This window comes from Labeo rohita, chromosome 16 (genome assembly GCF_022985175.1).
Source record: "Labeo rohita strain BAU-BD-2019 chromosome 16, IGBB_LRoh.1.0, whole genome shotgun sequence".
Lineage (NCBI taxonomy): Eukaryota > Metazoa > Chordata > Actinopteri > Cypriniformes > Cyprinidae > Labeo > Labeo rohita.
In genome coordinates, this window is record NC_066884.1 from 11,261,784 (window position 1) to 11,535,545 (window position 273,762).

Below are 273,762 nucleotides of genomic sequence, written 5' to 3' on the forward strand. Positions count from 1 at the left end.
TTGTAAGGATTGTTTTCACATAAGATAACCACTATTAAGGCCATTTCTGATTTTCTTTTTTCTTCTCTACTCTATTTCTAGTTAATTTCCATACATTTTTAATGTAAAAAGATAAGATCATTTTTCTTCTTCTCAGTTTTGTCCACATCTCCATTTTTGTTTTTTTTGTTTTTTTGTTGTTGTTGTTGTTTTTTCAAATACAACTACTGTATTGTACAAATGCTTGTATATGAAAATATCTGGATGCAATATATTGTTTCATAGCTGTGAGCAGTTATGCGGTAAACCTGTTGGCCAGCATCATCCGAGAAGTTATTATGGGACAAGTTCTAACAAATATCTTGAAGTCACGACTTTCTCTTGCCAACCATAACTTCAGGATGTGACAGATTTGATGTTAATGCAAAAAACCAAAGCCAATCTGCTGACAGAACAGGTTTCATAAGGTGAGTCCATTTTGTTCCAAAAACGTTAACCCCTAGGACAGGATGATGTTATGCAGTGTATTCAAAGTCGGTGTTTAATGTTCTAATAAAAATAATCGGGTGAATTCAAATTCTGAAGTCTTAACAGCAAACAAAATTAAGACGTGTTGGCTGTCAAGGCTAAATCTTTCCTCAAGATGGCGCGAAAATCTATGTTTTCATGCCTTTCAGAACCAGCTAACGCATTCTCTGTAGTTTTTCCCTCTATCTTTTCCTCAGATTCCCGAAATGAGACACCGGCTGAGGGCGGGGGGGGAGTTTGTCAAAACTGGCTTGAAATTTGAAGCCGTTTTAAAATTGATAGATTTTGAAAATATGGTTGATAAATATATTTCAAATCTTCCACGATCACTACGCACCAACATGCTTTTTAGTGTTTAAAGCATGTATTGGTACTTACAATTAACTTATTTTGCATTTAAAAGAAAGAGTTGCTAAGTGGCATGCATGTTTTTGTCAGGAAATGGCGCTGTTGTCTGCTGCAGAAAAGCAGCGACGCTGAACAGGGCTCGTCGTGATGCAGGCTCTGAAAGAAGGCAGATATACCTCAATAAAATGAAAGTAGCGGTGGAGAAAGTGAATACACTAAGGAAGGAAGAAAAATAAAATGTTAGAACTCAGCTTTGTTGATTAGGTAGTAACTTGAATTTGCCATTACAATGTATGTGTGTGTGCGTGGTGTGGTGTGTACACTGGTATTCCCTACCCAGATAGCACATGTACATCTCCAAGATGTCTATTAAAGATCTCTGGATCTGGAAAGCACCTGCTGTGTACAAACGTCTGGCAGAAACCTGTAAGAGGTCAGTTTTACATACATTCTAAATCATAAACATCTTAAAGACATGTAATAGACGTCTATTTGAAATCTGATAGGAAACGTCCAATAGACATATTGCAGATGAGCAAACTACGTCTTGCAGATGTAAATGCAGACGTCAAATAGACGTCTCTGAAATGTACGTGTGCTATTGGTTATGGGGTCCAAATGTCCCCACAAGTATAGTAATACCAATCAATTTTGACCTTTTAAATAAATTTAAATAAATAAATTTTGAGATTTAGGTGTAGGATAGGGTGAGATACAGTATAGAAAATACAGTTTGTACAGTAGAAAAACCATTACACCTACACTGTAAAAAATAAAAAACACAATTTGTTGAGTCAGCTTAAAATAATTTGTTACCTTGCTCCCTTAAAATTTTAAGTTCAGTCAACTAAAATAAGTTTATTCAACTTGAAATGTTAAGTTGTACTAAGTAACAACTTAGATATTTGTGTTTGCTAAACTTAACAGATGGGTAAGTAACCCAGCTGCCTTAAAATTTGAAGTTGATTCAACTCAAATATCTAAGTTGTCACTTAGTATAATTTAACATTTCAAGTTGAATAAACTGTTTTTGAGTTGACTGAACTTAAAATTTTAAGGCAGCCAGGTTACAAATTATTTTAAGTTGACTCAACAAATTGTTTTTTACAGTGTATGGCATGAACCCTAAACATATTTTGTAGCGTAATAAAGGGATAGTATAACAAATGGAATCTTATAATAATAGGTATAAGAACAGCTTATTTTAATGTGATAGTAATAGTAATATATATAGTAATAAAATAAGTTAAACAAATGTTATGCATATCTTTGTGTTTACTTGTAGGGAAGGAAGATGTAAAATTAAATTATTTAAAATCCATAGAATTTTTTGTATTATTCTTAAATTTTAAAGTCTTAAAATACATCAACTTTTATTTCAAGATAATGCCAGATTACGAACACTTTGTTAAAATACATTTGCAGAGTAAAGACATTTTAGCTCTTAAAAAATGTAAATATTACAATAACTGTGTTCAAAACACCTATTAATTGAGATTAGAATGTCCTGTAACAGGGTGGACATTTGGCCCTTGCGCGTGTGAAGAATTTCGTGAAAAATTATTAAAGACTAAAATCCTAAGATGGACCAGTATATATTTCTTATAGTTTTACAAGCCCTTGTTCAGACCTTGTTCAATCAAGATTACATCATGGAAATTTAAACATTTTTGAGACATAGTAAGAATGACCCAAATATGTCATTGCTCTTTTTATCCTCTTTGTCTAAAACACTCAAATTTTTACAAAATTAGACGACGATCCAAACAAATTAATACGCTAGAGATTATTCAGACTTCAGATGTTACTTAACAGCTATGATTTAAAATGAGCAAAACTACTGATATATATAACTACATGTGTTTGTACTTTCCCAGCACTACCCTGGTTTTGGATATTTCAAATATAATGTAACACTTTAACATTGTAGTTTTGTTAAGCAAGTTTATTACTACTGCTCATTAGACAAAAGCAGCAGAACTATTAATTAGATCATTATTTAATAAATCATTCTAAAACACTGAAGATAAAAAAGCATGAATTAAGGAGTGTTACTTACTCTGCTTCTTGTAGATAGTTTGCCTTCCTGACATTCTACTTCCTGAGTAATGTTAATAGAGAAACAGGGACGAGGGACTTTCCATCAGATTTCAGTTCAATTCAGTGACACAACAGTTTTTAAAGACTTTAAGCATTAAAAATGTATAAATAACAGAAATTTAGTTGAGGAATATTAAATAAGATTTTTTAATTAAATAAGAATATACAACAATATTGAAAATTTGGAATTTGATTTTTATTTCTTATATTTGTGGCTGAAGTTATGCAAGCTTACTTGGGGACAAGGCAGTTTAGCCTACTTGCACTAAAATAAGAGTAACTTCATTTTGGGTACATATTTATTGTATTCTATGGTAGAGGGGCAGTAACTTTGTAAGATGAGCATTTAGAGACAAGTATTAGCCTATTCTTACACAAAATATATCACATTATATCATGGGGACTCAAATGGCTCTGAATGCTAGGACATTTACCAACACCCCAATGAAATCTGCAACCCACAAATTCACACTATCGTTTCCCACTTTCCAAATAAGATTTTACAACACCTACAAGCACCTCTGCAGGTAAAGATATTTCCCAGCCACAAGACTATTGGTTATTATTCTGTGTACACACAGCATTGTTTTATTTTTCTGTTTTAATTTGGACGCTAAGTTCACTTTTACGTGTTGTTTGAACATTAATGTGTGTTGGCAGTGTATGTACAAATCTACCCTATAATGATAAAAATCCATGGAGTGGTTTTTAATTAATCTGTAAAAATAATATCCCCTTTTTCAAATCGAGCAGTTCTCAGATACCGACAGAGGCCGCTCCCACGATAGTTGATTGACATGAGCGTCTTACCTCCGATCAGTTGTAACAGTCCAACCTCCATGTACTGATGCCGGAGCAGGGATGTAAATTAGAATTGAGCGATTGAGGTGTTGTGTTGCTGGATGTAATAATGAACGTAGTGGTCGTCATTTATTCCCGACATCTGAGCTGCTGAAGATGCAGTGGATTACGTTTGTTTGTGAAGGAAATGCGCCTCCCGATCTATATATATCCATCTATGTTCGTGCAAATCATTCGTGATCCAGCTTCACTTACAGCAGAAGTGAGTATAAGGGATTTTTATGAATCTTTGCGATTGCCTTTCCTAATAATGTGCTAGTTAGCAAGTTTAGAGGCTAAACGCAAGTAGTTTTATGTTAAAGGGGTGGTCTACCGGCTTTTTTGATTGTGTTTATGGGGTGCACTGTAATGTGTTCATGGTTCATTGTCACGCTAAAACTTTATTCTACACTGCTTCTCCTAAAAACTGCTGAGTTCCTGGTTCCCCCCCTCAGAAATTCACAATGGGCTCAGATTGGTTAGCTGGCCCAGTGTGTTGTGATTCGCTAACTGCCTAGTGCACAATGTCCCAAAACTTCATGCCTCTTACTATAATGGTAGTTGCTTGTTTCTGGGGACAGGGTTTATGTAAATTTCAAGGTTTGTGATGTCACTAACCCAGGTAGTAGTTTGTTGTAGTCACTACCAGCCATTTGTTGTAGACCTTAAAAAGCAAATTCTGTTAAAGACCATTTCTCCCTTTGCGTTGAACTTTGAGCATTGTAACTTTGCAGATGTTTATGCTCAAACAGTCACATTACACACTAAAGTAAAAAAGGTGAAATCATAATCTATGACCTCTTTAATGCTTAGTTCTTTAGTGCAGAAGTCAGTGGACAACTGTCCAGATCGGATATTTCCAGATCACGAACATTTTCCTTATATATTTTTTATTATGAACAGCCTCTAATGTGGGAAAAAAAAATCACATTAAAATATTACTTGGGCTTGGACTAATTCCTCTTTGTTTAGTGTGTTGATGCTCCTCATCAGTCCTCCAGTAGTGTCTTATGGGAACATATGGACAAGCTCAACAGCTGTGGTACTAGGGATGTAATGATATCAAAATCTCACGATACGATAATATTGCGATATTAAGTCCACAATATGATATTTATTGCGATATTTAAAAAAAAAAAAAGGCAAATGAAGAATTGGAAAAAATTAAAATTTTGAATATTTTTTCAATTAAATTATGCCATTAAATTATTCTATCTAATGAACTTTGAGAGTTCAAAATTAAGAGCTCCAATCCATGCTCTTAACTAAGAAAACTTAAGTTAGAAAAAAAGTGAATTTGGACTGCATTTAAACTGCTGTCAGCAATTCATACTGCACTTTTAAGCTTTTATTTTGATGGAAACGGCAGTAGAGCTTTCATTTTGACGGAAAACTCCAGCTTCAGTTAAAACAGGTTTACAAAAACACGTCTCACTAAAAATCTTGTGAAACAAAGTATAACTGGTGGGTGTTGCATTCCCAGACGTGCGCTAAAGTCACAGCACATAAAATAAACGAGTTCACTACATTCACTGTGAACGGAACCGTTTTGAGGCTCGGAGATCACGAGCTGGTCCCCTGAACGAAGTGCGCGCTTCGAAAACAGACTTCACTTGATGAATGGATTAAACGTGCTTTCCGTTTTAGTTCATTTGACAGATACTGTGCCAAAACACAGCTTTAAAGACCTTTTAGGTTAGAATATTAAGTTTAAATATGTTTTAAAAACTACACTTTTCCCCGGAAGACCTATCGTCATGTGACCACGATAATATCAAGACAGTTTTGACATCGTTGGTACCAGTGCATCCGTTCCCACAGAAGTCCCGATGGAAACCTTTCTTAACAGTTGAGTGCTGGTTTTGGTAGTAAAATTGTGTAAATGTTTTTATTCTATTGCCTGTATGATTCATTCATTGTAATTTTTACTATCTTGGTACTATGAGTAGTTGCAGGTCTGTATTTCAGTTTTTTCTGCTTACGATATTGACAACAAAGATTACTGAAAAGAGGTGCTCAGTGTTGAAGAGACCAAACTTTATTGGTTAAAATGACGTTTCGGCCATTATCAAGGCCTTCATCAGACATTTTTGATGAAGGCTTTGATTATGGCTGAAACGTCATTTTAACCAATAAAGTTTGATAGCTTGGAGCAGCTAAAGACCAGTTTCAACCAGCTAGCAAGCATGTTTTTCTGTTCTGTTTTTTAAAAACATTAGTTTAATCAGGATAGTACATCAGTAAACTACGTTCATAAACCTATAACAGGAACAGATCTTTGCAGAAGTGAAACTTTTCATCAACATAGCATGATATATGGTCACATTTATAGTATAGAGACACTATTGTAGTTTAATAAATATTTAAAATTTGTTTTTTTTTTGTTTTTTACATTTTAAATGTAGGCTAAGTTTTAGTAATTTAGTCATTTTCCATAGTTTTTATTATTATCATTATTCCTTTTATTTCAGTTTTAGTTATTTTAGCACTCATCATGAAACTAAACGAAAATGAGAACTAGCCAAGTATTCATCCAAGTATTCATTGTTTAATTTATTTCAGTTAACCTTTGTTTTATTTTTAAGCAATACATTTTTTTATGGTTTCAGCTATAATAACCCTTGTCAGAGATGAAGCACTCCTGGGGTACATCCTACAGCTGCAGGCTCTGTGATTAGGAAGAGCCTGGTAACGCCTTCTCACTTCTCTGCGTGGAGTGTGAGGAATGCATTGACACCTCTTGACACAGTCCTAACTAGGTGAAACGTTACTGCCATGGCAACACACCCTACTCGGCTCATAGCCAATCATTGGCTTCTTCTGTCATTTGTCTGTCAGCCTGCTTACGTTTCAGACCACATGTGGTTTGCCGCACGCAGCACCTGCTGAGGTTTATTGTGTTCTTAAAGTTCCCTCAGTATAGTATATGCACCAGTTGGGTTTTCTCTTGTTGCCTGCTTTATTTTGGTGTAGAAGTGTAAACCATGCAAGAAATGTGGTCATAATTACTAAGTTAATTAAATTGTGAAAAAACGTATGTCCAATTTTATTTTCAAGTAATATTTCATTCCCCAGCTCCACCTGTCTAGATCTGCTACGTGAAACTTTGAATTTTAAGATCAGGGTAAGGTTAACTTATTTTGTCTTCTGGGAAACATGTAAATATCTTCAGTAGCTCCTGAAGGGCAGTACTGAATAAAAAAAAAAAAAGATATTTTGGCAAAATAAGAAAAATGTACACATTTTTATTCTGCTCAAAAGTTTACACCCCCTGGCTCTTAAATGCTGGAAAACCAGACAATTTGTGGGACCTGAAGGATTTTTCTGAAGAACAGCGGGCAAACAAGGGACTCATGAACAACTATCACTAAAAATCATTCAGGTAACAACACAGTATTAAGTAAACTTTTGAACAGGGTCATTTTTATAAATGCAACTGTTATTTTATCTTGTGGACTATATGTGTTTTATGTGAAATATCTTATTCAGGTCAGTACTAAATAAAAATAACTTGCATTTTGTATGATCCCTCTTATTTTGGTAAAATAATTAACATTTTGCTGATATATTCCACCAAGACCAAACACATTAACATTGCCATGTACATTACCATGCTAAACTCTCAGAGAGTTGTCATGATAGACAGCTATTTAGAGATACAGTAATATGCATGTTAATTAAATTTATAGCTTATATTGTAATTATATTTCTAGCTTATATTGGACAATTTGGGTAATTTACCCATAAGATAAGATAAGATTTTGTAAATTAAGTCAGACAAAAGTCGTTACATTTTGCACTTAAGACATGAACACTCAGAATTCAGGGAAGTTGAATGAGGATCACTTTAATTGCACAAGTGGTTGTGTCTCAAGTACATCAGAAATTAGCCGGTCCTGAGCTTACAAACACCCATTGACAGGGTTTTGCTCTCCACACTGCAAACTGACCCCCATTTACAATTAGCTACAGAAATATGAAATAATGTACACAGAGATTTACAATTGTCCATATAAATGTGATTAGCAAGAGCAGAAAAGACATATGAGTATCTGAGTTGTTTACCAGCAGCTTGTAACTAACTGTCCATCTGAGAGATTGTGTGTTTGTGAGGATCTTGGAATCGAAAAATTCCAAAAAAACATTCAGGTTATCTTCTGTATTAATGTGCATGAACCTTAAAATAGCCAGACTATGTCATTTGAAGTAGGCAAAATCAATTGTTTGTTGCTTTCTGATTGCATAAGACATTTTTTCCAGTGGCAGCCCACTGACGCACTAGCTCACAAACACAACATCCCTATGCAAAATTACTAGTCTGACCACAATAACACAGTCAAGAGCCAAATGAGAGTTTTTCCTCTTCATTCACATTCACATTTTATCAAAGGTCTGCAGAAGTTCAGAAAATTAGCAACAAAAGGTGAACAATCTTATGGCATACATAAATAGTTTAAAAAAGAATGAAGGAAACATGTCAAGGAACATGTCAACATAAAGTAAACTTAATGTATGACTATCAGAGTACAGGAATAATTTGGCTCTATTATCTCATATGATAGGACCTGTAGGATAGGAAAGATGTCAGGGTTGGTTTTGATGTAATCTAATATGACCCTAATATGATCCTGGCTACCTGACAAATGCTCAGGTAATTAGATTCACCTTCCGCTGGCACTGTCAGAAAAATCAGATCATAACACAGCCAGCTGACCCAACAAAACCAGTTCATCTGATTAAACCTGAAAAGATCATACAACATTGCTCTGTTTGAGATAAGAGTTGTATGAAGTACAGAAAACCTTTGGCATCTGTGTGGCGATAATATGATAAGAATAGAACTTAAAATGCGAGGGGCAGTGAATGAAAAACAATTATTTACCTGTACTCTAAGGACTGCCATAGGCTTTGTGCTTTATTACCTTTGGAAGCGGAAAGTTACAGTTTTTTTTTTATGACAAGATTCCAGAAGCAAGGAATGTCCGGCTGAGTTGCGTTTCCGGGGAAGTGGTTTTCAAACGTTTAAAAAGCAAAAACTCTCCTCAAAGTCTTTCTCTACAAAAAAGCACTTTACAATAAAATGTACAAAAAATATAACACTGTTTATAATCAAGTCTTCGTAACAGAACAGGTTGACCTGTACCCATAGAATTGTGCAAACACATTATTTAGCTACTAACTGTAAAACAAGGTGTTTTATACTGGCAAGACATACCCTTTGGTCGTTTAACGCAATACCGTACTGCACACTGCCAGTAAATCCTGATACCTGTGGATTATTTCAAGCTTATATGTGGGGGAATCTCACTAAACCCATCCGGGTCACATTTTACACCAAAATAAGGGAAAATGAGAAATTATACATTGCACAAAGAAAATGAATTATATAGGACTGGTATTTTTTTTTTTTCCTTTTTGACAATAAAAACAAAATAATTTGTAAAAAGCGTAATTAATTGCTAAATACATTTTCTAGGGCTGTCAAATGATTAATCGCATACAAAATAAAAGTTTGAGTTTGCTAATATGTTTGTGTGTGTACTGTATGTAATTATTATGTATATGTAAATACAAACATATTCATGTATATATTTAAGAAATATTTACATGTATTTATATTTTTATATAATTTATATTGTATATAAATAAAAATATTTTGTACATAACATATTTCTCTTAAATATATACATTAATTTGTGTGTATATATATATATATATACATAATAATTACACACAGTACACACATATATTAGGCAAACGTAAACTTTTATTTTATATGCGATTAATCGCGATTAATCGTTTGACAGCTCCTAAAATTTTCGTACAAGTAGAGATTAAAATTAGACTTTAAATTAGAAAATAAGCTTCATTTACTTCAAGCAAAACACAATTTCGTCTTTCTCTCATAGAAATTCTGGGGTGAAATATGACAAATATGAAATATGTTCATATTCTAGACCGGTTTTGTGAGTTTCACCCATGCAACCTTGCATAGTTCCCCAGAGATGAAATTTCTGCAAAGCATAGCGCAAGCAAAATAAAATCCTGCTTTAAAAGCTTCTCTTGAGGTGCAGGCAACTTGTAGGTGAAATTTTGGAAAATTAAAATACACAAGCAGAGTCTTTGAAATGCAGTTTGCATGTGCCCTTTTGAAAATACACTAAGGCAGCTTTTGATTTTTGAGAGATACCAACATTTTCGGAAATACCACTTAGGTGTAAAGACTTGGAGCTACACGACCCATGTTTCCCTATCTACAGTAGATTGTCTGTTCTGCCTCTTAGGTTCGAAAAGATAGCTTGCCAGTGTCACTCTCGTTTTACAGCATTCTCCATAGTGCAAATGTGTAATTATTATTAACAGTTTACTGCATGGAGTCTCGTCTTTAATGGCAGCTGTTTCGTCATCCACTTTCCGCAGCAACACTGGCACCAGACGTCATCTGTGTTCATGTTTCATGGCTTTGACGAGATACAGAGCGCTGCCGGACAAAAAACATGCTCTGCTATCCGTGATCTTTCCACCAATTGCCTTTGGCTGCACCCTGATTGCATCTTATTATGAGCTTGGTTTGTGTTAACAGCAGAGCAAGTGTGCTGGGAATTATTATTATTACGTACAAAAATGACCCAGGTAGTAAAATAGACCTGCGACCGGCCTCCAGTGTATTATGAAACAGAAGGGAAAACATTCACATTGTGATAGACCAGTTATGACAACATCACCGCCATCTGGTGTTTCTCACCCTGTCTTACCCTGATGGGCCACGCAATGACTCGGTGCTTTTAGCGTCCCTGTCGACATCACTGTGAAAACTGATACTGCAGCGTACAACGCAACAGCTTCTGTTTGGTAAAACCACCAGGCCCTCAAATTTCTGCTATTCTCTGACGCTGATATTAGGGAGTGGAAGAAACTAGATTTGCTCTTTAACAATCCATACATACACATACAGCTCGTTTTTTGTTGATTCCAGCAATACTAAAGCAGTCAACAGGAAGAGTCCATTGAAAAATAACGCCATGTATGTTCTCACATCATGCTTTTCCAGTGGTTTGCTTGTTGAGGGCTGTTTAGTTTGCCGTTCTGTGGAGGACTGAGTGTGTTGGAAGAAGCAGAGTCAAGCTGCTTGTATAAAGCTCGGAGTTCTTTCACTTCCTCCAGCACGTCGCGAGCCTGTCCCCAAGTGGACGCAGCCTCTTCCAGAAGCATCTCGGCCTCTATCCGCTGAACCTCCGGGCTGGAGCTCTTCCCAGCCGGCGAGCCCTTCCCCTTGCCCTGCGCCCGTACCTCCGTCAGCAGTTCTTGAGTTCTTTCTAGCTTCTGAGTGATGAGATCCTGAAGCTGGGTGATGGGCTGCACGGGCGCCGAAGTCGAGCAGTGAGGGAGTGCTCGCGTCTCACAGTGTGTGAGGATCTCGTCCATGGAAGCGCAGCGGTTCTTGTCAGACGTGGATGTTTTTTTGCGGAGCTGTGGCGTCCTGTGGTTGTCTGACCAGTCGAAGGCACTCTCGCTTTTCCGCGGCAAACTCTGGGACTTTCCAGTGGTCTCGTTACAAGTTGAGAGCTTGGAGGTGTCTAGGGTACGCTGAGAAGCAGCTTTATCGAGGGCATCCTTGCTTGAGTCCTGACCCTGTGCGGAGGGGACGTCTTCTTCCTGGATGAGGTCAAGTGTCAGCATGCCATCCGAGTTTGTGGTAGAAGCCTGAACAGGGTGAGGAGATTTTAGGCTTTTTGCAGAGACATGCAAAAATGCATAAAGTTTACTCTTTTAAAAAAGCAGGAGCCAATCATCTGTCTGACCAACATAGATAAAAATGACAAAATGATTAGTGGATTTGACCTGGAAAGCAGAAAAATCTTTATTGTTGGGCCCCTGAATTATCAGTATGAAGAAGCAAGTATTTTATCAGTAAAAACTGACCAAAAACTACATATTTAATGGAGAAGTTCACTTCCTGAACAAAAATTTTAAAATAATGTACTCACCCCCTTGTCATCCAAAATGTTCATGTCTTTTTTCTTCAGTCGTAAAGAAATTATGTTTTTTAAGGAAAACATTTCAGGATTTTTCTCCATATAGTGGATTTCAGTAGTGCCCCGATTTTGAATATCCAAAATGTAGTTTAAATGCATCTTCAAAGAGCTCTAAACAATCCCAGCCGAGGCAGAAGGGTCTTATCTAGCGGAACGATCGGTTATTAAAAAAAAAAAAAAAACTATTTATATACTTTTTAACCTCAGACAGTCATCTTGTCTAGGTCTTCTTGAACTGTTTTTTCCGGTTCAAGAGAGCTAGGGTATGTCAAAAAACTCCCATCTCATTTTCTCCTCCAACTTCAAAATCGCCCTAAATTGCTGCAGAAGTACCGACCCAGTGTTTACAAAGTGAACGTGCAAACAAGATCAAACGCCCTTTACAAAAAAAGGTAAAACAGCAATTTAGGAAGATTTTGAAGTTAGAGAAGAATTTTTTGACAACTGTCTTGAACCACTGAAGTCCACTATATGGTGAAAAATCCTGAAATGTTTTTCTCAAAAAACATAATTTCTTCACGACTGAAGAAAAAAGACATGAACATGTTGAATGACAAAGGGCTGAGTAAATTATCTGTACATTTTTGTTCTGGAAATGAACTAAACCTTTCAAGGGATAGTTTACCCAAAAATTTAAATTCTGTTTGTCGTTCCAAACCTGTCCTCCGTTTATCTTTGGAACACAAATTTAGATATTTTTGATGAAATCCGAGATCTTTCTGACCCTGCACATTCAAGGCCCAGACAGGTAGTAAAGGATATCACTAAAATAGTTCATGTGACATTAGTAGTTCAAACCATAATGTTATGAAGCTATGAGAAACTTTTTGTGTGCAAAGAAAACTGCGGCGAAGCTGACATGGAAGAGAAGAAATTGTTGAATAAAGTCAGTATTTTTGTTTTCTTTGCGCACAAAAAGTCTTCTCGTTGCTTCATAATATTACAGTTGAACCACTGATGTCACATGGACTATTTTATTGATGTCCTTGGCCCTTGAACGTGGTAGTTGCGTTGCTGTCTATCCAAGGTTAGAAAGCTCTCGGACTTCATCAAAAAAATCTTCACTTATCTTCCCTTAGATGAACAAAGGTTTTACAGATTTGTAACGACATGAGGGTAATTAATGACTGAATTTAAATTTTTGGGTGTACTATTCCTTTAGCCTTAAAGGACTGTTTTAAATACATCATTCCAGTCTTTTCCCAAAATTATGTATATATTTAATGAGATAATATTCAGAGCAAATGGACTGCTTACCACGGCCATGATGTGTCCGCGGGTGGGCAGACGGCGAGTGTGGGGTATCTTAGCTCTGTCACGCGTCGGATGGGCCAACAAGCTGTCCTCTTCTACTGTCACCTAAAAGGGGTCGGACAAAGATTGCTGGAATGAAGCCCAACTGAACAAATCAGTCACATTGAAACTAGCAGCAGCTACAAGTTTCACGCAAGCCTGCAGGAGAGCCAGTGTACTGATTGACTAATCGATAGATCTGTTTATTATTAGTATGTGATGTACAAATAATGACACAAGCAGTTCGACAGAGTGGATGAATGTTTGTACAAAATGGGTGTAAAAGGGAGAGGGAATAATCTTAGAATTTGTTACACTGAAGCTAATGTCTCAGCACAGCCTGTTGTTTACAAGAAGGCTTATGCTGTAAATGCGAAAATCCAAGACTTGTGTTCTGAGATGGCTTTTGTTTGTTGGCCAGGAGGAGTACGGCTAATCTTACTGTGTTTAGGCGGGGTTATGGACTAAAGGAGAGGTGGTAAACAACAAAACAAAACACTGGTTTAGAAGCCTACCTTCGTTACCTATATCTGTTTTGTTTTGTTTTTTTTGGACAAATTGATTTAACTTTGGATGAAATTGAAACATATATGACCATGGTCCACAAATCCAGTCAGAAGGGTAAATTTTTTTTAAATTCAGATTTATACATCATCTAAAAGACAAATAAACAAGCTTTTCATTGATGTATGGTTTGTTAGGATAGAACAATAATTGGCTGAGATACAACTATATGAAAACCTGGAATCTGAGGGTGCAATAAAATCAAAATACTGAGAAAATCGCTTTTAAAGTTGTCCAATATTACTAATCAAAAATTAAGTTTTGATATACTTAAGGTAGGAAAAAAATTAAATATCTTCATGGAACATGATCTTTACTTAATATCCTAATGATTTTTGGCATTAAAGAAAAATCGATAATTTTGACCCATACAATGTTTTGCTGGATATTGCTACAAATATACTTGTGCGACTTATGACTGGTTTTGTGGTCCAGGGTCACATATAATTATTAATAGTGTTTGCTTAAAAAGAATGACCCAGGTCACCCTTGGAGCACTATACCAACCATCTAGCAATACCATGATGACTGCTTCCTGTACCCTACCCCTACCCTACTTGTTGTGGTGAGTTTCACACAACTAAACTCAGAATATGGAAATCTAGTATGTATTTGTGCATGGTTTTGTTTGTGGCTAGTGAATGCATATATTTTTAGTATCTAGTCACTAAACCTGCCTACACATTTCTCACACTTGTAACATGCAGCAGTGGCAATGGATAAGCAGCGCATACTAAATTTGCAAAACCAAACCGCGCATATCAGAAAAAGAATACAGCTGAAATTGAATTTTAAAAAGCCATGATTGATCGCTCTTTTAAAATATGTGTTTTTCTTTGATGCATTGTGCAAAACAACTGTAGCATTATAGTAGCCTATTGTCTTTATAGGAGTTGGTGAGTCAGTAGTCAATCTTGGTGGGGAACATGTTTCTCTGTCACTTTTAATTCCACAACAGTTTGAAATAATTAAAACATGCTTGTTGATGTTAGTGAAATAATCCCAAATGAATCATTATAGAATCACATCAAAATCAAATAGAATAAAAAAGTTAACAGAAACTTTCCAAATGGCTTTGTAGTTGTCTACTGAAAGTTATTTTTGGAAATTGCATCAGATAAACAACAGTACAGTCTATTGAATATACTGTATTTCTGTCCCTCACAGCCTTATTCCCATTGTGAATGAAATATGGTGCTTCCCTGACTAGGGTCTAGTGGAATTGGACTTTGAATCAATACCCAGCCTTGAGGGAAAAAAAAAAAAAAAAGGCAAATGCAAAATACCTTTTTATCATTATTTGTTGTCTTCTTTTCTTGTTTTAATTTTAGTAGTTGTTGCTTTTATTTTAGCAATATTTACTAGGGATAGTTCACGTAAAAATGAAAATTAAGTCATTAATTACTCACTTTCATGTTGTTTCAAACCCGTAAGACCTTTGTTTATCATCGGAACACAAATTAAGATATTCTTGACCCTGCATAGACAGAAATGCAACTAACACATTCAAGAAAATGAAAATAACTACTTTATTCAACCATTTCTTATTTTCCGCGTCAGTCTTAAGACACGCGTTCATGAGAGTACCACAATGTCTATGCATGATCAGAAACTCTTGGATTTCATCAAAAATATCTGGTTTGGAGTGATTTGGAGTAAATAATGACTAAATTTCCATTTCCATAAAGATTTGATCCATATTTGAAGACTACATTTAAATGTTTTTAATTTGTTACTATTTAACTTTTTTTTGTAAATAAAAGAGTGTCTTCAGCAGTGTTGGAGAAGTAACCCTTTTTTAACAGTGTTAAAAAAGTAATTAGTTATAGTTCCTAGTTACTTCTCACAAATAGTAACTGAGTTAGTAACTGAGTTACGTCATTATAAAAGTAACTAATTAACAGGGAAAGTAACTATTGTGTTACTTTAAAAAAAAAAAAAGTCAAATATGTCAAATAACTTGGATGCCCCCAATATTAAATATGTTAAATGAATTAAATTTAACTGAAATGAATTAAATGTTTAGTTTACTCACCAGACTAATAGTAAATATCTGATATACAATTTAAAGCTTAATGGCACAGTTTTTAAAATTTCTGAAAGTACATTTAGCATCAGTCAGTCAAGCATTATAATATGACATTATGATAATTTAGTATTAAATTTGTCATGATGACTGAACTTAGAACTGGTGGTGGTGCTTAAGATATTGTTTGTAATTTAGTGTTTCTATAAAAAAAGGAAAAAAAAAACTAAAAATAATACTGATAAGATAACTACTACGAATTCTACTACTAATAACAATATAAAACACACTAAGGATTAATTAGCTGCCGGATTTATGAATATTAATCACATTGTCTGCGTTCACTCGAACTGATTTGCTGAAATCAAAACAGAGACGATAATAGGTGAGTGCCAGCCAATGAGATTGCTGTTTGCACATTAGTTCCGCCTCCTACCGGAGAAACCAGCAGTTCTTAAAAGCTGAAGAATTCCAAAGGAATTTTTGAGAGGAAAATACAACAAAGAATATTGTTTACATGTAGCATGGTATAAGACTCACACTCTGTATCTTTCTCTGCATGTGTGCGAGACAAATCGACGACTAGACGTGTGCCTTCACACTAGAGTTTACAGTTTGTCAAATACAGGTATGCTGCGCATCCATTCAGATGAACTGAATTATAATAATATTATAATAAATTATAGTAACGGCGCATTTTATTGTCAGTAATGGTTACGCCATTGTTACGGGGGAAACAGTAATTCGTTTGATTAATCGTTACTGAAAAAAATAATGCTGACTCTATTTATAACGTCGTTATTCCCATCACTGGGAAGTACTGAAGTACTAAAAATTGCAATGTGACATAGTACCATTCTCTCTTTTATTAAATTGTAATACTGAATAGTTATAACAACAGTCTAGTAGGCTTCAACAGAAAATTTCCCAACATATCCGGCTGTAATCGAGTGCTGACTCAGTTTGTTTCCTCTCCTGTTGAGTGCTATGAGAGATCTCGCCTATTTAACTAGATGTAAGGTATGAATCACACCACAATGACATGTGAAAAGCAAAGCACATGGTCTCTGGTCTATTTAAATGAATATCTAGTACACAGGGTGTGCTGTATTGTAGTCAGCCTGCTTGAAACGCCCGTGTGAATGTTTATGGTCCCACACAAATGACCAAGACATGTCAGGTGTTGTTGTGGAGGAATCCAACAGCGCAGACGGTTAGGCCAGATTAAATCTTGTTCATTATCGAAAGCTGAAGGTGAAGATAGTCTCTGATCTGGCTGCTTTAACGCTGAAAGTCGTGACTGCCATCTATTTTTGGCGGAGTGATTCATTTTCTCCCACTGTGTGCCGAGCGTGATTATAGACCCGCTTTTAAATTGAGCAAATCCCTTCGCAAACAAACTGTGAAAATATCAGGGAATGAGAGGGCAGGAAACTTTGCGATTAGAAGTTTTTATAAAAATGGCTTCTCCAAGCACCTGTGAATGACAACCACATTTTTTGAAGAAATTGGAGTGGTGCTTGCCTATGCTAATTGCTGCCATGGTGTTATGGGAGGTTGTCTGAACATTATGTGGTTGTTTTTGCAAAGAGTTTTTGGGATGGTTGCTTAAATCCCTAACCTTATGTTAATGGAAGTGTACCAAAATACAATTTCCTGATCAGTGCATTGCTAGCTTGTAGTCTGGTTGTAAATAATTAATAGCAAGCAGCACTGGTATATGCAAAGATATGGAAATGTCTTGCTTACCTCATCCAATATGCGATTCTTGGACCTGGTGATGGCTGCATTTAAAGCATTGATCCATGATTCCTTTTCTTCTGGACTGACAGCCAAAAACACCAGATTTGGAACCTGCATGTGGCAGATGAGAGAAGTTAATATAGTGTGCTGCTTGAAAATATCATTTATCCAAATACAACCATATAAGCCAGTGCAGGTTATAGAGCAAACACAGTTTGATGTATGACCAATATGCCCTGAACCCTGCTGGCTTTTCATTTTACGCCTACACACATGGTGAAAATTCCTTCAGTCTTGTGCTAGGCGGACACAAACATGTAGTGAGCCAAGCATAAATGAGCAGGTACGGCCATATGGCTCTGTCTATGGACAGCTGATGCAGCAACAGCGTGAGGCAGAAACCACCATATTAGGCAACAACACTGCAAGCCTTCCGAACACAGTCTGCTGGAGCCGTGACAGGCGGCCCTTCTGTTGATGCTGCAGCTGTGTAGATAAGACTCTGCTATGCGCCCTATGCTACATATTTGTACTGTAGTTGACAAATCACTTTGAACATTAAAGGGACATATCAAGGAAAACAGAAAAACGCCTTGTCAGTCTGATTACTGCAGTATTTTATCATTTGGGGTCAAAATTTCTTTTTTTAAAGAAATGAATGCTTTTATTCAGCAAAAATACATTCAGTTGCTCAAAAGTGACAGTAAACACATTTATGATGTTACTAAAGTTTACTATTTTAGGGCCCTATGATTTTTTTGATGCGAAAAACGCAAGCGGAATCGCAGAATCCAGTCATAAAAATGGAATTTCACAGAATTGACCATATTTTGGATTAATTCGTCAAAACTAGGTCAAAATGGGTGTCTGTGAATATTAAGATGCAAAAAAACTATTTAAATATGAATCCTGCATGTTCTGTGTCTCTCTGTGTGAATGAATAGCGCAGACACGCTGTTTTATTTACTACACACATACTGAAGCATGTGTGACGCTCGCTGTGTTTTCAGCCTCTGCTCTCTCAATATATGAGTACATGAACAAAAATATAATCTCTAGAACTGCTCTTAGAGTCACTTTATGAGCCTTTTACCATTTTTTTTAAGAAAACCCTGTCATCCTATATAATACGTGATGTACATTAGCTCTATGTTTATAATACATCATGTTTTGTTTAATAAAACCATATTATTACTTACTTTTGATACTTCATCTGAACTAATTATCATTGCTTCATTGCTATTATATATGTATTTTCAGTAAGTCACTTTAAAGGCTTTTGTTTCCTAAGGTTTTTTTTATTACATCAAACTAATTAATTATAATTATCTGATTACTAAATTAATTGTCAAAATAATTGTCAAAATAATCGTTAGTGACAGCCCTAAATAAATCAAATAAATAATCAAGATTGTTTTTAGAGTGTTTTTTGTTGCTAGGGTGTTTTGGTTGGTTGCTAGGTGAAATGCTTACAACAACAAAAATTATTTGGTTAATTCAGCTTGATGTCAGGGAGGGTGGAAATGCATTTAAAACAAATTAGGTACAAGGAAACTTAACTAGGTGGATCTCAGGAGGAAAATATAGTGCTACAAATATGTAAAAAATGGTTTCTGTAAGGCTTTTAGTAATTAAAATTAGGTGCTAAAATGTTACTTAGGGAAGCCTGATTTTAAAGGTGCATAAAGAGGCAGGCGAGAGAAAAGAGCAGAAGGATGATGATTTTCATGAGGTCATGTATTAGGGTGGCTCCCCTGTTGAGCTGCATGTGGAACAGCTGTTGTATGTGGGGCAAAGGGACTTATTAACCATGTAGTGCTGTGTTTCTGTGGGTTTGGGAGGGAGCCTGGCTGCTGCTGGATTTTCCTAAGACCCTCCATGTTTGTTTCCTGGGGATTAACCCCTTGTCTCAGTGCTGGATTTTAAAGGATTGGTCAGACGTATCCCCTAACGTTTCGTCAGAAATCCTAAAAATGTGTTGCAGAGTCTAGACAACCGGAAAAAGCTTTAAATCTACATTTAATTAATGCAGACTCCTTTTAAAAGGACTGACACTGATTTCAACGGAATTGCAAAAATTATTTTTGTTTCTCTACACATTTCAGTTAAAATTAATTGATTTTTCTGTTATTTGTATTGTTTAATAGAAAAGCTACGTTTGTCTTGACTTTGAATGCTGGATTGGCTCTGAAAAAGTCCAAGAAGCCTTAATGTTTGTAAATTTATGGATGGATGCATAGAGAGATATTTAACTTAGCCTCTGCATTAATTGAAGACAGAATAACTCACACAGACAGAAAAAAATCCCGTACTTCACCTTTAAGAAACAAGGAGCCTTAACACAATTGTTAAGATGTACTATTTGTGTTGGTCTAAAGGATGAAGGATATTTGTGGGGGCCTGTGGTGTGCTAGTGAAAGCAATAAGCTGAGCCATTCTTACTGAAAGCCAATTACTCAGGATAGGATGACTACAGAGGTCGGTCCAAGTTTGTGCTTAGAGACCGGTGTGCCAACTATGCTAGAGTACGATTTATTGTCTAACATTGTCTTAGACTTGAGACCTAATGATTGCGTTCACACAGTCAGGTATTGAAAAGCGTGTTAATAAATAGGTGTGACTCTTGAATTGTCCTGTTCAGATTACAGAAGTAGTTTGAATAATGTCTGTATGAAGGAATAACCCTTTTTTGTTTAATTTTCTTTTGCTCTAATATGTTTGAATGTATGTGGAGACACAGAACTTTGAGTTGTGCAACAGGTGATCACTGTCTCACAGCATGACTGCAAACTGACTAATGAAGCAGCCCAGCAGTGCTCTAGTGCTGACTGAGACATAAAGCCATTAGCTATTATCCTCTGCTGTGAAAACCAACTTCCTGTAGAGACTGACCGTGTTGCCGGGCTGCCGTGAACGCAGAAGTGTAAACTTGCTGTGATTCTTTTTGCTCCTGCTTTTGGCCTTGCGAAGTTCTTCAGACCTCTCATAGTCGGTGAGATCGACCACCTCCTGGATTTTCTTCTCATCTTTGACCTGTAGAAAGTACAGATTTGGTTTTAATACTGTGCTTTAAATTTGTTCGACTGTATACACCTCAATATTTATGTATTTGTTCTAAAATAACTTTAAGGGGTGATTTTCAGAATCAGTTGAAGACTGACACAGAAGAGACGACAAAGTATTCTCGAAGAGACGAGAAGCTACACTAAAAAATGCTGGGTTATTTTTTTTACCCAAATGATGGGTTGAGCCTGCTGGGTCATTTAATTGGGTTATTTTAATATTTTCTGCCCAGGTGCTGGGTAGTTTTTCTGTAACTAAACTGTTCAGTCATTTTTAATAGGTTATTAAATATTGGGTTATTTTTTTCTACACAACTGCTGGGTTGAGCCTGTCTCTGACGAAACAACACAGCTGCTGAGTTACAGTCAGAGTGCTGGCTTTTTACTTCCTCTACAGGAGAGAGCGGTTCACAGCGCCACCGATTTGGTGCATTTCTTCAGCAAAATAAAGGTTTGTACACATTTGATTTCTTTTATAAAGTCTTTACTCTACTGTAAATTATAATTTTCTGCAACGCAACATAGAAGGACGAGATTTTAGTCAGCTGCATCAGCAGCGGTTGTTCGTTTCGCATAACGCCTTTAGCCTTGCATAACATAAACTGATTTTATTCGTTATAATACTGAATTTAATTTAATTTGATGTTAAATATGTTCTCTAATGTCAGTCTTGTTTGTTTATAGGCAGGTTATGGAGTCAGTTCCCCATGGCGAACAGCAGACCATCACCGGTGTTGATTTCGCAAACATGCTGGCATGAGAATTAGCACTATTTCGGTGAAAAGTGATTACAGAGAACAGTTGAATGCACTTAAATTAAAATGCTCCTTTTAAATGTTACATTTTTTATTTCTAAAATGCTTGTTAAACAAGTTTGAATGTAAGTAATATTGTAAATTATGCTGCATTTATCCAAATAAATTAAATTCGTCTTATTCTTTGTCCATGGGTGTTTGCTTGTTAATAAATGTTCATCTTTTAATTATTGCTGTTGCCTCTAATTCTGTGTATGATTTTTAATTTCCAGCCCATTTTAAGCCAGTAATATAATCCTTTTATATAGTTAAATAACTTAAATAAAACAGTCCACCAAAACAATCCAACCAGCTGAGTCAAAATAACCCAGCATGTGTTCTGTCCAATGTTTACCCAGCGCTGGGTTGCCAAATAACCCAAGTTGGGTTGTTTTTAACCCAGCACTTTTTAGAGTGTACAAGAATACTTTTTGTGCACAAAGAAAACTGCGGTGCAGACTGAGACAGAAGAAGAGGAACTGTTGAATAAAGTTCTTATTTTTGTTTTCTTTGCGCACAAAAATATTCTCATAGCTTCATACCATTAAGGTTAAACCAGTGAAGTCACATGGTCTATTTTAACAATGTCCTTACTACCTTTATAGGCTGTAAACGTGTCAGTTGCGTTGCTGTCTATGCTCTCAGATTTCATAAAAAATCTTAATTTGTGTTCCACAGATGAACAAGGTCTTATAGGTTTGGAATGACATGAGGGTGAGTAATTAATGACAGAATTTTAATTTTTGGGTGAACTATCCCTTTAACTAGGACAGACCTTAAAACGTAGCTCCAAAACATTAGTCCAAACATGAAAGGAGAGAACCTTTTAACCCAGATTCACAGTGAATACAATGGTTTGATTTGCTATCACCTGCCAAACGTTCTCATTGAGTCACAATCAATTTCCATTAGCGCTCTTCTGAAGACAAAAAAAGCTGTCTATGCACGCAAGCACACATCTGGTTGTGTTCCTACTACAGAGCCGCTCTACAGTGCAGTACTTAAGAGATTGGCATCACACCCAGTGCACTATGGGGTGTCACGACAGGGAATGGCTGTACAAATAGTACATCTACTGTTCCAGCAGTACAAAGGCAGCAATTAACTGGCAATCTGATCCAATCCTTTTTTCCAAGAGAGGACAGTCAGGGCACAGTACACAGTATTTGCACTCAATACCGGACATTACAAACTCCTGAGATATGCTGTTATGACTTATAATGCATTATATAGTGAATAAAAATGAGGCATGAAAGTGAAGTAGAAATCATTTGAAGTTTAAAAAAAATTGCATATATATATTACTTGTAAAATGACCCTGATATATCCGATGACAAATCTGGCACAGTAAAAGTAATCTGTAATCTGAGATCATACAGAAAAAAGTACTTGTGTGGTTAAATTCAGTGCATGAATGTGAACTACACTACTACTTTTTGCTCTTTGCTCCTTTAAACTGAGTAGGCGCACTCTAATTAAGTGGTTGTATATGAATCCGACACCGCGTCGTAATGCTCTATTTGGATTTCATAACATTTTAAACTGCCTTTTCAATTCAAATTTATTTTTAAAAACAGAACAGACAGATGCTTAAGCAAAAAGCCAATTTTCACCTTAATGACCTTTCTAACTGCAAATAAAGAGTGTCATCTATATTTAATACTGTGTACATTAAGCTTTAAACAGACGCATCATTTTGCAGAGGACATACACAGTGTGAACAGCCAAAAATAGCATCTTAAACAACCAAAAGAAAGCTAGAGAAAATTGTTTGCCAAACCTTGTGCTTCTCAAGAGAAAGAGTGAAGGACGAAGAAGTGAGAATAATTTCACAGTTTTGCCAGGCTGTCTGATATGTACTCTGTAATCAAGCTACTTTCTGTTATGTAACTAAAGCTGTTTGGAGCTGTAAACAATATTTTTGTCGTGTGTGAGGTTACAGAAATGTTCCAGTTCAAAAAAACTAAAAAATAAAGATATTGTTGATGAAATCCAGAGCTTTCTGACCCTGCAATGCACTGACATGTTCAAGGCCCAAAAGGCAGTAAGGACATTATTAAAATAGTCCATGTGACATTAGTGGTTCAACCTTAATTTTACAAAGCTATGAGAATACTTTTTGTGCACAATTTTCAATACTAAACAAGTTAAAGTCTAAGTTCTCTAATTTCTCCTTTCCCATTGGGTTTCCATTGTAATTTAGCTTTTTTAAAAAATCTATACACTACTATTCAAAAGTTTGGGGTCAGCAGCCATTACTCAGTCTTCTGTATCACATGAGTCAACATTATTTTTGTCAGCATGCCAGCAGTTTAGAGCTTAATCTGTATTAGCCTGGGAAAAGAAATCTTTTAAGGTTTGCAATTTTTGTTCACGTTTCTTCTTGTTCACATACAGCGTTTCCAGTGTGTATTCACATTCATGCAATTCAACAAACCAACTGTATTATAAAGGATTTCCTGTTCAGGTGTTCTTTTGTTTCAGTCTGAGGCCAGGTGGATCATTTAGAGATGAGCAGTCATCGTTTCATGTTTCACCATCTTTCAAAGGACTGGTCAAGTTCTGTCTGAATGGAATTTCGCTATTCAAATTTATATTTGCTTTCTCCATTAACCAGTCTAACCTTTCATGAACGTCCATTAGGGTCACAAAACATTGAAGCTGAGAGGGTGCATCAGAGAAGCCAAATACCCTGAAGAGGAATTTGAAATGAATACTCCTCAGCAATGTGTCCCATCAGCCCACACATGAAAAATTCATTGCAAAGTGTTACGATACAACCAGTGCTGCTTTATGATATGAAAGCTGCAGGAGAGATCTTGTAGGTTTAAATGCAGCATGTTTGCTTGGTCAGGTGAGGGAAGGAAGGGCGAGCTGCTTCATGTAGGGCGTTGAAACCAACTAATGACAGTTTGTAGGTGTTTCCTCTTTGACTTCTAGCACAGTGGTTTTCAACTGGTTTTGTTTTACAAGTGGAGCTTTTGTGACCAAACTCAGCACCAAAAATGTATTCACCACAAGCTATATCCAACAAGGCTTTCGAAACTAACAACAAAAGATATGGGGACTATTTCCACTCCTTTAAAGCTGATTTTGCTGTGTTATAACACGTTTGTCTTTTCCTAAACATTTAGTTTAATTTAGTTCTTCTGACCACAACAGACCTGCAGCAGAATTTGTGTCAGTTGAGAACCACTGTTGCACAGTTTATAATTTGAGTCCAGCAAGCTTCTCATTTTGAAATTCCTGATGCTATTTTGCAAACTGCTGTTCCAGAGTAAAACCAGCCTTCAACTTGGAGGGATTTCTCCCTGTCGTCCTTTCAGCTACTTGCATTTGCAGTAATAATAATCTGACACAGTGTGACCAAGATCCCATGTGATACTTTGCGGAACAGAAGAAAACACCTAAAGAAACCAGATGGAGAATAAATGGTTTGATGACTATACAGGGCACGACAGCCTCCGCTGATCTTGCTTTCCAGCAAGTGAGTCAGAGCTGTGCCAGGCCCTGACGTGTGAAATGATTCATCCTTCGATTTCATTTGCGACTCTACTTCTGTTAATGTAGCTGGACGACTGCACCTCATCACCCTGGGGAACGATGCCGGCAATTGTAAAAAGAAAAATTCACAAGTCTTTCCTTGAGTATTTTACACTGCTATAATAATTCAGCACATCTGACATCTGCAAATCTCTTTTTTAGGAAATGCAATACTTATGTACCAATATGACAGGTAAACTGGAGAGAGATAAATGGGATGCGTGAACTTATTCAACCATGTGGCAAATGATGTGAAAATTTAGATACTGATATTGTAGGGTTGTTAGGAAATTGGCAAAACTACATTCAATTTGATTAAAAAGCTTTCCAATTATTAATAAAAAAAAAAAAAAATACTTCATTAGCATCATAACAAGCACACTTTTGCAGAAAATATAGTTAATTGCTTAGTTTCTGTTTATGAGAAGCCCCACCCACTGAAAAATCTCATTGACCCAAAACTGCATCCCACATAACTTGATTGGCTGTTGTTGTTTTATGTTTTTATTAGAGGTCGACCAACTATTGGCCTGGCCTATTATTGTACCGATATTAAGTATTTTTATGGTTATCGGTATCAATAAAATAATTTAAAAGTATATAAAGGAAGTTTTTGTCAGAGCCCTTGTTATTCTTAATTTTCATCCATTCATTTTCATTTTTACAACAGACATATATATCGGTTCAAAATATCGGTCTGCTTGATCTGTAATAATTGGTACCAGCGTCTACTGAGAAATCTCATTGGTTCAAAATTGAATCTTACAGAACTCGATTGGCTGTTGTTGTGCGTTTTTTATTAGGGGTCAAACAATTATTCGCCTGGCCTATTATTGACATCGACATTAAGCATTTATATGGTTATTGTTATCGTTCATTTTCAAAACCAATTTGACGATAAAATCATTTAAAACCATTTAGAAAAGTTTTTGTCAGAGCCTTTGTTATTCTTAATTTTGACATTCATTTTCAGTTTTACACAGACATATATATTGGTTTAAAATATCAGTTATCGGTCTATCGGTATCAGCATCTACAGAGAAATCTCATTGGTCCAAAATTGAATTCTGCATGACTTGATTGGCTGTTGTTGTGCTATGTTTTTTTAGGGGTCGACCAACTATCAGCCTGGCATATTATCGGTGCCGATATTAATCATTTTTATGGCTATCGGTATAGTCATTTTCAAAACCAATTTGCCTAAAAAATCTAAGTGTCTAAAGAAATTTTTTGTCAGTCCTTGTTATTCTTAATTTTAACATTAATTTGTATTTTTACACCCGACATATATATATATATATATATCAGTTCAAAATATCAGTTATCAGTCTACTTGATCTGTAATAATTGGTATCTGCATCTACTGACAAATCTCATTGGTCCGAAATGAAATCCTACAGAACTTGATTGGCTGTTGTGCTATGTTTTTATTAGAAAACCGATTATCCACCTGGCCTATTATCGGTGATGATATTAAGCGTTTATGTGGTTATTCGATATCGGTCGTTTTCAAAACCAGTTTACTGATAAAATAATTTAAAAGCATTTAAAAAAGGTTTTGTCATAGCCTTTGTTATTCTTAATTTTGACATTAATTTTCATTTTTACATCAGACACATATCGGTTCAAAATATCGATTATCGGCTATCTACTTGATCTGTAATAACTGGTATCGGCATCTACTGAGAAATCTCATTGGTCCAAAATTGAATCCTAAGTAACTTGATTGGCTGTTGTTGTGCTATGTTTTTATTAGGGGTCAACCGATTATCGACCTGGCCTATTATCAGCAAAGATTTAGTGTTTTTTATGGTTATTGCTATCGGCCATTTTCAAAACCAATTTGAAAATTGGCTGTAAAAAAGTTTTTGTCAAAACCTTTGTTATTCCTTATTTTGACATTTTAATTTTTACACCAGACATATATATCAGTTGAAAATATCAGTTATCTGTCTACTTGATCTGTACTAATTGGTATCGTCGGCCCCGAGAAACACATATCGGTCGACCCCCTTATTTTTATGCTTTCATGACAGACAAATTATTTCACGTTGAATCCAAATGCAATCAAAGACAGTGACAACATCTTAAAAAACAGTATGTGAGCAGAGGAGTGCGTCCGAATTCAGAGCACTCATAAAACAGTAGGCAAAAAGTCCATGAATGACCTACTATTTCTGGGAAAATTCTTATTGCACATCCAATGGACACTTTACTATTCCAGAAGGCCAAGTGAAAAAAAATGTGAATGGGAGTGAAGAGATACAATTGATACTGTCAATGAAAACATGACGAATGTGTAGTACTACCCAAATTCATACTGTATATAACATACTTTTTTTTCGCTAAGCAGTTACTTATTCAAAAGAAGTACCAACTACAGTCAGTATGTATGATCATGTAACCTCTTTAGGGTGGATACTGATTGTGAATCACCCAAATAGAAGGACTATGATTTCAATGCAGTTTCAGTGGTATCATTTTAGAAAGGCAAACCAGATGAGCAAAGGGGAAAAGAACATCATGAAGAGGAAGTGACAAGCTTACAGCAAGTTGTGGCCGTGACACGCATTACACTATCTGCGCATATGACTCAAAGCAGAAGAACAATATAAGATGCTTTCAAAATAGATGAAGACCACAGCTTCCTTATTTGGGCAAGAAGACAGACAGCTCTTATCTTCTTCTTCTCTCATGCTGAAGTTCTGGTAGATGCCATTTAGGTTAAGCGGAACAAAGAAAGACAAGAAATTAAACCTTTCTTTCAAGTTTAGATTCAAGCGTGAGAAAGAAATGTACCAGAATAAGTGTGTGAATGTGAAGACAGTGCTGGGTGAGTGGGGAAAAAAGCTTTTCTGCTATCTGTGGACTTTCCCTACATCTGCCACATCGGCGGCCTGGAATCTGACCCTCAGACAACACTCATGACATCTGCTCCTGTGAGCTGTTCTGGAAGAGTTTTGCAGGACACATTCTCAGTTTACTGCCACCCTTCAGTCTACCATCATTTGACACAAATATGTAAATTTGATTTAAGCGGAATTACATACAATGAATGGCCAGTGGGTTATTAGTGGTGCTTGCTTTTGGCATTGTTCATACTTCAGCATTTAACCCTGCAGATAGCTCAAACTGTGCAGTTTGTTGAGGAGAGGCTGGCTTATACTTTTAAAAACAATTTACGCCTGGTAGATATAAAATGTGCAAAACAGACTTCTCTTTGTTCATGTAACCACCTACTTCTCCCTAGTAGCTAGTTTTTACTCCATGATTTACTCACCCTCAAGCCATCCTAGGTGGATATTACTTTTTTCTTTCAGATGAATACAATTGGATTTATATATAAAAAAAGTCCTGGCTCTCTCAAGCTTTATAATGGCAGTGAATGGCTGTTGAGATTTTAAATAAAGTGCTAATAAAGTGCATCCACCCATCATAAAAAGTAGAGCTCCAGGAGGTTAATAAAGGCTTTCTGAATCGATGTGTTTGCGTAAGAAAAATATACATATTTAAAACTTTATGAACTGTAATATCTAGCCTCTAGCTTTCTAGATGACGTAGGTTGTAGGCATAGCAAAATAAAACACCAGTCACAAATTAGAAGTACAAAACGAGGATTTGTAAAGAAAATTGTCAGAGGATTTCAATATAAGGCAGGCGGAGACTGGTTTTCCTTTGATGTAAACAAAACTTGGTTCTCACGACCCTAGCATATTCTCATCAGAGCTTACGCAACGCCTATATCCTACATCAACCTCTGGCATTCCCACGGAGCTGTGTTAAGTACTTTTTTTTGATGGATGGATGCACTTTATTGGACTTCAAAATCTCAACACCCATTCACTGCTATTATAAAACTTGGAAGAGCCAGGACATTTTTTAATTTAACTCTGATTGCTTTCGTTTGAAAGAATCATAAAAAGTCATATACACCTAGTATGCCTTGAGGGTAAGTAATTCATGAGGTAATTTTCATTTTTGGGTGAACGATCCCTTTAACAAAAATGTAAGTTGTTACTACTGTATTACGATTCTTTGTTAATATAGCTACTTTAACAATGTTTCTGTCAGTTTAATTTATGTTAGTTGAGAACAGCGGTAAAATTTTAGTAATTTTGCTGTAGCTAACTATGGTATTTTTTGGCAAAAACTAGAGTTACCATGTTATGTTTTTGAAAGTAGTCTACAGTGAATTATTCTTTGATACTTTTATGTTACTTTTGAAGCTTAAAAGATGTAATTCCTATTCACTGAAACTGCAATCATCACAATTTTTGAAATATTGTCCTTTTGTGTTTCTGCAGAAGAAACTCGTGTGTGTTTGGAACAATATCAAGATTAGTAAATAACGACAGCATTTTCATTTTTGGGTGAGCTGTCCCTTTAACTCGTAGAAGACTGTATAAAAAATCTTTTTAAAAAAATCCATAAAATTTAAGCCCAGAAACCTATATGCTATATATGTTTTAGAACTATATTTAACTCCTCTAGCTTGTAAATATGAGGATCATTTTGGCATTTATCTATCAGGAAACATGATATCAAAACAACAGCATTGGATCATTAAAATCTGTTGTCTGTCTAGACAGCTGGAGAGAAACATCTAGACGACAGCATGATGAAACCTCAGTCTGTTAAGCACTAAAAGGGTCAATCCTCCCTCTGAGCTGTGAGCCAGAGCCCATATGCTGCCTCGGCATTGTTTGATCTGATGCTGAGCACAGCAAACAGTCTTCTGCGTGACCATGACTCAACCTCAATCCTGCTTTCCTTCCCTTCGTCCTCCCACACTGCAGTAAATCAGCCTCACTCCTGAATAAAGGGCCTTTATTTTCCTCTTCCTTCATGCTTGCTGATCAAGTTAAACCTCTCTTTAAACCTTCACTTCTGGATCACCGTATGTCAGGCACATGCTGACAGCATGCGTTGCGTTGGACTTGGAAATGACATGCGCCAAGTGAATGTTTACATGTTTATCTCATCATGTTCGGCCTTTCAGCACATCCGGCTCTAATTCCAGAACAATTGGATAAAGGTGTTAACACTGTAAGATGCAGCTCTGTGTACCACACTGAGCCTGACTTGAGCAAAGCAGGATATTAGAGAGATAGTTCACCCTTATGTCTTACCAAATGTCTTTTGAGTTTTTTAGTGTAGAAAGTCCAATACAATGAAGAATAATAACAAGTTGTATGGACTACTTGTCTGTCCTTTTTGGGGACTGACAGTGCCTAATTCTAGACAGTGTCTAAACTTCTCCTTTCCAATAAAGAAAGAACGTCATATAGGTTTTGAAAGGCAGGACATGACTAAATAATGACAGAAGTTTTATTTTTGGCTAAGCTTTTTATTTTTGGCTATCATCATTTACTCACGTCATGCCTGTTGAAACCCATAACTGCTCCTATTTTAGCGTATAGAAGCGTACCCTTTGATTGTATTTTTAGTTTTGTGTGGTTTTCAAAAATGAAGTTGTGTTAAGTAACCCATCTATGCCTGTAATCAACTTTCTCACACCGAAAGCAGTACACTGTAAAAAATAAAAAACACAATTTGAGTCAGCTTAAAATAATTTGTTACCCTGCTGCCTTAAAATTTTAAGTTTAGTCAACTAAAATAAGTTTAGTCAACTTGAAATGTTAAGTTGTACTAAGTAACAATTTAAATATTTGTGTTTGCTAAACTTAACAGATGGGTAAGTAACCCAGCTGCCTTAAAATTTTAAGTTTATTCAACTCAAATATCTAAGTTGTCACTTAGTATAATTTAACATTTCAAGTTGAATAAACTTTTTTTGAGTTGACTGAACTTAAAATTTTAAGGCAGCCAGGTTACAAATTTAAGTTGACTCAACAAATTGTTTTTTACAGTGTACTTGAATACCATTGTGAGCATGTTACACATGCATATCATCAATCAAATGACGATGTGGAGAAAAGCATTAAGAGACAAAAGGTTCATCCAAAACTAACCTCTTTTTCAGAAATGTAGAGTTGGTCTCCCTTCAGTATAACAAATCTGTTTTTCCAAATTTCCCTGAAAATTCCTTTGCCACAGAACTTGCGAATCCACCCAGTTTTGTCAGGCTGCATGGGCTGTTGATTGGCGTCCTGAGGGCCCTGAGAAAACAGAAACATGCTTGTCAGACTTTAGGTTTCCAGTTGGTTATGATATAATAGTGTGCATTTTCAAAGCCTAAACAGGCCTTCGTAGGTCTATGATGCACAAGGAAGACACAATAGTAGTCTCAAGAGAGAAGGAGACTTTCCTAAAGACCATGTCAGTGTCTTTGTCATGTAGATCATATCACATTCCTGCTGCTTACTCAGTTTTCTCACACTTACGCAAACTAGTGTTTCCTCGAGATTTTACCCGAGTTGGGATCTTGCAGTCTGAACTGAGTGTGAAGAGAAAAAGCTGTGTACATGCAAAATAATGGTAAAAATGTATTTCTATTGCATTGATCTCACAGACAGAGTAAACAATAATACACTAACAGTCAAAAGTTTTTGAACAGTTGTGAAATATTTTTACTATTTTAAATTAATTGCTTTGACGGAATGCTGATTCTTTGACGAATACCTGTTTTTAACAATAATAATCAAAATGGAATGATTTCTGAAGGATCGTGTGACTGGAGTAATGATGCTAAAAATTCAGCTTTGAAATCACAGGAATATATGACATTTTAAAATATATTCAAATAGAAATCCGTTATTTTAAATAATAAAAATATTTCAGAATTTTACTGTTTTCCTGTACTTTGGATCAAATAAAGACAGGCTTGGTGAGCAGAAGAGACTTTAAAAACATTAAAAATCTTACTGTTCAAAACTTTTACTGGTAGTGTACATAATCTGTTTATTACGCTATCTATGCATATAATCAGCATATTGTATATTAAACAGGCCCATTCTTCACCTGCTAGTCTAGACAGGAAATATTGAAAGCGCCATTTATTATGTTTTTTAGCCATTTTGGACAGTAATTTAATCAAGTCATTAATAGTGCATGTTAAGTGCTCAGTTGTAGTCTCAGAAGACAACTAGCATTTTTCAAACCATGGGTTCCCTTGGGAGTTTCCTTTTGGGTTTTTGAAATTTTATGTTTTCAACGTATTGATAATTCGTATTTGTATGCATACATGGAATTATAATCCGAATTAAAATAAATTTTAAAAATTCTGTTTAACACAGTCATATGCCAGCGGCCTTTTTCAGTTTTCTACAAACTATAATACTCGCTTCTGGTTATAACAATCGGGTGTTTAAAACGGGTGTTTAAATACTCGAGTGTTTAAAACTTGCGTATAAAATAAAGTCAACATTATTTGATTATTTAAGCCTGGTTAGCTACTTCCAAAAAAGGCGTGCGACATAATATCATGTCGAAATTTACAGTTAGAATAAAATAATTATAATGCATGTACTGCATTGCTGCACTGGACTATGTTGTTAAAGAGTATTTTAGTAAACTGAAGTGTACATGCTGCAGTGTTTCAGACTAGTGCACAAAGGCTCCCGGCGCTCCTTACTGACAATAGAGTGGACTCGATGTCTTACCCGCTTTGTTGAACTGTTCTTCTTCATGGCTCAGTAAAACGGAGCTTCCCGACTCTCCCTCCGTTAAATCCAGATCCTTTCGTGCACAATGTGTTGTCTACGACGAAACAAAATCCTGGTGTGGACTCAAAACGTTGCACTCAATAAAAAGCTCGGTGCTGAATGAGTCGCTCCCCCGTTTGTTTCTTACGCCTCCTCTTGTCTATTTACTTCCATTCAGTGTCCTCAAGATCCGCGCAGATTATCATCCAACGGCTTTTTCTTCGTGCTCACGCAGACAAATGTGAGAAATGTGCTTTCTAGAGCAGCAGATAAGCCTGTGCTGGTGCCATCATCATCATCATCGTGTCGTATGGGTTGATCTCCTGCCGTCATGTGTGTGTCTTGTGGAGTTCTGTGAGCTGGAGAACTTGAGGCTGTGTGGTCCCTCTCTTTGTCCTCGACAGCTCCACCTATGGACACCACAATGATGTCACTGGAAAGGCAGTGGGGGGACTTGCTGTACTGAAAGGAATGTGCAGTATTTTGCTATCGTTTTACATTGTGTAACACAATATTTGGTTATTTTATTACTAGCATTGTTATTATTATATATTAATAACGTTATTATTATTGATATTAATTAACAAACACATGCAGTGTAAATGTAAATGTAACTTTTTATTAACAGGCAATATTTACCCCTGAATTTGAAAAATTTATTGAGATTAGCAGTATCATTTAATATTCTGTACAGTGATACAAATGAGTCAAATACTTTTTAATATGACTGAATCAACTTTAATGCATTAATACACTGTAAAAAAACAAAACAAAAAAACACAATTTGTTGAGTCAGCTTAAGATAATTTGTTACCCTGCTGCCTTAAAATTTTAAGTTCGGTCAACTCAAATAAGTTTAGTCAACTTGAAATGTTAAGTTGTACTAAGTGACAACTTAGATATTTGTGTTTGTTAAACTTAAAAGCAAGGTAAGTAACCCAGCTGCCTTAAAATTTTAAGTTGAATGAACTTAAGTATCTAAGTTGTCACTTACTATAACTTAACATTTCAAGTTGAATAAACATTTTTTGAGTTGACTGAACTTAAAATTTTAAGGCAGCCAGGTAACAAATTATTTTAAGTTGACTCAACAAATAGTTTTTTACAGTGTAGAAATAGCCTCTGAAGTTACCGAATGCACAATTTCAGTGCATTTTGTTAGAAATATATTTCATTATTTATTTATATATATTTATAGTTTGGATTTCTTTAATGCCGTTTGATGTCAAATGTGTGATATGAGCAATTATGTTAGCTTCATGGTATATTTTGATGTATGAATTGCTAGTTTTATCTACATTCACGTTGTCAGAGCGTTTTTTTTTCCCCCAGTATTATTTAGTAGACATACAGTTGAAGTCAAAAGTTTACATACACCTTGCAGAATCTGCAAAATGTTAATTATTTTACCAAAATAATAGGGATCATACAAAATGCATGTTGTTTTTTTATTTAGCACTGACCTGAATAAGATATTTCACAAAAAAGATGTTTACATATATTCCACAAGAGATAATAATAGTTGCATTTATAAAACTGACCCCATTCAAACATTTACATACACTTGATGTTATGTGAATGATCCACAGTTGTTTTTTAGTTTGTTTGTTTGTTTAGTGATAGTTGTTTATGAGTCCCTTTTTTGTCCTGAACAGTTAAATTGCACGGTGTTCTTCAGAAAAATCCTTCAGGTCCCTCAAATTCTTTGGTTTTTTAGCATTTTTTGTGTATTTAAACCCTTTCCAACAATAACTGTATGATTTTTAGACCCATCACACTGAGAACAACTAAGGGACTTGTATGCATCTATTACAGAAGGTTCAAACGCTCACGGATGCTTCAGAAGGAAACACGATACATTAAGAGCAGGGGGGTGAAAACATTTTGAATTTGAAGATCAGGGTAAATGTAACTTATTTTGTCTTCTGGGAAACATTCATGGAAACAGTTGTTCATTGTTTGTTCATGTTAGATCACAGTGCATTAACTAATGTTAACAAAAACAACTTGTGATAATAATGCATTAGTAAATGCTGAAGTTAACACTGAATAAGTATTGTTCATTTATAGTTCATATTAACTAGTGTAGTTAACTAATGAACCTTGAAAAGTGTTACCTAAACATGATCTGGTAAATGAAGAATTCTTTTACAGTTGCATTCTTACAGACCAACAGCTCATGACAAGCAGCCTGTGAGGTGTTGGGATAATGCTCCCATAAAGTGATGTAACTCAGCAGCAATACAAACATGTCCACCTGTCGTCTTAAACCCATCATTGTCCTTCTTAAGAGTTTAAAAATAGTAATGCATACCGCCTTGATAAGCTTGGGTCTGAAATGCCCCCTTACCTGTTATGCTCTTATGGTATTTCCTTCATTAAGAGTAAGGAAATTACTGTTAAATGTTTTGTCGTTAAGCCAGGAGAGATTATTAGATTACCTGACATGGTTCACATAATAGCTATTAATGTTCTATATTTAATCACAAATGCAAACACAAACATGTTATGCAGCTTTATTATCTATGATTGCGATACTGTGATGCAAAATGTAGGTCAAGCTGAGAACAAAATTAGCATAACATCACAGTTGACAAGTTAGGACATTTAAAGGGTCAATACAGGTCAGTCAGAGTTGTGATATGGCACAGGAAGACAGAGTGGTTATCTGTTAAACTGAGGCTGACTGTTTATGTTAGTCTTCTAATAAAAATAGAAATAAGAGCATTTAAAAGCTGTATCAAACAGGAAGCAGAGGTATATCATATGGGGTATAAAAATTCAGCAGCGTCTTCTATTCTAGTTAATTATTGAATGGTAAGATGTAAGTGTAATTCACTCCAGTATGTGTTGAATTCTCAATGTTGTTATTTGCCGTTTAGGAAATGAATGTGCTTTTTGTGCGCATTGCTGTAAGAGTTCATTCCTTGAGATCAGTATTCACCACGCAATCTTTCTGCTGGGCTACAACAAGAGGCTTTCAGCAAATCCATCTAGGAATGGGCTGAAAACAACAAAATGGTGCAATCTAGCAAATCTAAAACAACAAAACGAGTGCAAATCTTCTTTCTGTATGTTTTGAATTCATTTCTAAAAGCACAGAATATATACAGAATATAATTTTTCTGCATAGTTATTTCATGTGAAATAGTTTTCTAGTCCTTGCATGCATAAATACCCATTTTTTAGTTAATGCTGATTTTTATAAACCCAGGTAATCATACAGTAGCATCATTGTAATGACAGGCGCTAATCCAGCACTGAAGTGGAATTAAGCAGCGGTGCTGTCCCAGTTTAAATAGAGCTCTTGCGCAACTGCAGTGGAAATCAGCTTACAGAGTGGCCTCTCATAAGGCTTTCAACTGCTGTCGAAAAAAAAAAAAGAAGAAAAATAAACAGCCGCAAGGGTTGAGGTCACTTTTCTCATCAGGTTAAAGTGTCCGTGTGAAGAACTAGTCATTTTGTTTTGCTAATCATACTTGATCAGCTGAAGAGTTCCTATAAGCACCATAACATCTGAGATGCAAACAGACCGTCCTATAAAAGTGCTCAGGCCACCTTTGTTGTGATTGAAAGGTCATCCGTATTCTGTATAAAGAGAGAACGTCAGAACGTGTTATCAGCAGTCTGTCACACTGTGGCCTAGTGACCTGACGGTAAACACATGGCAAGGTGTGCTAGCATGCTTCCTCACCACTGATTGGCCAAGATTATAATATATTTTATGACTTGATAAGATCGACTGTGTACAGATCTGTTTTGAACAGATCCAGGTCAGTGTTTGGTGTAGTTGTGTTACAATGTGAAACATTTGTAATGGCATACCAAATTTCATGATGGAGATTTTATGCTGCATCTCTCCTAAATGTGATGTTTTAAAGGAACTCTGGATATTAAGACTTGTATGGCTTAAAATAACATAAATGATGTCTCTTACTGAAATATGTAGTAAAACCCATGTTTTATGTTAAAGGGGTCATCAGATGCTCACTTTTACATGTTGTTTGAACATCTACCCTATAATGATAAAAATCCATGCAGTGGTTTTTAATTAATCTGTAAAAATAATATTCCCTTTTTCAAATCGAGCCATTCTCAGATGCCTGTCGGTGTGGCGTCACACTGACAGAGGCCCCTCCCACAATAGTTGATTGACATGAGTGTTTTACCTCAGAACAGCTGTAACAGTCCGACCTCTTTGTTTCGATGCCGAAGCAGGGATGTAAGTTAGACAAGAATATCTCCAGTTGAGCGATTGAGGTGTTGTTTTGCTGGATGTAATAATGAACGTAGTGGTCGTCATTTACTCCCGACATCTGAGCTGCTGACGATGCAGTGGATTACATTTGTTTGTGAAGGGAATGTGCCTCCCGATCTACATATATCCGTCTATGTTCGCGCAAATCATTCGTGATCCAGCTTCACTTACAGCAGAAGTGAGTATAAGGGTTTTTTATGAATCTTTGCGATCGCCTTTCCTAATAATGTGCACGTTAGCAAGTTTAGCGGCTAAACGCGGCTAAATGTGGCTAAATGCGGCTAAAGTAAACAGGCTCGTCACTCCACAGAGAGAAGAGAGGGGTGGGGCGAACAGAGCTCATTTGCATTTAAAGCAGCCTTGACCAGAATAAAATGATTTTTGCAGAGCTGATTTTGGCAAGGTAAAAAGGGTGTTGTTTTACACGATCATTGAGAATTTTTAACCAAAGTATATTATCGACTTAATAATAATAAAGACCCTAAAGAATCATATCAACTTGTGGAAAATGGGCATCCGATGACCCCTTAAATTAAAAAATCCACATGGTTTCATACATATTTTGGACTATGGGGCGGGGGGGCATTATTATGATGACATACAATGGTTGCACTCAGTGACCTACTAGTGCGACCTGTTGCTATTTTTACCGCAACACAACTCGGAAAATAAAATACTGATATGATGCCACTTTGTGCGGCTTTTGGTTGTAATTTTCAGTCGAAGGCCAACAAGAGAAGCAATGTAAGTCTTCACTGCTTTCCTAGTGATATAAAGAGGAGAAAAGAAAGATGGGAAAATGCCTGTGGACAAATAAAACTTCCTAAAGCCTTGCGTCTTTGTTCTCTCCACTTTAGCCCTGATGCCTTTGAGGCTTTTAGTAGACCACAGCTACTGAAAGAGCTTACAAATGGTAGAGACAAGAAACGCTAGATGCCATCCTGGCAGCACGGATTTCACTCGATATCCAGGGGCGATTAGACTCCTTGTGGGGAAAAATCGATGGTACGGCAGTTGGTATAAGCTTACGCTCATATACATCGCCACCTGGAAGCTCTTTCAGTAGCTGTGGTCATCATATCAGTATTTTATTTTCCAATTTGTGTTGCAGTAAAAATAGCAACAGGTAGCGCCAGTAGCTCACAAAATGCAAACATTTCACGTCATTGAAATAATGGTCCCCCATAGTCCAAAATATGTATAAAACGATGTGGATTTTTTAAATATCATAAATCTAAAATAGATTTCTACTACATACTTCAAAAAGATACACCATTTACGTTATATTAAGCCATACAAGTCTTAATATCCGGGGTTCCCTTTAAATAGCCACCATTATCATTTTATGTTGGTAATTTCTATTTTTCATAGAGGCTTGTGTTTAAAGAACAGCATTCTCATTTGGCATTGAGTGCTAAAAGCTTTATTGATTTAAAGGTTAAATTTGAGTTATTAGCTGGTTTTATATTGATTTGTTGGACAGCAGTGAATTGAGCACCACCATCACTTCTGATGATGTGAGTGGTCCCAATGTATGCTACATCGTGGTGAACGTGCGCTGAAGACTGGCACAGAAATGAAAAAATTGTTGAATAACAAATTTTTTTTTTTTTTTGTGCATAAAAAGTATTCTCGTAGCTTCAAAAAATTGTGGTTGAACCACTGATGTCACATGGATTTTTTTAACAATGTCCTAACTACCTTTCTAGGTCTTGAATGTAATAGTTGCGTTGCTATGCAGGGTCAGAAAGCTCTTGGATTTCATCAAAAATTAAATGAAGGTCTTACTAATTCTGAACGACATGAGGGTGAGTGATTAATGACAGAATTTTCATTTTTGGCTGAACTATATTTTGAGGTAACATGCCAGATCTCAAAAGTGGTGCAGAAAAAAGCCATCAAGAACAGAAGAATCCAATCCGTCTCCAGATTTGATAAGAAACAGATGCAAGTGTAGCAATTTACTATAGTCTTAGTGGAATCTCGTGACAGATGCAGATAAGAAATTGATCCAAGCAACCAACTATATAATGGCCAGATTGAGCAGATGTTGCCATGCTGCTTGGAGAATAGCATTTGACCTCAGCCACAAGATATTGCAAAGCTGACTGAGATATGATAAGATAGAGATATGATAAGATAGAAAAAGATAAGATAGAAAAAAGTAGATACTTTTTTATTGTTTTAAGAAAATAACTGATCGTTTCACTGGATAAGACCCTTATTCCTTTGGCTGGGATCGTGTGGAGCCGTTTGAAGCTTCAAACCGTTGACCACCGTAGAAGTCGACTATATGGAGAAAAATCCTGGAATGTTTTCCTCAAAAACCTTAATTTCTCTGCGACTGAAGAAAGAATAGCATGGAAAAGATACTGCAAATCTGACTGAATTCAAAAAGATATGATCACAGGTTTTGGTCTCCAGAAAATACCAATTAAAGGATTAGTTCATTTCCAGAATAAAAAATTCCTAATAATTTATTCACCCCCATGTCATCCAAGATGTTAATTTCTTTCTTTCTTCAGTCACAAAGAAATTAAGTTTTTTGAGGAAAACATCCCAGGATTTTTCTCCATATAGTGGACTTCTATGGTGACTAATGGTTTGAAGGTTCAAATTGCAGTTTCAATGCAGCTTCAAAAGGCTTTACACAGTCCCAGCCATAGAATAAAGGGCTTATCTAGTGACACGATCTGTCATTTTCTACAATTTATATAATTTTTAACCACAAATGCTTGTCTTGCACTATCTCTGCGAAGCATGTCTTCACGCATTACGTAATCATGTTAGAACAGGGTTTTTTTTTAGATTTGTTGTATTTATTTTATTTTATTTTATATGATTTCCCCTGGGCCTGTAACATGTATAAAATAACAAATCCTATTATTATTTTATTTTGGTATTTTTCAGTAACTTTGCACAGTATTAACAATAATTATTTTATTTTATTTTATTTTATTTTATGATTTCCCCTGGGTCTGTAACCTGTATGAAATAACAAATGTTATTATTTTATTCTGTGGGGGTTTTTTCGGTAACTTTGCACAGTCTGTTAGCAAATACCACTGAAGTATTAAGTTTTATTTTATTTTATTTTATTTTATTTTATTTTGATTTCTCCTGGGCCTGTAACCTGTATGAAATAACAAATGCTATTATTTTATTTTGTGGGGTTTTTTTTCTGTAACTTTGCACAGTCTGTTAGCAAATACCACTGAAGTATTAAGTATTATTTATTTTATTTTATTTTATTATGATTTCTCCTGGGCCTGTAACCTGTATGAAATAACAAATGCTATTATTTTATTTTGTGTGTGGTTTTTTTTTTTTTTGTCAGTAATTTTGCACAGTAAATACCACTGAAGCATTAACAATTATTTTAAAAAATATTTGATTTGATTTGCTGATTTTCCACTGGGCCTGTAACGTGTATGAAATAACAAATGCTATTATTTTATTTAGTGGTTTTTTTTCAGTAACTAAAACTTTTTTGCATGGTCTGTTAGTAAATACCACTGAAGTATTAACAATAATTAAAAAATAACAATGTTTTATTTTATTTTATTTTCCCCTGGGCCTGTAATCTGTATGAAATAACAGATGCTATTATTTTATTTTATGTTTTTTTTCTTTGCGATGTGTGTCTTCAAGCATTACGTAATCATGTTGAAAAGGTCATGCACTTTTAGTTCTTCATCTGTGTACTCCGGCTCATAAAGACAGGGTAGAGCAAAAACTCTTTGTCCTCCAACTTCAAAATCATTTGACATCATTGTTTTACCTTTTTTTGTAAAAGGCGTTTGACTTTCTTTGCACGTTTGTTTTGTAAACACTGGGTAAACACTTCGGCCTACATCACGTATGACCTTTCCAACATGATTACGTAATGCGTGAAGTCAGGCTAGTGCAAAACCTGGAATGTTTTCCTCAAAAAACCTTAATTTCTTTCCAACTGAAGAAAGAAAGACATGATCATCTTGGATGACATGGGGTGAGTAAATTATCAGGAAGCATCTATTCTAGAACTTCTTTTTTAAATACCACAAAATACCACTAAAGGCACTGAAATGACAGTAAATGATAACCGAATGTTCGTTTAAGTGATTCTTCAATCCCAAGTGCTATAATTATAATTGGAATGTTAGCTGTGTTGCTGTGTTGTGATGATGGGTTCCTTTCCTGTGTTTATGTTCTCTCAACTTATCTTCATCCAAATGAAGCTAAATGTTTAGTAACTCTAACCACGTCTCATTGGCAACTCACACAGGACAGAAACATATACTTAAGTTTAAAAGCAAGAGTGTTTGAGACGGGTTTAGGAGGTTTATAGCAGCCCAGAGTGAATGTGGAATGTGAAATAAAGCCTTAAAATTCAAAGTGGCATTTCAACTGTGCTGACACAGACAGACAATCACGACACTCCATCCCACATCCTCATTCCGCGGGGGCTGATTCGACAGAAAAGTAACTGCAATAATAAAAGCTGCTCCACCCTAATTGGCTTGTTGTTTTAGTTCGGACAGGACAATGTGAAGCCTTCAGTACGGATCAAGTGCTTTTTATTTACTTTCACTCTTTTAAGACCATTTATTCTAGTATCCTTCTTCACTGTATGTTTCTTTTTTACAGCAAGCGTAAAGCTAAATATACCCATCACTTCAGAGATAGATGTTTGCTCTTTGTCGTTTGTGTTGTTACCTTACACTAGTCAATAAAACATTCAGTGAAACCTCATCCTCTTGACACTGATGAATCTACTCGTCAACCTTTGAGTGACCAGGTAGTAAAATGTTAGTGTAGAGTGAGTTGTGGAACTGTATCCTTTTTCAGACTTGTTGTCCCACTGACATATTCAGGAAATATCGGACACAGAGGGTCTGATTTCACCACTTCAAAATGCAAAACGCAACACAGGAGCACTTTACTATCAAAAACATAACCGGGGTCAGGGTTAAGTCCGTTTTGCATTCTCTTTTCTGACAGACACTTGAAGTGATTGATTGGATTCATTCAAAATTGCACAGAGGAGGACACAATATGACTGATGTTGCATACAAAGGAGCAGCTGCTTTTACATTTAGTGCCAGAATGTACCACAACAGCGTGTTGTTTCACTCCATTCATTACATCAGAGGGTCACGTAATGCTAATCTGATGGAGAATGGACTCTTGAGCAAATGTTTCAGCTTTATTGGGATTATAAATGAAAGCAGGTGGATTCGGGAGGGTGTAACCCAGACTACTGTGCTATAAAACTGGTGCTGTCTTTTAAAGGTACAGAGCATTCTTTCTGTATTTGACTTAGGTTAATGTATCAAGCCAGTTATGCAACCATATTTACTGCTCTATGCTCCCTGGGGGGGAAAACATTATGCCAATTAAAATTGTGCTGCTTTTAAAAATGAATTTACTAAATACCACTGAAGAATTATTAATCATTTTATTTATTTCTTTTTTTTTTTTTTTTATTGGGCCTGTAACCTATATAAAATAACAAATGCTATTATTTTATTTTGGGTTTATTTCAGTAACTAAAACTTTCTTGCAGAGCCTGGTAGTAAATACCACTGAAGTATTAACAAAAATAAAAACAAATATTTAATTTAATTTAATTTCATTATTTTATTTTATTTAATTTTATGATTTTATGATTTTCTCCTGGGCCTGTAACCTGTATAAAATGACAAATGCTAATATTTTATTTTATTTTTTTAGGAACTACAACTTTTTTGCACAGTCTGTTAGTAAATGCCACTGAAGTATTAACAATACTTAAAAATATTTTATTTTATTATTTTCTCCTGGGCCTGTAACCAATATGAAACAACAAATGCTTTTATTTTATTTTGGATTTTTTTTCAGTGGCTAAAACTTTTTTGCACAGTCTTTCAGTCTCAGGGAAAAACGTTACTGTAATACCTTACTCCAGTTAACACGAAAACCTGCGAAAAGCACTTCTGAGTGCAAAGTGTCATTAGCAATCTGAAGTATCACATTACAACAGTCCAGATATGTCAAAATGTTTACAAACAAGCAAAATCGATTGTTAATTCAATTCATTCTTAGAACTACATATTCAATGTCAGTGCAGGAGAATCTTAAGAGTTTTGGACAAAAGATGGATTGCTTGTGCTCTGACACTAGCATAGCTTTACCTGAGTGAGATACGACTGGACCTTGTAATGCTAGCCATGAAATTCAACTCTGGAGACCTATCAATTATAAAGTAGACCAACGTCAGGGACCTTTAGTGACACTCTCTCCCACCTGCTATCTCTCTTGAAAACATTTCGGCACTGTCTAGAACAATAGAAGAATAGCGGCAGTTTCATTTTCCGATTCTCACTGAGATTTCAGGAAATAGCAGAAATGCGCACAGGTTTTTGTAATTCTACATGCTTTGCATCACTGAACAGTATGTACCATTAAGGAACATTTGCTCATGCAATATTCTAGAAACAGTATCACATCTCATGCATACAAGCACACGGCAAAACTGTTTTTCTTGTATCAACATTTCATGACATAAGCATCAGATTTATTTTTTCTTTTCATGCTTATTCTTTGTATTTTCTATTATATTCTCCTTAGGGTTTACAGAGGATCTGGAGCTGTTATTGAAATCTATAGTGCATCCTGTTCAACATGGTGTCATTTTAGGCTTGTATTTTAGCATTGCAGGTTGTCTGAGGTTTATGTGTGATCTGAGTGCCCCTCATTCATTATTTAAGCATCTTTTATTGGGTTTCACATTATTTATAAGCTTTAAAAAGGGAGCTGCGCCCTCTCACTCATCCTTTAGAGATCCTGTCCTGTCATTAGACCAATCCATTATACACCAGAAATAAAACTCTACCATTTGGAGCAGGGGTTTTTAACCTTCGCAGACCAGGGGACTCTAAGCAAACCAATATCAAAAAGCTAGATTATGATAGTTTCCTGATTATTTATTTACAAGGCTCAAACAGTTTGAAATGTCATGAAAATTGAACAAAGAGCAACAATAGTCGGCATAGAATGTATATCTATGAAATGGAAAAAAGGAGAAAAAAAGTCTTTAAAAAAGAAAAAAATAATAGTAAAATTATTTACATTTTTAGGACATTTGTAAAGTATAATTTATCATATCATTTACCATATTGAATTTATTTTTGATTTTTTATATATTATAATGAAAATCATTTTACAGTGCAAAATATTCACTGTAAAAAGTGATAAGTTGACTTAACTTAAAAAAAAATTAGGAAACCCATTGCCTTAAAATTATTAAGTAAATAATAATTCAAAAAATAAGTGAACTTGACAATTCACGTAACTTATTTTTTAATTGTTATTATTAATTACTTTATCATTTTAAGGCAATGGGTTTCCTCCATTTTTTAAGTTAAATCAACCTATCACTTAATCTTAAATAGAATCCTGAAAAAGCTGTATCATGGTTTCCACAAAAATAATAAAATTAAATGTTTCAGCATATTAAAATGATTTCTAAAGGATCGTGTGACACAGAAGACTAAAGTAATGGCTGCTGAAAATTCAGCCTTGCCATCACAGGAATAAATTAATATATTAATATTGTAAAGTCATCATTACTTCACAATATTGCTGTTTTTACTCCATTTTAATCAAATCCAAGGCCCCAAACTTTTAAAACATTTTTATATGATCAGCACAGACCAACATATGTTGGACTTAATAATTAATTTTATTTACTCAACATGCAATTTTTAATGAATCCAATCACAAGACGTCACATGACTCTGCAAGAGCAGTTATACAATATTGTTACATTGTCATTACTGTATCTTGTCCAGTCAGTTCAAACCAGGTCAGTGAGTTTGAGATATTGACCTGCTCCACTGCAGCACAGCACTGTTGCGTGCCATGTGATCTTTCTCCATCACTGACAGACACAGTTTTGTGTTTTTCCATTTAGAGCACAGTGTGGTCACTTGAAAATGTCTCCCGGCTACATTAGGTTAGATAACGCAATCGAAGCTCTCCAGATCAATACAGCCTTCTCTCTCACTCATCACAAGGCCTGTGATCATGCACCAAAGTCACAGTGACATTCAGTCAACATCTGATCTTGAAATCAAATACAAAATATAACATTTGAGATCAATTTTTTAATGAATCTGTCCTCTATCTGCCAAAAAGATGAATGAGATTCAGCATCATTTGGATTCAGTTTTTAATTTCAAAAGCACTCATTTCAGTTTGTAGACACTATTGGTCAAGGATATAATTGAATATTTAATATTGTAATTAATTGTGTGGTGTTGATGGTAAAATGTAAAAGAATTTTCGATTGACTTTCCAGGAAATCCCTTAAAGGGGTCATCGGATGCAAAACTCACTTTTACATGTTGTTTGAACATAAATGTGTGTTGGCAGTGTGTGTACACAACCACCCTATTATGATAAAAAATCCACCCAGTGGTATTTTTGTAATCTTTATAAGAAATATCCCCTTTTTCAAATCAAGCCGCTCCCACGATAATTGATTGACATGACTGTCTTACCTTAGACCTGCCCTGACTGAGCTGTAAACAGTCCAACTCCGACCGCCACTGTTTCGACTCCGGTGCAGGGGAAGACAAGAATGTCTCAGATTGAGCGATTGAGGTGTTCTGTTGTTGGATGTAATAATGATCATAGCAGTCATCATTTACACCCAACCTCTGAGCAGAAGAGAGGGGCGGGGTGAGCAGAGCTCATTAGCATTTAAAGGAACATGCAATAGAATGGCTCGCTCTGAAAAGGGCTGATTCTGACAAGGTAAAAAGGGTGTTTTTTACACTACCACTGAGACATTTTAACCAAAGTATGTTATAGACTTCTCATTAAGACCCTAAAGAATCATATCAGCTTGTGGAAAATGGGCATCCGATGACCCCTTTAAATGGACAAAGGTATTCAAAGGCTATGGAAGCCTGTTTATGCCACTCAATAAATGTTTTTAAAAAGGTAATTTCAACTTTATCTCACAGTTATGACTATCTGACAGAGTTCATTAAAGCAAAGTTTGCATTTCATAGTTCTGATTTTTTTTTTTTTTTTTTTTAAGAATAGCAATATATAAACTCACAGTTGCGAGTTATAAAGTCAGAATTGTTAGACAAACTCACCATTCTGAGAAACAAAGTCACAATTCTGAGAAAAAGTCATAACTATGAAATATAAACTCACAATTCTGTTTTTTTAATCAGAATAGCGAGTTTATAACTCTCAATTGTGTTATTAATTATTAAATAAATTTGACTTTATAATTTGCAATTGTGAGTTTATATCACAATTTTGAGGGAAAAAAGTCAGAATTGTGATTATATAAACTCACAATTCTAACTTCGCAATTCTAATTGTGACTTTTTTCTCAGAATTACGAGTTTATAACTCTCAGTTGTAGGTTATTAAGTCAGAATTGTGGTCTATAAACTCACAATTCTGAGAACAAGTCTTTTTTCCCCTCAAAATTGGACTTTATAACTTGCAATTGTGAGTTCATATCTCACAATTCTGAGAAAAAAAGTCAGAATTGCAAAACAATTCTGACTTTTTCTACAAATTGCGAGTTTATATCTCACAATTGTGACTTTTTTTCTCAGAATAGTGAGTTTATAACTCTCAGTTGTGAGTTATTAAATTAGAATTGTGAGATTCAACTCTGAAAACATCAATCTTTCTGTCCCATCAAAACTGGACTTTATAACTCACAATTGTGAGTTCATATATCACAATTCTGAGAAAAAAAGTCAGAATTGTGACATATAAACTCGCAACTCTGAGTAATTTCAGACACACTATCGACGCTATAATGCAAGTTTGAGGTAAAAATACGTATTCTCATAAATTGTCTTACGCATAAATTGACACTGTGCTAAACTAAAAACGGTTAGGTTAGCATTTTTGTCTCTTCTGTTTCACTGGTCAAAAAACAATCAAAAAAAATTTTATTTGACTGATACCATTATTTATTATTATTATTATTTTTTGAATAAACACTGTACTTTTTAAACTTGTTATTCATGAAAGAATCCTGAAAAAAAAAATCACAGGTTCCAAAAAATATTTGGCAGCACAACTGTTGATATTATCCAACACTGATCATTCTAATAATAAATCCACATATTAGAATGATTTCTGAAGGATCATGTGACACTTAAGACTGGAGTAACAGCTGATAAAAAATCAGCTTTTCATTACAGGAATAAATTCTATTTTAAAGTATCTTAAAATAAAAAACATTATTTTATATTGTAAAAACATTTTGCAATATTACTGTTTTTTTTTTCTATATTTTTAATCAAATAAATGCAGCCTTGATGAGCATAAGAGACTACTTTAAAGACTATTACAAGTCTTACTGACCCCAAACTTTTGAACGGTAGTGTATATATATATATTTTTTTTTTTTTTTTTTTTTTTTTTCAAGATTTCTATAGATATCACCATATATTGTTCCGATATATATTGTGTTTTTGAGGCCACAATAATCTTGTAATGAAAATCTGATATCTTGGCAGTCCTAATTCCAAATTATTAATTATTGGTGCATTACTTTTTTTTAATGCACACTCCACAGCACTAATTATTAGCACTCAGCACCTATTCTAAACACTAAAGGCCACCGCACTTACTTCAGTAGGGTAAATTGGTAAAGTTAGTAGTAGTTAGTGGTACACTATTGTTGGGATTGTTCTCTAGTAATTACCACAATAAAAGGAATGTAGATTTACTTTTCAGGAGCTTTACTTCCTGTTCCATTTGAAAGATGTCTGAGAGGTTGATTAAGTCTGAATGGATGGGATTAAAAATGCATCAGTATTGATCATGATGCCAGGAAAAAATAAAGCACTGTTAGCAAGCCACTATAAATGAACATCACTCTTCCAAAATAATGATAGTCAGCATACAGCAATCTCTCAAAAAAAAAAAGTAGTAGCATTTACTGCACAACTTCATTACTGTTTCTTTTTTTTGGAACCAGTAAATGCAGCATTGGCGAGACTGCTTTCAAAACATTAAACAGTCTTACTAGTAGTGTGCGTGTGTCTGTTTCTGGACAACTACTGGGACATCCATTAGTTTCATGAAGAAATGCACCCACTAGATACCATGAAACCGTGTGCGTTTGTCAAGACATACTGACCTGTATTTGTACAAGCAGCCAGCTGTTTCTATAGCACTCACACTGTATTGGTACTTTACAATGTAAAGCAGTCTGCAGTGATTACTGTACCCAAGCAGCTGCAAGCTGCCATCAGAGATCAGCGTTAATTACACAGCAGCCCTGATCTGCTGCCTTCCTCTAAAGAGCCCAGCTTAAACTCCCATCAGACCACTGCAGATTCAGGGCATGTGAGAAGCTGCTGGAGTGCTGGGTATGATTACGCCTATTGTTCTCTGTAACCTATCCTTCACAAAGAACAGCAAGGAAGAAGGGTGTTTAAGGAAGACCTCTTAGTTGGAATTTGTTGTATTATCACTTTATGTATCAGCATCAGTGTTATTTTAGTGTCATTGATATACAGTACTGTTATATTAATATTTTAAACTAGTTTAAATTTAAAGTTTTAGGAATTTAGTTTAATATTCTTTTTTAAAGGATAGTTCACCCAAAAATGAAAATTCTGTCATTACTCACCCTAATGTCGCTCCAAACCTGTAAGACACAAATTAAGATATTTTTGATGAAATCCAAGAGCTTTGTCTCTGACCCTGCATAGACAACAACGCAACTACCACTTTTAAGGGCCAGAAAGGTAGTAAGGACATCACTAAAATATTCCATGTGCCATCAGTGGTTCAACCTTAATTTTATGATAGCGAGAATACTTTTTGTGCGCAAAAAAACAAAAAACCAACTTTATTAAATTTCTTCTCTTCCGTATCAGTCTTTGACAAATGTTCACAAGAGTATCTTTCTGGGCCTTGAACGTGGTAGTTGTATTAATATTTCTTAATATTTTCTTTTGTACCAGTATAGTATAGCACTATATATAATATATATAAATATAGCACTATTACGTATTAATACTTAACTTTACCAGTCAAAAAGTTAGAAGTCTCTTCTGCTCAACAAGCCTGCATTTATTTGATGCAACATACAGCAAAAAACAGTAATATTGTTAAATATTTTTATTTTAACTGCTTTCTATTTGAATATATTTTAAAATGTAATTTATTCCTGTGATCAAAGCTACATTTTCAGCATCATTACTCAAGTCTTCAGTGTCACAGGATCCTTCAGAAATCATTCTAATATGCTGATTTGCTGTTCAAGAAACATTTATTATTAATAATATTATTATTATTATTATTATAATCAATATTTAAAACAGTTGAGAACATTTTCAGAATTTTTTGATGAATAGAAAAATCTAAATATCAGCATTTATCTGAAATAAAGAGCTTTTGTAACAATATACACTATACCATAATTTATTTATTTTTACTTTTGGAAGAAATTAATATGTTTATTTAGCAAGGATGCTTGAAATTGATCAAAAGTGATGATAAAGACATTTATAATGTTACAAAAAAATTATATTTTAGATAAATGCTGTTCTTTGGAACTTTCTATTCATCAAAGAAACCTGAAAAAATTCTACTTAGCTGTTGTCAACCTAATAATAATAATAAATGTTATTTGAGCAGCAATTCAGAATATTAAAATGATTTCTGAAGGTTAATATGACTGGAGTAATGATGCTAAAAATTCAGCTTTGAAATCACAGGAATAATTTACATTTTAAAATATATTCAAATAGAAAACAGTTATTTTAAATAGTAACACTATTTCAAAATTTTACTGTTTTTGCTGTACTTTGGAGCATACAAATGCAGGCTTGGTGAGCAGAAGAGACTTCTAAGAGACTTCTTTAAAACATTAAAAATCTTGACCTGTAGTGTACATTGCATTCATTTTCAAAGTTAAATGAATGCAAGATATTACCTCAAATTTGGAGGGCTTGGTGTTGGAGAATCAGAGGACATTTTGGCCCTGACAACTTTTGCGAAACAAGTACAAACACGCACATTTGTATCCTCACAGATCTTAAAATCCCTAAGCAGGTGTATTTGTAGGGGGTGTTGCGCTGAGTAAGCAGCCTGTAGTCTATCCCATCAGCTGTTGGTGATAACCACCGGTTATCCTTCTTAGATTTCACTCTCCCTCACCTGTTCTCGCCCCTGACCCACCGCCCCGACATGCCCTCCACCTTGCCTTATGGTCGCAGCATGTTTACTGTGGTTGAATCCAAGATCAGGAAGATGAGCTCTCAGGTTTCAATGAGCTGTTATGCATAGTGGTTCTCGCCAAACTGATTATCTCCTGAGATAAACACAGTTCCTTTGTGACTAACAGAGTGAGATATTTTTCATGTTATGCCTCCCTCTACGTGTCCCTAGGCTATTTTTATTAGTAGTTCCTTTTGTGCCAACACCCCATGGTTCAGCTTTCGAGGTTGTGTGTATGTGTGTATAGGGAAACTCATAAATAACAGAGAGACCGACGATGACCCCTAAGGCAGTGCAAATCAGACCGGCTTTCCCGGAATGGTGTCCTGTACACTAGTCCATTCTTTCGAATGAAAGACCTCTCCGTGTACACTTATAATCGGGTCTGCTGCATTCCAGCACTAAGTTGGCCCGAAAAACACGGCAGTTAAGCTGAATCAAATTCCCTCAGAGCTAGTGAAGGGCTGACTTTAATGGGGCCCCTAACAGTTGAGTCAACCGAAAGGGTCAGCAGTTGCCATGACCCTTCGACTCTTGGAGCCAACCACACTGGGACTCAGGAACATGAAGCTTTTATGATCCTTTCAGAGCTCAACTGGTCTCCATTGAGGTTCTACTACGGCCCTCCCGGTTCCCACAAATCCTCCCAAAGGCCTCATCAGGGCATAATGGATAGGGGGTTGTGCACAACATTAACCCCTGGGGCAAAACAAACAGAGATGGCCATGATGACGCCGTTTTATAAGAACAGAGTCATTCAGACTTATAGACTTGCTCATGTCTGTATTGTTAATGAAGTGCATCATAGTTTTGACTCACTTTATAGGGACAGTCATACAGGTTTGGAATGTCATGAGGATGAACTATCCCTTGAGTGTGTAAGTTTGTATTTGCTTTCACTGACCAGTATTACGGAAGCTTATTTCTGCTACGGAATAGAATCTAAAAAAAGATAATTGCGACTTATTTTCTTACAATTTCAAGTTTATAATTATCTCGTAATTCTGAGTTTACATTCATTTACTTTTTTTCTCAGAATTTTAGGTTTACATTCCATGATTTTAATTTTTCTCTTCATATAATTCTGAGTTTACATCTCACAATTCAGACCTTTTTCCAATATTTCCAGTATTCTCAGAATTCAGAGTTCACATCTTGCGATTCTGACTTTTTCCTCAGAATTCTAGGTTTACATTCCGTGATTGTAACTTTTTTTTTTGCTTTAGAATTCTGAGTTTACATCTCACGATTCAGACCTTTTGCCAGAATTCTGAGTTTGTATTTTCAGATTATGACTTTTTTTTTCAGAATTCAGAGTTTCTTACGATTCAGATTTTTTTCCTCAAAATTCTAAGTTTACACCTCGCGATTCTGACTTTTTTCCTTTACATTCCGTAATCGTGACTTTTTTCTCAGAATTCTGTTTATATTCCACAATTCAGACATTTTCCCATGCAGAATTTCAAGTTTATTTTTCAAGATTCTGACTTTTTCCCAGAATTCTAGGTTTACATTCCATGATTGTGACTTTTTTCTCAGAATTCGGAGTTTATATTCCACAATTCAGACATTTTCCCATGCAGAATTCCCGAGTTTATTTGACTTTTTTCTCAGAATTCTAGGTTTACGTTCCATGATGGTGATGTTTTTTTTTTTTAAATCCTGTGATTCAGACCTTTTCGCAGAATTCTGAGTTTATATTTCAAGACTTTTTTCTCTGAGTTTACATCTTGTGATTCAAATTTTTTTCACAGAATTCTAAGTTTACATTCCATGATTGTGACTTTTTTTTTGCTCAGAATTCTGAACTTGTCACAATTCATACCCTTTCTCAGAATTCTGAGTTTACATCCTACGATTCAGATCTTTTCTCAGAATTCCGAGTTTATATGTCAAGACTGACTTTCTTCTCAGAATTCTGAGTTTACATCCTACGATTCAGATCTTTTCTCAGAATTCCAAGTTTATATGTCAAGACTGACTTTCTTCTCAGAATTCTGAGTTTACATCTCTCGATTCTGACTTTTTTCTCAAAATTTTAGGTTTGCATTCCATGATTGCGATTTTTTTTTTTTTCTCAGAATTCTAAATTTACATCTCACAATTCAGAGCTTTTCCCAGAATTCCAAGTTTATATTTCAAGATTCAGACTTTTTTCTCTGAGTTTACATCTTGCAGTTCGATTTTTTTTTTCTTGGTTTACATTCCATTATAGTGATGTTTTGTCTCAGAATACTGAGTTTACATCCCACGATTTAGACCTTTTCCCAGAATTCCGAGTTTATATTTCAAGACTGACTTTTTTTCTCAGAGTTCTAGGTTTGCATTTCATAATTGTGACTGTTTTTTGCTCAGAATGCTGAGTTTACATCTCACGATTTAGACCTTTTCACAAAATTCTGAGTTTACATCTCATGATTCTGACTTTTTTTTTTCCAGAATTCTAAGTTTACATTTGACAGTTCTGTTTTTTTTTTTAATTTCCCTTAATTCTGCATGTGTGTGTGGCCAGGTCAGGTGTATAGATAAATTGAACAAATTGTGAGCTGTAAACTCAATCCAGAGAAAAAAGTCAGAATTCTCTGAATTCTGAGAAAAGGAGAATTCTAATAAAAGTCTGAATTGTGTCAAAAAAAGAAAGATGCAGCAATTACCTTTCTATATTTTTATTCTGTTGTGGAAATAAGCTTCCATACAATGACGTTGGATATGAAAGCCGTCTATAAAATTCCCCTAAAAAATAATTTCAATGTCAGACCACACATTTGAAAGCAAAATTCATATTGGTTACATGTAAATTATAGCAACCTGCAAGAATATCACGTTGTACTACATCCACATGCATCACATGCAAATCTATTCCATTTGTGAAAAATGAGTTATTTTCTTTATATGAACATTACATTTTAGTTTAATGCTGCTTTTTCTTATAATAATGTACAAAACAGCACATCTCCGTTTAATGCTCTTCCTCTTGTGTGAGGCCAGCGCAGACAGGCAGGCGCCGGGCATTGCCCACAGGGGCCACACATGCAGAACGCTCATTGATTGGGTTCAGCTCTTTACAGCATTACAGTGCTGGATATGATGGAACAAGTTCAGTGAATTATGCTCTTTGTCGACCATAAACGATGTGCTAATGCTACAGCCTAAATTGCGCTGGGAGTCGGATGGTTTGATTGGCCCAGCAATGGATTTCTAATTGGATTTCATCTTTATTCTCTGTCGCAAAGCACTCAGAAATGACTGAGGGTGCTGTGCACTGTCATGCCTTGAAGTCTTTGAATAATCACTTTTTTTGACTAATCATGTTTACGTGAAAACTTTATCCTCTGCCCGATATCTGCAACACTACACACATTATTACCAGTCACTTGTTATCAGTAATGGGCATACAAAGAAATGAATACCAGACAATGACTCAGCTGATTGGAAGCCAGTTTCACACACAAATGATTTCCTGGAGAAAACTCTTAGGGACAGAGGCTTCATTGAATAGATTTGTTGTTCGCTGGCAGGGAACTCGTCAACAAAATTTTTCAGTCTTAATCAGGCAATTATTTCCCAAACAGTTGGCTAACATTATGCAACACTAAAGTATGGGGTCTGTAATATTTTTTAATATTTAAGCTCAACGAGGCTGCATTTAATTGATCACAACTACAGTAAAAACAGTGATATTGAGAAATAATATTACAAATTTTAATTTATTCTTGTGATTGCAAAGCTGAATTTTCAGCAGCCATTACTCCAGTTTTCAGCGTCATGTGATCCTTCAGAAATCATTCTAATATGCTGATTAGGTGCTTCTTATTATTATCAATGTTGAAAAAAAGTTCAGTTTAAATTTGTATTTTTTTTCAAAATTCTATGACAAATAGAAAGTAAAATAATTGTTAAAAATCATCCTTTCTAAATAGAAGTATTAATTTTACTTTTTTCTTTCAAAAAAAAAAAAAAAAAACGTTCTGTGCCCAAACTGTTGAATGGTAATATAGTAAAATAATGATTATTTTTATCAAACTGAAATCATAGCAGTAACTGAATGTGAATAGACATGAATATCCATGAAATGGCTACAAATGTTTTTTTTTTATACAAAACAAAATAATCAGGCAACTTGAACTGAAATAATAGAATTTATGGAATTTAGTGACATGATGTTGATAAATATAAAACAAACAAAAAAAAATTAAGCAAAATTCAATAAAGAAAAAAATAGGAGCTAGACTATTTTATATTGATTTTAGAGTCATGTTACAAACTGCAAATGTAACCTACAACCACATCACAAGGCAATCATGTGATTCACTCTGCTTCTTGTCACATTATATATGTGACCCTGGACCACAAAACCAGTCACAAGGGTCAATTTTGTATAAACTGAGATTTATACATATTCTGAAAGCTGAATAAATAAGCTTTCTATTTGTTAGGGTAGGACAATAGTTGGCCGAGATACAACTATCTGAAAATCTGGAATCTGAGGGTGTAAAAAAAATCTAAATAATGAGAAAATCACCTTTAAAATTGTACAAAAAAAATTCTTAGCAATGCATATTACTACGCAAAAACTAAGTTTTGTATGGTAGGAAATTACAAAATATCTTCATGGAACATGATCTTTACTTAATATCCAAATGATTTTTGACATAAAAGAAAAATCGATCATTTTGACCCATACAATGTATTGTTGGCTATTGCTATAGATAAACCTGTGCTACCTAAGACTGGTTTTGTGGTCCAGGGGCATATATATCTTCTTTCAATTGACCTGCAGTGCTCTATTGTGGAAGGATACAGTATTATAATTTAGGTAGGGGGAAAAGCATAGCGCAGCAAGTGCTTCCAAAGACACATCTTTAACGCCATCTAGTGGTTAAATTATATATAAATGATAATAAATATAATCCGTAGAAAGAGATATTACACATACTGGACACACTTTAGTTCTAGTTTCTTTTTTAAAGATTCTTACAGGAGTTTGTTTTAATAAGATATAGTCACAAAGTGAATTTGTGCTATAATGGGAACTATCACAAGCTTCTGAAAAACCTAATTCATTGTTGGATGGTTTACTAACAAACCATTATTTGCTCTTTGCTCTTTCCATAAATCTGTTCTGAAATCAAAATCTTATGATGCAAATCATGTAATCTGCCTTGACACTATCTCTGTAATGACTTTGTATCTGTGCCCACCTCACTGGTAAGAGTTTGGGGTCGCATGTATCACCACTAGGGGGCGCGCTTACAATCAGGAAGAGAGTTGCAGTATGACGTGTCAGTTTTGGTTGTTTAGTCCAACTAACCGAACACTTTCCTCCCACAACCTTTTTGCCACTTCATCATCTTTTCCTTCTGGTGCAGGGTCTTTTTCACCACAATCACTGCACAAAGCGTACACAAGGCAGTCTGAGTTTACAAAATTATTGACAATGCGACAAATTTCATGCATTTGCATTTACCTGAAGTAGCAGCCAGACTTCCTCTCTAAGCCCTCAGTGACAGCACAGTAGATAGAGGTCTGTGCGCCCTGCCAGGGAGTTTTCATCAGGAGCATACAGGGCAGACACAGTATAGTCTTCAACATTGGGTACCACGACAGAACATGGCGAGTCAGGTCTGTTCGAATCACTCCTGGATGCAGGCAGTATGAGGAGACTCCTTTACCTATGGAAGCATCCATTGAGATATAAAACAACACAAACAACAAAACGTATTCATGTAATTGCTTTATTTGTATATGGATGGGATTACACATGGCTATTGACAGTATGTGATAAAATCAACCAAGTCTGACACTAAAACTTACTTTTTTCCTCAACAAGCTTTGTTAGTTTTATTAACTAGCTTGAAAATTGTTTGCTATACCAAAACTGCAGTATATCTTACCTTTCATTCTTTGTGCAAGTTCTCTAGAGAAAAGCACATTGGCCAGCTTACTCTGTTTATAGCTGAGCAAAGGACTGTAAGGCCTTTTGTCAAAAAAGAGGTCATCAAATTCAATCTTTCCTGTGGGAAAACAGTGACAAATATGTATATTTTTTTACTCAGAAGGCTCCATACTTGTGACATGTTTAATTTAACATTTATAGTACTGTTCAAATGTTTAGGGTCAGTAAGATTTTATTTTATAAAGTAATAAATACTTTTGCTCAGGAATTATGAACTAAATGTAATTTTCTATTCAACAAAGAACCCTGACAAAAATGTATCACAGTTTCCTCAAAAATATTAAGAAGCACAACTGTTTACAACATTAATATGTATATTAGAGTAATGTAGAGTTATGTGATTCTAGAGTAATGTTCCATCATAGAAATATATATGTATATTCATGTGTGTATATATATATATATATACATACATACATACATACATATATATATATATATATATATATATATATATATATATATATGTTGTGCTTCTTAGTTTTTGTTTTTTTTTTTACTATTTTTACTGTATTTTTATTCAATAAATGCTGCTTTTTAAAGAACAAAAAACCATTATTTTGAATAATGGTGTATTTTCCATAAATACAAGCATAGAAATAATATGTGACTCTGGACCACAAAACCAGTTATAAGTAGCACAGGTATATTTGTAGCATTAGCAAAAAATACATTGTATGTGTCAAAAAAATTATCGATTTTTATTTTAGGCCAAAAATCAATAGGATATTAAGTGAAGATCATGTTCCATGAAGACATTTTGTAAATTTTCTACCATAAATATATAAAAACTTAATTTTTGATTAGTAATATGCATTGCTAAGAACTTCATTTGGACAACTCTAAAGGCGATTTTCTCTTTTTTTTTTTTGGCACCCTCAGATTCTAGATTTTTAAATGGTTATATCTCGGCCAAATATTGTCCTATCCTAATAAGCATATTTATTCAGCTTTCAGATGTATAAATCTCAGTTTCAAAATATTGACCCTTATGACTGGTTTTGTGGTCCTGGTCTGAAAATATCTTAAGGTTGTTTTCTGATTTTTAATCAAAAGAAAATTACCACCAACATGTGCAATACTGGACACATTCACTACTCGGCTGGGGGACGATCTCTTTAGGATTCCTAACAGTAGATTGGTCAGAAGAAAGTGTCCCAAGTGATTGACACCCAGCTGTGTCTCAAAACCATCCTCTGTGATCCACTTTGGACACATCATAACACCTGTCAGGAAAAGAAGATTTTAAGATATGTCTCTGAAGTTAAGAGTAAAATCAGACTGGTGACTGTCTGACTCACCTGCATTGTTTATAAGTATATCTAGTCGTTCTTCTGTTGCTATGAACTCTTTGGCAAATTCCCGGACAGAATATAGAGAGGCCAAATTCAAGTGTCTAATGACTACATTGCCATTGCCTGTGCAGCGTCGAATATACTCCGCAGCATTTTCAGCACGGGTCAGGTCCCGGCAGGCCATCACTACCCGAGCCCCTAAATGCATACATATTCATATTTCCATGCTAAAAGTAAGGGAATTTCAAGATGAGGACCTTATATAATATGCCATACCTCTAAGAGCCATATCTTTTGCAGTTTCCCTGCCAATCCCAGTGTTAGCGCCAGTGATAACAACCGTCTTTCCATCTAACCGAACATGGCTTTTGCAGACACCACCCGATATCCATATCCGCAACAGCATTAAGCCTGTATGAAAGACAGAACTTAAGCTACATACACAATGCTTAATAGAAGGTTTCAAAACACATCATCACACAATCTTGAAGATCTGCAGCATTTTTGTTATATAGGCATACAGTTGAAGTCAAAAGTTCACAAAAACCTTGCAGAATCTGCAAAATGTTAATTATTTTACCAAAATAAGAGGGATCATACAAAATGCATGTTATTTTTTATTTATTACTGACCTGAGTAAGATATTACATACATGTGATTCTTAATACTGTGTTGTTACCTGAATGATCCACAGCTGTGTGTGTGTTTTTTTGTTTGTTTTTTTTTAGTTACAGTTGTTCATAAGTCTCTTGTTTGTCCTGAAAAGTTAAACTGCCTGCTGTTCTTCAGAAAAGTCCTTCAGGTCCCACAGATTCTTGCCTTTTCAGCCTTTTTTTGTATTTGAACCCTTTCCAACATTGACTAGGATTTTGAGATCCATCTTTTGACACTGAGGACAACTAAGGAACTCATTTGCAACTATTACAGAAGGTTCAAACCCTCATTGATGCTTCCTTCAGAAGCTGCAGAAGATACTTAGATGTTCCCCAGAAGACAAAATAAGTTAAATTTACCCTTATCTTTAAATTCCAAAAGTTTTAACCCCAGCTCTAAGTTTTTCTTAATGAAGCATCAGTGAGCGTTTGAACCTTCTGTAATAGTTGCATATGAGTCCCTCAGTTATCCTCAGTGTGAAAAGATGTATCTCAAAATCATAGTCATTGTTGGAAAGGGTTCAAATACACAAAAATGCTGAAAACCAAACAATTTGTGGGACCTGAAGGATTTTTTTTTTCTGAAAAACAGCAGGCAGTTTAACAGTTCAGGACAAACACGGAACTCATGAACAACTATCACTAAACAAAACAAACAAACAAAAAACCAGCTTTGAATCACTCAGGTAGCAACACAGTAATAAGAATCAAGTGTATGTAAACTTTTGAACAGGGTGATTTTTAATACATTCCTCAACTGAACCTCAACTGTATACGTGTAACTTAGCCTGGTTAGTCTCTTAAGCTCACCAAGGATGAATAATAATATTAAATACAGTAAAACTGTTAAATATTATTATACTTTATTTTAATAAAATATCATTTATTCCTGCAAAGCTGAATTTTTAGCAGCCATTACTCCAGTCTTCAATGTCACATGATCTTTTATAAATCGTTCTGATATGCTGGTTTGGTGTTCAAGAATCATTTATTATCAGTGTTGAAAATACTGAATATCTTGAATATCTTTATTTTAAATAAAGAATCTAATAAAAGTTCTATAGATATTAATACACATAACTTACAGATTGCCGCCAGTGCGATGACAGTAGTGATGGGAAGTTCGGATCATTTTACCGACTCGGATCTTTGAGTCTCGTTCAGCAAAATGAACGAATCTTTTTTCGAGTCATTTCGTTCATTTCGTTCATTTTAGCAAAAGGCCATTACAATGTTTTGTGATACTTCCCTAACACATCTATATACACAAACGTGAATCACACCACAAACAAGACAATACTATAATGCTATAAGAACAATAAAATAGTTATATATTACTTAGCCTACCTGGGTCTTTAGTCTAGCTCACCTCACCTCTGATCTGACAAGTCGTCGGGTTTAAATCTCGTTGTCGGTTCAACACTTTACCGCTCCCTGACGTTAACCAATGCAGTCTGAGCCGGAAAGAGAAAAGATTAGTTCACCTCTCGAGTCCTCCGAGTCCTTTCGTTCTTTTGTCACGTGACTGCTCCCTAACGTTAACCAATGCAGTCTGAGCCGGAAAGAGAAAAGATTAGTTCACCTCTCGAGTCCTCCGAGTCCTTTCGTTCTTTTGTCACGTGACTGCTCCCTAACGTTAACCAATGCAGTCTGAGCCGGAAAGAGAAAAGATTAGTTCACCTTTCGAGTCCTCCGAGTCCTTTCGTTCTTTTGTCACGTGACTGCTCCCTAACGTTAACCAATGCAGTCTGAGCCGGAAAGAGAAAAGATTAGTTCACCTCTCGAGTCCTCCGAGTCCTTTCTTTCTTTTGTCACGTGACCTTATCCCGCATCAGTATCTTAGTAATACTAATGTAAAGATGAATAGGCCTAATAAGTAAAGAAATAAAAAAAAAGGTGTGCCCATTTCTGTCACTGTGATTGTTTCTGGTTTTTGAGGATCTGTGATGTAGTTCGTAAATAAACAAATCCCTTCTATATTTTTTTTATTTGTCCTTTTACTGTCTTCAGAACAATGAACTGTATAATAAAATAATCCAAGCCTACAAATACAAAGTAGCTACTTATATCTTGTTTGTTTGTTTTTATTCCAATTTTCAAATTGCTTGTATAATAATTGTTTTTCTTAGGCAGAACTGACATTTTAGTTTAATATTTGCATATAAAAGTTTTTTCAAAAAGAACAATGTCAAAGTAAAAGAAAACAACATTTTGGAAAATAAATGTTGGGTAAAAATATTAAGGTTTTGATAACAAATTGTCAAGTTGTAATTGAAATAAAATTGGAGAATTAAAGTGATTTATTTAGAATTATAATGTGCTTGGATCACACAAGGGTTAAACCAATGGTTCAGCTGAAGGACAACTGTCCATCAAGGTTGTCACCAAGGGAACCATTCCACACCCATCCCCCGTGTATCTTACAGTAGGTGAGGAGCCTAGGTCAGTCAGATTTTAGCACCTCAGGAGAAAAATGAGCACCAGAAAAAGGAGTGACATTTGGACGCATTTTGGAGAAACTTCAGCCACTGAAGCAAAATGCATGATCTGCAAGAAAAATTTTTCAACAAAAGGAGGAAGCACTTCTAATTTGAGGAGGCACCTTAAAACATCTCATCCAACTGTGCTGTTAGCACAAGTAAGAACAGAGACTGAAGATGGTAGCCCTGCAGCAGCTGGAGCTGTTTCTACCACCAGCACTTTTGCTGGACCTTCAACAGCATCTACAGCATCCAGTACACCAGCAGCATCCACCACCATCCAAGGAGCAGTTAGGCCACGAAGACCACAACAACAAACTACAATGAGCAGTTTTGTTACAAGGCCAATGGATCCTTTAAGACAGAACAAGCTTGATGAAGCTCTGGTGAGAATGATCGCTTGTGACTTTCAGCCATTTTCTATCGTGGAGGATAAGGGCTTTAAGGAATATTCGCATCTTCTCGACCCATCATACAGTCTACCTAGCAGAAAAACATTATCAAAAACTGTAATGCCTAGGCTGTATGACAAGTTAAGAAGTGACATTATGGAAAAAATCAGGAATGTCTCTGCTGTGTGTCTCACAACAGACTGCTGGACGTCTATTACAACAACCAGCTACATGAGTGTGACATGTCATTTCATTGAGGACTTTCAGATGACCTCGTATCTTCTGGACTGCTTTCATTTCAGTGACAGACACACTGCTGCTCACCTGGCAAGGGAGCTGACAAGGGTCACAGATGAATGGGGGTTGGGTGACAAAATTGTAGCCTGTGTCTCAGACAATGCCAGCAACATTGTTTCAGCCGTGAGAGATCATCTTCACTGGGACCACATATCTTGTTTTGCACATATGTTGAACCTAATTGTCAAAGCTGCACTAAAGGAGGTACAACATATAGTGCAGAAGGTCAAGACAATTGTGGAATACTTTCACAGAAGTACAGTTGCTTCAGAGAAACTCGGGGCCACACAAAAACAGATGGGTCAAGAGCCATTGCGGTTAAAACAGGATGTGGCTACCAGGTGGAATTCAACATATTACATGTTGAAAAGATTTACTGAAGTAAAAGATCCAATAATCTCCACACTGGCACTAATTAATCCATCTCTGCCAACCTTGTTACCAGAAGAATGGGAAATTTCCAGAGAAATTTTGGAAATTATTAAACCATTTGAGGAGGTCACCACTGAAGTGAGTGCAGAAAAGTAAGTAATTCAACATTTTTTTTTTAAATATTATTATTCATTTTAAAACCACTATTTTAACCCCTGTCTGTTAATGATCCATGCTTCTCTGTAACTTCAATTTTAACAGAGAATTATGTGCAGCACTGATTTTGTTATAATTAATTTATAAACCATTTTTAATCTTTATAGGTTTGTGACTGTCTCCAAAGTCATTTTGATGACAAGAGGTCTTCAGAGGATTGTTGCCCGATTTCAAAGAAATCCTTCAAAGTTTGACCCTGTCAAAAAGCTTGTGGATTCTCTGATGTCAGAAATGACTAAAAGGTTTGGCAGAGTAGAACACAATGAGAAGCTTGCTGATGCTACTTGCCTGGACCCAAGGTTCAAGAAGCAAGCTTTTGTCAGTCACCAGGCAGCAGAAGACACAGTGAAAAGGGTTACAGCAGCTGCAGCAGCTATTAACCCAGTTCAACATGAGGAGGAGGATACTTCAGAATCTGCTGCAAGTGCCAGTGCAGGGGCCATGTTTTGGGAGGATTTCGATGAGAGGGTAGCAAGCTTGAGGCCTTCGGCAGCCTCTTCCAAAACATCAGATTCTATGATGGAAATGCGGGCCTACCTTGCAGAGCCACTCTTACCTCGCACATCAGACCCCCTGGCCTGGTGGAAGAGATGTTCTCCTGTGTACAAAACCCTTTCAGAGGTCATGAAGGCAAGACTTTGCATTGTGGCCACATCTGTGCCATCTGAAAGGATTTTTCAAAAACTGGGCAGATTATCTCTGAGAGAAGAAACAGACTTAGCCCATCCAAGGTCCGGGAGCTTGTTTTTTTGAATGCAAACATGCCTTAAAGCAAGTTCTGAAAATATAGCCACAGTGTGTTATTTATTTTAAGTTATTTTTTTATTTATTTATTTCCTAAACTTGCTAATTGTGCAATATTTTGTTTGTTATATTGTGATTTTAATGTTAATATGTTAATGTTATTTAGGATCTTTTGATCTCTTTTGGCACAAAATTGTTAATTATTTTAAAGCTTATTTAGTTTTCTTTATTTAAAAAGTCTAGCTTGTTGTGCAATTTAAATGTCCTCTGTGGCTTTAGTATATTTTTATTTACTTTTTTATTTTACATTGTATTAAAAACAAAACAAAACAAAAAACAATAAACAACAATTCAAGAGTGTGTATACAGTGTTTATAATGTCTGAAACATCACATTACAAATAATACACTGACAATCTGATTTATTAAATAACTGCATAATTAAATTATCAAGTATAAAAGTTATTTAGTTAAAAGTTATTACGTACCATTGGTAAGTGACTTTACAATTAAATGACAACTTGTAAATACTGCAGGTAATTTATTATGCACTAAAAATAAAGTGACTCAAAAATGCTTCATGAATCTTAGGCTATGTAACACTGCAGTTCTATAGTCCATGATATAGGTCCGTTGTGTTGACCCTTCAGATTATACTATTATTTTACAGTTCAAAATATTGCATTTTATACATACTATACACCAAGGTGTTGTATAATGAATATTAGAATACACTTTAAAACACACCAAAATACAACAAACACAAATACCCTATCTCTGAAAGTGATTTTATGAACAATTTAACAAAAGAACGAAAGGACTCGAAGGACTCGAGAAATGAACTAATCTTTTCTTTTTCCGGCTCAGACTGCATTGGTTAACGTTAGGGAGCGGTCACGTGACAAAAGAACGAAAGGACTCGGAGGACTCGAGAGATGAACTAATCTTTTCTCTTTCCGGCTCAGGCTGCATTGGTTTAACGTTAGGGAGCGGTCACGTGACAATAGAACGAAAGGACTCGGAGGACTCGAGAGATGAACTAATCTTTTCTCTTTCCGGCTCAGGCTGCATTGGTTAACGTTAGGGAGCAGTCACGTGACAAAAGAACGAAAGGACTCGGAGGACTCGAGAGATGAACTAATCTTGAAGGATTGTAGGATTCTGCGCATGCGCAACTGAACGAATCCCTCCCCGAGACGATTCGTTCTTCCCGAGTCACATTAAAGATTCGTTCAAAATGAACGAATCGTTCAAGAACGACCCATCACTAGATGACAGCGCCATAATTCACTCGATCATCTGATGTGACTTGATCCCTCATCTCTCATGAATGTCTGCAAAATAAAGAAGAAACATGGGATGTCACGGTGTGTCCTCTCTGTTCAGAATGCTATTTATAGGTCTTAAGCAACTTAAACAACAGCTTAGTTAGTACCTGCTGTACGCTTCCCCAAATGGCTGATTACGCGCCTCATAAACATGTAGAACAGCAGATTTATCCATGTTATAAAACTACGTTTACAAAACTACGTTTTTCAGATTCACAATAAGAAAATACATTTAATGAATGAATATTAGCAGTCTGCTGGTAGATTTAATATTCAGGGGTAAAACAGTAGACCTCGTTATAAAAATTTAAATGATACACATTTTTGTTGACAAATGATGAAACATCACATTCTTGTTTTTTTCCCAATATCACGTCGTGCGTGCCTCTTCTTATGCCATTTTCTTGCTCAAGTACAGACATTTTAACAGATTTAAACAGTAAGTAATCGTTCCAATTTCTAGTTAGATTCGAATTCCTGTTTTATTTTATTACATTTATTGAAACAAGTGATGTATTGCATAATCAGAAATAAATGGAATCAATTTCTTGCCGAAGGTTTTTACTTCGTAATGAGTTTTCATGTTTTTTAGAGGCGACATAAGTGCAATACAGTAATTCATTTTACACATATAAATTAAAATAATAAACAAACCAAAATGTATTTTATTACAACAAAACTCGGGGTTTATTTTAAATTACACATAGCCATGTAAAGAACCACTCAGTAACTGCAATGATTTAAGACCTACCAGCCTTAAATACAAAATACTACAGTGTAACTTCTCTGTGAAGTCGATAACCGCTCCTTCTGACTCATTCTAATGATTATGAGTCACTAAAAAGAATCGGTTCAGAAGAGTCATTTGTTCGGTACTCGTAGTACATTGTAGGGTTTCGATTCATTAAAAAGAACCTATTCATAAGAGTCGTTTGTTCAGGAATCGGACCTCACCCGTCGTGTCGAATGTTTTCGTGCTGTATATTCAGTAACGGCGTTTCAGAGAATCTAAACAGTAGTGCAGTAAAAGTGCAATGCCATGTTTCGTCCACACTGGCGAAAGAACGCACGTTGGAGAAACGTTAGTGGAACGGATTGTCTTAAAAACCAATCGGTTCCAGGATGTAAAAAAAAAAAAATTTAACCGGTCATAAAAAGTACATTTTTGGTTCCTAACCTACTTATCAATGCTTTGTGCATGTAAGGGGCGTTATATTTTTATTTTAACTAATATTTTCATATAGGAGATTTTTTGAGTGATCAATAATTGAACATCAACAATTATGTTCAAAAAAGACCAGTATATGATGGTCTTAACAGTTTATCTGCAAAAAAACAGCAAAGTGTTGAATAAAATGATAACACTATCTGCTTTCCACTATTAAACCAACACTTGGTTAAACAGTGTAAAATGTTGTCGTTTCAAGGAAGGAAGCCATTTTCTTGTTCCAGTAACCACTCCTCCTTATTTCAGAGATTACAGCCAATCAGAGCTCAGAATCCAAAACCGGAAGTGGCGTTTTGCGTGCATCAACCAATCGCTGACGCAGAAAGAGCAGAACCTCTGCCCATTTAGCGCACTTATTCGTCTCGTCTGTGACGTACCGGCAGTCTTTGTGTTCTTTCAATATATCAGATTGAACATATTTCCATATAGACTATAATCCGGTAAGTATTATTTATGAATTTAACCATATTCGACGTATTCGCGCTTTAATACACGCATTAGGTGATCGACGTTCATTATGTGCGCAGAGGATAGTATGCGGAGTGCGCACTCAGTAGATGCCGCGTGAGGGGGTTGCTGCATAATTTGTGACCGAGTATTTGTAATAAACATCGCGCTGGCTCTCGTTTCGACCCACTTTGGATTTTCATCTTCATGTGTTGTTATTGTACACATATCTAAGGCTTGTGCTTCCGTTTAGATCTCTCAAATCATCCAGTCTCACGCATTGGATGTAATGGCACAGGAACTACTTTTCTCTTTGCCCCTTTCGGTTGGATGAAACCACATTGCGCGTACTTACACAATGTATTGAAGGCTTTCCTAAAGTGATACGGCGGCGCACTGAATATCAAGCCCGCTTTAAGGCAGCATATATTTTATAATTTTCTCCAAGTGTATGTACAAAGAAATGTGGTTTACTCACTCGTTTATGTAATTTGCAGGATGAGGGGGTTTTGTAAACGGCAGCCTTGACGTTGAAACCGGTTGGAGCTGAATGCTGTCAGAGGCCGGTGAATATTGTGAGGGTCTTCGTTTCAAACATGTACCTGTCCTATATAAAACTAAATAATAATATTTCCCTACGTATTATTATTTTTAAATTAAATGTCTTTGGCAGTAATAGCATTATTATATTTTTTGACGTTTATTGTAAAGGCATGTTTACTGTTTCAGACGTTCACTACTCAAATGTTTAGCTTATAAACATTTTATTTTTCAGAAACATGGATGCGGATTTGTTTATGGAGTGTGAGGAGGAGGAGCTGGAGCCATGGCAACAGCAATCAATGGATGATTCAGGGGGAAATACTGAAAGTAGTACTCCCACTGGTGTGTCATTTTATAGGTTTTTCTGTAACATTCACATCGCCAGTCAAAACTGATGTAAAAAGTAATGATGCTGAACATTTAGCTTTGATCACAGGAATAAATTACATTTTAAAATATATTTGAATAAAGCAGTTTTTTTTTTTTTTTTAAATAGTTTTTAATACTTCTTTATTATTTTGGATCAAATGAATGCAGGCTTGGTGAGCAGAAGAAAACATTAAAAATCTTACTGTTCAAAAACTTTTGACTGGTAGTGTATATATAAACGTATGCTTATTTACAGATGTGTATATACTTAATGTGATTAGAAAAATGTTTTCTTTTAGTAATTACTCATTTTAATATCAGTATGCTAAACAACACCTATCCTTCTCCACTGTTTAGTGTCTAAAGCTTCCGCCACAGCAGTTGATATTCCAGCTGAGCCTAAAACCATGGTCATCCCAACCATACCGCCTGTAGTAAATACAGCAAACACGGTTCCGCTGATCACAAATACATGTGAGTATTTGCTCCCTTTAGCACTGTTGAGTGATTATCAGTTTCATTAAAGAATATTCTGTCGTTATATAGACCAATTCGGTGTTTGCAAGCAGTGATGTTTTGGCAGAAAGTGACTGTTTTCAAGTAGCAGTCTATGGAATTTTGGTTGGTGTCAATAGCCTCGTGGTTAGTGTGTCGACATATAGCGCAACTGCGCTCACGGCGACCCGAATTCAGTTTCCCTCTTAAGGGCTGTGAAGCTTTAAAATAACAAAAACACAAAATCAAGTGGTTCATGAATTGTGTGCTATATATTTCAAGTGTTTTGAAGTCATTTGTTTTGTGTAAATTCGACTATTCACTCATAATCTACATCAAAACTCAGAAAGGGAGCACCAGAAGTACTGTTAACTACAAAAATGGTACATGAGTGGTACAGCATTTTTAATTTTTTTTTACTGTACTACTCCTTTAATCAGTCATTTATTCCTTCAGTGCCTCAACGTGTAGTTCCTGCTGCTGTGCCAGCGGATATTTCCAAAGCAGTGCAAGGGCAGCAGGTCATCTTGACACCAGGAGGAGCAGGGCTTGGCACTCTGGCTCTGTCACAGGTTCTCCTGCCTGGCACAGCTCCTATTGCCAATGCCGCCAACAGCCAGCCAATTTACTTTACCACACAGGTGCTGCCATCACACCTCATAGATCCCAGTTTTTTTCTGGTTATTTCAACTTCACTTTTATTAGTCAACGTGTTTGCATGATTTTAGGGTCTTCCTGTCCAGAATATCCATCCTGTCCAGCCTGGCCAGAGCCCGATGAGTTTGGTGCTGAATGTCCAACAAGGCCAGACTGTTCGACCCTTCACACTAGTCCAAGGTATGTTAATGATCTCCTTAAAGTATTAGTTGACTTTCAGAATAAAAATTTCCTGATTATTTACTCACCCCCATGTCATCTAAGATGTTCGTGTATTTCTTCAGTCAAAAAGAAAGTAAGGTTTTTGAGGAAAACATTCTGGGATTTTTCTATTTTTTAATGAGGATCAACAGGTTGAGAGTCCAAGTGCAGTTTCACTGCAGCTTTAAAGGGCTCTACACGATCCCAGCCGATGAATAAGGGTCGTATCTAGCAAAACGATCAGTCAGTTTCTAAAAAAAATGAAAACTGACACTTTTTATCCAGAAATGCTTGTCTTAGACTAGCTCGACTTCACGCATTTTACGTATGCGTGATGTCTGATGATTTTTGAGTTGGAGGAGAAAATGAGATGGAGTTTTTTGCCCTACCCTACCTTTTTGAACCGAAGTACACAGATGAAGAACTAACCACGTGTGACTTTTCCAATGTGATTACAAGCTAGTGCAAGACAAGCATTTGTGGTTTTCTCGGCTGGGATCGTGTAGAGTCCTTTGAAGCTGCATTGAAACTGCAATTTGGACCTTCCACCTGTTGGCCACCATTGAAGACCACTATATGGAGAAAAATCCTGGAATGTTTTCCTCCAAAACCTTAATTTCTTTTCGCCTAAAGAAAGAAAGACATCAGGAAATTTTTATTCTGGATGTGAACTAATCCTTGAAACTTGTGGACTTTGGTTCTCTGGACTTCGCAACTGTTTTGTTTTTGCTTCGCTTATTGATTAATAATGTTTTCTTTTGATGTATTTTCAGCACCTGGCACACAAATTTTCAAACCAGCTGTTGGTGGAACCCAAATAATTACCCAACCAGCTCAAATAAGGACTGGAGCTCCGGTTGCAAACAGGGCCCAAACACCCAGCACTTTTAGCACTTTGCAGATCCCTGCAACTCTCACTATTCGTACCACAACAGCAGTCACCCCTTCTGCGGCCAATTCTCTGTCCACCATGCCCTCTACAACCATTACCCAGCCCACCACAGCACGAACCACGACTAAAATTGGTAAGATGCTTCTCTTTTTTTTTTTTTTTTTTTTTTTTTTGGACAGTGGTTTGTATTTTCAAGAAACAGTGAACATTATTTAAATATTAATTTCATTTAAAAACATTCTACACATTCATTGTTCCCAAGATAAAATCATGCAAACAGTTGTTTCCTGTTATACCTGTTACTGTATCCTGAACTTATCACCGCTTGAACACTGTATTGACCAGTCAGCAACAAGAACTGCAATTATCACTTATAAAATTGTATTTTTTTTTTTTTACAGTGACAATAAAGCCTGGAAATGGACCCTTGGACATGCAAAATATAATGAGCCTTGTGAAATCAGTGAACCTTCCTGGTGGAGCTCAAGCACAGACTTTTGTTGTTATGAGCAATCAGAAGACCAACAACGGCACTATTGTTTCCTCTGCTCTACCTGTCGTGACACAAAATGTTGTGCAAAGTAAGTATGTTGTTGTAATAGTGTATCTTTGATAGCTTCATACTAGAGTAAATTTCAATCTCTTTCTCTTTTCTTCGTAGCAATCCCTGTTACACATACAACACCATCAACAACCTCTCACATGTGTCCTCGTTGTGGAGCTCAGTTCAAAATGGTTGAGGCTCTACGGAGTCATATGTGTGTAAGTATACACTTTTTGAAGATTTTATGTTAATAAGTGTGTTTTGGTTATTTAAAAGTAATCAATTAATCTCATTCTCCCTTTAGTTCTGCTGCCCGGATCTGGCCCAGACTGATACAAGCAGTACTGCCGCTGCTGTGAACACCCCACCCACACCTCCGAAAAGCACCTCTGTCGTGCCCAGTATCAAGCTGGATAGCCCACCTACAAAGTCCGGAGATACCCAGAACAGACTTGTCATGCTGGTGGATGATTTCTACTACGGCACATTTGAAGGGAATCGAGTCTATGTACCGATGGACAACTCAAAAGAACCATTATCATTCAAATGCCTCACCTGCCACAAGAGACTGAAGAATAATATTAGGTATGTTAATGGGCAGCAGGTTTTCCTGTGGAATTGGCATAATCTAACACTGCTGCTGCAGGTTGTTTTTCATGTCCGCGGGTTGAAGCGACCCTAATAACGTGATATTTATCCCCTGGAATGTGAATTTTTACCAGGGGAACCCTGCCAAAAAACATGTATTTAACCTCCTGAAATGCAGTTGGGCTAGATTTGAGTAGCGATTGGGTGGGTTGTGTTGTGAAAACCTGATTATGGCCAGTTTATGGGATTTATGAGTACATATGTCTAGTTGCAGTTGAAATGATTCATTATAGAATGCTGTAGTTATTACGTGTTTGTTCTTCTTGCAGACTTATGAACCATATGAAGTACCATGTTGAGCTGGAGCAGCAAAATGGGGAGATGGACACACACACATCCTGCCTGCACTGTTTCCGCCGCTTTCCCACACCATTTCGTCTTCAGTGTCACCTGGAGAGTGTCCACACTGCAATTGAGTCATCTAGTAAGAACTATTTCCAGTTAAAGGAGAAGACCATTTCCAGAACAAAAATTGACAGATAATGTTCTCACCCCTTGTCATCCAAGATGTTCATGTCTTTCTCTTCCGTAAAGAAAATATGTTTTTTGAGGGAAACATTTCAGCATGATGGATGATTTTGAACAACAACTTCGTTAACAACTTTCCTCACAGATAATCAGGTTATACAGGCACAGATAAAGTTAAACATTTCGCTTTCTAAAGGCTGCTCATCAATCAAATCTTTGTCCCAAAAAAGCAAATTGTGCAGTATTTTGTTAGCAACCAGTTGCAGACAGATAAAAAAAAATTAATTAAACAATGAGTTTGCAAAACTGGTTATTCCGGTAAGAGAATATCAGATAGCTTCTTCAGCCGGCACACACTCTTGCTATTTGTACTACTTTATTTGACTAAATTCAAACATGAAGGGGTCACTGGGGCAGTATCCAAACATAATAAATGTTTTATAACAGCAAACTTTCATAATCTTAAGGCTTTTAGCACCACATGATGTCTCTTTAACACATTTTGTATTCAGATTTTGCATGTTTACCTGTTTTCTGGTTTTACTACAGTGACAGTAAATGTTTAATTTCTATTGACTGTCAGATGTTTTATGTTTGCTCTGACCTGGTTTGCTACAGTGACTGTAAACTGCAGTAAGTTCGATTTGTCACTTGATTTAGTGGTTGTTATGCTTTTCTGTGCAGCCAAGTGTAAAATATGTGAGTGGTCCTTTGAGAGCGAGCCAGTGTTCCTGCAGCACATGAAGAACACCCACAAACCTGGAGAGATGCCTTATGTGTGCCAGGTGAGTTGGGGAAAAAATCACCTGGATGAACCTTATTACCAGTTTCTATCTATAGACACTTTTCCACTGTTACGCCAAACCATTTTCATTCCACGCCAATCCAGCTTATGCAGTACAGACATGGTATTTTTATCCACTGTGATAACAGAGCTAGTAACAGGGTTCTTGAATTTGACACTTTAAAATGTAAGGTCTGGAAAACCATTGAAAATAGCAATATTCTTGAAGAGATATTTGAAAAGTGCTTGAGTGATTGGAAGACTGTATCTATAAAGTAAGTGTTTAATTTTTTCAATAAGCACATATATTTTCACGCAAAATGTGGTTAGTGCAACGACATATACAGTGCAACTGCGCTCACGGCGACCCAAGTTCGATTCCCGTCTCGAGGTCCTTTACCGGTTCAGCTCCCCTCTCTCTACTTAATGCTTTTTTGTCATCTTTCCACTGTCCTGAAAAATAAAATAATAAAATCTGAAAAGTAAAATAATAAAAGCCCCCCCAAAAAAAGATTCCTGTCAATCAAAGATCTAATGTGAGTCAAATGATTCGAGATCCGCACTCCGATCATCTGAAATGATGGTTTGCGAATCATTATTCAGATCGGGACTTCAGAGCATGGATCGAGAATAATTACATTTTTAAGATCAGAATTTCGGTGTAAGTTTGCAATTCTTTTGGTTTAGATCTGAACTTCACATCGGGGATCGCAAATCACTTGATTCAGATTGGGACTTCAGTGCAGCTTTGCAAATCATTTGATTCACTTTGGGACTTTGGAGCGCATATTTGTTTCAGATCAGGATTTTGGAGCGATTTCGCAAAACTTTTTTTCAGATTTTTTTTTTTTTTAGAGTAGAAAACATCAATATCAGTAGAAAACATCAATACATTAAGACAGTAGAAAAAAGAAAGTACACACAAATACAACGAAAATTACCCGTGGCTTTACTGTAGAAATGTATTGATACTGTGCATGTGCTTCATTTAGTTTTTGTATTTTTTTTTTTATTTGTATATATTTATTTATCTATTTATCTTTTTTAGAAATTGAAATATGAGACATTGTTCGATAAGTGAAATCTCTGAATGAAGTCCTTGAAAATCAAAAAAGTAGGGTTTGAAAAGTCTTTGAAAGTCCTGGAATTTTTTTACGGTATCTGTATGAACCCTGTAGTAATACAGAGGCACCAGTCGATGCCTTAGTATTCCAAGTGTTTACATACAGTATACGATGTAAATGACAACTGTGTTATGGAGCATATTTCTGTTTATTTTGCTCAAATAGTGTGTTTGGCCAGCAACAGACAGAAACTAGTAGCCAGACAACAAACAAGTGACAAATCCTGCATGACAACGTCACTACAAGCTTTCTTCCAACATTTCCAAACCAAGAATGGTTTTGCTGTGCCAAACCAAGCTTGAGTGGAAATATAACTAAAACTCTTTTTATAACCATTCATGTTGACAGTGGCTTTTGTAATACTAGGTGTGTTTCAAAGTCTATGTTTTAACACTTTCAGGTGTGTGAATATCGCTCCTCCTTCTACTCGGATGTGTTTAACCACTTTCGTACTTGGCATGAGGATACCCGCCACCTCCTGTGCCAATACTGCCTTAAGGTTTTCAAGCACTCCACCAGTTACCAGCAACACTATGTTCGTCACCAGGTGAGCATCAATTAATTAATTAATTGCAGACTATTTGCTGTATTTGAAAATGTGTGTTTTGTCTTACTGGGCACAATGATGTAGTCTTTTGAAGGGTTCCAAATGGATGCATTGCTTTAAAGGGATAGTTCACTCAAAAATGAAAATTCTGTCATTAATTACTCATCTCCATGTCGTTCCAAACTCATAAGACCTTCATTCATCTTCGGAACACAACTTAAGATATTTTTTTAATGAATTTCGAGAGCTTTCTGACCCTGCGTAGACGGCAGTGGAACTCATAAAAAATCTCAGATTTCAAAATATTTTAATTTGTGTTACAAAGATAAACAAAGAAGTTATGGGTTTGGAACAATATGATGGTGAGTAATTAATGACAGAAAAAAAAAAGATAAACATGCTTATATATTATTGACTGACCCAACAAACATTTATTTTAAACCATTATATGGCCTGTTTGTTTTCTACAGAAGTCAACGGTTTACCACTGTAACAAATGCCGTCTTCAGTTCCTGTTCACAAAGGACAAAGTTGAGCATAAAATCAATCACCACAGGACTTTCCGAAAACCTTGTGAATTGGAGGGACTCCAGCCTGGGACAAAAGTAAAATATTTGTCTGTTTGTTTGTTTGAGAGCAAGTTCAACAGGTGTAACAATGTATTTTACGTCATCTCCTTATTCCCAGGTGACCATTAGGGCATACGTTGGGCTTAAGAAGTCAGCAGGTCAGGCATCTTCAAAATCATCCACTACCTTTCAGAAGAATAGTAATAGCAGTTCACAAACTTATAGTGGTGACCAGCAATCACAACGACATGGACCTGGGAAGAAACAAGTCAGCAAGATGTTTGACTACTTGTCCAAGTTCCAAGAACAGAGGTAAGGTCATGCTGCGTTTTGACAGATATGTTCATCTATTTCAATTGGGAATCAGAACTTTGAAGTGTGTACTTTTGGTTTTCCTCTCTAAAGGTCACTGCTTGGCAGACATAAGTGTGTGGAGTGCAGTTTTGACATCCCAGACTTTGCAAATCACTACCCTACTTATGTTCACTGCTCACTCTGCTTCTACAGCACTTGCTGTTCTCGTGCTTATGCAAACCATATGATCAAGTAAGTAAAGTCATATGCAATTCTTTACATCCTCTTGCAGTAAAATGATCATTCTGTAAATGAAAAAAATAGTTCGACTTGAAATTGGAGTTTAAAGGGAACCCTGGGTATTAAGACTTGTAAAGCTTAATATAACATAAATGATATCTCTTACTCAAATATGTAGTAGAAAACCCATTAAAGATTTATGTTATTTTAAAACTCTGTGAGTTACTGACACTATCTGTTGCTATTTTTGCCACAACACAACTTGGGAAAATAAAATACTGATACGATGCCACATTGTGCAGCTTTTGGTTGTAATTTTCAGTCAAAGGGCAACAAGAGAAGCAATGTAAGTCTTCACTGTCTTTCTTGTGATAAGAAGAGGAGAAAAGAATGGGAAGATGCCTATGGACGAATAAAACTTCCCAAAGTTTTAAAGTCTGTGTTCTTTTCACTTTAGCCCTAATGCCTTTGAGGCTTTTAGTAGGCCACAGCTACTGAAAGAGCTTTAAACATGCAGACGCTTGTCATGATGCCACAGCCACTGAAGGAGTTTCTCAGTGTGGATTTTACAAAATAGATGGTAAAGCATTTGGTTTAAGCTTACGCTTATATCCATTGCCACCTGTATGCTCTTTCAGTAGCTGTGGTAGGGCTGTGCAAATAATCAGATGCAATTATCATGTGCATTTCGTCAGTAATGCCGGTTCCGTGATTTGTCGTAAATCTCCATCACATGCAGTCAGATGAAGCGGCACTACACAGAACCATAGTTCATTGACGAGCCACGCAATATCACACTCATTATCGGAGATGTATCACCTCTGTTGATGAATGGATATTGTGTAAAAATAGCAACAGGTAGTGCCAGTAGCTCACTGAGTGCAACCGTTCTACGTAATCAAAACAATGGCACCCCCATAGTCCAAAATATGTATGAAACGATGTGGATTTTAAATAACGTAAATCTTTTATGGGTTTTCTACTACATATTTCAGTAAGAGACACCATTTACATTATATTAAGCCATACAAGTCTTAATACCCAGGGTTCCCTTGAAAGTTTAGTTTGGTATGGCAGTCAATCAAAGTGACAACATACTGATTGCAGTTCATTTCTTTATTTCAGCAATCACGTTCCTGGAAGAGTCCCAAAAACATCTAAAAAGGGGCCACCGAGGTAATATATTATTTTCAATTTTAAATTCTATTATTGTACAGTCTGAAATAGTTTCTAAAGGCTGTTTTCTTGTGCTTTTGTAGTGGTGTGAAGCTGAGCTGTGCAGGTTGTGAATACTCCACTGCTGTAGGGAACTTGATGGCTAAACATCTCATTAAGTTCCCTACTCACTCCTACAGTATTTTCACTCGTAAAGGTGGGTGTTCTTCAACTCAGTAGAACGTTAAGGCATGCTTGTGTCTTTAAAAACTGCATGGTCCCCTACCTGCATGCTTGATTTTCTTCCTCTGCTTTCTTACCCCTGTAGATAGAGGGGATCCAACTCTATTGTAGGTGTCATTAATTGCATGATTATAGTAGTAATACAGTGTAGACACAAAGTAGCAATACATTCAGACTAAATTAATAGCATCACGACATAACACTGCTACTACAATCTTTATCAGTACAACTTGTCGCTGTAAATTACATTTACTGAACAACAGGGTACAAAATGACTTATGACGTGCCAATTGCATGTAAAAATGTTTTTGGGTGGTCATTTTTTAAAAATATTAAACATATGAGTTTTATTCACAATTTAAGACATATTAAATTGGTGTATAATTGCCAGGTTACCTTTTTCAGTAAATGTACAACATCTGCTGTTGACACTTGCGACAACTTTTTGTCTTTAAACAATATCTACATGCTTAATTAAGCAGTGTGTAGTAATTTTCATCAGTTCAGACGTTTATTGGATCAGCAGATTTCAGAACATCAGAGCATCTTAAAGGGATAGTTCATCCAAAAATTAAAATATTGTCATTGATTACTTGCCCTCATGTCGTTCCAAACCTGTAAAGCCTTTGTTCATCTTCAGAACGCTAATAAAGATATTTTTGATGAAATCCGAGAGCTTTGGTACACCCTTAATGTTATAAAGCTACAAGAATTTTTTTTTCTTTGTGCACAAAAAGTATTCTTGTAGCTTCATAAAATTAATGTTTAACCACTGATGTCACATGGACTATTTTATCAATGTCCTCACTACGCTTCTGGGCCTTGAACGTGGTAGTTGCGTTGCTATCTATACAGGGTGAGAAAGCTCTTGAATTTAATAGAAATATCTTAATTTGTGTTCCAAAGATCGCCGAAGGTTTTACGGGTTTGAAAGGACATGAGGGTAATTGATGACAGAATTTTAATTTTTGGGTAAACTCCCCCTTTAACACTGTAATGTGCAAACCGTTAATTTTATGGTTTGATTCAGACACTGTATATGTATTTTCACAGCCTGAATGTTATTTGTGTGGATAGACGCCTACAATAAAGAAGGATCTTTTCAATAAACATTTTTCCATGCATTCTTAGCTACAGTCAAACATTACACTTATGCCTACAACACTTGCAAAGAGGCCAGTCTTGAGTAATAGCCCACAGTATGTGATGCACAACAATCACAGGTGTGGGTTATGAGCTCAAGTTGTCCATTGTCAAAATGGACAAACATGGGCCTTTTGAACTTGGTGTGACTCCACAGGACTTACTGGCAAGCCTTTGCGAGAGCACTCTGGATGAGTGAATGAGTATTTACACAAAACCTACCGCACACCACCTGAACCGGAGAATGTCAGAAGGAGTACAAAAAAACCCTAAGTGGATTAATTTAGAAACATGACAAATGAATAACGACAAGGACTATCCATCGGGGAATTATCTGCTGCTTCTGAGCTGCTTATTGTTTTCTTTTTTTCAAAAGCTAACTGACCTATCAGAACCACATGTACATTGAGCATGGTGTTATAAAATGGATTATTGGTGATGGTAGAGACTCCAAGGAGAAGACTAACTCTGTGTTCCTATAATCCCTCCCCTCCCCTACAGAGTGTTTGGAGACAGATATTGAGTTCTGCCAGGTTGAGGAGGAGGAGGAGGTGGAGGGTCCACAAGGGGATGAAGCTAGTGATGTTGGGACACAGCCTGACTGGTTGTCCATGAAGCAGTGGAGTGTGCCCAAAGAGGAAGGAACTGTGCCAGAATTCGTGGAAAGTTGTGGCCCACAGCATATAATGACCAGGAATAGCGATGTCCTCGACTACTTCCAGCTTCTTTTTCCCGACATCCTTTTTGAGCAGATTGTTTTTGAGACCAATGCCTATGCCACTTACTGCTGCTCTTTGGGGCAGGGGGACTCTTCCTGGAAACCCGTGTCTATAGAGGAAGTCAAAGGCTTCTTTGGTCTCTCGATCCTCATGGGAATTCAAAGCCTGGGAGAGCCAGAGTTATACTGGTCCTGGGACCATCACCACGGCCGCTATGGCTCCAGAACATGGGAGCTGTTTTACAGAACCATGTCAGTCAAACGCTTCAAGCAGATCGCCGCTCACATCCGAATGAGCAGCATGCTTGTGGAGAACGATAACCAGAGTGCTGACAAGTTGTCCTTTTTTCAGCCCATGCTGAGCATCCTGCAGACAAGCATGCGAGAGGCCTACAAGCCAAACAAGTGTCTAACAGTCGATCAAGCTTTTCTACCGAGCCATGACAAGGGAATCGCTCAGGAGAAGAGTAAAAATAACCAGCCAAAGATATGGCTACTGTGTGACTCAAAGTCAGGCTACTGCCATAAACTCCTGGTCATAACGCGACAGGAGAAAAACAAAGACTTGAGCAAAACAGTTGTACCGCAACTCATAGACGGCCTTGAGGGTAAACATCACCACATCTTCTTGTCTAGCTCACTTGCGTCTGTACCACTAATGAAGGAGTTATTTGACACTGGAATATACTGCTCCAGCTCCATCCTCCCTCAAAGTCCGATTTTGCCCAAGGAGTTTTGGGACGAGCCTCCGCTGAACAATCAAGGTCATTACCAACAGTATGAATTCGCCCCGCTTCTCGCCACCAGATGGAAAGATAACAAGCAGCTGGTGTGTCTCTCCACAAATGCTGATGCAGGCAGGCCAGACGTGGTCTGGAGGAGATCTCCCACAAAGTTAGGCGAGCTTTGTGCTGTGAAAAGACCCTACGCCTTCAAGCTGCTCCAGGACAACATGCGCGGTGTCGACATCTGTAATCAGCTCCTCACGTGCAACCAACTCGGCGGGCTGGTTCTCGACACCAACTGGCGGCGTCTCTTTTGGTTCCTCGTCAACTTGAGCATCATCAACTCTTTCATTGTCCTACGGGAGACACGTAAAGACAACCCACCCGGGTGGTTCCAGGGAGGACATTTCTCCCAGGCCATCTACCGCAGACGTCTGGGATACCAGCTGGCCAAGTGTGCCGAAAGATACGCTCGCCAGAACCAAGTCCACGATAGCATGCTTGAGCAGCAAATTGTGAAAAAAGAAAATCCAGAGACGCAAGAAGGCGTCAGACATCGATTAGCCAAAATTACTCGTAGGACGAGGAGATGTAAAGTTTGCAACCTGAAAAACATGCGGCATGAGAGTGTATATGGCTGCACAGCGTGCCTTGTGAATCTGTGCAAACGTTCTTGCTGCTTCTGGGACTTCCATGGTTACTCACCTGATTTCCAAGGTTATAAAGCTCAAATACTGACACTAAATATTAAACAGTGTATTTCTGTGTGTTTGTATTTTGTTCAAATGTTGCACAAAATTAAGGAATTTACATGTTTCAAACAGCTATTTAACTGGCATGCATTAGTTTGAATAATATACATTGTATTACATTTTTAGCATGAAATATAACAAACACATTGTTAAATTGTTGTAGTTTATTATAATTGATTATACTTTTTTCCTCCACAGGTAACCCGAAAGTGGGATTCGTTGACACCAAGAGGTACGTATTTTAGAAACCAAAGTTGGGTAGAGAAATACATTTTAACTCAAACAATTGTTTGATTCAAAATTGCAACCTGCAGTTGTCCTGAACAGTTAAACTGCCCGCTGTTCTTCAAAAAAATCCGTCAGGTCCCACAAATTCTTTGGTTTTTCAGCATTTTTGTATATTTGAACCCCTTCCAACAATGACTGTATGATTTTGAGATCCATCTTTTCACAGTGAGGACAACTGAGGGACTCGTATGCATATATTACAGAAGGTTTAAACGCTCACTGATGCTCTAGAAGCAAAAAACATGCATTAAGAGCTGGAGTTGAAAACTTTTGAACAGAATGAAGATGTGTTCATTTTTCCTATTTTTTCCCTAAATATCATATTTCTTTCATTTAGTACTGACCTTCAGAAGATACTTGCATGTTTCCCAGAAGACAAAACAAGTTACATTTACCCTGATCTTCAAATTCAAAAGTTTTCACCCCCCGGCTCTTATTTGCATCGTTTTTTTTTCATACAGTCGTTGGATCGGGTTCCAACGAGATTTTTCTGAAGAACAGCAGACAGTTTAACTGTTTAGGACAAACAAGAGACTCATGAGCAACTAAAAAAAAACAACTTGTGGATCATTCAGGTAACAACACAGTATTAAGCATCAAATGAAGCTAAACTTTCGACTTCAACTGTAATATGGCACATTACAATTTTTTTCAGTTAGCGAATTTTAAGTTGCCACATTTTTCATGTTATACAGATTCTGGAAAGTGACCCACTATTTCCCTTCCAGGGATGGCACAGATCCTGGACTTAAATACAAAACGGAAATGTTGGAAAGAAGCCTGCACAAATCTTCAGTGGATGTCACAAACTCAAATGATGCTGATGCTAGTCTAGATGAAGACGTGGACCAGGAAATGGCCCCTCTAGAAGATGAAGAAACTGACTCAGACTCTGAGGAGACTGAAACCGATGAAGACGTGCCACGTGAAACAACGTCTAGACAGAAGGTAGAGGTAACAGTAACCAATACAATTTCACAACCTGTGAAAAACAGAGAGGAGTCTCTCTCTATCCATCAGCGTCGTATACTACTCCTTGCACTGTGTGCCGGGGTCCAGAAAGCGGCTAAAGAAATGGACACCAAACCTCAGATCATCAAGTCTTGGCTTCAAGACAAAGAGGATCAGTTAAATGAATGCAGCAGCAGTACCTCCGGAGAGGCCGTTGATCGTTTAGTAGAGTGGGTTTTGACTCAACGGGAACAGCAGCGTCCTGTCAGCGAGGCGAAACTTTTTGAAAAAGCTTCGGAGCTCCAAAGCCAAGCCAACGAGATCAATTCCTTCCGTATTTCCTACGAGTGGGCAGTGAGCTTCATGATGCAGCACAAACTGGGTTTGGATACCCCTTTCACAGTACATCGGGAACTCCCTAATGACATGGAGGAAAACTGCAGTCGCTTCACAGAGCTGGTGCACAGTAAAATAAAGGCAAACAACATTCCACAATGTCTTTTTGGCGCTATGGACCAGCTTTCTGTGTTTGTGGACTTCAAAATGCTAAACGAGAATAGCAGAATAAGCAAAGAGGCTGCTTTTCAGTTTACTGGGTCTGGGAAGCCCTTCATGAAGATTTACCTTTCCGTGCTCGCAAATGGTAACGTGCTACCTGCAGTGCTCTTCACAAGCCATGCTAGTACGCCAAGGAGAAGCCCACCAGAGTCAATCCTGCTTATGGCCAAAGAGGAGGGTTTCACCACAGTGGAAGAACTCGAAATCTGGGCCACCAAAGTGTGGAAGCAACATCTTGACTCACAGAATAAAAACGATGCCCTGCTGGTTATGGATAGCCATCATAGCCAAACATCTGAAAGCATCATATCCACAGTTGGTAGCACCAAAACGTTACTCTCCATAATACCAGCTGGCTGTACGGGCAGACAGCAACCTTTAGAGATGTGTGTACGCCCTGTACTGCAAAGGTTATTTCTAGCTCGTTGGGCTGAACGCCCTAGCGTTGGTGCATCTGGGGTTCAACGTGAAGATCTGGTGGAGCTTCTCGTATCTTGGTTGGAAGAGGCCATGTCTTGCTTCTCTTGTAGGAGTGAATTTATTCAACACTCGTTCTGCTTGACTGGCCTGCTTCCTGATCAGGAAGCACATACGAGTTTGCCTGGTTCTCCGGTGGAGCTGTTAAATAAGCTGTCGGAGGCCACGCTTAAACCTGAAGTTGTAGATCTTGAGTCGGAAGAGGAAGAAGAGCCAATGGATACGCATACTGTAGACAAAGTGAGCCAGGTAACCGAGAAGATTGATTTGACACTGGAACCAGATGATACAGAAAATGAAGACGTCAGTGAAACGAAGGATGAAGATGCAACGCCAACTGAGATAAAGAAGACAGAGCAACAAAAGGAAAGAACTGATGAATGTTTGGAAATTGCAAGCGAGGACACAGATTTCTCACATTCATCCCCTGAATCAGTGACTCCTTCACACCACTCCGAACAAGATCGTTTCTCCGAATCTGGCATGAATCAGGAAGCTAACGCTTGCCAAACGGACTCTGCAAACAGGTGATGATTGATCTACAGAGACATTGTGAAGGATTTGAGGTCAGACAAACCTATTTAGGCCTACTGTGGATATTTAATTTACAGCCTTTTGTGTGGTGGAGTGAAAATGTAAAAATATTTTTTGTTATCCTACATACTGTATAGATTTACAGGATAGACATTGCATGATTGACTTTTGCAAAGTTTTCTACTGGTTGTTCTTTTTGTTTATTTACTAGCATAAAACGATCCAATAGCTCCCGCAGTGTTAGATTTTTTTATTTATTTTTTTTTTTTTGAAAAAATTATTTCAAAAATTCTACATCCTCTGAAAGTAAATCAGCATTTTTGAGCCTGCTGTAATGAGAAAAATTTCATCAAGCCAGATTGAGGCTCATAGTGTAACATCAGCTTTGTTTTTTTTTGTGTTTGCCACTACACGACTCTCATACTCAAAGTGAGACTGAACAGAAGGCAGGAAAATAATCTAAAACTTAAATGCTATTTAAAGATGTTTAATTTAGTATACCGTTTACTATAGGCCATTACTTTTATTCCATAACTTTACAGAGTCTGTTTTTACATTATACATTAAAGTTCAGCTTGCATATGGCAGGCAACAGACTCGGACTGTCTTGAAGTTCTTCCATTTTGGTTATTTATCTACTTACTGACCGAATAAACAGTGAGACACGCTGAAGAGTCTTAGTATTGTTATTGGCACTGCAGCTGCAGTGAATGGAGTGGGATTTATGTATATCCAGCATTGATTTCAGCATCTGAATTTACCGTAGTAGCCACAGGATGGTGTAACTACTACACTCCAGGTGTCATTCGTTGACATTGAATTCAAAGACATTCTGTAGCACATTATTGGTGCCCTTTCATTGTAAAGGTGCTTACTTTGACTTCATCTCCATTTGCTGCAACAGTTTTGTATATAATTTACATGTACTTAATGGTGGGGCTTTATGTAAACAGTCTGATTATGAAGGTAAGTGGGATCTTATATAAGTGGGGGTCTTTGGGATGTTATTCTGATGAAAATGTAAGGAGGATTAAAAATAATTTAAGAGGTAAAAGTATTATGTGTGTGACTTAGCATTTTTGACTATTCATCATGTATAAAACGTAAATAAACTCAATTTGTGTATAAAGCCCTTTTTTTCCTATGCTTCCCTGCATTATTTTAATGTGGAAAGGAGGATTCCCAAACTGCACTTCAATTTAGATTCCTAAAGACCTGTACCTTCCAGTTTTGCACTCCATTTTGTGGAGCATGTGCATCACCTGAACATTATGCAATGATGATTTTTTTTTCCACAGGACAGCCAGAAGCGGCAGCACTGAGCAGAATGTTGATTTGTAAGAAAGCATAATTAATTACAAAAATAATTTTGACTTTTTATGACTAAATTTGATACACTGAAAAATATATGGCAAAATATATTTGCCATGATACAAATAATACATACACTAGCAGTCAAAATTTTTAAACAAGATTTTTAATGGGGTTTTTTTTACGTCTCTTCTGCTAACCAAGCCTGCATTTATTTGATCCAAAGTACAGGCAAAACAGTAACATTTTATTATCACTTTGATCAATATAATCAATATTGATTATATTGTTATCAATATTATCACTTTTGTTCATTTCAAAGCATCCTTGCTAAAAAAAAATAATAATTTGTATAATTTCTTTAAAAAATTACTGACTTCAAGCTTTTGAATGGTAAAGTGTATAATGTTACAAAAGCTTTTTATTTCAGATAAATGCTGATCCTTGGATCTTTCTATTCATCAAAGAATCCTGAAAAGAATGTACTCAACTGTTTTAAATATTGACTAATAATTAAAAATGTTTATTGAACAGCAAATCAGTATATTAGTATGGTTTCTGAAGGATCATGTGACAATAAAGACTGGAGTAATGCTGAAAATGTCAGAAGGGTCTAGCTGCAGACACGCACTCTCAGACAACTGCATTTCCGGAAGTGACGTCACTTGCAGTCTATTTTATTTGTACTTTATTTATTTATTATTTTATTTAATTGAATCTCTCAACATTTTACAACAGTAGCCAGGTGGCGAAGACAATAAAAAAGAAACTAAATTACAATGTCACTCGCAATCGCCACTTGCACTCTCAGCTACCTGCGACCTCACTTGAAATCCACACAAATGCTGCGTGTTGCCGATAGAGACAAGTTGCTGTGGTCGTTAAACGATTAAAACTAATTTAATAGCATAATGTACAGGGTCCTGCAAGTCATCTGTAGGAGATAAAAACAAGACAAGCAAATCCGTGGCCACAGAACAGCAGAATATGAACGCAATACGCAAAGTCTCTCATTAAGCGTTTTCCTCCCATAGAAAACCATTAACACTTGATATGGTTTAATGTATTAAGATACATTAAGTGCCATTAAACGATCAAATTTGTAATATAGTTTATTAATGTCATGTACTTCAAGGCAAGCATATGGCCATGAACACAATGCGCAAACTTTCACTTTCATACTTGCCCAGCAAACGCTTAATGTGGCAAAACGGACTACGATAATAAAGACCAAATTAAATATAAACCTTACTGTTGTCAAACGATATTCCAGCAGATATGAACGCGCCTTAAGAAAGGCATTAGGTGATATTAAAAAACAACAACTGTGTATATGCAAGCAGACGAGCCCAGAACGCAATGCGTTAATAGACGGTTTCCTCCCGTAGAAAACCAATATAAACAAAAGACAATGATATAAAACAGCTGTAGAGATTATTCTTTATTGGAAAACGCGAATGTACGCGGCGTTGCGTTTATTCTGTGTGTAGTTGTTTTAATAATGAATAGGAGCATACTGAGTTTAGTCTTTATCCTCTTAATCTCTTATGCCACATTATGCCACGTTTTGCGAGGGAAAACACTATGTAGCCTACATATATCATACTGATAAACTGTATATTGAATTTTATCTTTTAATTGAATCTTAATACATTAAGCCATTTTAAGTGTTAATGGTTTTCTACAGGAGGAAAACACTTAACGAGAGACGTATTATCTGTTCATATTCTGCTTCATATTCATATTCGTTCATATTCTGCTGTTCTGTGGCCACGGATTTGCGAGTCTTGTTTTTATCTCCTACAGATGACTTGCAGGACCCTGTACGTTATGCTAAATTAGTTTTAATCGTTTAACCACCACAGCTTCTTGTCTCCATTGGCAAGTGTCCTGGCAAGTAGCTGAGAGATTGCCAGAGACATTGTAATTTAGTTTATTTTTTCTTGTATTCACCACCTGGCTACTGCTGTAAAATGCTGAGAGATTCAATAAAACCAAAATAATAAATATATAAAATAAAGTAAAAAATAAAATAGACTGCAAATGACGTCACTAGCGGAAGCGCAGGCATCTAGTGCAGGTGCATGTTTGCAGCCAGACCCTATTTGGGAAAATGTAACTTTGATCACAAGAATAAATTATATTTTTAAATATATTCACACAGAAAACAGTTATTTTAAAAAGTAAAAATATTTCACAATTTTACTGTTTTTTTCTGTATCAAATAAATGCAGGATGGTGAGCAGAAGAGACTTCTTTAAAAAAAAAAATTAAAAACCTCACTGTTCAAAAACTTTTGACTGGTAGTGTACAACAGAATATACGTTCATTAAAGGTTTTTCACATTTTGTGGGATACAGCACCACAAAAATTCTACCAAATTGTTTTGAGATAATAAAGTTAGTTAATATACAGAAATGTACATGGTATTTCAGAAAAAAAAAAAAATCCAGTATGTTGTATACGTGTTTGTAGGTTAGTTCTTCATGAAAGCGTTTTAAAATTAAACCACCTTAACCACAGTTCTGCACCCTTGCTACCTCAATTCGAATTCAGGAACTGGTTTGAACATTCGGAGCATTTAAAATTCAGTTCTAAATTGCTCGTATACCTGAAAAGATGTAGATTTAGTATTCAAGTACGAGAAAATCTCATCTCACACAATAGTTTGGTCATTTGTTTTCTGCCGTGGAAAAGCGTGTAACAGCTGCGGCGCTTACGAAAGTATTTAATAGGGCTGGGAATCGATTCCTGGATTCCGAGGCGTTGGGAATCGAGAGTCGATTCCAAAGGTTGGAATCGATTCCGTCAGGGGGAATCGACTCCCCATTCAGAGCCGGTTTCAGTTCAAAGCAAGCTAATGGGTGCCCTTAAACGAATGGCTGCATCATACGAATTAGGGCTGCATATCTCGGCTGCTGTCATCAAACGTCGCTGAACGTCGATTCACAAAAATAAACTGAATGAAAAGCACGTCTGAGTTTGAGGATGCAGCCTTCCGTTAAGCATTTATTAATTTGTCTCTTACTCGCTAATAGTGGTTAGAAGTCTGATTCGTTAACACAAAAAAGGTTCTTTCGGATTGATCGTTTTAATGAACCAGTTCAAAAATGAATCAGCAGTTATTTTACAGTGGCTTATATTGTCCACATGAGCGCCGCACAACAGAATAGATCATGACGTGATCGAGGGCCTTGATCCTATTTTCCATCTTAAATAAATGCTATTTTTAACCTTCCTATCAGCCTGTGATAATTCTGAAAGAAAGCACCGAGAGCACAGACAAGCGGCCGAGATGAGAGCGCGTTTGACTGACAGATAAACACGAGCTCTTATATCAATGTTGTTGTTAATGTTCTGGTTATTTTGTTTCAGTGCACGGTTTGTTAATTTTGTGCAGCGCATACGGTTGAAGTAAACATCAGCTGAACTGTACACGTCTTGTTTCATTCATGCAATAAACGCATGTACATTGCTATGGGCTATGACTAATTTCATGGGCAATGCAGATAAAAAATAATTTAAACAGAAATGTATCATATTTTTTTTTAAAAAACAAAGCTATGAAAAGGTTACTTTCTAAGATTTTATATCCTACAGTGATGGCGAAATTAGGCACCTCGGATCTAAAAAGACAAGAATCAAAAACAACAGTGAGGAATCGAATCCCATCGATTCCAGAACCAGGAATCGGAATCGGACTCGATTCCAAAATTTTCGGAATCGAACAGCCCTAGTGTTTAAACTGTGTGAGAAAGTTCAGTAACTAAGGTAAAATACTCCAGAACAGGGGGCGTGTTTCCTGTTTGCGCACTGTTTCCCTTAGACCGAGGTGTTTTTTAATTCTCGATTTGAAAACCTGGGTGTGGTTTTTAATGATCATCTTACAGTCCTAGGTCTTAGTATCTCTGAAAGCGTGAATCCAACCGTGACAGAAAATCTGCACGTCCACCGCGCTTTGTTGACGGGTCAGTGAGTTTCCGCCGGTGAAAGCAGCAGCTGCAGCAACATGGGTGAGTGTCACTTCTAATGCGCTTTTGATCGTTGTTGCTTAGACTTTATTTCGAGCATTCAACATTTTCATCCCGATGTTTAGTACGCAATACACGTGCGTAGCTTTGGAGTGCACTAAATTAGCATTTTAACATTTTTCTGAGGCATGTTGAAGATTTTAGTCTACCTGTAATCATATTTGTTTAACAACCAACTTCGTGTTACTGGAGCTAACCTAACTTTTTAAACTTTTATTATATATTAAACTCGTGCAATACAGAAATAATTACGTTATTAACACATAATAGTAGTGCTTATACATTTTAAGGCTTTCTTATTGACCTCAATATGGCTCATTAACATGTACAGTTAGTCCTTCACACCACTGAACACAGACCTGTTTTTTCATCGTTGACTTAGCTTGTGATTACACAACACTATATTTGAAGATAGCAGTTCAGTGAAGTGGCTGACCGTCATGTAACCCATAAACAATTGCTCTCAAGGGAAGGATGTTGAACAAGTATTGGCAAGACACAGTGTCTCCTAGATAGTGAGATTACCCATATGTTGCAGTTGGGTTTATGTGCTTGTATGTGTGTTTTTCCCTATTTCCAGCATTCACAGGGCAGTAAAAAGTAATATCCTGCTGTAGTTAACTCATCTTACCTTTCAAGAGTAAACACACTAGTGGTGCGCTTTGTAGGTCAAGAGATCAACTAACCCATACACTTCATCAAATTCATTTAATCTCAGATTTTCATTACGGATGAAATGCTAAACAAACAAACAAACAAACAAAATTGAGTTTATGATAGGATACTTTCCAGATTGAATTGGGTCTGTATGACTGCATTAGTCTGGCCTATTTCAATAACTGATTAACTGACTATAGCTCACATATTAATGTGTGTCGTGACGTATGCTCTCACTCTATACTTGCAGCTTCAACCTGTTCAGGATGTGGACCAGGATATAAAACACCTCTGGATGCCATGAAAGGTGAGGTGCTTTAAAATGCAAGAAAACATGTTGTCTAAACAGTACGGTGGTAGTGTATATTAATATGTGACTTGGTTATGCATATTTGCAAGTCACTACAGGCTAGCAGTGACCTTTGCACTGGAGACTCACTGTCACACTGTGCTCACTGTAAAACATCTGATCCTGCAGCTCTTCCTCCCCACCAGCAGAGGTCCTCCTCGCTTGCAAAATGGCATTGTTCTGCATTGTTTTGCTTGCCTAGTGTTTTCCCTCACATATACGTGAGCCATCAGTGTCCCAAAATCTGTTCAAATGGCTTATACTGTATGGGCATGCAAAATCTATAAACATATTAAAAACACCATTATCACATTCATTAATTTTGTTTTAATTTTTATTTGTGAATTTAAAGAGATAGTTCACCCCAAAATGAAAATGACCATGTGATTTACTCACCCTCAAGCCATTCTAGATGTATATGACTTTCTTCTTTTTAAATGAATACAGACTGAAAAATGTCCCACGTCTTCCAAGCTTTATAATGGCAGTGAATGGGTGTTGAGATTTTGAAGCTCAAAAAACTACATCCATACATCATTAAAAGTACTCCACATGGCTCCAGGGGGTTAATAAAGGCCTTCTGAAGTGAATCGATGCGTTTGCGAAGAAAAATATCCTTTAAGTTTAAAACTTTAACTGTCATACTGGCATTCACGAGAGAGATTTAATTTAATAGTAATTGTAATTTAACAGAGATAGTGATTTATTCCTGGGATTTCATAGCTGAATTTTTAGCATCTTTACTCCAGTCACATGATTTTCAGAAATCGTTCTAATATTCTGAGTAGAATTTTTTCAGGTTTTTTTGATAAATAGAAAGTTCAGAGGAACCGCATTTACCTGAAATATAGAAATATTCTGTAATATTCTGTCTTTATCATCACTTTTGATCATTTTATTTTTTTGCTAAATAAAAGTACTAATTTCTTTTCATTTCTATACCATCCCCCCCTACCCCCCCTAATACTATTAATAATTTAAAATGTTTGTTGAACAGCAAATCAGCATTTTAGAATGATTTCTGAAGGGTCATGTGACACTGAAGACTGGAGTAATGATGCTGAAAATCTAGCTTTGATCACAGGAATAAATTGCATTTTAAAATATATTCACATTGAACAGTTATTTTAAATAGTAAAAATATTTCAAAATTGTACTGTTTTTGCTGTACTTTGGATCAAATAAATGCAGGCTTGGTGAGCGGATGATATTTCTTTAAAATACATTAAAAATCAGTACTGTTTAAAAACTTGACTGGTAGTGTACAACAGATTAGACATTCATTAAAGGTTTTTCACATTTTGTGGGATACAGCACCACAAAATGTCTACCAAATTGTTTTAAGATAACTAATTGAAATGTAAAATGTCCCATATGCTGTCTACATGTTTCCAAGTTTTTCATGAAAATGTTTTAAAATTAAACCACCTGTGCGAATTCGAATTACAGTTCTTTACCCTTGCTACCTCAATTCAAATTCAGGAACAGGTTTGAAATTTAGAACTGGTTTAAAATTCAGTTCAAAATTGCTTGTATACCTGAAAAGATGTAGATTTAATATTAAAGTACGAGAAAATCAAATCTCACACAATAATTTGGTAATTTGTTTTCTGGCGTGAAAAAAAGCTTGTAGCAGCTGCAGCGCTACAACTGTGTTAAGTACGGCAAAATACCCCGGAACGGGGGCGTTTCCTGTTTGCGGGCTGCTTTCCTTAGACAGAGGTGGCTATTTATTCAGTTTCCGCAGGTGGAAACATTAGCCGCTCCAATGTGGGTGAATGTCACTTCTACTGTACTTTTGATCGTTGTTGCTCAGACTTTATTTTGAGCATTCAACATTTTCATCCCACGCAATATACGTACGTAGCTTTGGATTGCACTAAATTGGCATTTTAACATTTTTCGGAGGCATGTTGAAGATTTTAGTCTACATGTAATCATATTTGATTAACAACAAACTAGCAGCTAACCTAACTTTTTAACCTTTTATTATATATTAATTTCGTGCAATACAGAAATAGTTATGTTATTAACACATAATAGTAGTGATAAAAGGCTTATACGTTTAATGGCTCATAAATTCATAGACACCTTGGTTTGAGGGTGAGTAAATCATGGGGTAATTTTCATTTTTGGGTGAATTATCCCTTTAAGCATGTAAATCACTTAATGGCAGATTTTTATGTTAAATGCACTTCATCAAATGTTGTGGACACAAATGGTACAGCCTTTATGGAGTGTCTTGATAAATTATAGGAAACAAATATCAATAGATATTTGAAATTTAAACTTAAACATAAATTCTTCTTACAGGACCTCGAGAAGAGATTGTCTACCTGCCATGCATTTACCGCAACACAGACATTCAGAAGCCTGACTATCTTGCAACTGTTGATGTCAATCCACAGTCTCCCAATTTCTGCAAGGTAAGAGCAAATGTGATTTAGAAATGTACACTTAAAAACTAGTTTGGATTAAAACGTGACAGCGCCATGTTTCCTAATATGTAATATTTCTAGTATAACACTTACTTTAGTAACATTTTTTTCTATTTACACCATTTTGCAACGGTCTAGGTGATTCACAGGCTGCCCATGCCCAATCTAAAGGATGAGCTACACCATACTGGTTGGAATGCCTGTAGCAGCTGTTATGATGATCCCTCCAAAAGACGCAATCGTCTCATTCTGCCTTCCCTGATCTCTTCCCGCATCTACGTCGTTGATGTGGGGACGGATTGTCGGGCCCCACGGCTTCATAAGGTACATTTTAGTAAACACTCAGTTACATACAGTTGAGGTCAAAAGTTTACATGCGCCTTAAATGTTAATTATTTTACCAAAATAAGAGGGATCATACAAAATGCATGTTATTTTTATTTAGTACTGACCTGATTAAGATATTTCGCATAAAAGACATTTACATATAGTCCACAAGAGAAAATAATAGCTGACTTTATAAAATTACACTGTTCAAAAGTTTACATACACTTGATTCTTAATACTGTGTTGTTACCTGAATGATCCACAGCTTTTTTTTTTTTTTGGTTATAGTTGTTCATGAGTCCCTTGTTTGCCCTGAACAGCTAAACTCCCTGCTCTTTTTCAGAAAAACTCTTCAGGTCCCACATTATTTGGTTTTTCAGCATTTGTGTATTTGAACCCTTTCCAACAATGACTGTATGATTTTGAGATCCATCTTTTCACACTGAGGGCAACTGAGAGACTCATATGCAACAATTACAGAAGGTTCAAATGCTCACTGATGCTCCAGAAGGAAACACGATGTATTAAGAGCCAGGGGGTGAAAATTTTTTTAACTTTAAGATCAGGGTAAATTTATTTTGTCTTCATGTAAGTATCTTCTGTTGCTTTTGAACGGCAGTACTAAATGAAAAAAAAAAGATATTTAGGCAAAATAAGATTTTATTTAAACATGCTCATTCTGTTAAAAAGTTTACACCCCTGGCTCTTAATGCATTGTTTTTCCTTCTGAAGCATCAGTGAGCATTTGAACCTGTAATAGTTGCGTATGAGTCTCTCAGTTGTCCTTAGTATGAAAAGATGGATCTCAAAATCATATAGTCATTGTTGGAAAGGGTTCAAATACACAAAAATGTTGAAAAACAAATAATTTTTGGGACCTGATGGATTTTTCTGAAGAACAGCGAGCAGTTTAACTGTTCAGGACAAACAAGGGAATCATGAACAACTATCACTAAACAAAAAAAACACTGTGGATCATTCAGGTAACAACACGCTATTAAAGGGGTCATTGGATGCCCATTTTCCACAAGTTGATATGATTCTTTGGGGTCTTACTGAAAAGTCTATAATATACTCAATAGTTGTGTAAATCAACACCCTTTTTACCTTGCCAAAATCAGCTCTGCAAAAATCATCTCATTCTGGTCGAGGTTGCTTTAAATGCAAATGAGCTCTGCTCGCCCCGCCCCTCTCTTTTCTCTGTGGAAGGACAAGCCTGTTTACTTTAGCTGTGTTTAGGCGCTAAACTTGCTAACTAGCACTTCATTAGGAAAGGCGATCGCAAAGATTCATAAAAAAAACCCTTATACTCACTTCTGCTGTAAGTGAAGCTGGATCATGAATGATTCACGCAAACATAGACGGATATATGTAGATCTGGAGGCGCATTCCCTTCACAGACAAACGTAATCCACTGCATCTTCAGTGGCTCAGATGTCGTGAGTAAATGAAGACCACTACGTTCATTATTACATACACACAACCCCTCAATCGCTCAATCAGAGATATTCTTGCCTAACTTACATCCCTGCTCCGGCATCAAAACAAAGAGGTCGGACTGTTACAGCTGGTCTGAGGTAAAACGCTCATGTCAATCAACTATCGTGGGAGCAGCCTCTGTTGGTGTGCGAATTTGAAAAAGGGAATATTATATTTTACAGATTAATTAAAAACCACTGCATGGATTTTTATCATTATAGGGTAGATTTGTACATACACTGCCAACACACATTAATGTTCAAACAACATGTAAAAGTAAACTTAGCATCCGATGACCCCTTTAAGAATCAAGCGTATGTATGTAAACATTTAAACAGGGTAATTTTAATGAATTCAACTTTTTTTTTTCTCTCTTGTTGTGGACTATTTGTAAACATCTTTTATGTGAAATATCTTATTCAGGTCAGCACTAAATAACATGCATTTTGTATGATCCCTCTTATTTTGGTAAAACAATTGACATTTTGCAGATTCTGCAAGGTGTATGTAAACTTTTGACTTCAACTGTAAGAGCCCGTCTCTTCAGGAATATCCTAACTGTGATGGTTTTAACTGAGGATGAACATCTGGGTTAGTAATCTGAGGAACCTGACATCATGTCCTGTTACCCTTATTGACTGGGGTCCAAAGCAGTTTGGTTTAACATCTACGACATAATGCTTAACATCAAGTGTGACCACCCCTTAATACATGACTGTTGATTGTAAGAATGTTTTGTTCTTGCCAAGCCCATGAATTCTTTCTATCTCTCTCCTTCTCCAGATAGTCGAGCCCATAGATCTGTTCTGGAAATGTGGCCTTGCCAACCCCCACACTTCTCACTGCTTAGGCAGTGGCCAAATCATGATCAGTGCCATGGGTGATCCTCTTGGCAATGGCAAAGGTAGGATGCTGTGTTCACCTTTCTGTCTTTTTAATACACATTTACACTTACTTTTATTTCTGTTCATTTCAAGGTGGATTTGTGTTGTTGGATGGTGAGACTTTCGAAGTCATTGGCAACTGGGAGCAGCCAGGTGAAGCAGCTCCGTTCGGTTATGACTTCTGGTACCAGCCTCGTCACAACGTCATGATCAGTACCGAGTGGGGAGCGCCCAAAGCACTGGGACACGGCTTCAACCCTGCAGATGTCAAAGCTGGTATGTGCATAATCAAGAGGAAGATCAAGAGTCATTGCGGCCGACTGGCAGTGATGATCAGATTTGTTTGTAGGTCATTATGGACGGCGCATCCATGTGTGGGACTGGACCACACACAAGCGGATTCAGACTCTGGATCTGGGGGAAGAGGGCGCTATTCCACTGGAGATCCGATTCCTGCATGACCCTTCTGCAGCTGAAGGATTCGTGGGCTGTGCTCTTCAGAGCACCGTCTTCCGTTTCTACAAGACTCCGGCAAGTACATAAAAAGCACTTTAACATTTTTTTTAAAGGCTTAAAATAGGGTTTAAAGGCCATTTTAATTGTTTTTTTAAATACATGTAAGCAATTTTGCATTTTACAGAAAGGGGACTGGGCAGCAGAGAAAGTCATTCAAATTCCAAGCAAAAAGGTGAAAGGTTGGGCTCTTCCTGAAATGCCAGGTGAGTGCTTTTAGGAGCATTCTATAGTATATATTTTTTTGTTTTGTTTAATTTTTGTTTAGTTTCTATGGAATCCCTTTTGAATGAAAAATAAAAAAAGGTAATAGTAATTTTTTTTAACTTGCAATTGCAAGTTTATATCACACAATTCTGAGAAAAATAGTCAGAACAGCAAGGAAAAGAAGTCAGAATTGTGTGTTTTTATCTCACAACCCTGACTTTTTCTCAGTTGTATGTATCCCGCTATTCTGATTTTATAACCCGCAATTGTGAGCTTATATCACACAATTCTGAGAAAAAATGTCAGAATTGCATTTTTATCTGGTAATTCTGACCTTTTCTCTTAATTGCGAGTCTATATCCCAGTATTCTGACTTTATAACTCACAGTTGTGAGTTTATATCACACAATTCTGAGAAAAAATCACCTGAACTGTGCTTTATTTTACAATTCTGACTTTCTCTCAGTTGTTTATTTCTCACTATTCTGACTTTATAACTCGCAATTGAGTTTATATCACAGTTCTGAGAAAAAGTTTATATCCTGCTATTCTGACTTTGTAACTCGAAACTGAGAGTTTGTCACAATTCTGAAAAAGTCAGAATTGCGATGGGAAAAAAAGTCAGAATTGTATTTTATCTCGCATTTCTGATTTTATTTCTCCAATTGCAATATTATGTCCCACCATTCTGACTCACAATTGTGAGATTATATTACACAATTCTGAGAAAAAAAGTCAAGATATAAACTTGCAGTTGACTATATTTCTCAGAATAATTCACAGTTGTGAGTTTATATCATGCAAATCTGAGAAAAAAGTCAGATTTGCGAGAAAAATAAGTCAGAGTAGTTTTTTCTTGCAATTCTGATTTTATTTCTCTCAATTTGCAAGTTTATATCCTGTTATACTGACTTTATAACTTGCGAGTTTATATCACATAATTCTGAGAAAAATAGTCAGAATTGCAAGATATAAATTCTGCAGTTCTGGCCGTTTTTTTTAGAAAAACTTGCAATTGCGTGTTTATATAGTGCAATTCTGAGAAAAAGAAGTCTGAATTGCGAGGAAAAAAAGCAAAAATTATTTTAACCTTGCAATTCTGACTTTATTTTTCTCAGTTGCAAGTTTATATCCTGCTCTTCTGACTTTATAACTCCCAATTGTTAGAGTTCTGAGAAATATCGTCAGAATTGCGAGATATAAACTTGCAGTTCTGACTATTTTTCTTAAAATAACTCGCAATTGCAAGTTTATATCATGCAATTCTGAGAAAAAAAGTCAGAATTGTGAGTTTGTATTACACAGTTCTGAGAAAAAAAAATCTGACTTGTGAGATAAAAACCTGCAATTGCCTCCTTTATTTTTTATTCAGTGGTGGAAATGGATGTGAATACATTTCTATTAATGGAAAAACAAACAATAATTATTATATGCACAATGTGATTTCTAAACATGTTATGAGAGAAATACAACATACAATAAAATTTACAATAGAATGCTTTTAAACTTCTTGACATCAGTAACCAACTAAACTTGAGGATTCCCTTAGTAAAGGACCCCCTTTTTAAAACATAAAGGTATATTTTTTTCTACATACTGTTATGTGTTATTCGCTTGTTAAGCCTGATGTCGCGCGTCACCGCTTCCGTGTCCAAAATATGATATGCGTATCATATTTCTATATATTGTTAGTGTAATGTAACAATTTCTAACCTTTTACATTTTTTGCTTTTCTCGTATTTTTTCCCGCTGGACTTCAATTTGACAATCTGCTATAATGGCAAAAAATTAGACACTCGTTTATGTGGTTTTTTTGCCATAGGTCTCATTACGGATATCTTGCTCTCACTGGACGATCGCTTCCTGTACTTCAGTAACTGGTTGCATGGTGACATTCGACAATATGACATCACTGACAGGAGGAAGCCGCGTATGGTTGGTCAGGTATGACGACTTGGATTAGCAGGATCAAGACACCTTTGTCTACATTTCTAAAATCGAATCAAAGACAAATGAAGTGTCAAAACAGTAGAACGTGCATTTAATTTCATGAAATGCATTTTTAAGATCTTCCTTGGGGGCAGCATTTTAAAAGACGGACCAGTGAAAGTATTGGAGGACAAAGAACTGGATAGACAGCCAGTCCCACGGATAATCAAGGTACCTTGTTTGATTTCCAAGTGTGCTTCGTGTGAGCTCTGTGTACACATTTGTGTTAGCCATTATGTAGAGGAAAACAGCCTAAAGCTGTGGACTAATTGACAGATGACCCAGCCGATAGTCCTCCAAATCATTAGGTCACTCAGACCTAAAGAGAGCAATTAGAGCACATCATTTGTTGGAGGTTAAAACATTCATTTGCTCATCAGGGAAAGCGTGTGCAGGGAGGCCCTCAGATGATCCAGCTGAGCTTGGATGGAAAACGTCTGTACGTCACCACCTCTTTATACAGTGCCTGGGACAAGCAGTTCTACCCTGACCTCGTCAAGTGAGACAAAAATATGTATTTGTAATGCTACCCGAGTATTCTATGTAAAGTAAGTTGGTTTATTATGCTGCAATATGCCTCTTATTTCATTTTAGGGAGGGGTCGGTCATGATGCAGATCGACGTGGACACAGATAAAGGCGGCCTGAAGCTCAATGAGAATTTCCTTGTTGATTTCGGAGCAGAACCACATGGTCCTGTACTTGCCCATGAGATCAGATATCCTGGAGGAGACTGCACTTCTGATATCTGGTTGTGAAAATGTTCCAAGAAGCAGAATTATTATTCCTATAGTCTCACTGGAGATACAGTATATCATCAATATCATGATCATGTATGTATACATATATCTATGTATAGACCAAATCCTTAATCGTATTATGTGTCAGTTATGTTGTGAATCATATCTTTAATGCAAAAACAATTCTTCATCATCTTTATATGCTTTCTGCATTTTTTAAAATAAATATTTTGTATCCCAGTGACTCAAGGCTTTCTCGTTTGTTGTTGCAAGGGCTTTCCGAATCATTAGAATTGCAAAGTAGATTTTAAACACGTGATGCAAGTGCACAGAGCGAGTGCACACAGTCACTCTAAGTGCACACATTTTAAAGTATCCTTTTATGAATACATTCTAAATAATGCTATATTTTAAGTTTAAATGCTTAGTAACACAGAGAGAAAAAAATGAGCATGTAACTAATAAAAGGTGGGAATATTTTTACTTATTTTCTAATATTTCTAAGGCATTTTCCTTATCAAGCTGCAGAGAAAGAAAAATGCAACTGTTTAACAACAGTTTTAATGGAGTTACTTCACAACTTGGGCTAGTTTATTAAGTATGAAAAGTGCAGATATGGACAAATATTACTTAAGTAAAAAGTGTATTTTTTATAATGTTCTGTGATAAAAACAGTGCAGCAACAAATAGGATAAGTATGTAAAATGGTTAGTAAAATAAAACAATAAAATAATTATTGTAAAAACAAACAATAAATACATAATTATTATTGAAAAAAAATACAGCAAATTAAATAATATTGTGAAATATTTTTGCTATTTAAAATAACTGTTTTCTTTTGAAAAAAAAAAAATTTAAATGTATTATAATCCTGTGATCAAAGCAAAATTTTCAGCATCATTACTCCAGTCTAAAGTGTCACATGATCCTTCACAAATCATTCTAATATGCTGATTTGCTGTTTAAGAAACATTCTTATTAATATTATTATTATGAAATTATAGAAATTAATACTTTTATTTAGCAAGGATGCTTTAAATTGATGAAAAGTGATGGTAAAGACATTTATAATTTTACAAAAGATTTCTCTTTCAGATAAATGCTGTTCTTCTGAACTTTCTATTCATCAAAGAAACCTGAAAAAATTCTGCTTCGCTGTTTTCAACATCATCATCATCATCATCATAAATGTTTTTTGAGCAGCAAATCAAAATATTAAAGTTATTTCTGAAAGATCAAGTGACTGGAGTAATGATGCTAAAAATTCAGCTTTGAAATCACAGGAATAAATTACATTATATTAAATATATTCCAACAGAAAACAGTTATTTTAAATAGTAAAAATTTCAGATATTTACTGCTGTTTTTGCTGTACTTTGGATGAAATAAATGCAGGCTTGGTGAGCAGAAGTAACGTCTTTAAAAAACAAAAAAAACTTACTGTTCAAAAACTTTTGAACAGTAAGACTTGTAGTTTATTATTAATATGTATTCTTATTCTTAGATTTTTTTACTTTTTAAAATAATGTGGTTATGATTATTATTATTTCATTTAAAATGCATTTGTAGTATAAAACTAAAAACAACCTCAATTGTTATTATACTTTTATTATTATTACTAATATTTTGGTAAATCTTAATGTATTAAATAACGTGAACAAACAATGAACAATACATTTATCACAGTATTAATCTTTGCTAATGTTAGTTAATGAAAATACAGTTGTACATTGTTAGTTCACGTTCATTCACAGAGCGTTAACTAATTTTAACAAGCACAACTTGTGATATTAATACTGCATTAGTAAATGTTGAATATAACATGAAATAGGATTAATAAATGTTGCACAAGTATTGTTCATTCTGTTCATGTTCACTAAAGTTGTTAACTAATGAACCTTATTGTAAAGTGTTACCAATATTTCTTATATAAGTGAAAAGCAAAACGTCACAGATTAAAAGCAAATGCGTTTCCCCTTTCGAAAATGCATAAACACACTATAAAAGAAGCATGTAAAATGTTTATCACTCTCTTTAGGTGTGTGTCAAATCCTAGTGAGCTTCCTCCCAAGACAGCATTTGTGGGCATTGCCTAAACGCCAAAGAAAGCTGTCTTGGTAGGCAGCGCTCTGTGTTTTGAGACGCATTCCGTACGTGTTGTATGCTGGAATCAGGCAGTTGATGTGGGCAGCCCCGGCGTGTCATCTCTCCACTCACTTTCTTAGCGAACCACACCGGCTATTCAGCAACAGGAGTACCGCGGCTCCCAAATGGGGCAGGTAAAACACAGATAAACCGACCATTTAAGACTTCACCCGGTTTATTTTGAGGTAAGTCGTATGTTTACATGTTTCCTCGGGTCGGTTCAAAAGTAGAAGAACGTAGTGAAGTAGAGACGTTGCGTTAGCCGCTTGGCTAAGTGTAGCATCCGTTTGTGTTTTTATGAGGCTTATCCTTTCAGGCCTCCATAACAGTTGAAGATTTAATAATAGCTAGTGTTAATGTAGTTATGCTCTTGTTTAGCACACCTAATGTTATAGTGTTTTTAAGCAAAAATCTCTTTGAGCCCTACAAGAGAGAAAAGTAGTCGACGTGTCTCTTAAAGGTCTCAGCTAAACAAGCTCAAATGCTAACTTGAGTGCAAAAGTCATCTGACTGATGGAGTGCTTACTTTTTAACGTCTGAAGTAAGACAAAACAAGTCATGTTTTGATTGTAAAGCAGATTGGAGTATAAATATGGGTGTTATTGTGAGTTTTGGCAGCCATAACTGCAAATATTTAGCTTGATGTGTTTGTAAGTTACTCTGTTTTCTTTATACGTTCAGCTACGTTACATAAAAAGAAAAAAACACTGACAGTTGGTTAACTAGTGCATTAGTTAATCTAGATCGTTATGTCTTGATCAAATTAACTGATTCTTCAGATTAATCAATTTTATAGCTACCGATTGTCTTTACAGACTTAGACTTTAGAGTTGTTAATTTAGTTTCATCATGTTTGATCACAAAATGATTGGAATTCGTGGTTTATATATACTTTGACAGGCTTATAATGTAGTTACTGAAGGGTTTCATCAAATAGATAATAATGGTTTTGAATTGTAGGTGTTGGCAGAAGGAGACTCCTGAGACTGATCATTTGTGATCTTGATGTTTTGTGTTCCTCTAGATCACTGTGTCTTTCTCTCACATTTCAGGGTAAAGGCTGATTGAATTTACTCTTTCCATTGCAATCGGAGAAGTTCAGTGAAACGTTTTGATACCGAACAATAGAAGTAGGCCTGTGCTTGTGGTTTGATTGTGTGAATCAGTGTTGCAACTCGTACTGTTATCAGTTTAGGCTTGTCGTCGAGCAGCGTTTTTCAGTTTCACAGCATGTAACTTGGAGAAAGAGCTGGCAAGCTAGAACAACATACAAACTGTCAGTTCAAATTAAACCATCCATTAGAGTTGAGTTCAGCATGTGATATGTGAGAGGAGAGCTGGCATCTTCATCAAAGCTGACTCAGTCTCCACCAGTTGGCATTTGCTTTAATCTCATCACTTTCAAAATCAGTTTTGATTACAGTTTCGGTGATCTAAGAACAAACACTTTTGCTCCTGCTGATTTGTCTTTCATTTAGCTAAACTAATCTAACCTATTTGACTTTCCATTGTTAACTTGAGGACTTTCCGTCACTTCTGTTAACAACATGAAAGTAGAACCACAGGTCATTCTAGCCGTGACTGAGTTAAGCTTTATATAGTGAACTGCCTCTTTTTGACAGCATGATCTGTTTTAAAGCACAATGGGTTTTATAATGTAGCAGCTTCGTGGAATCTGAGACTGATGCTTTGCTTTATCTGATATTGGCCTGCTGGTAATGGTGAGGTAATCTGCTGGAGGCGGATTACGGCGCTGTCCCGCGTAGCCGTGGATCAGTGGGACGACATGACCCTGGGGAAGTAGCTCTTAGTAAAGCCTGTTCCTCTAGGTTATTGTGAATTTTATATTTGAATGGCTGTTTACAATGTTTGTGGTCACATGTTGGGCAAACCTTCAGTTTTGCAGAAAGTTCTTCATGGAAGTTCTGTTTGTTCTCTGATTTATCAGACTTTTATATGTGTGTTGGTATTTTAAAGGGGTCGTATGATGTTGTTAAAAAGAACATTATTTTGTGTCTTTGGTGTAATGCAGTGTGTTTACGTGGTTTGAGGTTCAAAAAACACATTATTTTTCACATATTGTACATTATTGTTGCTCCTCTCTGCCCTGCCTTTCTGAAACACATCGATTTTTACAAAACTCATCATTTTGAAAAGCACTGTGTGCTCTGATTAGCCAGCTATCCGGTACGTTGTAATTGGCCGAATACCTCAAGCGTGTGATGGAAATTACTGTTTATAATGTCTTATACTGTCTTTTTACGCGTTGCGTTGCATAAACATAAAACCTTGTCTGCATTTCTGATCGTAGAAACGACAAACAACAAGCACTACTCTACACTGTTCAAAACTCACATTTGAATAATCAGTAGTAAATTCTTTAAAAACTCTGAAAACATACTTACAGGCTGTGAGTCAGAAGTGCCAGACTGTCCTTGCAAAGTTTGAATTGCCACATAGACACAGCCTTTATGTGCGCAGCCGGCATTGTAGGCTACTCGCCTATGTTCAGGAAGCAATCCCCCATTAAAAATGCGGTGCACACATTTAAATATTTGGTATCTCTTTTGGTTTGAGAGGTTAATTTTTGCAACTTTACATATCTTATATATGCACGAACAGCTTAAATGAAAATTAAATGAAAATTCTGTCTTTAACTACTCACCCTCATGTCGTTCCAATCAGGACAAACTCTTAAGGACTTGTTTTATAAGATGGACCCAGAAAAACATTTACGATTTTTTCAAAAGTAAATTTGAAAGGATCTTTTATAAAATTGTATGTACGGTTTGTTTTATAATTGCTTTATTTAAATTTTTGTATTGTGTTTAGGGCTGCACGATTAATCGAATGCGATTCATCTGCGATTATGAGTGCAATTTGGCGTAGCTTGTCAGTGATTTACGGCTCTGTGTATTAATTGCCGCTCCAGCTTAACGCACGTGATGGAGCTTTACTACTAATCAAAGTACCAGCTTTACTGACTAAGCGCGCCTCATAAACGCATTCGATTAATCGTGCAGTCCTAATTTTGTGTACTACTGTATCTTTTTTTAATGTATAATCTTTGTTTGCAAAGAAATAGCCAATGAAGCTGATGTGGCAATAAACTTAAAATCAAATCAAATATAAATAAATCATGTCGTTCCAAACCCATAAGACATTCATTCATCTTCAGAACACAAATGAAGACATTTTTGATCAAATCTGAGAGCTTGTGCAAAGAAAACAAAAATAACTTCATTCAACAATTTCTTCTCTTCCCTGTCATTCTCTGCCATGAACTCACAAGAAATTGAATAAAGTCGTTATTTTTGTTTTCTTTGCACACAAAGAATATTCTCATAACTTCATAACATTACAGATGAACCACTGACGTCACATGGACTATTGTCCATGTCCTTACTACCTTTCTGGCCCTTTAACATAGTAGTTGCGTTGCGTTGTCTGTGCAGGCTCAGAAAGCAGTCAAATTTGATCAGAAATATTTTAATTTGTGTCCTTAAGAGGTACAAAGGGTCTTACAGGTTTGGAACGACATGGGGGTGTGTAATTAATGACAGAGTTTTCATTTTTGATTGAACTAAACCTTTAATGAAGATTTCTGCCCTATCAATCTTGCATAATTTTGTTGTCTCCCTGTGTTTTTGCAGTGGCCATGGGTGACACAGAGCTGGAGCTCTCTCCCACTCGGCTCGAGGAGCTACAGAAGAGCCCATCCTCTTCCTCCACCTCCACCACCTCCTCGTTGTCCCTTCCCTCATCTCCTTCCTCCGGCCCACGTCCCCTCACCAGCTCCAGCCCGAGTGCCAGCGAAGGCTTGCCTGCCTCCAGCCCCCCTCTAGATGTCATATCCGAGGGAGTTGGCGAACTCAGCCTGGTCATCGATACCGAGGTGGCCAAGAAAGCCTGCCAGGAGGTACTTCAAAAGGTGAAGTTTCTGAAGGCTGATGGAGAGGTATCTTCACCCAGCTCAGAGCCAGTTTTGGTGAACGGTACAGCGCACCCCGAGCCCACCGATGGAGGAAAACCTCCCAAGATCAGCGAGGAGGAAGCAGAGCCTGTGAAGAGCGTGCGGCGCCGTCAAAAGAATAACTCTTCCAAGCAGTCCTGGCTCCTGCGGCTCTTCGAGTCCAAGCTGTTTGATATCTCCATGGCCATCTCTTATCTTTACAATTCCAAGGAGCCCGGCGTGCAAGCCTATATTGGCAATCGGCTCTTTAGCTTTCGGAACGAAGACGTGGACTTCTACTTGCCCCAGTTGCTCAATATGTACATCCACATGGACGAGGATGTGGGTGATGCCATCAAGCCCTATGTGGTGCACCGCTGCCGGCAAAGCATCAATTTCTCCCTGCAGTGCGCCTGGCTGCTGGGGGCCTACTCTTCTGACATGCACATCTCCACGCAGCGCCACTCGCGTGGCACCAAACTGCGTAAACTCATCCTGTCAGACGAGCTCAAGCCCTCCAGCCAGCGCATCCGCAGGGAGATGCCGCAGCCTCCCCCTTCCTGTCCCCCGCCCCTCCATCACGGTCAGGGCATGAGCGAACACAGCCTCTCGCCCTCCAAACGCACCCACCAACGCTCCAAATCCGACGCCACCGTCAGCATCAGCCTCAGCAGCAACCTGAAGAGAACGGCCAGCAACCCCAAAGTAGAGACCAGCCAGGATGAGGTGAGACACCTGTTACGTCACACGCTTGCTTACCTAGTTAGTTACAAGTAAGCTGCTTTTAGATGATCCGTCTCTGGCCGTCGCTTCCACCTCCCACAGATGTTGTTTCTCAGCTGTTTCATGCAAATGCGCAAGGCAAACAACTCAGATTTGTGTGGTTTCTATGGCTGCACTGGAAAAGGCGTGTCGACGTTCCACTTGATGTGGCGCTGACATTCAGATAAGCTCTGTAAAAGAAATATTCATGTACTTTAATGGTGGATGGATGAGCTATTATTTTACCTGCAATATGAACTTCCTTCGTAGGCAGCATCCTAACTGAAATGGAACCTAAAAAGTGACTGCTTTTTCACACTTTTCAAGAGCTGTTTTATATAGAAACTACGAGAGAGTCAACTTAGAACTGATTCTGATAAAATAATGTTAACATCTAAGAAGCATTAGAATCTGAAATTAATTAAATATATGATTAAATATAAAATGACATTAAATTGTGATGGTGCCTTACAATTCAGCCAAAACAAGGCATCTTAGAAGGCAGTATAATATCGTTTTTAGAACAGATTTTGCTTTAACATCAACGTCGACTTTCTAAATGCAGGTGTTTGATCTCATTGGCCACATACACACTACAAGTTTTAGGAGTGACAACCGCATTTAAATGCGTGAGTGAGTCCTTTAAATTATTGTTCCATGAGTGTATGGAACAGCAGTCACTCCCAGATTTGTAACCATAGCAAAATTTTAGCGTCTTGCAGGAGTGAATACAATTTTTTTTTTTTTTTTTTTTTTTTTTTTTTTTTAACTAACCTACCACTGATAGATATGCTGTGTTTTGTTTATGCTCGGGAGGCTGCTTTATAGAGCGCTGTCTTGCAGTGTTGCCATGTCCTCGTATTTACAAGCGGTTTTAGGCATGTTGTTTGGTGTTGGCTCATAAAGCTAAGCACTTTATGGATTTAATAAAGGAGTCCATTGTGGATATGAGATATGGTTTTTTTAAATGTGTGTGTTATAACATAAAGCATTTGTGCGTTTTAGTGTTTTTTTTTTTTTTTTTTTTTTTTTTTGTGCTTGTACTTGTTTGTTGTTTTTCTTTCTATGAAGATCTGGCAACACTGACACTTTACTGCAGAGCTTGTGAGTGCAACTAGCCCCGTGTCAAAATGTGCTAAGGTTAACACTTCTTTAACACCTATTTTCTTGCATCTCACATACAGACGAAGAAACATTTACGATATGCGTTTAAATATGTCATTAACAACTAGTTGTTCAGTTCAGTTCCATACACACTGCATGGAATTTCTGTAAACACAGTTGCCATTACCTGTATTTTTCGGGAGTTAATGCGGTTGTCGAATGCAGCTGTCGCTCCTGTATTGTAGTGAATTATGTGTCTACAGAAAGTGATTAGGGAGTAAAAGGTGAGCGATTGTGAGTGATTCATCCATGCATGTGTTTCAAAACTTTTCACCTGATAATTTTTTTTATCAGAATGTCATTACTCCGTTTTCTAGTAAAACAACAGATTTTGTTATAGTGATGTTTGCTGGACTTCTCCAATAATTTAGTCTGCCTAGCTCCACCCTTTTTATGACTGCAAGCTCACATTAAAGGGATAGTTCTCCCAAAAATGAAAATTCTGTTATTAATTACTCGCCCTCATGTCTTTCCAAACCCATAAGGCCTTTGTTCATCTTCGGAGCATAAATTAAGATATTTTGATGAAATGTGAGAGCTGTCTGACCCTCTATAGACAGCAAGGGTCCTACAACGCCATTATAGAGAGTACCACAACACGTGTCCTGGTACTCTCAATAATGGTGATATACTGTCCCGGGAAAGAAGAAATCGTTCAGTAAAGATATTTTTGTTCTCTTTGCACACAAAATGTATTCTCGTAGCTTCAAAAAATGACGGTCAAACCACTGATATCACATGGACTGTTTTAACATTTATTATTTCTGCATTTCTGTGCCTTGACCATGGACCCTTGCTGAGGGTCAGAAAGCTCTTGGATTTCATCAGAAATATCCTGCTTTGTGTTCTGAAAATGAACAAAGGTCTTACGGGTTTGGAACAACATGAGGGTGAGTAATTAATTACAGAATTTTCATTTTTGGGTGAAGTTTCCCTTTAAGATTTTTCTTGATCAAATCAACAACTAGCAGATAGAGCCAAGTCAGGGAACTTTTTTTGTTTCCCTGCAATCAGTTTCACTTATATGTAAGTCACAATATGGAAGAAACGATTTGTCGCTCCGTCTGTTTCATCAAGACTTTAAAATGCTGTCTAGATGGGTATAGTTTACTAGGTTTTGTAACAGAGATGTGTAGTCTAGTGTGTTTGAGTTGGTCTGCCACGTGGCACCTATGAATGTTAATTTTTCAGCTCTAATCACAGTGAAGGCAGAAGTCAGCAGGGGGATAAATAGATTTTTGTTTTTGGTCTCAGAAAATAATTAACTACCACTGCTGACTGATTCCCAGAAGATTCTCTGCAGCTCTTCTGTTAAGACAGCCCCTCTCTCTTTGTGTTCATTTGCACAGTCATGATAATAGTCTTTAGGGCCAAATGTCATGCCACTAACAAATCACCTCTCATGCTGCTAATAAGTGTCAGGGTGCGATTCACAGCTCCAGGATTAGATCAATGTGACAGACAGATCAGATCCTGTTTGTATGAATCAGTTTGCTCTTTTGTCATAGGAAAAAGTACAGTTTGCTCTAATTGTTCTTTTGTAATATATTTTAAAATGTTTTGTAATCTATTCATCTGATGGCAAAATTGAATTTTTAGCAGCCATTACTCCAGTCTTCAATGTCATGTGATCCTTCAGAAATCGTTCTAATATACTGAGTTGGTGCTTAAAAAACATTTTGTATTATTATCAACAGGATTTCAGGATAGTATCCTGACCCAGGACCACAAAACCAGTCAGTTGTTTGAAATTGAGATGTATACTTCTTTGAATAAATAAGCTTTCTATTGATGTATGGTTTGTTAGGGTAGGACAATATTTAGCTGAAATATAACTATTTGAAAATCTGGAATTTGAGGGTGCAAAAAAATTTAAATACTGAGAAAATCACCTTTAAAGTTGTCCAAATGAAGTTCTTAGCAATGCATATTAATAATTAAAAATGTTTTGGTATATTTACGGTAGGAAATGTACAAAATATCTTCATGGAACATGATCTTAATGATTTTTGGCATAAAAGAAAAATTTATCATTTTGACCAATACAATGTTTTTTTTCGTTTTTGCTGCAGATATACCCAGGGTCACATTTATTTGTAATAGAAGACAATATGTCTTTACTGTCACTTTGATCAATTTAATGTGCTCTTTCTGAATGAAAAGTTTAATTTAATTAAAAAATTATTATACTGACCTCAAATGGTAGTATATCCATAGTATAGTATACTAGTGTTAGAATACTTTATGGTTTTTACTCTAATGTGACAATTAATAAAGTAGTTTTTCCCTGTTCAAACAAAATTAGTAATCACTTTGAACTTCAGATTGTCCGTTTATCTTTGTTCCCCTAATATCAGGCTAATCGTTGAGGGAGTGGGGAGTAGTTACAATTTAGCAATACAGCATAATAACACTGTATTTATTTTCTGATAAGGCTTTATGGTTTATAATCAAATGTCAGGATAGTTTTACGCAAGCCACATGTTGATAAGGACATGAATTAATTTGTGTGTGTCAGTGGTATAATACCTCATGATATTATTAATTTCAAATTGGTCACTGTTTAATTGGTCTGGCCAATATATGTAAGTGTCTAATTTATAGTAAGCTTATGTAACAGCTTTTCATCAACCTAGATGGAAACTGTTTGTTAGTATAGAGTTGACCCTATTAACATGGCCAGTGCCATTATAGTGTATCAGTGAAACTGTAGGGCAGAACGTTATGTAATAACCTACCATGGATCAAGTTCTATTGTGATGTGTAACTTTAGAGCTCCCTTCCGGTTTTCTTCATTTCAGCTTTGTCACACAGCACACACCCTCAGTTCTGACGTTTAGGCATGTGCACATGATCACTCACCTTCCTCATTTATCTTCCTGCAGCGTAGTTGCTTTCCATTCCTTCTTCCTCCGAACGTGATCTCGGCACAGCATGTGCTGCTATGGCAACAGTGATGTCGCCATTCACATGGCAGTGAGCCACTGGTAAATGGAGTAAAGATCAGCTATTATGAAATGCGTTGCTCAAAAACTCCTCCACACCGTTTACACACTTCAGCAAACTTCTTTCGATAGCCAAAGGTGTTAACGTAGGAATGCCACTTTGTGGTTTCCTCTCCACCTGTGGGTGTCTAATGTGAAATGCGTTAAGCATGAACAAACATAGTCAGTATAGATTTGCTCAAAGGCTTGATGGCTTTTCTTTGAGAAACAGCTGTATTATGTAAATGAAAATCCTGAAATGCTATATTGGGCACGAATACAGGTTTTCTTGGTCGGGTGCGGAGCCTTATCTTATAGCCCACACAAACTGCACTGATAAGTTAACAGCTACTGTGATTTATTTGCACATTTAGGCTGCAGTTTTTCAACCTAATCGTGTAAATAGTTCAGCGTGTTGGATTTTCTTTTTCCAAACAGTGAAGATTTATTCTGGGCAGATAAAACAAGGCTTATCATCTCTCTCTTTTTGAAAGCCAGTTAGGATAGAGGTTTGCCATGAGAGAAAGTCCACTGTGTGTTATCATGTGGAATTTGGACCCGTGTTTGACTATGAGGACTGACAACTCTTTGACCCACATCACGCCAATTCAACCAGAGCTTAAATCTGTCTTACAGTGAGGCATTTACACTGAAAACTGATTTGGACCTATGCTTCTGTTTGGCTTTGTTTTTGACGCACATTGTTTCAATAATATAGCTATAAGACATAAATAATGTGTGTTTTAAAAACATGATTTTAGTGTGAATGGAATACTAAATAATATTTTTTTGTGTAAAGTTATATCCATACACTGCCGTTCAAAAGTTTGGGAGCAGTAAGATTTTTAATGTATTTTAAAGAAGTCTTCTGCTTATCAAGGCTGTGTTTATTTGATTAAAAATACTGTAAAAACAATTTCAGTTTAAAACAGTGGTTTTCTATTGTAATATACTTTAAATCAGAATTGATTCCTGTGACGCAAAGCATCATTACTCCAGGCTTCAGTGTCACATGATCTTTCAGAAATCATTATAATACGCTGATTTATTATCAGTGTCGGGAACAGTTGTGTCGCTTAATTTGTTGTTTTTTTTGGAACCTGTGATACTTTTTTCAGAATTCTTTGATGAATAAAACATTTTAAAGAGTAGCATTTATTTAAAATGGAAATCTTGTGTAACAATATGCAATACAGTTCAAAGTGTGGGGTCAGTAAATTCTTCCTTTCTTTCCTTGAAAGAAATTAATACTTTTATTCTGCAAGGATGTGTTAAATTAATGATAGTAAAGTAAAGACTTCTATTGTTAGAAAAGATTTCTATTTTGAATAAATGCTGTACTTTTTAACTTTTTATTCAAAGAATCCTGAAAAAAGTATCACAGGTTCCAAAAAAATATTAAGCAGCACAACTGTTTACAACATTGATAATAAAAGTAATAAATCAGCATGTTAAAATGATTTCTGAAGGACCAAGTAACACTGAAGATTAAAGTAATGCCTGATGAAAATTCAGCTTTGCATCACAGAAATAAATTATATTTTAAAGTATATTAAAAAAGAGAACTTTTTTTTTAAATTGCAATAATATAATAATAATAATAATAATAATAATAATAATAATAATGATCAAATAAATGGAATTTTAATGAGCATAAGAGACTTTACCATTAAACATACTGATTCCAAACTTTTGAAAGGCAGTGTATATATAATGTAATGTCTAAATCCCCAAAATGACTATAAAATGACAGCTTTACAGCTCAATAATACAGTTTTAACAGAATAATGATGTAAGTGCTTTATAAGAATATACACTTCACATTTCTGCTTTAGAAATGAATACTTTTATTTATCAAGGATGCTTTAAATTGATCAAAAGTGACTATAAAGAGACAATTATAATGTTACAAAAGCTTTCTGTTTCAGATAAATTATGTTCCTCTGAACTTTCTATTCATCAAAAAAACCTGAAAAATTTTACTGCTGTTTTCAACATAATACATGTTGTTGTTGTTGTTGTTTTTTTGAGCAGCAAGTCAAAATATTAGAATGATTTGTGGAGAAACCTGTTACTGGAGTAATGATGCTAAAAATTCTGCTTTGAAATCACAGGAATAAATTACATTTTCAAATGTAAATTTTAAATAGTACAAATAATTAAAAAAAAATACTGTTTATGTTGAGACTTCTTTAAAAAACAGTTTTACTGCTCAAAAACTGTTTTTTTTTTTTTGTTTTGTTTTTTTGTGGTAATCAGTATTTATTTCATTTTACATTTTCGGGGTGCTGCTTGCCTGTGCACGAGTTGCCTTCATAGCACGCCTGTTCTTGTAAACAAGACTGAATTGTGAAGTGACTGTTTGCTGGATGAGGTACAAGCAAATATGACAGCTGCTTGATACTCCCTGAAAATCGAAGCAAGACCGTTGTTTGACACTCCCCAAGAACCGAGACATGACAGCTGTTCGGCAGCTGATACACAGCCCTAGAGAACAGAGTTTGGTCAATGCAAGTTGAATGCAAAGCATGTTTATTAGTGGCCAGTGCGGGGTTGTAATTACGAGTGCCGATCCGTTGAGTTTCAGGTGGGTGGCAAGCAGATTAGGTGGCCAGTGATCATACGCTGTGGGGGAAGAAACTTTGCTGATCTGGCTTGGATGCTCTGGTATCTTTTTCCAGATGGCAGAGGGGTAGAGGAGAGTCTTGCTTTTCTCAGTTGCAGGATGTTAAAGGGCTGCTTTCTGATTTAGTGGCTAGTCAGGCTCCAGTGCTTACTGTGCTTGCACTTTCGTGCAGCCAGCTGGGTAGTGTGGATTTGTTTATTTGCATAACCAACTAGTGCATCATAGACCAGGTCTCGACAATCAGGATGTTTCCGTAGTTACATTTTCTTTGGCCTTGCAGAACCAATTGTATTTTTAGTTTTACATTTTATAGCCATTTTACAGGTAAATTTTATTTGTTTATTTATTTATCTACAGGTTCCAATATACATACATACACACACAAACAAACAAACTAACATACTAAATCTATTATTATTAGTAGTAGTAGTATTAATACATGCTATTATTTATGGAACATTTAAACATTTACATTCTTGTCAGCACTCCTTAACCAAGGCAAAACCACTTTTGTGGCTTATTGTCTTAGTATCTGGCAGGAAGTAATCCATTTTATGTTTGTGGCCTTTTGGTTCTTGTCGTGTGTTGGTGAGCAGGAGCACACGGTCTGTGTCATGTGAGTAAAAGCATGATTAATTCATGCAGTCTGAAGGTTAATGTAATAATGAATAGTGGCGCTAGCAGAACGTGTGTATCTGTGTCTCATGTCCACACACTCCAGCCTACCACTCATTTTTGCAATGATATAGTATAGTAGGGCCCTATGAAATCAGTTTTATTTTTTTCCGTTTAAATTCTTCTGGATTCCGTTCTTTTTCCATTTTAATTTATCAACTCCTTTTTAATGGTTAAATAAAATTTTATTAATCAAAGAGGATGTCTAATTAATTAATATCATGAAACTTATACATCAATTTAATAAAGGGTTAGCTAAAATGACATGTTTAGGGCCCTATGATATATATTTTTTTCACCATATGTTTTATTGTTATCAAATTCTGTGTTTTAGCATGTCTAATTATTTAAATGCTTATTTAATTTATTCACATTTATTCTTAAAATAGCCTTATGAAGTTTTTTTTTTGTTTTTGTTTTTTTTTACCCTCAGAAATTCTGTGTTGTGCATTTAAAATGTTCTGGTTATCAAATGAAGGCATAAAACATTAATTTCATATATCTTTTAATTATTGAAAATTAAACTTTTTATTTTTATTTTTTTCAAAAAAAAGGGGAATTTACTATTAAAATTAGAAATAGAAGAAATGTTGTGTGATTATGCCCTAAAAATAATGTTTGTTTCATTTTAGTAGTAGTAGTAGTAGTAGTAGTAATAGTAGTAATGTGTTTCAGGAACAGTGTCTTTAAGTTAAACCGGTATTTTATCTTGATGGGTTGCCGTGTCTTTCATTTCTGTATGTATATTATATAATATTAGTTTTCATAAATTGGAACGGTCAAATGCTGAAATCACCACAAGCATCAAGCATGCTTTAGTGTGTGTGTAGTAAACAAAACCGCTCGTCTGCTCCATTCATTAAAACAGAGACACGCAGAACATGCAGGATTCTCATTTAAATGGTATTTTTGCAGCGTAATATTTATAGATACTATTGATACTATAGATACTGAATTTGATTTAAGTGTAATGACCTACTTTTGATTAATTCATTAAAACTTTGACAAATTACGTGACATTCCGCGATTCCGTCTGCGCTTTCCTAGGGCCCAAATATAGCCTAAATATCATAGTAATTTAGCACTACTATTTTTATAATTTGGATGTTTAACAATAGGATAATAGTAGTTTTAATGTTAGTATATTAGTACTGTAGCTGCGTCTTAACCAGGCTTGCCATGATATATCAACAAGCCATTTAAACTCTGCTTTATGTTCTCATCCTACCCAGCCGTGAATAGTGACGAATATTTCTGTGACATTACCACACCCATTGTGAAAACTCATTGGCTGAAAGTCCTGTTGATCAGCAGGGGTTTTTTTTATAGTGCCATAATCGGTATGATCAAAGATCATTGAGAGTGTGCGTTTGGCAATCCACCATGATGCCTAATGCTGTAAATGTTTTATTTATTTTCTGATAAGGGTTTATGATTGTAGATTATAAAAGTAATCCAGCCGTGAGCCATGGCCGTGCCAGAGGAGTGTGTATAGACGCATGCATGTGTGTGTGTCTCTTGTAATCCCTCATCTTGTCCTCATCGCCAATCACGGTGCTTTACGTGGGTTTGATCAGACCGGCTCTCAGAGATTAGGCCCAGTCACCATCAGCAGCCAGAGATAAACATGACACAGTACATTTTTCAGGCCTGCAGAGTCACGGCCAGGCCCTGCTGCTCAAACAGATGGGACTAGTGTAACCTTGAGATGTGTTTTTGTCTTGTTCTGACCCCCTCCTCCACCCTCCCCTGCTCTTGCACTATAACTCCCTCCCTCCCTCCTCTTCCTTTTCCCAGGATCTGAGCTCCAGCTCCGACAGTCTCGAGCTAGAGGCTGGTACAGTAAGTCTCTCACCGTCTAATAACGCTCCTCTGTGCGTAGTGGGATGATGGCTGTGTCTGTTTGCAGGCGGGGTTGACTCCACAGATTCCTTCAAATGTGTGCCTTTAAGATTTGCAATCATGCTATCAAATGTCACAAATCTGGCATAGTATTGGCACTTCACAAAAGGGTATGAAAGTCTTAATGTCCTTTTTTCAGTAAGAATGTACAGTTGAGGTCAAAAGTTTACACACACCTTGCAGAATCTGCTAAATGTAAATTATTTTACCAAAATAAGAGGGATCATACAAAATGCATGTTATTTTTTTTATTTAGTACTGACCTGAATAAGATATTTCACATAAAAGATGTTTACATATAGTCTCTTGTTTGTCCTGAACAGTTAAACTGCCTGCTGTTCTTCAGAAAAATCCTTCAGGTCCAACAGATTCTTTGTTTTTTTGTTTTTGTTTTTGTTTTTAGATTTTTGTGTATTTGAACTCTTTCTAACAATGACTATATGATTGTTTGAACCTATAATAGTTGCATATGAGGGACAGTTGTCCTCATTGTGAAAAGGTGCATCTCAAAATCATACAGTCATTGTTGGAAAGGGTTCAAATACACAAAAATGCTCAAACACCAAAGGAATTTGTGGGGCCTAAAGGATTTTTCAAAGGAACAGCAGACCGTTTAACTGTTCGGGACAAACAAGGGACTCATGAACAAATATCACTTTTTAAAAAAAAAAAAAAAAAAAAACAGCTATGGATGATTCAGGTAACAACATGGTAGTAAAAATCAAGCATATGTACTTTTGAACAGGGTCAATTTTATAAATTTAACGTATTTTCTTATGTGGACTATAGGTAAACATCTTTTATGTGAAATATCTTATTCAGGTCAGAACTAAATAAAAAATAACATGCATTTTGTATGATGCCTGTTATTTTGGTAAAATTAACATTTCGCGGATTTTGCAAGGTATATGTAAACTTTTGACCTCAACTGTATATGCTATTTAAATTATGTTATGAAGTAATGATACACCAGTTTATATCTTATTTGTGGAAAGTGCCTTTTGCATATTGATATGAATATACAGTTCTCCAAATCAGTGAACTGATGGCATGCTTGCAAACACTTGTTCTTTGTGTGGTTGTTCTTTTCAGTTTTAGCTGTAATAATTATTTTGATATGACATTTTCCTTTCATTCTTTTTATTAAATCAATCAGTGTCTAAGTGTCAGTTTTTGACTTTAATAACGTTAACAAAGATGGGAGAGTTAGAATTGTTTTGGGTTCTGTGATCAAGACCTTTGGTTTCTTACAGAGAGTTCGTAAACCTTGGCAAAGAAGAATTCTCTGGAAAGTTTTTTTTTTTTTTTTTTTAAATATTTTTATTTGGTGAAATGAATTCTTTCCATTGGTGTTTTGGGTGTTCTTTTGCATATTTGCAAAGAAAGTGGTATTCTTAGTTCTTTGAAAAAAGAAATCATTTTGTGTCATGTTTCTGTAACCCCTTCTACATGGATTACAGATATCCATGTATCCTTTGACATCTGTGAATCATAGGTTGCACATGTGGAGGAGTTTGATGAGTCTGTCTCCACATTTTCCTGTCCTTGGATGACCTCATATATTTGTGTTAATACTTTTTCCTCATTTCAGGTGATGCTATCCATTCATTGACTCACTTGCTCTACCCTGTGGTCAGCTGTTGCTAAAACACTCTCTCACCATTTCTGATTTGTTTTTACGTCCATGCTTCACTTTGAGTTTAGAATGCTGTGCCGATCATGCATGCGGATTTTAAGCACTGCTCAACATATTCCTATGCTGAATAATTAAACAGTCATGTGCAATAACTCATACATCCACAGAAATTCAGTGAATGGTTTAGTTTGGATGTACGGTCGGCTCCAAAATTTTAGGCTTTGGTACGATACCAGCTCTGATACTAAGTCAGACTGTGTTCGATATATACAAAACCAATAATAATTGATATTATATACATAATTATCATTTAGCTGGGATAGGAGTGTTTTAACATTGAACAAAAATGAGACATCGCCTTTAACTTTGCTTTTACTGTTATCACGTAACAAAATTTGCAATATATTGGTATCGTACCTTTTTAAATCAGTGGTACTTTTTCTTTTTTTTTTTTTCTTTTTTTATGTCATGCAACCCTTTTTGCTAGAATAATTCCTCTGCAGATGTCCAAATCTGTTTGCATACATTTCATTTTGTGTGTTTTTTCTCTCTTTTCCATTCTTTCCATTCATTTCCTTCTCAATCTCCATTCTGCTCTCAGCCTGTGCGTCTGACCCCTCAGAGAGAGTTCATTAAGTCTTTGATGGGGATCGGGAAGAGACTGGCAACTCTGCCCACTAAAGAACAGAAGACCCAGAGGCTTATCTCAGAGCTGTCCCTACTCAACCACAAGTTGCCTGCCCGGGTCTGGCTGCCTACGGCTGCCTTTGACCACCATGTGGTGCGTGTGCCTCACACGCAGGCCGTCGTGCTTAACTCGAAAGATAAGGTAAGGTTGTGCTGAGATAAGAATCCAGGCTTTTGAAGTAAAAGAGTTTAAGTTTCTTTGTTCAGTTAGATTTTGAAAGACTCTTTCTTTCCTAATTTCACTTCTAAAAATAGTTAAACTGCCTTTTTGTACTTTTACAGGCACCTTACTTAATCTATGTAGAAGTTCTGGAATGTGAGAACTTCGAAACGTCAAGCGTGCCGGTGAGAATTCCAGAAACGCGGATCCGCAGCACACGATCTGTAGAGAATCTTCCCGATTGTGGCATCACACCTGACCAGCGTGCCAGCAGCTTCTCCACGGTTCCCAATTACGACAACGATGATGAGGCCTGGTCTGTAGATGACATCGGAGAGCTGCAAGTGGAGGTACTACTGCATGTGACTATGAAAAACTATTTAGGAGCACCTTGTGCGAGTGACCCGATCAGCATATTTGTGTTTGTGCTGACGGGAGCTTCAAAGGTTTCTATGTGTTTTTGCAACATTGAGTAATGTATCACAGACATATCTCATGAATCCTTTCATAAACAAAGTATAGATAGAGTGTAAATAAAAGATTCATTGTGCAGTGTAGAGAGCTTTGTTGATTCTAATTGAAGAGAGTTTGTAAATGACACATTGATTTAATACAACAGGTAAATAAACAAGAAGTTAATATTGACTTACATTGTCTGTCTATAACACTATTGCCTGATTTTGCATTTCGTTGTCAAAAATAGTCTGAAACGAGTCACACAGTGTTTTGTTTATGAATGAATGTGCGTTTTTAAATTAATCTAGTAAGTCAATGATTCCATTTCCCATTCATTAAGACAGTCACTTGCTTTATTCCTGAATGAAACAGCCGTTCGAACAAATTGAATGAATGATTCAGAAATTAAATCAGTTACTTGCTGCCAACTACTGGCAGTATTAGTATCATTTTTAAAGTATCTTTTCAGTTATTTAAATCATTTAATATTTCTGTATTCAAAATGTTATATTAAACATATGAAAATACACCTACAAGCCACTTTTGTGTTCTTCTGTGCCACATCTGCAGTACAGATTAATTTTGTCAATACTGATTTCATTTGAATGGTAAAATTTTTAAAAAACTTAAAAAATATAATTTTTTTTTTAAAAAAATTGACATAAAACATGACATACTTTTAATAAAGTTAGAAAAATGCCATCACAAAGGTAATAACAAAATTTCCCTGTAAATCACTTTAAGTCAGATATCACTTCCTAATGGGAATTTTTGGATTATTGATTAGAAGCTGCTCCTGAAATTTTGACTGTGTTCCTACATTTTTTAAGTTAGGAGCACAGGTGCTCCTAAAGAGAAAAGTAAACGTAGAGCCCCGTTGCACTGCTGCAGAATTTTTTATTTATTTTTAATTTTATTTTCCTTGCTCACATCGGAGCACAGATCAGAGTTTGTTGCACATATGTAAACAAATAAGTAAAACAAACCCAGAGGGTCTACCATGTGCATAGTAAAATGATCACTGACAGTCATTTTGGGTGGGAATTATTGTAAACCAAAAAATTGGGTATGGTCAAAAGATTGGATCTGTGTATAAGACTTGCAGTGTAAATGCAGCCTATAGGAGGAAAAACTACAAATTTGCTGTTGTTAGAGAGCTAACCTGTTTTTGTTTGTTTGTTTAAAGCTTCCAGAGATCCACACCAACAGTTGTGACAACATTTCCCAGTTCTCAGTAGATAGCATCACCAGCCAGGAGAGCAAGGAACCTATTTTTATTGCAGCTGGAGATATCAGGTATACTTGGAGATAATGCATTTAGAATTGCAAAACAGTAAGACGATACTAATTTAACTAATGTTTTTGTTATTTCAGACGACGCCTGTCTGAACAGCTCGCCCACACCCCGACTACATTTAAGAGGGATCCAGAGGATCCCTCAGCCGTAGCCTTAAAGGAACCGTGGCAGGAGAAAGTGAGGTATGTGTACGACATTCTCTACCAATGTTGGTTGGCTCATTTATGTGTCGAGTCTGATTGAATTTTTCCTGTGTTGTTGAATAGACGGATCAGAGAGGGCTCCCCCTATGGCCACCTGCCAAACTGGCGTCTACTGTCTGTTATTGTGAAATGTGGCGATGACCTGAGACAGGAGCTTCTCGCCTATCAAGTGCTGAAACAACTGCAGGTTGCACTCTTCATATTTTGTCTTACAAAATGCACAGTGTATCAGCACCATATTGTTATTTCCCGTATTTTTACATTTAAAAAATTAAAATTCTGTCATTAATTATTCACCCTCATGTCGTTCCAAACTTGTAAGACCTTTGTTCATCTTCTGAACACAAATTAAGATATTTTAAGAGCTTTCAAGAGCTTTCTGACCCTGCATAGACAGCAACGCAACTATTATGTTCAAGGCCCAGAAATCTTCTCACCATCTTTGTTGTCTTTCAGATCATCTGGGAGCAAGAACGGGTTCCCTTGTGGATCAAGCCCTACAAGATCCTGGTCATCTCCTCAGACAGTGGTATGATTGAGCCGGTGGTCAACGCTGTATCCATTCACCAGGTGAAGAAACAGAGTCAGCTTTCATTGCTCGACTACTTCCGGCAAGAGCATGGGAACTACAATACAGAGGAATTCCTTACCGCTCAGCGCAACTTTGTTCAGAGCTGCGCTGGCTACTGTATCATTTGCTATCTGTTGCAGGTCAAGGACAGGTGAGAAAAACCATGGGCATTAAAATCATGCTTGAATTATGTCAAAAAAAATGGGGATAAATTATAACAACCATTTCTCTTGTTTTTCAGGCACAATGGAAATATCCTGCTAGACTCTGAGGGCCACATCATTCACATCGACTTTGGCTTCATCCTTTCCAGCTCTCCACGTAACCTGGGCTTCGAGACGTCTGCCTTCAAACTAACCAGTGAATTTGTTGATGTAAGTAGATGATGCAAGTCATCATCGGATGTTGCGAAGGATGTAAAAAGAACAATCAGCGTTTTAAAATCTGCATCTTTTTTAGGTAATGGGAGGCCTGGATGGAGACATGTTCAATTATTATAAGATGCTTATGCTCCAAGGCCTCATCGCTGCACGCAAGCACATGGAGAAGGTCATCCAGATTGTAGAAATCATGCAGCAAGGTATTGTTTGTCTAAAGCTTGAAGGATTAGTTCGCTTGCAGAATAAAAATTTCCTGATCATTTACTCACCCCAATGTCATCCCAAATGTTCATGTCTTTCTTTCTTCAGTCGAAAATAAATTAAGGTTTTTGAGGAACAAATTGCAGGATTTTTCTCCATATAGTGGACTTCAATGGGAGCCAACGGGTTGAAGGTCTAAATTGCAGTTTCAATACACTTCAAAGGGCTCTACACAATCGTAGCTAAGGAATAAGTGTCCTATCTAGTGAAACGATTGGCCATTTTCTAAAAGAAAAAAAATAGAAATTTCTATATATTTTAACCACAAATGTTTGTCTTGCACTAGTTCTGTGTCCACGACTTGACGTATTACTTCAGGGCTATTCAGTTGGTGGCCACAGGCCCAATCTGGCATGCCAATCATCTTCATCTGGCCCCAGGGATTAATACATGCAGGTTGCGCATAAAGCTTGAATTTCATATATACTGTCTTTGTTGTTTCTACATTAATTTGGAGATTCAGTGTGAGATTATGACATAAAAATACATTAATATGCAATTGTTCACCATTAATTACAGAAAAATGTGCAATTTGTATTAAAATTTTTTTTTATTATTATTGATTGACAAACAACACTACTGTTAACCTTTTATAGATGTTGGTTTTGGTAATAATAGTATATTTTACTGCTGAATATCCATTTAAATTAAATTTATAATTTTATAGTCCCCCCAGAAAGAGATTGGTATAGCCCCCACCCCTTGACCCTCTTTAAATTTTCAATTAAAAAATCTAGCCCTTAAATGAAGCTAATTGAGGGGCCCTGAATAACGTAGTCACGTTGGAAAGGTCATGCGTGATGTAGGCACACGTACCAACCCAGTGTTTACAAAAAAAGGTAAAACAGCGATGTTGGACAGTTTTGGAGGAGGAGAAAATGAGATGGAGTTTTTCGCTGTACCCTACCTTTTTGAACCGGAGTACACAGACAAAGAATTAACTGGGGGTGACCTTTCCAATGTGATTACTTCGTGTGAAGTTGCAGATGCACACTGCAGAGCTAGTGCAAGATGAGCGTTTGTGGTTAAAAAGTATATAAATTTATATTTTTTAGAAAATGACTGATAATTTCACTGTACAAGACTCTTATTCCTCGGCTGAGATTATGTAGAGCCCTTTGAAGCTGCATTGAAACTGCAGTTTGGTCGTTGGTCCCCATTGAAGTCCGCTATTTGGAGAAAAATCCTGGAATGTTTTCCTCAAAAACCTTAATTTCTTATCGACTGAGGAAAGAAAGACATGAACATCTTGGATGACAAGATGTTTATTCATCTATATTGAATTTTTCTTACAAAACTGTTTGTACGTTCTGCAGGTTCTCAGCTTCCCTGCTTCCACGGCTCCAGCACCATCCGAAACCTGAAGGAGCGTTTCCACATGAACCTGACGGAGGAGCAGTTGCAGGTGTTGGTGGAGCAGATGGTGGATGGCTCCATGCGTTCCATCACTACCAAGCTATACGACGGCTTTCAGTATCTCACCAACGGCATCATGTGAGCGGTGGCCACGGTGCACACAGACTAGAGCGCTAAAACTGGAAAAAAGGCTGCACCACTTCAAAAAACCACTCCTAATGCTCGCTTCCCATAACTGCCCCTGTTTCTCCACCCTTCAGACATCTTTAAAGATGGATTTGTTTTGTTTTTTTTACTCTGACTGAAGAGGTCTTGAGCTGTGAAGTACCTGTAACTGTCGTCTTTTTTCAACAGCCTTTCCTTTCGTTTAAACCCTCCCTTTTTGTCATCTTGCAGTACTCTGGATGCCCAGAGTTGAATTTTATCCAGCTTTCCAGTGCCTCATTTAAACACTACGCTGCTCTGTGACTCACCTGTGTACTGACTGACTTCAACACCCCATATTATCATCATCAGCAGCTTTTTTTGTTGCTATACCACTAATGATATATGCTTCGGATTTTTGTGTATTTTCAGAATTTCAGCACACATTCATTCAGTGGGGCGGAAAACAGAAGATGCTGTATCAAAGCCTGTAAATAGCATTGTGAAATGAGGAAATCGGGTGGTAAACATTGCTGTATTGTTCAGCTTTGTGAAGTCAGTGTTACATGAACCGTACAAGAGCCATTAAGCCATGAAACGTTTGCTTAAAGTGCTCTCATTTGACCCTGTGAGAAGCGCTTGAGCCGTGATAGGGTTAACGAAGCTTTTTAATTCGAAATGGATGTTTAAACGACAAAACACCAAAGACAGACCAGTGACTCCACTAATCATACAAGAGTTTTAATCTTCAATTGATATCGAGGACATGTCAAATAATTAGGATTTAATTCAAATAACCTGGTTTTCTAGGTCAAAATAAATATGTAAAGAAACTATTTTGAGTTTCCAAAGGTCTAGACTGAAATATGGTGGCCTGAGAGATATGAACACTATTTATTGCCCTTTTACAGACTTACATGACACTTATGAAATGACACGTTCTCAACGCTCTGTGAATTTCATTTGATTTTGTCGTTTTGTTTGGCAAATGTTATAATCCAAGTTGTGCTTTGTACAGCTAACCTGAATTTATAATGAGCATTCTTACAGCTGATCTCAATCGGAGGTCTGCAGCCATGTTTAAATGTGTGACTGTGAGCCACTGGAGTTTTTTTTGTTTGTTTTTTTTTTAAACAGAGGAGTTGTTCAGAATCTGTTGCACAGGAGAAATGGAAAGGGCTATGAAAAAGCGAGAGAAATCAACACATTAAATCAACACATTTTTGTTTTTATTTCCTACACATGTACAGGTATAAAATTCCCTGCCTAAAATTTCTAGTTTTTTATTATTTTCTTTATTTTGGTAGAAATTGGGCGTGTGTTGAGCCTCGTCTTATTTCCCTGTGACATCAGTGCTTCTCTTAATAGTTTTAATTCATCCTCATAGCGGGAGCCACAATTTCCTTTAATTTGTTTAGACGATGTGTACGTTTTCAACAAGCTTATCTTTTCTCTCTAATATTTTATACTTCTATTGTTTCAGCGTCAGACTTTCCTTTGAAACTTGTAAAACGGACCAGCTCTTAAGATCATGTGAATAACCTTCCTTGTGAATGTTCCTTTGTATAATAAATTAAATGTTCCCGTTACACACATTGTATATTTGTAAAACTTCTTTTGAGACCCTGTAATTGATATTTTTATTTAATTTATTTCATTTTTTGGTGCATGTGTGAGTATGACAAGCTTACATGCCACTATTGAAATTATTGTATACACTACCAGTCAATTATTATTATTATTATTATAAGTCTCTTCTGCTCACCAAGCCTGCATTTATTTGATCCAAAGTACAGCAAAAACAGTAAAATTTTGAAATACTTTTACTATTTAAAATAACTGCTTTCTATTTGAATATATTTTAAAATGTAATTTATTCCTGTGATTTCAAAGCTTGAATTAGACACATGATTCTTCAGAAATCATTCTATTCTGATTTGCTGCTCAAAAAACATTTATTATCATTATTATTATTATGTTGAAAAGAGCTGAGTAGATTTTTTTCAGGTTTCTTTGATTAGAAAGTGTAAGATTATGAATGTCTTTATTATCACTTTTAATATTTTTTAAGCATCCTTGCTAAATAAAAGTATTAATTTCTATAATTTCTTTCCCCCCAAAAAAGTATACTGACTTCAAGCTTTTGATATTAGTAATAGTTTCTTGAACAGCAAATCAGCATATTAGAATGATTTCTGAAGGATCATGCAATGCTGAAGAAAATTAGGTTTGATTGCAGGAATAAATTACATTTTAAAATATATTCAAACAGAAAGCAGTTATTTTAAACATTAAAAATATTTCACAGTATTGCTGCTTTGGCTGTATTTTGGATCAAATAAATGCAGGCTTGGTGAGAAGAAATGATTTCTTTAAAAAACATTAAAAATCTTGCTGTTAAAAAACTTTTGACTGGTAGTGTATGTCTGTGTGTATCCTTTACAAAAATAAAATAAATGGTAAATAATAATAAATAGTAGTATTTAGTAAAACAATAATACAATACATTGCACTTTTACTACTGTAACAATACATTTTTATTGTTCTAGCAATAATTGAAAGTATTTAAGTGAAGAATATAGTTAACTGTGGCTTATGTTAAAAAAAAAAAAAAAGACTTGAAGTGGTCGTAGTTAGAAATTATATATATATATATATATATATATATATATATATATATATATATATATATATATATATATATATTTATTAAAAAAATTATGACAATTAATTTCTACATTTATAAATAACCAAAAATTACTGTAAGGCACTGTAACTCGTTTCACCTCACTATCTCCAGCCGTGGCCGACAGGCTCATTTTCATGTGTTTTGTAGCGTGCTGTGATTACCTGTGGCGCAGGTAAATCCGTCCAGGATCGTGGGGTGGCGCCGTTATGTGCAAGTATCTGCGATTCCTTCCGCAACAGAAAGAAGGAAAAACTCTCCAGTACCTGCCTACACTTGCCGAGGCATGGACAACACCCGTAAAACAATTATTTAATCGTTTAATGAGTGTTTCCGACACATGAAACGCTATATCCAAAGTCGTTTACGCTTTTGGATAGAGTTGAGAAATTGTATCGGAGGTTATAGTTGGAATTTCAAATGGACGGCTAGTTAAATCCTGGAGTTTCACCTGAAACTTGCAAGATTTCCTCGAAGAGTCCACGCACAGGACTGAAAGTTACCAAGGGTGTGATACAGGAAGTACTTATAATTCATCATGGTAAGTGCTTTTAAAACTTAAAATAACTATTAAAATAACTTCTTAAGTTGAGTTAATATATTAAGAGCTGCAGCTTGCTCTAAATTCGGTTCACAACATTATTATTGTTAGATAGGTACGGTATGTAGTACTGAAACATAGAATTTGCATTTTAACGGTCGACAAAGCAAATTAATATAAGAACTAATATAAGAGTTCTAAATTAATATAAGAACTATTAGAATTTTGGACAGTTAGTCCATTATTTACCTGTCTAGTAAAGTAATTCCCAAATCATTAGTGTGGCCTGAAGAAATAATCCAGGAATAACTTCTGAAATACCTTATATAGATATTTAGGTGTTTATTGTTTGGCCTGTCAAACACTTCATCAAATTAGATTTTGGGGTATTAAGTTACGTTATATGAAAAGGAAATCTGACAAGAAAATGTAAAGCAAGATAACTTTAGAAATACCTAGAATTCGTGAGCGGACAAGGGAAATCTGTCCAATTTATTTGTAATAATAATAATCTAAATCTTAAGTAATTTTCCGATTAGGATCTGAGAGTTTTCCTCAGAATTATTGTTAATGATTTATGCAAGGAGGATATACAGTACCTGTCAAAAATTTTTTTTTAACAGTAAGGTTCACCAAGTCTGCATTTACTTACAAAGTACAGCAAAAACAGTACAATTTTGAAATATGTTTTCTATTTAAAATAACTGCTTTCTATTTAAATATATTTTAAAATGAATTTATTCCTGTGATTTCAAAGCTGAATTTTTAGCATCATCACTCCAGTCACATGATCCTTCAGAAATCATTCTAATATTCCGATTTGCTGCTTAAAAACATGCATTATTCTTATAATAAAACTGACTGTTTATAATGTTACAAAAACTTTATATTTCAGATAAATGCTGATCTTTGGATCTTTTATTCATCAAAGAATCCTGAAAAAATTCACTCAACTGTTTTAAATGTTGATAATAATAATAATTAATAATAACAATTCTTGAACAGCAATTTAGCATATTAGAATGATTTCTGAAGGATCATGTGACACTGAAGACTGGAGTAATGATGCTGAAAATTCAGCTTTGATCACAGGAATAAATTACGTTTTAAAATATATTCAAATGGAAAGCAGTTATTTTAAACAGTAAAAATATTTCACAATATGATTGTTTTTTCTGTATTTTGGATCAGATAATGCAGGCTTGGTGAGCAGAACAGAATTCTTTAAAAAAAAAAAAATCTCACTGTTCAAAAACCTTTGACTGGTAGTGTATGCTTATCACATTTATTATATTTAATTAGCCATACCTAATTCCTAATCACCTGACTTAGTATTTGTCTTTATTTATCACTTGAGGGTATGAAATATGACTCACTTTTCTTTGTTTTATTGTATACCTAGTCTGCGTATGGCTTATGACTTACAGCTTAAAAATACAGGAGTAATTTTGTTATTGTCAAAGACTGTCAGTGTCAGAGATTTTATGAAAGTGCACATAACAGAAAGTAGTTTCTAAATGTCATTTCCTCCTCTGTGCATAGTTGCTGGTTTTTAGTTAATCAGTATATTCTCACACATATTAACCCTTTAACTTATTAATTCCGCTGAACACCAGCCCTCTTGTCTAACGTAGTGCAAATGTATAAAGCTGCAAAATGCATTTGAATAATCTTTATTTAACCCAAAAGTGTGTCAGCATTTTAATCACAGGTTACCAGACATGTTTATATTAATATTATCTTCTTTTGCACAGGGGAGCAAAGAAAAATATCACTGGCAGACCCAAAATGTGAAGGTCAGTGGAGTGGATGACATGGTCCTCCTCTCCAAGATCAGTGAAGATGCCATTACAGAGAACCTGAAGAAGAGATACATGGACGACTTCATTTTTGTATCCTTATATCTTATATACATGTGCTTATATCTGATTTAGCGAATGCCATCCCTTTTCCCTGCTCTTCAAATGTCATTAACTTGTCTCTATGGGCACCAAACTGTTCATAGCTCATCTCATATCTCTTTTTGCCACCTACCAGCATTTGTTTTTGCCATAACCACAACACTTTAGACATACATTGGTCCTGTGCTGATATCAGTGAACCCTTTTAAACAGCTGCCTTATTTCACAGACCGTGAGATTGAACTGTATCAGGGAGCTGTAAGTACAATATACATCTTCTGTTAGTGTCCAGTACAGTATAGAATGGTGTTCAGATGAATAATCATTCCCCCGCAGTATAAGTTATATAGACTTGGCCAGACGGAGCAGAGCAATGCCACTGCATGTCCGGTCTTGTCATTTGTTCTTCCAAACACTGCCTAGAGATCTGTATTTCTTAACATCTTCCCCTTGATGGCCGAATCATAGAAAGTGCATGCGTTACTGGTTACGGAATAATGCCTCTACCTCAGTTTCATGCAAATGTCACTTTTAATTTTCCGGGTCCTCACGACGTGTGTATTCTGTCATTCGCAGGCGCAGTATGAGAATCCTCCCCACATCTATGCTCTGGCTGACAATATGTACCGCAACATGATGATTGACTCAGAGAACCAGTGTGTCATTATCAGGTCAGGGATCTGGCGCCCACACCCTGAGCCATAAGTGTTTGTATGCCATCAAAAGTTTGCATTGTGTGTGATCTGAATGTGTCTGTAATGCAGCGGAGAGAGTGGAGCGGGAAAGACAGTGGCAGCCAAGTACATTATGAGCTACATCTCCAAAGTCTCAGGAGGTGGACCTAAAGTTCAGGTGAGGTTATCATCTGCTAGATTAAGGTTTCCTAAACTGGGGTTTGCAAATGGTTTGAATTCATTAATAATTAAATATAATTATCATTTTTTATATTATTAAATACACCAATGTGACCCTGGACCACAAAACCAGTCTTAAGTAGCAACAGCTAAAAATACATGGGTCAAAATTACCGATTTTCTTTTATGCCAAAAAGCATTAGGATATTAAGTAAAGATCATGTTCCATAGAAATATTTTGTAAATTTCCTACAGCAAATATATCAAAACTTAATTTTTGATTAGTAATATGCTTTGCTAAGAACTTAATTTGAACAACTTTAAAGGAGAAGTCCACTTCCAAAACAAAGATTCGCATATAATGTACTCACTCCCTTGTCATCCAAGATGTTCATGTCTTTCTTTCTTCAGTTGTAAAGAAGTTATGTTTTTTGAGAAAAACATTTCAGCATTTTTCTCCATATAATGGACTGATATGGTGCACCGATTTTGAACTTCCAAAATTCAGTTTAAATGCAGCTTCAAATGATCCCAAATGTGGTTGTAAACGATTCCAGCCGAGGAAGAAGGGTCTTATCTAGCGAAACAATCAGTTATTTTCATTTTAAAAAATACAATTGAAATACTTTTTTGATCTCAAACGCTCGTCTTGTCTTTCTCTCCCTGAACTCTGTGTATTCTGTCTCAAGACAGTTAGGGTATGTCGAAAAACTCCAATCGTATTTTATCCCTCAACTTCAAAAATCATTTCAAAATCATCCTACGTCGCTGCAGAAGTACCGACCCAGTCTTTGCAAAGTGAACATGCAAAGAAGATCAAACACCCTTAACAAAAAAGGTAAAACAGCGATATAAGACAATTTTGAAGTTGAGGGAGAACATGAGATGGGAGTTTTTCAACATACCCTAACTGTCATGAACCGGAACAAAAACAGTCCAAGCAGAGTAAGACAAGATGAGCGTTTGATATTAAAAAGTATATAAATTGTATTTTTTTAAATGAAAATTACTGATCATTTCGTTTCGGCTCGTTCACAACCGCATTTGGGATCGTTTGAAGCCGCATTTAAACTGCTTTTTGGAAGTTCAAAATCGGGGCACCATATCAGTCCATTATATGAAGAAAAATGCTGAAATGTTTTCCTCAAAAAACAAAATCTCTTCATGACTGAAGAAAGAAAGACATGAACATCTTGGATGACAAGGGAGTGAGTAAATTATTTTTGTAAATTATTTTTGTAAATATTTGTAAATTGTTGTTGTGGAAGTGGACTTCTCCTTTAAAGGCGATTGTTTTTTTTTTTTTTTTTGCACCCTCAGATTCCAGATTTTCAGTTGTAGTTGTATCTCAGCCAAATATTGTCCTTTCCTAACAAACCATAAATCAATGGAAAGCTTATTTATTAGCCTTCAGATGACGTCTAAATCTCAATTAAAAAAAAAAAAAAAAAATTTGTGACTGGTTTTGTGGTCCAGTGTCACAAATATTTATTTAAAAACAATACTCCTATATAACAATAAATAAAAAAAAATGTAACTAAAAATATGTTATTTATTTGTTTACTTCCATGTTATGTGACCATTAGCCAACATCAGAAATCCGTGAACATTTAAATATGTTGCTAAATTATTCTCGAGGTTACCTCAAGTAAATATTTTAGGTCAAACAGGTTTGGTTGACAAAACTGTTTGAGAGTCCCTTTGTTAGCTGGCCATTTGCTTAATTCAACCCAAAATTCATTTGAACTCCTGGGTGTGGTTGTTTCTTTTGTTAATATTGCCCACATTCTGTGCTCATTGTATGTGAAATGTAGCACTTTTCAGTCACCTGGACTGTTATCTGAGACCAAAAACAGTGATCTCTTTGTTCCCCTGTGACACTAAAGAGTTCGTTGTCAGTCAGTATCGATAGCTATAAAAATTTAATGATCTAACTTTTTCTAAGTTTAAACAAATAAGGTGTTCAGTGTGTTGTGGCAAAATCAAACCGACTGTCACCAAAGTAAGAGACAAACTCAAAGTCAAATGTCTTTTATAAATGTATTCTTTGCAAAGAGGGTCAGACAGTCATACAGAAACACAGGTTGCTGCAGAATGCGACCAAGAAGGGAGGGCTCATTCCAAGTTATATCTCTTCCCAGCCTTCAAGGTTACATCTCCTAACTGGTAGCTTTCCACACATGGTCAGATAAATACATTCTGCTACGTCATACTCCCAAGAATCAAATCTTTATATTTAGGGCCCTGATACCCTTCTCTCATGTCATTCTTATAGCAGGTTTAAATAAAGCAGGCCCTTACACAATATTCCATAAGCACATAGATGAGTAAAATGATTTTTTCTTTCACAAGTGTATATGAATTGTCTGTGATGCCATGATGTTTCCTTCTTTCTGTTTTAGCATGTAAAAGACATCATTCTACAGTCTAACCCCCTCCTGGAGGCTTTTGGGAATGCAAAAACCGTCCGCAACAACAACTCCAGTCGCTTTGTAAGTCTTGCTGCGATGATTTGTCTCAGATAAAATGTATTTTAGATCATTTTGTTCTTATATCTGATTTTATCCGATTATTTAGATTCAGAAATGCTGGCTTATTTTAAGTTTTGGAGAAATATTTGTATTATTTAAAAAATTATAATTAATACATGTTCGTTTTAAATACATATACCAATAAAATACACTGCTGTTTAAAAGTTTGGGATCAGTAAGATTTTTAATGTTTTTAACAAGTTTTTTTTTTGTTTTGTTTTTTTTGCTCATCAAGGCTGCATTTACTTGATTTAAAAATACAGAAAACACAGTAATATTGTGAAATATTATTACAATTTAAAATAATGGTTTTATATACTTTAAAATGTAATTTATTCCTGTGATGCAAAGCTGAATTTTCAGCATCATTACTCCAGTCTTTAATGTCACATGATCCTTCAGAAATCATTTATTTTTTTTGGAACCTGTGATACTTTTTTCAGAATTCTTTGATGAATAAAATGTTTAAAAAGAGCAACATTTATTTAAAATAAGTGTTTTGTTACAATATGCACAACCGTTTAATGTTTAGGGTCAGTAAATTTCTTATTTCTTTCCTTCTTTCTTTGAAAGAAATTAATACTTTTTATTCCGTGTTAAACTAATAAAAAGTGATAGTAAAGACCAAAAAAATATTAAGCAGCACAACTGTTTCCAACATTGATAATACATCAGCATATTGTTAATAAATCAGAATGATTTCTGAAGGATCATGTGACATTGAAGACTGGAGTAGTTGATGATGAAAATTCAGCTTTGCATCACAGAAATAAATTATATTTTAAAGTATATTAAATAGAAAACTGTTATTTTAAATTGCAATAATATTTCACAATATTCCATTTAATGGAACTTTGATGAGCATAATTGGCTTCTTTAAAAAACTACTTTAAAAATCTTTAAATTAAAGACTTTTGAACGATAGTGTACTTACAATATTTTTGTGACATAAATATCTTATATCTTGTAACTGATAATATTGAAATTTCAATTAAATCCTAATTTTAATGTTCTTTTTTTTTACATATATTTTAGAAGGAACATTAAGTCTCTCCATTTAGTTTCTAGAATCAGTGTGCTATCCAGTTCTAAGAATGTCATTTGGAGCATGCTGTTCTCAACATGTTGTAGCTTGTTGGTTCCTTCTTGGCAGCAGGATTTGATTGTAGGAGTGAAGTTTGTTGGCTGTGAAGTTGTAGTTCACTAGGCTTTACTGTTAATTTTCTTTTCTACAGTGGTTTGCCAACACATGCATATGCAATAATGCCAGTGCACAAGCTTTCACTGTGTAAAATGTTTATTTCTTACCTCAGGGAAAATACTTCGAAATTCAGTTCAGCCGAGGAGGAGAACCGGATGGTGGAAAGATCTCCAACTTCCTACTGGAAAAATCCAGAGTAGTGTCTCAGAACCATGGGGAAAGGAATTTCCATATATACTACCAGGTGAACTCATGAAAACTTGTCCAATGAAAGTCATTCCAGGGTGTGATGTGTTATGCAAGCTGACAACTACTTGTGTATCATGTTACAGCAGTGTGATTTAATCTAGTTAGGGCCAATTGTGGATTGAATTGTGTTATATTAGTATCTTACGGGAAGATTATTAAAATACGATAAACATTGTTGTTGATACCACTGTTTTTGTATCAGCTCTTGCAAGGAGCCACCAAGGAGCAGAGAGAGAATTTAGGTGTCACAACCCCTGATTACTACTTCTATTTAAACCAGTCTGACACCTACACTGTGGATGATGTTAATGACAAGAAGGAGTTTGCAGACACTATGGTGGGTGTGAAGCTTTGAATCCCCTAATAGAGAAACCTTCTGGTGTTCCTGGAATTCAGTATAACACTCTTTTAATGAACTAAATAAGTGAGAAATGTTGCATTTTTAGGCTGCCATGTCTGTGGTCGGACTGTCTTTGGATGCACAGGACACTGTGCTGCAGATTGTGGCAGGAATCCTCCATCTTGGCAACATCGCTTTCAGAGAAGAGGGCAACTATGCTGTGGTGGAGAGTGAAGACTGTGCGTTTATGCTTACATTTTATTCATTTAGCAGGTCTGTGAGAAGCTTATGTAAAGATATTTATCTTTCTCACTCTGCTGCAGTCCTGGCGTTTCCATCTTACCTTCTGGGAATCAATCAGGACGGTCTAAAGAGCAAACTGACCAGTCGCATCATGGACAGCAAGTGGGGTGGCAAAACAGAGACTATTTCTGTCACCTTGAACACGGAGCAGGCCTCCTTCACCCGAGACGCCCTGTCCAAATCCCTGTATTCTAGACTCTTTGACTACTTGGTTGATGTGAGTCCATTTGAATTACTATAAAAATAAGTTTTGTATTCCTATGGTATACACTAGCGTTCAGAAGTTTTGGGTCAGTAAGTTTTTTTTTAAAGCAAGGAAGCATTAAATTTTCCATCATAGGAAAAAAAATAGAAAACAGTTATTTTAAATGGGACATATCATGAAAATCTGACACTTTTCGTGTTTACGTGATATAAACTTTTCCCCAGTGCATATACCATCCCAGAAAATGTAAAAAAACACAACCCATTAACATTGCTTTGGTAAGCTTTTTTCTGCAAGCATGTAAAAAAAAAAAAAAATACTCAGATTCCACTCCCCCTGTAATGTAGAAAGGGGATCTTATTATAATTTTACCGGTCCTTGATCTGCATGTTTCCACCCACGGTGCCACCGTTTTGTTTTTTTGTTTTCTCATGCGACAACGGTATACTGGTTCTAACACCATGGCAAAGTTTAAGCAAAGCATGCTAACTGTTCTGTTGTTGGCAAAACAACAAAACACTATTTAGAGTCACTATTTAAATTTATTTACTGTATATTATGCTGCTGCCACACAGATCTAATATAAACATGTTTTTTTTCCCAGCTGTTTACCTTCACAGACATAACCAACTGGTTTTGTACCTCGTGTGCTTTTAACATAAACTTGTGTGTATTTGACAGTTTAGGCGCAATAGGACACAAAAGAGAATTTAGGTTTAGTACTCACATGCCGCGTGAGAGCCGCTTTCTGTGTGTGTGTTTTGAATGTGTGTGCTTAGAAAACCGTATATCAGAAGTTTAAACTAATATGGCTTTAAAATGCATGATTTCAGCACAATAGACACAATCAAAACCAAGCAGATGTTTTTTAGCAGTGTTAGAAACTGTAAAAGTACAGCCCTATTCTGGAAAAGGGGGCAGGGAGCAGAAGCTCATTTGCATTTAAAGAGACATGCATTAAAAAAGCTGTGTTTTTGCTTCCACTCAAAATGGCTATTTTTTAAAATTATATAATAAATGATCTGTGGAGTATTTTGAGCTGAAACTTCGCAGACACATTCTGGGGACACCTGAGACTTACATATTACTTATTGTAAAAAGCGGCATAATATAGGGTGACCATATTTGGTTTGCAAAAAAGAGGACAGTGGAGGCCGGATGGGTGGTCGGAAGGGGATTTGACCATATTGAAACTCAAATTATTTCATTTCCATACCTAAAATGTATATTTTACAGTCATTTGTCTTGGGCAGATTGATCCTAAACACAGCTAAAAGGCTTCCTACCAGTGGCCATCAAAAAACTTTACATCTTGTACAGTTTTATCACAGGTAGAATGCAAAATCTTTCAATACAAGCACTTCAGTCAAATGTAATTTATGCAGTTTTTCAAACAAGAAAATCAACCCTTCGCAACAGTTTAAAATCAGCTCAATTCCATGCAAAAAAAGTGGATTTGGCAAACCTGCATCCAACAGAAGCTGCAGGAACCAGATTTATATGATCATGGGTCAAGAAAAGAGTAATGAGAAATGACTGACAAATCATGCTGGAGGATTTGCTGCTCAGCAGATAATGTGTTAATATCTGATCTTGTAAGATGTGCTCCCTTTATACAGAGTGCTGTGATCGCGAAATTGAAAGTGAAAGTGAATAGCCACTCATTCAAAAAAGATTTAAATACTCTGCATAAGATAGCAGCTCCCTGATGCACGAAAATTATATTCAATATTTGAATGTTTGCGTGAACAGGTGGTAATGGCCTGAATATCAGCAGGAGCGGTATCAAGACAACATTCCCTCTTAGGGATTTAATACAAAACGCACACAATGAATGGTGACTGCAGAAAGCAAAAGTTGAATCCCGGATATTTTGGGCAATTTAGAAATCCCGCCCGGACGTGTTTTTTTGGAGGAGAAAAGGACATATGGTCACCCTACATAATAGGTCTCCTTTAAATTGTAATAATATTTCACTCTATTACTGTTTTTACTTAAATAGGTGCTGCCTTGATGAGTGTAAGTCTTCTTTAAAAAAAAATAAATAAATAAATTTTACTGACCCCAGACCTTTGACCTGTAGTATATATGTATCAAAAAGCAAAAGAAAAAGTCATTTAAATTAGTTTGTGCTTGTATTTGAAGGCCATAAATAAGGCTATGCAAAAAGACCATGAAGAGTTAAACATTGGAGTTCTGGACATCTATGGCTTTGAAATCTTTCAAGTGAGTTAATTTATGTTTTCTACATGCATCTCTTCTTTTTACTTGTCATATTAATTCTATAAGTAACCACATGCCTTTACCTTTCTAGAAAAATGGATTTGAGCAATTCTGCATTAACTTTGTGAATGAAAAACTGCAGCAGATTTTTATTGAGCTCACACTGAAAGCAGAGCAGGTGAGAATAATCATTTTATTAATAAACTTCTAAATACATAGGGGTCTAAGAAAAGTGTTTGCTGACGAACTCCATCTCATTTTTAGGAAGAGTATGTACAAGAGGGAATCAGGTGGACCCCCATTGAATACTTTAACAACAAAGTTGTATGTGATTTAATTGAGTCCAAAGTGGTGAGTTTACATTTTCCATTTATTTTGCATCAAAACGGTTGTCATATGCTTAACAACACTTGTTCAACTAATGGAATCTAATGGGTATTCTAATAACCCAGAATCCTCCTGGCATCATGAGCATCCTGGATGATGTGTGTGCCACCATGCATGCAAAAGGAGAGGGTGCAGACCAGACTCTGCTACAGAAACTACAGTCACAAATCGGCACTCATGAGCACTTCAACAGCTGGAACAAGGGTTTCATAGTCCACCACTATGCAGGCAAGGTAAGAGATACTTTTCAAATTTTTTTTTAGCATTTTTGTGTATTTAAACCCTTTGCAACAACGAAATGCTCCCTGATGCTTCAGAAGGAAACACAATGCATTAAGAGCCGGGGGGTTAAAACTTTTGAATTTGAAAATCAGGGTAAATTTAACTTATTTTGTCTTCTGGGAAACATAAGTATCTTATGTAGCTTTTGAAGGGCAGTACTAAATGAAAAAATATTATATTTAGGCAAAATAAGCAAACTGTACACATCTTCATTCTGTTCAAAAGTTTTCACACCCCTGCTCTTGATGCATTGTGTTTCCTTCTGGAGCATCAGTGAGTGTTTGAACCTTCTGTAATAGTTGCATACGAGTCCCTCAGTTGTCCTCAGTGTGAAAAGATGGATCTCAAAATCATACGGTCATTGTTGGAAAGGATTTAAATACACAAAAATGTGTATATATAGGCAAAAAAATCTTTAGCAAAATAATAAATGGTAAACACTAACTAAGATTGTATAAAGTGTGCCTTTCTGATGGCTGGCAGTAGTATGGATGCAACACTGCCCCCTATTGTGAATGAAATGTATGTCTCATACCTTTGTCTTTTTTACTAAACATTTACCATTTTTTTTTTAAATACTTTTTGTCACTTGATAATTTCCATAAATCAGCACTAACTTTTCAAATGCAGCCACCTATTTTATACATATTTACATTGTTGGTTTTATGTAATGGTTTTAAACAGCTAAAATGATCAGAACTCTTATTAATTATTAATTATCTGCTAAAATCTCATAATAATAAAAACACTGTAGGGTATGAATGAGGGGTTTATTAATTCTTCATCAGTTGTTTTCTGGGCTTGCATATTAGTAACATGAGTATCATTCTTAAATGAATAATCTGAATTTAGATGCCTTGAGTGTTTTAGTGTGCTTCCAGCAAGTAGAGTCTCTCTAATATTGATTAACCTCTTGCTGAGAGTAATAAGAGCTCTTATTTTCAGGTATCTTATGATGTGAGCGGCTTCTGTGAGAGAAACAGGGATGTGCTGTTCAATGATATCATCGAGCTCATGCAGAGCAGTGAGTTGTAAGTGGCTAATCCTACTGCTTTTTCATCCCATGTCAGCTGTATTATAGCTGGAGCATTTTTAAAAGCCCCTAAATGCACTCATGCACCGATGCACAACATCTGCACTTCAGCTGTAATATTGCTTAATGAAATAATAAATCACATAAATAAATCATAAAATCAATACAGTGTAGCATTTTTATGGAGGAAGGCGAGTTGTTTTTTTTTTTCTTGTGAGAGATATTCTGTGGTGTGTTACTTCACTAGAGGCAGCTTTATGATTATGTGCTGGTAAAGAATAAACAGTAGTAGGGCATCGGAGATGTTTGAAATGATCTCTTTCTGGTCATCTCCACAGCACCTTCATCAAAGATTTGTTCCCAGAGAACCTTGAGGCTGAGAAAAGGGGCCGTCCCACCACTGCAGGTTCAAAGATTAAGGTGAAGTAACTGATTTACAAAACATAGAAATGCAGACCTAAATAGAAATATTCTTACAATTTGATTTAAACTGTGTATTATGTTTCAGTTCCTAATAGAGTTACTGGCCAGCTTGCATTTGGTGCCTGGCAAGTGTGTTGGATGCTTTTGTATGATACATGAATGTAATGTTATGCTCTTAGATTTGTCTTATGCTGTTATTCATTTTCTTTCTTTTCTTCCTCCTTATCATACAGAAACAGGCAAATAATCTGGTCCAGACGTTAATGAAATGCACCCCTCACTATATTCGATGCATCAAGCCCAACGAGACCAAAAAGCCTCGCGACTGGGAGGAAAGCCGCGTCAAACATCAAGTAGAATATCTGGGACTGCGAGAGAACATCCGTGTTCGCAGAGCAGGCTATGCCTTCCGACGCGTCTTCAAGAAATTCCTGCAAAGGTGCAATCACAATTTACCAATGCCTGTCAATATGTGGAAATATCTGCTATATGTGATCCTGGACAACAAAACCAGACTTAAGTAACATAATGAGTATTTTTGTAGCAGTAGCCAAAAATACATTGTTTGGGTTAAAGGGGGGGTTGCATCATCGGGTGCAAAGTTTACTTTTACATGTTTTTTGAACATTAACGTATGTTGGCAGTGCATGTACACATCTACCCAATAATGCTAAAAAAAAATCCGTGCAGTGGTTTTTAATTAATCTGTAAAAATAATATCCGCTTTTTCAAATCGAGCCATTCTCAGATGCCTGTCGGTGTGGCGTCACACCAACAGAGGCCGCACCCACGATAGTTGATTGACATGAGCGTCTTACCTCAGACCCGCCCTAAATCAGCTGTAGCAGTCCGACCTACATTGTTTTAATGCCGGAGCAGAGATGTTAGACAAGAATATCTCCCGATTGAGCGATTTAAGGTGTTGTGTTGCTGGATGTTATAATGAACATAGTGGTCGTCATTTACTCCTGACATCTGAGCCGCTGAAGATGCAGTGGATTACGTTTGTTTGTGAAGGGGATGCGCCTCCTAATCTACATAAGTGCATCTATGTTCGCGCAAATCATTTGTGATCCAGTTTCACCTACAGCAGAAGTGAGTAGAAGAGGTTTTTTTATGAATCTCTGCAATCACCTTTCCTTATAACATGCTAGTTAGCAAGTTTCACAGCTAAAGTAAACAGGCTCGTCATTCCACAGAGAGGAGAGAGGAGCGGGGCAAGTATAGCTAATTTGCATTTAAAGGAACAATCCATCAGAATGGGTTGATTTTTGCAGAGCTCATTTTGACAAGGTAGAAGGGGTGTTGTTATAGACTTGTCATTAACACCCTAAAGAATCATATCGATTTTATCGATATCTTATCGATTTTTCTTTTATGCCAAAAATAATTAGGATATTAAGATCATGTTCCATGAAGATATTTTGTAAATTTCCTACCATAAACATGTCAAAGCTTAATTTTTGATTAGTAATATGCATTGCTAAGAACTTCATTTTGATAACTTTAAAGGCGATTTCTCAATATATTTTTTTTTTTTTTGCACCCTTAGATTCCAGATTTTCAGATAGTTGTGTCTAGGCCAAATATAGTCCTATCTTATCATACCATACAACAATGGAAAGCTTATTTATTCAGAAAATGAAAAAATGACCCTTATGACTGGTTTTGTGGTTCAGGGTCACATATGTGAAAAATTTGATAAGCTGCAAAATGCTTACAAAATGTGTAAGCATATAAAGTAAAAAATAAAGTAATATAACTAACTATATTTATATTTGCTCAGATATGCTATCTTGACCAAAGAAACATGGCCTCAGTGGCGTGGAGATGAGAAACAGGGTGTCCTGCACCTTTTAAAGTCTGTCAACATGGACTCAGACCAGTACCAGCTGGGCAAGGCCAAAATCTTCATCAAGGCCCCAGAATCTGTATGTACTTTTTTTTGTAACTTGAAGGCAGTGATGTGAACATTTAATGTTACAGCTGTGATTTAAAAGGATAGTTCACCCAAAAACAAAAAATCTGTCATTCATTACTCATCCTCATGTTGTTCCAAACCTGTAAGATCTTCATTTTTGAAAACAAATAATATATTTTTAGTTAAACTAAATTTTTAGTTTAGTTTAACCCGAGTTAAACCCGAGAGACCCTGCATAGAAAGCAATGACAAACATCACTGGTTCAACTGTAATTTTATTGTTAATATTGGTAAATAAAGTCATTGTTTTTGTCTTCTTTGCACACAAAAAGTATTCTCGTAGCTCCATGAAATTAAGGTTGAATCACTGACTATGAATAACAACACAACAACGTCCTTACTACCTTTCTGGGCCTTGAACATGTCAGTTGCATTGCTGTCTATGCAGGCTCAGAAAGCTCTCAGATTTAATAAAAAATATCTTGATTTGTGTTTCGAAGATGAATGAAGGAGGTTTGGAACAACCTGAGAGTGAGTAATTAATGACAGAATTTCATTTTATCCCTTTAATGTGATGTTTTCTCAAACATGACAAATAATAACCTAATTCATTAACTAAACATTTGGGACCATGTTATCTCCCTTTTTTGCTGTTGTAACTCATTTTCTCAGAGGTGGGTCAGTTTATTTTAGTCATGAAGAAATTGAATTACTTTGCAGTTTGGCTATCTAAATGCATTCCTTTGGCGATGTGCAAACGATTAAAAGTAATTCAGTCATAATAAATGAATATTCTTCAGCTGTGGTTCATATGGCTTCTTCTATGGCTATGTTTTTCAAAACTTTGTTTATATAGAATAGACCCTATATGAGCGTCCCAATTTACACACTTATGCACTATGCTGTTTTATGTATAAATAGTGTGGAAAAGAACTAGTTGCTTTGGTCAGTTTGTGACTGCATTTCGTTGATATTCTGTAAATTCTGAACAGTGATGACTATGAAAAATAAGTATGATTTTGTCAATCTTTAGTTGTTCCTGCTGGAGGAGATGAGGGAAAGAAAATACAATGGATATGCTCGGGTAATCCAGCAAGCCTGGCGCAAACACATTGCCGTGCGCAAGTACGTCCGTATGCGAGAGGAAGGTAAGGTTACATTCAGATTCCTCTCTTTGATGCATGCAAAAATATGGCTCTAATATATAAGGCCTTTGGAATACAATCAAATGTACTTCATTTTCAGTCACATTGATTCTGTAATGCTTTCAGCCTCTGACCTCCTGCTAAACAAGAAGGAGAGACGAAAGAACAGCCTAAACCGCAATTTCATGGGCGACTACATTGGCATGGACAACCACCCAGAGATTCGGCAGTTCGTGGGTCGTAGGGAGAGGGTTGATTTCGCTGACGTGGTGGTCAAATATGACCGCAGATTTAAGGTTTGACTCAACATCCCTTTTAACATTATGAAACCAATAGCTCACTTCCTGAGAAACTGTTTAGTAGTATTTTTAGCTACAGTATACTGAACTAACAGATATTCTGCACATGTAGTTCATCTGACATATTTCCTGTGACCACACACTCACATGCTGTTTTAACACCCACAGACTGTCAAGCGTGACCTTATTCTCACCCCTAAGTTACTCTATTTGATTGGACGTGAGAAGGTGAAACAGGGTCCTGAGAAAGGCCAGATTCGGGAGGTCTTGAAGAGAAAGATCGAGGTGGAAAAGATCCAGTCTGTCTCTCTTAGGTACTCTATCATGTAATATGCATGATAACCTTTAGGTCTTGAAAGTTCTCCCTACATTAAAGCCTCAAAATGATTAATAAATCATCAATTTAAATTAGAATAAAAATAATAAGTTCTTAAAGGGATAGTTAAGCCAAAAATAAAAATTCTGTCTTTGCTCACCCTCAAGTTGTTTCAAACCTGTATGAGTTTCTTTTGTCTGCTGAATACAAAAGATATTTAGTAAAATGTTTCTGATTCCCATTGACTTTCATAGTATTTTTTTTAAGGCTGACCTCGGCTAAAGATTTTTCTGGTTAACTAGTAGTCGTTCATTTTGAGCATTAGTCATTTATGAGTCACACGTTTATAAATAAACTATATAAATCATAATAATGAGCTTTTAATTGCCTACATATCCTAATAAGCACTCAACGCATGCAAAAAAAAAGCTTAGCACAGCGCATCGGCAGATAATATAATTATGAATGTGTCAGGGAAAAACAGCAAGGAGACTGTATTAACATTTTAATAACTTATTGATAAACTAGTGCTTCCTTTGTTTTCGGCTTAAAGGAGAAGTCCACTTCCAGAACAACAGATTACAGATAATGTACTCACCCCCTTGTCATCCAAGATGTTCATGTCTTTCTTTCTTCAGTCGTAAAGAAATTGTGTTTTTTGAGGAAAACATTTCAGGACTTTTCTTCATATAATGGAGTGATATGGTGCCTCGAGTTTGAACTTCCAAAATGCAGTTTAAATGTAGTTTCAAACGACCCCAAATGCGGTTGTAAACAGCAGAGGAAGAAACAATGGGTTATTTTCTTTTTAAAAAATACTATTTAAATACTTTTTAATCTCAAATGCTCGTCTTGTCTTTCTCTCCCTGAACTCGGTGTATTCTGGCTCAAGACAGTTAGGGTATGTTGAAAAACTCAGATCGTATTTTCTCCCTCAACTTCAAAAATCATTCCAAAATCATCCTACGTCGCTGCAGAAGTTCTGAAACAGTCTTTGCAAAGTGAACATGCAAAGAAGATCAAACACCCTTAACAAAAAAGGTAAAACAGCGATATAGGATGATTTTGAAGTTGAGGGAGAACATGACATGGGAGTTTTTCGATATATCCTAACTGACAAGACCCGGAAAAAAACAGAGGTCGGGAAGAGCAAGACAAGATGAGCATTTGGAATTATATAAAGTATATAACTTGCATTATTTTTATGAAAATAACCCATCGTTTCGCTAGATAAGGTGGGATTGTTTACAGCCGCATTTGGGATTGTTTGAAGCCGTATTTAAACTGCATTTTGGAAGTTCAAACTCGGGGCACCATATCGGTCCATTATATGGAGAAAAACCTTTTTGACAATTTTGACTAAAGAAAGAAAGACTTGAACATCTTGGATGACAAGGGGGTGAGTACATTATCTGTAAATTGTTGTTCTGGAAGTGGACTTCTCCTTTAAGAGATGAAGTCGGTGACACTGACTCATCATCTCTGCAGTAGTGATGCACCTATATGTATATTTTGTACTGATTACATAATCTGAGAATATGTATTTTTTATTTGATTTCGTTAATTTAAAAGTAGACATTTCACTCTCTATAAATATATTTTTCATGTCCGCAAGGCAAGTATACACAAAGTTACAAAGTTTTGCGCTCAAGTTCACAGAGACCGAGACGGCAGAAAGCGCATCCTGTTTGCTTTCATTATTTTACAAAAACGCAATGTTTTGTTGTTATTCTGAGTGCACACAAATAAACGTAGAGTCTTTACAGATTCGAATTATGTATTACTTTTATCTGTATGACCAAAAATTTAAGTGCAAGTGACCGCACCGGCGCCTCCATCTATCACGCAGTAAGCGTGCTACTGTTCAGCTTCCACACTCCACACAGACTCTTCAATAGCACACATTTTTCTAGATTAACATTAGATTGAGCAGCCATGTAAAACTTGTGGGTGAGTGAATGATGTCTTTAAACCAGTTTTAAGCAGGTTTTTATCATTTTTGTACGTCTCTTTCTTCAGCACACTACAGGATGACCTCTTCATAGTGCACGAGGAGCAATATGACAGTGTGCTGCAGTCTGTCTTTAAAACCGAGTTCCTCAGTCTTCTCTTCAAGCGTTATGAGGAAAAAACACGGAAAAAGCTGCCGCTTAAGTTTAACAACCTGTGAGCAATGTTTCCCTTACTAAAAAATGTACTATGTGCTGTATTATTCAAGAAAAATATGATATCGGCCTTGTAATTTCACCATGAAACATTTTTCTCTATCAGACTTGAATTTAAGGTGAAGAAAGGAGGATGGGGTCCATTTTCATCTGCAGGCTCTCGACAGATCCAGTTTCAGATGGGTCAGGGAGACGAAGCAGTTCTGAAGCCCAGCAGCAAGGTCCTGACTGTCAGTATTGGACCCGGTCTGCCTAAAAACTCAAGTGAGTCTGATGAAATTGAGTTTTAGTAAAAAATACTTTAAATGCTTAAAATAGTGTTATACTTATATAGAATACTCTTATAGATTGGGTGTGTGTTTGTAGTTACATTTGTAAAACTTTTTGTAATACCTTTATAAGCTATATAACCACTGTTGAGTGGTTTTAACACCCATTTTTCATACAATTTTGAGAGGATGAAGACATATTTCCCTGTAGTCTCTTGTGTTCAGCAAAGCTGCATTTATTTGATCAAAACAGTAATCTTGATTATTAACAGTAATATTAAAGTATTAATACAATGTAAAAAAAATTAAAATATATTCTAAAATGCAATTTATTCAAAGCTGATTTTTCAGCAGCCATTACTCCAGTCTTCAGTGTCACATGATTCTTCAGAAATCATTCTAATATACTGATTTTGTGTATAAGAAATATACTTATTTACATATGTGTACAAACATTTGTATTATCAATGTTGAAAACAGTTGTACTGCCTAATATTTTTGTTAAATCATTAATAAGTTTTTTTCAAGACATAAAGTTAAAAAAGTGACAGTAAAAATGGTAGTTTGTTGTTACATAAATTATCTATTAAAAATCCTGTTCAATCAAGGTAATGCTAACATTGCTAATTAAAAGAATTTATTATGCGTCAAACATTTTAATGGTAGTTTATGCTTTTTTTAATTAAATGTAAATTCATGTTGCATTTTCTTGGTTTAATAAACATTATTTACACTATCAGAAAAAGAAAAAAAATATTCTATTTTATATTTTTACATTAAATGTAATCAATATTATATTCATTAAAACCTTGTATTAATCTCATCAAGTTAGTTTAAGCATTTTACATTTATTAAAATAACTCAAGGCAGTAACAATTTAAACAATATATTTTATTTGTGAACTTGCGTTCAGCTATTCTATTTAATAGTTCATTTTTAAATATTTTTGAATTTTTCGGGTCATCAGTCATCAAAGCCCAGTAAATATTGGTCACAGACACTAATATTTACTTTAAATTTTACCAAGCTAGTGATTACTCATTAAAAACTCCCAAAGATCATGTTTTCATGCCATTTCAAGTCTAAGTCTAAATGTGTGAGTTTACTTACTTTTTTTAAATAAGTCTTTCCATTAACACCCTTATATTGTCCATTCAGACTGATTCGCAAACGCAGAACATGCACGAACACAAGAGGCGGGATTTATCGCGTGAACCAATCACAGCCGAACATAACCAGTCATAACCAGTCATATCCAGTCATATCGCAATGGAGGCATTGCCTCCTCTCACGTGACTTTCCACCATTCATTCTCAATTACCCCCCAACAAACCCATAGCACACTTTTGGGGGTCTGTTAAAACTCAGTGGGCTCAGGGGAGGCGAGAGAGACGCAGACTCCCACTGTCACTTTACCTGCTGGTGTTGCTGTTGGACAATGTTTCTTTAGAAAAACAAGTGATTTATACACTTTATAATGTTATGTTTTGTAATAATGGTGTTGTTTTGTTTTTGTATCAGAGGAAAGACCCCTGATACATATATATATATTCTAATAAGTCATAATTATCATTTCTGTAGGACCCACTCGTCGTGACAAGCGAAAAAGCAGGTACATGGGGAACCAAAGTCGCAATGTAGGCCAATATTCACGTGGTAAGATCAAAACTTTACGTATTTCACAAAAGTTGCCACTGAACTGTTTTAGTAATAGTTTTAAAATGTAGCCATGGCCTGTGATTTCAGAAGCTCCTAAGTCTGATAGTCGAGGACGAGGAACCCAAGGGCAGCCCGGTGTTAGGAAATCCCTGCTGCGTCAGCAGTCCAGTATGGATCAGCCCACCCTTCCCAGACACCAGGGATCTCGCCGAAGTCAACACGAGAGCCAGATTTATACTGATATGGGCTTCATGAAAGTTCCCGATCAGGGCGTGGCAGGGTGAGATGATGGATTTTATGACAAAAGCGAACCCACATACAAGCAATTCTAAGTATTATATCCTCCAAGCCATGCTGACTGCGGACTTTACAATCTTAAAACCTGTTTGACTGGAACTACAGATCACAGATCAGTATGTTGTTAGCATTATTTCAGTCTTTTAAAGGAAATATTCCGTGTGTTTTCACTCAGAATACATCGCAGACAATCGAAAGAGTACAAGCCTCTTCCAGGTTCAGGGGGACCCAAACCCAAACCCAAACCTAGACCCCGCATCCCACAGTGCAAAGCAATCTACGCTTACGATGCTCAGGACGCAGATGAGCTCAGCTTTCAAGCAGATGATATCATAGAAATCATATGTGAAGGTAATCTATTTTTATGACATTAAAAGTGAACTTTATACAGATTATATTGGATAAATGAATGTTGCACTAACCCAGGATGCGCTGTCTGTCCAGATCCCTCAGGTTGGTGGCAAGGCCGTCTTCGAGGAAAAGAAGGCATGTTTCCTGGCAACTATGTTGAAAAGATGTAAACTGGCATGCTATTGGACAAAATATGATTCATCGCAGAAATTCAATTAAGAAGTACAAAGCATCAGCATTATGTCAAAGCCACTTAGTGCCGAACGATATCCCCAAATGCACCCTGACAAAAATGTGTTAATATTTAGTAGGATCCTGCATTATACCACCCACATAAATCAGATGACATTTTATGTTTTTTTGTTTTTGTTTTTATAGAAAGTAATGTTAGACGTAAATGTAAAAACCCAGTATAAAACAGTAGTTTTTTTTTAAATGTGTTTTTGGAGAATGGATACATCAATATTTTAATGTACTGTATTTTACTAAAGTTGTATTTTAAAGATCCCTTTTCTACTTTTTTACTGATATTGTACAATTGTATTAAATCAGAAAAGCTGTTTTTCAGATACTCAGAGAAAAAAATAAAATGGAACCATTTTTTGGTTGATGTTTTTCATTATAAACATTAAAAATAATGTCTTAAAGATCTGCTAATTAATTTGACAAACAAAATTTATCTTTCCTTTATAGACCAATTCCTCTTTTTTTTTAATCATTACATTGTTTGGAGCATAAGAAACAAAAAAGTCATTCATATTTTATGAGGACACCGGGACTAAATTAATATGAAAATGAAAACAAGACTCTGTTTTCTCCTCTGTAAAAGGGATATGTTGGGAAAAGATATTTAGAAATTATTTATATTTAGCATTTTGTATGCATACCAGTGCCTGCATTTCAGTTTTTAGGATTTCAACAGAAAACTTCCACCTGAACCAAACTTTATACAAAGATTTGTGCAAAGATTCTCAACTATGGTATGAAATATATTGGAGAATGATTTTATATATCACTTTACATAGCACAATATGTGTGTAAACATGTACAAAAATGGGTTTTCCTATTATAATCAATGTATCTATTAACTATCTCTAATTTGCATATTAATGTGTTCTTTGGGCAACATGTCATTAAAAAAAAAAGTGTAATAATTTTGCTATATTTGTTATATAACATTTTGTTGACATACTGGCATGTATATAAATTCTTTCCCTATTCACTTAATATGTCTATCAAAGAAGCCTGATGAGCATTTAATACGACCTTGTGTCCACTACAGTGGACGTATGAAATTGCAACAAAGTCATATTCTGCTTTGAAACCCTACTAAGGTTGTCATGAGATAATAAGTTACAACAAGCAATTTGAAAAATAGTCCAGTTTAAATTCCAGACCTAAAGGGAACACTGGTTATTAAGATTTGCATGGCCTAATATAATGCAAATTGAAATTGAAATGTAGTAGAAAATCCATGAAAGATTAACATTTTTTATCCACATAGTTTTATACATATTTTGGACTATGGGGGGCACCATTATTTTGATGATGTCAAATGGTTGCACTTGGTGAGGTACTGGTGCTACCTGTTGCTATTTTTACCACAGCACAACTCAGAAAATATAATACTGATATGATGACCACAGCTACTGAAAAACCTTACAGATGGTGATGAATATAAGCATATAGGCTTATACCAAATGCCGTACCATCGATTTTTCCAACAAGTAGTCTGAACGCTGCCGGCGTTTTATTCATCCACAGGCATCTTCCCATTCTTTTTTCCTCTTCTTATCACTAGTAAAGCAGTGAAGACTTACATCGCTTCTCGTTGCCCTTCGACTGAAAATTAGAACCAGAAGCCGCATAATGTGGCATCATAACAGCATTTTATTTTCAGAGTTGTGTATTCCGAGTTGTGTTGTGGAAAAAATAGCAACGAGCGGCGGTAGCTCAACTACTCCAGAGTGCAACCATTTCACGTCATCATGACGCCCCCCGTAGTCCAAAATATGTATAAAACCATGTGTATTTTTTTAAATAACACAAATCTTTCATGGGTTTTCTCTTAAACATTTTAGTAAGCACACCGCATGTTATATTAAGCCATACAAGTCTTAAGTTTAATATTCCTCGAGAAATATTTACATTTTCAAACCTGTGTATATGATAAAATAGCATTTAAATTAAATTGCGTCACCGTTTAGGAGAACACTAGCATAGAGATGATCTCAAAGGTGGACTCAGTGTAGCCGTTTTCGTGAGTTCACACAGAACTACATTTCCCAGACTCACTGAGTGTGACGTCACGACGTAGTTCGTTACTGCTCTCGCAAACCTCTGAATTCCGAGTGGCTGCATAACTTACACACATTGAACCGCGGAGACAGTCTGCACATTTCAGAGACACTGAAGGGCATTTTATACTCTTTTAGGATATTTCGTTACGTGAAACCCCTCGGGCTCCGTGTAACAATGGAGGCATATTTACGGAGTTGTCGTGATGTGATTAAGGTAAGACTATGATACAGTACGCTTAAAGAGAGCGTGGTATGTTTGCTTCTACCATTTTACCCACTTAAAATGTGGCCAGTGGCCAATGTTTGCACTGTACGTATTGAGACATACATAAACACGAATGTGTTTGCTGTTCATGATAGTATGGTGTGATAAATAATGAATGCTTTGTTTGATATACACTTGATATTGACACAAGTCATATGGTATGACGCGTGCAAAGACCCCGACCGCATGCGCCAACGGTAGAAACAACCACATGCATTGAGAGAGTACGCAAGCATGTTTGTTTATATTTATTATTTATAAAACAATATTATTTATTGGTATGTTATAATTTTAGGAGTAAATGACATTCATATAAGTGGAACAATAATGGCTGAAATGTACTGATATATAACGTTAAACGTATACACACTGCTGTTCAAAAGTTTGGGATCAGTAAGATTTTTAATAGTTTTTTAAGAAACTTTTCTACTCATCAAGGCTGCATTTATTTGATTGATAAAAATACAGAAAAAACAGTAATATTGTGAAATAGTATTGCAATTTTAAATAGTGGTTTTCTGTTTTAATATACTTTAAAATATAATTTATTTCTGTCTTGCAAAGCTGATTTTTCAGCATCATTACTCCAGTCTTCAGTGCCACGTAATTCTTAAGGAGTCGTTCTGATGTGCTGATTTATTATAAATGTTGGAAACAATTGTGCTGCTTAATATTTTTTTGGAACCTGTGGTACTTTTTCAAGGTTCTGTGATGAATAAAACTTTTTGTTCATTTAAAATAGAAATCGTTTGTAACAATATGCGACCCTGGACCACAAAACCAGTCATACGCATCAATTTTTAGAAATTGAGATTTATCTGAAAGCTGAATAAATAAGCTTTCCATTAGTGTGTGGTTTGTTAGGGCAATATACTGGGCCGAGATACAACGATTTGAATATCTGGAATCTGAGGGTGTAAAAAAAAAAAAAATCAAAATATTAAGAAAATCACCTTGAAAGTTGGCCAAATGAAGTTCTTAGCAATGCATATTACCAAACAAAAATTAAGTTTTGATATATTTATGGTAGGAAATTTACAAAATATATTCATGGAACATGATCTTTACTTAATATCCTAATGATTTTTGGCATAAAAGAAAAATCGATAATTTTGACCCATACATATTGCTACAAATATACCAGTGCTGCTTACTGGTTTTGTGGTCCAGGGTCACATATACACACTACCCTTCAAAGTTTGGGGTCAATCTTTTTTTTTTTCTTTCTTTGTTTAAAAGAAATTAATACTTTTTTCATCAAGGATGTGTTAAATTGATAAAAAAATGAAAGACTTCTATTTCTAACAATATATATTTATTCTTATACACTATTAAAAACAGTTTAAAACAAATTTATTGAACTGTTTGGTGCAAATGCATCTTTTGGAGCTTCAAATAGAGACTTTCTAAAGGTGCCGTCAGTGTGTTTAGTCAATAAGAACAATTCCCACTTTTCTAGTTTTTCAGCTTAATGCACTCCGTTTCAAAACTGAAGGTGGACCTATTTGCAGAGACAATAACACCTGCTGTCTGGCGCACATGATCCTGACAGCATCCGTCCGACAGCAGTGCATCTCTCTACCCTAAACACTGTTGTTTTAAACCCAAACACCCTGACACCTGCGCTCACCCACGGCTGGGCGTATATACCGAAGCTCCGTGTTTACTTTGAGACTTTCAGCTCATGCAAGCAAGCAGAGATGGGTTTTTTAACTAATTCAGTCAATGATTGAAGAAATTATATGGTTGCACTTGTGGTTAAAGTGCTTTTGGTCTGCACTGAAGCGTGAGGTCGCAAATATTGCGCACACAAAGGCTCTTTTCCGCCCTGACCCAAGACCCGCAGATTCTGTACTGTTTACTCACTGTCCCGTGGTCCATTTCACATTGCAGTGACTAACTTCCTGCGCTGTCCTCTGGCCATGCCCATATGGACATGAATAAGCAAGTTTTTCCTTGCACTTCCCCATCTAACAAGGATTTTGGTGATGATTATCACATGAGAAAGCGAGATCTCGCCAAAACCTCACCCTAAGTAAGCCTCACCCCTGGTCTGTGCCAGCTGTGAGCTCAGTCGCTCTGTGTTGACAGTCCGTCGTCCAGTATTTCAAACAAATCCCAGCTGGTTGACCAGATCAGAGTACATCATTTAATGCTGACGTCACAGATGGCTTCTGTATTCGGCTGGAGTAATGGAGCAGGCCAAATGCTAATTAACGCTGGCAGAGTCGTCATCATGGGGAGAGATAAAAGGTTTTATCGAATCCAGGGCGATGCATTCGGTGTTATTCTATTAAAAGTGCTATTCGTCTCGCGAGTGGTTCAGCAAATAGGCTTTGATATGAGTTGTGGCTTCTTCAGCTCCAAAAAGAGGAAAGCACATTTTAGGTAGCATAAATGTATTACATAACTACACTGCCAGTCTTTTTTTTAATAAAGAAATAATACTTTTATTCAGCAAGGATGCATTACATTGATCAAAAATGATAGTAAAGACTATTACAAAAGATTTCTTTTTCTAATAAATGCTGTTTTTTTATGCTTTCTGTTTATCAAAGAATTACAAATCCACAAAAATCACACTTTCCACAACATTATTGAGCAGAAGATGTTTTCAAAATCAATAACAATGTTTTTTTTGAGCACCAAGTGAGCATTTTAGAATGATTTTAAGATCATATGACACTGAATACTGGAGTAATGATACTGAAAATTCACAAGAATAATATCTTGGTCATTTTAAATTGTAATAATATTCACAATATTACTGTTTTTAATCTGTTTTTGAATAAATTAAGCCTTGGTGAGCATAAGAATGATCAGAAACATGAAAAATCTTACCTTATACAGGGCTCTTTGAAATCTGTTTTATTTTATTTTTTTCCAAATTCCTTATGTTTTTTTCCGTTTTAATTTTTCTGGATTCAGTTTCTGTGTTTTAATGGTTAAATTAAATTTTACTAATAAAAAAGCATGTCTAATTAATTGAAATCTTGAAACTTACACAATTTAACTTTTTTTTTTTTTCAATTTTAATAATAATTTTATTAATTTTATTAATCATTACATTTTAATAATCAAAAGCATCTCTAAATATTTGTTTAACTAATTTATTAGTAGTAGTAGTAGTAGTAGTAGTATTTTTGTTGTGTATTTACATTTTTCTGGTAAATAAATTCTGGTAAATATTTCTTAAAAATATTTTTTTTAATAATAATTTTATTGGTAGTACTACTATCATTACATTAAGTAATATATTTATGTCAAAATTTCTTCAAGTTAAACCAAACTTTTATTTTGACGGGTTGCTGTGAAGACCTTAAAGTTTCTGTTTGTAGCTATATGATAAGATGATTTTCTCAAAAGAAACAGTAAAATGCTCATAAAGTTACTCTCAAAGCAGTTCTAGAGATTGTTTATGTGTTCATGTACTCATATTTTTAGTTGGCAGAGGCTGAAAACACAGTGAGCGTCACATCAGTATGTGTGTTGTAAACAAAACTGCGTCCGTATTGAGTTTTGATTTAAATGTACTGACCTACTTTTGAATTATTCATACAAAATTTGGGAAATTCAGTGACATTCCACGTTATACAGTAAATTCCATTTTTATGACAGGATTCCATGATTCTGTCCGCATCGTGGAAATCATAGGGCCCTACAGAAGTGTATAATCTTCTGAAGTGATACTATAGTTAATTTTGGGAACAACACTGAAATTATACTTTAATTTTATGTCAAAATCTGCAGTGCCATAGACCATAGCTCTCAAATCTAATTTTTGCTTCTGTATATTCTTTCTGTTACAAGCCAATATTGTTAACATTAAATGTTTTCACATAATATTTGAGTATGTGAAAGAAGTGTAGATGAGATTTGAGCTGTGGCAAAGAGTAAGATTTTCAGCTAATAAAAATAGGTCTGTTCCTCACACATATATAATTTGACTATAAAGTGCATAAAGTTGTACAGCCTACTTTTATGAAGCTTTTTTTCCCTTTATTAATAACCCTTGGTCACTCTATGGTTTTATTGTATGAACAAGATGAGAGCAGTGTCAGCGTTCATCAAACCGTCTCCTTTTATGTTCCATAGAAAAAAGTCATAGTCATAGATTATACATCATATTTTTGGGTTTAAACAAACTTTAAAGAAAATGAGTTTTGTTGTCATTCATGTTATCACGTGTTAAAGGAATATATTGCTGTATACTATATCTGGTGAGAAGCCACAAACTGTGTTTTATCTCTGACACATTGTACTCCACCTCCCACTGACTGGCGGTGATACAGAGCGACAGGGTGATCATAAGTTCAGCATTGTTTGTCAGATAAAGCTCTTCATGGAGCTGGAAGTCTTCACAGTCTATTGGATGCATTCTCAGCTTGTCATATACTTGCTACTTGCTGTAAATATTTGCATGTAGATAATGTCACAGAAATTTTAGTTTTGCATTTCAGCCTGGTTTAATAGAGGCCACCAAAGCCTTATTATGAAAAACTAGGTTTGTAGTTATACATTATGATTTCTTGTCCTATATTAGTCCAGCAGCCTGTGACATTGTTCTCTTTCATTCTCAGGGTTGTAGTAAGAACAGCCCAGGGCTGCATGTCGTAATGGGAAATGAGGCTTGTGATATGGACTCCATGGTATCAGCCCTGACCTTCGCCTACTTTCTTTCAAAGGTATGCAAAGCCCAGCCTAATAAACCACTTTTGCTGCGGTGTTCTTGGAAGTTGTGTGGCAGAGATAATAGATGTGATAATTCTGTGCTAGTGGATGAGGATTATTGTTTTGTTCTTCATTAATGTTGTCCTCTAATAGAGTCTTGATTGTAAGAGGATGCCGGTCCCTGTACTCAATATCCCACGGGCTGAGTTCCCCTTACGCTCTGACAGCATATTTCTGCTGAGAGAGACCGGTCTGCCGCAGGACTGCCTGCTGTTCAGGGACGAGGTGGATCTCCACGGCCTGCACAAAAACAAACAGCTAACGATGACGCTGGTCGACCACAATGTTCTGCCCAGGTCAATCTTCTGTTCTGTGACACATATGCAGTACTGTATGTTTACTACACCATGTTCAATTTTCAATCTTCCCATACAAAAGGTATGCAATTTTAGTGTAATTAATGAGCTGAATTTTTATTTGAATATACAAAATCACTAGACAGACCTTCCGGGGCTGTTGTGTCTTCTAGTCAGGCTACCAAAATGAATCACCGTCGTGCCCGACAGGCAATCTTTAATACTGTGTTCCGGCGGTTCCTTAAAGGATTAGTTCACTTATAGAATAAAAATTTCCTGTTAATTTACTCACCCCCATGTCATCCAGGATGATAATGTCTTTCTTCAGTCGAAATAAAATTAAGGTTTTTGAAGAAAACATTTCAGGATTTTTCTCCATATAGTGGACTTCAATGGTGGCCAGTGGGTTTAAGGTCCAAATTGAAGTTTCAAAGCAGCTTCAAAGAGCTCTACTTAAAAAAAACTATTACAATTTATATACTTTTTAACCACAAATTCTCGTCTTGCATGCTCTTGGATGACAAGGGGGTGAGTCAATTATCAGGCGATTTTTTTTTTTTTTTTTTTTTTTTTTCCGGAACTGAAATAAACCTTTAAAAAAGTCTTAAATTTAGTTCAAGGGTGTCAAACTCAGTTCCTGGAGGGCCGCAGTCCTGCAAAGTTTTGTTCCAGCCTTGCTCCAACACACATACTATGCAGTTTGCAATTAAGCCTGAAGGACTTGATTAGTTGGATCAGGTGTGTTTAATTAGGGTTGCATCTAAACTCTGTAGGGCTGCGGCCCTCCAGGACTGGAGTTTGACACCCCTGATTTAGTTATATCAAATTTAAGGCCATGACAAGTTATAAATACCTTTAAAGATACAAGATATCTTTATTGTATTTTCAAGTGGTCTTAATTTTGGGGACAGAAAGACAGAATTCACAATATGGAGTAATGTGACGATTGAAAAGTCATTGAATGAATATTAGCACTGCAGATTTGAAAGTCAAAACATGGCACAGGTGTTTTTTGTGAATGAATCTCTGATGGGAGCTGCCATTTTCATTTCATCTTCTGCCTCATAAAGAAGCATTTATGAGCGAGGAAACCACTACATTTCTCCTGTTCCAAAAGCGCCACCTGCTGTCAGAGAATGAATTTGCATTTTCAATAAGCCTTTCTTCTGTTTATGGACAGATCAATGTGAATATCAGCTCATATTTTTATGCACCAAACATGCAGATTTGCCAATGTAATAATCTAATGTCTAAATTAATATAAATTTGACTCACCCCTTTTCTCAAAAATGGTTTAAAGGCTGAAATGTGAATTTTATTTTATGAAATTTTTTTTTGTGTGTGTGAAAACCTTTATCTGAACTGTAAATCATGTCATTTTATGGTTTATTATGTTGCCGTAGACATGGCCCTACCCCGTTCATACGTTGTTAATTTTATTTGTGCAGGTCTTAAAATGGGTCATAAAAAGCCTTGAATTGATTTTTTTTTAATCCTGCAAATCTTTAAAAGCAATGACACATTAAATTAATCAGAAGTGACAGTAAAGACAGTTCATCAAGACTCCTAAAAAATGTCTTGGTTTTTACGAAAATATTAAGCAGCAGCACAACTGTTTTCAGCATTGATAATAATAGGAAATGTTTTGAAGAAGCATTGAATCAGTGTATTAAAATGATTTCTGGAGGATCATGTGACACTGAAGACTCAACAAATGATTGCTGAAAATGTAGCTTTGCCATCACAAGTATAAATTACATTTTATAATATATTAAAATAGAAAACAGCTCTTTTAAATCGTAATATTATTACATTAAAATTGGTAGCAAAAGGAAAAATAGTAAATCTTACCCACCCTAAACTTTTAAAGTAGTTACTATTCAAAGACTTTCGACTGGTAGTGTAAGATTTTTAAGGTTTTTTGAAGAAGTCTTATCTGCTCACCAAGCCTGCATTTATTTGATCCAAAGTACAGTGAAAACAGTAAAATTTCTAAATATTTTTACTATTTAAAATAACTGTTTTCTATTCGAATATATTTTAAAATGTAATTTATTCCTATGGCTTTCAAAGCTGAATTTTTAGCATCATTACTCCAGTCACATGATCCTTCAGAAATCATTCTAATAATGATTTGTTGCTCAAAAAAAAAAGTTTATTATTATATTGAAAACAGCAAAATTTTACAGCAGTAGATTTTTTTTTAGAAATCTTTTGTAACATTATAAATGTCTTTATCATCACTTTGGATCAATTTAACATCCTTGCTAAATAAAAGTATTAATTTCTATAATTCCCCCCCCACAAAAAAAATACTGATTGCAAGCTTTTGAATGGTGTAGTGCATAATGTTACAAAAAGCTTTTTATTTCAGATAAATGCTCATCTTGTACTCAACTGCTTCAAATGTTGATAATAATAATACAAAAATGTTTTGTGAACAGCAAATCAGCATATTAGAATGATTTCTGAAGGATCAAGTGACACTAAAGATTGGAGTAATAATGCTGAAAATTTAGCTTTGATCACTGGAATAATTTACATTTTAAAATATATTGAAATAGAAAACAGCTATTTTAAATAGTAAAAACATTTCAGAATTTTACTGTTTTTGCTGTACTTTGGATCAAATAAATGCAGGCTTGGTGAGCAGAAGAGGCTTCTTTAAAAAAAAAAAAAACATTAAACATCTTACTGTTCAAAAACTTTTGGCTGATAGTGGTATATTTAAATATTATGATATAGGAGGAGATTTGTCCTCTTCTTTTATAGTAAATCTGTGTTATTCTGTAGTGCTGACAGTGAGCTGGAGGACACAGTTGTGGAAGTGATTGACCATCACCTCCTACAGAGACCTCCGTCCCCCTCCTGCCCAGTCACTGTGGAGACCGTGGGCTCCTGTGCCACCTTGGTGACAGAGCGCATTGCCCAAAAAGCACCTGAGGTGCTCGACCAGCAAGTGGCTCAGCTTTTATACGGTGAGTGTCATAGTGATGGGATAAACACAGAGAGGAATGTGAGCTCTCGCAGCATGACTGCGCTTCAATCTGTTAGACGCTGTCAGACATCAGATGGGCTCAGCATGGTCTTCACTGGCATTTAGCCGGAGGACATAGTCAGCTTGCTCATTTGACTTGATAGAGATGTGAGATGTCAGCAGAAAGATAAAATCTTGTCAACTAGCAAAATGTTTGTGTTGACAGGTACCATTATCCTGGACTGTGTTAACATGGCACCTGAGGCAGGTAAAGTCACCCCTAAGGACAGCCAGTACGCTGTCTTTTTGGAGAAACGTTTTCCTAAACTGCCTCAGAGGGGAGCTCTCTTTCAATCGCTACAGAATGCAAAGTTTGACGTGTCAGGTGAGAGGAGCTTTTTCCGTGTAGGTTAATGAAACAAACCACTTGGTGTAGGCATATTAAACAGTGTAATTTGAAAGCGTGCATTCATCAGAAGTAATTTCACACTGCTGTTCTGTGTTTCAGGGCTCTCTACGGAACAGATGCTGTTGAAAGACATGAAAGCAGCATCTGCTGGGGATCTAAAGTTGGCTGTCAGTGTCATTTACATGACACTAGAGGTCAGTGCTGTTATGACAGATCACTTCATCAAGCTTCAGTCTCTGAAGCTTGAAATGTATTGATTTGGGTGCTTTTGGTTGATACCTCTTTTAACAGAAACTGATATTTATACTTATTTATGTGTTGTCACTTCTTTGCATTCTTATTTTTAATTTTTGTGACATGATCAGTGTTTTGTGTTTGAATTCTGTGGTTTTTTTAAAGGATTTAATCACACCCTTAAAGCATTAGTTCACTTCCAGAATAAAAAATCCTGATAATTTATTCACCCCCATGTCATCCAAGATGTTCATGTCTTTCTTTCTTCAGTTGAAAAGAAATTAAGGTTTTTGAGGAAAACATTCCAGGATTTTTCTCCATAATGTGGACTTCAGTGGGAGCTAATGGGTTGATTGCAGTTTCAGTCCAGCTTCACAGGGCTCTACACGAACCCATCCGAGAAATAAGGGTCTTATCTAGCGAAATAATCAGTCTTTGATCATTTTTCTGAAAAAATGTTCAATTTATATACTTTTTAAACACAAATGCTTGTCTTGCACTAGCTAGACCTCGCACATTACGTAATCACGTTGGAAAGGTCAGACGTGACGCAGGCAGAAAATTTTGAAGTACACAGTAGGGCTGTCAAACGATTAATCAAGATTAATACAAAATAAAAGTTTGAGTTTGCCTAATATGTGTGTGTGTACTGTGTGTAACTATTATGTATATATAAATACAAACACATTCATGTATATATTTAAGAAATATTTACAAGTATATGTATTATTATATTTTTTTATAATTCATGTGATATATAAATACAAATATTTTGTACATGACATACTTTGTGTGTATTTATATATACATAATTACACACAGTACACACATTTATTAGGCAAACTCTTATTTTAAACTTTTATTTTGTATGCGATTAATTGCGATTAATCGCTTGACAGCATCTAGTACACAGACGAAGAACTAACCAAATGTTAACTTTCCACATTACGTAATGCATAAGGTCACAAAACAAGCTTTTGTGGTTAAAAAGTATATAATTTTTTTATTTGTTTTTAGAAAATGACAGGTTGTTTCGGTAGACTCTTATTCCTTGGCTGAGATGGTGTAGAGCTCTTTGATGCCGTCATTGAAGTCCGTTATATGGAGAAAAATCCTGGAATGTTTTCCTCAAAAGCCTTAATTTCTTGTTGACTGAAGAAAGAAAGACATCTTGGAAGACATGGGGGTGAGTAAATTATCAGGAAATTTTTATTCTGGAAATTAACTAATCCTTTAAGAAGTACAAAGTATTTTTTGTATTTTTTTTGTAAAATTATGTCCATTGAATATTTCTTTTTCTTTCATTATTCATTATTTCTTTTATATATATTAATTAATTGCATTATTACATAGGAACAGTGAAAGAAGTAATATAATAATAATATGACCGTTTAAATAAAACTCATTGTTTTTTGTAATGGAACATCACAGATTATTCTCACCTCAGTCTATTAAATGAAATTCAGTACTGAACTACTGTTTGCTGTACGTACATATTGGATTTCATAACTTTATAACGGAAGTTGCTGAATAAACAGCTATGTGATGCATGGCCAAAAACAAAAGGTGCTTGTTTTATGCATGTGCATATGTGTGTCAAGGAGGCAACCTGTGCTGAATCTCCAGGTTTTATTCATTTGGGCAGGTTAGTAGTTAGGAGATGAGATCAATTATGGCAATTAAAATGCTGATTACATAATTTCAGTTATTTATTTTTAATATGTATATATGAGCAATATCACACGGGTATGTGCACAGGCATGAGTGTGATATTAGGCCGTGCTCTGATATACAGCGTTAAATTTACATAAAATATAACGTGATGAGATTTTGCCCTCAACCAGAACTGTTTGCTCTGGAGCAAATAATAGATTAGTGAGACCGCAGTCTGCCTGTTAGATTTGCACAAAACGAATTATAGCTCGTTTAACCACTATAGAGACATCAGAGCCAGCGGCAAATTCCAGAAGACCTGGCCGAGGTAAGGCTGCTCTCAGCAGGTTCATGAGTGCTAAACGCCTGCTGACGCCCTGAAGCTCACATCTCCGAAAATGCAGAAGCTAATTTTCAAATAGACGTTATCTTTATCAACAAACCGCATATCTGAGTCTAAACAAGTATATTATCATTTTAAAAACTCTTAAAACGACATTACGTGAAACAAAAACAGTATTATTTACAAAATTATAGTGGATTTGGGTGTTCACCATGACACTCGCTGTGAGAAATACTGCAAAAGAAGTGATACAAATGAAGGTGCAACAGTTGGAGTTCTGATATCACTAGAATATTGCACTTCTCTCAACCAATCAGATTTGAGGAACAGAAAAAACTGTTGTATAAAAAAAATACCAATACATTTTGTGAATGCATTGGTGCATCTCTAAAACTTATAAGTTATGTATGGAATCTCATTGCATGCTTGCAGCATTTCTGAAACACACTGGCAAGACAATTTCTGATGCTTATGTTAAATTTAGAAGATCACATGCAAATTACATGTTTCCTGCTAAATGAAGTGAATCTTGTGTTTGTGCTATGCATTTAGCCTCAGTACTTGGTTCCACAAGTAGAGAGAGGAAATGTCGACTCTGAAATGTAAGGAGCTACTGTTGTGGGCACAAAGTGTGCTCATGTGCCCATCCTCATGACTCATGTGAATTCCTCATTAATACTGAAGCACAACCGATTCCAAGTCAGACACACCCAGACTCACCGCAGGGCTGGGCGGCCCGTCTCACACACCCACTGATTACACCAGACGTTACCCTCTGTGACAGGCTCTCCTCTTCTCTTGTTAGTACACATGCAATAGCAAGACGCAATGTTGCTGAATCAGATGTGAGAAGTATCAAGACTTTCTTTGTTCACACTACAGAAGACTTGTGAATATTGTTGATTTTGTTTTTTTTTTTAAACATGGTATAAGAAATCCATAGATTTTAAACCAGCCCCAAATTGTTAATTATAACACTTAAAAAATAAATATTACTCACAGAATCTCAGTTATTACTTCAGAGTAATAATGCCACTTATTTAATGTTTATTACGTAATAATTTTAATGTAACTGTCAAATTGCCAAAGATATTAATCAGAAATATTTGTCAAATGATTCAGAAGAGATGTGTCATAAAATGAAATGTTTAATCTGTATGTATCTCGAAATCAGGTTTCGTCTCAGAAAGGGAAATGATTGCAGGTTTTTTTTTTTTTTTTTCGTGACGCTCACGTTAAAAGTGCTGTTCTGTCTTTAGGCTTTTCTTCAGAGGCGTGGACTACAGCAGGACCTCTGTGAGTTTTGCCACAAACACAACTACAACCTGGTGGTTGCCATGACAATCTCTTTCAAAGACAACAAGGAGCCTTTCCGACAGCTAGCTGTTTACAGTTCCAGCACTGTCTACAGAGAAGAGGTACTCATTCCGTTTTATACTTTTCCAGGAGTTAAGCTTTAAATGTCTTACCTACAGTTGAGGTCAAAAGTTTACAAACACCTTGCAAGAATCTGAAAAGCCTACACATACACTTACTTACTCTACACTTGATTGTTGTTACCTGAATGATCCACAGCTGTGTTTTTTTTGTTTGTTTGTTTAGTGATAGTTGTTCATGAGTCCCATGTTTGTCCTGAACAGAAACTGCCAGCTGTTCTTCAGAAATATCTTTCAGGTCCCACAAATCATTTGGTTTTTCAGCGTTTTTGTGTATTTGAACCCTTTACAACAATGTCTGATTTTGAGATCCATCTTTTGACACTGAGGACAACTGAGGGACTCGTATGCAACTATTACAGAAGGTTCAAACGCTCACTGATGCTTCAGAAGAAAAAACAATGCAGGGGGTAAAAATCAGTCGGTGAAAATAATTGTAGCATATTTTGTCTTTTTGGGAACAAGTATCTTGTAGCTTCTGAAGGGCAGTATTAAATGAAAAAATAATATTTAGACAAAATAAGAAAAATGTACACATCTTCATTCTGTTCAAAAGTTTTCACCCCCTGGCTCTTAATGCATTGTTTTTCCTTCTGGAGCATCAGTGAGCATTTGAACCTTCTGTAATAGTTGCATATGAGTCCCTCAGTTGTCCTCAGTGAGAAAAGATGGATCTCAAAATCATAGTCATTGTTGGAAAGGGTTCAAATACTCAAACATGCTGAAAACCAAAGAATATGTGGGACCTGAAGGACTTTTCTAAAGAACAGCGGGCAGTTTAACTGTTCAGGACAAACCAGGGACTCATGAACAACTATCACTAAACAGAAAAAAAAAGAAACACAGCTGTGGATCATTCAGGTAACAACACAGTATTAAGAATCAAGTGTATGTAAACTTTTGAATAGGGTCATTTTTATAAATTATTATAAATTATTACACTATTTTCTTTTGTGGACAATATGTAAACGTCATCTTCGGAACACAAATTAAGATATTTTTGATGAAATCCAAGAGCTTTCTGACCCTGCATAGACAGCAACACAACTGACATGTTCAAGGTCTAGAAAGGTAGTAAGGACGTTGTTAAAATAGTCCATGTGACATCAGTGGTTTAGTGGTTAAATAAAGTCGTTGTTTTTGTTCTCGTAGATTCATAACATTATGGTTGAACCACTGATGTCACGTGGACTATTTTAACAATATCCATCTCACTATTTTAACTGAAATCTGTGTTTTCTTTGTTTACTAGATGAGTAAAGCACTAGAAAAAGCCAAAAACCCCATTCTGGACCTTAAGCCAATGAGCAGTCCATTCCCAGACGTGAAGGCCTTTATACAAGGTAACACATTAGCATCCCGCAAGAAGGTAATGCCTATAATCACAGACTTCCTGAAGGAGAAGGAAAAGACAGTGTATCCAAGTGGGAACATAGAGGACCTAGATCTGGACGATGATTCTAATCAGGACCAGTGTGACTTACAACAGTGTCCCGAGGATGCTGGGATTGAGGATGATACCCAATTTCCTCCAACGCCAATGAACAGTCTGGTAGAGGGTTGTCCCTTAGACAATGGCCTACCAAAAATCAGTCCTGAGGTTTTGGTAGAGAAAGTTAGCAAGATGGCCAGCATGGAGGACACGTCTCCTGAGGGACAGTGATGGGAATCTGTTGTCAGAGAGAGTTTTGAAAAAGAGCTGGAGAAGGAAAGTCCTTCTGCGTCGTCTTCAAGAAAATGAAGTGCATATCCTACAGTGCTGCATCAGGGCGTGAGAACGAAATGGCACTTTTTTGATCTGGTTATTTTAAAGCTACGGTACGGTCTGAAGAAACCATTCTGTTGACTTGTTTTAAGAACTGGTACATGAATGGAGCATTACATAAATGCATTATATATAAATTATTTTATGTTTTCGTTAAAAAAACAAATCACATTTAGGCTGTTTATTTATTGTTCACAGTCATATTCATGTTTGATCTTCTAAATTAATCAGAAGTCTCATTGAGACAAACATATCTAAAATTGACAATAAGCACCAAGTGCAAGCAAGCAGCTGACAATGAATTGTATGAATTTCCAGTATTATACAATTAATAATAACATGGTAGCTATCATTGCTTTTGATGCCAATAACATACTTCATTCTTTGTTGATTCCCCCAGAAAAATCATTTTGACTTTTGAATCGTTTTGACTGTAAAATGCATTTACAGTAACACTCTTACAGTATTATCTCATGTGGATACAGAGCTAAACAGAGGTAAACCTGGTTTACCTTTTAGCTGGTCATGATTTTAATTAAACTTATAAACAATTCTAGAGTTGCATATGTACATGGATTTCTCATCCCAACAGGAATTGCGTATACATTCTTAAATATTTGCACTCTTTGCAGCAAAAAAAAAAAAAAAAAAAAAAAGGTATATATATATAGAGAGAGAGAGAAAGAGAGGGATATAGATATACATTTTTATTTATTTATTTTGCTGCAAATAGTCCAAGTATAGAAGCACATATATATGCACTTTCTGTTTGGAGGAGTCAAAATGATTGCCTGGTAATTGGCAGCATGCCAAAGATGCCGTCCATAGATGTTAAACTGATGACGTTATGTAATTTTATCTCATGCAGCAGCAGATGTAAATGAAGATAAACATGCATTGGATTAGTACATATTGTTATGATTTCCCAATAATATTGTAAAGGAGTTATTGTGGGTACATGAAAAGTGAGCGTAACCCCTCTGTGGCCTTTTGCATGTTATAGGTGTTAACTGACCCGCTCCTGGTTGGAATCAGGGCACCTGCGTTTTAGTCAATGAGATTTTACCATTTAACTACCAAAGACCTCAGTTGTATTTGTGTTTGAGGCATGTTAAACATTTAATCATTTGAGATTTAAAACTTCAGTGTTCTGTTAATTTATATTATGTTATCTTACATAATTTATTTGATGATTTGATGGGTTTGGGTTCATTAGGGTTGAAAAAAAAAATTGTTTAAACAGTCCGTTTGATTTGTTATATGACCGGCAGCTTATTAGCACATTCATTCATACTGGACTGTCAGTATAATTATAATATTCTTTATTTTAAAAAATACAAAAGCGCAATCAAGGGCACTTTACAGGCCTAATTGGATGAATCTTATATAACGACTATAATATTTTATCAAAAAGTTATATAAAGATGTTTCGTCCAAAAGAAGAAAAAGAGCTCATTTAAACAGTTTTAAAAAAAATCAGTTAATATCAGACTTGTTGGTGTTTTGAGGTGTTGTGTATTCCCTGTGAATTAACCCTGATAGTTTGGTGAGATCTGACATAGTGACAGCAGATGATTGCTGCATGCTGCCTCAGGAGAACTAAACACATTTTTACTAGTCGATTCCATCAAACTATATAGCGCCATTATCATAAGATGTATGAAATGTTGACTTATGTAAATGTAATAATGTGCTATGGTTGTGAAACAGGACATTCAGGAGCACATCCTCTGTCTTTTATTGCCAAGGAGTTTTTTTTTTATTTTAAGCTCTCTGTATAAATAAACCATTTTCAAATTGTTCCATATGTGGTTTGTGAGCTTTATCTTTATAAAGACACAACTTCTTTACGTTTTCATATATTGACATTTCAAATATATTTCTTTACATTTCAAATATAATGAAATATTTTTATAATGTAATATACAAATATGTTTTAAAATTGTATATGTTTTAAAATGGAAATTATTCCTGAGATGGCATACACCTTGCAGAATCTGCAAAATTATTTTACCGAAATAAGAGGGATCATACAAAATGCATGTTATTTTTTTATTTAGTACTGACTTGAATAAGATATTTCACATAAAAGATGTTTACATATAGTCCACAAGAGAAAATAATAGTTGAATTTAAAAATGTCCCCGTTCAAAAGTTTGCATACACGACTCTTTAATATTATGTTGTTACCTGAATGATCCACAACTGTTTTTTTTTTTTTGTTGTTGTTGTTTAGTGATAGATGTTCATGAGTCCCTTGTTTGTTCTGAACAGTTAAACTGCGTGCTATTTCCAAATTCTTTGGTCTTTCCGCATTTTTGTGTATTTGAACCCTTTCCAACAATGGCTGTATGATTTTGACATTCATCTTTTCACACTGAGGACAACTGAGGGACTCATATGCAACTATTACAAAAGGTTCACGCACTCACTGAGGCTCCAAAAGGAAAAACAATACATTAAGAGATGGGGTGTAAACTTTTGAACAGAATGAAGATGTGTAATTTTTTTCTTATTTTGCCTAAATATCATATATTTTTATTTAGTGCTGCCCATCAGAAGCTACAGAAGGTACTTTTGTTTCCCAGAAGACAAAATAAGTTAAAATTACCGTGGTCTTCAAATCCCAAAAGTTTTCACCCCCAACTCTTAATGCATCATGTTTCCTTCTGGAGTATCAGTGAGCATTTGAACCCTCTGTAATAGATGCAAATGAGTCCCTCAGTTGTCCTCAGTGTGAAAAGATGGATCTCAAAATCATACAGTCATTGTTGGAAAGGGTTCAAATACACAAAAATGCTGAAAAACCAAAGAATTTGTAGGACCTGAAGCGTACCAGACAGTTTAACTGTTCAGGACAAACAAGGGACTCATGAACAACTATCACTAAACAGAAAAACGTAGATTATTCATGTAACAACACAGTATTAAGAATCAAGTGTATGTAAACTTTTGAGCAGGGTCATTTTTATAATTTCAACTATTGTCTTCTCTTGTGGACTATATGTAAACATCTTTTATGTGAAATATCTTATTCAGGTCAGTACTATTAAAAAAAAAAAAACATGCAATTGGTATGATCCCTCTTATTTTGGTAAAACAATTAACATTTTGCAGATTCTGCAAGGTGTATGTAAACTTTTGACCTCAACTGTAAATCATTGTAATATGCTAATTAGGTGTTCAAATAACATTTCTTATTATAAATGTTGAAACTAGTTGTGCTGCAAAATGTTTTTTTGTGGGAAACTTGATACATTTTTCAAGATTCTTTGAATAGAACCTTCAAAAGAACAACATTATTTGAAATTGAAATGGCTTTTTTTAAATAATGTAAAATGTCTTTACTGTCACGTTTGATCAGTTTAATGAATCCTTGCTCAAAAGAAGTATTCATCTAACTGACCCAATAGAAGATATGGGGTAGTTAATTGTATTTTGAAAAGGTCTGTAACCTCAAGGGTGTTAGGACCATGAAGCCATGCCTGTCTGTGGCATCTTCCTCCACCTTCCCAGCCTTCCCAGTGGGGGAGCAGAAGTGCTCAAAACAGCTGAGCCAATGGGAGACAGACAATTCAGTCAGCAGAAGTCAGAAATGTTGAAAAACCTGTACTGACAGTCAGGGTGAGTTCCCTAACACAAGACACAAGATACAGTCACTGAAACTGCCCTGCATTGTGGCGAAGCTCATGAAACACCTCAGGTCATGGTCAGCATCTGAGTTCACTGAATGCATTTCTAATCTAGACACTTTCTTTTAAATACTTTAGACATGGGGACTCACTCAGACCAGAAGAAAGGGTACATGCAAAATGGGTAAGTCAGAATTCAGATTACCTATTGTCATTGCCAAAAATCTGTCCCTAAACAGTAATAGATTTGTATGAAGTGTAATGATTAAGTTAAAGTTTCAGTTACCTGGTCAAAACATATTTATAAGATCAAAACGAGTGCTATAAGAGGTCATGTGCACATACTGGATGAACCAGAGACTAACGTAAAAGTTGTTCTGTTGTGTTGTGAAGTGTACAGCAGAAAGACGCGAGAGAAATCCTTGTAGCACTTCTGTGTCTAGTTATTTAGAAAGAGGATTTAAAAAAAAGGAAGTTGCCGTTGAACCGATTTCCGGTACTTTTGCCAATCTTCTTGACTAATATTTGAGACCTAACAACCACAGAAAGACATCTAGTATCCTGTCACTTGACAGGGCCATCTGATAATCTGTCATTTAATAATTAATAATTTTACTTCTGTTATGAGTTAAAAATCCAAATATAAATGGAAAAACAACAAAAATGGGGGGAAAAGGTGGATATTATTTCTACTCCAGTCCTTAATGTTTGATTTCCATTTGCACCACTACAAAAACTTTCATGTCATTTTAACTTTCAATGGTTTTAGACTGTAAAACAGAGATGATATGCTATAATAATACTTCTTTAATCACAGAATGGGTCTTTTGACTTGATAATTTCCATACCAAATTCCAGGTTCATGTTCAGACAAGAAGAGAATGCATGTAACTTAGTGTCATAAAAACCCTCTGTTTGTGTGATATGACTAATAATTCCTATATCCTTAATACAGTTACAAAATGAGTTACTGGAACATTTTACAAGCCAGGATAAAGGTTTTCACAACAGACGATTACTTTACTAAATCTTGTAAGAGTCACGGCAACAACAATTGCTGAAACAGTACACACCTTTATGCTTTGTAGTGGAGATATCATGTTGTCTGCGACAATTGTCATACATTGTTCTAAAAAATGCCCTACATATTTCTTAAAATACATTTTGACATCTGATAAGGTCTAAGGTAGGACAACACAGGGCTTGAGATTACACACAACACAGTGTTTTGATGTTGTATTGACTTGTGAGTCAGTCAGTAACTAAAAACATACAGCCTGCAGTGCAGGTAATTTTTGAAATGATGTGCAATCTTGCTGGGCAATTGTGTATAGTGAATGCACAAAGGTTACAGGTTTGAAGCGAGGACAATACAGTTAAGATCTGAATGAATTTGATACTGGCTTCACATCAGAAACAGGTTGAGTTATGTGACATTCAACAGAAGTTCCTATGTTGCTGACAGCAGGAGCACACCGGCTCATTACCTGCTCGGAATCAACTGAAAACAAAACGAGATTTTCTGGTCATTTGTGCCACGTGTAATTACCACATGTGCTGACGTAAAGAAATACTTGAGGTAAAAACAGGAACAAGTTTTTTGTTTGAGTTTGTATTTGACACAATAGAACTACTATTTTCAGTATGTGTTTGAATAGTGTATCTAGAATTGAAAATACAAGCTACAATATTGGAAAAATGTGATGAAATTGGATGAATCTGTTCAGGGTGTATTGAGGTATTCATATATGTTTGGGTGCATATGCTGCTTTTTTCATTTTCTCACAAAAATTGCTCCTTGCATGGAAAACACTACCAGTCCAAAGTTTTAATGTTTTTTTTTTTTAAAGACTTCTCATCACCAAGCCTGTATTTATTTGTAAAAAATAAAATAATAATAATAAAATAACAGTAAAATTTTGAAATATTTTACTATTTAGAATAACTGTTTTCTATTTGAATATTTTAAAAAGTAATTTGTTCCTGTGGTTTCAAATCTGATTTTTTAGCATCATTACTCCAGTCACATGATCCTTTAGAAATCATTCTGATATGTTAATTTGCTGCTCAAGAAACATTTATTATTATTATGTTGAAAGCAGCTGAGTAGATTTTTTTCAAATATTATTGTTATTATTATTATTATTATTTTTGATGAATAGAAAGTTCAGAAGAACAGCATTTATCTGAAACAGAAATCTTTTTAACATCACTTTTGATCCATTTAAATCATCCTTGCTAAATAAAAGTAATAATTTCTATAATTTTACTGACTCCAAGCTTTTGAATGGTATAGTGTATAATGTTACAAAAGCTTTTTATTTCGGACAAATGCTTGAATGCTGATCTTTGGATCATTCTACTCATCAAAGAATCCTGAAAAAAAGGATTCCAACAACTGTTTTAAATATTGATAATAATAATCATAATAATAAATGTTTCTTGAACAGCAAATCAGCATTTTAGAATACTTTCTAAACAAGCTTGTGACACTAAAGACTGGAGTAATGATATTGAAATATATTAAAATAGAAAGCAGTTACTTTAAATAGTAAATATTTCAAAATAATACTGCTTTTGCTGTATTTTGGGTCAAATAAATGCAGGTTTGGTGATTTTTTTTTAAATCTTATACTGTTCAGAAACGTTTGAATGGTAGTGTATCTTTAAATAGCACAGTCAGACAGAAAAAAAACAATGTTAAATATTAATCATAAATAAATGAGAAACCTAGCATTCACTTTGATGAATAAAAGAATTGAGACTACTTCATGGTTTCAAACTGATTTTCAGTTCAGTAAATTGTCATCAGCATCAGAACATTTGATCACACATATTAAATGCAGACATCATTATGTTGGATGGATTTTAGGACCTACCTATAAAGGAAACTAATTTAAAAATCCCAAACAATGTCTTTATAATTTATGTCAGCTGACATATAGTTAAACACAATTACTCAACATTTAAAAGCTTAAAACAACTCATCAGAACGTGGGTGATGTTGCTGAACTCACATCAAGTGAAATGTAGAAAGAAAACTTTCTTGATTTCATAAATATTACTGTTTTTATTATTTATATATATATATATATATATTACCTATTGGAGTTTATGGATCTAAATCTCCGCGGCTATGATGCCTTCGGTTTACATTAGCTGTGTACATCTGTAGGGCTGTGGGCGGGGCGTTAAAACAGCTCTCTCAGGTGCAGAGGTTGCGTCATCAGGTGTGACGCGCTCTGATTGGCTGAACTGTGTGTTTAGCGTGAAGGTAGTTTGCTTGGGTGAGGTAGAGAGAGAATCGCCCTTGTCGTTGTAAAGGTAAATGGCGAGGTTGTACATCGGTAGCCTATAATAAATCAGTTTATCAATAGCGCTTGTAATGTTCTTAGGCAATACGTCTTATTTATCACATGAAAAAGCGGTTTGTTTTTGAGACGAATCTCCCGTACAAGGTTTGTGAAAAGGTGAGTTTAGCATGTTTACACTGTCATTATTTACATATGTCCATAAAGAGCGATGTGATGGGCGTTAGCGAGGTTTCAGGTGTACACAACCCTGTTTCTACGTGCAGTCTAATCCAACACGAATTTTTAATTATTTCTATCTATCTATCTATCTATCTATCTGTCTATCTATCTATCCATCTAATACCAATGTATGTAACAGCTACAGTTGTTACGTGAGGTTAATATTATTGCATGAGATGCAGTTGTATTATGTCATTCACAGAAGGATTTACTTTAAATTATTCCCAAATGGCTAGATGTTAATTTTTTTCTATGCATTGATCTTGTACTGACCTGTTCTGTAATTAAAACAAACAAACTTGAAATTTTGTTTTGACGAAATTAAGGAGTAAATTATTTTCTTGTTAATAATTAATGCAGTTTTGATGTAGGGACCAAGAAGACCGATTGCTTTCCTTTACATTTTTAATTTATTCTTGCAGACATTCAGAAAACGGCAAGACATCAGCCTTCATCCCCGACATGGAGCTCCGAGAAGAATGGCAGGATGAAGAGTTCCCTAGGTAATCTGCACTAGATACATGAACCTTGTTTGTGACCCTGGAACACCAAAACTAACACATTTAGAAATTAATAAGCTTTCCATTGATGTATAGTTTGTTAGGAAAGGACAATGTTTAACTAAGATACAACTATTTGAAAATATTAAATCTGAGGGTGCAAAAAACTCAAAATATTTATAAAATCACCTTTAAAGTCCAATTGAAGTTCTTAGGAATGCATATTACTAATCAAAAATTAAGTTTTGATATATTTACGGTAGGAAATTTTTTAAGTATGTTCATGAAATATGATCCTTAATATCCTAATGATTTTTGGCATTAAAGAAAAACAATACAATGTATTGTTGGCTATTACTACAAATATACCTGTGCTGCTTATGACTGGTTTTATGGTCCAGGGTCACATTTATGTTCATCTTAAGTGCAAGTGGGATTAAATAATGTGATCTTTGTAGGCCTCTTCCTGAAGATACACAGAGTCCTGATGATGAAGAGGAAAGCCCTGGAGCTGAGGGAAACAAACCTGGTAACCCAATTTCTCCATTTATTTACTGGCTGAAATATCTCTTATATAATATCTGTCTACAGTTTAAAAGTTTGGGGTAACATTAAAGTTAAATGTTTCTGAAGCAAGCCTCTTATACTTACCAATATCCAGTAAAAGCAGTAATATTGTGAAATATTATTGCAATAAAAAAAACCCACTTTGATTTGTACATTTTAAAGTAAGGTTTATTCTATGTATTATATTCATACTGTGCTTGCAAAGCAGAATTTTCAGCAGCCGTTGTGTCACATGATCCTTCAGAAATCATTTAAATATGCTGATTTGGTGCTCAAGAAAAAAATCTTATTTTCATCAGTTAAAAAAAAGTTAAGCTGCCTAATATTTTTATGGAGACCATTCTACTTTTTTTTTTTCTTAATTCTTAAATGAAGAGAAAAAAGCATTTATTTGAAGTAGAAATAAAAAACTGGATCTTACTGATCTTAAACTTTTGAATGGTGGTGTATATAAAATGTATGCCTTTGTAATGCCTGACCTTTTTGTCTTTCTTTCCACTAGTCCCACCAACTAGCCTGGCCCTGACAGGTAATACCGTCAGGAAGAAGCGGCTAGTGGCGCCAACTCTTAGTTTAACACTGGACAAAACCTCAACCGACCGGAGCATGAAATCTGACGAGTTTGATGCCTCTGCCCTTTCACCATCTCCTGATGATGACCTAGAGATGGACATAAACCTGGAGGCCCTAGAGACGCCGTCAGACAGCGAGTCATACAACTTCCCAGACAGCATGCATGACTTAGAGTGGGAAGGTATTCAGTCATTTTTGTTTATTGATTCCGTGAGGATCATAAGTATGGGATGAGGAAATCTACCGAGAGCACTGGTTTACCTTTAGGACTTTGTCCTTCATTGCAGATGATCTTCCCAGGATGGGCAAAGCAGCGATTAGAAAAGCCAGTTTACTGGAGCATGCAGAGATGGGACACCTGGACTTGGATCAGGTGGACAACAATGGGCGGCGATGGAGGCGATTCCATATTGGCGGCCAAGACTACCAAGTCAACATGAGCGTTCTGGAGCCGTACCTTCAAGTTCTTTCCCACGGAGGTGAGCTTTTGTGGAACAAGCTGAGATGAACATACTTTACTGAGCATTTGCAAACTAAATATGGCTTTTATAGGATATTATGGGGATGGATCGACAGCCATCATCATGTTTACCTCCTGCTACCTACCAGAAAATACAACAGAACACTATGAGTATGTAATGGACAATCTCTTCAGGTAAAACTTGATTGCTGATTGATCTGGTATGAATTTTAATTGCAATGACTTTTATTTTCTATAAAATTTAAATGCTTATTATTTGGATTTAGGTACATTATTGGCACACTGGACTTGATGGTGTCTGAGAATTACATATTGGTGTATCTGTGTGGAATGGCCCCTCGCAATAAGATGCCTGGGATTAAATGGCTTCGACAGTGTTACATGTCCATCGACAGAAGGTGAGCCATTACTGATTTATAAATGAAAACAACAATCGGTTTCTGTTGTTATATAATGATATTATATAAGTCTATTTTTCTCCTCCCATGTGGCCAATAAAAAATTACACATTTGAATATGATAACAAAAAATTTGCTTTTGTTTTTAATCACAAAAGCAAAGTTTGGTTTTGTAATCGTATTTAAATTTGTCATTTTTTATTGTCCACATGGGAGGAAAAAAGTAGAATTTGGATTGATTGGGTAAATTTTGATTGCATATGGCTTTTAAAGACTCCATGGAGGGGGTTGACAATTTAGTTTCTTTTGTTGACATTTACTTTGAAACAGGAAGTTGTAGCAAGGCAGATAGCCAGTAGACTTTAGTTTGAGACATAGCCTGGAAAAACATAATGAAACAAAACAAAGTTACTTGCTGTAGCTAATTGGCAGGTGAAATTTGGGGATGAGACATTCTGTTCGATTCTAGAGAGTATTTTACTGGGAAAAAAGCAAAAGATGTCTTTTTTTATGGTTAATTTTTAGTATGTATATCTAATAAAAGTCTATTTTGTCAGCTTTTAAGAATACAATAGCATATACAGAACTGTTTAAATGATTGGGGTCATAAGGTGTTTTATTTATTTATTTTTAAGTATCACTGTTTCCTCCCTAATAATAAGCAGAACAAGTGTTTTCAACATTGATAATGATAAAAAAAAATCCTTAAGTACCAAATCAGCATATCAGAATGATTTCTGAAGGATCGTGTGACACTGAATTCTCTGAAAATTAATTTGCCATCACAGAAATAAATTACATTTTAAAATATATTCAAATAGAAAGCACTTATTTAAAATTGTAAAAATATTTCACAATATTGCTGTTTTTACTGTATTTTTGAGCATTAGTGCATATTCAGAGTGATTTCTGAAGGATCATGTGACACTGAATTCTGGAGTAATGACAGCTGAAAATTCACTTGCCATCACAGAAATAAATTACGTTTTAAAATATTTTCTAATAGAAAACACATATTTAAAATTGTAAAAATATTTCACAATATTGCTCTCTTTACTGTATTTTAAAGCATTAGTATAGACAAAAACACACTACTTTGATTTCTCCTGAAACTGCAGTGTCAGTTTTCATCAGTTCCAGAAGAGGGCGTGTGTGTCTAAGCTCTGCCTGTGACGGTCTTCTTTTAAGTTCGGTTCCTGTCGAACATGAGTCCCACCTCCACTCTCTCTTTTCTTATTGCCCCTCATATGAAATATGATAGGAATGCTGTGGACTCATACATAGAAAACCATGTTATCAGAGTTCTTGCAGACATTCCTCAGATAACCCTTGACCTGTTCTCAGCTGTCATGTTTTTTTCTTGTTATTGTTGCTATATTTAGATTGCATACTTCATCGCCGATTACTTCCTTAAGGTTTAAAAAGTTTTAAGGTTTTAAGCGTGGCTGTTTTCACCGAACGTCAAGTTATTTACAATTACTTCTCAAGTCATTTTTAGTTATGTACAGTCAGCCAGTCCGTCATTATCTCAAAATAAACCCGATGGGGTGATTAGGATCGGGACAGGATTCTAAAATGGTCTGTTTTGCGATTATTGCCAGTCAGGAATTGTAAATTCCTGATTAATTTCCCTATATTCTAGCATAGCTATCTAACACTTGCTTCTCAGTCTTCCAGGTGAAGGTCAGTCCCATAAATGTTTTATGTGAGGATTTTGTGTACTCAGGAAATTCAAGGCCAACTTATCATGTGAGATCAGTTTGGGAAATGAGGAACTAAGGAGTGTGGGATGCTCTTGAAAGCCTGATTTGTCATTCGTACTGGCTCCGTTGCGTCACTGCGTGAAGTTTCCTCTGAGATCACTCATAAGCTGCTGACTGTACAGACGGCAACAGAAAATAACACAAACAAACATGGTTAAGCATGACCTCACACAATCAAAGAGGAAATGCAAGGCGAAAATTAACTGATAGGATTCATATGAAATACCAGTGACTCTAACGGGAAAACCCTGTGATAAATAATTTTAGCTGCTCTTTTCACAGTTTCAGTAAAAACACTGACCTTTCATGGAAAACGAAACATTCTGAAGTTGCATTGAAATAAACATTTAGCAGTTTGTATTTAAACAAAAATGCCAGTAAATAGGATTCAAATATCAAATGAGAGAATGTGTGGAACTTTTTGATATTTTTAAAAGAAAGAATGGAATTCATGGTGTTTTTTGAATTTTAATATGTATTTATTTGTAATTAAATTGTAGAATTTAATTTAATTTAAAATACAATATAAAAAGATTTTTACTGACAGTCTCAGACCCCATTGTAGAGCAGAAAAAGTCTTTTGTAGCATTCAACCCCTAACCCTTAAATGACATTAAAGAAACAAAGCATAAATTGGTTACATTTGTGGGTGATTTTTGGAAGAGGAAACCAGTGAAATTATGTTGTAAACAGTTTGTCGTCTCCAAGTTTCTGCCTGTCTGTGTCCCATGATTCAACGCCCTGTCTCTCATGTTTTCACACGGGTCAGGGTGGTGCTTGTGCCAGTCAGCGACTGCTCCCTTGTGTCGTCATGTTCTGCTGGCATCGCGCTTCTCCAGTGGGAGAACCAAACCAATTATTGAAAAAAAAAAAAATTGTTTTCTGTACTAATAAATAGTTATTTGCCCACGCTTTTCTAAGTGAGTTATTAAATGTATTTTCTTTTATGATAAACCCTCTGCAGGTTAAGGAAGGATTTAAAAGGCCTTTTCGTGGTTCACCCGGCCTGGTACGTGAGGGCGTTAATCACCGTCATCAAACCCTTCATCAGGTGAGCGCTCTGCGAACAGAGCTTAAAATGTTGTAATCATTATTACTACCTAAAGGCCTCAGTCTGACCATTTTCCCTCTCTCTTGAAGTGAGAAATTCAGCAGGAAGATGCGCTTCATCCACAGCTTGCAGGAACTGGCAGAGTTTGTTCCTGTGGCACAGCTGCAAATCCCAGACTGCATCAGAGAGTGAGTGCACAGTCTACATAGCATTATTTCAAAACCTGAGAGTGTGTGTGTATTTAATACTCATATTATAATTACATTCAATACAATTTTTAAATATATAAATATTATATATAATATTTATATCAGGGTTGGGGCCATTCATGAATTGAATTGAGAATGAATGGTAAATTCACTTCCTGGAATGGAATTGGAATTGGAATTGGAATTGGAATTGCATGCAGCTGACAGGAAATGGAATTGGAGTTGAATTGGAATGTCAGGAAACAGAATTGAAATCAAATAAATTCCACTTGAGATATTTAGGCCTGAGAGATGCAATCTTAGCTATGCCAAATTTCAGGAAATGATGATAATTCGATGCAATAAAAAGTGAATGAAATACATGAATGAACATGACTCATTTTTTTTGTGAGTTGAGACATATATTATGTGGTAATCATATATTGAATGTATAGTACATCCAGAAACTTATCACCACTGTCATTCAATTATTAATTCATAATGTACAGTTCTCATTTTTATTTACTTGCATTTGATCAACTCTATTTCATACATTACTTGGTATTTGTAAAGCATCATAAATAAAGTTCAAATGTATGTCTCTAAATGCAATCACAAATAATACTCAGAAACAGCAATAAACGGAATTCAGTGGAATTTCCCTGAATTGAATTCCACTTCCTGTAATTCCAATTCAATTCCCACTCTGTTTCCTGTAATTGTTGTTGAATTCCAATTCCAATTCCATTTCCTTCTTTGAATTGGAATTGTTGAGTTCATTCCTGAATTGACCCCAACCCTGATTTATATAATATATATTTCAATATAATTATTATAATATGATTATTATTTACATTTATATAACATTTTATATTTGTTTATATGTATTTTTGATATTTTTACTATATATTATACAATATACATTTGATTTATATTATTTTTATTATTATATTTATTTAAATTTACATTTATTTATTGTAATTATATGTATTTAATATTACTAATAATTATATTGAACATATATTACATTTATTTATTGAAAATATATATTTAATAAATACATGTATTTAATATATATTGTATTTATAATGTTGTTTAAAACAAATACAGAAATACAGTAAAAGTGATCAAAAAGATTGAGTCCAATTTCTATTTTTTTCCCTTTTTACAGTCACATTTGGTCATTTCTTACTATAATTTAATATTTAAATGTATAATTTACAACAAAAAAGTTTTTTTTTTTTTTAAATAAATAATTATTTATCATTTTTGTGTAAATTATTTAGAGAGAAGTAATATGATAGAGCAAAAGAGAAAGAAAAAGGGTAAGGAAATTATACAAGTATCAAGTTTTGTTAAACAATTAAATTTAATAATAAAATGTGCTCATAAAATAAATATTTATAGATTTGTATTTATTTATTTATTACAGAATAAAATTTATGGGTAGATCTAATTATTACATTTAAAATATATTCATAAAATGTATTTATAACATAAATATTTTTTGATCATTGTAATTAATACATTTCTTAAATAAATTCAATTTTGTATTATTTTTTTTTTTAAACAAAGTAACAAAACATTTTATGAGTGAATGAGTGATTTGTATAATTTCCTGAAAATATTCTTTCCTATTTCCCCATCATATCTAGTCTAGTCTCTGTAAATAATTTACATCAAATGCATCAAGTGTGTATTTTATAAGTAAACATAAATTAATTTAGATACCAGTGAAAGTGATAATGTAATGAAAATGTAATGTAGTGAAAATATAAATAGGAATTTATCTATATTTAATTAAATAAAAAGTGCCACCAGTGAAAGTGACGGAGATGATTTGTTTTGTTCTGCAGGTACGATGAGCAGATGAACAGGTGAAGGTGTGTGACGCAGGAGAGGAGAGGTGTACATACTGTACAGACTTCACACTAGGGTGACATGCATGTGGGAATTGGAGCTGGCTGGGGTTAAAGGTCAAGCTTTAGGGCAAATGCCCTAATGACAGAAAACAGCTTCATACCAGACAACTCTTTGATGAAATACAAAAAGACAGTGTTGTCCTTCAGAGAGAGACACAGCTGTGTCGTGCCGTACGGTGGGTCAGGAGCGATCCGCAAGCAACATGAAAGCCTGTTTGACGTCACTGCATTTAAACTGTTACACAAATACAGACAAACATGTTTCCCACACTGTAGAAAACTTCACAATACACCCTCCACTCTTCAGAAAACCTATTATATTTAGACACGAGAAATGCCAAATACTTCTATCAGAACATTTCCTTTTGGACTTGTGGTGAACATACCCAAATTAGGGTTTTAATAATTTCATATTTGCACTAAACGTTACAAAATCTTGTATGTTATCTAAAACCTGTATGAACCATCATATGTATATGGCTTAAACTACACATCTTGTAAAGTGGTATTGACTCTATTTCTATTTTATTGAAATTTTTATATATTCTTTAAAATGCATTGTATTTGAGCAATTCTCAAACTTTTAATGCAAAATCAGAGAGCTATTACAAGAAAGTATGTAATGCTGTAATATTCGGTTTATACTTGTACATACTTGTTACATATATAATCGTGCTTGGTTTTATTCTGGAATACGGTAGGGAAATGTTCTCTAATATTCAGCTGCTGCTGCTGCTGCTGCCTGTAAAGTGGCCCATTGAATGTGCTTTCATTTAATAGACTCCTATGTGCAAATATTTATACAAGGCCACACTTGAACAACCTGAGCTTTCAAACTGCACATACTGTATGTCTTTTCTATGATATTTAAGGAAATAAAGGGTTATATTAAACAATTGCTGTGATTTACTATTGTGTTTTTTGCTGTTAATTGTAATGAGGAAATAGTGGGAGGGTTGGGTTTTTTTTTTTTTTTTGAGAATCGCCATGGAAACATTCCTGCACCCTTCAGGAAACCGGCTCTGGCAACGGGAGGAAGTGAGGTAGCTGAGAGGTGAAACATTTTTCTTTATGCATTGAAGTCACAAACAGGAACAGAGTGAGAACTACTGGAAGGTTAAATAACAGATTCCTGTTGTTACGCTTCATGTGCCAGATGTTGGGTTATGCAAGTCAATAATGTTTAGTTCATGTGTTCAAAAAGTGAATAATTCAATTGAATGAACTAAAGAATGGTAATTTAACATTACGGTACTTTAACAGAATTGATTTTCAGGTCCTTCTGTTGAATAATAATACCAAAAAAAAAAATTAATCTGTGTGTTAGTATTCAATGAAAAACGTTCTAATAATTTTATTTTCTGGCTACTGTACTGTAAAACTATTTAAAAAAAATGCAAATAATCTAAAAAAAAAAATTATTTAAAGAAATAATTTCATATATATATACACAATGAACTTCAAATGTTGAGTACTGTATATTTTTTGTTTTTGAAAAAATGATTTAAAGAAATATTAAAAAGAATATAGACTTTAAGCTTGTATGTATATATATATATATATATATGTATATATTGCTTAAATGAAAAATCATTAAAAAAATATTTTCAATAATTATATATATATATATATATATATATATATATATATATATATATATATTTTTTTTTTTTTTTTTTTTTTTTTGGATGGAAAAATCTTTTAAAGAAATATTTTAAATGATACTGACAGCTCGTATATATATTTTCTCTCTTTTTTTGAAAAATGTTTAAAGTAATATTTGAGCTTGTATGTGTATATATATAGATATTTTTTAATTATTTAAAAAAAAAATGCAAACAATTTCGATTTTGAGCTTCTATGTATGTGTATATATATTATTTAAATATTTAAAAAGTGATATCGACATATATATATATAGATATATAAATATAATTTTTACATTATTTAAAGAAATATGTTTAAGAATGATAAACTTTGAGCTTGTACATATATATATTTTTGAAAAATATATTTTTTAAATAATCTAGAATTTGAGTTTGTATATATATACAATTATAATTATTTGAAGAAATATTTGAAAAAATAATACTGACTATGAGATTGTGTGTGTATATATATATATATATATTTATTTATTTATTATTATTATTTTATTATTATTTTTTTTTTTTTTATCTTTTTTGTTTTTTGGGAAAATTATTTAAAGAAATATGTATATGTGTGTGTTTATTTCAAATGAACACCACAGATTCTAAAGAAAAATTTCTACTTTTTAATTTATTTTGTTTCCTATCATTTTAATAAAATTACATCTCTTAAGAATTTCTGAATGAAACAACGCTTTAAATACGGAAGCATGTTCAATAAATATAAGCAACTGAAATATCTCGAAACGTGGACACGATCAGTCCCAGACGGCCTGTTTCGCTGTTTTTCAAGCCATTGTGAGAAAAAGGAAATTAAAATGCACTGTGCTCTGTACCGGTCTGAGACCTAAATAATCTTTGTGCCAAAGGTCCATTGTTTGTTTTTGTAGGTGTCTTGCACAATCTTTCACGCAGTGTTCCATGAGCTGCTTTACTAATGACTGTTACAGTAGATGTTAAAACATGCTTTAGGGATCAGCTTTGATTTCTTTGCCCACAATTTAAGACTTACGTTTGTACAAACACGCATGCCGGGAACAGCCCTCAATGAAGCCTTGCATGCATTTACGGTAATAAGAAAACCCTGATTAAATGCATATTTATTGTATTAATTAAGAGCATCTAATTATCTGTAAAAGCACCTTTTTGGACATACATGAAGCTTGTTTTCATCCCGTAAATGCAAGTCTTCTTGCAATTATAAATTTGCATTTCTATTAAAAGACTAGTTCCCTTCCAGAATGAAAAATTCCTGATAATTTACTCACCCCCATGTGGGTTGAAGGTTTAAACTGCAGTTTCAATGTCTTATCTAAAAAAAATGATCGATCATTTACTGTAATTTATAAAATGCTTCCTGTTTCCTAAATGTTGTTTAATGTACATAAGCTAATCCATCTTTCTCAATTAGCATTTTTAAAATACACTTCAGATAATTTTACTACGCATGTCTCAAAAAAAGAAGCAACACAGATTGCTCTTTATACAACTGTATTGTTACAAACACAACAAAAGATTCATCAACATAACATCATGCCATATGAACAGAACACTATTACTGCTCCCATTTCAACAACACCAATCAGTTGGACTAATAGACTAAAACATGTTTCTAAATAAAATAAAAGAATAATAAAAGGAAAAGTATCAACGACAAAAAGAGCCTAATGAGTGCTTTTCACAAACATCATGGCTTTAAAAAGTGAAACAGATATTTAAAAAATTGGCAAACAGTCACAAACAAATCTAAGAAGTGAGAAAATCTGCAAGCAACATGTATAATTAAGTTAAGGGAGCTGTTGGGGTCTTTGGCTGAAATGCAAACATCTGGATGTTCCTCTACATGGTCATCTAAGAATAAAATGCACTTCCACTAAAAATACATTAAAACACTGGATTTCTAAAGCATCATGCACATTCTGCAAGCTTTCGCGTGCTATGACATTTCCTAACAAATTACAGCAAACACAAAGTAAATTACAGTTCGGGTTCTTGCAAAAGCAATGCGTTCGAAATAAAACATCACAATTACAAGCAAAAACATGGTGTTTAACATTTCAGCCCAACATTGTGCTACACTGAGCTGCATTCGAAAACAAAGTACAGAGAATACAAAGTGTGTGTGTGTGTGTGTGTGTGTGTGTGTGTGTGTGTGTGTAAATCAGTGATATAATCATGGTGCCGTGTGAGGACTGGAAACAGAGAGCGTGTGTTTGAGCTTGTGCGGGGTGGAGCTTGATGTGTGAAAGTGAGACTAAATGTGAGGTTTAAATGACAAAGGGCAGTGGCTCACTACTGGCAGAAAGCCGCCGTTCAAAGTCTCCGCTCAGATAAACAGATAATAGTCTTTTTATAATACTCAGGGATTAAAGGAATAACTCACCTAAAAGTGATAATTATTTACTCGCCCTCATGTCGTTTTTTTTTTTTTTTTAACAGACTTTTACAACAATTTAGTGCATGTTAAATGCTCTCCAAAAAATTTAAAGGAAAAGGAAAAAAAAAAAAAAAATCAGAAACCCCCCCCCCAAATATATGGAAGCCCATTTCCACCAATGAATTTAAATAAAACAAAACAAAAAAAAGGTTATTGGAAATTTCTCTCACAATTCTGACTTTTTTTTCTCAGAATTGTGTGATATAAACTCACAATTGCGAGAAAGTCAGAACTGCAAGATAGAAAGATGCGAAATATCACAATTGCGAGTTCACATCTCGCAATTCTGATTTTCTCACAATTTTGACTTTTTTTCCTCGTAACTGTGAGTATAGATTTCTCAACTGCGAAAGTAAGGACAAAAATGCAAGAAAAACTCGCAATTCTGACTCTCGCAAACGTGAGTTTGTATCTCGCCATTTTGACTTTTCTTGCAATTGACTGTTTTCTTAGAATTGCGTGATATACTCACATTTGCGAGAAATAAAGTCAGAAATGTTAGAAAAACTCGCAATTCTGACTTTCTCACAAACGTGAATTTTCCTCACAACTATGAGTTTATATTTTACAATCCTGACCTTTTTCTTAGAATTGCGTGATATAAACTCACAATTGCGAGAAAGTCAGAATTGCAAGATAGAAAGATGCGAAATATCGCAATTGTGAGTTCATATCTTGCAATTCTGATTTTCTCACAATTTTGACTTTTTTCCTCGTAACTGCGAGTATAGATTTGTCAATTGCGAGAAAGCAAAAAATGCAAGAAAAACTCACAATTCTGACTTTTTTCTCAGAATTGAGTGAAACACAATTGCGAGAAATAGTCAGAAATGCGAGAAAAACTCGCAATTCTGACTCTCGCAAACGGGAGTTTGTATCTCGCCATTTTGACTTTTCTTGCAATTACGAGCTTATATCTCACAATTCTGACTGTTTTCTCAGAACTGCGTGATATACTCACATTTGCGAGAAATAAAGCCAGAAATGCAAGAACTCACAATTCTGACTTTCTCACAAACGTGAATTTTCCTCACAACTACGAGTTTATATTTCACAATCCTTTTTCTCAGAATTGCATGATATAAACTCATTTGTGAGCAATAAAGTTAAATGTGGAAAAAAAAAAAAAAAAAAAAAAAAAAAAATCTCAGAACTGTAATACAAACTCTCAGAAATGAAGTCAATTCTGACTTCGTCTGACTTTTTGAAACGCGAGTTTATTTCACAATTCTGACTTTTTTCTCAGAATTGCGTGATATAAACTCACATTTGTGAAAAAGTCAGAAATGTGAGAAAAACTCACAAGTCAAACTTTTTTCTCGCAAATGTGAATTTGTATCTCACAACTTTGACTGTTTTCCTCACAACTACGAGTTTATATTTCACAATCCTGAAACTCATTTGTGAGCAATAAAGTCAGAAATGCGAGAAAAAAATTCTCAGAACTGTAATACAATCTCTCAGAAATGAAGTCAGAAGATAGATAAAAGCAAGATAAAAACTCGCAATTCTGACTTTTATTCTCACAAATGCGTGGTATAAACTCGTATTTGTGAGAAATAAACTGCAAGAAAAACTCGCAATTCAGACTTTTCTCTTAAGAATTATGACATAAACTCACAATTGTGAGAGCCCAATTTTGAGAGGGAAAATCAGAATTGCGAGTTTATATCTCGCAATCTGACTTTATAACTCACAACTGCGAGTTTTTAATCACACAATTCTGAGAAAAAAGTCAGAACTGCAAGACGTAAACTTGCAATAGCGAGAAGAGAAGTTGCAAAAATAAAAGACGCAATTACCTTTTTTATTTTTTTTTATTTAGTGGCGGAAACGGGCTTCCATAGATATGGGTTTGAAATGACTTGAAGGTGAATGATTTTTTATTTTATGTATTTTTCGAAACTATTCCTTTAGAGTTACAAAGGCCATTACGCACTATTTGTTAAAGCAATAGCAGACATGCGGAAATTAAAAAAAAAAGCTATATTTTCATACTATATCCATCTACTATACACATACCGGAGGGCTTTGTATAATACACTAATTTGTGCAACTGTTAATCCCGAGCAGTTGGAGACACTATAATGGTATTGGTGCACATATATTTCCATTACAAAACAAAAGCAAACACACACTTGCGCACATCCTTATCAATGACAGACTATGACAAACATGCCAGTTATAACTTTGGGAAGGCAGTCAAATAGTCCCCTGGGTTAAAGCGATAAGAGCCTTTCCTCTTCCACAGCAAGCACAGCCAGTGTCTCAAATGGACATGTCACACATTCACACTCTTTGTCAGGCGTTCTCATACAATCGGTCCAAATTCAATAACAGTCTTAGAGTAGAGAGGGGGACAAACGTGTCCTCTGAGACATTCCAGAGGATCCAAAACATAAAAAACCTGCAGAGGTGGCGTCCATGTTGGTAGCTGCAGCAAGGAGGTTGTCATTTTTTTGTGATCAGGATCCGCTCTTTATTTCCTCCTCATTGGTGCAGTGCTGCTAGCTGGACTGGTTCTGCTGAGAACACTTTACGGAGATTGGGGTAAAAACAAAAAATGCCTGGGGGAACAGATGAGGGTCTGTGGTTAGAAAGTGTGTAAATGTGAGAGGATAGAAGGGTGTGTGTGGTTATACTCACAGGTAGAAAGGCTATAACAAGCTGTTTCGTCCATTAGCGTGAGGCACTTTGGATCTCATTTGTTCCTGCATTGGGCCAGACTGCAAAAGGAAGTGACACAATCAGGTTATCGGCATGGAAAACATACGTAATTATTAACAATAAGTCCACTTCAACAAACACAACTACACTTTCAGTAATAAAAAACACTGACACTAAATAAAATTACTACTACTACTATCATCATCATAATCACTGTTTTAACTCATTACTTTTAAAATAATAATAATAATAATAATAATAATAATAATAATAATAATAATAATAATAATAATAATAATATACAAAACAAGCAAATTAAATATAATTGTAATACAACATACAATAAATACTAAATAAATATTACTACTACTATCATCATCATCATCTTTTTAACTAATTACTTATCCTAATAATAATACTTTATTACTATATTATTATTATTGTTATTATTATTAAAGTGATGAGTTAAAAGAGTAATAAGATAGTAATAATAGTAATTTTATTTAATATGCATTATTTTTTATTAAACAGTAGTAGTAATATTTATTTATTATTTAGAACTATATTTTGCCTATTATTTAACAAAGAATTTACTTATTAAAGAACTGAAAACAATTATAGTAATATAATAGTAGCAGTAGTAGTAGTAGTAGTAATAGTAATTTTATTTAGTATTAGTCTGTTTTATTTAGCAGTATATTTATTTAGTATTTATTGTATATAGTACTAAAATTATATTTAAATTGCTTATTATTATTATTATTATTATTATTATTAATATAACTATTATTTTATTATTACTATTGTAAAAGTAGTTAAATTACAGTAATATAATGATGATTATGATGCTGATGATATTAGTAGTAGTTGGGATGCGTGGTATACCGGTACCGGAAAAATACCGGTATATATTTTATTTCAAATGGTTTCGATACTATTATTTGATCAATTTGGTATTTTATACACTGCTGTTCTGAAGTTCACCTGTAGTGCTTCCCAAATTGCTGCGAAACTGGTCAACGTAACAACAGAATAATGTGATGGATTAATCACACAGATAAAATTCCATCAATGATAAAGACAACAGTAGAAATGAAATATGGTGTTATTTTGCACACAAAGCAGATGATAAAGGTGAACGAGCTGACCTTACTGCACCTGTATGCAAGCTTTGCTATAAATCATGTTGCCACAAGAGGCAACACATCAAATCTTGCCAAGCACTTGCTCATCCTGATCTTTAACGTGAATTTATAGATCGACAGGTGAGTGCATTATTCGTCATTCATAAATTCTGTTTTAATTAATTTTTATTCACAACTGATCAACGCATATACCTAAGATGTGATACAGAGTAAACAGGAAAGCTCAAATGTGCGTGACAACCTAGAACCAATTTAGCATTGGTCACATACTATTTGCACTTGTATTTCAAACAATCAAATATTAACTAAATTTAAATGAACCAAGAGTTTTGCTATATTAATTTTAGTATCAATAATATGAAGGGAATGTTTCTGCTGCGCCTCAGACCGCTAATATGAAGCAGCCGAGAGAGCGCGAGAGAGATTTATATTTAATGCTTTTTCTTCAGCTATCTGAATCCGAAATCTGAAAACAATTAGAGAGATAACAATGTGATTTTGAATGTTTTGTTAGAACAGCACTTTACAGTAAAGCAAACTTTGTTAAAATTCATTAGGTAAGATGACCTAACAGAATTACGGCACTTACTAATCTAAATCAATAATTAATTATTATTGATAAATGAACTAATACATGTTTAGTATGTTAACATTACTTACTAAATTGTTTTCAATTCACTTATCTTTAGAGGCGGGTTATTTGCTACCTGTGGTATCGTTTTAGTATCGATATCGAAGTATCACATACTGGAATCATACAGAAGCCAAAATTATGGTATCGAGCCATCCTGAAGTAGTAGTAGCAATTTTATTTAGTTTCAGTTTTTTTATTTAGTAGTAGTAATATTTTAGTATTTATTGTATATAGTACTAAAATTATATTTTATTTGCTTAATAATAATAATAATAACAATAATAACAATAACAATAACAATAACAATAATAATAATAATAATAATAATAATAATAAACAACAGCAATAACTGAAAAATAATAACAAAAATTTAAAAAGTATAACAATAATAAATTGTATAAGAAGACAAACCTCTTGGGCACTTTGAGGTACTATCTGAGGATTTTTAGTTTACGTATAACAATAACAATAACATAAAAATAAAAAATAAGTTTTATAACAAAAACACTACTCTTTCTGTCTTTATTTATTATTGTTATTTGACTATGTACCTTTTATCTTTTATTCATGATTTTACCTCAAAGTGCTCATTAGACTTCTGACATATTGCTGTTAACTATTAATTAGAAAGAATATTATATTGATTATTATTTAGCAAGAAAGTGTCATCTGCAAATTCAGTTTTTTTTAAATGCCATATAGAGTTCATTAGATAGACCAACTGGGTTTCGGCATGATGTATAAACTGTAAAAGAGCTTCACACTTCAAGAGGTGGAGCTGAAATTAAAAAACCCAACATCCTTCATGCAACAACAAGCCTGTTTCACAAACACACAGAGAGCTCTTCACAGGGTTACACCCATTGTTACATCATGTGTCTCACAAACACTGCATCTCACAGCAGAACGAGGAGGAAGTCCATTACACTGGGTCATTCTATACACAATTTCCCAGCACAACACAAAAGAACAGAAGCACAAGGGAAAAGCCAGCAGGTCAGTCACCTGCGTTCATCACATGGACTATGAAAGGCTCATATCAACCAATACCGCTTATCGCTGGAAGTTTCAGCTATCAGCACACCATTGTTAACAGGTCCAGCTTTTGCTTTGATAAAACTACTAAAGCTGCCATTGAACAAAAAGCAAATTTCCTAAGAGGTGTTGACTCCACTGAGAGACGGACATTTTGCAAACCACACATGAAGCTATAGATTGCCAATTAAATATAAATCAATCAGTGACCATTGCAAAGACCATGACAAACATTTCCTCATTTAAAGAGCTCTATTCTGTCTCTAACAGGCCGCCGGCCAACATTCCTCTGAGCAAGTTGCAGTCTGCTTGATTCTGCCCAGGTATTCAGTCCCTCCGTAAGCAGCAGGATTAGGTAACACCTCACCTTCTTATTTGACAACACAACAGCCCAATGAACACGAGCTAAGTCCCACTTCAGATCACATCTTACACATGCAGCATGTCTATCTTATTCAAACATGCATTTAATATGTGGATTAAATTGATCTGACACTTTAGAATGCACTTACATAATAATAATAAATGTTATTGGTAGTAGAAGCATTATTATTAAATTAAAATGTTTGTTAATGTTTTAAAAACTAAAAAAAAAAAAAAACCACATTAAAGGGACAGTTCACCCAAAAAATTAAAATAAAAATGTACTCACCCCCTTGTCATCCAAGATGTTCATGTCTTTCTTTCCTCAGTCATAAAGAAATTATGTTTTTTGAGGAAAACATTTCTGCATTTTTTCTCCATATAATGGACTGATATGGTGCCCCAAATTTGGACTTCAAAATGCAGTTTAAATGCGGCTTTAAACAATCCCAAATACGGTTGTAAATGATCCCAGCCAAGGAAGAAGGGTCTTAAACGATCGGCCATTTTCATTAAAAAAACAAAAAATAAATACAATTTAATCTCAAACGCTCATCTTGCCTTTCTCTCCCTGAAATCTGTGTATTCTGACTCAAGACAGTTAGGGTATGTCGAAAAATGTTTCTCCTTCAACTTCAAAAATAATTTCAGAATCATCCTACATCACTGCAGAAGTACTGACACAGTCTTTGCAAAGTGAACATGCAAAGAAGGACAAACACCCTTAACAAAAAAGGTAAAACAGTGATATAGGACGATTTTGAAGTTGAGGGAGAACATGAGATGGGAGTTTTTCAACATACCCTAACTGTCATGAACCGGAACAAAAACAATCCAGGCAGAGTAAGACAAGATGAGCATTTGGCATTAAAAAGTATATAAATTGTATTATTTTTATTAAAATAACCGATCGTTACGCTAGATAAGACCCTTCTTTCTCAACTAGGATCATTTACAACTGCATTTGGGATCGTCAGAAGCCACATTTAAACTGCATTTTGGAAGTTCAAAATCAGGGCACCATATCAGACCATTATATGGAGAGAAATGCTGAAATGTTTTCCTCAAAAAACAATTTCTTCACAACTGAAGAAAGAAAGACATGAACATCTTGGATGACAAGGGGGTGAGTACATTATATGTGAATCTTTGTTTTGGAAGTGGACTTCTCCTTTAACAATCCCATGATTTACTTACCCTCAAGCCATCCTAGGTGTGTATGACTTTCTTCTTTCAGACGAATACAAACAGCGTTATATAAAAAAAAATTCCCTGCCTCTATAAAGCTTTTTAATGGCAGTGAATGGGTGTTGAGATTTTTAAGTCCAATAAAGTGCATCCATCCATCATAAAAAGAACTCCACTCAGCTCCGGCAGATTAATAAAGGCCTTCTAAAGCAAATTAATGCATTTATATAAGAAAAATATCCCTATTTAAAACTTGATCAACTGTAATCTCCAGCTTCTGCTAACTGTCGTACACGCGTTAACGAGAGAGTGGCGCTCCAGTGGATGATGGAGGATGTAGACGAATGCAGTGATGAACACAGAAGCGCAGTGGATAGAGCAAAACAAAACTCAGGTCATGAATTAGAAGTAAAAAACAAAGATTTGTAAAGAAAATTATCAGAGGATTTCACTATAAGCCCAAAGGAGACTGGTTTTCCTTTGCTGTAAACTTTGCATATTCTCACTAGGGTTGGATACCATTCACATCTTAACCGGTACGGTACCTGTATTGGTACCTAAAATTCGGAACCCAATGGTACCTCTTTTTCGAAACATAAAAAAGCTTGGAGGCATGGCATACACATTGATGTAAAGTAAAATAAACAAAATACACATAGCTGAAATAAAGTAAAAAGCAGAAAACATTGTGGAACCTAATTAGACACAATTACAAAAACGTAGAAAAACGGCAAAAGACAACAGTATTTTCAAAATCCAAAACTGTTCAAACAGGTGCTTTTGTATTTTGATTCTTCTGCCATTCTTCAGCTTGACTCACTCTCCTTACTTGATAAATAAAATGGGACTGCTGCATCACATCACATAAACAAACATCACAGAACCGTTTTTATGAACTCAATCTTGTCTGCGTTTTCCTCGAAAACCATATGGCCCTAGAAATGTAACCACACCTCAGAACATTTTGTCTGGTGTGTCTGACCAAGTTGCAGAGGTGACATCATGCCACAGGGTGCCAACCCTAATTCTCACCGGATCTTACACTATGCCTACGTCCTGCATCATCTGCAGGAACGGCACTCTCTCGTGAACGCGAGTTAGCGAAAAGCTAGAGATTACAATTTATAAAGTTTTAAATATGGATTTTTTTCTTACACAAATGCATCGATTTGCTCCAGCCTTTTTTAACCTGCTGGAGCCATGTGGAATATTTTTATGATAGATGGATGCACTTTATTGGACTTCAAAATGTCAACAGCCATTCACTGCCATTATAAATCTTGGAAGAGCCACAACATTTTTTTAATATAACTCCGATTGTATTCATCTGAAAGAAAAAAAAAAATCATATAGATCTAGGATGGCTTGAGTGTGAGTAAATCATACAGTAATTTTCATTTTTGGGCGAACTTAACTTTTAATAAAACTATAAATTATAACCAATTATTATAATATAATAATAAATGTACAGTCTTAATGTATAGTGACATTTTTGATGTCTTACATAATAATAATGAAGATACACACACACTTAATTGGAAATTATATATATATATATATATATATATATATATAAATATATAAATATATAAATATATAAATATATAAATATATAAATATAAATATAAATATATAAAACTTCTACCACAAATAGCAATATAATTATTTTAATTTCATTTAAAAAAATATTAATTATCATAAAGACAAACTGAAAAGTGTTTGCACAAGCTGACTTCTTAAATCAGTGAACCTTCAACTTTCACATCATTAAATGTTCAGATAACTGGCAGGTGCAGTGGTTTCGAGGTCAAAAACAAAAATGAAAGGCAGAAAGAAAAACAACAGGGATTTCCAAAAGGTTTGGTAGTAGATGCCTGTATATTTGTAAAAAAAATCCCAGCAACACTCTTTGGATTTTTAATGTGTGCCTGTGGCAGTCCGGTATTATCCAGAGGTTTAGTAAAGAACGCACGCACTGGCATTTGTTCTGTCAATGTACATTAATTATAGCCATGCCATAAACATTCAAATGAGTCCCACTGTATTAACATCATAAAACATGTCTTACCGGCTGCATGCCATCTGCCATTTCACCAGAGCCTATGTGTGTCAGATGAATGAAGTTTGTGGGCTCTCCGATCATGCTACGGTCAATTCTCCTCCGTTTCTTCTTCTGTGAACACAGACGCTTAAATTAACAGAGGTCCAGCATAAACAAAGCACTTGATTAAGACTGGTGAAACAGCATGATGTAAACCCCAGGTGTTGAAAATTTAAGTGTAATGAGTGAGCTTAAAGAAGCCTGTCATGTCACCACACAATGACCTCAGCAATGTCTGGGTGATATTACACTAATGTTTCCCCATGGAATCTATTCCTGGATATATGCTGAAGATGAGCAGGAGTTCAATGAGTTCCTAAAAATCCCCATCTGTTATACAGTTTACAGTTTCTTTTCTTTGTTTCCCATAACTATGCGGTAGAGTTAGTCAGAGATTATATAAGTAAATCTAAAAAAAAACTTCTAATCAACAACCAGAATAATTATTTGATGAGATCATGTGCCATAGCAGGGGTGTTGGCATACATGCTATTACTTGTCTTTCCAGAGTGAACAATGTGTATTTTACACAACATACAGTACTGGATTTATGTTGTCAATCATCAAATACTTCTTTTAGACTTAAATCTAAAGATCTGAAATCTCACACCATCACTATAGTTTTTGAAACAGACCAGAGTTTGTTTGATGTCAGTGTTAAAGTTATTATTAAAAATTATAATAATACTAATAATGCTTTTTAAAGTCAAGATTATTATTACATAAACAGTTATTTCTTTCTAAATAACAGCAATGAGCTTTTAATTAAACAATCATCCATTCGACAAACCTAATGACAACTATGAGGTACAATTTTACATAAAACAGGACTATAAATATTTGTTTTTAATTATGTTGATGTTAAAAATAATTTACATTTTTTTACATTTATATTATCATACAAACAATTAGTAAGAGAAATCTCAAGTTAATAATTAATAAATAAATAAATAAATAAATAAATAAATGTATAAGGATAGATAATGAAAATGGCAGCAATAATAATAAAAAAAATAATTTTATAAAACGACAAACCTCTTGGGCACTGAGGTAAAATTTGGGGATTTTTAGTTTACATATAATAATAATAATAATAATAATAATAATAAAAATGACAGCAACAATTTAAAAATAATAACAAAAATAAACATTTTATAACAATAATACATTTTACAATAAGACAAATCTCTTGGGCACAATTTGTGGATTTTTAGTTTAATAAATAATAATAATAATAATAATAATAATAATAATAATAATAAAGAAAACAACAGCAATAATTTAAAAATAAAAATAAACATTTTATAACAATTTTTAAGACATCTTGAGCAACTTACTGTAAAATCTGAGTATGTTTAGTTTTAATATAATAATAATAATAATAATAATAATAATAGTAATAACATTAATAATAATAATAATAATAATAATAATAATAATGAAAACACCAATAATTTAAAAACAACAAAAACAAACATTTTATAACTAATACATTTTATAATAAGACGAATCCCTTGGGCACTCTGAGGTACTAGCTAAGGATTTTTATTTTACATATAATATTATTATTATTATTATTATTATTGTTGTTGTTGTTGTTGTTGTTATGAACATTATCATTATAAAAATTTTATATTATAATATTAGTATTTTAGAAATAACAATAAGTCTAAACAATTATTATTTATTTAAATAATGAGAAAGAATGAAAGAAAGAAAAAAAGAAAACGAAAGTTGTTTTGTCCGGACCAAGCAATTCAGTTTGAAAACAGTTACAAGCTAAATTTAGTTTTTAAAATGCAGCATCACTTATGTAATTCCAGACATCCTTGAAGGTGTTTACTTTCATAATCTTTATATAGTCAACGGTCCATATCATAGCAAACCCTCGGCACATGCTTTAGTCCTTATCACCTTCTCTGATGTGAGGAGACACTTCAAACACCACAGTTTTATCTAAAGCAGATGAAGAAATCTGCTCTTGCACAGAGAAGTAGCATTGGTTTGTTACAGATGCCCACTGCTGTCTGACCTCACCCCCCACCCAACAATAGAACAAACAAGAACCTAAAAATAAAAAGAGGAAGGAGGGAGGAAAAGAATGAGCACTCCCAGCTCGGAGGAGCCAGCTTCCCTTCAGAACCCCCTGTCATTGTTACAGGAGACCATGGTAAACCTGGGTCACTCATCATTGGCTCAGAACCTCAATCCAGATAAAAACAAACCGACTAACAAAGACTGTAGCCAAGTAATCTGTCAAATATGCAAAGCTGTTCTAGAAACATAAACATGATTCTTTTACTTACAGGAATATTAAAAGGATCCACCCCAAAACACATTTTGCTATCACTGACTTTCTAACTATCTTTTGCTCATGCAAAACAAAAGGAGCGGTTTGGTAGAATGTCTGAAAGTCAAAACTCTTTTTCAATGAAATGAAAGTAGACCGCCACAGACTGTCATGCGCCAAAAACGACCATAAAAGCGCCATAAAGAGATCCATATGACTCATGCTCTATATTCAAAGTCTTTAAAGCCAATTGTTTTGTGTGAGGAACAGACTGATATTTAAGTCATTATTCACCAAAACTGCTTTTCAAGCTTGCCACATCATGATCAAAACGTGCAAGAAGCAGAGGTCAAACCTGGTACAACACATTTTACGGTGCCACGTGTGATTATGCACAACCATGAATGAGTTTTAAGAGCTTAAAAAAAAAAACATTTTTAGAAAATACCAACTTATATCAAACAATCATGTAGCTTTAGAAGATTTACAGTATGTGTAATACAGCAAAGGAATATATAGTATGTGAGTCATACGCACTATTTTTATAGTGCTGACAGATGGTGGTTACTGTATTTTCATTGTATGAAGAGTCAACGTGTTTAACTTCTCCTATTGTGTTCCACTTAAGCAAGTCAGTATACAGTTTGGAAATACCATGAGTGGGAGTAAATGATGACAAAATCTCATTTTTGGTTCAACTTACTGTTCAAAACTGTTCAAAAGTTTGTGGTCAGTAATTTTTTAGTCCATGCAACTTTAATATATTTAGAAACCATATATTTGGAAACCATTTTTTCTATATTTTTAATGAACCCGAACTTGAAAGAACAGCACTTATTTGGATAAGAAATCATTTGCAACACTACAAATGTCCATAATGTTACATTTGATCAATTTAATGCATCCTTGCTGCATGAAAGTACTATATATGAGCAATATCTCACTCGTAGCAGTGTGATATGACTGTATATCAGCACGGCTGTGATTCAGCTTTAATAACATGAGACCAAAAACTGCCCATTAGATTTATCCAAAACTAATTATATCTCATGTTTAACCACTACAGAGACGTCAGCAGGGTTGCCAGTTTTTCCACACCAAAACCTGCCCAATTGCTACTCAAAAGTAGCGCGTTTTGATGGGGGTCCCCTTCTAAAAATTGCGTTCCGGAGGCAAAATACACATTTTTTTGGCAGGGTTCCCCTGGTAAAATTAGGATTACGTTATTGGGGTCGCTACAACCCGCCGCAACAGTGTTAAAGTAGCCCAATTCCGTGGAAAACCACAGACCTGGAAACACTGGACATCAGAAGCAGCTGCAAATTCCAAAAGAACTGGCCAAGGTAAGGGTTCATGAGCACTGAACGGCCGCTGACATCTCTGAAAATGTCAAAGCTAATTTTCAAATAAACGCTATCTTTATTAACAAACCACCATAACACTCGCTGTGAGGCGAAAGGACGAGAGAAACAAACAGTGAAACGGTTGGAGTTCTGTTATCACTAGAATATCGCACCGCTGGAAAAGGCTCTCAGCCAATCAGATTCGAGGACAACAAAAAACTGTTGGATAGATAGACAGATAGATAGATTACTGACACCAAACTTTTGAACTGTGGTGTTTATTCTTGACAGAAATCAAATATGCATGTGTGGGCACATTTATCAGACTCACATGCAAAGTGGTTTGGATCCATACCTCTAAACGTTCACCCGTTCAGTGACAGAGCATTCTTTGTCCATCTGTGTTTCACGTCTGGCTTCACTCTCAAAAACACATTTGCACTCCTGACAAACTCCTGAGACTATCTGGGTCACATTCACATCAGCTGAAAGGTTTCTTTTCTGCCCTAGACCAGCGTGAGTCATTCTTCGCGTGATTAGCAAACACAGAACGCGCATGAGCCACGGGGAATGCCTAATTGATAAAATTAGTCCAGATGTTGTTCTCAAAAGAAGCCTGATATCACACTACCTGTGATTCATGTAGATTCTTGAAAACTAGGTTTTACTGTATTAAACCGGCTTATGATAGTGGCCTGGGAAACAAAACTATAAATCTCTCCAAATGAGACACTTACCGGAGGAGGTTTGGCTACCACGCAGCAGCCGATCTTATGCCAGAACGCACTCATCTCCGGCATGCACCGGTTGGATTCCCCCCTCTCTCTCGCCACCCTGCAGGCCGTTTAGAGACAAGACAGAGAGAGAATCGAATCCTCAACACTCAGCGATATAAGCCGTGGCTCGTCCAAAAAACTCTGTCCTGATCACTGACAGAATCCTTGTTGATGTCTTTGCTGTAAGTATATATACACACACACAAGACCCCTTATTCCCTCAGTTATTCTGGGCCCCTGATTTCCAGTTGATTCTGTAGGACTGTGGGGCTTATATGAGGCAGAGCTGTTACAGACGAATCTGTTTAATGAAAGAGAGAGAAAAAAAAAAAAAAGAGATGAATTTCAATGAAGCAGACCTGAATCCATCATACAAACACACCATATATTGTACATTTAACACACCACATACAAATCAGCAAATGACACTGATTATGAATGATGCAAATCTTAAATTACAGAAACAGAGTATCATTTTGTAATCTTGTAATTACTTTCCTTGGCAATGAGATATATAATATAGAACTGAACAATTACCATAAACATTTACATGATAGTACTCCAATTAACTTCAAACAGCTTGTCAAAGAAAAAGCACTATAGCATTACCATCATGCTGTGATAAACACTACCAGTCAAAAGTTTTTGAACAGTTTTTAATGTTTTTAAAGAAGTCTATTCTGATCACCAAGCCTGCATTTATTTGATGCAAAATACAGCAAAAGCCCTAATATTGTGAAATATTTCTACCATTTAAAATAAATGCTTTCTATTTGAATATAATTTTAAAATATAATTTATTCCTGTGATCAAAGACAAAATTTCAGCATCATTACTGCAGTCTTCAGTGTCACATGATCCCTCAGAAATAATTTTAATAGGCTGATTTAGTATGAAAGAAACATTTTTATTATTATTATTACTATCATCAATATTTAAAACAGTTGAGTACATTTTTGTAGGATTCTTTGATGTATAGACAGATCCGAAGATTAGCGTTTATCTGAAATAAAAAGTTTTTGTAACATTACACACGCTATCATTCAAAAGCTTGGAGTCAGTATAATTATTTGGGGGAAAGAAATCATAAAAATTAACACTTTTATTTAACAAGGATGCTTTAAACTGATCAAAAGTGATGATAAATATATTTAGAATGTTTCTATTTCAGATAAACACTCTTTTGAACTTTCTATTCATCAGTGAAACCTAAAAAAAAAAATTTACTCAGCTGTTTTTTAACATAAAAATAATATTGTTTTTAAGCAACAGATCAGAATATCTGAACGCTTTCTGAATGATCATCCGATCTAGTAATAAGGCTAAAAAATAAGCGTTGAAATCACATTAATAAATTACATTTTAAAATACATTAAAATAGAAAACAGTTAATTTAAATAGTAAAAATATTTCAGAATTGTACTGTTTTTGCTGTACTTTGGATCAAATATACACAGGCTTGGTCAAAAAACAAAACAAAAAAAACATTAAAAATCTTACTGTTCTAAAACTTTTGACTGGTAGTGTACATCATATTTTGTTTTTAATAAATAAAATACAATTTTACATTTTATATCTAATTTTTGATGAACTCCCTAACTAGACAGCAATGGCTCTTTATGCTGTCTAGGAAGGCACTTCGCTAGTTTAAGACATCTGGGTACTCTTTCTAGTGCTAACCGTTACAACTAAAGGAAATTCCCGGAAAATCAGCGTAATAAGCAACAAAGCCGTTACTCTGACAGCTACTAAAACACAACTAAAATTAATTCAGTAAACGAGTAAACACGGTTTACATACGTTATAAAAAACAAACCATTCAGCCGCAAGCAGAAAAAAACTAACAGCCCAGAGGAAGTTTTAAGAAGACAATAAAACGTGTAAAAGTTTCAAAAAACATTTCTCTCCTCAACTAGTTCTAACTCGCGGCAGCTCGATGATTAAGTTGTCAGAAAGTTATCCGACTGAAGTTAACTAGAGTATCAGCGTCTGTCGCTTATCTTTCTCGTTTTTATTACTCCAGCACACAGGCGCTGTTCCTCTTCAAACTCAACTGGAACTGGAAGTTTGGCACAACAATCCGGCTCGATCGATCCCGGGCCGTGTTAGCGGCTCAAATGAATTAAGAAAGTTCAGTCGAGGCTTGGAAAAGTTATTTTATCGTCTAGCATAAATCAAAATAAGAAGGAAAACGTTACCTTAGATGTAAGCGAGAGCCCCAGTGAGCGGCTGAAGTGAAGCAACTCTTGTGTAAAGAGCTAAGGGTGGAAATGACTCTGTGTTTCCCAGACCGCTGAGGTGTGGTTGAAGTTTCCCCCATTAATATGAGGAAACACTTCAAACCAGAGACCATCAGCGCCACCAACGGGCTACTGATATATACAAAATATATGTACGGCCTTAACCCTTTAATACCTAGGACATTTTCGGGGCACCTGACATGTCTGCACTTTTCTTTGTTTTTTCAGACCTCTTCTAGCAGTCAGCATCAAGTGCTATATATCATTGTAAACAGGAGAACTTGAAGTTTCAGTCTAGCTAATTTAAAGGCACAATTTTCCTTTTGTCTTCTCTAAGAATGAATGAATTTCCAAAATTTTCAGAAAATCGCAAGCAACAATTGGATGTTTTTTACTGTGCACTCAAACCGAAACTCATGAAGTTTGGATTTTTTTCTTTAGAAAGTTGTGTTTGGGTGTTTTACACTTCAGAACAAAATTTCATCTACATATAACATTCCCCAAGCAAGTTATAGCCATTTATTACAATATTGGTTATAGGCGCTTTTCAGTAAAAAAGACGTTTATTTAGTTTATTGACAATATAGATGTGTTCAAAAATGTTTAGGAAGTAAATGGAAACAGTATTATGTAATAAGATCATATTTTTAGCCGTGGGCAGCTGTCTCGGTCTTTGAGGGTTAACATACAATATTAAATCTGTCTTTGTTTCATCTGTAGATATTTGTTGTTGAAAATGGCTCCAACTTTTTGGCTCCAACTTTTTATTTTACTCCATTTAAAGATTTCTCAGTTTTCCAGAGCTCAAGATTTAAAAGCAAATCCGTTGCACTTTTGCATTCAATTGTGTTAATGCACATAATGCAGTCAGTGTGTCACATTTAGGATATTATTATTATTTTTATTATTATTATTTGCGATGATGTTGTATATAAACAATTGCTTATAATGTGCACTACCAGTCAAAAGTTTTTGAACGGTAGTTTTTTTCTTTTTTTAAATAAAAGTCTCTTCTGCTCACCAAGCCTGCATTTATTTGTGACCCTGGATCACAAAACCAGTCGTAAGGGTCATTTTTTCAAAATTGAGATTCATACATCATATGAAAGCTCAATAAATAAGCTTTTCATTGATGTATTGTTTGTTAGGATAGGATAATATTTGGGCTAGATACAACTATTTACAAATCAGGAATCTGAGGGTGCCAAAAAATCAAGATATTGAGAAAATCACCTTTAAAGTTCTTCAAATAATGTTCTTAACAATGTATATTACTAATCAAAAATTACGTTTTCATACATTTACAGTAGGAATTTTATGAAATATCTTAATGGAACATGATCTTTACTTAATTTCCTAATGATTTTTGCCATAAAAGAAAAATCAATCATTTTGGCCCATACAATGTATTTTTGGCTATTGCTACAAATAAACCCCAGCGACTTAAGACTGGTTTTGTGGTCCAGGGTCACTTGATCCAAAGTACAGCAAAAACAGTAAAATTCTTTAATATTTTTACTATTTAAAACAACTGTTTTATATTCTAATATATTTTAAAATGTAATTTATTCCTGTGATCAAAGCTACATTTTCAGCATCGTTACTACACACGATCCTTTAGAAATCATTTTAATATGCTGAATTGCTGTTCAAAAACATTATTATTATTATTTATTATTATCAATATTTAAAGCAGTTGAGTTTTTTTTTAGGATTCTTTGATGAATAGAAAGATCTAAAGATTTATCTGAAATAGAAATGCTTTTGTAACTACACACTATGCCGTTTTTTGGAAATAAATTATAAAAATCAATACTTTATTCAGCAAGGATGCTTTAAATTGATTAAATGTGATGATAAAGACATAATGTCACAAATGATTTCTATTACAGATAAATGCTGTTCTTCCGAACGTTCTATTCGTTAAAGAGACCTGAAAACATTCTACTCAGCTGTTTTCATCATCATCATAATCAAAATATATGTTTTTTTGAGCAGTAAATGTGAATATAAGAATCATTTCTGAAGGATCATGTGACTGGAGTAATGATACTAAAAATTAAGTTTTAATATCACAGGTATAAATTACAAATGTAAAATATATTCCAGTAGGAAACATTTTAAATAGTAAAAATGTTTCAAAATGTTAGTTTTTGCTGTACTTTGTTTCAAATAAATGCAGGCTTTGTGAGCAGTAAGACTTATTTAAAAAAAAAAAAAAACATTTAAAAAACTGGTAGTGTATTTTAATGAAAAAAAATCACATTCATTAAAAAATATATATTTAAGCTGCTTTCAGTAACGATCTCGTTATAAGCACTGGTTATGCGTTAGGGGGCGCTGCAAACACCTCAACTTTTAAACACTACCAAAGAAGAACCAATCAAATATTTCTACTTCCGGTACCGTTCCTACGCCATCTTTGACGACAAATAGCCCATTTATGTTATTTTTGTTTTCAAAAAGTAGCGAAAAGTATGATAGAACACTAAATCGCATTAAACAACCAAAGCGTACGTCTGGTCTTCAACGTATCTAACGTGTTATAACACAGTAAAAGTCTTCGGAAAACATTTTGGCGAGGTGAGCAGCAGAAGTTTTGCTTTATTCTGTTTACTAGCAACTGACTGCAGGAGTTTGATGAACTGTCACTAAAAGAGATTCGAATTGCATATTTTCTATGGTTTTGGCGATGTAGTAACAGTAGATGATCACGTGACAATACGATGAGTTATTTTAAAACTTAATCGCAACTTACTCAAACTTCTTTTAATGATAATTGTGCACTTTTAGTCATGTTTTTTTAGTAGTCGGATTATTAACGTTCTCATAAAAATAATCTGTTGTTTAATATTTCGAAAAATATAATGTATGTATTACGAAAATCTCGTTAAAGATAACCAACAAGCTAGCTATATTAATTATGCATGTCATGTTATATAAATCAAACCGTTATTTAAACAGTAACACTAATAAACTTGACTATGCGTGAGTAAAGTTTGTGAAAATGTCCGTGCAGCCACACAGTAACATTGTAAACAAAAGCATGAAAGCAACTTCCCCCGGAACTTGCCCTGTTTTAAAATGATGACTATTTCCCGTTCTGTCACTGATAATGAATTATGTCGAACGTTAATGTACACATCCGCTTCTTAGGACTTAAAAACACTTGATCCTTTTGAGATAAAGTCTTATGACTATAACCACAGTGTCGTTCAACACAGAGTTTGTATATGTGAAAACCATTTCCTGCGTAACATCTGTTTTCTTTGAAAATATGCACCTGGTTAAACACCCCATGAATGTAAACATGTTGTTGTCAAGAAATAAAGCATCATTTCAGTATCAATATTCACTGTATTCCAATGCTTCAAACCTTATTTGGATGATTAGATGTCGCTTGTGGATTTGGGAAAGCGTTTGTTGGAGGCAGCACGCAAAGGGCAAGATGATGAAGTGAGGTCACTTATGGCCAACGGAGCTCCATTTACTACAGACTGGGTGAGTTGTGTTTGCTGCTCGTTGGTTATTGTTTGCAATTTCTAATCTGAATTTCACTATAACGCATGATTATGGTATTATGTTTTAGCTGGGAACCTCACCACTTCATTTAGCAGCACAATACGGGCACTACTCCACCGCTGAGGTGCTTCTCCGTGCCGGAGTGAGTAGAGATGCTCGCACTAAAGTCGATCGGACCCCGCTCCACATGGCTGCGTCAGAGGGCCACTCAAGCATCGTTGAACTATTGGTCAAGGTAATAACTCATGAAAGCAGTTGAGTTTTTAACATTTTGACTTTTTGTTAAGACATTATATCTTATATTTGGGACAGAGTGGAGCAGACATCAATGCCAAAGACATGCTGAAAATGACCGCCCTCCACTGGGCTACAGAACATGGGCACAGGGGAGTCGTGGAGCTGTTGATCAAATACGGCGCCGATACTCACGCCCTCAGCAAGTTTGACAAGACGCCTTTTAACATTGCGGTAGACAGAGGAAACACTGAGCTGATGCTGTTGTTACAGGTAAAAATGAGACGATGTGTTGATTATCAGATATCAGTTCATAATGTACAATTCACCAGCTGTTGTGTATTTAAAGAAGTTCATAGGCAAAATCAAGGCTGCGGGCTTGTAACTTGAGGGTCTGTTTGTTATTCTAGGAGGGAATGCAAAACCAAGTGAACATGAATCCAGAGAGGACTATCCTAAGCAGTACGTCACCTGCCACAGCGAGTCCTCAGTTCATCATCTCCTCCTCTGGAGTGGTCAATCTCTCTGATATTGTTCTCACTAATGCTAAGGCTAACACAGGTATGTGTTTCATTACATCAGCTATGTTTCCATCACCCTGTTTTTATGTACATTTAAAAGTATTGCATCAGAAATGGAAATGGCAAATTTTGCTTGCTTGAGGTGGTGTTTGACTTTTGTGAAAAAAGGTTAATGCAAATGGGAGATGGAAATGCATTTTGTGAATAAATAAACGGCATAACCTAACTAACTAGCAGACTGATCTTGTTGCACAGCATCTGAAATGTTTTTATGGTCATTCTTAAATGCCCGTTTTCAAAGCATTTCTGTATAATTCCCTCCCAGAACTGTCTTAAGGCCTTTTCACACTGAAGGCCTTTACATGATTACGTTGCCAAATGAAAAGCGTCCACCTCCGAAAGCAGTGACCTCATTTATTGAGTCGTCTGTTCACTCTGAGGCATGTAATTTATTAAATATGAAAACGATTAGATTCAGTGGCTTCCCCTACTTTTCTTACTGATATTTAGTGACAGTTTATCAGGAAGTGACGATTTTGCACTCTTTGACTTATTAGATGGAAAAGGTGCTTATTCGCAAATGTTTTATGCAATATTACAAGTTTGCGCATATGTTAAATTCACAGCTTCGGATGGAAACCTGGCTAATGAGTGAATGCGAAAATTCTGTTTTTTCAATTTTCATGTAAAAATACATGTTTTTGACAATGGCACTGGCAACCTGTTTCTCTTCATCTGCCCTGTCAAAAATCATATAAATCTTAATCTTAAATTAAATAAATTTAATTTGTTGGCTCAGTGCAAGGAGTTTTCCACATACACTACCATTCAAAAGAATGGGGTTAGTAAGATTTTTTAGAAAAAAAAATGTATACTTTTTCAGCAAGGACACTTTACATTAATCAAAACTGACAGTAAAGACAAGAAGAGTTATAATGTTACAAAAGATTTTTTAGTTTCCATTCATCAAAGAATCCTTAAAAAATGTATCAAGCTGTATGCAAAAAACGACACAGGAATTAATTAATATTGAAATAAATAAATATAAATTTAAAAAATGTTTATCTATAAATAAAAAAAAGGGTTTTAAAAATTAACGTAGTATTTCACAATAATAGTTTTTAAAGTCGTCTTTCAGGAAACTCAAAAACCAAGCTTAAATTGCACTGTACACTACCAGTCAAAAGTTGAATGGTAAGATTTTTAATGTCTGTTCTGCTCACCAAACCTGTATTTATTTGATCCAAAGTACAGCAAAAACAGTCAAATTTTTAAAATGTTTTTACTATTTAAAATAACTGCTTTCTATTTGAATATATTTTAAAATGTAATTTATTCCTTTGATTTCAAAGCTGAATTTTTAGCATCATTACTCCAGTCACAGGATCCTTCAGAAATCATTCTAATATTCTGATTTGCTGCTCAAAAATTAATTATTATAATTATGATGTCGAAAACAGAATCTTTTTTTATTTATTTTATTTTTTAATCATTATAAATGTCTTTATCTTCACTTTTGATCAATTTAAAGCATCCTTGCTAAATAAAAATATTAATTTCTATAATTCACCCCCACATGAAATGATGCTTTTAAATATATTCAAATAGAAAGCAGTTATTTTAAATAGTAAAAATTATCACAATATTACTGCTTTTGCTGGATTTTGGATTAAATAAAATTAGGCTTGGTGAGCAGAAGAGACTTCTTTAAAAAAAACATTAAAAATCTTACTGTTCAAAAACTTTTGACTGGTACTGTATGTATTGCCTTTACATGATGTTAAAAAAAGAAGCGTACTGTAAACCTATAATAAATAATGTTTATTTGAGGTACAACGATGCATTAGTTGTGACATATTTCTTTAACATGTTTGATTTGAATAGCACTTTAAATTTGATTAATTTAAACCAATTTTATTGCCATTAATAACAAAATTACCCACCAACTGGCATTTTATACACTCACTAATTTATTTAAGGTTTTATTTAAATTTTATTTAAACAGGATGCACAGAGAATGCCATTTGTGTGTTTTTCCTTTGCAAACAAACTCTTGCTATATTCCAGCAGGAGCTGCAGAGAGTGTGATTGCTGCTGATTCAGTAGATTCTGCCATCCAGCATCTCGTAGGGGAAGATGGCCAGAGAGTCATCACTATAGTAACCGACCAACAGGGAAACCTGCAGACTGGCAACTTGGGACAGAAATTCTTTGTCACAATGCAGGGGCAGCAAAGTGAGTAGATTGCTAGATTATAGGTTATAGACTTCGAACTATATTAGACTATTCTAACATGCCTGTATATATTTAGTGGTTGCAGTGCCAGCGGGTCAGATTGCAGAAGAAATCATAACAGAGGACACCAAACCAGTTCCAACACGGAAGCGGAAATTTGAATCAACAGTCAACCACACAGATGTCAAACACAAGGTCTGACGAGCAGAGATTCCTATTTAAATCTTACTTTGTAGAATATGCAAATCAACTGTTTGGTGTTTTCTACAGGAACCAGCTGAGAAGGACAGTCGGGAACTACTAGAGCAGCAACTAAAAGAAGCAAACAGAAAAGCCCAGGAATACAGACAGCAGTTACTAAGAAAGGAACAGGAAGCTGAGCAGTACAGGCTTAAACTGGAGGCCATTGCCAACGGGCAGACCAATGGCACCAGCACAGAGCCCCAAGAGGAAGTGGTGCTCCAGGAAGAGGAAGAGGAGGAGGTGGTTGGCGAAGAGGAAGTTGTCATGTTGCCAGAAGGGGCCATCATCATTAAAGAGGAGCCCCTTGACTCAACGGCAGGAGAAACAGTAACGTTAGTAGAGGCCGCAGATATCACAGCCACCTCAGAGGGCACGCCGTAGCGGTGAACCCACAGACTCAAACACTCAGGAATTACATACACTTTTCTAGTCTGTGTCCCTGGAGTGTGACATTGTATTTATTTATTGTAAATCGTAACCTTTTGTTTTTATCCTTTTTTTTTTACTCATAGCATTCAGTTTCTGTGTACAAACCTCTACAGAGATGTAGCATGTGTTATATTTAGGTGGCCACAATGATGCTGAGCTGATCAGATTGACTGAAGGAAGACCAGGCATGTCTTTTTAAAGGGATAGTTTACCCAAAAGTGAAAATTCTGTCATTAATTACTCACCCTCTTATCATTCCAAACCTGCAAGACCGTTCAACTTCAAAACACAAATTAAGATAAGAGCCTCTGATCCTCCATAGACAGCAATAGTCCTACCACGTTCAAGGTCCAGAAAGGTACCAAGAACATCGACAAAATAGTCCATGTGACATCAGTAGTTCTAACGTTTTTTACGAGTATTCTTGTAGCTTCGTAAAATTCCAGTTGAACCACTGTTGTCACACCGACTATTTTTTCTATGTTATTCATACCTTTCTGAACCTTGAACGTGGTGGGACCCTTGCTGTCTGTTGAAGGTCAGAAAGCTCTTGGATTTCATCAAAAATACCTTAGTTTGTGTTCCAAAGACCAAACAAAGGTCTTACGGGTTTGGAACGACATGAGGGTGAGTAATTAACAACATAATTTTCAGTTTTGGAGTTATGGAAGTTTTAGTTATAATGCTTTTCATTCAAGCCCTGGTATGCAATCTATATGCATACTATACTATAGTGTACTTAAAGGAATGTTCTGGGTTCAATACACACCATTTTGACTAGTCCCTTAGTTTTTTTTTTTTTTTAAATGCAAGTTGTGGTTATAGTAATGCGCTTTCGATGAAAATAAACTGGGACAGTGTTCTGGAGGTTTTAAAACATAAAGGTGAAGCTAATATTTTTGTTAAATCACCCGCATTAAAGAATCAGTAAGAAATGTATTATTTGACATGCAAAATCTGCCTTTTTAAAAGATTTTCAAGGTCTCTGAACCTTGAAAATATTGTGCAAAAATCACTGGGTTTACTAGGTGAATTTTTAATGCCTGGTCCAGTTATGGGTCTTTTTATGACCATGATTTTTGTGTTTTTTTTTAACTGAAGGTGAAATCAAAATGTATTGTGTTGATAGAGCTTAAATTGAACCTGGGACATTCTTGAAATTGTAGTATAATACATTCATAATGAAGGTTAACAATACAGAACAATACTAGACATTATTCAGCTTTGTGTAACATTGAGCTGTTCCTGCAGTGTGAGGCATGTCTTACTGATGCAATCAGCATTGGGTGGTGTGATAATCAAAATAGCTATGTATTTACTTAGTAAACAGACTTTTTTATGTATTATAATACTTTTAGCTGTTTATAAAGATAATTTACTCCTTTCAGAGTACAAGAATGAGCAATGGTTGTTTCACTTTAAAAAAAAAAATCTTACATTATTTTCTTTGTTCTGTTAAACACTAAATCACGATTTGTATTTCAGTGTTTTGTGCTCTAAAAAGTATGCAACATGTCTTTGCTTGCATTTCATGGAATGGTCCATGTGCCTGTTTTGACTTTCCAATGTAAAATTTCCCAGCTGCTTTGTTTATAGACTTTCGCAGCTTTTACAGTCAGTCCTTCAGTGAAGTTACATCATCAGTTGTGTTTACTTTTTGTGTCAGGTTTTAAAATGTGAATGACATTTAATGGAACTAGACCTCAAATGTTCAATAGGTTTTCTTTTGATAGAAAAATAGTTTTGCATTGTCTTTGACGTTTTCCAGGCACACAGCTGATGATTAACATTCCGTCTGAATTTCAAGGGCTTGCGAAATGTATTTTTGCTCTGTACATATGAAAATGTATAATTTTCTTCCATCTAAACGCATTAATATTAAGATTTCGGAGGACGTTATACTATTTATTGAATGGGTGATTCATTCGGTCAATGTTTTCCCCCTTGTCCTTTCTTGGTTTTTATGCATTTAGAATTCTGTTGTATAGGATGTCATCAGCAGTGCTTTATAGGTAAAACATTTATAATTTGTTGAAATTAGCATTAGGCCTAAAGCAAGTTATGTTTACACTTTTATTTTGTTGTAAAGTTAGTTTGACAGGCAGAATTACTTGCATTTCAGTGTGTTGGAAGCAAATGCTTAGAGTTTTAACTAAAAGCAGACCAGAACACATGAAACATAACAAAGATCAACAGTTTGACCCTGTGATTTCATGTTTGCATATTTTTATATATATATTTTTGTAATGAAACACTATCTGGGCCTGTCTTTAGTGCACTTGCAGCTACATTTTATTATCTCTGGTCAAAATAAATATTTCTAATGTTTGGTATATCTACTCGTTTTTTAAAGGAGAGAATATTCTTTCACTTATTTTCCCTTCATCACATTTCCTTACGCGTCACTCTATCAAAACGCGTTTTCGGACAAATTGTCTTCTTGCGGTTTCCGTACGCACGCTGACTAGCACAACAGGCAAACGTGAGCTATTCCTTCATATTTAACGTTATTTGTACACAATTGGAAGAAAGTAGCCAAATTACAGACAGTGCAGGTACATTAATATTATTTTAACGTTCTCTTCTCGTTTACGACACTTTGAATACTTAGGCAACGCTAATATTATTTAGCATTAACGTTATAACTGCGCTAGGCATGCGTACAATTAAATTCTCTGCGTTTGTTTACATCGCGTTTTTCTTGTCAGCATGAAAAATACTGAACAAGAGTTGGATAAATAAAGAAGAGACAGCAGCATATCCTGCTCAACTGTTGTCAAGTTCATCTCTATCTCACAAACATGTTTCCAGAATTGAACAGTATCCTCGATTCCACTCCAGACAGTTACAAATCGGTAATTACACGTCTTTACACGCTTGATGTGACTTACAAAATGCCACTGACCCTAACCGATGTTCTCTGTACTTGTAGAGTGACTTTATCCTCGTGTCAGACAGACGAGCTGACGCATCATTTCTCATTCATCACCATCTGTCTTTCTATTTACGTGGTAAGTGACCTATTGTTTATAGTGAGGTATCTATCCATCTATCTGTCTAAAACATCCTAAACTTGTATATTTCCAGCTGGCTGCAAGGTGTGTTTTCTGGGTCTTGTGCAGTCCTTCAGTCACTACAGTGCTGTTGGTCAGAGGCTGGTAAGTCAGTTTTCTTTATTTAGACATTTTGTTGATTATATGTCTTGATCATAATGTTTTTGTCCAGGGCGTGAGTTTGGCCCAGGCAAGAGAAAAGGGCCAATTAGTGTTTCTTGAAGGACTGAAGGACTCTATTGGAGCTATATTACAGGAGGACACCAGTCAGGAGACCCAACCTTTGAGTTATCTCAGGCACGTATAGCATGTTCTGGAAATCTAGTTAAAATACACAGCTGTTCAAAGGTTTGGGATCAGTGAAATTTGTAGTGTTTTTAAATAAGTCTCTTATGGTCACCAAGGCTGCATTTGATCAAAAATACAAAAAAAACCCCAGTAATATTGTGAAATATTATTAGAGTTTAAAATAGTTTTTCTATTTTAATGTTTTGAAATTTTATTTCTGTGATGCAAAGCTGAATTTTCATCAGCCATTATGTCAGTCTTCAGTGTCACATGATCCTTCAGAAATCATTCTAATACGCTGATTTATTATCAACGGTGGAAACAGTTGTGCTGCTTAATATTTTGTTGGAAGCTGTAATACTTTTTTTCAGGATTCTTTAATAAGTAAACAGTTAAAAAGAACAGGATTTATTTAAAATGGTAATCTTTTGTAGCAATATAAAGTACCATTTAAACATTCGTGGTCAGTAAATTTTTTTTTTTTTTTTTTTTTTTTTAAGAATTTAATGATTTTATTCCGCAAGGATGTTGTTGTTGACTTAAGTTGTTATAAAAGATTTCTATTTTGAATAAATGCTGTTCTTTGTAACAACATCAAAGAATCCTGATAAAAAGAATCACAGGTTTCATAAAAAATTTCAACATTGATAATTAGTCAGCATATTAGAATGATTTCTGAAGGATCATGCGACACTGAAAACTGGACTAATGATACTGAAAATTCAACTTTGCATCAGAGGTATAACATTTTTAAATACATTCACATAGAAAACATAGTTTACATTGAAATAATATTTCATAATATTACTGTTTTTTTCTGGATTTTTTCTGGATTCTGGATTTTTGGTCAAATGCAGCTTTGGTGAGCGTAAGAAACTTCTTTAAAAAACTTTAAAAATCGTACTGATCCAAAACCTTTAAACGGCAGTGTACATTTTATCTCTATTCTTTCTTCTTATAATGTTATGACAAAAATATATAATTTCTTTTTTTTGCCATTTTGTTTTTTAGGTCCCCAGGTCCCAGACTAGAAGGTCTGTTCAGATTTGTGGAACGTTCTGTGCGTCAGAGTGGAGATGGTGATGCTAATGAATCATGGGGTCCTCCAGTGTTACTCATAGATGATCTCAGTGTGCTCCTGAGTTTCGGTGTTAGTGTTGGAGCAATTCTAGACTTTACCCTCTACTGCCAAGCCACCATGTGTTCTGAGTTACAGGTGAGTCAGTGCTTTTGCGTCAGTGCCTGAAATAATGCCAGATGTAGTTGGTTTTACACTGTATTATGATATATTAACTATAAATGTCTTTTGATATCCAGGGAAATATGGTTATTCTGGTGAGATGTGAGGAGGAGGATGCAGATGATGAAGAGGGATTAAACCTGCTCCAGAGGGGACTAGTTCATCAGTGTAACTTGGCTTTACATGTTGAGGGGTTACCAACGGGCTACTGCAGGGACATACATGGACAGGTGTGATTTCATGTTCAAGTTCACTGTTACTCTTATTATTGGCTCTGAACTAAGCTGACATTTTTATGTTTTTTAGATGGAGGTTTGGTGGCGACAGAGAGGAGAGACTATGTACAACCAACGAAAAATATTTCATTTTAAGGTCCATGATAAAGGAGCATCGTTTTTCGCTCGTGGGACTTCTAGTGCTGTTCTCTAAGTTTTCAAATTAATATACAGTAGAAGTTTTCACACTGAATGTCTTACTGAAATAATGTCATTATTTAGTTTGTTTTGTATAAATACATATATTTATATATTTGTTGATTTGTAATTATTTTACCAAAATAAGAGGGATCATGCAAAATGCGTGTTTTTTTTTATTGAGTACTGACCTGAATAAGATATTTTACATAAAAAACTATATTTACATATAGTCTACAAAAGAAAATTACCCTGTTAATACTGTGTTGTTATCTGAATGATCCACAGCTGTTTTTTTTTTTTGCTGTTCTTCAGAAAAATCCTTCAGGTCCCACAAATTCTTTGGTTTTCCAGCATTTTTTGTGTATTTCCAACCCTTTCCAACAATGACAGTATGATTTTGAGATCCATCTTTTCACACTGAGAACAACTGAGGGACTCATTTAACTATTAAAGAAGGTTCAAATGCTCACTGATGCTTCAGAAGGAAAAACCATGCATTAAGAACCATTTTTGTACATTTGTGTACATTTTTCTTATTTTGCCTAAACATAATATTTTTTTCATTTAGTACTGTGCTTTAGAAGCTACAGAAGATACTTACATGTTTCCCAGAAGACAAAATAATTTAAATTTACCCTTATCTTCAAATTCAAAAGTTTTCACCCCCTGGCTCTTAATGATGCTAGTTGATGTTGTTGTTTAAAGGGATGCAAAAACAAAGAGCCCAAGGTACATCCATACTTAAGGTTAATTTCTCATTGAATGAGAGCTAAAAATAAAATTTCACCATACCTGTAAGACACATTTTTATTCTCCTCCCTTGAGGAGACCATAAAAATCTGCATAATAGTTTCTTAAAATTACATTATGAAATTCTCTGTAGGTTAAACAGTGGTTTATCTGTAAAGGAACTTGAAATAAATACAAGGATATATTTGTAGACTGTACGTTACGTAAAATTGTCACAGAGGGCGCTGTTGTGCTTTTGTTGATTGTAAGAAGCCAGTACTGTAAACACAACACGCCCTTTATGCGATTCGTTATGGTAGTATGTGAGATTACAGTGTGTTCCAAAGCATAGTATGTTGAAAAGAGTATGCCAAAAGTCCCCGGATGGTCTACTATTTCAGGTCGATTTTTGAAGTGTGAATCCGTGCACACTCTAATGGCTAATATTGCCCACAATTCATTGCGCTTTGGCAAAGGATTCAGTCCAGAACTACAAACACGAATAAAACGCGTTGAAAAAACTACAAACGTGGCGGATGTTCGCGACTGGCGGTTAGGTAGAGATGTTTAGAAAAAAGTGTTTGAGCTACTAATAATCAACATTTAACTTGGTAAATACATTTATTTAATGTTATCTGTGTTATATTTGTGTGAAGTTTTATAAACATCCGTTTTGTCGTTAACTGCATCATTATGCAGAAAAGAGTTTTCGGCATGAAAGACCCGCGACTGGCAGATCAATGTGCTACTTCTTTTCACTCCAGTACAGTAGGAAGTTAAGTTAAATTAAATGTGGAGGATGTTAACTGTGACAAGATGACTGACAGGCCAGTTTACTGTGACAGGGTAAAGACGCAGTTGTGTGACGTGATTGTATGTCCCCAAGCTTGCCTACTCTTCTACTACACACTGAAAAGTGTGTACTTTTTCTTCACCAAAAGAGTACATACTTTTAGGGCTTAGTATAAGTAGGAACGTTGGGACGCAGCATGAATACATGGTTCTCGTTCGACTAGACTGATTACAGGAGATGAATCCAGACTGATTCGTAGATGGTTTTTAACAGGTTCAGTGAGAAGGACCTCACTGTAGAACACAAGATCCAGGAGGCGAGGTTGGATCCAGATGCAACTCCTCCCACCTTTCATATCCCCAAACTTACCTGTCTCCACCCCTTGATCCCTAAACCTAACGTTATCCATCTCCACCTCCTGGAAGTCGATGTAACTCGCGTCCTCGCCCTCTGGATTAGTGATTACCTTTGAGTCTCGCTCAGCAAAATAAACGAATCTTTTTTTTAGTCATTTCGTTCATTTTAGCAAAATATAAGTGAAATGTTACGTGTTACTTCCCTAACACATCTACTGCTTACACAAACGTTGATCACACTACAAACAAGACAAAACTATAATGCTATAAGAAACAGAAAAGATTAATTCATTGTTTACCTGGGTCTTTAGTTTATGATTAGCTCACCTCACCTCTTATCTGACGAGTTTTCGGGTTGAGTCGTTCGTTCATCACGTCACAGCGCAACGTGACAGATGAACGAACGACACGAAAACAATAGGATGTTGCGCATGCGCGACTGAACGAATCACTCCCTGATGATCAGTTGTTCCCGAGTCACATGAAAGATTTGTTCAAGAACGACCCATCACTTCTCTGGCTCAAGTTAAGGGCTATTGGGGATCAACGTATTTCTTGAAAAGATCCGGCTCAATTCGTTCATGAATCGGACGTCGCAGGTGTAGCCTATCATCACTACCGTCTCACGATTCGGATTGTATTTCCAACTTTGCAGTGAGTGAAAAGTGAACAGACATGCAACACGCAGTTCACTGGACAATTATTACTTAATGCTCATTTTAATATTATTTTAATTAGCGTTTTTGGAGTGACAGCGGAAATTAATTAAGATTAATTAAATGTGTGTCTATAACAGCCGTTAGTCGAATGCAAATATAGAGAAAACTGTTAAAGCTTATGTAAGTTAATCACGTGTTTAAAGCAACCGCCCATTTTCCGGAACTGGATTGAGCTTGATATTAGCCTCCTGCACGCCTAAAGCTGCTGATAAACACACAGAGGTTTTATTAGACCTGCCATTTCTTATCATGGGGAGTTTATATCTTTTTAAAGGTCGGTGTATTCTCCGGCAGGTGTACTTTGGCCTACCCAGCATGCTGCTGCAGCGGCCGTACAGCCTCGATGTGTCAGCGCCGCTCCTGCGGACTCAAGCCTTCATAGATGGGCGCTGGGTCTCCGCTGCATCCACATTCCCCGTGTTAGATCCAGCCACGGGAGAAGAGATCACCAAAGTGTCAGACTGCGGTACAAAGGAAGCTCAAGACGCTGTCAATGCTGCATACAAAGCCTTTCACCTGTGGAAGAATCACACAGGCAAGGTGAGATGTGGGAAATATTTTTAATGTGCACACACGGTTAGGCTTTTATCTGTGCATATAACATGGATCGATCTGTGGAAATTGTGGTGAATGCTTCCGACGGAGCTTTAGTCTTTTGGCTGCTTTATTTTTTTTACTAACCACCAGATCGCGCTGTTTTCGATACACTTTTGACGCAAGGCCTCATGGGACGTAGGAAACTTGTGGATAATATTTTTTAATATTTTTACTATTTAAAATAAATGCTTTGTATTTGAATATATTTTAAAATGTAATTTATTCCTGTGATCAAACATTTTCAGCATCATTACTCCAGTCTTCATTGTCACATGATCCTTCAGAAAAGCTTTAATTCAGTATATTTTTTTTTTTTTTAGGAGAGGAATTATAGAAATTAATACTTTTATTTAGCAAGGATGCTTTAAATTGATCATAAAGACCAATTTACAGACCATCATTTAAATTGATGATAAAGACATTTATAATGTTACAAAAGATTTCTATTTCAGATAAATGCTGTTTTTCTAAACTTCCTATTCATCAAAGAAACCTGAATAAAATCTACTCTGCTATTTTCAGCATAATAATAATGTATGTTTTTGGGCAGCAAATCTGAATATTAGAATGATTTCTGAAGGATCATGTGACTGGAGTAATGATGCTAAAAAATCAGCTTTGAAATCACAGGAATAAATTACATTTTAAAATATATTCAAATAGAAAACAGTTATTTTAAACAGTAAAAATATTTCTGAATATTACTGTCTTTGCTGTACTTTGGATCAAATAAATGCAGGCTTGGTGAGCAGAACAGACTTTTTCAAAAAAACATTAAAAATCTTACTGTTCAAAAACTTTTGACTGGTAGTGTATATATTAAATAAATGCTGTTCTTTTGAATTTCTATAAAACTATAGAAAAATTATGATTAAATGAAAATAAAAATTGCTTAGTAAAAAAAAGTATTTAATCATTATGTTCAGAAGTTCTGATATACATATTAATGCATGTTTTTTGCAGGAAAGAAGTGTTTTATTACGAAAATGGTTTGATCTGATCAATCAGCACAAGGAAGATCTTGCCAAGTTGATCACAGCAGAGTGTGTAAGTATTCTGACCCATTACATACAGGGCACATCGAACATTTCTATTTACAAGGATTCACATATTATAATTGGTTATAACTCAAATGTGTGTACAGGGGAAGCCCATGAAGGAGTCCATTGGTGAGATGACATACTCTGCCTCCTTTCTGGAGTGGTTTTCTGAAGAGGCCAGACGTGTGTATGGAGACATTGTCACACCTCCAGCCAATGACCGCAAGATCCTGATACTCAAGCAGCCAGTGGGAGTGGCTTCCATCATTACACCTGTAAGACTTCCTCCTTCATCCTGATAACAAAACACCATCAGGTTGTAGGGTCAGTGAGCTAAACTAAAATGGTGAGCTCCTGGTTGTGATTTAAAATTTTCCCTTCTCACAGTGGAATTTCCCCAGTGCCATGATCACCAGGAAGGTGGGTGCAGCGCTTGCGGTGGGCTGCACTGTGGTGGTGAAGCCGGCTGAGGATACGCCTCTCTCTGCTCTGGCCCTGGCTGAGGTCTGTCTGTTTTCATGAAAGCTGGCTTAACTTGACCTTAAAGGGACAGTCCAAAAATGAAAATTCTTCAGAAAGCTCTTGGATTTCATCAAAAATATCTTAATTTGTGTTCCAAACATAAACAATGGTCTTACAGGTTTGGAACGACATGTGGGTGAATAATTAAAGACAGAATTTAAATTTTTGAGTGAACTATCCCTTTAAGCATAAGAGATTTCTTTCAAAAACAAAAAATCTACATATGTATATGACAGAATGAATAATCCATTGTTTTTCTTATCTAGTTGTCGGTTCAGGCTGGCATTCCTCCTGGGGTGTTGAATGTGGTGCCCTGCTCAAGAGCAAAGGCCCCTGCTATAGGGGAGCTGCTTTGCACAGACCCTCTAGTGGCCAAAATCTCATTTACTGGCTCCACAGCCACTGGCAAGGTAAAGATCTAATTTATATATGCAGTGAACATTTAATGTTCACTATATTTTAGTAATTGCTTAAGTAAATGCTTTTGCAGATACTACTAAGACACGCTGCAGGAACTGTCAAAAGGGTCTCCATGGAACTGGGAGGACACGCCCCATTTATTGTGTTTGACAGTGCTGATGTAGATAAAGCCGTTACAGGAGCAATGGTTTCCAAATTCAGGAACACAGGCCAGGTGAGTGTGTTTCAATCTTTTTTTTTTTTTATAATTATTTTGTACTGTTCTCTGAGGTCCCTTTATGATGTTTTACTGACATTTGTGTGGTGCAACATCACTGTCGCATCCAATATAGTCGGCACAGCATCGTCTTTTAGTTTTAATCTACAACAGCGGGCACTTTAACTGTTCAGGACAAACAAGGGACTCCTGAACAACTATCACTTAACAAAAAAAACAGCTGTGGATCATTCAGGTAACAACACAGTATTAAGAATCAAGTGTATGTAAACTTTTGAACAGGGTCAGTTTTATAAATTCAACTATTATTTTCTCTTGTGGACTATATGTAATTGTCTTTTATGTGAAATATCTTATTCAGGTCAGTACTAAATAAAAAAACGGCATGCATTTTGTATGACCCCTCATTATTATTAATTAATATTTTGCAGATTCTGCAAGGTGTATGTAGACTTTTGACTTCAACTGTAAATACTATGTTGTAGCTGACATTTTTGTAACTGTAAACAGCTGCTTTCCATTTCTCACCTCTCTGCTGTAGACCTGTGTGGGCTCCAACCGCTTTTTGGTGCAGAGTGGGATCCACGATGCTTTCATGGAGAAGCTGGCGAAGGCGATGGATGCCGAACTGAAGCTTGGCCATGGCTCAGAGCCCACCACCACACAGGGGCCGCTCATCAACACTCGCGCTGCAGAGAAGGTGCTTCATGGCAAAAGCAGATGCCGTAACTGATGATCCTGTGGGATGCAAACATTAATGTCACTGTCAACAAGCACACACACACACACAGATCATGATGATGGATTGATCAGCTGTTGTTTCTTTCAGGTGGAGAACCAGATTGCAGATGCTGTGGCACAGGGAGCAGTCATAGTTCGAGGTGGGAAGAGACTGGAGGGCTCCTTCATACAGCCCACCCTGCTTTCCAATGTCAGCAATAACATGCTCTGCATGCAAGAGGAGACGTTTGGACCACTTATTCCTGTTGTTAAGTGAGTATTTATTATTTATTGTATTTCATGACTAGCTATTCAAAACATTTTATTTTACATTTCATATTTATTTATCTACAGATTTCATTATGTATAATCAGCATTATAATTTTGTTTATTTAAATTTTTTTTGAAAATAATTAGGTTTTATTTGATTAATAAAAATGTATGAGATTTATAATTATTTCTTATTTCAGTTTTATTTTATATCATAATATCTTGTAAATAGGTTTTAATGGGCTACATATTTCAGCATGAATGATTTAACACGTCTGGTTGAGTCTGCCAGCTGCTGACTTTTTTTTTTTTTTTTTTTTTTTTTTTTTTTCTCTTCACCAGGTTCAACACAGAACAGGAGGCACTTGCCATTGCCAATGCTTCTTCTGTTGGTTTAGCAGGTTTGTCCATCTGTGCAAATTAATCATGTTTTTTTTGTTTTGTTTTTTTTTTTTCCCCAAATGTAGTTTTTGACCTTAAAGGTTTTGTTGGACAGTCTTGAGTTTGAGCCACTTTTTCTTCACATGCCTTTTTATTTATTAGCTAAGAGTGTTCCTTATTGAAAGCATTTATAATAGTCTACATTAGAAATTTGCTAATCATTTGACAAGAAGGCAAATTAACCAGTCAAGAAATACTGTAGAGTACAAGGGGGTTAAAGGACCTTCCATTTTATTTACTTCTTGAACACTAAATAACAACAAAAATAAAGAGGTTATTTTGAACATTTTTTTAAATGAAACTAAATATCTTGCAACATCAAAAAGCATTTTATTTTATTTGCATTATTTTTAAGCTATACAGGTATAAAAAGACATTTTGTTTAATTGATTTTTAATGAAAATTTCTGAAGCTATTTCTATAGCTATACAGGTATACATAAACACACTGCTGGTCAAATGTTTGGGATTTCTGTACTTTTAAAATATAATTTATTTATTAAAAAGTCTTTAATATTACTTTTTAACATTTTAACACATCCTTGTTGAATAAAAGTATTAATTTCACAAATTTTGAACAGTAGTGTATATTGTTACAAAAGATTTGTATTTTAAAATAAATGCTGTTCTTTTTAATGTTTTATTCATCAAAGAACCCTGATAAAAGTATCACAGGTTACAAAAACAATATTAAGCGGCACAACTGTTTCCAACACTGATGATAAATCAGCATATTAGAATGATTTCTGAAGGATCATTTGACACTGAAGACTGAAGTAATGATGCTAAAATTCATCTTTGCATCAAATGAATACTATTTTTAAAGTATAATAAAATAGAAAACCACTATTTTACATTGTAATAATATTTCACAATATTTTTTTTTTTCTGTATTTTTAATCAAATAAGTGCAGCCTTGGTGAGCATAAGAGACCTCTTTTAACAACAAAAAAAAAATTTATTTATTCTAAACAGGGCAGTTTTTTTTCATATATTTTAAACCAGAAAAATCACATTTCCCTTTAATTCCAATGTACTCTTATTTGTTTGGATGGTGAAGAAACACAAACAGCAGCTACATACCTTCTATAACTTGTCTTCAGTGGTGTAACATTCAAAACTGTTTTCTGTCATCAGGTTACTTTTACTCCAGAGACATCAGTCAGATCTGGCGGGTGGCTGAGCAGATGGAGGTGGGCATGGTTGGGATCAATGAAGGTCTGATCTCCACCACAGAAGCCCCTTTTGGAGGAATCAAACAGTCTGGAATGGGCAGAGAAGGATCCAAATATGGCATTGATGAGTATCTAGAAATAAAGTACATGTGTTTGGGGGGACTCTCTCTTTAAAGACAATGCTTACTAGCAGGCAGTATGGCATAATTCAAACAAGACCATTATAAAGACATTAATTTACAAAACACTGTGAAATATTCTCTCTTTTAAGCAGATGTAAATGAATAATGATTATACAGAGACATTTGTTAGGATATTTTAGGTAGTGTTTTAGATACAAATTGTCCACTTTGAGATTCCGTCCATCATAACTGATTGATGTAACCTAGTTGCTCTGAAATAAGATTGGCTTACACAAAAAAAATACTTTTGTGTCATTATGTAAAATGAGAAAAAGTTTCTTTTTTTTAGATTGAAAAGACAAATTTTAAGACAAATTTTTTTTTTTTTTCATTTTTTGCAATGTAACTTTTTTTTTCAATCATTTAGGCACAAAAAAGAAAACCCAATTTACAATGAAATACAGTATTGTACAAATATAGGGCTGTGGTGGAACAGCTGAGAAATTAAAGCACAGTCTTTCTTAAAAAAAAAAAAAAAAACATTTAAATGTTTAACTAAGTGTTCTATTTTTGTAATTGTAGAAATAGAGTAAGACTGTTAAAAATGAAACATTGACTGTGACTGGATGGTTTTGGGTGATCATAATGCTGGATAGAAACTTCTGATTTTTAAGGTCACAGCACAGAGATTAATCAAGCAAGTTAACAAATTTGTCATTGTTGCCAAATGCTGTAATTGTAAGTGTATATTTTTAAACTGTTCTTTGAAAAAAAGTTGTTTTGTATTATGAAGTGTTATCTGTATGAAAATATGTTTAGAAGTATATTAATTTTCTTACCTTGGGAGTCAATCTTTTGCAGATTAGCACATTAAAATACAAAGATTGATTGTACAGCTGAAAGCATCTGTAAAGAAACTTAAAATCTGAACATTTCAACTTGTCAAGTCTGAATATGCACACTGTTGTTTATGTGAACTCAATTTCATTGCATTTCTAACACTGATTCTATAATGTTAAACTTTGGTTATAAAACAGTCTTAACCTTTGTAAAGGGCCATTATGTCTTTATTTTTGCATCTCCAGCTGCATTAAAACAAAAAGAAAATAGGAGAAATGCATCCCCTTGTAACAATATGTCTGATACAAATGGCTTCTATTGCAATTCCAGCAAAAGCAGAAATTTTTAAAAGGTTGTAAAACCTGAATGCGATAAAAGACAAAGACCAGTATACAGTATCAGGCCAAAACTGAAATACTGACAAACCATAACAAAAAGAGTGCATTTCAATCAGGCACATTAACATTCAGAAAGTTCAGTACAAATAAAATGTTTTGCATAAAGAAGAATGCTATTTGCTTTCTTTTCTGATTTTGATTAGATTTTCTATGCATCAATTATTTGCAACTTCTCCCCAAAATTTATCATAGAAGCATCATATGAATAACAAAATAACCCAGTTGCTTGCACTGCATCACTGAAACATACAAGCATTATTAAAAACATATTGAGGACGATGAACGAATATGCTATTTGTAATTAAAAGTATCATTCAGCAAACTGTTGAATATTCATTACAAGACCGACTGCATTCAGTAGTCAGTAGTTTAGCAGCCCATTCATTTAGCCAGTCTTTGTCTGCGTCTGTATTTGTGGAATATTCAAAATACCCTTGTGTTGTAAATATCCCTTAGAAGAAATGTCCATGAGAGACTCAACCCTCCACAGGACAAAGGCTGAGAGTGTCTCCATTTCTAAGCGCTCCATTGGCTCTGTTCCGAGCTTTCCCATAGGTGAAAAGGTTGTCCTGCTCGCTGTCCAGCTCTGATTCTGACATCATCAGGCTGGAGTTGTGCTCTGTGCTCCTGTGTTTAATATCTGAAGATGACAAATGCAGAAACGTGTAACTGCAATTGCAAGAAAGCCTCAAGAAAAAACTTCTTGCCTCACTGCAAAAATACTATGGTATAAAATAAACTGGGTCTGAAACTTACTATACTTTGGCTGAAGCTCCATCCTCTCCTGCTCATCCATGTTGTCTAGTATTGTGTACTTGGTTTTCTTCCTCACTTTTGTGCGTCTCCCTCTACAACAGTCCGAAACAAACATGAGTACAGGGTGGGCCATTTATATGGATACACCTTAATAAAATGGGAATGGTTGGTGAAACGTCCTGTTTTGGCACATTATATATGTGAGGGGGCAAAATGGTGGTGACCATGGTGGCCATTTTGAAGTCGGCCATCTTGGATCCAACTTTTGTTTTTTTTGGAAGAGGGTCATGTGACACATATTGGGAATTTCACAAGAAAAACAATGGTGTGCTTGGTTTTAATGTAACTTTATTCTTTCATGAGTTATTTACAAGTTTCTGACCACTTATAAAATGTGTTCAATGTGCTGCCCATTGTGTTGGATTGTCAATGCAACCCTCTTCTCTCTTCACACACTGATAGCAACACCACAGGAGAAATGCCAGCACAGGCTTCCAGTATCCGTAGTTTCAGGTGCTGCACATCTCGTATCTTCACACAATAGACAATTGCCTTCAGATGACCCCAAAGATAAAAAACCTTGGGGGCCATTGATGATGTGATGTGTGTTTCCCTTTTATGCACTGAAGCTGGCACGTTCCCTGAGTTTTTCCAGCAAGATGGTGCACCACCACATTATGGGTGTCAGGTCCGGCATTCCTAGATGAACAGTTTCTGAAAATTTGGGCCAGTTGAATAATGATCACCCCCTTAGACTTTTATCTTTGGGGTCATCTGAAGGCAATTGTCTATGGTGTGAACACAGATGTGCAGCACCTGAAACTACGAAGACTGGAAGCCTGTGCTGGCATTTCTCCTGCGGTGTTGCTATCAGTGTGTGAAGAGTGGGAGAAGAGGGTTGCATTGACAATCCAACACAATGGGCAGCACATTGAACACATTTTATAAGTGGTCAGAAACTTGTAAATAACTCATGAAAGAATAAAGTTAAAACCAAGCACACTATTGTTTTTCTTGTGAAATTCCCAATAAGTTTGATGTGTCACATGACCCTCTTCCTATTGAAAAAACAAAAGTTGGATCCAAGATGGCCGACTTCAAAATGGCCACCATGGTCACCACCCATCTTGAAAAGTTTGCCCCCTCACTTATACTAATGTGCCACAAACAGGACGTTAATATCACCAACCATTCCCATTTTATTAAGGTGTATCCATATAAATGGCCCACCCTGTAGTCATACAGGATTGAAATTACATGAGGGTGAGTAAATGATGACAGAATTGGCATTTTTGGGTGAACTATCCCTTTAAAAGAGAAATTCACTTTCATTTTCCTGGTAATTTACTCACCCCCATGTCATCCAAGATGTTTAAGTCTTTCTTCAGAAAAGAAATTAAAGTTTTTGAGGAAAACATTCCAGGATTTTCTCCATATAGTTGACTTTAATGGTGGCAAACGGGTTAAAGGTCTAAATTTCAGTTTAAATGCAGCCTCAAAGAGTGCTACACAATCCCAGACGAAGAATAAGGGTCTTATTGAGTGTGTCAATTGGTCATTGGTCTAAGAAAAATATAAATTTATTTACTAATCACAAATGCTTGTCTTGCACTAGTTTGACTTTACACATTACGTAATCACGCACATGTAACGTAGGCAGAAGTACCAACCCAGTGTTTACAAAGCAAATGTGCAAAGAAAGTCAAACGCCCTTTATAAAAAAGGTAAAACAACGATGTCAGATGATTTAGAAGTTTTTTGCACTAACCTACCTTTTTTTAACCAAAGTACACAGAAGAAGAACTAACTACACACAACTTTTTTAATGTGAATATGGAATGCATGAAGACATGCATCACAGAGCTAGTGCGATACGACCATTTGTGGTAAAAAGGATATAATTGTTTTTTTTTTTTAAGAAAATGACTGATCGTTTAGCTAGATAAGACCCTCATTCCTTGGCTGGGATTGTGTAGAGCCAGTTGAAGCTGTGCTGAAACTGCAATTTGGACCTTTAACCTGTTGGCCACCATTGAAGTCCACTTTATGGAGAAAAATCCTGGAATGTTTTCCTCAAAAAAAAAAAAAATTACTTTGTTACTGAAGAAAGAAAGACATGAACATTTTGGATGAAATGGGGGTGAGTAAATGATCATTATCATATTTGTTATTATCAATGTTGAAAATGGTTGTGCTGCTAATAATTTTGTGGAAACAAGGATTCTCTGATGAATAGAAAATACAAAATTACAGCATTTAATGAATAGAAAGTTCAAAAGAAAGCATCAAAATGTCACATCTGATCAAATTTGTCCTTGTTGAATAAAAGTATTAATTTCTTTAAAAAAAAAAAAAAAAAAAAAACTTACTGATCCAAACTTTTGAATGGTAGTATATATGACAAAACTCATGTCACATATTTCAATAGTTTGTCCACATGCGGTAATGAAATCTTTATCACCTTTTACAGCAGCAGACACAAATCCAGCTGATGGACAAGAGAAAAATGATTGTCACGAAACAAGACATTGTGACATACAACACGCTCCAGTCTGTGGGAGAAGAAAGAAGAGATCAGCCTTTAGTCTTTACCTCACTGTAAATAATTCAGTGCATCAGAAATATTCTTAGGTTATTTAGCACAGCAGAAAGCATCAGTACAGGTGCATCAAATTTAGTGGGCAATAAAGGTCAGTAGTTAGAGCGTTGCATGAAGCATCTCTCACACAGAGGTCACTTTACAACCAAGCAGTAGGGGTCAACCAATACATCAATGGAAAGCAAATTTATTTAGCTTACAGATGATGTATAAGGCTCAATTTTTTAAAAAAATTGACCCTTATGACTGGTTCTGTGGCCCATCCCACGTGTGTTTTTCAGGGCCGATGCGGATACAGATTAAGTAGACCGATAACCGATATTTTGAACAGATAGTTGTGGTTGGTGTAAAAATGAAAATTAATGTCAAAATTAAGAAAAACAAGGGCTCTGACAAGAACTTTCTTTAAATTCTTTCAATTTATTTTATCAGAAAATTTGTTTTGAAAATGACCGATACCGATGACCATAAAAATGCTTAATATCGGCGCAGCTAATTGGTCAACCCCTACCAAGCAACCTTCTGTTGGTGAACGTGGCAAATTCGCCTAACCAACTTGAACCCAATGTGAAATCTATGCTCTTACTCGAAACTCCTGTTCTTGTGTAGTTCTATTGAAATAAATGGATTTCGAAAGCAAAATTTCACAGAGCAACATTACATGTACAACATCTTATGACCTGTGCTGGGGAAAGTTACTTTTAAAAGTAATGCATTACAATATTGAGTTACTCCCTAAAAAAGTAACTAATTATGTTACTTAGTTACTTTTTATGGAAAGTGCATTACTTTACTTTTGCGTTACTTTTTAAATCTGGGCAGGGCTTGCTTGTTTGTTTTTAATATAAAAAGTTCTATTTTTGGCAAATGTAAAAGCCTTTTCACACCAAAAGCCTCAGGCTTTGAGAAAAGTAAATTCATATCTGTACAGTAGATCGCAAAAGAAAAAAAAAGTCAACCCTTCAGCAATAAAAAAAGTTAATGCATGTTCACATTTATTCTAGAACTTCTTACTCCCGATTTCTCTCAACGTGGGGACAGGAGAGCTTTTAATCAATAAATGGGGGGAAAAGTAACTGGCGTTATTTATTTGAAAAAAGTAACTCAGATATTTTCTTGTCAATTAATAAGTAATGCATTACTTTACTAGTAATTATAAAGTAATTAGTAATTATATTATGTAACTCACATCACTTGTAATGCATTACCCCCAACACTGCTTATGACTGAACTTCTATTTTATTTGAAATTTCTCATTTACATCAGAAACCTTATTTGGAGATAAAGAGGTCACACTAACCGCAGTTGCTCTCGCCATCATCAAAGAAGCGGTGAATGGGGTTCTCCATCCAAAGAGGGTCACAGGAACAGCTCTTTGAAATGGGATCACATTGACCACGTCCAGAACACAGCAGCAAACACACTGTATTCAAGGTGAAATTAGAAAGACTGCATTATCCTTTTTGTTTGTTATATAATTGACTGTTCTCAATTCTAGTGAAATTAAATGGCAAAAAAGTCACTTACTGACTGTGTCCACTCTTAAGACCTTAAAGAGCAAGAAGTCAGTTTTCTCTCGCAGCAGCTGGTTTCTCAGCAGACGAGCGAGCTTAGGCCCTGGGATTGTACCATCAGGACCCTGCACTGAGAACCTAAATACTGTGCTAAACGCAAGAAACACATGTAGACTTTAAGTAAACTAGGGTTAGTCCCTAGTAATTATGATTATAAGCTTAATTTAAAGGGATAGTTCATCCAAAAATGAAAATTCTGTCATTAATTACTCAACCTCATGTCATTCCAAACATGTAAGACCTTTGTTCATCTTCAGAACACAAGATATTCTAAGAGCTTTTTGACCCTGCATAGACAGCAATGCAACTACCACATTCAAGGCCAAGAAAAGTAGTAAAGACATCGTTAAAATAGCCCATGTGACATCAGTGGTTTAACATCAATTTTATGATGCTACAAGTGGTGAACTATCCCTTTAAGAACAACAAGTCAATGGGAAGTTCTCTGATATTGTATGTGTAGTACCTGATGTCTGACTGGCCATGCAGGCCCTTCAGTGCGATGTCCGAGTCCAAAACATGCAGTAGTGCAGCCAGTTGTCTCACTACCGTGTCCTTCTGCTGCTGACTGACCTGAGCCACGCCCACCTGCAGCTCAAGCTCCACTTCCTCTCGCTCACGTGGATCTGCACACAAACATCAATGGCAGCAAACAAGCAATTATCAACTGACAACAAGAAAAATTACTTAGTTTTAGAATATACTACCTCAAATTTTACATGAAAGTAGAAATATATTAAAAAAAGGTTTATTAAAGGGATAGTTCACCCCAAAATGTTTACCCATTTTTGGAACACAAAATATTTTTGATAAAATCCAAGAGCTTTCTGACCCTGCATATACAGCAACGCAACTGACACGTTCAAGGCCCAGAAAGGTAATAAGGACATTGATAAAATTGTCCATGTGACATCAGTGGTTCAACTGTAACGTTATGAAGCTACAAGAATACATTTTGTGCGCAAAGAACACAAAAATAACAACTTTATTGAACAATTTCTTCTCCTCCGTGTCAGTCTTTGGGAGTTCACAAGAGTACCACTAACTTTCTGGGACTTAAAGGGGAAGTTCATTTCCAGAACAAAAATTTACAGAAAATGTAATCACCCCCTTGTCATCGAAGATTTTTCGTCAAGGACTTTTATGGTGCCTGCGAGTTTGAACTTGCAGTTTAAATGCAGCTCCAAAAGGCTCCAAACGATTCCAGTCGAGAAAGAAGGATCTCATCTAGCGAAACGATCAGTTATTTTCTCAAAAATTTACAATTTACATACTTTTTAACCTCAAATGCTCATCTTGTCTAGCGCTGCGTGTGCTCTGTGTATTCCGTTTCAAGACAGTTAGGGTAGTTCAACATAAAAATCATCCTACATCACTTTTTAACCTTTTTTTGTAAAGGCAGTTTGATCATCTTCGCACGTTCACTTTGTAAACACTGGGTCGGTATTTCTGCAGCGATGTAGGATGATTTTGAAGTTGGAGGAGAAAATGAGATGGAAGTTTGTCGACATACCCTAGCTGTCTGGAATACACAGAGAACACAGTGCTAGACAAGATGAGAATTCAAGGTTAAAAAGTATATAAATTGTAACTTTTTTTTAGAAAATAACCAATCGTTTCGCTAGATAAGACGCTTCTTCCTCTGCTGGGATTGTTTAGAGCCCTTTGAAGTGGATTTTAAATTGCATTTTGAAAGTTCACACTCACAGGCACCATTTAAGTCCACTATATAGAGAGAAATCCTGAAATGTTTTCCTCAAAAAACAATTTCTTTACAACTGAAGAAAGACATTAACATCTTGGATGACAAAGGGGGTGAATAAATTAAATCTATAAATTTTTGTTTTGGAAGTGAACTTCTCCTGTGGTAGTTGTGTTGCTGTCTATGCAGGGTAAGAAAGCTCTTGGATTTCTTCAAAAATATCTTAATTTGTGTTCTGAAGATGAACAAAGGTCTTAGAGGTTTGGAATGACATGAGGGTGAGTAAATAATTATAGAATTTTCATTTTTGGGTGAACTATCCCTTTAAGGATATTATTCTGAAAAAAACTAAGGTTTTGCAGTTTCCACAAAATTATTTTTTATTAGTTTTATTAGAATTATTTTAATTAGTAAAAATACTTTAGAATATCACTGTTTTTTACTGTATTTTTGATCAAACAAATGCAACCTTGGTGAGCATAAAACATTAAAAACTTGCACTGACCCCAAGCTTCTAAATAGCAGTGTATGCTTAGCAGGTGTGACATGCAAAATAAATGATGTACTTTGAACATCTAATAACTGTTTCCTACTATCAGTGAGTAATGACTTACCAGGGCGTACTTCTACAGTGGCTGTAGCCATGCTTGAGCGACCCTGGACATCCGTGACCCGGAGCTGGAACAGGTACGTTCCTTCTACCAGGTTGGCGAGGTAAAGGAAGGCCTCATGATCTGAACCATATAACACATCCTACTCTCAACAGATGTGAAACAGAAAAGAGAGATCATCAGGTAAACACTAAACCACATAAGAAAACAGAAAGAAATACTAATATCTCACTCACCCCAGCAGCAGGGCTCTGTTCATCTCTGACCCAAAGAAAAGACACATTTGCTGCTCCGCTGTTGGATACGGAGCCCCTGAGCACCAGAGAGTTGTTGGGTAGAGTGAGCGTGTGACTGCCGCTGGCATGGGCGACTAGTGGCAGGCTTTTTGCTGTGAATTTAAAAACACACAAAATTGCTGAAAACTTCTTAGAATGTTTTATGTCTTTATTTTTAACAGGATATCTATCGTTGTGTCATTTAACATCAGACAGCCTTCTTTTTTGTGAAATATTTCTCTTCAAAAATGTTTTTGTGATACTTTTTGTTTAAAATAAATGCCTCTTGCTACTGCCATTCATGCATTTTAAATGTGGCTTAGGTGTTGGGGGTCGGTGTATCTACGCAAATAGAAGAGAATAACATTCAAACTGTACAAATGCATATTGTGTGTTAATTATATTTGCTTGATTCTGCTCACCTTCTTTAATGGTGACAGTCAGGACTGCGCTGTCTGTTTCTCCCTGCTGATCTGTCACAGTCAGCCTGAACTTGTAATTCCCAGATCTCAGGGCAGTCGCTATGGCAACTGCTTTATTGGCATCTTTTATCTTCAAGCCTGGAGGGCCACTTCACGGTTACATATGAGGAGAGTGGTGATGGCACATCAATATAGTTTTCACCAAAATCTTTCACTGCTCATGCAACACTAAGGATGAGTGAAAATTTAGAAATGTTTTGAAATGTGTTCTGAAATATGAGACAGTCTGTAAGGTAAATATTCAGAAGCAGGATGAAGCAATAACAGATCCTACTGAAGCAGTCTTACAGACAATACACCACATTTGTCTTGTTATTTATGGAGATGGGAGGTCTAGCTCACTTTTGTGAATCGATTCTTTTGAACAGTTTGTTTCAATGAAGATTTAATGTTTTTTAAAGACTTCATATGTTCCCAAATATCCTATGATATTTTACATGCTTTAGATATATTTGAATAAAATGCCTATGTACACTACAGTACTGTTAAAAAGTTTGGATATTTTTTACATGCTGGGTCATGCTTTTACTTATCAAGTATGCATTAAACTGACTGAATTGATGGTATTTTCACATTTTTAAAGGGGTCATCGGATGCACATTTTCCACAAGTTGATATGATTCTTCAGGGTCTTAATGAAAAGTCTATAATATACTTTGGTTAAAAATTCTCAATGGTTGTGTAAAACAACACCCTTTTTACCTTGCCAAAATCAGCTCTGCAAAAATCATCTCATTCTGGCTGAGGCTGATTTAAATGCAAATGAGCTCTGCTCACCCCGCCCCTCTCTTCTCTCTGTGGAGAGACGAGCCTGTTTACTTTAGCCGCATTTAGCCGCGTTTAGCCGCTAAACTTGCTAACTAGCACATTATTGGGAAAGGCGATCGCAAAGATTCATAAAAAAAAAACCTTATACTCACTTCTGCTGTAAGTGAAGCTGGATCATAAATGATTTGCGCGAACATAGACGGATATATGTAGATCGGGAGGCGCATTCTCTTTACAAACAAACGTAATCTACTGCATTTTCAGAGGTTCAGATGTCGGGAGTAAATGACGATCACTATGTTCATTATTACATCTAGCAACACAACACCTCAATCACTCAATCTGAGATATTCTTGTCTAACTTACATCCCTGCTCCAGCATCGAAACAAAGAGGGTGGACTGTTACAGTTGATCTGAGGTAAGGCGCTCATGTCAATCAACTATTGTGGGAGCGGCCTCTGTCGGTGTGAGAGCATGGATTTTTATCATTATAGGGTAGATTTGTACATACACTGCCAACACACATTAATGTTCAAACTACATGTAAAAGTGAACTTAGCATCCGATGACCACTTTAAGACTTTTACAGAATTATGTCAAGTCATTGATGTTATTCTGAACTTAAATAACATATTTCATTAAACTAAAATATTAAGCAACACAACTGTTTTCAACACTGCTAATAATAATAAAACCAAATTAGCTATTAGAATGATAGGATGAAGGATCACATGAAACTGAAGACTGGAGTAATGGCTGCTAAGAATTCAGTTATGCCTTCATAGAAATAAAGCTTTCCATTGATGTATGGTTTGTTAGACTAAGGCAATATTTGGATGACTGGAATCTGAGGGTTCAAATAAATCTAAATACTGAGAACATCACCTTTAAAATTGTCCAGATGAAGTTCTTAGCATTGCATTTTACTAATCAAAAACTAAGTTTTGATACATTTAAGGTAGGAAATTTACAAAATATCTTCATGGAACATGATCTTTACTTAATATCCTAAATTTTTTTGGAGGAAAATCGATAATTTTGACTCACACAGTGTATTTTTGGCTACTGCCACAAATATTTCTGTGCTGCTTACTGGTTTTATGGTCCAGGGTCACATATAATAATATTTCACAATATTACTGTTTTGACTGTACTTCTGAGCAAATAAATGCAGTCTTGGTGAGCTGAAACTTCCTTCAAAAACATAAAAAAATCTTAACAACCCCAAACTTTTGAATGGTAGTGTTAATAAATAAATGTTTATATAAGAAATAATACATATTATTACATGGCGCTGTGGAATACTGGATTCTGATTGGTCAGTCACCACATTCCGAGGTATGTTATTTCCCGATAACAATCAGCAAACACTAATAACAGGCACGGTAACTGCAGTCGACGTTATTTGCTTACTAGGAACATTTTTTCATTGTGGAAGCTTTCCGTTTAGTTGGCTAATAAAATATTAAAACTCAAATCAATATTCTGTGTACAATTATTGAATTATGTCATCCTTTGTATCACGGACCTGCTCTCTCTTGTTCCATACAAGTGCAGCTGCTGCCATTTTGCAACGACTGTAATGGATTGTAAGATAACTAACAAACTGGTACGATTTTAAAACACTTTCATCTTAAATCTAATCTTTTAACGCCATAATTATTCGTGAGGTGAAATGTCGTCTAGTTTGCCACTTGTCAGTGTGCTGGTACCTGATCATGTCCCATTGGTAACTGCTGATGGCCTGATCGTCAGTGCTGTTGCTTCCATTCAACGTGATGCTGTTGACTGGGAGGAGGAGCTGCCTGTCTGGTCCTGTTATAGCAACTGGTGCTTTGTTTGCTACCAGACAACAAAAATTTAATTATAAAGGATGCATAGTTTTTCTTCATACACACAGAGAGGTGAAGTGGGTTTGTTTACCAGGCAGCACAGTGACTGAGACGGTGTCTGAATCCTGTTGACCTCTGGAGTCAGTGACTGTTAGCTGAAACACGTACCGACCCTCCTGGAGATCAGAGAGCTGCAGGAACGGTGATCTCACATCCTGAAAGCAAGTAGCATATGAAAACAGCAACTCAATATCAACTGTGTCATGGTATTTGCCTGAACATGTGGTGAAGACTGACATGGAAGAAACTGCTGAATGAAGTCGTTATTTTGTTTTCTCTGGGCACAAAATGAATTCTCGTAGCTTTGTAACATTACGGTTAAACCACTGATGTCGCATGGACTATTTTAATGATGTCCTTACTACCTTTTTGAGCCTTGAACAATGTTGTTGCATCTCTGTCTATGCAGGGTCAGAAAGCTCTCGGATTTCATCAAAATATCTTGATTTGTGTTCCAAAAATGAGCGAAGGTCATGAGGGTGAGTAAAACTGAAGACTGAATTTTCATACGTTTGTGCTCTGAATAAAGTAAAGATGTAATTACCTGCATGGTGATGTTTTGGGCCAGGCTGCTAGGATGCAGAGTCCAGAGGTAGCTTGTAATCGCGTGGTCATCCATGCTGTAGTTACCCCACAAGGTGAGGTGGTTGACAGGCAGGGTGACGACCCGGTCAGTGCCTGCTCTTGCCCGAGGAGGGTCATCTTTTGGGTTGCTGACCCTTACAGTGGCAGTGCTGGAGTCGGTGAGCCCATCAGAATCAGATACTGTCAACCTGATGTGGGCCAAGCAAGAATCAGGTCAGGATAAAGTTATTTAGGTTAAGCCAAATTAAAAAAAGTCTCAGAAGAATTGTTCACGAAAGACTTCAACAGCTTCAGAGACTGAAGCGAATGAAAATTGAAAATTGCACAATACACAGGCCTATTCATAGAGTACAATCTTGAAGACAAGCTAAGTCCTTACTTGAAGGTGTATTCCCCTGGTGAAAGATTTTGTAGCTGCAGTACAGGTGTATCAACAGGGCCTTCAGGTTTCCAAAAAGGGCCGTCTACCTTCTCCCACTGGTAAGTGACTATTCCAGCATCATCCACACTTTCTGGGAAGCATCAGTATGTACAGTTAAAGTCAAAAGTTTACATACACATTGCAGAATCTGCAAAATAATAATTATTTTACCAAAATAAGAGGGGTGATACAAAATGCACGTTATTTTTTATTTAGTGCTGAACTGAATAAGATATTTCACATAAATGACATTTACATATGGACCACAAGAGAAAATAATAGCTTAATTTATAAAAAATGACCCTGTTCAAAAGTTTACATGATTCTTAATACTGTGTTGTTCCCTAAATGATCCACAGCTGTGTGTGTTTTTTTTGTAATAGTTGTTCATGAGTCCCTTGTTTGTCTTGAACACTTAAACTGCCTGCTGTTCTTCAGAAAAATCATTCAGGTCCCACATACTTTTTGGTTTTCCAGCGTTTTTGTGTATTTGAACCCTTTCCAACAAAGACTGTATGATTTTAAGAGATTTTCTTTTCACACTGAGAACAACTGAGGGACTCATATGCAACTATTACAGAAGGTTCAAATGCTCACTGATGATTCAGAATGAAAAGCGATGCATTAAGAGCCAGGGATGTAAACTTTTGAATGAAAAGTGGACGTTTACATTTTCTTATTTTGCCTAACTATCATATTTTTTTAAATTTAGTACTGCCCTTCAGAAGCTACAGAAGATACTTACATGTTTTCCAGAAGACAATAAAGTTAAATTTTTGCCAGCTCTTAATGTATCGTGTTTTCTTCTGGAGCATCAGCATCATTCTGTAATAGTTGCACATGAGTCCCTCAATTGTCCTCAGTGTGAAAAGATCTTAAAATCATACAGTTATTGTTGGAAAGGGTTCAAATACAGAAAAATGCTAAAAAAAAAAAAAAATTAACAGTTAACAATAAAAATAAACAGTGGGCAGTTTAACTGTTCAGTACAAACAAGGAATTCATGAACAACTATCACAAAAATAAAACAAAACAAAATAAAAACACAGCTGTGGATCATTCAGGTAACAACACAGTATTAAGTATCAAGTGTATGTAAACTTTTGAAGAGGGTTATTTTTATAAATTCAACTGTTATTTTCTCTTGTGGACTAAACGTATACATCTTTTACGTGAATTATCTTATTCAGGTCGGTACTAAATAAAAAATAACATGCATTTTGTATGATCCCTCTTATTCTGGTAAAATAATTAACATTTTACAGATTCTGCAAGGTATGTGTAAACTTTTTGACTTCAACAGTACATCTGGTGAAAAATTCATGTTGTAAATGATTTAAAGAAGCAATGGAGAGAAACAGACACAACAAGATACATACGACTTCCGTTAATAATGAAGATGGAACCTTCTTGGAGAAGCACATCTTGGCGTTCGGGCAGAACGATGGCTTTTGGAGGCTTGTTTATATTTACTGCTGTAGAATAAAAATAACTCATATGTGAGGCACATAAACATAATGTATGCTTGGTAAATAATATCATATCATAATAATATCATAATATCAGAGCATGCAAATATACCAGGGTGTACTGTGAAGTTCACAGCACTTTCTCCATACGCTTGTTGTGCTTTTACACTCACACTAACAGTATAAACACCCATGGAAAGCTAGAAGAATGGAAACAAAGAAAAACAGAATTGTCTCATCTTCTAAATTATCTCTTGGCAGTCACAGTGAAAAAGTGACAAGGACTTGAGTCTCACTTCTGAAATTTTGACAGACTTCTTGTGCCGCCCCTCCATCACCCCTTGTTGTCCATCTGGTGTGGTTACTAAAGTCCACTCATACGTGTAAGGCACTTCTAAGGAAAAATGCACAATTATAATTCAGAAATGCGCATAATTCAGACTGTAGAAGGTCTTACCTGCAGTGTCATCTGGATTTACAGAAGCACTTAGTTCAATAATATTTTGAGGCAGTGTTGCTTCCACAGGGCCACTAATCGACACAGTCAGGGCTCTTACTGAACAGAGAGAGTGTGAAAAGAAAGTGTAAGATAATCTGCATTAGCAAACACCACTAATAAATGGAAATAATCCAATAACATATCTGTAGCACCTGGCTCTTCTGAGATGACTGGCAGTGCGGCCTCAGTGCTGGGTGGAGTAGTGAAGGAACCACCGACTGTGCTGAACCTTGATGGCTGTGTGCTGATGTCTTGCAGGGCATTAGGTGTAGCAGTTACAGATGAAATGTTCTGTGGATCTTCAACCTTTAATGATAAAAGAAAAATTGCTGTTCTCAATTGCTCAACAGTGTCAACACAAATCTTGTGAACTAATACAAGACAATACATTGTATGGGTCAAAATTTGCAATTTTTCATTTATGCCAAATATCATTAAAATGTTAAGTAAAGATCATGTTCCATGAACTAATTTTGTACATTTCCTACTGTAAATATCAAAACTTTTGATTATTTTTGATTTTTGATTAGTAATATGCATTGCTAAAAACTTAATTTGGTCAAACTTTAAAGGTGATTTTCTCAATATTTTGATTTTTTTGCACCCTCAGATTCCAGATTTTCAAATATTGTCCTATACTTAGAAACCATGCATCAATGGAAAGCTTATTTATTCAGCTTTAAGATGATGTATACATGTCAATTTAAAAAAATGGACTTTGTGGTCCATGGTCACAAATGTGAATAAAAACATAAGTAAGAAGTGACTCTAAGAGGATAAGGATCTGATATTTTCTAGATTTCACACAGCAGATGAGACATGAAAGACTGATTAAGCACTTGGCCAGAGTGAGAGTACATTTAAGACACCATGTTTCCCAATGACGCCACAACATTAAAATAGAATCATGACATTTCAAGCGATAATGAATTGGCAACTACAGTATGTATAAGAAAAAAAAAACAGTTTATTTCATTGTTGATTACCATGCCAACAGCCTTGGCCATTTTATATAGATATTTAAAACATGTAATTTAAAATCACTTTAGTTATTAATTATATTACTATTATTTATATATAATATATACTGCATAATTTATATATATTCTATATGACATACTATATACTGTATAGCACTACCTCATTCAAGGCCCAGACAGGTAGTAAGGACATAGATAAAACAAAAACAAAACAAAAACAGCAATTTGCATGTCTAAGACTGACAGGGAATAGAAGAAATGGTTGAATAAAGTCTTTATTTTTGTTTTCTGTGTGCAAGAAAGCATTCTCGTAGCTTTATAACATTATGGTTGAACCACTGATGTCACATGGACTGTTTTAATAATGTCCTTAAAGCAGGGATTAATCAAAAATATTATATACAGAATATACAGAATTTAATCAAAAATATCTAAATTTGTGTTTTGAAGATGAACGAAGGTCTTAAGGGTTTGAAATGAAATGAGGGTGCGTAATTAATGACAGAATTTTAATTTTTGGGTGAACTATCTTTTTAATGTCTTGAAAACATCTAAAAATAATATGCATGAATCTGTAACACTCACCCTTGAGTTTACTGCAGTGATTACTGGGGTTGTAACATCAGAATCTGCTTCAATAAGAGATGATTTGCTTTCATTTCTCATTTCTGGGATTGCACTTGGAGGAAAAGGGCTGATTTCAAGAGGGCCTTGAACTGTCGTCAGTCTATCGTCACCAACTTTCTCCGTCTCTGATTGGTTAAATTCCTCTTTTCCTTGAACAAGTGGCCAATCATACAGCCCAGGCCGCTCTTCCTGTTCTACAGTTGTGGCATCTCTGTCTTCAGCTCTTTTGTCCTCCAAACTTCGGAAACTTTCGGGATACTCAGCATCAGTGTTGTCCAAATCCTGAATGCCTTCTAGCAAGGCAAGGTCCTTCATGGGGTCCTCCGAGCCCCTGTGTCTGGGCAGGGGCTGCCAGTGGTTTGGGAAAGACTCTCCACGAACCAGGGACTGCAGAACCAGTGTCTGCGGAGGCCCACGTTGCAGAAATGCCAAGAGAGAGTCAGTACCAGGTCTCTGCTTCGGCTGGCAGTTCTCTTTGCGCTGACAACTGAGAACGTAGCAGCGACGCTCAAAAAACCAGGCCAGGTCACAGCCCGGGAGATCACAGCAAGCCCCCGCACACTGGGCTAGAGACGACACATCAGGAACCCGCAAAATACTGCTGCTTCTCAGCTCCGGAGACACTACACTCTCAGAATAGGTTGCGGCCTGCCAGCACTGTCCCGATACTGTATCAACAAAAACACAATAAATGCGTGATTAAATAAATATTGGGGTTTGTCATTTTAGGATACTAATATAAAAACATGTTACACAACCAAAACTCCTTTATACAGTCCACTGCAAATCAGAAAAAGCAAGCAGAGAGCTCATTCATCACTTAGTTATTTTCCAAGTGTCTCAAATGATGACAAATTAAATGGCAGCTTGATAAGTAAAGCACTAGCCAGATGGCTAAATCTGTCCACTGCACAAAAAAAAAGTGAATTTCTAAGGCCTCAAATTAACAACACGATCACAATTATGCTGGAAAAAAATTGTAAACAATCTACAAAATGCCTTCTGCCCTCTCATTCACAGTTAATAATTTTTAACAAGTAAAAAGTCTTCTAAAATTTCTAAAAATGTCCAACTTCAGATCATGGTAGATTTGTCTTTCTGCTGTGAAATCTTTGATTTTTATGAAGTAAACACGACAGTAACTTTAATATTATTACTCATATTTCAGGATTTACTTGACTGAAGCTACTGGACTTTTTTTTTTTTTATTTAAAAATCAAATTAAATTGTAAAAGGTTTTTTCCCCTCCGATATAATACTACACTACCAGTCAAAAGTTTTTTTAATGTTTTTTAAAGAAGTCTCTTTTGCTCACCAAGCCTAAACATTAACATTTTGAAATATTTGTACTATTTAAAATAACTATTTGAATATTTGTTTTCTATTTGAATATATTTTAAAATGTCATTTATTCCTGTGATTTCAAAGCTGAATTTTTAGCATCATTACTCCAGCCACGATCCTTTTTAATATGCTGATTTGCTGCTCAAAAAACAATTATTATTATTATTATTATGTTGAAAACAGCTGATTTTTTTCAGGTTACTTTGATGAATTAAAAGGTCAGAAGAACAGCATTTATCTGAAATATAAATCTTTTGTAACATTAAAAATGTCTTTATCATCACTTTTGACCAATTTAAAGCATCCTTGCTAAATAAAAGTATTAATTTCTATAATTTCTTTCCCAATAAAATAAAATAAAATAAAAAAAAATTATACTGACTCCAAGCTTTTGAATTATATACATGTTGCAGTGTTACAAGGTACAACGTTACAAAAGCTTTTTATTTTAGATAAATGCTGATCTTTGGATCTTTCTATTCATCAAAGAATCCTGAAAAAATTTACTCAACCGTTTTAAATACTAATAATAATAATCACAAAAAATGTTTCTTGAACATATTAGAATGATTTGTGAAGGATCATGTGACACTGAAGACCGGAGTAATGATGCTGAAAATTTAGCTTTGATCACAGAAATAAATGACATTTCAAAATGTATTCAAATATAAAGCAGTTATTTTAAATAGTACAAATATTTTACAATATTACTGCTTTTGCTTTTGCAAGCAATCTTACTGATCAAAAATATTTGAGTGATAATGTATAATTTGTCTAAAGGTTAAATAAACTATGGCGTATTATATATATTATACATATATCAGACTTTACAGGAACTTACAGGTGTCAACATCAACTTCACATCTGGGGCTCTTTTTTTAATACTATTTAAAGATTCTAATTATAATCGAGATTGGCAGTGCAGACTTATCTTGGTGGTGATGCAGAAATATATACTTGCCTCTGATACAGAAGAGCAACACAAACGGGAGAATTGGTGAAAAGTTCATGATGCCACTGCTGCCTTTTCACAGTGATGAATTCTGATGGTCATTTCCTCTTCAAACTTGGGTTAAAGACAGAAGACGACACAGGCTAGTGTATCACAAACAAACAGGACAAAAATAACAATAAAGCAGCAGCAGCAGCAGCAATCAATAATAAATCAAAGCATTTCTAGTTCCTATTTGTGCCTGGGCCTTTTGTGTTTTGACTTCCATCCTTCAACCAACCCCCTAAGGCTTAAGACACCTCTAGAGAAATCTTACATGTGATACTAAAATACATTATCTGCGTTATTATTATTATTTATACGTTATTTGACACAGCTGCCACTATAAGTTACATAAAACAAGCTAATCACTAAACACAATAGGGATAAACAGAAAGCCAACAGCAAGAACAGCGTTATTGTGAGTTGTACCAGTGGGATGTGACGCTCTTATTCAAGCATCTGTTTCCATGACATCGAGAATCAGCTTCCGTACTGCTGCTCCATAGCGAACTCGCGCAGGATACACGCTGCTGGGCTAATTTTGGGATGTAGGTCCGGTATTGCGGGCAGTGATGCTGAGATGAAGGTCTGATATTGCTATAGAGATGTTGAGGTGTATGTCTGCGCGATGGGAGTGTGTCAGCAGAGCAGACACAGACGAGCAGGGCGGAGGGAGACACGTGATCTCTGTGATGTTGCAGAAATACACAACACAATGCTACATTAATTGAGGCCCAGTATTTTATTTATTCATTTTTTTCATTTTAAATTTAATTTACATTAATTGTTAACATAATTATATGAATTTATTATTTTAAAAATACGTTAAATTACAATTCGACCACAGCCTCAAAACATGTGATCACAGAAACGACAACAAAACTCTTTTCTCTGAAATCCGCCTTAAAATCTCACGTATAAAAAAATTCTAAGGAACCACAGCATTCGAAAACGGCTCTGTATGTATCGAACAGAAAACTAGAAAGGGGGCGGGGTTAATTTGTAAATATCGAAAGGCTGAATTAACGAGGAGGGCCTAACTGCTTCGCTGTGTTTTTAAGGCAGTGTATATTACTTGAAATGTGTTTATTTTCACCATAAATTACGACAAAAACCTCCTGACATTTGAACTTGTTACAGTTGCCGCTCAGTCTGACGTGATGAGGCTGGAAACCGAAACTTAACTTAAACAGCTGCTGTCCTTTGTGGTAAGCAGATAAAGAAAGAAAGAAAGAAAGAAAGAAAGAAAGGGTGCTTTATTCTTGAGACGTGGAAGTTAAGAACAGCTGTTCGTAAGTATTAAACACGGTATTGCAGCTCGCAATTGCTACATTATACCTCGCAATCGTAAGTTAAAAACTTGTTATTGTAATTCTCGTACTTGTGACAACAGTATTTAGTTCTTATTGAATGTGGTAGATCGCCAAAGGTAAATTTACAATAAATGATGTATATGTATAAGATTACGTACATGTGTGAACCTGGACCACAAAACCAGTCTTAAGTAGCACGGGTATGTTTGTAGCAATAGCCAAAAATACAATGTATGGGTCAAAATTATTGATTGTATTTTAATGTCAAAAAATAATTAGGATATTATAAGTAAAGATCATGTTCCATGAAGATATTTAATACATTTCCTACCGTAAATGTATCAAAACTTAATTTCCGATTAGTAATATGCATAGCTAAGAACTTAATTTGGACAACTTTAAAGGTAATTCTCTCAATATTTAGACTTTTTTCCACCCTCAGTTTCCACATTTTCAAATAGTTACATCTTGGCCAAATGTTGTCCTATCCTAACAAACCATACATCAGTAGAAAGCTTTCAGGTCAATATTCAGTTTTCAGGTTATGCATATCACAATTTAAAAAAAACTGACCCTTTTGACTGGTTTTGTGGTCCAGGGTCACATATGGCAGTTCAACAGATCAATTAGCTATACAAAATGATAAGATCTAATGATTAATGATGTCTAACCTGTTGCACAATTTTCATATTGTTGTTATATATTGGACATAATGAATGCTGTGACTAATGAGCTAACTATGCTTTTCATAAGCTAATGCTAAATAAACTTGTTCATGTCAGGTTTAACTTGACTGCATAGTAAATACTGCCACATAAGGATCATTCCCAGAACAGAAATTGAACCTGAAACTCACAGAAGTCCACACAAACATATATTCCCTATTAAAATGGATAAACCTCCATGTTCACCAAGGTAAGTCAATTATTCAGTAGGCCTATTACTAAGAAGCATTAAGAGTTTTTATTTTTAGTTAATCAGTATCAATATTTACATACATGTTTGCGTTGGTTAGACTGTAATTTTTAGTTAGATTGTCTACATGTAAAATGTTAAGCTGCTTCTGTCATCATAGATATTATGCTGCTACAATATTTTATTTTTAATAGACTAATTGTAGCCCTGGACCACAAAACCAGTCATAAGTAACATGGCTATATTTGTAGCAATAGCCAACAATACATTGTATGGGTCAAAATTATCGATTTTTCTATTATGCCAAAAATCATTAGGATATTAAGTAAAGATCATGTTCCATGAAGATATTTTGTAAGTTTCCTACTGTTAATATATCATAACTTAATTTTTGACTAGTAATATGCATTGCTAAGAACTTCATTTGGAGAACTTGGACGTGATTTTCTAGGTTCCACATTTCCAAATAGTTGTATCTCAGCTAAATATTATGACCCTCAAAAAAATGACCCTCATGACTGGTTTTGTGGTCCAGGGTCACAAATGTATAGGCAAAACAACGGTAGCACTTTATTTTAGAGTCCTGCTTCTCATGTACATTCTGTGTACTTATTATAGTAATTACAATAACTAGGTAATAACTAAGTACTAATCCTGAACCTACCACTAAACCTAACCCTACCCCATGTAGTTACCTAATATTACCAGTACTTTCATAGGTAAGTAAACTGTAAATACATGTAAGTACACTTACTGTAAGATAAAGTGCAAACAAAAACAACTAACATTGACCATTTTTTTCTGATAGTCATACTTGCTCAGGAGCGCCCCCTGTGAGCTATAACGGCACTGCATCAGGTCTTGGGGAAACCAAAGTTGAGGGGAAAACTGGGAAGAAGAAGAAGAAGCAGAAAAAGAGACAAGGTGCCACATGCCAAATGAAAACAGCCAGTGAGTGCTTTCAGGTCACTGCTGAAGAGCAGTCATCGTCCTCACAGCACCAGCCTGAGCACTTTGAAAACAGACCTCCAGGATCAAAGCATGAAAAGAATACCCGAAAAGCAAGAAATCAATCAATTTTACCTATAACTTCTCCTGCAAGCTCCTCTCGTCAAGATATAACCCAGAGTACGCAGCAAACATCAGCTCAGTTTACCTGTGACCAGTCAACTCAGACAGAGGCTTCCCAACTCCAGTCTATCCAAACGCAGTCAACACAAACCCCTCCGATCCAGGGTATACACACGCCATCAACAGAATCCAAGTACACCCAGACAATACAGTCTAGTTTTTTCTTGCAGCAGGCATACTGGGGAAAATCATTCACAGATCAGTCAGCTGATGAGCAGAAAACCCAGTCCAATCATCTGACAGTGATATGCTGGAATATAGATGGTCTGGATCAAGATAATGTCTTTGAGCGGCTCAAAGGTCTGCTTTCACACTTAGGAAAGTAAGTGTTACTCACCAATTTATTATATTTTTAGGATGCAAATTTCTTTAGACCAAACATTCATACAGTAATAGGTTTCTCATGTACTGATTTGAAGATGACAAAATTAAGTATTGTGGTTAATAGTGTTTTTAGCAGTTTTAGAGAGAGTTTAGAGAGCAATAGTGTTTTTCAGTTTACTAAATATACTTAATATTACTTTATATTTAAATGTGAAGTGGCTAGTTTTTACACTACTAGTGGCATTAAACAGCATTTGTGACCCTGGACCACAAAACCAGTCATAAGGGTCAATTTTTTTTAAATTGAGATTTATACATCATCTAAAAGCTCAATAAATAAGCTTGCCATTGATGCATGTTTGGATAGGACATAGTTTTATCCTAACAAACCACTGATACATCAGTTTTGATACATTCACAGTAGGAAATTTACAAAATATCTTCATGGAACATAATCTTTACTTAATACTCTAATGATTTTGGCATAAAAGAAAAATCAATAATTTTGACCCATACAATGTATTTCGGCCATAGCTACAAATATACCCATGCTACCTAAGACTAGTTTTGTGGTCCAGGGTCACATTTTAAAAATTCTGTTTGTTTTTTTCCTGAACATTCCTGTTTGTCTTTGGTTAGACAAACTGATAGTCCTGCCCCAAATGTGTTGAGCCAATGTAACTATATACTAATAGATATATCAAGTCAAGTCAAGTCGAGCTTTATTGTCATTCCGCTACATGTGTGGACATACAGTGGAACGAAATGTCGTGTCTCGCAGGACCACGGTGCTACATGTATAGTCAACTGTTTATATGTATACAGTAGTCAACATTTAAAGTGGATCAAAAAAGTTAATCAAAGTTGTCCTAAAACAAGAATGGGTGTTGTTTTGGTTTTAGGACAACTTTGATAAACGTTTGTGATTTACTTCAGATGTTGACTACTGTATACATATAAACAGTGACTATACACATAACCTGTACACATAACCAGAAGTGGTAATCTAACTATAAATATAAACAGTTGACTATACACATAACCTAAGACAGACTATACAAGTACTTTTCATAATACTGTACAATGTTGTGCAAGACATTGTGCAAAAGAGGTACTTAAGGTACTGCAATATGATTTGTAGTGCATTCACAAGTAAACATTTGTGTTACCTTATTGAGTCCTTGTAACATGGAGTGATTGTAAGAAAGTGTCTGGTGCATATATAGGGGAAAGAGTGTGTTTTCTACAGGTAGTTCAGCCCACTCACCTGTGTGTAGCACACTCAGAATTGCACAGTGTTTTTGAGGTTTTCAAGAGTTTTCATGTGGTGCGTGTGGTGTGGTGGGGGGAGAGAAGATCCTGGTTTCAGGAGCTAGAGTTGTGGATAGGGTTTCAGAAGGGGGTGAAGTGATTGGAATCGAGGGCTCTCACAGCTTGGGGGAAAAAGCTGTTGAGTAGTCTTGCAGAGCGGGCTCTAATGCTCCGGAACCGTCTTCCTGATGGCAGTAGCTGGAAGAGACTGTGAAGGGGATGGGTGGAGTCTATTCACAATACCGGTAGCTTTACTGAAGCATCGTGCAAGGAAAATATCCAGAATGGAGGGAAGAAGGGCACAGATGATCTTTGCAGCTGTGTTCACTGTCCGCTGGAGGGTCTTGTGGTCAGCAGCACTGCAGTTCCCATACCAGACAGTGATGCAGCTGGTCAGCACACTCTCAATGGTTCCCCTGTAGAATGTGGTGAGGATGGGTGGAGGGAGACTTGCCCTTTTCAGCCGGCGGAGAAAGTGTAGGCGCTGTTGTGCCTTCTTGGAGAGTGACATGGTGTTGGTGGTCCAGGTGAGATCTTCTGTGATGTGCACCCCCAGGAATTTGGTGCTGCTGACTCTCTCCAGAGTCGAGCTGTTGATGGTTAGTGGGGGTTGGTCAACGGAATTTCTCCTGAAGTCCATCACAACCTCCTTTGTCTTACTCACATTGAGGGACAGACTGTTAGTGCCACACCATTCAGCCAGCTGTGCCACTTCCTCTCTGTAGTGCGTTTCATCATTGTTGCTGATGAGACCTACCACCGTTGTGTCATCAGTGAACTTGATAATGTGGTTGGAGCTTTGCATCGTCCGTTGGATGGTATGCAAACTGGAGCTGATCGAGTGTGTTGGGGAGGCTGGTTTTGATATTGTGCATGATTAACCTCTCAAAGCACTTCATGATTGGAGTCAGTGCTATGGGACGGTAGTCATTTAGACAGGACACAGGTGATTTCTTTCGTACCTGTATGATTGTTGTGGATTTGAGACACGTGGGGACGACTGCCTGGCACAGCAAGATGTTGAAGATATCTGTTAGGACATCTGTCATCTGTGCAGCACAGTCTCTCAGTACACGGCCAGGTATGTTGTCAGGACCCGCAGCCTTGCGTGGGTTAATTCTAGATAGGCTCTTCCTTACGTCGGCTGGAGACAGGCAGAGCATTGACTTCTTGAGCATATGACCGTTTTGCATTCTTGATGCCACAGGACAGATTGGCTCTTCACATGGTTTGCATGTGTAGTGATGGCCTCGGTGACTGTCACATCATCAATGCAGTTTTTGATATAAGCACTCACAGTTTCAGTATATTCATGCAGGTCTGTGTAGTTGTTGTAGGTGGCGGCTTCTTTAAACATGTTCCAGTCTGTGCACTGAAAGCAGTCCTGTAGTGTTGAGGTAGCATCATCTGGCCACGGTTTGGCGAGTTTCAGAAGTGGTTTATATGCTAGGATTAGCATAACAGAGATGTGGTCTGAGTACCCAAGGTGAGGGCGGGGTTCAGGTTTGTACGCGTTCTTCTTTGTTGTGTAAACAAAGTCCAACGTGTTGTTTCCCCTTGTTGCAAAGTTCACATGTTGGTAGAACTTTGGCAACACTGTCTTTAAGTTTGCGTCATTGAAGTCGCCGGCTATGATGAAAAAGCCGTCTGGGTTATTTGTTTGTTGTTCGCTGATGGCGCTGTACAGCTTGCGAAGCGCGACCTTAGTGTTTGCACACGGGGGAATGTAAACCGTGACAATAACAATGGCCGTGAACAGTCGACACTTCACAAACATAAACTGCACCAACGATGAAGTGTTTTGTCACTAATATTCAAAGAAACAAATATTTTAAATCTACAAATAGGTTTTTTTAATATTAAGTTAAAATATAAGCATTTTAACATTTATAGCATTATACACATCTCATCTACAGCATTTAGCACTCTCACCTAACTAAAAAAAAAAAAACTTACTACAAAACCACTTACAAAAAGACTTAAAGGAGAAGTCCACTTCCAAAACAAAGATTCACATATAATTTACTCACCCCCTTGTCATTTAAGATGTTTGTGTCTTTCTTTCTTCAGTCGTAAAGAAATTACGTTTTTTGAGGAAAACAGTTCTGCATTTTTCTCCATATAATGGACTGGTATGGTGCCCCGATTTTTAATTTTCAAAATGCAGTTTAAATGCAGCTTCAAACGATCCCAGATGCGGTTGTAAACGATCCCAGCCGAGGAAGAAGGGTCTTATCTAGCGAAACGATCTGTTATTTTCATTAAAAAATACAATTTAAATATTTTTAAATCTCAAACGCTCGTCTTGCCTTTCTCTCCATATACTCTGTGTATTCTGACTCAAGACAGTTAGGGCATGACGAAAAACCCCAATCGTATTTTCTCCCTCAACTTCAAAAATCATTTAAAAATCATCCTACATCGCTGCAGAAGTTCCGACCCAGTCTTTGCAACGTGAACATGCAAAGAAAATCAAACACCCTTAACAAAAAAAGGTAAAACAGCGATATAGGACAATTTTGAAGTTGAGTGAGAACATGAGATGGGAGTTTTTCGACATACACTATAACTGTCATGAACCGGAACAAAAACAGTAAGAGTAAGTAAGCAGAGTAAGACAAGACGAGCGTTTGGCATTAAAAACTATATAAATTGTATTCTTTTTATTAAAATAACCTATCGTAATGCTAGACAAGACCCTTCTTTCTTGGCTGGGATCGTTTACAACCGCATTTGGGATCGTTTGAAGCCGCATTTAAGCTGCATTTTGGAAGTTCAAAATCGGGGCACCATATCAGTCCATTATATGGAGTAAAATGCTGAAATGTTTTCCTCAAAAAAACTATTTCTGTACGACTGAAGACAGAAAGACATGAACATCTTGGAGGACAAGGGGGTGAGTACATTATCTGTAAATTATTGTTCTGGAGGTCGAGTTCTCATTTAAATGAATAACTTATAATTTTAATTTTACGATTTTAATGCAGGTACCATGCAGATGTTGTACTGTTGCAAGAGCTGATTCCTGATTGTTTTAAGTGTTTAAAGAGCACTATGAAAGATTATCAGTTTTTGCAAGGTATGTCAATGATTGCATACAAACTCAATAAATAAAAAAAAAGTTTCTGGTATAAATATTCAATTATTTTGTTTCAGGCAGTGAAGATGGCTATTTCACTGGCATTCTGCTCAAAAAAGACAGAGTGCAACTCCTTGACAGCAACATTGTGAAGTACCCCACTACAGAGATGGATAGGAACCTGCTCATAGCATATGTAAGTTTTTGTTATCATTGGATAATTATTGCTAAATTTTTTTATCATATTGTAAATTTAGACCATTAATTTTTGTTTAGGCAAGCTTTTTAGGCCGTCCGCTATGCTTTATGACATCACATCTGGAGAGCAATAAGACAAACTCCCAAGAACGCTTAAATCAGCTGCGGAGAGTTTGGAAATGGATGAAAGAGGCTCCACAGGACCACACAGTCATATTTGGAGGAGATACCAACCTTAGAGATTGGGAGGTTGTGTATGATGCTAACATATGTTTGCCCTGATGTTCTCAAAACTCACAAATGTAATGTGTGAGTTTGTTTGACGTGTTTGTTATAACAGGTAAAGAAGCTTGGGGGGCTGCCGGACGGTATGTCTGATGTGTGGCAAATGCTGGGGGAACCGGAGGAAAGCAGATACACCTGGGACACATCTATCAATGATAACAAAGAAATTCCTCATTCTATACGCCTGCGATTTGATAGATTGTTTCTCAGAGCAGCTGGAGAGGGCGCCAAACTACAGCCAGAAAACATGACCCTAATTGGTATGGAGAAGCTGAAGTGTGACTATTTCATTAGCGATCACTGGGGCATCCTTTGTACCTTCAAATTTGAGGAATCAGAAGAGTAGTGTGTCACTAAATGATTTTATTGTTCATGGCTTGCACATGATTATACTAAATGAGTCACAGTGGTTTATAAACAAATCACTGTTGATATAAACTCTAAAATAAAGTTTAAATGGTCATTCACAATTATAAACTGCTGGGAGATTAACCTGTTATGCACCAGTGACTTCTCAGTTTCTATATGTGACCCTGGACCATAAAACCACTCATAAGGGTCATTTTTTAATGATCTGAAATAAGCTTTCCGTTGATGTATGGTTTGTTAGAATAGGACAATATTTGGCCAAGATATAACTGTTTGAAAATCTGGAATCTGAGGGTGCAAAAAAAAAAATAAAAAAAATATTGAGAAAGTCACCTTTAAGGTTGTTCAAATGAATTTCTTAGCAATGCATATTACTAATCAAAAATTAAGTTTCAATATATTTGCGGTATATTTTTACTTAGTGTCCTCCTGATTTTTGGCATAAAAGAAAAATTGATAATTTTGACCCATACAATGTATTTTTGGCTATTGCAACAAATATACCCGTGCTACTTAAGACTGGTTTTGTGGTTCAGGGTCACATATAATCAAAAATGAATTATTACACAGCTTAAATGTTTGCCATAAACAAAATTACTGCTCAAGAAAACAGATCTGTAACCCTGGACCACAAAACCAGTCTTCAGTAACATATTTGTAGCAATAGCCCAAAATACATTGTATAGGTCAGAATTATTGTTACCATTAGGATCTGTTAGGATATTAAGTAAAAATCATGTTCCATGAAGATATTTTGTACATTTCTACCGTAAATATATCAACACTTAATTTTTGATTAGTAATATGCATTTCTAAGAACTTCATTTGAACAACTTCAGAGGTGATTTTCTCAATATTTTTTTTATTTATTTATTTATTATTTTTTGCACCCTCAGATTCCAGGTTTTTTAAATAGTTGTATCTCGGCCAAATATTGTCCTGTCCTATCCTAACAAACAAACAAATACATCAATGGAAAGCTTATTCATTCAGCTTTCAGATGATGTATAAATTTCAATTTAAAAAAACTGACCCTTATGACTGGTTCTGTGGCCAATGTCACTTTTGACAATTCTGGTATCCTCTATATACAAATACTAATACTTAATATAAATAATAACCATTACTATCAAATCTACAATTTTCTTCCCTTATTTTTCCACTAGAGGGAGCTCAGATGACAGCTTATGATTTTTATTCTTGCTGTGACTAAGAACATCAACCACACAAATAACCGAAAGTGGTATTTTGTTCATTTAAGTATTCTGAACATAGGTAATGTTAAAACATAACATACATAATTACTTCTAATGTACATATAAGGTCATTAACCAGAGATTTAGAACTACCTATTTTTTTAAACCATTATAATTTAGTATCATTTTCACACATAGTTTAAATTGGAAGCACAGTGTAGTATAAAACAATGTTTAAATGTTTAAAAAGTATGCATTTTGATTTAATGCACATAGCTGATGAAAATCTGGAGTATATCTTTTGGGTGATCCAAATTGGATAGATAGGAATACATTTTTTTGGTGAAGAACTGGCAACATGGCCCTGTTTTCATTTGCAGAAATGAGTTACAGCATATTCTCTCTCCTACTTAAGCTAAACAGAATTGAAATGTGCCAGTACAGTTAGATGCAAATTTAAAGAGGTGGGAGGCTGACGACAAGAATGATTTTTTGTCATTGGCATGGTGTCAGGAATTGGATTAACAAAGAGCCATTTACCAGGACAGTCCTCATCATGGCCAGCTGAATTTAGAAATTTACTCTCTGCAGAATGTGCTACGAATCTACTACACTGCTTCTGTTTTCTTTAGATTTTACCTATGATGTTTATCTCAAACATATTCTTATCTAGAGAGTCTATAAAAAAGATTCCACCAGCATGCTTCATTGAACACTCACAGTAAACAGAACTTTGTCATTTTTGGGATTTGATACTAGAGGCAAAAACCTTGAACAAAAAACCTTGAAAAAAATTAATCCATTACGATCTATGACAATATCATTAATCAAATATTCAACGCAGTAAATGGATTAGTGTTCTGTCACGCTAATCTATTTGCTTCATTCTAATACATCACAGATTTAAGATGAATTAATTGCCATATTATCTTCATATAAAGTATTTAACCACACGTTGAATGCTGAAGAATTCTATCAGCCTAACTAGAAGGCATTATTTAATAAAGACCATCATGAAGGTTGTGAAAGATCATTAGCTCCCACTGTTATAGGAAACCCTTAGTCATTTTACTACGACGAACTAAAAATATACTCACATTAATCCTTGTGGAATATTTTATGCTGTTTTTAAATTGGGTCATACCAAAAGTCTGTTTGAATGTAGTTTGCATGCAGCGACATATGAATTTTCATACAGCAATCCTGTCTAAACATCTGGTTTTATAAAGAGTTTTGTGCAGGAATCATGATTACCACCAGCCAGACCAAATATAACATCAGGTGTAGGATGATGTGCCTGTGATGGCAGTACAATTACTGGCTATGACTTTTTGGAGGTTTGAGTATCCAGAATCAGCCATCTTGGCTTCTTTTATAGCATTTCCATATTTTGTCACACTTCTTGATACTTTTTGCATAACTTATCCTCCACTTTTTACTTGCAGTGTCTAAACATCATGTTGTGCTGAGTTCATTTACATAAAGGCATTTTCAGCAGTTTTTTCCAGTTCAATGACACAACAGCAGGGGTCATAGCAAATAACAGCATGCCTGACATCAATGGACATATCAGCATACATTTATTTTAAAACACTCGCAATAAGTGTGCATATATTACAAATATTTTCTAAAGTGGTCACAGTTTGTGGAGTGTCATTATTGCAAAACACAGCATGCAGCATGTAACCAGAGAACATTAAGAGGAGACATGGCGTGCCGTAAAAAGTGTTAACAGGCCTTTTTATCTTTACCTTAAATGGGAAGTTCACTCGAAAGGAAAACTTCTGTTGTCGTTTACTCAGCCTTGTGTTGTTCCAAAACTGTTTGGATTGTTTTCTGCAAGGGAACAAAAAGACAATTTTTTGAGAAATCTTTTTTTTTTTTTTTTTTTTTTTTTGTCCATAAAATATTTGGTTCCCAATGTTCTTCTTGATATCTTCTTGTATGTTCCACAGAGGAAATAAATGCATACAAGTTTAGAACACAGCATTTTCATTTTGGATGAACTATTCCTTTAAAAAGCTATTTGTGCTTTACTTAATACACTAAAAAAAATGCTGGATTAAAAACAAACCAGCGCTGGGTGAAATATGGACAAACCCAGCAACTGGGTTGTTTTGACCCAGCGGTTGGGTTAAATATTTAACCCAGCCTTCTGGGTAGTTTTATTTAACTGACCTATTTTTTAAAAATTACTATATATCTGGCTTCAAATGAACCCAAAATAGGTTGTAAATTAAAAACTGGGAATATCATTGCTAGAGGCATCAGCAAAAATCGAAAGGTTTTTATTAGGTATTTATTAATAAGCAATTAAAAATGTTTATTATTTATTCAACTGTTAATTTATTGAACATATTACAGGGCTCCCACTCTTTCCTCAACACCAGATTCAAGGACTTTTCAAAGCACCATTTATTTTATATCAAGCACCTATCAAGTTCACACGCCAGCATATGTAGCGTCATAAAGACCTCTTACAGTACTTAACATTTCACTTACACTTAACATTTACAATAAAAATTTTAGAGTAACAAGGTTTTGAATGTGTAGGTTTCATAAATTTAGACCATTTTGAGCAGTCGTGTTCAAAGGAATTTTGAATTTCTCAAATATTGATAAAATGTATATTCTTGCATCAAACTGTTTTTTTTTTTTTTGCTGTAATTCTTGTAAAAGGGCTCTACACTTACATTTCTTTTTAGGAGCACTTCTAAAAAAAAAATTAGGAACACGCCCTGCGTTTCACTCGTAGCTGAAAAATGTCATGAGTGACTCCATAACCTGCCCATAAACAAACAGTACTGAGACTGGAGAACATATGCATATACATATATATATATATTATATATATATACAATTTTTTTTTTTTTTTTAAGATTTATTTTTGGGCTTTTTTATGCCTTTATTTGGACAGGACAGTGTAGATGCGACAGAAAAGTATTGGGTGAAGAGAGGGGGGAGTGGGATCAGCAAAATACCACGAGGCGGGATTCGAACTCGGGTCACTGTGAGCGCAACTGCACTGTGCAATGACGATGCACTAACCGCAAGGCTATTGGCGCCAACTGGAGAACATATTTAACATCAAATTAAATTAAATTAATTATTATAACGAATAAAATGCTTTATGTTATGCAAGGCAAAAGGCGTTTCCATCATGTGAAATGACAGCTGCTGACGCAGCTGAATGACATCTCATTCTTGTATGTTGTGTTGCTTAAAATAATATAATTTACAGCACAGTAAAGACTTCATAAATGAAATAAAATGTATATAAATTGTTATTTCGCTGAAGAAGTGCATGGCTGCGCTGAGATCCGCTCTCTCCTGTAGAGGATGCAAAAAACCCGCACTCTGACTGTAACTCAACAACTGTGTTGTTTCGTTTGAGACAGGCTCAATCAACGGTTGGGTAGAAAAAATAACCCAGCAGCTTAGTTACAGAAAAACTACCCAGCACCTGGGTAAAAGATATTACAAATAACCAAATAAAATGACCCAACAAGCTGAACCCAGCATTTGGGTTAAAAAAATACCCCAGCATTTTTTAGAGTGTAGTAATATATTACTTCAAACTCTCTCATGTTTTAACCAGGCCATTAGAATGAAAAAAAAAACAACAACAACTTCAAAACTCCTGAACTATACTGTATGCCGTTTTATTTCTTTGTTATTATTAGTGTACTACCAAATATATAGGAGTTTCATTTGTAAGTACAGTTTATTCCGATCGAAATGCTGCTTCTGGATCCATTGGTTCAAGGTCACATACTACTAAACTTGACTTCAGACTTGCTTCTGAGGTGACAAATAACCTTGTCATTCATACATTTTTTTAATGTAATAGTTTAATTAATCCCACAAGCACATCTGCTAATGGTAGACACTCAAATCACATCTAATGCTAAAATCACACAGGATTATGGGAGTATTCCGTCCTATTCTTCATCCACAATAACATTCACTGAAGCCGCAGTACTTCTTTTATTATTATTCTGACAAACACTCTAAACACTTCATCACCATCCTCTTACAAGCAAGATGATATCCTAATGCACATGCCAGTTCCCTAATTTATCAAATGCCGATGACCTGACTTAACATTTACAATAAAAATTTTAGAGTAACAAGGTTTTGAATGTGTAGGTTTCATAAATTTAGACCATTTTGAGCAGTCGTGTTCAAAGGAATTTTGAATTTCTCAAATATTGATAAAATGTATATTCTTGCATCAAACTGGTTTTTTTTTTTTTGCTGTAATTCTTGTAAAAGGGCTCTACACTTACATTTCTTTTTAGGAGCACTTCTAAAAAAAAAATTAGGAACACGCCCTGCGTTTCACTCGTAGCTGAAAAATGTCATGAGTGACTCCATAACCTGCCCATAAACAAACAGTACTGAGACTGGAGAACATATGCATATACATATATATATATATTATATATATAATTTTTTTTTTTTTTTTTTTTTTTAAGATTTATTTTTGGGCTTTTTTATGCCTTTATTTGGACAGGACAGTGTAGATGCGACAGAAAAGTATTGGGTGAAGAGAGGGGGGAGTGGGATCAGCAAAATACCACGAGGCGGGATTCGAACTCGGGTCACTGTGAGCGCAACTGCACTGTGCAATGACGATGCACTAACCGCAAGGCTATTGGCGCCAACTGGAGAACATATTTAACATCAAATTAAATTAAATTAATTATTATAACGAATAAAATGCTTTATGTTATGCAAGGCAAAAGGCGTTTCCATCATGTGAAATGACAGCTGCTGACGCAGCTGAATGACATCTCATTCTTGTATGTTGTGTTGCTTAAAATAATATAATTTACAGCACAGTAAAGACTTCATAAATGAAATAAAATGTATATAAATTGTTATTTCGCTGAAGAAGTGCATGGCTGCGCTGAGATCCGCTCTCTCCTGTAGAGGATGCAAAAAACCCGCACTCTGACTGTAACTCAACAACTGTGTTGTTTCGTTTGAGACAGGCTCAATCAACGGTTGGGTAGAAAAAATAACCCAGCAGCTTAGTTACAGAAAAACTACCCAGCACCTGGGTAAAAGATATTACAAATAACCAAATAAAATGACCCAACAAGCTGAACCCAGCATTTGGGTTAAAAAAATACCCCAGCATTTTTTAGAGTGTAGTAATATATTACTTCAAACTCTCTCATGTTTTAACCAGGCCATTAGAATGAAAAAAAAAAAACAACAACAACTTCAAAACTCCTGAACTATACTGTATGCCGTTTTATTTCTTTGTTATTATTAGTGTACTACCAAATATATAGGAGTTTCATTTGTAAGTACAGTTTATTCCGATCGAAATGCTGCTTCTGGATCCATTGGTTCAAGGTCACATACTACTAAACTTGACTTCAGACTTGCTTCTGAGGTGACAAATAACCTTGTCATTCATACATTTTTTTAATGTAATAGTTTAATTAATCCCACAAGCACATCTGCTAATGGTAGACACTCAAATCACATCTAATGCTAAAATCACACAGGATTATGGGAGTATTCCGTCCTATTCTTCATCCACAATAACATTCACTGAAGCCGCAGTACTTCTTTTATTATTATTCTGACAAACACTCTAAACACTTCATCACCATCCTCTTACAAGCAAGATGATATCCTAATGCACATGCCAGTTCCCTAATTTATCAAATGCCGATGACCTGACTTAACATTTACAATAAAAATTTTAGAGTAACAAGGTTTTGAATGTGTAGGTTTCATAAATTTAGACCATTTTGAGCAGTCGTGTTCAAAGGAATTTTGAATTTCTCAAATATTGATAAAATGTATATTCTTGCATCAAACTGTTTTTTTTTTTTTTTTTTTGCTGTAATTCTTGTAAAAGGGCTCTACACTTACATTTCTTTTTAGGAGCACTTCTAAAAAAAAAAAAATTAGGAACACGCCCTGCGTTTCACTCGTAGCTGAAAAATGTCATGAGTGACTCCATAACCTGCCCATAAACAAACAGTACTGAGACTGGAGAACATATGCATATACATATATATATATATATTATATATATATATTTTTTTTTTTTTTTTTTTTTTTTAAGATTTATTTTTGGGCTTTTTTATGCCTTTATTTGGACAGGACAGTGTAGATGCGACAGAAAAGTATTGGGTGAAGAGAGGGGGGAGTGGGATCAGCAAAATACCACGAGGCGGGATTCGAACTCGGGTCACTGTGAGCGCAACTGCACTGTGCAATGACGATGCACTAACCGCAAGGCTATTGGCGCCAACTGGAGAACATATTTAACATCAAATTAAATTAAATTAATTATTATAACGAATAAAATGCTTTATGTTATGCAAGGCAAAAGGCGTTTCCATCATGTGAAATGACAGCTGCTGACGCAGCTGAATGACATCTCATTCTTGTATGTTGTGTTGCTTAAAATAATATAATTTACAGCACAGTAAAGACTTCATAAATGAAATAAAATGTATATAAATTGTTATTTCGCTGAAGAAGTGCATGGCTGCGCTGAGATCCGCTCTCTCCTGTAGAGGATGCAAAAAACCCGCACTCTGACTGTAACTCAACAACTGTGTTGTTTCGTTTGAGACAGGCTCAATCAACGGTTGGGTAGAAAAAATAACCCAGCAGCTTAGTTACAGAAAAACTACCCAGCACCTGGGTAAAAGATATTACAAATAACCAAATAAAATGACCCAACAAGCTGAACCCAGCATTTGGGTTAAAAAAATACCCCAGCATTTTTTAGAGTGTAGTAATATATTACTTCAAACTCTCTCATGTTTTAACCAGGCCATTAGAATGAAAAAAAAAACAACAACAACTTCAAAACTCCTGAACTATACTGTATGCCGTTTTATTTCTTTGTTATTATTAGTGTACTACCAAATATATAGGAGTTTCATTTGTAAGTACAGTTTATTCCGATCGAAATGCTGCTTCTGGATCCATTGGTTCAAGGTCACATACTACTAAACTTGACTTCAGACTTGCTTCTGAGGTGACAAATAACCTTGTCATTCATACATTTTTTTAATGTAATAGTTTAATTAATCCCACAAGCACATCTGCTAATGGTAGACACTCAAATCACATCTAATGCTAAAATCACACAGGATTATGGGAGTATTCCGTCCTATTCTTCATCCACAATAACATTCACTGAAGCCGCAGTACTTCTTTTATTATTATTCTGACAAACACTCTAAACACTTCATCACCATCCTCTTACAAGCAAGATGATATCCTAATGCACATGCCAGTTCCCTAATTTATCAAATGCCGATGACCTGAAGAACATAATTCAGAGTCTAAAGCTAAACCAAAATATGACAAATGACTGCCACACTATCTGGGTGCCCTGCATACCCCCTATTAAAGTGGGTGACAATTCAAGCCACTTGACAGCATGGAGATGAACCGATGGCATGACAGTCCACAGCCCACCTGTGTGTGCTCAGATTAGCAGGCGAAATAATTACATCAGAAGGCTTCCTCCACTTTGCACTAGACATATTTCAGACATGATAAGCCGGAGCTGTCAATAAGGATAAGCGCAAGGCGGGCAGATAATACAGTGAAAATGAACAACAGGCTTACAGACAGATTACTGATTTAAAAGATTTCATTATTAGAGGGAAGATGTATGTAGTTACTCTCTCTCTCTCTCTCTCTATATATATATATATGCAAGCATTTTCGTGTATTTTTCACATGCATATACTTTCCCAAATATAAAATCAAGTTGTACACCTAATAATAAATGTCCCACATAATTGGTGCCAATTTTCCATTACTTTACAATGGTAATCTATTTTATCACACATCTGGATGTCTCATTGTAAACAGAGTAATATTACATATTACAGATTAATTTAATACGAAAGAGGTCAGCTACATTGAAACACATTCTCAGACAGATTTACTGTGATTGTGTAATCCAGAGCAGGCGGCAACAAATGTGCTATATGTAATTTATGTAATTACATGAATGAATGGTTATTCCGGGATTCTCATATTATATAAATGAAATTCATTTGCATATATGAGAAAAGAGATCACCAGTTTATGAGTTTCAGCACCCTGTATTAATCAGGGCCTAATATAAAAATTCTACAGCTGTAGTGATAACAGACGATGGACCTTTGATGCCCACTAATCAGAGTAACCAATTTAAAACCGTTGCAAAATGTATGTGTCTTTTGCATAATTCACAGAATTTCACCTTGCGCAGATTTCTCTACGCAGACTTCACAACAGGTTCAAGGCGTTCATACAGGTACACTATGTTGACAAACAGAAAGCTGACTGGTTTGAAAGTGACTTCTGCGTGAAGTGTGCTTCACACATTTCTACACTATTGACAATATTACAATGGATCTTTTTTGCTCGCTAATACACACAACCAAATTGAACCCGTTACGAAATTTGCAAATCTTTTTATAAGATTGTTCAGCGAATTTTCGTGGACAAAATCCAGTCATTAAAGGGGACATACACGGTTTCTGCCAGTAAATTAATCTTGAGTACCTATAGTAGTACTGCATCCTATGAAAGGCTGTTTCCACCATTGAATAAAAAAAGGTAACTGGTACTTTTTATTTCACAAATCTGACTTTTTTTCTCGCAATTGCGAGTTTACATCTCACAACTCTGACTTTTATTCTCAGAATTGCGTGATACAAACTTACACTTCAGATTTTTTTTCCCCAGAATTGTATTTATTCTCAGAATTGCATGATAGAAACTCGCAATTGCGAGTTATAAAGTCAGAATTGCGAGATTAAAAGTTGCTGTTACTTTCTAATTTTTTTTTTATTTTTTAGCAGGCACCGGACATCTATATAACGTCCAACGTTAACCTGACATGACATCGGACAGACTTTGCATTTTGGTTGAGAATAAAAAAATTGGCCTGACGTCAGTATTTGATGTTGATTTAATGTTGGATTTTGGTTACACAACCTAAAAACAACAAAATATCAACGTCGGTACTGGCCATCAAATTAACGTTGACATGAGATGTTGAATTTACAATAAATTGCAACATCAGGTGACCAAAATTCAATCAAATATCAACGTCTTACGAAGTTGTGTGCCTGCTGGGAGGCTTTCATAGCATCCTTCATATCTCTGAAGACTCTTTGGTTCTATAAGATTCATAAAAGACAGATACAGCTGTAGCACTTCACTTCGAAAACAGTCAAGCTCAAGCTAAAGAGTCATGGTCATGCACAGCTTTTTGCGTCGTGATCGTCTGCAAGCTGTGACATCAATATGATTCCTTTAATGCTGGGTTTTTTGGGAAGCTGAACAAAGTTATCTTTTCCTCACAACCAAAAACACACTTCTTCGTTGACATTGTTGATTTTGTTGTCAAAAACAGAATGTAAAATTCTTCTCGAGCAAGTCCTGCGTAACCTGAATGAAGCATGTTGATGGGTGTGCTTTTGCTCTTGCACTGGTTGATGCGTGCTTGTGCTATTCTGGTAGAATTGCCCATACAAGGAATATACTCTGCCCATACTCTGAGAAAAAAAACAAAAAACAAAACCCTTCCAGAAACTTATATGAACCCTGAAGGAGTGTATCTGGCACAGAAAAACTCATACATCCAACTTGTTTTTTAAGACTCTGGTCATGCTTAGCATGAGAATCCAAATCTTTGTGTCAGTGTCAATAGGTCAGAATGTATGATAGCATTAAATCTTCTGATCAAATCTACAATCTACATAAACGGGTACTTAAGTAATTTTTCATGCACAATCTGTTAAGGTTCTTCTTGTGATTATTCAGTGCCCCTACAGTTAGCTAACTGTCAACCATCCTAAAGCCGTTTTAAACAACACACTTATGTTTCTGTGACCATAAATGTTCATCAGAGAGACAATAATGCCAGTTTTGTCCATTTCTATCTGACTAAACTAATGTGCTCCAACATCTAACCTATTTCTATGGTTGTCGCCTTGAGCATCCTTAGCAGACTATTACATAACCATTAGGGACTTTTCTAACCAGACTAAATTTGAGATATCCCCCCATAAACAATTAACCGTGATGCGATGCTCACAAATCCTGGTGGTGGATGATGCACCGGTGAACTGCCATTTTCAAACACAATCATCGTAATCTCACAGTCCTTCTCTGACTTCATCCTCCCTGATACCCGGGACATTGTGAAGGAGACGGTCCTACGACGTGTCATTAGTCAAATAACAGGCTGGTGATTAAGGAGGGTCTTGATGAAGTGTGGCAGCTCAATTATTTGATGCGCTGGTCATAGTAAACACACATGTTTCACCTTCAGAAACCTGATGTATCAGTTTGGACTGCTTCATTTAATGCTCCTGTCTCTTCGTCCAGCTTGATCTTCTGTAATTACGCCCGAAGGGCTCTCCATTTCTCATCCTGTCTTCTATAGTGTATTTGGCAGTGTGTCAAATGAGCATACTCTTGTTGAAAGACGAGAGATCTAAGGTTTGAAAAGGATGACACTGAACACACACAATTATCAGCTAGTGGCAGTTTTGCCTATTTTTGGAAAGCAATCCACTGTGCTCTGTGGTGCTCCTATTGTTCTTCTAGGCTGCGGTTGCCATGAACACCACGTCGGCGGCGTCTGACATGGCAGTGACCTGTGGTGAAAAGGTTGGCGAATGGCCTCACACACACCTTCCCCAGCTGGTAGATGTTGTCACTTAAAACATTCACCTGCTGCTTTTGCTATACTGCTTATGATCGTCTGATGCTCCTTAAGACAGGCCTTCGTTTTCTTTCTAGAGGAAATTAGTAAATGCACCCTTCAATCAACTTGTGGGCATGAGGACAATGAATTTGATTGTTACAAACAAAATTGCCTTTAGCTCAAATTTGCACTTATTATTCCAAGTAGCTGTTTGATTTTGATTACCCAAAAGACAAAACCCTACAAATTATTGCTCACCAATTATAATACATCACAGGGAGGGGGGTTTATTAAGGCCCGTCTTTTTTGTACCAGGCGGCAATGTAGAATGGAAATCAAATCATTCCATAATTTTCCCGTGAAACCTTTTGTCAAAAATCATGCAGTTATTATCATCAGCATCATCTGGATCCTCCCCCACCCCACCGCCTGATTGGAACCTCAGGGAAACACAACACTGATTTGATTATTTGCCTTCCTATTGTCATGGCTCCCTGAAAAATAAACGATGTCTCTGTACGACAGGATGATAGTGATTGAGAAAAACACAGCTTTTGCTAACCTTTGAACCTCCTGAATGGAAAATCTGTAGTGATTAGTCGATGACAGGTGCACATTGTTCACTTCCTTAACATAGAATGTCAAAAGAATGCACAATAAAGTATTTGTCTTCTGGGAAACATGTAAGCTTCTGGAGTGCAGTACCAAATGAAAAAATATGATCTTTAAACAAAATAAGAACAATTTTCACATCATCATCCTGTTCAAAAGTTTACACCCTCTGGCTCTTAATGCATTGTGTTGATTTATTCAATATCAATATGTTTTAACCTTTGGTAATAGTTTTGTATCTCTTAGTGTGGATCTCAAAATACAGTCACTGTTGAAAAGGGTTCAGATATCCAGAAGATGCTGGAAAACCAAGGAAAGTGTAGGAAATGGAGGATTTTTCTGAAAAACAGCAGGCAGTTGAACTGCTCAGGAAAAACTAGGGACTCATGAACAACTATCATAAAACATAAATACAGTCGCAGATCATCCAGGAAACATCACACAGTGTTTGTGACCCTGGACCACAAAACTAGTCATAAGTAGCACGGGTATATTTGTAGCAATAGCCAAAAACACACTGTATGGGTCAAAATGACCTATTTTTCTTTTATGCCATAAATCATTAGAATATAAAGTTAAGATCATGTTCCATAAAGATATTTCGAAAATTTTCTACCATAAATATACCAAAACTTACTTTTTGATTAGTAATATGCATTGCTAAGAACTTCATTTGGACAAATTAAAGGCAATTTTCCTCAATATTTTGATTTGCACCCTCAGATTCCAAATTTTCAAATAGCTGTATCTCAGCCAAATACTGTCTTATCCTAACAAACCATACATTAATGCCAAAAGGTTATTTATTCAGTGTTCAGCTTTTCCAGTGTCACATTTAGATTCAAAGGTACGTAAACTTATGTATATATGGCCACATGTTGACTTAAGGTTAGCCTTTCCAAAAATGCTGGCAATTAATATTATCTAACTAACAATCATAACTATTTTAAGCAAATATAATTATTAAAAAAAAAATAAAAAATAAATAAATAACAATAACAATAATAATAATAAACAATTACTTAAAAAAAAAATTACAATGAAAAAAAAAAAAGTTTTTATGGTTTCAATTATTTTTTTAAAGTACATGTAAAAAATAGTGCTGTCAACCGATTAGAAAAATTAATCCCACCTAACACTAAGTTCTAAATTAAATATAGATTAATCCTTAAAGCTACAGAAGTTACTAATTTCCTCTTTTTTTTTTTTTTTTTTTTTTTTTTTGTTCTTTGATTAACAGACATCACAGCAGCTGGTTTATTGGCTTATTTGGTTGCTAATACTTTAAAGTGGTCATCAGATGCCCATTTTCCACAAGTCGGTCTTAATGAAAAGTCTATAACATGCTTTGGTTAATATTTCTCAGTGGTAGTGTAAATAACACCTTTTTACCTGGCCAAAATCAGCTCTGCAAAAATCATCCTGTTCTGGTCGATGTTGCCTTAAATGTTAATGAGCTCTGCTTGCCCCGCCCCCCTCTTCTCTTTGTGGAGTGACCAGCCGGTTTACTTTAGCCACATTTAGTCACGTTTAGCCGCTAAACTTGCTAACTAGCATGTTATTAGGAAAGGCGATTGCAAAAACCCCTTATACTCACTTCTGCTGGATCACAAATGATTTGCGTGAACATAGATGGATATATGTAGATCGGGAGGTGCATTCCATTCACAAATAAACATAATCCACTGCATCTTCAGCGGCTCAGATGTCTAGAGTAAATGACGACCATATGTTCATTATTACATCCAGTGACACAACACCTCAATCAGAGATATTGACGTCTAATTAACATCCCTGCTCCGGCACCGAAACAATGGAGGTCGGACTGTTACAGCTGATCTGAGGTAAGACGCTCATGTCAATCAACCATCGTGGGAGCGGTCTGTGTCAGTGTGATGCCATCTGAACAAGGGGATATTATTTTTACAGATTAATTAAAAACCACTGCATGGATTTTCATCATTATAGGGTAGATTTGTACATACACTGCCAGCACACATTAATGTTCAAACAACATGTAAAAGTGAAATTTGCGTGACTCGGAACTGACACGCATGCTCATAGTTTCTTTTGTGCTTTAAAATAAAATGATACAGGCTACAGCATGCTCCGTAAACTAGTAAAGTAGGGAAAAAATGTGTAATGTCTTTGGTAAAATGACAAAAAAATAAAGTACAAATAAAAAGCACCTACTGATAATCACTCACCTACTTTTGTAGCTTTCTTTTTCTGATGAAATAACATTTTTTACATTGACGTGTAATTCATTATCAAAATATAACTCTACCAGTCAGTTTTATGGCTATGTAGGACATCACACCTGACCTGTGACTATTTGCATTGGCTGTTGATTGGACTGAAACAAAAAGAGGCTACAGAGCCAAACAAACAGCATCCAGTGTAGTGAATCATCATGACTAGGACAAGACAACAAGCAGGGTGGGCATGTATGCATGCATTCATGTGTGTGCATATCTATTATCTCGAGTGCACTTGTGCGTCCACATTGATTTGCATGTGGACACTCTATTCATCACTGTGAAGAAGGCTAGTCATTAAGTTTGACTCTGTGTATCGATTCACATCACTATAACCTTATAACCCTCCAACACTGTTGCCACCTCACTGCCTCTGTAGGTGACAGACAGATGTGAGAGCTGACTGGAAAAAGTATATATCTTGTTACTCTCCTTGAGGATCAGTCTAAGCCACTTGTTCCTATTTTTCACATAAGATGTGACTTTCTGTTTTCTGCATTTAATGTCAACAGAATTTCCTATTACACTGGTGCTTTACAGCAATTCGCTTTCTAAGTAAAGAGCTGTGTGTCAAGACAGGGCAAAAAGGAAATGGAATAGATTTTCTCCAAGTTCAGCCTGCTGACACTTGTGCTTTAGGGAACAAAGCTTTCTGGCCTACAGATGAAATGGGGACCAAACGAAAAGCAAAAGTACTGCCAGGTTTGGAGTGACCAATATGCCCCCAGGAGCCGGCCTCTCATTATCACCAGCCTGTAGACGATAGTAGTGGGCACATTTGTATTCATATAGCATGACCACACATCAGGCCTTTGGGAATGACTTTTTACAGAGGTGATATTGTAAAACAAGCATGCTGACACATGGAAAAAGAAAGCAAAAGTAAAATAATTCATAGATGATGTAGGCATTTTATGCATACGGATTTGATTTAAATTGGATTGAGTTACACTAACAGACAAAAGTTTTTGAACAGTAAGATTTTGATGATCAGAAATAATTCCAATATGCTGATTTGCTGTTCAAGAAACATTATTATTATTATCATCATCAATATTTAAAACAGTGGAGTTTAGAAATTATTTCATTTACTTTATTTTATTTAGCAAGGATGCTTTAAATTGATCAAAAGTGATGATAATTATATATATATTTATATTTCAATAAATGCTGTTCCTCTGAACTTTCTGTTCATCAAAAAAATGGACTCAGCTGTCTCAACATAATAATAATAATAATAATAATAATAATAAATGTTTTTGAGCAGCATATCAGAATATTAGAATGATTTCTGAAGGATCATGTGACTAAAGTAATAATGCTAAAAATTCAGCTTTAACATCACAGGAATAAATTACATTTTAAAATATATTCAAAAAGAAAACCATTATTTTAAATAGTAAAAAATATTTCAAAATTTGACTGTTTTTGCTGTACTTTGGATCAAATAAATGCAGACTTGGTGAGCAGAAGAGACTTCTTTAAAAAAACATTAAAAAACTTTTGACTGGTAGTGTACATAATTTACTGAACTATAACATAATACTACGAAATAAATAATATGAATTTAAATTAAACAAAAATAAAAATGACTGTCAAACATCTTATGCACGCACTGAACTACATAATTTACAAAACTGCAAAATAATACAATGCAAATAAATGTAAACTATTGGTTTAATTAAGTTATATTTTTTTTAAAAGCTGGTTGTTATTTATTTACAACAAAAAAGGTCAAAAACAATATAATTTAAAATATTTAAAAATACATTTTATTATGTTTTTAAAAAGTAAACAAAATAAAATATAATACAATAGTGGTTCAAAATGTTTTTTATTTTATTTAATAATGTTTTAGATTGTTTATATATATATATATATATATATATATATATATAATTAAGGTTAACATTATACAAATACACACAATATGTTTATAATATATACAATAATATACTGTACACAAAATGATTAGTCTAAATTCTAAAATAATGACAAATATATGACTGATTAAAAATTCATACATCAGTGCCAATCTGAGCTGACAACCAGAGAAGAATTACATTATGTGTCATTTGTTAAATGTTGTGTGCATGTTTGCGAAAAAAACAAAAAAAAACAAAACTATTTTTCCTTCCACATGTTTTAACCAAAATGAATAATAACCAAGATATATAAAACTCTTAAACTCTCCAGCTTTTCAAAACAGCTTTACCCACTGACACTAAGAAACTGTCACTCCACTTCACATGCATGTATGAAGAAATACAACTAACGGTCTAGTATTTGCTGTTATTCACCAAGCACAAAGAGGTGCAAATGAAAGCTAAAGCTCAGCTGCCATAACTGATGTTTTGAAAGGAACATAATTAGACTGGTTTTTACCCTCCGTTGGCTCCCTCTTTGTGTTTTCGGTTTTCATTCGGCTCTTAGGACCTGCAAGTAATAAATTCAGAGATAGCAGCAGATAAACAACTGTTATAATCTCACAAGATTTACAGCGTACATTATTATGAAACCAATAACCTATAAAAAGCAGTTGGCATGAGCGGGCATGATGATAGCTTGGTGAAGGCCTTTTCCTCTCTGAAATGAACCACTCATGAAAACACAAGGTTGGGGAGCAGATGGCAAGATTTATTAGAGTCATAAAGTTCAAATAGTGACAGGTTTATGTGCTGTCCTGGTAATAGTTGCTTTCATTGGTTTAAGCCTTTATATCAGGGTTAAATTTAATATCTGTGAAGTTTCCATCAGCAATGAAACCAAACATTACTTTAAAGGTAATGGGTCAAAAGGTGAAAGAATATCATGTGAACTGGCTTCTATGACCACCAGCTGACAACTAAACACGCTGGTTACAATATCAACAAATAGATAAATATATATACATATTGTGAAAAATAAAGTAATAATGTAACAACTAATCTATGTAGGCTTAAAAGGAAAAGTATGCTATTTTTTGCTCTTAGCAGATGTGGCAGTACAGCGCAGATGCTTGTGGAAAGGCAGCGCCGCTTGGCCAAGCATCAGAGCATGCGTATGTGTGTATGTGTGTGTGTGATCATGCGTGAAATTATAACACCGGGGTGTAAACACCGCCGAGATGAGAATAACAATGCACTCCCTACAGCACAACTCACTGTATGACTGAGGGGAAATTAAACACCGTCATAGATGCAAAAAAAACTTTGACTGCCTTTCAAACCTGTTTATTGTTCTTAAAGGGGTGTCTGGACAAAGGTACTGAGATTTTTTTTTGAATTAATACAGAAAGTCAGATGATTTTGCTTATGCTCTTCAGATCTTTTAGGAGAACATGATCATCAGGTTTCACACAAACTTAGGGCATTGATGCAGCTTGAGTGCTGCTGGGCAAAGGAGGGAAAAAACAAAATAATAAAAGAATAAAAGAAAAAAACCCCAAAAAATAATATATATTTATATACATACATATAAAATTTAACACTTAAATTTTAAGTGTTAAATCAAAGACTTCAAAATCCTAAAATAATATTTTGGATTTTTATTAACTTTTCACTGAAAATGTTACTAAAACAATTCTGAAATATAAATTTTTCATTTCAACTTTTCACTCAAACTTGTATGCTGATAATATAATTTGCATTGAAAATGAAAACATATTAACAGCTAAAGATGAACAAACCAAAAAAATAAATACATTTTTGATTTCAGCTTTTCACTGTATTTATTATGCTGATAATATAATTTATGATGAAAACAATTATAGCAAAAACAAAAGATTACAAAATTAATTACTAATTTAGAAAAGTGCTCAATTTAATTTTCAGTAGTGGTGAAGTGGACATTGGGACCTATGGAAGCCTCTTAACACCACTGAATAAAATTTTTAAAAAAAGTAATACTGACTTTTTATCTCACAATTCAAAATTGTTTTTTTAGAATTCTAAGATATAAACTCGCAATCGTAAGTTATAAAGTCAGAATTGCGAGATATAAATTCACAAACCTGATTTTTTTTTTTCTCAGAACTGCGTGAAGTCAGAATTGCAAGACATATACTTGCCATTCTGAGATATAAACTCACAAAAGCGACTTTTTTTTTTCAAAACTGCACATTTATATCTTGCAATTCTGACTGTATAACAGACAGTAGCGACTTATTAAGCCAGAACTGAAAGATATAAAATCGTAATTTTCTAAATATTGCAAGTTCATATCACAATTCCGAGAAAAAAAGTCCAAACTGTGAGATACAAACTCACATTAGCAAGCAATAAGAGTCAGAATTGCGAGTTTTTAATCTTTCAATTCTGACTTTATTTCTTGTAATTGTGAGCTTATATCACGCGATTCTCAGAAGAAAGGTCCGAATTGTGGGTTTTTCTTTGTATCACGCAATTCTGAGAAAAAAAACTCAGAATTGAGAATTTATACGATGCAGTTCAGACTTTATAACTTGCAATTGCAAGTTCATATCTCACAATTCAGAATTTTTTTTCAGAATTGCATGATATAAACTCACAATTATGAGAAAAAGTTGAACTGTGAGAAAATTTGTGAGAAAAGGCAGAATTATGAGTTTATATCAAGTGATTTGGAGAAAAAAGTCAGAATTGTGAGTTTTTGTCTCACAATTCTGACTTTATTTCTTGCAATTGTTTTTTTAATCACGCAATTCTGAGAAAAAAATAAACCTCCGAATTAAGTGTTTATACCATACAATTCAGACTTTATAACTTGCAATTGTGAGTTTATATCTCACAATTCAGACTTTTTCTCAGAACTGCGTGAAAAACACAATCGCAAGAAAAAAATCAGAATTGTGAGTTTATATCACACGATTCAATAGGGACCGAACCAAACTGAAAAAAAAGGTGCTGAAATAATTGGTAATAAATTTCACAAATAATTACAAAGAATCTGAAAGTAACACACTGAATTCAACTTAAAATTGAAAGTAGAAAGAAACAGTATTTTCTTGTAAAACATACTATAATAATCTATTTACGACTTTAAAGAAATTTAGTAAAAAAGTTGCTGAGGGGATTAAAAACTTGTGACATTGTGGCTTAGCTTTAAATCTCATGTAAAAGTATGAGTTTGACAGTGTTAGCACCATTTGTTGTTAGTCAGCATATGAGCGGCTTAGACTACTGACTATAGCAGAGCACTGATTGCAAAGACCAGCAATGCATAAAAACTTCTCAAGCAGTGAATCACTGAGCCCATTTCACTGTGACTCACATGCTTTACTTTATTCTGATGGAGTTGGCCTGAATTATCATCCTCCAATCTAAATCATCTACAGAATATTCTAGCAGTGTGGGGGTTCAATTAATTCACCTATTTACCAAATGATATTCCCCAGTCATTCAGCAAATGCTGTCAGACACCTGCAAGTGTCCTCTTCACTTTCTGGTCTTGTCTGACCTCTGTCTCATTTTATTTTCGCTTGAAACCCAATCTCTGACCAAGGAAGCGTAACTGCGGTTAGTACTCGTTAAGCGTTTGGCATTTGAGAAACAAAAGCACTCTCGCAACCTGACTGTAGCGATGGATCAGCCTATAACAAGCCCTGTCGCTAATGGGCCCTAATGAATTCAAAGATATGCAAACCCACGTGGGCCTCTCATTCAGATAAGGTGAAACAGAATGAATCACGTTCCCAAAATACACAACCATTAACCTTTCTTCACTTGTCAGGGATGTGAGGACTGACACTTCTCGCTTTCTCTCGGGTCAAAAGCACAAAAAGGCAACATGTGCCTCAGCTGTCTGCAGGGACTTCCTTTCGAAAAAGCTTGTACCAAAACTACTTGCTTTTGTTTTTCATCTGAGGACCAAATATTCTCTGATTTCCCTAACACTTATGTCAGTTATTTGTACTGTGTAATATAAAATAATACTTTTTTACTGAAAGAAATGGTCCATATTCATTACCTATAGAGGGTTTGCACTTACGTCACGATTTGGTCCATTACCCGGATGCACGGCTATATTGGCGATACTCAGATGTAAACAACAGCATGGATTGCACAGTTAATGTACTACTGAATATGTTGTTCTGCTAATTTATGCTGTGTGGAAGCTGCTAAATCAAGAGAAGGATTTAGTAAGCAGGAAATGGTGCAATATTTTGACAAACGAAAGTTAATAGGTGGTAAAGATACGTACGAGCAGTATTAATTAAGATATTACTCTAATATTTCACCTACCTGACTGGAAATGACAAGAACAAACATGAATGTTGTCAAGATTCTTGCCCTGGAAATCCTGGTTCAGTTTGGCCAACCACAAACGCCTTTTGTTCCTCAGACTATAATACTCCAAATGTTTTTGCCGTTCCAACCAATTAGTACAGCCCAAAACGTGACAATAAGGGACCATTTTCAGCAGCAATAATCAGCAAAATTGGCGAGTTCAGTGGCATTGTTTACGTTGTGCTGCCAATATGGCCGTTTGATAATGCGTCGTGAAAACACTCTGTAGGGGAGATCACAATTTTACTCCAGTGAATACCCAGATAGCACACGTACATCTGCAAGATGTTTTTAAAGATCTGTTAAAGTCAGCGCAGACCACAGAACGTATAGGACCCATATGAATTCTACACAGAATGCCATATTTTATAGGAATATGGATGAGATTGTGGCTACTGGCTATCATACGCTGTCAAATGCAGCTTTTCAAGCTCAACGGCTCTGGCCCAAGCTGTGAAATAAACAAAACACTACTGGCTATTTAAAAAAGAAGGCAGGGCTGCTTAATACATCCCGCTCTGTCTTCCTGATTATAATGGCACATACTGTCTTTTTGCGTTGTGTTGCGTTGCGTCACGTAAACAACACCATGTCTGCATTTGTGATTGTACAAACGACAAACAACAAGCCCCTACACTGTTCAAAACTTATGTTTGAATAGTCAGTAGCAAATTCTTTAAATATGAAAGTCAGAAGCAGATTGCAAATTTTTCTGTTTAATTAAAAATTAATCTTTATTTAAGTTACAAAAGGTATTCAAGCAAGAGCAGTGATTTCCTAGTTGCTGTATGATTAAAATTAAGAAAGTGCTGTCACTTTAAGAGAATGCACTGATCCAGTGCACTGATACAGCAGGTTCAGTCAACTATGTCTGCTATAGGATACTTACCAAGATGGGCATTTTGACATGATTTAATAAATACTATACTATACACTATATAAATACTAAACACAATACTTCAGAGCAGAGTCGGCACCAGGGCACTTCCATCTGGGGTGCATTTAAATTTCTAGGAGGAGCACAAATCACGTTTTGGGTGGGAAGCGTGCAGCTGCTGATTCTCGCAAAAGCGTGAAATTGCTTTCTTATGTGCGCTGTTTTATCGGTTTCACTTTCGAAATCGATCACATTCAGTAAGGAAGGGAGAGGATGGAAAGGGGGGCGCAAATGCCCCCATTTGGCACTGGCCCTGCTTCAGAGAGAGTTTTATATTTATTTGCGTACAGAGGCGCAGTTTTCCACACTTCAAATGAGTACACACACAAATCTTCTCATTGTGCAAGCGAGCTCGCCTCCTATGGCTTTTAAATATTTAAACTGGCAATTCTTAAATGAGTTTAGTTTAATCACAGATATTAGCGTGTGCTGTTCAGGTCTCATCTGTGCATGCACGCCATCAGCTGAACCCTGTTTGTTTTACGTTTTGTTACTTATAACAAACCATAATACAGATGCGTTGTCAGATTTAAGTTGAACCGCGGTCATAGTGCGTGCCGAACCGTGTGTACAGAACTGCACGGTTCGATTTTTAACCGAGAACCGTTTCATCCCTATGGTGGAGTAACCCTTTAAGTACTGATTTCTAGTTGTGTACTCATTTGGAACACCAAAATACGTTCCACAACATTTTGCAACTTTACAGATCTTATATATGCACAAACAGCTTGTCCAAAGACAAAGAAAAACATGAAATCACATCATATGACCCCTTTTAAAGTGTCAAAAAATACCCTTCTCCTAAGACCTTAAATTCTCTGTGACAGCTAGCCTTCATCAGTTTGTGAAATTATGAAATACAGGCCATTATCTTTATGATGTATTTATATTATCTTTCCACCACCAGACCACTGACAGAAAAAGAGCCAGTTTATTATAATTTGTAACCTCTCACACACATCTGACCATCTGATGTATGATTCTAGTTGGACATCTTCCCAGTCATATCTCATAATGGTCATATCATGAGCACATCATTGCTGATATGTTGCCTCAGGCATTTTTTTCAAGTTAACAGCCGTATGGACGATGAGAAGGGAGAAAAACACATCCCTGCAGAGAACTGTAGCAGAGGGAGGTAAATTGTAGCGAGGAATCCCTGAAGAGAGATTATGGAAGTACATGTTTTCATGACACGGTGGCGACAGATAACAGGTAGAGAGAGATGGTGAGGGCTTGATCGTCTATTCTCTCATCTCTGAACTGTCATCCCACCAACGACATCCTCAGACAGAATGTCAGCACTCATAATGTAACCCTGTCATCTCCACAATGAGCATTCTTTCATCTTTAAGATGGAGGTGATGCTCACCTGTGGCGCAAACATGCCTAAGGCATGTCATAACCATCTGCTTTTAAGAGAATGATGGGAAAATGTGAGTGGACCATTAAAGCTGGTGGGCATTTTCTGATCTGATTACACAGAGATCTATTTCTCAGTTAAAAAGATCTCTGCAGTCGCACCTGGTCTTTAACGTGTGATTGCTGCACTCACTTTTCTTCTATTTCAAACCTCCTGTTGAGCTCAGAATGAGATGCATTGATTGGATAAAATGTGCGTGTAAAATGTGTAATACCCAATACCTGCCTAAAAGCAACATTTTGTATGAGCTCATAGAGTCAAAACCCTCTATTTTTGAAGTCGGATCTGTTATTTGGAGCCATTTGTGACGACCAGTGCACAAGTACACCACTTAAACGTACATTGTTTTATACATATTTCCAGAAAATTTCTATATGAGAGGCAGAGGATTCTCAGAACTAAGTATGTTAATGTCATCATAAGATTATATTATGATTATATTATATTCAATGTTTCCATCCCCTAGTAGATCATGGATAGTGGTTAGTCTCTTCTAGTACACCATTAACTTCACTTTCTTAGCAATACAGAAGACATTTTTGTTCATCGAATGCATGCAATTGACAAAAATGACATACTGATGTATACTCAAATGTAAAATATCCTTCTTCAATCATTGTCAATCTCCAACCATCAAAGTGGATGCCATTTGCCTTTTCTTGACCTTTCACCATGTTAATCCCCCATGACTCTCCATGGTGAGTAATCAGCATGCTTTAACTCACTCTAATTAACCTCCTGAAGTACTAGTCTAATACTTCGTAGGGTAGGTAACCGACTGCACTCCTTATGAACCAGCCTTTTGGTGGGCCTAATTACCCATGTGAAGTCCTCATGTCTTTATGTGAAGAAGGGAAATTATCTCATTCATAGTGTTCAAAGGCGACTCCTCCAGAAATGAACTTTGAGCAACAGTAATAACTCTCTTTTCTAGCATCACCCAAAACCCAGAGGAAATCAATGCATTTGTGGTTGGCCAAACTGAACCAAGATTTCCAGGGCAACAATTCACAAATAATTTACTCACCCCCTTGTCATCCAAGATGTTCATGTCTTCAGTCAAAGAAATTATGTTTTTTGAGGAAAGCATTTCAGGATTTTTCTCCATATAATGGACTTCATTGGTGCCCCGATTTTGAACTTCCAGAATGCAGTTTAAATGCAGCTTCAAAGAGCTTTAAACAATCCCAGCCGAGGAAGAAGGGTCTTATCTAGCGAAACGATCGGTACAACAATGTCCTCCTCTCAAACTGTAGGAGAAAATAAGGTGGAGTTTTTTGCCATACCACAGTACACAGACGATGAACTTGATTCGTAGTAGTGATGGGAAGTTCGGATTATTTTACCAACTTGGACCTTTGAGTCTCGTTCAGCAAAATGAACGAATCTTTTTGAGTCATTTCATTCATTTTAGCAAAATATAATTAAAACGTTACGTGTTACTTCCCTAACACATGTACTGCTTACACAAATGTTGATCACACTACAAACAAGAAAAAATTATTAGCTCACCTCACCGCTTATCTGACAAGTTTTCGGGTTTGAGTTGTTCGTTCATCACGTGACAGCCCCATAAGATGAACGAACAACTCGAAAAACCAGAAGACTCCAAATAGGTGAACTAATTCCAGTGCAGAACCTAATAGTATGTTGCGCATGTGCGACTGAACGAATCACTCTCCAAGATCACATTGAAGATTTGTTCATAATGAACGAATCATTCTAGAACGACCCATCACTAATTCGTGTTGTAGACACACATCCCAGAGCCTGTGCTACACAAGCTTTTGTGCTTAAAAAGTATACACATTTTTATTTTTTGAAAAAAAATGGCTGATCGTTTCGCTAAGTAAGACCCTTCTTCCTCAGCAAGGATCATTTAGAGCCCTCTGAAGCTGCATTTAAACTGCATTTTGGAAGTTCAAAATCGGGGCACCAATGATTTCCATTATATGGAGAAAAGTCCTGAAAAATCCTCAAAAACCATCATTTCTTCAGGACTGAAGAAAGAAAGACATGAACATCTTGGATGACAAGGGGGTGAGTAAATTTTTTTAAAAATTATTGTTCTGGAAGTGGACTTCTCCTTAAATACTGCTTGTACGTATCTTTACCACCTATTAACTTTAGTTTGTCAAAATATTGCGCCCATTCCTGCTTACTAGGGCCTTCTCTATGTGGCTTAGCAGCTTCCACACATTTTTTTCTGTGTTTTAGGCAGAACAATGTATTCAGCAGTACATTAAGTGTGCAATTTATGCTGTTGTTTACATCCGAGTATCACCGATATGGCCATGCATCCGGGTAACTGACCAAATTGTTGTAAGTGCCAAAGTCTCTATGGATCCTTTTTTTAAGACTGTGATGACGCATTTCAACGGTTATCATCATCATAAATCCTTGAAAGTTTTTCATATTTTGATTTTTCCATTTCATAGACAAGGCTTAAGACTAGTTCCAGACAAAAATGCAAGGCTGTTTTAAATGAAATAAACTTGCACTGACTGATCTTACAATATGTCAGTTTCATTGTTATGTATAAAGGTGCACACCAGTAGTGTTTTTATCTACAGCATGTTTATAAAAGCTACTTAAATGTCCTAATTGAACTATGGCCTAAACCTGTCTTAACCTAAGCCCCGTCTGTGAAACCGGGCCTATACTTAGTATTATATCACTTTTTCATTAAGTTACAAAAAAACTAGTTAACGCTAATGCGAGGGTGTCTATGGGAGGGATGGTAAATTTGACATTGTTCTCTCTTCTGACTGCCGATATCAGTCTCTCTCAGTTTTTTCCTTTGATTGAATATCATGAAAACACTATCGTGAAGTTTTTTTGAGCAAATGGGAATGCAAAAAATATATTTGTGGTAGTATCCCATTCACTGCTCTCGGATTTTACCCAACCATGACGACTTCCACTATTAGAAACCTGGATATGTGAGAAAGGTCCAATGATTGTTGATTGGATTTTAAGTGTGGGAATTAGGGTTGCCAGGTTTCCACAACAAAACCCAAGTGCTACTCAAAATCAGCCCAAAACAAGCCCAACCTTTTCGGGGGAGGTAAAATACATGTTTTCGGCGGGTTTCCCCTGGTAAAATTCACAATCATTACTGGGGTTGCTTCAACCCGCAAACATGAAAAACAACCCGTAGCAACAGTGTTAAAGAAAAATAAAAAAATAGTTATGATATTCTGATTAAACATTATGTGGTCAAAACATTTTTTTTTAAATATGAATCATACACCGATTACCTGTACTCAAAAATAGGATTTCTTTTATTTCATGCTGACTTTAACCTGTACAGTAAACTGTAAAGTTTCAGTTGACCCTTTGCAAAAACCTGCCCTCCTTAGTTACTGTTGCTATGTCCAAACAGTGCAGTGAAAGTGAAAACTACAGTCGCAGAACAAAGAGGAAACTGACAACACGCCAACAGACAAGACAGAGCAGGTTACTTCTGGTATGAAACAAGGTCTCAGCTTTAAAATGTTGCAATTTTTTAAGAAATTCAAAGAATAAATACCGTTACCTACTCTACTGTCTGATTTGTTTGTTGGACAAAATGGCGGATTCAGTGTTATGATTGGTCAGATGGCCTGTCAATCAAGCTGTTTAGGAAGGGTCACTTCTGATTAATATTTTTGGAGGTATTCTGACATCTATTTTCCTAAAAATAACATTTCTGAAACATATTTATTTCTTAATAAAAATGTACAAATTTATAGGGCTGTCTCATTGTCAGTGCATTAAAATGTTCTTTCCCTAAAAATCCCCATAGAAACATAAATACCACGCTTTCACTTACCAGAATTGGAAATGATCACATTTCATGATGTTAAGGTACTTTTTGACAGATTTGACGACTTTGTACTACAAACATACTACACTAGTATGTATGTAGATGGTATGTACCATTTTGATGCACTCTACAGCGACGTCACACTGACGTTTAGCGACCTGGTAATCACCTCGCATCTAATTGAGCATAGGGAATCACATACTACATCTATAACTATGAAATGTATGGGCTAATATTTATAGTCTAGTACTTACAGTAAATATAATTTGGTAGACAGCAGCCATAATTGCATTAAAACATATTTATGGAGAATGAGATGAGGTGAATATCTGAATTCATTTGCAACTGAATTTATTCAGAGATTAATAAAAAGCAGTGCTTCTCATGGTGACTTGTCAAAAAGTAATTTCCCTGTTTCCTCAGCCGATTTACCAGAAGAAAATTCCATTCAAGGAACATTAAGCATTTTGGGGGGAAAATGTAATACCTGTTCTGTGACATTACACAAGACATTTCCTGAGTCACAGAAAATAGGTGTCTAGCGTTGGAGTGCTATAAATTTGTATCCATGATTAAAGTTTGGAGTTGCTGTTCCCAAGCATTTCTGTGTGTGCACGCTTGTGTTTGTGTGTATGTGCATAACCATTAAAGGCGGAAATGAAATGACAAATTCACAGTCTGATTTCTTCTCCTCTCATATAAATTTTCACTATGCCAAACTGCTCTCTTAGCATCAAAGATTTCAGTCCTGGCTTTAAATATGACACTAACATATACCAGTAGATTGCAATATTTGAGACAGGCACAGGCTATTTTTTAATCTAATTTTAATCCTAAGGATCTTAATCAGATTAGACGCCACATTGAGTTTTATGCGGATGAAAACAAAGCTGTTTTTACAACGGCATGTGCTGTATAAAGGTCTAAAATCACAAACGTACAACTTTCAAAACTCCTTTGTGGAGTTCTGATCTACTAAAACTTATTTTTTAAAATACTTTTTTGTCATTGGAACAATCTGTGTTGCTAAACAAGAGTACAATGCATTGAAAACACTGTATTTTTTATCCCTCAGCCTCATTTTTATGAAAACCGCACCAGTTCACATTTGTAAATGAGTAAATAATATCAGAATCATGTATAGCCTTACAACGGCTGTGTTGTAGATCATTATTAATACATGATTAGTCCTGAGCTCTCAGCTGAGAAATTGCTGATGTGATGCACAGAATTATGGATCTGGATATGTGCTTCCCTGTTTGCATCAGCAGTTGGTTTTATTGAAATGTAATTGAGTCTGATTTGTCGAGTTCACTGGGACAGAAACTTCTTGGGACTATGATGATTAATCTATTGACAACAAATGAAATCTGACTTTGTTTTTTTTAAATTCTGAGCTCTTGGCTTAGATATGCAATATCTGATTTTGCATGCTCACACACAGTGACCTTGATTTCAGGATGCGCTTTATTGGCAGAAGATCCAAGTACAATGAGTGAAAAGCAGAAAAATTATTGATTGCCCCTAGAGAAACAAGTCAATATTTTTACAGTTAAATAAGCACTGCTTTCTGAGAGGAGAGATGGAGGAAGTATTCCACAATGACCGTATACTGATTCAAAAGTAAGATAGTATTGACACTTAGTAAACTGATGTCATTATTAGTCTAGTCATCTTAAGATACAAATTGCTTTTCTGAGGAAAAACCAGCAAGGACAGTCTAGAGGTTTCGGACTTGACATCCGCTAGGGCTGCTCAGCAGATATTGGCTTGATGAATCATTAACCTTTGCCCTCAACAAAGACAAGGTCAGATGATTAATTATAGGTTGATCCAAGTCCATTGTGCTGATGTCAGTCAGCAAACTCCATGCAATTAGACCAGTTCAGATGCATTATGGAGTTGCTATAGGTGAGATAATGAATGAAGCCTTTTTAAAGCCATTTGGTTCTGAAAGGATGACGGTGTGATGCATATTATGTCACCTGATCAATGTAGCATCTTAAAGATGTCCAAGATGTTCATGTCTTTTTTTCTTTGGCCGTAAAGAAATTACGTTTATTTGAGGGAAACATTTCAGGATTTTTCATATAATGGACTGGTTAGGTGCCCTGATTTTGAACTTCCAAACGATCCCAAATGCTGGTGTAAAAGATCCCAGCCGAGGAAGAAGGGTCTTATCTAGCGAAACGATCGGTTATTTTCATTAAAATAGATAAGATGCTAGATAAGATGCTTCTTCCTCGGATTGGATCGTTTACAACTGCATTCGGGATCGTTTAAAGCCGCATTTAAACTGCATTTTGGACGTTCAAAATCGGGGCACCATTGAAGTCTATTATATGGAGAAAAATTCTGAAATGTTTCCCTCAAAAAACAATTTCTTTATGACTGAAGAAAAAAAGACACGAACATCTTGGATGACAAAGGGTGAGTACATTATCTGTCAATTTTTTTGTTCTGGAAATGGACTTCTCCTTTAATAATCATTATTACAATATGAAGCACAATAATCTACAATGATGATTTTTGTCATAATATTGCAGCCCTAGGAGCTCCTGTTTTTTACATGCATAATATAGATACAATTTAAAATAATCTATTGTTATTGACAACAGGTTAAAATATTGATTAAAGTAATTGGGTAAATGCAAGTATTTTATATTAAAGATAACATACTATGGTGATAATAATAATAATGTGATTCTAAAAGTTGCGCTCACCAATGTACAAAATTCTTCTCGAAATCAGTTCCAGGGGGCAGTTATTGTGCCTTAATGGAAAGTTCATTTCTGACCCTGTTTCATATATCAGTCAAACAGCACTAGAGTTCAGTTATACACATTGTAGCACAATATTATGTGATGATCAAAGATGGATTTAAGTTTACTTGCAGAGTGTATGATTTATGATGTAATTTGTTATTAAAGAGCATGCATTATTATTAAAAATCTTATAAATACTGTGGTTCACAGCAGGATGGAGAAAAGTTAGTGTTGGGTGAAATTGTGTTTTGAAATTCATATTTATTCAAGTGTTATTTTGTTTGTATATGTGCATGTGGCTTTTAGATGATCCGTAGCGTTATGCAAATTTATATTGTTGCATTCTCTTCGGCACTGTCAAGTTACTTAATATAGAGCCTTTTTTACTTGCAGCGTCAACTAACCACTTATGTGGTGATGAGTGAACATATGCCCTGTTTGGTATCAACACCAAATCATCCTCTAAAAACACACATGCACACGTGCAACACATGCACTGCCGTTCATTTACCTTGACTTCACGCTCACACTCCACTCACTCCCGTTGGGTCGGCAGAAGCTTGTTTGCTAACTGAAGGGACCCCACTGCGCAGCCACCACATGTTGGTGAGACAGCTGGCAGACTGTATGTCTGGACAAACAGTCACGGTCAGTCTCACCCATCCTCCCCGCAGGGCCTCGTCAAATAAAAACTGATCAAAACACAACAGCAGCCGAATCAGAGTCAGATCGTGTTGGCTTGACAGATCTAACCATATCAGTCAGACAGTAGTCTGTCATGCTCATCAAGGCATTCGTGAATATATTGAAATATTATTAAAACATGTTTCCTATTGTATGGAAGCTGTATGGAATTTCTTTTGCAGCATAACATATAAAAAAGGTAATTGGGACCTGACTTTTTTCCTCACAATTGTGAGTTTACAGTATCTCACAATTGTGACATTTTTTTCTCTGAACTCTGAGTTTACATCTAACAGTTGTTTTTTTCCACCATGAATGTACTGCAAAAATTATAACCGCTTTTTTAAGTTATGAACTCCAAAAATTAAATCCGTTTTTAAACTTTTTATGACAGCAATTATACGATTATATTTCAAAAAAACGAAAGAGTAGAAATATAATTATGCAATTGTAATTTTATTATAAAAACTTAACTGATGGTAATTTAAGCGTTTGTATACAAATCAGTTAATTTGAACCTTAAATAATATAGTAGCAACTGACTCTCATGTATAAATTCAAAATTCAAAATAACTGTATAATAGTATTGTAATATATTTTAAATTGTAATCTATTCCTGTGTTGGCAATTATTTCAGTCTTCAGTGTCACATAACTATTCAGAATCATTTTATTATTCTGATTTGGTGCTAAAGAAACATTTCTTATTTTTATGATCAAAGTTGAAAACAGTACTGCTTAATATTTTTATAAAAACTAAAATTCACATATTGAGGTATTTACTGACTTTACACTTGATAGTGAGTTGACCTTGCAAACAGTGCTTGGTTAATAGTTAGTGTATGTGTGTATGGTACACTCACACAAATGTGTTCAGTTTCCTTTTGGTTAATCATGAGCTATGTATCACTATGTTTGTTTTCAGCTGGAAATATGTACTTCACAGAGAGCGAGATAAACTTTGAACCAATGAATGAGTAATCACTTTTCTGTCCCTATTGGTCAGTCTAGGCTTTGCGTGATGTGGACATCATGCAACAGTTACATAATTTA

The 273,762-nt window shown here is 35.5% G+C and overlaps 14 protein-coding genes across 28 annotated transcripts; 10 read left to right on the top strand and 4 right to left on the bottom strand.

The window, feature by feature from the left end:
* Window positions 1-9,165: 9,165 nt before the first annotated feature.
* plekho1b (pleckstrin homology domain containing, family O member 1b) lies at window positions 9,166-32,856 on the bottom strand. Its single transcript, XM_051131096.1, has 6 exons — window positions 32,419-32,856; window positions 30,829-30,975; window positions 20,350-20,490; window positions 17,464-17,568; window positions 13,089-13,190; window positions 9,166-11,499 (listed from the first exon to the last, which is right to left on the bottom strand). Exons 1-6 carry the CDS (start codon window positions 32,443-32,445, stop codon window positions 10,828-10,830), a joined length of 1,194 nt encoding a protein of 397 aa, XP_050987053.1. The 5' UTR covers window positions 32,446-32,856; the 3' UTR covers window positions 9,166-10,827.
* A 21,416-nt stretch (window positions 32,857-54,272) lies between these two features.
* Window positions 54,273-64,460, bottom strand: si:dkey-23o4.6 (retinol dehydrogenase 12). The gene is made up of 10 exons (XM_051131098.1): window positions 64,444-64,460; window positions 63,800-63,834; window positions 63,635-63,698; window positions 58,950-58,965; window positions 57,488-57,622; window positions 57,218-57,409; window positions 56,981-57,142; window positions 55,855-55,974; window positions 55,428-55,632; window positions 54,273-55,349 (listed from the first exon to the last, which is right to left on the bottom strand). Exons 3-10 carry the CDS (start codon window positions 63,683-63,685, stop codon window positions 55,244-55,246), a joined length of 987 nt encoding a protein of 328 aa, XP_050987055.1. The 5' UTR covers window positions 63,686-63,698; window positions 63,800-63,834; window positions 64,444-64,460; the 3' UTR covers window positions 54,273-55,243.
* Window positions 64,461-65,237: 777 nt separating this feature from the next.
* On the top strand, window positions 65,238-81,958 carry pogzb (pogo transposable element derived with ZNF domain b). Of its 5 annotated transcripts, none has more exons than XM_051131502.1 (21): window positions 65,238-65,360; window positions 65,865-65,965; window positions 66,143-66,252; window positions 66,637-66,753; window positions 67,231-67,415; window positions 67,503-67,611; window positions 68,406-68,657; window positions 68,926-69,105; window positions 69,186-69,286; window positions 69,373-69,653; window positions 69,986-70,140; window positions 70,869-70,969; window positions 72,493-72,639; window positions 73,110-73,244; window positions 73,327-73,520; window positions 73,614-73,754; window positions 74,868-74,918; window positions 75,002-75,114; window positions 76,785-78,443; window positions 78,677-78,710; window positions 79,462-81,958. In XM_051131502.1, the coding sequence occupies exons 3-21, from the start codon at window positions 66,147-66,149 to the stop codon at window positions 81,281-81,283; spliced, it is 5,883 nt and encodes a 1,960-aa protein (XP_050987459.1). In that variant the 5' UTR covers window positions 65,238-65,360; window positions 65,865-65,965; window positions 66,143-66,146; the 3' UTR covers window positions 81,284-81,958. The 5 variants fall into 5 exon arrangements, with proteins under 5 accessions (XP_050987459.1, XP_050987457.1, XP_050987461.1 ...); XM_051131500.1 differs by having other exon boundaries at window positions 65,865-65,942; XM_051131504.1 differs by having other exon boundaries at window positions 65,865-65,942; window positions 79,495-81,958.
* A 4,400-nt stretch (window positions 81,959-86,358) lies between these two features.
* Window positions 86,359-96,454, top strand: selenbp1 (selenium binding protein 1). The gene is made up of 12 exons (XM_051132348.1): window positions 86,359-86,610; window positions 87,536-87,592; window positions 89,948-90,060; window positions 90,211-90,396; window positions 92,662-92,782; window positions 92,856-93,038; window positions 93,112-93,297; window positions 93,407-93,481; window positions 95,305-95,426; window positions 95,550-95,642; window positions 95,852-95,970; window positions 96,066-96,454. The coding sequence occupies exons 1-12, from the start codon at window positions 86,607-86,609 to the stop codon at window positions 96,226-96,228; spliced, it is 1,422 nt and encodes a 473-aa protein (XP_050988305.1). The 5' UTR covers window positions 86,359-86,606; the 3' UTR covers window positions 96,229-96,454.
* Window positions 96,455-98,370: 1,916 nt separating this feature from the next.
* On the top strand, window positions 98,371-121,171 carry pi4kb (phosphatidylinositol 4-kinase, catalytic, beta). 2 transcript variants are annotated; one of them, XM_051131380.1, is made up of 12 exons: window positions 98,371-98,540; window positions 102,009-103,033; window positions 112,316-112,360; window positions 114,658-114,885; window positions 115,026-115,253; window positions 116,546-116,655; window positions 116,734-116,838; window positions 116,923-117,046; window positions 117,316-117,581; window positions 117,672-117,804; window positions 117,890-118,010; window positions 119,388-121,171. In XM_051131380.1, the coding sequence occupies exons 2-12, from the start codon at window positions 102,014-102,016 to the stop codon at window positions 119,567-119,569; spliced, it is 2,562 nt and encodes an 853-aa protein (XP_050987337.1). In that variant the 5' UTR covers window positions 98,371-98,540; window positions 102,009-102,013; the 3' UTR covers window positions 119,570-121,171. The 2 variants fall into 2 exon arrangements, with proteins under 2 accessions (XP_050987337.1, XP_050987338.1); XM_051131381.1 differs by lacking the exon at window positions 112,316-112,360 and having other exon boundaries at window positions 98,372-98,540.
* Window positions 121,172-122,488: 1,317 nt separating this feature from the next.
* On the top strand, window positions 122,489-143,755 carry myo1eb (myosin IEb). Its single transcript, XM_051132164.1, has 27 exons — window positions 122,489-122,798; window positions 124,553-124,690; window positions 124,868-124,957; window positions 125,276-125,370; window positions 125,464-125,551; window positions 127,956-128,045; window positions 129,398-129,529; window positions 129,737-129,871; window positions 129,981-130,113; window positions 130,198-130,394; window positions 132,528-132,608; window positions 132,697-132,783; window positions 132,870-132,956; window positions 133,058-133,225; window positions 134,220-134,305; window positions 134,646-134,727; window positions 134,964-135,169; window positions 136,517-136,661; window positions 137,685-137,799; window positions 137,923-138,092; window positions 138,264-138,409; window positions 140,431-140,577; window positions 140,683-140,840; window positions 142,427-142,501; window positions 142,592-142,784; window positions 142,977-143,152; window positions 143,246-143,755. The coding sequence occupies exons 1-27, from the start codon at window positions 122,796-122,798 to the stop codon at window positions 143,320-143,322; spliced, it is 3,300 nt and encodes a 1,099-aa protein (XP_050988121.1). The 5' UTR covers window positions 122,489-122,795; the 3' UTR covers window positions 143,323-143,755.
* Window positions 143,756-145,463: 1,708 nt separating this feature from the next.
* On the top strand, window positions 145,464-161,364 carry prune (prune exopolyphosphatase). The gene is made up of 8 exons (XM_051131940.1): window positions 145,464-145,666; window positions 150,298-150,402; window positions 150,542-150,744; window positions 153,538-153,722; window positions 153,948-154,106; window positions 154,230-154,324; window positions 157,620-157,778; window positions 159,049-161,364. The coding sequence occupies exons 1-8, from the start codon at window positions 145,628-145,630 to the stop codon at window positions 159,457-159,459; spliced, it is 1,356 nt and encodes a 451-aa protein (XP_050987897.1). The 5' UTR covers window positions 145,464-145,627; the 3' UTR covers window positions 159,460-161,364.
* A 1,742-nt stretch (window positions 161,365-163,106) lies between these two features.
* Window positions 163,107-175,065, top strand: bnipl (BCL2 interacting protein like). 3 transcript variants are annotated; one of them, XM_051131327.1, is made up of 11 exons: window positions 163,107-163,185; window positions 163,332-163,377; window positions 167,149-167,229; window positions 167,685-167,755; window positions 168,296-168,547; window positions 168,654-168,845; window positions 168,919-169,021; window positions 169,114-169,245; window positions 171,973-172,059; window positions 172,149-172,247; window positions 174,104-175,065. In XM_051131327.1, exons 2-11 carry the CDS (start codon window positions 163,334-163,336, stop codon window positions 174,126-174,128), a joined length of 1,086 nt encoding a protein of 361 aa, XP_050987284.1. In that variant the 5' UTR covers window positions 163,107-163,185; window positions 163,332-163,333; the 3' UTR covers window positions 174,129-175,065. The 3 variants fall into 3 exon arrangements, with proteins under 3 accessions (XP_050987284.1, XP_050987283.1, XP_050987285.1); XM_051131326.1 differs by lacking the exon at window positions 163,107-163,185 and having other exon boundaries at window positions 163,195-163,377; XM_051131328.1 differs by lacking the exons at window positions 163,107-163,185; window positions 163,332-163,377 and adding an exon at window positions 166,458-166,663.
* Window positions 175,066-177,697: 2,632 nt separating this feature from the next.
* On the bottom strand, window positions 177,698-194,131 carry cdc42se1 (CDC42 small effector 1). The gene is made up of 5 exons (XM_051131330.1): window positions 193,996-194,131; window positions 191,759-192,098; window positions 187,356-187,460; window positions 180,902-180,981; window positions 177,698-180,822 (listed from the first exon to the last, which is right to left on the bottom strand). The coding sequence occupies exons 2-4, from the start codon at window positions 191,819-191,821 to the stop codon at window positions 180,913-180,915; spliced, it is 237 nt and encodes a 78-aa protein (XP_050987287.1). The 5' UTR covers window positions 191,822-192,098; window positions 193,996-194,131; the 3' UTR covers window positions 177,698-180,822; window positions 180,902-180,912.
* A 2,318-nt stretch (window positions 194,132-196,449) lies between these two features.
* On the top strand, window positions 196,450-203,560 carry gabpb2b (GA binding protein transcription factor subunit beta 2b). 2 transcript variants are annotated; one of them, XM_051131896.1, is made up of 8 exons: window positions 196,450-196,620; window positions 197,431-197,538; window positions 197,627-197,794; window positions 197,872-198,066; window positions 198,204-198,354; window positions 200,382-200,549; window positions 200,626-200,744; window positions 200,820-203,560. In XM_051131896.1, exons 2-8 carry the CDS (start codon window positions 197,431-197,433, stop codon window positions 201,171-201,173), a joined length of 1,263 nt encoding a protein of 420 aa, XP_050987853.1. In that variant the 5' UTR covers window positions 196,450-196,620; the 3' UTR covers window positions 201,174-203,560. The 2 variants fall into 2 exon arrangements, with proteins under 2 accessions (XP_050987853.1, XP_050987854.1); XM_051131897.1 differs by having other exon boundaries at window positions 200,385-200,549.
* A 65-nt stretch (window positions 203,561-203,625) lies between these two features.
* Window positions 203,626-206,976, top strand: elp6 (elongator acetyltransferase complex subunit 6). Of its 3 annotated transcripts, none has more exons than XM_051131900.1 (8): window positions 203,626-203,703; window positions 203,930-204,076; window positions 204,154-204,232; window positions 204,309-204,379; window positions 204,447-204,571; window positions 205,574-205,778; window positions 205,880-206,032; window positions 206,109-206,976. In XM_051131900.1, the coding sequence occupies exons 2-8, from the start codon at window positions 204,023-204,025 to the stop codon at window positions 206,229-206,231; spliced, it is 810 nt and encodes a 269-aa protein (XP_050987857.1). In that variant the 5' UTR covers window positions 203,626-203,703; window positions 203,930-204,022; the 3' UTR covers window positions 206,232-206,976. The 3 variants fall into 3 exon arrangements, with proteins under 3 accessions (XP_050987857.1, XP_050987856.1, XP_050987855.1); XM_051131899.1 differs by having other exon boundaries at window positions 203,633-203,776; XM_051131898.1 differs by having other exon boundaries at window positions 203,654-204,076.
* A 1,574-nt stretch (window positions 206,977-208,550) lies between these two features.
* On the top strand, window positions 208,551-214,711 carry aldh5a1 (aldehyde dehydrogenase 5 family, member A1 (succinate-semialdehyde dehydrogenase)). 2 transcript variants are annotated; one of them, XM_051130455.1, is made up of 11 exons: window positions 208,551-208,750; window positions 209,110-209,355; window positions 210,376-210,459; window positions 210,557-210,727; window positions 210,840-210,956; window positions 211,241-211,384; window positions 211,465-211,608; window positions 212,153-212,311; window positions 212,441-212,604; window positions 212,944-213,002; window positions 214,179-214,711. In XM_051130455.1, exons 2-11 carry the CDS (start codon window positions 209,131-209,133, stop codon window positions 214,388-214,390), a joined length of 1,479 nt encoding a protein of 492 aa, XP_050986412.1. In that variant the 5' UTR covers window positions 208,551-208,750; window positions 209,110-209,130; the 3' UTR covers window positions 214,391-214,711. The 2 variants fall into 2 exon arrangements, with proteins under 2 accessions (XP_050986412.1, XP_050986411.1); XM_051130454.1 differs by lacking the exon at window positions 208,551-208,750 and having other exon boundaries at window positions 208,979-209,355.
* Window positions 214,712-215,397: 686 nt separating this feature from the next.
* Window positions 215,398-272,704, bottom strand: kiaa0319 (KIAA0319 ortholog). Of its 2 annotated transcripts, XM_051130451.1 has the most exons (24): window positions 272,538-272,704; window positions 259,234-259,284; window positions 245,028-245,112; window positions 233,585-233,842; window positions 233,123-233,256; window positions 230,776-231,485; window positions 229,363-229,516; window positions 229,169-229,267; window positions 229,008-229,105; window positions 228,824-228,911; window positions 228,622-228,717; window positions 227,201-227,333; window positions 226,781-227,009; window positions 226,268-226,391; window positions 226,057-226,186; window positions 223,516-223,664; window positions 223,055-223,206; window positions 222,822-222,960; window positions 220,972-221,131; window positions 220,459-220,595; window positions 220,232-220,354; window positions 218,794-218,884; window positions 216,333-216,424; window positions 215,398-216,216 (listed from the first exon to the last, which is right to left on the bottom strand). In XM_051130451.1, the coding sequence occupies exons 5-24, from the start codon at window positions 233,169-233,171 to the stop codon at window positions 216,053-216,055; spliced, it is 3,117 nt and encodes a 1,038-aa protein (XP_050986408.1). In that variant the 5' UTR covers window positions 233,172-233,256; window positions 233,585-233,842; window positions 245,028-245,112; window positions 259,234-259,284; window positions 272,538-272,704; the 3' UTR covers window positions 215,398-216,052. The 2 variants fall into 2 exon arrangements, with proteins under 2 accessions (XP_050986408.1, XP_050986410.1); XM_051130453.1 differs by lacking the exons at window positions 259,234-259,284; window positions 272,538-272,704 and having other exon boundaries at window positions 229,008-229,102; window positions 245,028-245,323.
* Window positions 233,918-244,911, top strand: LOC127177909 (tyrosyl-DNA phosphodiesterase 2). 3 transcript variants are annotated; one of them, XM_051130457.1, is made up of 7 exons: window positions 233,918-234,363; window positions 235,251-235,383; window positions 236,192-236,836; window positions 241,137-241,228; window positions 241,306-241,424; window positions 241,505-241,675; window positions 241,767-244,911. In XM_051130457.1, exons 2-7 carry the CDS (start codon window positions 235,358-235,360, stop codon window positions 242,055-242,057), a joined length of 1,344 nt encoding a protein of 447 aa, XP_050986414.1. In that variant the 5' UTR covers window positions 233,918-234,363; window positions 235,251-235,357; the 3' UTR covers window positions 242,058-244,911. The 3 variants fall into 3 exon arrangements, with proteins under 3 accessions (XP_050986414.1, XP_050986415.1, XP_050986413.1); XM_051130456.1 differs by having other exon boundaries at window positions 233,919-234,447; XM_051130458.1 differs by lacking the exon at window positions 235,251-235,383 and having other exon boundaries at window positions 233,918-234,447.
* Window positions 272,705-273,762: the final 1,058 nt, after the last annotated feature.

Coding starts and splice junctions, on each gene's coding strand:
- cdc42se1 (XM_051131330.1), bottom strand. CDS start 191,821: ATGCCGGAGATGAGTGCGTTCTGGCATAAGATCGGCTGCTGCGTGGTA. Junction 187,461..191,758: donor TGGTAGCCAAACCTCCTCCG/GTAAGTGTCTCA, acceptor CTGTGTTCACAG/AAGAAGAAACGGAGGAGAAT. Junction 180,982..187,355: donor TGGCAGATGGCATGCAGCCG/GTAAGACATGTT, acceptor TTCCTTTTGCAG/TCTGGCCCAATGCAGGAACA.
- plekho1b (XM_051131096.1), bottom strand. CDS start 32,445: ATGAAGAAGAACAGTTCAACAAAGCGG. Junction 13,191..17,463: donor AGAATCGCATATTGGATGAG/GTAAGCAAGACA, acceptor GACCCCTTTTAG/GTGACAGTAGAAGAGGACAG. Junction 11,500..13,088: donor GCGGACACATCATGGCCGTG/GTAAGCAGTCCA, acceptor CACCCTGTTCAG/GCTTCTACCACAAACTCGGA.
- bnipl (XM_051131327.1), top strand. CDS start 163,334: ATGGGGACTCACTCAGACCAGAAGAAAGGGTACATGCAAAATGG. Junction 169,022..169,113: donor GTAATGGACAATCTCTTCAG/GTAAAACTTGAT, acceptor ATTTGGATTTAG/GTACATTATTGGCACACTGG. Junction 172,060..172,148: donor GTCATCAAACCCTTCATCAG/GTGAGCGCTCTG, acceptor TCTCTCTTGAAG/TGAGAAATTCAGCAGGAAGA.
- myo1eb (XM_051132164.1), top strand. Junction 129,530..129,736: donor ATTTCCATATATACTACCAG/GTGAACTCATGA, acceptor TTTTTGTATCAG/CTCTTGCAAGGAGCCACCAA. Junction 132,957..133,057: donor ATTTAATTGAGTCCAAAGTG/GTGAGTTTACAT, acceptor CTAATAACCCAG/AATCCTCCTGGCATCATGAG.
- selenbp1 (XM_051132348.1), top strand. Junction 87,593..89,947: donor ACCTCTGGATGCCATGAAAG/GTGAGGTGCTTT, acceptor TTCTTCTTACAG/GACCTCGAGAAGAGATTGTC. Junction 92,783..92,855: donor TCCTCTTGGCAATGGCAAAG/GTAGGATGCTGT, acceptor GTTCATTTCAAG/GTGGATTTGTGTTGTTGGAT.
- gabpb2b (XM_051131896.1), top strand. CDS start 197,431: ATGTCGCTTGTGGATTTGGGAAAGCGTTTGTTGGAGGCAGCACGCAAA. Junction 197,795..197,871: donor TCGTTGAACTATTGGTCAAG/GTAATAACTCAT, acceptor TATTTGGGACAG/AGTGGAGCAGACATCAATGC. Junction 200,745..200,819: donor ACACAGATGTCAAACACAAG/GTCTGACGAGCA, acceptor TGTTTTCTACAG/GAACCAGCTGAGAAGGACAG.
- prune (XM_051131940.1), top strand. CDS start 145,628: ATGGAGGCATATTTACGGAGTTGTCGTGATGTGATTAAG. Junction 150,403..150,541: donor TCGCCTACTTTCTTTCAAAG/GTATGCAAAGCC, acceptor GTCCTCTAATAG/AGTCTTGATTGTAAGAGGAT. Junction 153,723..153,947: donor AGTGGCTCAGCTTTTATACG/GTGAGTGTCATA, acceptor TTGTGTTGACAG/GTACCATTATCCTGGACTGT.
- LOC127177909 (XM_051130457.1), top strand. CDS start 235,358: ATGGATAAACCTCCATGTTCACCAAG. Junction 241,229..241,305: donor AGATTATCAGTTTTTGCAAG/GTATGTCAATGA, acceptor ATTTTGTTTCAG/GCAGTGAAGATGGCTATTTC. Junction 241,425..241,504: donor GGAACCTGCTCATAGCATAT/GTAAGTTTTTGT, acceptor ATTTTTGTTTAG/GCAAGCTTTTTAGGCCGTCC.
- aldh5a1 (XM_051130454.1), top strand. CDS start 209,065: ATGGGGAGTTTATATCTTTTTAAAGGTCGGTGTATTCTCCGGCAGGTG. Junction 210,957..211,240: donor CTGCTCTGGCCCTGGCTGAG/GTCTGTCTGTTT, acceptor TTTCTTATCTAG/TTGTCGGTTCAGGCTGGCAT. Junction 212,312..212,440: donor ACACTCGCGCTGCAGAGAAG/GTGCTTCATGGC, acceptor TGTTTCTTTCAG/GTGGAGAACCAGATTGCAGA.
- pi4kb (XM_051131380.1), top strand. CDS start 102,014: ATGGGTGACACAGAGCTGGAGCTCTCTCCCACTCGGCTCGAGGAGCTA. Junction 103,034..112,315: donor TAGAGACCAGCCAGGATGAG/GTGAGACACCTG, acceptor TCCTTTTCCCAG/GATCTGAGCTCCAGCTCCGA. Junction 116,839..116,922: donor CCGTGGCAGGAGAAAGTGAG/GTATGTGTACGA, acceptor GTTGTTGAATAG/ACGGATCAGAGAGGGCTCCC.
- pogzb (XM_051131502.1), top strand. CDS start 66,147: ATGGATGCGGATTTGTTTATGGAGTGTGAGGAGGAGGAGCTGGAGCCA. Junction 70,141..70,868: donor CACTGCAATTGAGTCATCTA/GTAAGAACTATT, acceptor TTTTCTGTGCAG/CCAAGTGTAAAATATGTGAG. Junction 72,640..73,109: donor AACACTATGTTCGTCACCAG/GTGAGCATCAAT, acceptor TGTTTTCTACAG/AAGTCAACGGTTTACCACTG.
- elp6 (XM_051131900.1), top strand. CDS start 204,023: ATGTTTCCAGAATTGAACAGTATCCTCGATTCCACTCCAGACAGTTAC. Junction 204,380..204,446: donor GTGCTGTTGGTCAGAGGCTG/GTAAGTCAGTTT, acceptor GTTTTTGTCCAG/GGCGTGAGTTTGGCCCAGGC. Junction 205,779..205,879: donor CCATGTGTTCTGAGTTACAG/GTGAGTCAGTGC, acceptor TTTGATATCCAG/GGAAATATGGTTATTCTGGT.
- kiaa0319 (XM_051130451.1), bottom strand. CDS start 233,171: ATGAACTTTTCACCAATTCTCCCGTTTGTGTTGCTCTTCTGTATCAGA. Junction 220,596..220,971: donor CATGGCCAGTCAGACATCAG/GTACTACACATA, acceptor TCTTGCGTTTAG/CACAGTATTTAGGTTCTCAG. Junction 218,885..220,231: donor TGATGGCGAGAGCAACTGCG/GTTAGTGTGACC, acceptor CTTCTCCCACAG/ACTGGAGCGTGTTGTATGTC.
- si:dkey-23o4.6 (XM_051131098.1), bottom strand. CDS start 63,685: ATGAGGGATCAAGTCACATCAGATGATCGAGTGAATTATGGCGCTGTC. Junction 55,633..55,854: donor ACTTGCACAAAGAATGAAAG/GTAAGATATACT, acceptor ATGCTTCCATAG/GTAAAGGAGTCTCCTCATAC. Junction 55,350..55,427: donor AAGTCTGGCTGCTACTTCAG/GTAAATGCAAAT, acceptor CGCTTTGTGCAG/TGATTGTGGTGAAAAAGACC.